A 243,223-nucleotide genomic window follows, 5' to 3' on the forward strand; every position below is an offset into this window, starting at 1 on the left:
ATAACCCATCTTTTACAGCTTCAACTCTACAGTCATTTGTTTTGAATTGCAGGAAAAAACAGCAACAGTGCAATAAAAGTAAAGCAGTGTAATTAAGGTCCAAAATGTCAATTCTTGCAAAATAAGAGTTAAAAATCAAAAGATGTGTACCTATCTATTGAAAAAACCTTCAAGTGTTCATGTGAAGAAAGCGGAAAAATACAATAGATGTTACACCTCAGAAATTAAAGTTAACTCAATAAAACGTGTTAATGTAGCTGCAACATCTTAACTTCAGAATGCTTTCAGTGGCAAATTAAGATATTTTGCAAATGAGTGAAATTTTAGAATAGAAAAATCCCTGATTACAGTTGCTGCAGATGGATTTCTCAAGCTTTAATAAACACTTACTTTCTATGTATCTGGACATTTCACTGACACAGTTAAACAAATTACAATACATAAAGATATATTGTGCAAATTTTGGCGTAGATATTCATCACCAATCACCAATCTCTCAAACCCAAACTCCTCTTTGGCCATGCTTCTTCTGTCCTTCACCACACTACTTCCCCTCCTTCACCATTTAACCAGTTGATTCCCACTGTTTGTATCATTTCATTCTGATACTTATTTTCTTTGAAGGACTTTAGACCAAAGAAAGTCTCTTTGATACCTGTTCCCTTGGTTTTTCTCCTAGTACGCTGCCATTTTGCCTCCACAAACAGCTTTGCTAAATGCATGGGTACTAACTTTCTTTCCCCACATAGTGGCACAGCTAATGATTGGAGTGGAAGTGATTTGTGAGGCTTAAACATGTATGAAACATGGTGATGCCTCTGAGGGACACCTAAAGAAGCTCCAGGAAGCATTATCCTGTTGGTGTGAACACAGAGCTGTAAACAACAAACCCAGAAAGAGTCTGACTTCACTCCTCTATTGTTTACAAAATCGTTCTTCAACTATGTATTTTCATTAAGATGTGTTTGGAGTCTGCTTGAAAAGCTGCCAGTATACCTTTTATAATTGGTAACACTGATTACATGCAGACCACTGTCTGCTGAACTCTGGTGCTCTGATATATGAGCTGCTGGCTGTTTTAAGAGTATTGCAGACTGTGGAGATTATGCACACTCGTCTAGACAAACTATATGATACCATTTCTTTCCTATAGATTGATTTTTGGGCTTTTATTCCTTTATTAGGGTGGTGGATGGAGTAAGAAATAGAGGAGAATGAGTGAGGAATGACATTCAGGAAAGAGTCTACCAGTCAGACTTCAGATCTCCCTCTTCTCTCTTTCTTCATCCCCTTTGATCCTGTTGCAACCCAAAGACAGCTCTAGCAGATGGCTGTTCAAAGTGAGTCTGGTTCTGATTGGGCCTGTTATAGGAAGTTCTTCCCTGCAACTGTAATGACACTAAATGTTGCTCAGTTCTGTGCTCATTTAGGAATGATGCTGGGTCTTTATAAATAATATAACAAAGACTACAGTCCAGACCTGCTCTTTTTGTAAAGTGTCTTGAGATGACATTGGTTATGAATTAGTTCTATACAAATAAAGATGAAATAGTTGACTAATTGATTGACTTCCACCTGGGCTGCCCACTTGGCCATTCCTAAATCACCACAGCTGTTTCTTCATGACCTATGGGGTTTGTAAAACAAGTTTTTACATCAGCTAATATAGAGCCCACTTTTTTTTTTGCAGCTCTGGTTCCAGAAGTAAAATTGGACATTCAAATTCACAATTTTGCAAAGTCCTCATCACAACGCTTTGATTGCATGAACCAAGACATTTGCCTTCTACAGCAGCTTGTAGCACTGTTTCACACTCAGGTAGCACAAAATAAGTCTAACTTGGATATTTCTAATAATATCGCTAATAATCAAATCCTCTATGGATGAAAATAAATGGGAATTTCACTTCCAGAACCAAACTGTTAAGCTCTTTTACAAAAAAAAACACATTTGTGTATCTGTGAAAGGCCAGTATTGGTCAACTTTGCTTTTTTTTTTAAACCACTAGATTTGCTTTTGGCTTCTCTTTTTTGGCATTAAACAGCTTTTTATCAGCCTTATTACTTATATTTAGAGAAGAAAATTAAGAAAAAAATAACAAGTGATACCGGAATCATTAAATGTAAAATATTGTGATTTGAGAGTTTTGTTCTGCTAGTCTTTACCTCTTGCAGCATTTATGTACAGTAAATGAAGGGTGTAGCCCTTCACTTTTTTGTCTTATAAAAATCTTTTAAACTGTAAATGGTTTTTGGCAGGTATATTTACAGATGCTGAAATGAACCTTCTCTTAAATCTTGACACATGAGGATCAGACACTCAGCACAAAGCCAGCATTTTTCTTTTTATTGCTAAGAATCTCACATGAACGATATTTCTTTTTCACAGTGGTCACAGCATTAATCAACAGACTCCATTTCCAGATCTCTTTGTACTTGGAATTTGTCTTCCTCGACCATCTGGAGGTGTTCGCCATTGCTCTCCTCTGTGTGGTGCTCCTCTTTCTCCTGGGCAGCCTCAGAGAGTCCCTGTGATCGACTGTCGACTGTTTCTGTTGGTGCCATGTGAGAGATGGTGAAAGAACTGGCGAGCTCCTTCAGAAGGGCCTGTTCAGATTTTAGTTTAGCCAGTTCCTTGGTGAGGGGAGTGTCAATTGTTTGTTTCCCAGTGGAGGTGGCAGGGACAGGAGCAGGGACAGTGGCAGGGATTTCAGCTTTCTGAATAGGCTTGTCATCTTGTCGGTCTTTTGGGTTTTCTGGGGTTTTAGGGGTCTCCAGCACCTCAGGAACTTCTTTCTCTGTTGGTTCAGTTGTGTTGCTTTCTGGTTGACTTTCAGCCCCCTGCACTTTCCCATGGAGATTCTTCCTTTCTTCTTGCAAAGCTCTACACAGATTCTCAAGCTTCTGATTCTTGACAGCGAGGAGCTCAAACTCCTTTTCCTTGATTGCTTTCTGTAAAGTTCCAGAACACAGAGTTAAAAGTAGGTGAAATGTGGTGCCTAAGACACAACTTTAAACCCATTTCAATCTTAAAGTGGGTTGCACTGTAAATACAGTGCCTACAAAAGGTACCCTTGGATGTGTTACCCATTGAATGATTTTATAAATCAATTATGGTCAATACAATTTGGCTTTTTTGACAAAAAAAAACCCCATCAATTATGTCAAAGTGAAAATAGATTTCTACAGTGTAGTGTCAATTAAATCAAAGTATGTCATATAAAGTAAGTGAATGCATAAATGTTTAATCTTTCAAGTCAGTATTTAGTAGATACACCTTTGGCTGCAATCATAGGTGTCTCAGTCACTAGAGACACTCACTCCATTGAAATTAGTCTGTAGAAATCTATTTTCACTTCGACATTAAATATTTTTGTTTTTTTGTGTTAAAAAAATCAAATTATATTGCCCATGATTGATTTAAAAAGCAATAAAACGGTAAGACATCCAAGGGGCTGAACACTTTTTTAGGCATCAGATACTATGGATGCTATCCATTCACTTTGCCTGTTCACAACAGGTTCTGGAGTGTTATGACAGCATATAGGCATTTACTGAAACTAAAGCAGTTACTAGTGGAAGTAGCCTAGTTATAGTTTAGACAGAGCATTTGACCAGGATTGTGGGCCTGAATCATTTAAACACTATCAAAATTTAGCAGCCACTTGTGCAACTAATACACCAGTATACAACACTAATACATGCACAGTCATAAATTGTTTTTGTTTTTGTTTTTGGTTTTTTTGGGGGGGGGGGCAAAGTGGCTGCTAAATTTTGATAGTGTTTAAATGATTCAGGCCCACAATCCTGGTCAAATGCTCTGTCTAAACTATAACTAGGCTACTTCCACTAGTAACTGCTTTAGTTTCAGTAAATGCCTATATGCTGTCATAACACTCCAGAACCTGTTGTGAACAGGCAAAGTGAATGGATAGCATCCATAGTATCTGATAGCAAAAGCTGTATGTGGGCTATATCAAGTTATTCTTGGGTATAACTGCTCAACCAAAGAGATAAGTAACCACACTCAGCATATAAACATGAACCTGCAAAGGGGATTCATACTTGGCAAACTATTTCCTTGTTGTTTACCAACTGTAGCTTTGATCCTTCGTTAAATAATAGTGTGACATTTTAACTGTTTTCTGAGGGTTTTCTTAGCTCACAAGTGCAGCTGCTAAAATAACCCTCTGCATTCTACCTGGCACAGGTGAAAACTTGCATGCCTACATGCATTGTATATTGAAGCAACTGTTCTTCTGCAGTAGCTAACTGAGTCAGTCTTGAATTTTTCTTTGTTTTGGCCTTCAGTGAAAAACATTTGGACACTCTAAGACTCTGTCTTAGATGCAATTTACGTTCCAGATTTCATAGTACTTGTACTGTGCTCTGAATGACTAAAGAACAAGGTTTCTTACATCTGCCACCATGTCAATAAGACTCTTGTTGCAGCCATCAAATCGAGTCTTCCAAGACTGACACTCCTTCTCCAGCTTTTTCATTTTCTTGGCCATCTACAACACAAAAAAACACATTACACAATGCACATTCAAGGCCACCTCTAAAAATAGCTTCCACAGTACAGTGTGGGATTATACAGCTTGTCAGTGTTTGTGTACATCTCATGGGAATTGTTTCACTTAGTTCTGTTTGTATCAAGTTTTATTTGCAGATAAACAAAGTTATTCAACAGTAATCATGAAACTGACTTCAAATATTCAGTAAAGCAGCTCTTACTTTGTCCATATCCTGTTTGAAGCCGCTGTAGACACTGTTACTCTTTGATACCGTGCCCTGGATCTCGTCAAACTTCTTGGAGTACATATCAAGCTGAGGAGGAATGGTAGGAGAATATTATTAAAGATTCCAGAGAGGCAAAAAAGAAGCCAATATTACCCATGATGCTCTGTTCATATACCTGGGCCCTCATGTCGCCTTCTTGCTCTTTTAGGGACTTCATTTGAGATTTATACTCCAAAGTCTGTTTTAGCATCTGCAGAATAGGAACATTTTCAATAAAATTAGTTTCAGGAAGTAAGGATCACATGTATCAATTGACAAATGTGATACAGAGACCCTTACAAGCTCCTTCTCCAGCTTGTGCCTCTCCTCGGCCTCTTTCAGCATCATGTTTGCCTGGGTGAGTTTGGTTTCCAGCAGCTTTTCTTTCAGGTCTCTGTGCTGGAAGACCTTCTCCAGGTTCTGGAAGACAATCAGGTGAATTTATGGGTCGTTTTCACACCAAAAGCTGTTTCATTTCTCGCTCTGAGCGCCTTGGCCTCATAAAACTAAAATACAGCAGCACATAAATGTAAGACCTGGGTGAAATGTGCTAATAATTCTTGTGTTTGAAGCTGGGTCAGAGGCCCAGAGTTGTGAGCTTTTACATGAGGACAGTCCTGGTAGTGTTTGCATGTAAATTAAGTGTATGACTTTGTGTATGTATTTGGCAGGATAAGTACCGCCTCTCGCTGGTCGTATTGTGAAATGAGCCCCTTCAGTTTCTCTGCCAGAGCGCTGTTCTCCTGGCACAGCTTAGTGTTTCTGGTGCTGTGCTCCTCGATTTGGGCCTGAATCTCACTCAGCGTCCCCTGGAAGTGGGTGGTGATCTCCTTCCTCTTCAGGTCATCCTCTCTGCACCTCTGCAGGGTCTCTTCCTGCAGGTCACAGATGGATGTCAAACAAACCTTGTATTATGAGTGCTACGTTTGCAGAGAGCACTGAAGCATAGAGCCTGGGTTATTTTCAGCTTTTGCTCTTATTTTAGGAAGAGTGAAATCTGTAACTTTCCTCTCTCAGTGGAAAGTTTCCTGCGGCTTCACCCGCTGTCTCAAATGATTAAAAGTGTCACAGCTAATTGATTACTCCTTTGGATTTGAAGCCATATTGAGGGTAAAAAATAATGATGATGCTGTCAAGTTGGAATCAAAAGTGGAAAATCTAGAGTGCGTAGGTTCACACAAGGAAGCCAAATTGGCATCTAAAAGTGTCAAATCATTTAAGCTTCTTCTAAAAAATAATTTCACTGTCTATTTGTCCATCCATCTAGCATCAATCTGTCCTTCTATACCCCTTTTTAAATAATGCTTGTGTGTTTTAGACTTTAATATTTAGAAAATTTAAAAGATGGCAGTAAGTGTTTCTCAAAGTTCAAGATGCGTCCCTTTGACATTGTGTTTAGTTAATAACCCAAAGCTATTCAATTTCCTCTGATACAGGAGTAAAAATTTCTATAATGTTAGTTAAGAAGCCAACCTTTTTTCCTCAAATACTCAAATGGTTATAATAGAATTGGCAATTGACTTACTTTTTGGTGGCTCAAGTTTCAATATCAGTTCATCTGCTGGCCTTTTTAGATGAAAAATGTCATAAAAACACATCCCAGAAAGTCAGAAGTCTGTGATTCTCTTATTGTTAATCACTAGTGTTGATTTAACATGGACTTTAATTTTCTTTTTAAGTTTATCAATTATCTTCTGTAAAATTCAGTTTCTTTTTGTCATTTTCAAGAGCACACCATTTCCTGTACTAAATCTACTGCTTTTATTGTGAAATCCTGCTTCACCAATATGTAGACATGAGTAATCTGTGAAATTATTAATGGACATAATTTTTGGATTCAGTTTTTAACTGGATTTGGATGAGGGGGAGCTTTCTAATGCAAAAGGGAAAACTTAGGTTGGAATATTATGATCAGGAGAGTACATCAGAGCTTCTTATATTAAGTTTAATCCTTCTGCAAGACTGTTTAAAGGCTTTAATGTGTTAACGTCTGAGTTAAGAGATTCACGGAATAACGTTACTAACAAATTGTGCAGTAATGGTACACAATTTGGTAATAATGTGAAATTTTTAATATTCTGCGCATTATTAGGATTTGTGATATGAAACTGCAATAGTGATAAAACACATGAATGGTATCATGAGTCTACTGACTTGGTTAACAAGGAAAATGCAAAAAAAAACATACAAATATTAAGTAGCATTGAAAAAACAAAGAAAAATTGAAGTTTTTTTTAAAGTACTGCTTTCAAAACAAATTGATATTTTCCAAAAATACAAGTTTTTTTTTTTTTTAAATAAAGGTACTTCTACAAAGTGCAATAGTGTCACTATTGTAAACTTAGAAGCTTGTCTGCAGGGATTTTTGCAAACCTTTCAAGTACTTCTAATTTTAAAAAATAGCAGCAGCCTTAATACAGTTGTGTAATTACACATTACTACAGGATTCCTCTGTTTTTATTTATTCTATGTATTATATTTAGCATGAATTTCCAAGTCAAACATTTGATTTTACAATAAAATTCTCCATATGTAAAAAAAATGTGAATGGTAGTATTACACAGAGCTTAACTTTGAGAAGTTATAAAAGCATCATAAAGCTAAAAAAATATGGAGGAAAAAGCTTGTCTGTTTCTGGATAAAAACAGATAGACCAACTTTTGATTACTGATTACATTTTCAAACTAAAATGTTAAACATTTGCTTACAAAAATGTAAACATTAGTTAGTATTTGACAAAAAATAGTTGAGAGGCGTTTGGCTTTGTTATGTTAGTTGGACAGCAGAAACAGTAGAAAGGTTGCTTTTTGCTGTTGAAAACTGTGATAAGGATTTATTCTTTTTTTGCCACAGAAAATGTAATGATTAATCAATAAGTCATGGGAACCACCAAACTTTGCTTGCAGCCTTAGGGTATCAAATCAAAAACTAAGACCACTCTCTCTCAAATCTAAATATGCTAAACTTTCATTGTTTTCTTTCATTCCCCCTATAAATGAATTTAATAGGTGTTATCCTACAGTAAACTCATACTTGATTGCTGTGCTTACGTTACAAATTTAATCTGCTTTTTTTTTTTTTTAACAACACATGTCTTCACAGCATGCATTGTGGGTGTGGCGGTTTAAGAGGTCAAACCCTCAGCTGTGACATAATAGTTGATCTCTGGTGTCAGCTGATGTCACCTCCTGTTGGGCTCAACATATGGCAACAACAGCCGGCCCACACCAAAAACAACCATCAGCGAATGGTGATTTCGGAATTCTCGGATTAGAAACCATCTTGTAGGACATTCATCTGAAGTACCTTTAAGGTCTTGTTGTGCCTCTGTAGTTCTCGGCAGAGCCCCTCAAGTTTACTGCGAGCTAGCACGGCCCGGCTGTGCTCGCTCTGCAGCTGATCCTTCTCCTTCATGACCTGGAGCAACTTCTTCTGCAGGACTTTCAGCTGCTTCTGATCACTCCGATGCTCCTCCAACTGAAAACACAAACATTAATCCACCATGTGGAGAGACTACCACATTTTTAATCTGCAAATACAGATATCAGTCACCATTAATGGGTTATATGAGGATCATATTTTAAGTTTTGTTTTAGTAGCTGGTTTAGCAGTTAGTCAGTGTATTTAGCTTTGTAGAGTACTGAAAAACAGAAAAACCTGATAAGACCAGAAGTCATCCTTATTTAGTCAACATCAACATGCTTTTACTTCCTTTATTTAACAGATTGATAAAAAAAACAAAAAAAAAAACAGTGTCCTACAGTAGGCAACACTGATTTTCTGAATGTAATGCTTTATTCATTTAGATGACTTATTTAGGACAGTTAATAACAGTAGGTAAGTTCTTTAGAGGTGAAGGAAAAAAAAAATTACCAATATTGCTTTCTATGATTATGAATCACTTAAAATGTACAAAAGTTTATATCTTTTTAAACATTTCATCTGAAATACATTTTCATCAGAGGCCAGTTTTAGCATCACAAACCCTGCTACTGATATTTTCATATGTGCATGAGGAGGTGTATCTTCCTGCCTCGTTAACTGCACTGTTAGCATTAGCAGCACTAGCTCCCAGTGTTGATAATGTTTACATGCTTATATGTGACGCACAGATGTTACTATTAATGTCTGTGGGGCTCTGAGCTAGTCCCATTTACAATAAAGAAAAGTGTGAAGATGCACTGAGGATTCAACAGTCTGCAGGGTGAGAGAAGAATGACCCACTATGAATGATTCACTACGCTAAGTCTGCTAAGTGAAAGCAAGATACTTTAGGAGTGAGTCAAAAGCATGAGCTCACATTATAAGCCTTCACCAGCACTTAGAACAGGCAACATCTGCTGACTGTTACTTTAGGCATCTATCCACATGTTTCCACAGGCAAGTTTCTGAGGATTATTCAAACAAATAATTGTTTGTGACAAGGCTCTGCTCAGGATACACCCCCATAATCATCAGGAGAGGCAAATCTTGCCTCAAATTGGGCTTAAAATCCTGTCGTGTGCGGCCACCCTAAGAAAACAAATATACACTGCAGTGCAGAACTTTAAGGCATGTTTGGGCCAAAAGTTGAGGCTGAAGTAAGGCGTGTAATGGCAGTTAAGCCCACCTGAGAGCACCACTGGGTGGGAAGGAGGATTGACACAACCCCAGTCATGCTCTGGATGTCTTTACATGTTACCAGGGTCATGGGAAAACAAGCTGTTGAAAAAATTCAACAGATTATTTATATATCCCTTCCTAGGGCGGAGTAAGGGGTGGATGAGGCAAGTAAGCATGGCCTAAGGCCTTGGTTCCTAACCTGGGGTCTGGGACCCCCTTGGGACAGTGCCAGGGATTTCAGGGGGGAGGGAGCAATGGCCCGTCTGTTCTGAGCTTGTGAAAATTAGGTTCACTTAGACTACCTAAAATCATGATAAAACCCAAATGAATGGTTCATACCAAGGTCTTTTATTAATAATACTTGGGGTTTGGGCTCTTGTGTTTGGCTTTAAATGATGAAAACAATTCAAATTTGTGTGTATTTTTGACAGCAATGTGTCACTTTTTTCCGTGTGGGTCCCTAGGGAGGATGCGCCTCTTCTTCAATATGTGAAGGGGAGGCTCAGTGGAAAAAAAGGTTGGGAACCACTGACCTAAGGTGCCGTCCAGGTGGGTAGTCGGGATGCCACAGGCCCCTGGTTTTGCTGTGGATGTCCCAAGGGCCTAAAACTGCACGTTGTCTCTCAGCATATTACCAATGGTTGTAAAGACCCCATGCTTAAAATGTATGCACACAACTCTATTTTATCCCCAAGCAACTATGCTTATTCAGGTTTCTCACTAATTTACTTTTTAAGAACAATTTCAAAATATCATGAAGGCGTTTTTATCAACCTTCCCTTAATATTCATTTTTCTGACCAGAACTTAAACACATCATAATACATCATAATGTAACGTCATTATCTAGCAAGGTTTTATCCTGTACAACACAGATATCAACACTATATTAATAATTTTGACACACAGGTCCCCATAAAGTTTTTGGATCTTGCTGCAGCAGACAAGTAGACCGTTGTTTTTTATTCTTTTTTCAAACTGACAGTCAGATGTGCTGAATCTCTATTCAGTTTAATTCACAATGGTGATACGCTTCATAATTATTAGCTGGCATTTAAGTTAGCCCATAAAACTGCACTATACTTCACACACCAGGCCTCTTTCAGAGTGTTAACCACAGGTGATTGGTTTTAGTGATGGCTGACTAGAAGCATTAATTCAGCTCTGATCATGTATTTTTGCTGTTGATGATCCACTGGGGTATCTCTAGTAGAGATACAGACCAGTTGTACTTTTTCCTCTTTCCACACTTCCTGTCATCATCTACTCACCAGCTCAGCGTGCTTCTTAATGATGGCTTCCAGTTTCTGTTCAGGAGTGTTGAGTTTGTTCAAACTTTGCATCAGCAGCATGGCTTCCTTCCCTGAGCAGACAGAGAATTTCATGTCAGTCAAGTCAGATTTAAGCTTGATTCATTTTAATTGCCCCAGAGGACAAAGTGACTCAGATTACCTCACAATGATATGTAAAAATATGTAAATTTATTCATCATATGATAAATACACAGAAGTCACTTTGGGATACCTCTCCAGTCCATTACTATAAAAGGAATGTGGAAATACTACTTTACCTGCTTGTCTCTAGCGGATGGATGCACTTACACACATTTCAGCTCTGCTTACACACCTATCAGGTTCAGTACTACTTGGACTTCTGCTGACTGAGCTGAATGAAACCCACTTCAGCCAAAATCAATAAGACATTTTGAGGGGAAAAAAACACAAATACCCAGATTTTTGAGCATCTTCTTCTCCAGTTTCTGGTCCTTGCGGGTGTCTGCCTCTTTGACGGCTGTGACCTCCTCTGCGTCCTCTGGCTCAGCGGGAATCTCAGCATCCTGGTAGGTGCTAATGATGTCCTCCAGCTGCTGGCCCAGGTCTTCTGTCAGGTCAATGTGGCGACCCTCGGCTGGCGACGCCTCAGGACCCATGGGTGCAGGGGTGCTTTGCTGACAAGCTTCCATTATTCTGAGCCGGACCTGAGGGAAACATTTGGGTCTGTAATGAATTCTGTGTTCTTCTCACCCTGACATTGTTATCTGAAGGATTTATTTTTCATGATAAACTCTGACAAGTTTTTATATCACATACACGTGAAACTAGAAGTAGGAAAAAACATGGGTATGACATAACATCATCATCCTCTTTGTCATTGTATTGTATCATATTTAGGGTTACATATGACTAGCCATAATGCTCATTACCCAATGTAAACAACAGTGAAATGATAGCACTGATAGCATCTTGTGGAATTATTGTGGCTTAGCACTATTTTGACCTAGAAAATTGGGACCTGCTGTTCCAACTCAATGTAAGCAGACGGTATTTCGGCTTTCCCTCATCAAACTCATCAAATACACAATCCAATAACTCCAAAACGCTCTCGTGGACAAGTTGTGACCTGCACATTCACCACGCTATGAAATAATCATGGAACATTACGAGATGGAGATGTTTTAAAGCTAAACGCAAAGCCGGAACTACACTCCAGACATGGCTGCTGCACTGTGTCACTCCACCCAGTGGTTTACTCAAGAAATAGTTCCAAGGATTTGCTTCATGTGCCGTAATGTTACATAAGTATATGTTATTATTTCATAGCGTGGTGAATGTGCATTGGAATAGGAATTATGGCGATGGGCAAATTTGCCAAAATGTTGAAATATCCCTTTAAACAGGCAAAGAGGATCAAAAATCAATGGTGCCAGTGCTGCCAATGCTATCAAACCAAATCTGCATTGTCCACCTCCTGTTACTGTGTTCCTGTCCTAAAAAATCTGTGCTCTATTTTGACCATTTCCTTACTGTTTTCTAAACATTAGATTAGTTCTCAGTTATGACTTGGGTTTCATCAGATTTGAGATTATTTGCACAGGATTATGACTATGATCATATCACATTGTATGGGACTGTATTGCAGTGTTTCCCATGTGCACACAACACTTGAGCTGGCAGCCCAGGTATACCTCTGAACCTTTTTTATAATTTATTTAATTGCATTCTGTACAAGAAATCTCTCCCTTAAATGCACTGGCTTGGGTGAAAATGTGTTAAAACTCACATTTTCTACCATGATTTTAATGATGCTGCCCTGCACTCTGAGTTTAGGATGTGTGATGTGTATTGTCATCAAAGCCTTCACACACAGATTCTCTTCAGTGTAATACTTAGTGACACATTTCCAAATTCAGCTTTTGCACTTTACAGGACTTTTGAAATACTGCTGCTGATTATTTACAAATTTAGGTAGGACAAAATGTTGTGAGAGGGATTTTCATGCACAACTAGGGTTTACAGAGAATGGTTTGAAGGCAAAAATATCCAGTGGGAGGCAGGCCTCTGAATCAAAATATCATGTTGATGGCAGAGATCAGAAGAGAATGACCAGACTGGTTTGAGCTGAAATATTTGCAACAATAACTGAACTACTCCTTAAAGCTGTGGTATGACGGAGAGCATCTGTGAACACATTACGTCAACCCTTGAAGCAGAGGGACTACAGCAGCTGATCACTCCTGTCAGCTAAGAACCAAAAACTGAGGCTAGAGTTCACATAGGCTCACCTAAAATGGGCAACAAAACATTGAAAAACTTTGCCTGGTCAACTGAGAATCAATTTTCACTGCAACATTTGAATAGTCCAGTAATGATGTGGTTCAAACAACATGAACACCTTCCAGACCAACAACAGCTACAGCACATGCAAAGTCACTTTATTTACCTTTCTTCCTGCTCTGATACTCAGTTTAAACTCCACCACATCATCTTAAACATGTCTACATGGTAAAAGGCATTGGTTGCTGCTATGTGATTGGCTGATTGCATCATTGTTATAACGAGCAGTGAACAGGTATATCAAATAAAACAATTTTTACATAGAACTGAACTGTAGCCTTCAAACTCCACCATCCAAGTACAATGTAATCCTGTGAGAAACATTCTGTGAATCGCCCACAATTTCAACCCGTATGGCGACCACATCATCGGCTGCCACCTCGTGTTAGTATTTCCTTTGATTTAATTTGACAAATCTTAATCACTTTTTGTTTCCCCTTTAAACAATCACATTACACTTTTACATTTGTTAAAATATACTTCACTTTATTGCAGATTGACGGATGTTTTCTGATTTGGGTGCACACAATTTAGTTAACATTCTGTCATTTGCTTTAATTTGATGCTATTTTGGTTCATTTTCAGTATACTCACACTTTCTTTGTTCTTTTTTTGAGATCACCTAACAAAAGACCTGCTGGCTGCTTAAGATGGCCTTTTAAGCCCTGCCCACAGGAAGTGGAGGCTGCCAGCAGTGGAGACTGAAGAAGGGGAGACTTGGACTATGATTTACAAATTAGATTAAGTTCTTTTGCTTTGGACTTTATGATGTTTAAGTAATCATTTAGTGTAAATAATTGATTTAAATAGGTTAATTTTGGTTGGTTTCTGTTTAAATAAGTTACATGTTTAGTTTGTTGTCACTTTAGTTCCCCGCTTCTTTGTATTGGACTAGTCCATTTTGTGTATATAAACCCTCATGCGTTAGTGATTGTCAGGTCTGTTTAGTTATGTCTGGTTAGGTTAAAGCTTCAGTTCTTTTTGCTTAGTTGACCTCATTTTGAGTTTGGGCCCTGGTTTGTATTTTTCCCCACTTATGTCTATTTTTTGTTAACAAATTATTCCTCCATTAAAGAAAATTTATATTTTTACACCTTTGTCCTTTGTCCTTGTCCCTGACATCCTGTCTGGAGTCATATTAAAGTGGTTAATAAGTTTTGGTTATCCTTAGTTGCCTCTTTTTGAAGGCTAGTTCTGTTAACAAACTTCAGAAAAGCAGATAGTAATAGTCAAGGTTCCCTTCCTCTTAGAGCCTCTTTAAGGCTTCAGTTTGACATTTGAAACAATACAGTAACCCTAAAACTGAAGCAGCTATGTTAAAATGTGCTTTTCTTTCCATAAATATGACATGTTTCACCTATTCATTTGCCAGGCTGATGGTTTAGTTCCACTTGCATTTGCAGGACTAAAGATAGAGCAGTGTCCCAAGTTATTAATTAATTGAAAAATATATCTGCCCACAACAGTTTAATTTTATTTAAAAGTAAAACAGGATTATCAATTTTTGCACATTTTTTATGTGGATGATAACTCATTTTTTGTCAGAAATTCTTAAGTGTTTGGATTTCTGTCCTACATAAAGCTAGGGAAGTACAGTCTGGACCTGCCCTCTTTGTAAGGTGTCTTGAGATAACTGGTTAGGAACTGGTGCTAAACAAGGATCGTATTGATTGTATTGTTGATATGATATAGGAGTTGTTAGCTGAAAATGTCAGCTATTGGCGGATATGAAAATTTCTGCAGATATTTACAGCCGATATATCAGCCAAACATATTGGCAGAATGCACTGATAAACCATTGCTACTCACCATAAGGCCCTGAAAGGCACAAAAATGTGCCCTTCAGGGCTCCCTGTCTGTACAGTGCTGTTTAAGCTCTCAAAACGCCACATGAAGCTCATTTTAACAATCTCAGTTTTTCATTCCTTACTGACTGTATTTAAAAATGAATGCATTGACCATTTATGGTAGAATCAATGCCTGTTCAAAAATCTAATAAATGTTCTATAATTAATTAAAATAAGTTAATTCCAAGAAAGAAGAGACTTGTTCTTTAAAATGAAAACACAAACAGCATATTAATTTGGCATTCATTGAATAAAGCATTACATAAAGCAACACTGAGACTTGGCATTACTCTGGAATGTTATGATCAGATATTTTCCTCTTTGTTGACATTTTTAGTCCAAACAATAAGTCAGTTATTCAAGAAATCATCACAAGATGTACAAATTAACATCTAAAGTAGATTTAGCTCCATGATTACTTTGAGCAAGGCACTTAAAAAGACAAAATAATCTGAATTAAAGAAGCCAAACTAGGAGCAAGACTTTGTTTTAAATCAGCATGGCTCCTGTAGACATGTAGTATTTGCCAGGGTTTGACAGTGTCTTATAAAGTCTTGAATATTGTCACCTTTTTAACAGGAGAAAATGATTCAGCCCTGCTCAGATTGGATGATAGGAATGCTTACTATTTTACCACACTGAGCAGCTCTGAATATTATAGTGCCTTAGTGCCTGTCCTTCTTGTGTTGTGCAGGCTCAAAGCCAGAGCCTGTTTACGTGCATAAAATTAGTGCAGCCTTCACACTGCCTGAGCTTTCACAAGCAGAGCACATGGCACCTGTTCCAGAGCCCACAGGCTATTTTAGGAACTTCTTTATATGGGCAAGTTATTTATTTATTTCTAATCCGCTCTTATTGATGTCAATGTCAGCGGTTGTGCATACAAAAGCTGCATTTACAACTATTAAAATATCAGTGTTACATAAGTGACCCCAACTGTATTCAATATTTCCAAAGCAGGCAGAGACCCAAATGGAAATTCAACTAAAAATACATGACAGAAGTAAAAGGCATTATTGATATTTTCAGAGTAAAAGGGTGCACATTTAGATCAATAAGTTAAAAAAAAGTCTAATCCTAACAAATGAATCTCCTCTGTTGAGTGACACAAGCAAGACTAAAATAATTTAACTCCTTTTTACAAAGTCATGAAATTCAAACAGTTATTAGTACTTTTACAGAGCATGAAGAAGTGTGAAAATCATCTAGAGTTCAGAATTTAAGGTTATTTCTGTTATTTAGGTGTAAATGTCAGTGAAGAAGCAGGATAGTGAGCAAACAGGGTCTTACCAGGAGCAAGGGCCAGAGAGGGAAAAGGAAGAGTGTCGAGGGGCTTGGACAGGCTGCCACCACAGATACAACAGCTGTGATAAGAGCACCTCAAAATAAACCAGAGGAGCATGGCTCACTCTGAGCAGAGAGAGGGAGGACAGAGATACTGTATGTATCTGTCCAGGACCCTTCACTCACAAAGCCATAGTCCAAGGATCGTAATCTGGACAGGAATTAACCTCAGAGTAACATGAGGCAGCGAGCAAATAAAATGCTTTCTTTAGTGTGTGAAATGTTTTTCTGTTAAGATCCTCAGCAGCCATTTTCTGCTCTGCCTCGGCTGCTTTAAACCAATGCAGCACTAATTTATTTTAAGCTGGGATGCTGTTAACAGCCATATAATTATTCTAACAAATGGGCCTGACAGGCCTAGTCACTGAGCAGCAGAGAAAAAAAATGAACTGTCGCTCTGATTGGCCAGAATTAGAACAGACCTCCTCCCCAAACCCAGAGAAAAGATGGCACTCATTTCCTTGAATACACACACCGGCCACTTTATTAGGTACAACTTGCTAGTACCTGATTGGATCCCGTTTTGCCTTTAGAACTGTCTTAATTCTCTGTGGCAAAGATTCAAGATGCTCAAAAACACTCCTCAGAGATTTTGCACCATTCTGACACAATAGCATCGCACAATTGCACATTTCAGGGATTCAAATCTCCTGTTCAACTGTTCCAAAAAGGACCCAACACCTTCTCCTTAAATGCACATTATGTAAAATCGGCCGCCTGGGGGCTCTAAATCAAAAGAATAACATAATATGATGATTAGAGACCAGCGCCGCTCAGCCCATCTCCTCTGTTTACCTCTTGTTTTGAGGTGAGAACTATACAGTTTATTTACTAAACAATAAAGTAAAAGTAATGGTTTCGTTTATGTTATGCACTTATTGAAGGGAAAAAGTAATTTAAAGTGGCCTCCCTGGTTTGTACTGCAACTACTGTCAAAGCATTCTGAGATCAGGTGCAGTGCGAACCAGTAGGGGCACTTTTAACAGCTTTTCTCCTGGATTATGAGAAATTAACCCATAAAACCAAAACATTGGTTTACTGTTTATCAAATACATATGGAGTTCTGTTTTTGATGAGAAGAGTCCTCAATTTAAAAGAAGCTACAGCAGACCAGGTCTCTTCTCAGCCTGGAAATGCTAAGTGGGCATGCTTAGGTGAACGAACTTGCAACTGATGGCAGAGAATAATCTCATAAGCCACACAAAACATAACATACATAAGATGCAATATCAGGGTTCCTGCAGATTCTTAAAAAGTCTTAAATTGGACTTTTTAAATTTAAGGCAATAAAAAGTCTTTTCAATTGTGAATAGTCTGAAACTTTCAAAGGCACATTGACGTAGATGTGCCTTTATCCAATCTTTTTTTCTACCTATATGTGTAATGTTATGATTAATATCACCATACTGTACATTGATATAAAAGAAGCAGTAAATGTGCATGAATCATCAAATTTCTGTATGTATGACAAGAACATGTCTTTGTCCTGTACCAGTTAATATTTCCATAACAGCACATTAAACCAGATAACTCTGCTCTGTCTGGTGTGCTGAGAAGTCTCTCATGCCAAAGTGTTTAGGAACCCTGGTTATACAACGGCTGCTTCCAGCTGCAGTTACCAGTAGCAGTCACATGTATCGCCCAACATTTTTATGGCAATGATAAACAAGTGGTGCCTGTCACAGTGGCTCTGTCATGAGAGATGTAACAAGAAAAATCCCATTACTGTTATTAAAATTTAACTTGCTTTGGAAAACTACATGAAATATTTGAGGTAATGTAAAGATATATATAACATTGGAGTAGTGGAGTAGTGTTTTTTGTTTTGTTTTTTTTTTTCTAATATGAACATTTCAGTGAAAAAAACTACCCTTACTTTAATGACCAACTCCAGTCTACATTTCTTAATATTTTCAACCCCTAAACTTTATTTAAGGAAACATGTTGAAGTTTAGATCTTGGATGCAAAACATGTCTGACTTTTTTTTTTTTTTTTTTTTTTAAGGAACAGGTTTTTAGAGTACATTTATACAGAATGCATTCATTTTTCTGTTAGAATTTTCCGGAGGTCTTGAGGAATTATTTCGTTATCACAGGCAAACCAACTTTATCAATAGAAAAGTGCATACCTAAGTGTAAATCTTAGATGAACAACTGAAATGTGCTCTTTCATGGGAAAAGGTATGGATGTGTATCTGCTTGGGGCTTTAGTACATCATACATTCTTTTTTCTTGGCATACATTTTTGACTCAAGACTTGAGATGTTCTGTAGCCCCCGAGATGGTGAAAATGTGGTTTGTATGTGCAGAAATCTTTCCAGGAACAATGCTGGGATGACAGGGTCTTTTTTGTTCTTTAACATGTGGGTTTATGTACTGTGGATATAAAAACTATGGCTTGTGGGGCGTGCCGGTAGAATCACAATATTACCTACTCAATTTTTAAATCACGGATGCTACTGCATTTTATTAACTTGAAATGTGTGTGAAAATACCAGTTCAGTACATTTTTGCAACAAGGATGTTATGCCCTGAACATCATGCAAACATCCAAGCGATTTTTTTTTCTAGAATTGTTCGCAAAAATCCTTATTTTTTTAAAGGTTTCTTTATTAAAAATAATATCATGAAATGATCGCTCCCTTTAATACAACAAGTTGCATTTGCAATAATTAAGACAATTAATTAATCTATGTAATATTTTGTTGGTTATAAGGTTGTTTTTTTTGGGGGGGGGGGGGTCACAAGTAGATTATTTACCCAAATTGTGCAGCCCTAGTTTTAGCTTTGTGGCATGGCGTTGCCATCAGAGTATGAGTACACTGTGATCATTTTAGTATGAACAAAGTTATCAGCCATACTCAGTGAGGGCTGCGGTGTTTAAACCATGCTCAGTCCATAGTTGTCAGTCATGTGACAATGCCTTGAGGGCAAAAAAATAAATAAAAAAATAATGCTTAGAATAGTGACAACTACCATCAAACACTTTACAGCACTGAGGCACCAGGCATTTCATTCTCCATCTTTTGGAAATGAGCCATGTTTACATCAACTAATGGCTCAGATTTGAATTTAAACAAAGTTTTTATGACTCTTTAACCTGGGACTATTTAAATCACTAAAGCCAAGAAAGTCCAAGCTAGAGCTTTAGTTTGGTGGAAGAATCTTTCCCCTAAAGCCACCTCAAATAGAAGTCTACAAAATAATGGACATTTTCATGTATTTCAGATGTGGTTGGGTTTATAATGCTGCTGTTTGGAAAGTGAGGGGCAAGAAATTCTTCACAGTATCAGAGTATTGGTGAGTGAAAATTAGCCAACATTAGCTAGCTCATCATTCTTAATGATAGTGTTCTGGAGCCTGAAATCTCATTTAAAGATCATCATAACAGGTAAACACAATGTTTGATGATCGGATTAGAAGAAGCCTGTTCAGTGCTACTGTCTGTTAAAATCTACAGAGACAGTAGAGCGTATAACGGCATTAATCTGCCTCTTTGAGTTTTCTTTTTCACGTTGGGTTCTGTAGAAATATCACCTTGCTTGTTTCCTTATCAGATAGCTCATCCATCCTTACAACTGTCCTGTTTAAAGAATTACCAAGAAAGCCCCTTCCTTATATTGTAGAGCAGTGAGGGGCTTTTCTTGCCTATGTATGACTTTACATAAAAGATATGAGTTGGTACTAAGGGGTGCAAAGAAAATATCCCTATTATTACACCAGCAGCAGTCTGAAACATCCTAACAAGGCAGGATAGGTCCATGCTTTTATGTTATTTATGTTAAACTCTGACTCTGATGCCACCCAACAGGTGTACCTAATAAAGTGGCCAGTGACTTTATATGTCTAACAGGGAGTAGGATTCAAGGTGAAATACTTTCCTTCTGCTGAAACACAGTGGTGGTGGTGGTTTGCTAAATTTGATGCAACCCGAAAGTGCATGAATATTATCCACAAGGTGAGAGCTATTTTTGGAAGCATTCATTTATTTTTCTTGTTCCATGTTATGACTGCAGTAATAAGTTTCCACCAGAGGATGTCACTGCTAGGAGTCTCTGCAATTTTTCACTCTGGAGGTTTATTTCCCCTCCCTACTCCCCTAGAAAGATAAAAATGTGAATGATTTCCTCTGAAACCTCTCCCCTTTTGTGCTCTAATTCAAACAACCGTGAAAGATATGTAAAGAACAAAACATGAAATAAGCTGCAACACACATCCTTGGGTCAGAAGTATATTCTTTTAAAACAATTTTGAATTTAATTTGAAAAAGTAGAGCACCAAACAATAAAGTCCTCATAGCATAAAAGAGGCACTCCATCTTGACTCGCCGGTTTTGATGCAAATCGCTAAACAACGGATTGGCTACCGAGGTTTTTCTTCCTCAAAGAAATTTTAGCTGAGAGGTAAAATGATTCGTCCTCTGTGTGTTTTACAGGGAATTTCATAGACATGAGAGGCACAATGCAGTTCAGTAAATATGAATACACAATAAAAACAAAACACAAACACAATCTGAATACATACTGTATGCAAAAGCAAAAAGAAAGGCTTCACTTTTCCCTTCACATTTCATGAGCACTCTGCGTCTTTATCACAACAAATAAAAGTACATAAATCAAAGCTACATACACCTTCAGAAAGGGAACAAATTAAAGCAGTGCACCTTTGAGATTTTTATGTAAACATGAGTGAACAAAGTGTTTTCTGATTTTGAAATCCTTTCTCAAACTGGTAATATAACCACTTGATGTGAATACACTTTTTTTTTTTTTTTTTCAGAAGATGAAACACGGTGTTAGGGATCAACACTGTGCTATTTTCACCCTCATTACACCTCCAAGCGCAGACATTTTACCTCTTAAAGAGATATAAACAATCTGCATTAAAAAGTATTCAGAATTCAACACTGCAAAAATAGTTTAAATAATAAAAATACACGTATATTTACAAAGAAGAAGTAATGCATTTGGTGAATGATTACTTACATTTTGAGTTGAGCCACAGTTAAAGTCAACCAACTCACGCTGATAACATCATTACTTTAGTATTACTAACAATAAGTGATAATGATTTATCCAGTTACACTCCAAATGCAAGAAAAACACACTGACTCATCATCATAGCCCCTTGAATAGTGTGCAACATGTTTCACAAAATGAGAGAACGACTGGAATGTTTAAAACCACAAGAACGTGTTTGACTTGGCAGTTTCACCGACCGAGTCGGTTAAACACCAATCATGAAAGGATGAAAGTGCATCTTTAAAACTCATAAAATGGTCATCTGTATACAAGAAATAAAAAGCTGTTTAATAAAAGCATAAATACATGAGATCAAAAGCAATGCCGGCGTGGCTCACTGCATAACTGCATCACTGCTGCATAAGTACAGATATACCATATAAATAGTAGTCAAATATTTACCAGTATCAATAAGTGCTCACGTTCTAATATATAAATACATCTTACAGTATTCATAATTACATATTAACTTCCTCTATTTTTGTGCAATAGCAAATCCCATGCATTAAAAACCACAACATTAAGAGAAATGCAACATAAGAAACATTATTTAAGATTGTGTCACATAAATCAAGCTGCAACCGTCTGTCAGAGGAACTGACAGAAAAAAGAAAAAGCTTTCCTTTGAGAGAACGCTGACGGCGCAGACACTTCTGTATAAAGAGAACCTCGGCTTTTTTTTTTTTTCCAACAACCTTCAGATAACAGATGATGAAAAGCAAAATAAAGGCACAAACCCTTGCCGCTTGATTAGAAGCACCAAACTGCACAAGAAGCGTCTACTTAAAATTTGGTCAGACTGTTTCATAGTACACATACTTTCCCTTTATAAATAGTCTTTATTTACTGCACTACTGCATCACATCTTGATATGATTACATTAAACAACAGTCTATTTTCAAAGTACACGTACAGTAAAATACACTGTTTGTATGCATCTAAGAAGGAGTATATGTTAAGGACATCTGTACAGAATCCATAAATATAATTTATGTGCAATTGTACGCAAACTACTATGTCAAACAAAGGCATATTAGCATAATATCTTTCCATATTGCACCTGCACCCAATAATGATTCTCCGCCTCGCAAGACATCCTGCCGCTCATCCAATCATTTCAAAAAGTCTGAGTCATCAGATAGGCAAGATTTCTTCTCCGCTGTGAAGGTTTGATTTTAAAAGGAGCTGTCTGGAGTGTTCAAACCAGAGGAAGTGTTGTTATATTGCCTCTAATGGGATAAAGATGGGGTTATACGCCTAAAGGGCAAAGGACAGCGACGTTGCAGATGTGGCAGAGGGGCGTCTGATCCTTCATTAAATCAAGTAGACACAAAATAACCGCTTCAATGAGGGTCCTCTGTGGTGATCTTTAACGAAGCGATGGCTTTCAAGCAGGTCTGGACATTCTCCTCCTGTCCACTGTCCCTGTTTAGGCCTTTCTCCTGTTGGGAGGACAGCTGGATCTGGCCTCTGATGTCCTCTCCGCCCGTCTCGAAACCATGGACAGATCCCTCCCTGCTGCTGCAACGCTGGCCCTCGCTGCTCTGGGGGCTTGGCGCCGAGGAAGGGGTGACATCATTGCTGGAAGAAGGCGGGGAGTGTAACATCTGGAGCCCTCCAACAGGGACGACGGGGAGCAAACTGTGGGCCTGCTCCTGGGAGTGAAGTGGGAGGTGGCTGAGGATGTTCTGGTGATGAGAACTGGCAGCACCGGGCAGACTGGGAGCCAAGCTGCTCCTTTGATCCTGAAATGACATATTGGCAGCGTCAGGAGCAGTTTCAACACTGACACCATGATTTCTCATGTGAAAATATGATACAGTTAGCAGAAATGCTGAAACGTGAGATATCCAGCATTACTTTGTCACACAAAAATGAAAAAACTGACAGCACAGAGATCAGGCATCACCAGTTAAGTCATGATTCTTCATATTCTTGTGGCTGTCAACTAAACTAGACAGAAACTCTTAACGAATGGGCTAAGAATAGATACTACTTTCATACAAAGTTCCTCCAACAGCCTTGTAATTTTTTACTTAAGTCATTCAAATGGTATCAAAGAACATTTTTAAACTGAACATTTAACTCTGTAAGGAGATGTTTACATGCACGGTTAACTTTGCAAAGCTGATTGATTGGCCAGGTTCTATATCTATCATCAGGCAGATCTATCCTACAGTTGCAAGTTGTGCATATTTTCACTGCTACTTGTATTGTACCTTTGTTTTTTCTACTCATTTAAGTGGTTTGCTTTGAGGTTGACGCCTCATGCAGACTGTGCATTTTCAGCAATCTTAAAGTTTCTGGCGTGCTACACTGTGTGACATGAATTTCATACGTTGATGTGATAATGCAAGAAATCATAATTCTACGCCATGCATCTATACTGCCAGTGCTGTGGTGAAAAATGAAGCAAAGCACCAACAAAACCATTGTAGTTGCAGCATTCATATGCTTAGAAAAAAAAAAAAGAGATCAAGATTTTCCACCATGTTGGAATCCCCCAAACTTCTGCTTTTTGGCATTGTCTCCATTCTCATGCTGAGTTGTTTGTTTGTTAGCGCCAGTGTCGTGTTTTCATTACGCTATTTCTAACTGCATTCCTTTTGGTTTGTTTGTTAACATTGGTCGTAGCAGTAGTCACATCGTGAGATGGTCATCTTAAATTTCTGTCCCTATTAGAATTTTATTCCGAGCTGTTTTGGGCCACAAGACCAGGACAGCGGAAATTCCACCATTTTAGAGCCACGACCAAAGATAATGCCAAGATTGGTCATCTTTTGTCTGGGACAGCCTAAATCGCAGTGTATACCAAGCGTAAAACCTGGAATGAGACTATGGCGTATGTGCAGAACACCTAGGCCATTTTGGGCTCTATTGAGGTGCAGTCCTTATTTTGCTTTTGTTGCCTGTGATTGCATTTTCTGCCAAATACCATCTAAATTAATCTGTTTTTTAAATACCTTGACAGCCGACAAACTGCATTCAAGCCACACCTTGACGAAGTATAGTTTAAGACGTGCATCATAATAGATTCTAAGGATTTAGGTGGATGGCATTTCATAATGCTGTCTAGTTTGGCTGTGTGTTAGCCCAGAAAATGGTGACAAAGTTGTTCATTGGTTGTAGCAGATAAAACTGGCATAAAACCGCTTGAGGGGAGTGATGCATAACCACATTTAGCACTTGTATGTGTACATTTATGTGCAAGGAGGACCAAGAACTAGTATTTTCAGCACTACTCATGGGTTCAGCACTAGGAACAGGTCTTTGCACACTGAGTCTGATGCATATTATTTCCATTCACTTCAAAAATTTGTAAAACATGGTAAGTTGTTCCGTACTGCAGAGAGAAAGAAAAATATGAAGATGACTCAGTGGCTTTTGTCTCCTTGAAAAAACATACTGGATCCATCCATACTGACAGATCTTCATATGGCACCAGCTCACCTCATAGCGCTGTGTAAACTTGTTCATTCAGGTGCATGGCTATGAGTACAAACTTTTGCACTTTGATTATGTTCCATGGTTGATTTTCACATATTACACGGGTAAATAACAGTGTTCAAAGTGTGGTTTCAGTGTAAAGGAACAAGAGAACAAAGAGGGGGGCAAGTGAGTGAGCAAGAAGGGAGCAGCAGCCTCTGATCTGAATCATCAATCACCCATTTTAATGACTCGGACAGGTGCAATAAAACACAAAAAAACTGAACCTGTTCCAAAAAAAGATGGGCAAAAGTTTCAGCGTCAGTGTGTGTACACATTATTGAAACAAAATGAGATTGATTTTCTTTTTCTTAAATGCAAAATCTTGGGACAACAAGACAGACTCAGTGTGCAAAGGTCTTTAGTCACACTTTGGAAACCAGTTTGAAATTGTTACGATGATACGGTGAGTCACGCCAGATTCTCCTCAGTCTAGAGTATTCTGAAGTTGTCTCATCTTAATATAAATTTGTGTTTAACTGACAGTGTAGGTAGTTCCTAGCTTCATTCTTTATACATACCATTTCCATTTCGAGGGCTGCTTGTTGGTGAGCCATCTCCATCTTTGCCTGGTGTCTGGTTTTGTCCCCGCTGCCTCTGTGTTGGTGCGAGCCTCTGCGGGGTGAAACGGCCCTCAGAACAACTCTTTGCCGGCCTCTGACTGATGACTTTCCAGCCAGCTCTGCTCCAGGAGACATGGAGCGCTCAATTGAGGCTGGGGAGAGGTGCTGAATGGGTGTCAAGCTGGGCGAACCTGGCCTTAGTGGTGAGGTATCCCATCGAGGAGAGGAGCGACCACGTGGGGAGATTTCTCGCCTGGGGGACGGGTAACGAAGGCGTGACGGGGAGGGCTCCCTGATGGGGGACTCCCAGCCAGGAGAGAGCAGACAAGACGAGTAAGGGTCAAATAAGAAGCTGGCGTGTTCTGGAGAAAGCACAGCCAGAGAGTCCTCATCCATGGACTTCTCTCTCTGGTCTGCTGGGACGGATCTGTGATCCATGCCAGTCCGCATGCTAGAAGGCTGCTGGCGGACATCTGGGTCAGGCAGAGAGGTGAGGGAGCAGCCGTGGATAGCGGTGGTGGCTGTGACTGATAGAGAAGTAACTCCACATGGCTGAGGACTCGTGCTTCTGGAGCACAGCTTTGGAGTAGAGTCACCCTCGTATTCATCATCCTCATCATCATCATCATCGATCTCATCAGCCTCTTCGTCCATGCCGTCTGAGTCTTCAGCATCAGAGAACTGGTGTTTGGCTGTGACAACCACCTCTGTCTTGGACTCCTGTTGGTTCTCATCAACTTTAAAAGAAAAACACACTTGTTTAGTCTCTTAATAGGCTGGAATTAATGAAAGGGTAAGAATATTACATGTCAGTATCTCACCATGTTCCTGTATCTCTGTCTCATCCATTGTCACTGACACTCCCAGTTCAAGACATTTCTTCATGTGTGCCTTTGACTTCATATGTTTAGTCAGGTTTCCTGGAAAAGGAAAAAACAGCAACAAGTCAGGCTTGTGTTTTATAAGCACTGCATTACCAGTTTTCTAAAACCATAACAAACTGCTTTTTTTCCTCAAGACTTTTGACAGCAAATTTTATTTTCTACCCAAAAAAAGACTGATTTGATTTTAAAGGGCAGATGTGAGCTTAACACTAGAAAGACCATGGCAGTCATTTTTACTGTTTTCACATTTGTATTACATATAGCTTTTCTGAATTACAAATAACAGTAATGCTGGTACCTGACTTTGCCTTACAGCCTTTCATGCAATTTGTAAAAATAAGGTTTTACATTAAATCACAGGTGTTTTTAGGTAAAGACAAGCACTTGTTTCTATTGCAGGCGGTCTTTTTGATCGCACAGATTTCAGTGCTTAAATCAATTCATTGTCTCACAGCTGCATCTATGTTTAGCTGTCAAAGTCTAAGCTGCTTATTAAACCAAAACTTCAGATGTTTTATAATTCATTTAAAGGAGGTTGACAAGATTTTAGACTAGTATTAGCCAGGTTAAATGTGCCGTGGTGACAATACTTAAACATCACTTTTATCAAGCCCTTATGGAGAGAGAGACAGATCCATCAGAAAACACCATTTTGCCATCACCAAGACATTTAAGCATGGTATGGTAAACAAATCTACCTCCTGTTTGAAATGAAAGTTCTTTTATTTAGTACAGAGTATTAGTAGCATTGACAATAAATAACACTGATTTGAAACTGCAGAAGCAACAAATGTTGTAAATGAAAATAGCTGTGTTGTATCAAGTTTCTTTCCATGTTGCTGTAGCTTAGCTCGCAGCATTTCTTCTGGAGTTTGCTTTGGAGGTCATTTTTTGTAGATTACTAATAGCAAAAGAACATCTCACTCAAAAAAATGGAGCAAATGGCTCCAAGCTGTTTAAAGTATTGGTAAAACTAATGAGAGTAGGTGGTAACTGCGCCCCAGTTTTTATAAGAAATGTGAGGCTCAAATTCTCTGTTAATCAGGACAATAACCTCTGTATGAACCAAAAGTAAATGATCTATAAATTCAGTCCATTTACACTACCTAGACAATATTTTGTCATAATTAGCTCAACATACAAATAAGTTTGTGAAGTTTTAGATGGAACCAATGGACCTACTTCAGTCTTTTTCTGGGTTAGTCCCCATTCCTCTAACTTAAAAGCCTATTTTAAGGACCGAAGCTTTAGGTCTGAACTACATTTATACTCAGTACCCATATTTTTTAACCTGGCACGCCAGATCAAACTGTTTCAGTTATCCATTGCACGGATATATTTCACATCCATCTGGGAAAACTCTCATTGGAAGCGTTTGGGGTGGGCAGGACTTTTCAAAAAATTCTCATAAAGTGATTGGAGGAACGTTCTGTCTGTAACATTGATGATAGGCCAATCAGAGCAACAAGATAAAATAAGGTTGTATGCATGCGCTTCTCTTGAGATAATGGGCTACTGATGCTTCTCTGTACATAAAATTGATGCCAAGGCCTGCTGGGAGACGTGCAAAGATGTCTTCCCTGCCAACACAAGCTTTCGGTGTGGCTCTGTGCTCTTGTTTTAAAAAGAAATGCAGTCCAGTTCCTATCACACTGCCACTCTCCTACACCTACAACCAAGCTGATAGCTACTGCAGCAGCAGCCAGTGGATACACTGACAAACATCAACAATTGTAAGACTCTACATTTGTTAAAACAAATAGAAATGTAAGTTAAATACACTAAAATAACCACTAACTATGTTCTATGCATGTTTGAATTTAAAACTAAAAATGTTGGTATAGTAAATTCTGATGAAAGCTTTATTTTTGCTCCTTTTGTTTCACTAAAATTGATTGTAGTTGTAAAATTGAGAATATGCATCAATTTGGCCCTTTGGCAGTAAGGATAAAATTACTGTAGCCGTCTCAGGAACTAAAGTGCCCATCCCTGTTCTACTTAGTAAGGAATTCTGCCCTGAATTTCCAATTAACAAAGTTAAGAGCAAAAGGGCTGAGCCACTGAAGCTGCAATGTAGATAATGGATAAAAATCTCCTAGGAGCTTTGCTGCTACTTTAAACAGATTTTTTTTTATTTTGTTGTCAATTTTTGTGATCTAAATAAACATTCACAGACTTCCAGCATGTTAAAAATAATAGCTACAGAATATATAAGCCCAGAAAATCCTCACCTTTAGTTTTAAAAGCAAAGTTGCACACCCTGCAGATGTATGGTCTCACGTCTGTATGAGTTCTGATGTGTTTCTTCAGCATACTTGGCTTCTTACAGCGAATGCCGCACTCCTCACAAATGTATTTGCCCCTTCCTCGACCTCTGACGTACACATAGTCTTCATTGGACTTGAACCTGAAAAAACAGACAGCTCTATTCAGAAACCATGCACATTAAAACATCCCAAATAAGTAAAAGAACAAGGACTGAGACACACTGCCAGGACTAACGGCCTAATATAGCTCCTGCAATAGCTGTCAGCAGTAATGGCAAGTGTTATGATAACTAATATCCTGACTGACCCTCCCTCGAAGATCTTAATGCGTGTTGGCACTGTTTGGGTTGTGGACGCCTCCCGCTCTTTCCACTCCTCCTTGGTAGTTTTCACTCTGCAGCTGACGTCTTTAACCTTCTTCCCGTAGGTGATGTCCACCTCTTTGGGCTCGGGTTTCCTCTGCAGCTAAAACAGATGAACAAACATTTTGTTAACATCCCTTTTAAATGGACACCACATTGACAACGTAATCTGATGCTTCCAATACGGTAAGTCACACATGGTGGTATTCAGCATGTTTGGCAAACATGAATTGTGCTGTGTAGTGGTGCTGGAGGAAACTCAAGACACGTAACTCATTATATATATATTTTCATGTGTTTAGAGTTTTGCTAACCATGATTTATGACATTATCTATTTTTTAGTCCAAATACAAAGCAATGGAGCATATAGTGTGAAGATCAGAGGTGACCCCAAATAGTTGAATATTTGACCTTTTGGTACTCATATCAATTTATTAATACCTTTGATGCAATTCTGAAAATAGCATGTACTTTTAATCCCTCTCCTTAATGTGAACTAAAGGTTGACTTCCCATTTTGCAGAGCCATGGCAACAGAGGCAATCTTTTTAGTTTCCTATTAGCTTTCAACTACAAGAAAACAACTTCAAAGTGTGGAAGCATTTTCAACTGGTTGCGCAAAGTCCAAAAAAAGCAAAATTTATGTTTAACAACTTTTGTCATACCACTCAACACCATGTTAAATGGACAGCCCCTTTAATAGGGGGAGAACCCTACAGGCTAACAAAGAGGATCATTAGGCTATGAGCCTTCTTCTGGACATGTGTAATGGGGTTTAAAAGTCACCACAAAGCAAATTTAATGAGTGAGATAAAGGATGGATCAAGTCCCATCACAGAATAAATTGATATCTGGTCTAAAAGACAAACAGCACATCTTCTACTTATATAATTTTGGCTGCAATTGGCGGTATAAAAAAGTTGTCTATAAGCTGGAGATATACTTGCTTTTATTTTTGTGTTTGTGGACACATTAAGCTGCCACACATCCTCTATGTCAATTTGAAATGTCTGTACATGTTCTCAAACATTAACGCATCACAGACAACAGAGATGCAGTACACATGTGTGTAGAGGCAGTGTGGAGGTGGAGGAGGTGTGACAGTCATAATGGCAGCAGAGACAACAGTAGCCTAAAGATTGAAAGACAGACTGATAAACAAACCTAAAATAATCAACATTTTTACGGGGGGTTTTTAGGGATCGACAGATACTGGGTTTTTTCAGCTGAGTTCATCTGTTTGTTCTAGTTCAGTTTTATATTTAATACCTAACTGATGAGAACATTTTGACATTGTAATGAAAATCTAAACAAAGAGGAACTCCCAAGGACTCCATCTGTTATCACCAGCTCCTGTAGCAACAACATCAATGAATTCAATCGGCACCACTTGGCACAGTCATTATTAAACTGATACACCAAGAGCATTACCTCCAGATGCAGAGGAAAAAAAGAGTAGAAACTGTGTGTTCTGACCATCAGCCTTCAGGCTGAACTTATCTGATGTTACCGTTGATTATTGATGTTACCATAAAGTGTATTCTGCTCTCTATCAGAACATTCTAGTAATTCCCTTGAATGTCACCATACTTGTAGTTTACATCCTATACTCTTTATACTCTTCATTTATACACCCTGAGCTCTCTTGTGTACCCTCTAAAGCACTGAGGGTACCCTCTAACAAAGAATCGCGATCCAAAATGTCTTACATTCTTCAGTCATAACTAAATGTATCAGAAAAAAATGTCGCTGTTTGAACTTGAGATGAAACAAAAGATGTGATGGAACAAAGAGATGAGCCATATTCCTTTAAATAAAAGCTTCTTATAGACTTTTTTGCCCCATATTTTTATAGGGGCACATCACAACCTGCTGAAAATGGCTTTGCGCCCCACTTTTGGGTCCCACCCACCAGCTGAGAACCAAGGCACTAAAGCAACAGTTCCTAAATAGTGTAGTGAGGCACACTAGTGTGCCTTGAGGCAAGTCTATACAAGACTTAAATGTAAGATGTAAATGCAGACAAAACAAAAGTCCCACTACATGCTTAGTCTAGGTCACTGAACCAGTCTTCACATCTTTGCCACAGATCAGTATGTTTCACTGGTAAAATGGTGAAACTGAAACTGGGTTTTTATGTCAGGATCAAATTTTGGCCTCTCTTTTGTATCAAAAAGAGACTAGTTCCTGCTGAAAAAGATTTTTAATCTGATTTTCCTGATTGAATAATGGTTGATCTAAAAAGTTTAGGTGTGCCATGGGAATTTGTGCAACCATAAATTGCACAACTACGACTAAGATACTGTAACATGTTAAAGAGGCTATTTTGCGTGGATTTGAATATGGTTCACCTTCAGATTTTGGCCTGATGTTAAGTGCGCTTTGTGCAAAAACAGTTTGAAAACCACTGCTCCACAAATAACATGCATCATGTATAGACAAGTATATTAACAGCTGAACGCATTTTAGAACAAAAGATAAACAGCAAGTGCGTACATCTCTCTCAGTAAGGGGCAACTCTAGTGAAGACATAATATAGATTTTTAAAAATGTTGTTCATTTCTTATCACTTATTGTCATTTAAAACTATTTGTTCATGGTTAAGAGCACCTAGAGGTAGAAAAAAAGATTTATATTGACCTGCCAGTGGTGTCTGAATCTCCTGCCAATGATTTATAGAGTGAGATGTGCCTTAGTCAAGGTAAGAGAGTCCTTCAAACTTCCTGCATTTCAATTGGCATTTGTGCCTACCAAGGGGAAAAACTGCCCTCTGCAGCTGAGATATTTAGTTTCTAAATGTAATGTCTTTGTAGGTAAGTGTGATACTAGCATTAACATTTAAATGACTTTAAGTCAGACTGTGTGATTTGTGTGTTAAACTGTGATATATTTCAGGAAGAGTGCAGAGATGAGTAACTTTCTCACCTGTTCCATGGTCTGCCTCCACAGGATGAGGGATGAAACCAGCTTCCCGGTCCCAGTCTGAGACATGGCAGCCACGGTGTATATAACCTTTTCCCCTCTCTGCTTGGACCGCAGCAGAGCCAAAGCGGCACTGGTTGTCAGCTCCAGAGGGTTGGGGTTGTGGGAACTCACACACCAGGTGGCATAGACGGAGGAGAACGGAGCGTTGGTGTGAGAGCAGTTCGGCTTGGTGTAGTTGAGATAACACCAGCTCACACCTGTCGTCGTGCGAAGACTTGGAAACTGAGATAACAGTCTTGAATGCTCAGCGTCTGAGATCAGGATATCTTGACTAGTAACCAGCTGTGCAGCCGTATCCATCTGCACTCTTTTGTCCATGCCAACTTCTTTCACTTCGCTGACTGATATCATGGAGTAGGATGGTGAGCCGGTTTCCAGAGAGCTGCTTTCCATAGCTGACTCAAGCCCGTGGTCAGTTGGCTCTGTCACTTTTTGCTGAAGTGTGATAAATTTACTCCTATGTGAGTCATCCTGAGCATGAGGTGTTGATGCACCCTGCATCTCTGACCTTTGCCCCTTCTCTTCGCTCAAATTACATTTCCCCAACTCCACAGCACTTAGCTCCTCTACTATCTGGCCAAACATTCTTTCCTCTTTCACACGTTTTTGCTGCTTGACCTCCATGAAAAGGTCCAGGCTGCTAGCAGGGGACAGCATCCGTTTGTTTGTGCCACCGCTGGAGGCGTTAGTGGTTGAGATGGTTCTTGAGGTGAGAGAGAGGGGGAAGCCTGTCTTGAGTTTAGCTGATGATAAATCAAGGGCTTCAACGTTGAGGTTTTGTGCAGAAGATGGTCTTGTTTGAGCTGAGGAATTATGAGAATCCAGCCGAGAGGACTGATTCTGAGGAGGGGATGTAATGGAGCTAACACTGTCGTACTGATTGTCGATTATCTGTGATACTGAAGTGTATGTAATACTGCCAAATGATGGCACATGAGTCTGTATCCGTACAGGAACTAACAGGCTTGGATGTGACAGCTGGGGAAATGTGTTCCCAGTGGAGAATATTGGCAAAGTCTGCGGGAGAACGGCAACTGCTGTGAATGGAGGGGACGTGCTGCTGAAGTACTGTGGAAACACTTGTGACGGGACTTGTGATACCTCAGTGTCCATATTCAATGACTCCTGTCTCACTAAGTTTCCCCTCCTTCTCTCCCTCATAGCCGACTGGCCAGCGCTAATGTCCACGTGTCTAACTTTGGACGTTGGAGAAAGACTGCCATAGTCAAATGATATGCTGCGTACCTCTGGGAACTCCTTGCGCAAGTTACACGGCGCCTGCTCTGAGGAGGAGCGTCTCATTTCATGTTGTTGACGCTGGTTAAGCACAGAGAGGGAGTGCCCGCTCCCTGGCACAGCTAAGAGCTCCAGAGGTTTGCCAAATTCATCCTGCCTAGCTGGAGAGACTGACTTCAAGCTCTCCTCTCTGTCAAAGGAGAAGGTGGAGCTGTAAGATAAGTTGCTGTCCTGGCTTGGGCTGCGAGAGAGGCTGGTGCAAGCAGACTCAAAACTAGACTCACCAGAGGAGTGCTCAATATCAGCTAAGCGCAGCCTTTTTTTCTTTGGAGGGAGCTTTTCTGGAGGGAATTGTGCTAAAGTTTCACTCCTTTGAGGCCACTGAAACTCCTCCACGTGCTTCTCTGGCTCCTTCACCTGCACCTCTGGAGCTTTTTCGGGACTGTCAGGCTCTACCGTGACCCTAATTTCTGGGACTTGAATGTTGGGCTGGCGCACAAGTTTGGGGGCCATTTGAAATGATTGCCTTAGCGTGCTATCACTCCTTTCCATCTCATATGATTCAGTTGCCTCCATAGCTTGGAAAGAAGAGAGACTTTCCTGCCTCTGTCCATGATATTTATAAGAATCTAACTGCTCAGATTGAGGCCTGTTTAATGAGTTTGTGTGCTGGATAACAGAAATTACATTCCCTAAGGTTTTTCGGCCTGACATTTCAAGGCTAAATGATATGTCCATGTCACACCTGTCCACCTGTGTTAGCATACTTGAAGGCCGCCCTTTTCCCAATGCCATTATCCCTGCTGCTGCTTGTTTTGCATCATAGTCTTTGCTTGAATCAAACATTTCCTCACACTGCTCATGATGGACTTCATATTGACCTGGCAAGTCTTCCTCTTCCCTCTTCTCTTTACGACGCTTCCTTGTTGCCAGCTCCATTGCATGTCTCTGATGGCTCATATTAGATGCCAACGAGGGGTAATTTTCCATTTCCAATCCTGAGGGTGCAATGCCACTCTCACTCATCTTTCCATGGCTGTCAGTGTCTGCGTGGCCTTCATGTGCAGAGAGCTCGAAAGCAGCTTGCCGCCTGAGTCTTCTGTTGCCCCCGGTGCTTGTTCTCTCATCAAACGAGTGGCTGCCTCTGAGGGCTTGAGGCATGGTCAGACACACTGCCGAGGCTGTTGGCATTGAGTTGCTTCTGATCAGAAACCCTACATCAGAGCCAGCGTCTAACTGGGGCTCTTTCAGCTCTTCCCTTGTGAATGACTTGGTGTTTATTTTGATTGACTCGACAGTGTCTTTTTCCTGGGTGAAAACACGAGAAACGCCTTTCTCCGCACGCTTTTCTGTGTACTCAATTGAGTCTGTGCAAGCCATAAAAGCTGCTGTCTGCTTAGGGCTTGGTCTGTAACACTTCCCAAACATAATTTCTTGATAGGACTTTGCATTTGTGTTCGGCGGCCCTGTTTGGTGCTCTGTACTCTCTGACCGCGAGAAGTATCCAGAGTCCGTGCTGCCCTTGCTGGACTGACTCGGTAGGGACAGATTGTGCTCCGAGTCACTGCTTCTTTTTTCAGACAGCCGAAGTGCAAGCCGCTGTTTGATCGTGCAAGATTGAATTGCACGGCTAGCCTCGGCAGCGGCAGGAGGTGCATTGATTTCTTGGGGCTGGGATGAACCATCCTGAGCTGACATCGACGTGGCTCCCTTTTTCTGAGCAATGAGATTTAGTACTTTTACAGCAGTGTTATCTGATCCCTCCACTGGAGAGTCCAGCAGCAGCAGCGGGTCATTAAGAGTGTCCTCGTCCGTGTCCGTGCTTTGCTCAGCATCAGAGAATAACTCTCCTTCCCCTTCAAAAGACCCCTGGTCTGTGTTGGCATTGTAAGAACCAAGATCTGAGAGTGGCACTGATCCAGCTTTGACCGAGTGAGCGTGGGACTTTCTGTGTTTGTATAAATTACTCTTGGTTTTGAAGGAGAACCCACAGGGAACACATGGATAGGGCCGTTCTCCTGTGTGCGAGCGAATGTGTTTCTTAAGCACACTGGGTTTGGCACATGCCCTTCCGCAGTAATCACAAACATACTTCCCGGGCTTTTGCGGTTTCTGTTCCACCTTGCTTGCAGTCTCTGACAGCTGATCCATCACTGAATGGGAGCACTGTTGCTGGACTTCAGGTGAACTGGTGGACTTCCTGTGAGATGCGGGTCCTGGGGGCTGTGCTGAACCCAAGTGACATACAGCTTTCTGTTTGCCGCTGGGAAACTGCTTTGTGGACTGTGCCGGACATGAAGACGCCTCAAAGTCTTGGTGGGCTGTGGACTGGATTTGGGAGTGCTGATCTTCTAATTGCAGTGATTTCCCTGAGTCAGACATTTCTTTGAAACCACACGTGTCCTGCAGTTGTTGGTGCCACCCCTTGCCTTCTGATTCAATTGATGGACTCCTTTTTGTCTGTGCTGCCTCTGAGGTGCTTTTTTTCTGTGCAACATTTCTGTCCTGACCCTCAGCGGAGCTTTTCACCCCTGCAGTAGTTTCAAGTGACTCCATGAATCCAATGTCACTTTCTTTAGGATCAATTTTCAAGGACACTATCTGTTATGTAACTGTAGTGATATTAACATACGTGTGAATTGATTGCCGGGTAGGGTCATCTGAAAGAAACAAAAGAAAAATGACAATTAGACAAGTGAAGTAAGAAGGAAGATGCACAATATGGTTATCAAGACAAAAGTGTAAAGAAAGATAACACTTAACAATCAAATCAACAGTTTTATCTGAGCTCAAACTCCTTCATTGAGAGTGAGCGCTGTTCAAGACTGCCCCAAAAGTCTTTCTTATAAAACCAGAGTATAAAAGTCATGATTGGATTCATTACAGCAGTAATGGAAACCAAAATATTTTCTTTGCAGCTCTCTCTAAAAGAAAAAATACAGTACACAATGTTAACCTGGGCCAATGAGCTAAATTTGACAAAACCCTGCTGGAAAGCTTAGATTTATGTTGGTATTCAAGGCACAAACTTTATAGTTTGTATAATAAATGGTCATAGATGTGTCCGTTTTGCCAGTGTAAATGTAAGCTGAATAGGATGCTCCTGTGTATCCACTTGGTCATAGCACCATCTCTTTGAAAAAATGAAAATGAGCTCCTTTTTCAATGTGAAATACCAGTTTTATTTCTATTTTTACACTTTAAAAGCACAATATGTAAATTCTGCTACCAGGGGTGCTCCCAATCAAAATGTTAACAAAAGAGGATGTGTAGAGACACACTCCCCAGCTCTGTCCACTTTCGTTGCTTTCTACTCGATTAGAATTGAGGATTCTTTTCAATAAGAGATTTACTCAATAAGATGTGTTTACTGAACAGTAAGCCACTATTTTTTGTTTCATTGAGGATTTTTTAACAAGGAAGAAAAGTTGTTAAAAAGCTGTCTTCCTGTGAGCTGTTGCACCAGGGAGGTGTAAGTTGTGTCTTAAATTATGGTGTCCACATATAGTTCATCTTAACTTCTACAGTATAGCATCAAAACTAAACAAAGTGTTCCCAGAGATGCACCAATGGCGGGTCTGGGCTGATACCAATGTTTTCTTTCATCACTTTTTGTGGTGTAAGACTTTTACAATTCCAACATTTTCTCTCATGTTTGGCCATGAAAATAGATTTGGGTTTGTTCAACAGGTAATTTTTTCAGACTGTTAAAAAAATTGTATATAAATTCGAAGTTAGATGTTCTAGACGCGAGCATTAAGTTGATTGGACACAACAGAGAAACACTGATCTGCTATCTGTTAATGCCACTTTGTTTCCAGATGACTGATGTTTGTCAATAAGGCCACGTACCGATTTTAAATCGATGCATCAGCGCGTGCCAAATTGACGCAAATATATTTGCAACTCATCTGACCTATCATCAAAAAAAAGTTGAATGCAGTGTTTGTTACAGTGCAGTCCCCTGCATCATATTGTCTCCAAGCAGACCAAAAAATGAAAACATCCACTAATTGCCATTAATCCTTAAACGGCAATGGACATTTATGCATAATACTTCAAAGCCTTGTGATTAAGTGATATCTGAAGTCCTCTGCCCTAAATCTACATTCAATGTAAAATAACATTGACATGAAGAGGGGAAATCATCAGTAACATGAGATAATTTAAGAATAATTTATTGTTCAATTGAAAATGTATCTACACTCATGGAAACTAAAGCATGACTCCAGAGAATATCACATATTTCTGAGGGATGTGATAGATCATAGAGAAGGCCCTGCCAACACTAAATTGTCAGTTAAATCCTCAGCTTCTTGTCATCCTCCAAGTTATTAAGACCATATCTTACCAAGGATTTTACACCTGTGAGGAGCCAGGTGTAATTTTGAAGCTGTAGCTTATCTGACCTGGTGCAAAACATTAAATCATAAGAAATTCCATCCAAACTAGGCTGCTTTATAACCTCGGCATAGCTGGTTCAACCCACTGCTTGTTCATGCTGCAAGCTATATGCAAAGTTTTCTAGGATTGCTTTCAGTGCAATCCAGAGAGCCACAAGGGGCAGCTTGGGTGACAGAACATGCAGAGAATAATTGTATTCCATCACAATTAAGTATCACTAAACATGAATAAGATACAGCTACAGAACAGCAGTTTGCACTAGCAGTTTACACTTCCTTAAGTAGCAGACTTTGATTAAATATGTAGTGTTTCCACAGCTAGATCAACATGTCATGCTCTGTTATGAGGGTTAGCAAAATCATGGTCCATCTTAATTCTTAAGCAGCTGTAACCCTTTTCAAATGAAATTCCCTTACTAACTTTAGCAACACAAATACAATTAGACTATTTCAAAATGTAAACCCCTCTTCATAATATGGTGAGCCTTGTCTTTGTAGTATTAACCTCATGAGCCAGCCCCCCAATCTTTACTATTTGAGCTGTCATGTCTAACTAGATATAGCCATGGCAGGACCTGAACAAAAGTTGGGATACTGGAAAAGAAAAGAAAAGAAAAGAAAAGAAAAGAAAAGAAAAGGAGGTGCATGTTACCCCAAGAGGAGCTTGTGAACAAACTTTTTTGAGCCTTAACAAGGATTGTTAAATTAAAAACAAGAGGGCCTATTACTTGCGCCTATGAGGGGCCCAGCAATTTCTAAGGGCTTGCCTGGTTACAACTAACCTGACACGCCAGATAGACTGTTTCATATATCCACTGCATGGACATATTTCACATTCATCTGGGAAAGCTCCCATAGAAAGCTTTTAGAAAGAGCAGGACTTTTCAGAAAATTCCTTGAAGGTTATTAGTGCAAAGCTCTGTCTGTCACATTAATGATAGGCCAACCAGAGCGACAAGACAAGATGACTGTACGCATCACTACTCTTGAGCTGACCGGCTAGCCTTGCCATACATTGTTAAGGGTAGAGCTTCTCAGTAAGTAAAGGGTAGGGTAGAGTAAGCTCTCTACCCTTCTTTTAATAAGGAAATGTTGTCAAGATCTGATAAAATTGCCACTGTGGCAGTCAGAGCCAATCACCCTGCTAGCAGCTATTGTATGTAACCACTTTCCCCCCGCAACGATCACAAACTTAAGCCAAAGTGGGTCGCCAGAAGATCGAAAATTTCGTTCACATAATGAAAAGCTTTTAGTGTTGTTTTTATTCTTTATTTCAAACAGAAATGTGTTTATGTTCTGGTCTCCACACTGGAGGCAGCCATTGCAAGCGGCTTCAAGTACAACTAAATCCTGCCCATACCTACCTTATCCTTAAACAATGCCAATTAGTCTGAACAATGTTCAATCGGCACAAACGTGCATTGGAGCTTTTCAAGATAGTTTTGCCTGATGACAGAGATGGAGTCTGGAACCCATCTGCTTTGCAAGGTTATAACTTTAAATATTAGAATCTCTCTGATACTGAAAACTTCTTGAAATATTTGAGATAATGCATAGATAATGCAAGATTGGGGGGGGGGGGTGATTTCTGCAAAGACAAGCTATCAAAATGCCAAAGTTTTTGGACTTATTGCTCTGCCATCTGTTATGTTGTGTCCCAAAAGTAGTGACACATTCAGAAAAAAGGTTTAAAAAGCTCAAGGAGAAAAAAAGACTCATTAAAAGCCTCCGACAAGAGTCTGTAGGGCAGAGTGTGACAACACTTGCATATGGTCTGTTTCTACTAGAGGTCAACTGATTATTGGCCTGACCCATTATTTAGGTCAATACTTCATGTTTGGGCGGTTATCGGTATCAGCATTTTATTTTACTGATGATCAATAGTGTTAATTAATTGAAAGATGTGCTACTTGGGTCCACTGCAAAGTGTCTTTCCCTCTGGCTTTATTTTCAGTCTCCATAGTCTCAACAGATTCCCTGTATACAACCAATCTGATTGGCTGTCACATGAATACTAGCCAATCAACACTTAAGCCTGGGTGCCGCTTACACAGTAGGCATATGGAATCACTTAGATCCTGATTATAGACTCAGCTCAGTAATAAGAGTCAGTTTTTGGGCTCCCAGATAGATCTTTATTTGGTGCCCATCTTCCTTTTTCTTTAAATGTTTGCATAATGAAAAAATGGGAAAAGAAAACTGACTGTCAAGCAGGGGGCATACTTCATTCATTCAGAAGAGCTAGCTAATAGAACCAACATTTTTTTGAACAGCACACCATTATTCTGTCGTTAAACCCCCGAGGTTAAGGCAATTAATTATTTCTTGAGACAAAAAAAGGGTGAAAGCTGTTAAAATGTGCTTCTAGCCTCTTAGCTCATTGCAAGATTCCTAAAGACTCTGGTCTCCCTTAATGTGGCTAGACTTGTAGTAGGAGGTCTGCAGGACTGAGTTATTTGTAGAATCGATCGCCTCCACACAAGGCAAATTGGTTAACCTGTGGAAAAAATCAATTTTTTGTAAAGTGTAGGGATCAAACTCAATGCATGTAAAACTTTCTGATAATAACAGCAGTGTTCAAGTTCTCCCTGAGCTTTAAGGAACCAACTTCGCTCCATTTCCGTTGATATCTAACAGGTGTTCTTCACTTCCTGCCCCCATCAGGATCACATGACTACAGACAACCTAAACTCAACAACAAAATAATCATTTAGTACAGTGGTTCTCAACTGGTTGGGGACCCATAACCACCTCCTTAAGAGGACTCAGGACTCAAATTTCAACCACACAAGTTCATTTGCCAGAAAATACTGGACAACTGTCGTTGGTGTCTGGGAGCAATTTTGGATGACCAAGTTTTTCTTTGGCTGACTACAGCCCTAGTTTGGACTAGGGATGCCCACAGTGAATCGCTAAAATGGTTAAATTCAAATTAGCTGGCACAGGATTTATGAGTCACTTAAACTAATTACCCATCATTTTTATAAACATAGGCTTGAAATCCCAGTGTATAATGCTCATTTAAACAGTAATGAACCTCCCGCCACTAGAGGCCGCTGTAGCTTTAGTTAATGGCTGCTGCCTTACTGTCTGGCACTTCATGGATGTAAACACGAGAACTTCAGCGGTGGCTTAGCGGTTAGTGTGTAGTAGGAACAGCGCAGTGTGACCGTTTTTAAAGGAGTAAATGAAAATAAAGTGGTATGTAGACTGTTGAGGGTTGAACTCATGTATAACTTCCACCCCAAGTGAAAAGAGGCCACATCTCAAAGCACGATATTAATCAGCAAAGAAGAACGAAGGCTGGCGGCGCTAGCTTGTAATGTTAGCCCTGCTGTAGAGAGTATATATCTGGCTAACGTCACACCCACTGACACAATGACCCTGTGAGGAATTTGTCTGTTTTCTAAGGATTTTCTCCTCCCATGCTTGAACAAAGAGACAGCAAGAAACAAACATGTCTTCACTAAGCAAATAGTTTCAGAGAGGTATGCATATCTTGAATTTTTACTCTATTTTCCCCAAGCTAATATGGATATTTTGGCAATTTCTCAAGGAATTAATTCACTATCCTGGAAGGAGCAGCTTTGTTGCCTGAGGAAAAGAAGTTAATTTTGAAAAAATGACAGAAATGTACTTGCTATCAGGAAAATTAAGAAGAAAAGAAAGTATTGATGTATGACTGCCCTGGCACTTTTGTGACCCGCTGGAAACAGCTCCACAACCCACTTCTGGGTCCTGACCCACCAGTTGAAAACCACAGATTTAGCATAAAAGAGTAGTAATGTTTTTGATTAATGCAGATATTTCATTGCAAAAACTCTCTGTAGTGCACCTTTAAGTTCAAACAACTGTGCATGAGAGCTAGCTGAACAAGGATGTTTCTTTCTATAGAGAAAAATGAAGCCAGTGTAATTTGTGTATATTTTATTGATAAACTACAGCCATTATAGGCTTTGCTGCTAAATATTATCAATATAATGCCCTTGGTCATTATTCAGTTTAATGTCTCAAGTACATTTTTGTCAGCATAGTGTGCCTTACTAGTCATAGACTAGAGGTTTATATGTCAAAAGAATCAAGTTTTACTAAAAATGGAGGGCAAAAATAATAAATATTTGAACATGACTCATGCCACTACACACAGAAGACCTGGTTAACTCCTGGGCGATGAAGTATGGGGGAATCACCGGCAGCCTTCCTGCTGCAGTGTCTCCATAAAACATCATAATGTTTAGCTAAACTCTTGAACCCAGAGCTGGGCTTGTATCGTAACATGATAAGATGCCTTAGTCTTTAGGGATTCCAGCCCCTTAAACCCATCTGTGTTACAAGTGTCATCATCTCCACTCTGAGCTACCCGGGACCGCATACTGCCCTGTGCATAAACATTCCCGACTCATCATCATCATCCCTGTGGTTAAAGTGAATTGCTTTTGCCGCTACACTTTGGTCTCATACCATGGGGATGGATCTCTGAGGGCACGTCATTTCCATCTTCTCAGTATCAAATGCTGTGTCCTCCCTAACGAGGTTATGTAAGATTATCTGGTTCAAACCCTCTGAGTTCCCCTTAATTAGGACATCCTCCGACTCTCACTCTCTTTCTCTCACTCCCTCTCTTTCTTTGTTAGCACACCGCACACTCCTCAGGCATAAACCAGAGGATACAAATCCAAGGTGACTCTCAAGATGCCAGGAGATGCTTGAAAGCAGCTGTAAGGATGATATATGCCATTCCCTTTATTTCTTTTGCAGATTCTCATTGCCTCTTATGGCTGTTTTTAGGCTCTGTAGCTCTACCGTCAAACAGATTTGACAGCTTCTTCCAGAGGAAAAAAATATGAGTGCATATAAAGGATGGCGAGGGCTGCCTCAGATTGGAACGATCCATGATTCAACGGGGAGGTTTGCCGAGGTAAACTAAGTGGGGTGCCTGGGGGTAACGAAATTCAGAGGCCTGATAGGGAGCTCCCTTTCAAGGTCGGTCTGACCTCATTGCTTAGTTTCCATCCTCTGTAAGCTACAGGAGAAGGGAAGGGGGAATATGGGTGCAGAGTGACAGCAAGATAAGACCCTCAGAAACAATGCATACCTTTGAACTAAGCACGATACGCAGGGAACAGAGCCGACATATTCAGAGTCCTTATTGACAAGTCTTGCAACAGATTCAGACTTTTATTTGTCAATTCTGCACCAGAACATGAGAAAAAAACCTCTCTCTCATGGCAACAAGCACTAACCTTTACGAAAATATATGACACAGCAGCAATGACGTGCAACAACAGGAGGCAGGTGGGTGGCAGTAGGTGTGTTTCAGGATGATAGTGGGCTGACAGCGGTACAGTATGATCGCAGGGATGGAGACTTCAAGGGTTGATTAATTTCAACAGAAGACATTCAGAGATAACTGATGTCCAAACACGTAAAGAGACAATCTTAAACAATTGTTGGTTGTGCTGCTGTTTTACAATAATTTGAGGCAAAGTTGGCTAGGAAAGGACAGAAATGAAGCCTCATGCTGACAACAAATCCATAAATATCATAAGGAGATGACTGGCTTTAGAGAGGCTGGATTGTTAAACCCTCTGTGGTACTCTAACAGCAACATAGCAGATAGCATGCAGTATGAATCGACAGCTCTGACTGTGATCAGAATGACATAAAGCACACGGTCTGATGGGAAGAAAGCCTCGGCTCATACAGCAGCTGACATTCAGATATCAAACATAATCCTCATACAAACCTGACATTTGAATAGTCCCTTGTCCCATATCGACAGTCACATGTGACATTCCTCATACTGCATAGTCCTTTTCTCCATTCTCCTCATGCCCGGGTAACGATAATGAAATAAATTAGCAAGGTAAAGTCCCATCAGTCATGAAGCTGCTGGCTGACTGGGTGTACATTAGAAGATCTATTGATGCGAGCTAGTCACCAGAGAAAATACCCAACCGTGACGTGCGGACCCAGGCACAAAAATAGCAAAGGGGCCCTGGGAGGGATTACACAACAGCCCACGTTTAAGGACGCTTTTCCTCTCACTCGCTCTCTCTCTCACAGCAGCAGCTGCCTCACTCTACGCACAAAGTGGGGGAGTCAGATATCATGATGCAAAGAGCTAAACATCACCTTTCTAGGCAGCCGTTCATTCATCCCTTGAATCAACAATCCATTGTTGCCTGAAGTGATCAGTTCTGAGAGTTAAAGCATATATCCACACGTATTTACAACCAAATAAATAATCTATACAACCATTTAGACAGATGAGCAGGCAGAAGTGACAAGCTCAGTGAAAGGCAGTAATCACACGCTGCAGCAGCTCTGAATATACATTTCCTACAGAGATCCTATTCACTTTGTATAGTGAGAGGAACTCAATGAAAAGACTTCATGTGCCTGGCTGGGAGGATGCTGCAAAAATTAGACATGTACTGCAAACGCTGAGACACCCACAGCCTGTTCAGAGCCAGTTCTTTCCCATCACGACAGGATTTGCTTTGTGAATGGAGAGAGTCGTGATGAGGGTGTCATTAACACAGCAAAAAAGTAGGACAATACGGCAGATTATGTGCAGCTGCAAAGCTCGTCCTCTGAATCAGATGTAAGAGTTCAGGGTGACATAGTGCCATTTCAGCCTCGATGTTAACGCAACAATTTCTGAGTCTACATAAATCTACATAACTTAATCTTTTCATTTATGAGCTCCAGACTGTTCAACACAACTTAACATTTTAACCCTAAGCCTAAAAACTGGTTAGTAGTCATTTTAAACAGCCAAATTACCTTATTTTTTCATCGGAATCAAAACAATTTTTGGAGTTGCTTAAATTCTTCCTAGGATTTATTTACTCAGAATTAATTGTACAACCCAGAGGGGTAAACTGGTATTGTAATTTAAGGAAATTACTTATACTGAGACCGATATGAGCCAAAGGTAATCATTGGTATCCACAGATTTAAAAACTTCTGTTGATACAGCTGGTATATCCGCTGTTTAAATAGGCAGAATTTACAAATAGGTTGGGCAGCACAAAAACTGTATTTTAAAATTTTACATACAGTACTGTGATGAACTTTTAGGCATTTTGGGGCCAGAAACTGAGGCTGAAGTAGGGCGTGTAATGGTGAGAAAGCCTGCCTGAGGCAGCCATGGGGTGGGATCCAGGATTGAGACAACCCCTGTCGTGCTTTGGATGTCCCAAGGGGCATGGAAAAATCATCTCTTGAAAAAACTGAAAGTCCACACCTTAAGAGTGGAGTAAAGAGTGTGACTGTGGTTCCCAACCTTGGGTCCGGGCAACCCTAAGGTGGGGGGGGTGTCAAAGATCTCATGGGGGTGCAAACCCTGTCTGCTTTGATGTCAAAATTGGATGTAGGGGGGAGCAGGTGGCCTAGTAGTTAAAGGCGCTCCCCATGTACGTGGGCGGCCCAGGCTCGAATCCGGCCTGAGGTCCTTTACCGCATGTCTCTCCCCCACTCTTGACTCTGTTTCTGACTCTGTCTGCTGTCCTCCTCTGTCTGATGGAGGCATGAAAATGCCCAAAATAAATCTTAAAAAAAAAAAAAAATTGGATGTAGGTATATTTTTAAAAATCATGATTAGAAACATTAAGATAAAAAATGAAGGGAATCTGTACATTCTTGAGCAAAGATGTAGGGGGGAAAAATCTAATTTCTCAGATTAAAAAGTCTATTTATTTTTCAACAGTGATACACTATCATAATAACAGATTTTGTCATGGGCAGGTGTATGTAGGCCTAATATGTTGGGAATTTGTCAACGAAACCAATTAATATTGATGTGTACTTTTTCCACATGAATTCTGGGGGGGCTTAGCCTGTCTAAGATATGAGTAGGGGGCCCCTAAGGAAAAAAAGTTGGGAACTTCATGTCAAGGGTACTGTCTGGGGGGGTTGCCATGAGCCCCTGGACATGCTGTAAATGTCCCAAGGGCAGGAAAACTGCCGGTGGTCTCTGGGTGTATCACCAGGGGGGAAAGGCTCGGACAAAAGAAATTCTGTGAGCTTGACCCTGGCTGCCAAGCGACATACGTGTGCGTCAACATGTATTAAGCTTGACCCTGCACCCCCAACCCCCTCCCAGCTCTGGGCTGTGGCACATCAGGACTCATTTGAAAACATCAGATATTGGCAAGATGTGCATTCCCTACTTATATATAACATACATATAAATCAAAAAAATTTTTGCTTTTTATTACTGAATTTCTACATTTGAATAAAAGATTGTATGTTTATGGTAGAATCAGTGGGTTGTCTGTTTTTTACAACACAGACTGTCACTTAAAGAAGTCAATTCAATTTACAAAGAAAGGGTGTGGAGGCCTATATGTATATCAGTATTATATTGGTGTTGGCTAAAATCTAATACCATATTTTCTCCTATTTTCTCACTTGTACTAAAAATGAACATATTTCTTGTATGATGTCTAGCCAATTAGACAGTGTTGTTGAACATTAGAGAGGTAACCAAAGTAGTGCCCTTTTGAGTAAATACTTTTGACCAATGATCAGTGAAAAGCCGACAGTTGACCAAATGTTAAATATCGATCCTGATAACCGGCCAATAATGATTTGACCTCTCGTATCCCACTCTGTCATGTCACAGTAAAAGTGTCATTGATTATGTTTACATGTCATTCTTAGTTCATGACTCTGCAGTCTGTTATACCGTCAGTTAAACTATTTCAGTGTAATCCTGGATATGTCATCACTGTATTTAAATACCTGACCTGTACATTTTTTTCAAATGTCATGCTAGTGTACAATTTAATGGTACTTCTTAGTTTCAAGCTGCTACATTTCAATCAGTCCATTTTTATTTTATAAGTGCCAAAGTATGACAAACTTATCTCAAAACCCTTTACAAAAAACATATTTCCACCTGGAGCAAAGCACTCAGCACGAGTGGTTTCAATAGTACATACTGGTACTGTACATTATTTATTCCCTAACATAGATATAGTTAAAGACTGAAGTACACCATATGCTGTTTCATGTATTTACACACTGAAACAAGTAGGTGTAATTTCCACAGAAGACCAATAACAACCTTAACAGATGAAGCGTAAGACTTGTCCAGATTTAGTTAGATGATATTATCTGAATCATATTGGTAATACAAGACTGAGTATGGTTATACCAGGAGACTCTGTCTGTGATTTGTAGCTCCATACTACCAACAACACATCACACTAATGTAAGGTAGTGGCTGCATCTGCAGATAGAAGTCCAAAAAAGGCAACATAAAGAAAACTGTCATTCTACAGTAAAGTTTAACAAACTTGGCAAATATTCCAATTTGTACTTAAGCAGAGGCTCTGAGTACCCCTACACATTCAATTATTCAAATACCAGAATTGCAGTTTTATTTTAAACCTTCAAAATAAGAACCTCAAAGATGCCTGTTTTCCCATCTTCAGCAATATATGTGAAGATAAATGGCAAAGGCAGGGTTTTGGGTTATTTTAGTGTTTAAAGGTGTCAACAACACTGTCTTACGCCACTGAAATGAAGTGTGGTTGTGTTATCTTCTCACCTTGCTGACTAACTACTACTGGGTGATGAAATGATCTCACCAGTGAGATTTTTCACAGTAACATCAGCTTCAAAAGCCAATTTCTGAAACTACAAATGTGGGGGCTTTTATTGGAAATAGGCTCATTCACTATTGCATTACCTCATTATGTGATGCATAAACTCACTGGCATTCATTTACACCATGACTTCAAGACTGTTAAATCTCTCTGACTGATCTAGGAATGACTCTTATTTTACCAAAAATGCATGATGTTATTAAAAATTCACTACTAATGCTACAGGCTAAGCCACATACAGCAGCCATTGTAAGCATTACATTCTTGTGCATTGGTATGTCCGTGTCAGTCTACAATACACAACCACCACTACTCGACAGTGATTTTTTATGCCAGTTCCTGGTCCTGCTACTACATTCCCTGCTTGTTTATATTCAGGAAACTATGGCAGCTGAAACCAAGCGTATTATGTTGGAGTTATTATGTTGCAATTATTTCAAAGAAGACATAAGAGGCAAAGGAATGAAGGGATGGAAAGTATGGTCACTGATTTAGCAAAAGCAGGGGAAGAAAAAAGCCAGAAATATATATATTTTTTTGTTCACAATATTGCAATTACTTTTAAAGTTCCTCTTCTTATTTATTTTCCAATAAAAGGCAAGCAATAAATCATTCTGTATTCTAACCAGCACAATATTAGATTAAACTAGGGCTGGAAAGTTTTGAAAAAAATGTATTCCTCTTCTGTTATTACTGTTACTCAATATGAATTGTTGTCTTGAAGGGGATTATAATGTTTTGTCACTTTTAATTAAAATAACATAAAATTTAAGAAAAGTTGGATTTTTTGCAAACTATTCTAGAAAATATGATGCTTGAATGTCTGCATGTGTAGAGCATAGCATCTCTTCTGTGCACAAAAAAATTGTATTCTGACACGAAATTCAGGTTGAAAATATTGCACCTTCTGCAACTTGAAAGTTGCAGAAAGCCATATTGCAATTTAATCTAAATTTCACTTGATTGCAGAGTCAGTCCCCAAATTAGGCATTACTCATAAATAATACCAAAACAGAGAATTTGTGTTCAGTAAAGACACTATTCTGATCAAATTTATTTTTTAACATAGCTGTATTCATGCCCATTTCTAATGTAAAAATTGGCATTTTAATGGGTTGTGTATGTGACTTCTACCACTTTGAAGCCAGCCTCTAGTGGACATTCAGAGAACTGCATGCTTTTGCATATGTGCTTTGTCTCCTTTCTTCAACCATGGAGTTTTGAGATGATGTCTGGTTCCCTGTCAAGCAGCTAATGAACCATCTCATCTGCCAAAATCAACTGATATTATAATCAGTTAGGAGGCTGCCCTTATGTTTACTCATATCGACACAAAAAAAGGGGATTTCCCCCTTTTAATGATCAGCCACCTCAGGAATTCACGTGAATCTTTGACCTTTCGACACAATGCAATTTACACAACTATAAATACCTCACCCGCTTTGACCATCCTCCACAGTGCCACTGGGTGAGAACAACTGGGTGCCTCTATGAATAGGAGTCCTTGGCTTTGGGCTACAGCTGAAGCATATTTAACAGAGGTCTTAACATGAAGCTTACACAGCAGAACAAAGGCTTCCAACTTATGCAACGACTTACAGTTTAACTTCACCTCTGACTTGACAATCCTACCCAAAAGGAGCCTGTATTTCCTGTGCTGAAAACTGTAATGTCAGAGTGCATTTTCTGAAGAAAACTTCACCTCTGTGTGAGCCAAAAAAGCAGTGAAAGCAGGGACTGTCTATCGACAGCGTCCCTCCACAGTATGGAATTGCAGCGTGCTATTATTAGATATCGCCTCTAACAAGCTGAAGATGAAGTTGAAGCTAACTAACTGCACTGCAGCTGAGATCCATTATGCTGTATTCAGTATCTAGAGGAGCAGCACTAAAATGGCTGATACTCAATGTGCAGTGAAGGTCAAGTCGCCCATCTCTATAAATATAATGGTCTGTCCCCCAGGATGTTCCACGCTGCTTGGCATTTCCACTATCTAAAGCAACACCGCGGCTCCGCTGACCGGCTCAAATCTGCCACAAATTTGCATGTGATTGAATGCCACACATGCACCCGTCTACTAGCAGGCCTCTAATGATATTAGTGGTTAAACAGATGGGAGGGGAGAGGGGGGAGACAGAGGGGACAGCACACACATACAAAGAGAGAAGGAGGCAGAGAGGAGGGAGGGGGGTGGTGTTTATGAATGGAAGGAATGAGGTTTTCCTCCCTGCAGGCTGTAGTGGCTGTCATATGGCTGACTGAGATATCGCTTACAGGGGAACACTACAGGTTGAACAAACAGCTGACACAAACACCAACAAACACTGTGAATAAAAAACAATATCCACCAATCAATCCATCCATCAATCAATCAACCAATCATTGAAAGATAATCAACAGATTCACCTCTTGGACCGGTCCACTATTGTTTCATTGATCCGTCTCTTTAAATCAGCCTCTCAGAGCAGCTGTACTTACACCATTATCGCAGCAGTACCTGAAAATAATCTGACATGATTGTGTGTTTCCATGGAAACCATGCCAACGTCTGTAGCGGCTTGCCGGTTCCTGTCTACATATATAATTACCACAGCAGATTACAGCAACAAGACTGCAGAAATGAGTGGAGAAAACAGGCTGCAGCCACATCATGCATCAATATCTCATCATACAGAGAAACACATTATACTTACTCTTCTGGTGGACGTAAAAATAGAGATACATACGTCTGAAAATAACATTTAAATAAGCACTTAAGAGAAAAGGTTGTATTTTTGACCTGGGATTTAAAATACTGCAACATTTACACAAAGGCATTTGGCAATTTCTTCCCTGTGCCTTTCTTACACATTTACAGGTATGCTAATTCAATTAGGAAATTAATACACAATATAATGTGCCCTTTTTCACTCCAAACATATTTTAAATCTAACAGGTGGAGTAATTGAGACATTGGCTGATGTAAATGTAGGAATCATCCATAGTTTTGTCTTATTCTTATATGATTTACCTGCTTGAGCTTCAATAGAGAGAACATTATAACAGTATTGTTTTTGTCTTTCCCACTTGTAAATGAAATATTCTGGTGTTATGTTTAGGCAAATCTTGGTTTTGAGAATTTCTCATGACCATCTTCAAATACTTTGCTGTGTGTCAAGAATTAGATCAATTTTCCTGAAAGTTTTCATCAATTTTCCTGTTGAATTTCAGGAATTTTAGAGGGAAATTTAATCACATGATCCTCTATGAGAAGGACTAATACTTAAGACACAGGAGTCCATCTTTACTATGAAATGCTTGTCTTGAATATGTTTATTATTTCTATTCTTTATTTGAAATAAGTAAGCAGTTTTAACTTGTGCTTTAGGAAACCAAGTCAGCAGTAACCAAAGTTCAGAGGTCTAATCTGGGATTAAACTAGTATAGACCGTTTTAGAGGTAGCTGCACAAACGATGGCTCGCTTTAACCTTGTAAGCTTTAGCTAATGCTAATGAAGCTACGCTCGCTACATAGTTAGGGTTTCTATGTAAGCCAATATAGCTACAATAGCTTTAGCAAACAAAGTCTGGCAGTTACATTCATGAAATATCCACACTGTAAACACTACACACTAATCGACATTTCATTAATAAAACCATAAAATGGTCCAGTGACTAATCTGGGGTTAAATTATATTTAGACCTGTTTTAGAAGTATTCAGGCAAAAGCAGTTAGCTTTAGCTTCATTAGCTTTAGCTACAGCTAACAAAGTCACACTTGCTACGTGGCTAATGTTTCTATGTAATGTCAGTGATATAAATATCTGAAACATCAGGTGAGGATATCTATGAGCCAATGTAGCTATGTTAGCGTTAGCAAATGTAGCATTTTCTAATGTAGCTTTAGCCTTAGCTTAGCTTAGCTGAGCTGTGTTGGAGTGTCTTCATGGAGGACCAGCTTTTTTTTTCCTGTAAGATGTTTACTCAGCTTCATCCAACATTTTGTAATTCAGTTTTGAAGGTCAGGTTTTGACTTTTAACATTTAATATACTATTCCTTACCCTAACCTTAACTGGAGGTTTAATCAGATTTTATTTTGAAAGTTTCCGCTTGTATTTCCGCTCTGACAGAGACGACATCTCACAGTAGTGATCTCTCAGTGCAAGATCTGCCGCCGGTCTGTCTTTGGGTAAGGACCCCCATCACAGAGGTGAGTCGAACCAAAGTCCACTCATTCCTATGGGAATCTCCATGATATCCAATGTGCCTCTAAACTCCTTCCCTCTGCAATATTTTCTTCCAGAATATGCCGCAACTATGCTGAAAAAAAATTTACTTTTGTGGTGGATTACGAAGAGACTGTATGACAGTGTTAGTTTAGCAACAAGCTGCTTGCTAGCTAACAGGCTATAAAGGGTTATATTTATCGGCTTGATCTCCAACAAAGTCAATTAATCAGTTAGATATGAAAAACAGCATGAATAATCAGCTATATACACTTAAGTAAAAGAAAGAAGGCATCACTGGTTAAAACAGGTTAGCTAAAATACAAACCGACATTTTAATAGCTGAATCAGTTAGCTTAGCTTAGCTTTCTCAAAAGATGCATGCCTGGCAGGCAAACTACATCACTTATTTTCTTGCCTGACTATCCTGTGAGCCATGCAAAGCATTCTGGGATTGCTCAAAGCGAAAATCAGGAAGGACACTTTTAACAGCTTTTAGATGCTTTTGAATGGAAAATTCATCAGTGAAACCAAAACTGTCAACAGTTGGGCCACCTACATCAGGAAAACTGTGACTCTGCCACCACTTTGGTGGGGATCGCTGTCTTGTAAATATTTTAGACTTTTTAGGTCAATGATGATGGTAAAGAACAAAGACGTAACCTACTACTTCTGCAGATGTTTCATAATTATATTAACAATGAATAATCTTGTTATTTCTCTATTTCAAGGGGAAGTTGGCGGCTAGTTTCAGTGGTACTGTAAATCTGATCTCAGATTTATCAATCTAAGTTGTAGCGTCTTAAATTTTACAGTCAGCAGACACTTTTGTCCAAAGCAACATATAATTTTACAGTGACATTTTTAAAAATCAATATGCAGTTATAAATAACATCTAAAAGTTATAAAATATCTGCCACAATAATACAAGTTTATTTAGATTTTTGTCTCAGTTTCTCCCCTCTTCCTCTAACTTTCTGCACCTTGATTGCTCCAACACTACAAGTAATTTTAACTTTTGCTTTTTGAAATTAAGTAAATTATAGTCTCAAGCACATTTGAAAACGTGTAGGTTTTTAATCTCTTGTGTTGGTCTTCGCTGATGAGAAGAGGTGTTTTGGACTACAAAGGTTGATAAAACTGTCCTTACGTGAGCAAATCCTCATGACAACACAAATATATGACCTTGCCTTTGGCCATAAATTTAAAGCAAGATTAATTTCTGACATAATTATCATATCCAAGCTTTAAACGTATTTTTTGCCTTTGCATTTCACAATAACAGGCTGAACATGGCAGGTAAATATGTAAAAAAAAATGGTGGATTGCCCCTTTAAATCGCCATTTTTCACAGAAATGTGGCAGCCTTACTGTTCGTCCCGTCCATTGAACATCTGTCCACACATGATTTACATCCTCACATCCTCCTGTTGTTGTTGTTGTTGTTGTTGTTTGGGGGGATCAGCTGTCAGGTGGGCTGGGGATAGCCTGCTCAAAGTGGGGAAATGCAAGGACGTGAGAACCCCTTGCGAACCCCCCACTCTGCACGTCATGGAACATTTGCAGAAGAGGGACCTCCCACCTTAAAGGCGTGCAGCAGCGAGCAGACACAACACAGATCTGCCCTGCACCGGGCTCACCATCTTAGGTGACAAATACACCTCCGATAGCGTGGATGAAAGCACACACTTTCCTTTTTAACACACGTAATGAGCCCGACGTGACGCAGAGACGGAGCAAGGGCTTACCGGTCACGGTGCGACATGCATATAATTTCATTTCAACGACGCTTCTCGGATGCATGACACAGGATCTTGTTTTCCGGGGTCGTCTGTGCTCAGTAGGGGGTGCACGGATCAGTTTTGCGCCGTCAGCGTGCTTTAAAAAATGCACCGCACGACCGGGGTGTTATTATAGATGAGATCAGTAGGGGGCGCCAAGACTACGCAGCAATATAAGTTCATCTTTGCATTAGAAAGGGATTTTAAAAGTTAAATAATTCTACGAAAAATGTGATTTATTGACGGAATGCGCTCTTTCACCACTTGTTACAATAATATAAATTTATTAATCACATTTTGTAAACACTTGATCATTTTAATCATCATTTCAACACTGATGTATTGCATTTTAGTAGCTTTAAAATGTTTGATTTATGTAGAATTGTATTGCCTTTTTTGTTTAATTCTTGTCTCATTTGAATTCATCCTTTGTATAAATCTTATCTTATTAAATTCATATCAACATGCATTCATTTATAAATCAGGAATGGGCGACTTTAGTTACTGACAAGGCCACATTAATTTTATTCTCACTGCCAGAGGACCAGATTTTTATAAAATGTGGGCAATTCTCAAATTTAACATTAGAATTAGCATTCATATAGTTTAATAAAGGAACAAATAAATTGTTTTCATCATGCAAGAGCAAATACTAATGCCTAATTTAATCAGAAAAACACAGAATTTAAGCAAATTTAAAGTGATTTTTCAATGTATTAACAGAAACTATTTTTAGATTTTTGCTTTTAAGGATGCATAAAAAAGAATTTTCACAGCAACATTTACAATCAATTATTTATCTCATTTCTTGCTATTAAATAAAAGCTTGAAATGATTCTTATTTAAATGTAAATATGACAGGTTTTATGTTTACAATTCCTTGATTTTTGAAATTGACTTGTGGTCTGCATTTTACTCCAACATTATACCACGGCAATAAAAACAGAAGTCCTAGGCCCCCAATATTGAATACAATTTTTTATACAATTACCAAAAATTGCACGCAAACATCAGCAATATTTTGATACCAAAACACTAACAATGTTTTAATGCAGTATGAAAAGGAGTCTGCAAGTCACCCAGGGATCAATTTTGAGTCCGCTTCTATTTACATTATATAGTAATAACATCGCAGAAAAATTAAAGTACCGTAAAGTTCATCTTTATGCAGATAATACAGTATTATCGTCCTCAGCACCCTCACACTGTCAAGCTCTGTCTCAGTTACAGTCTGATTTTAATGTATTCTAACAAGCTCTAACTGATCTTTCATGCTGAACCCCATAATATAATATAATGATTTTCCCAAGGCAGAGCACTGACCATCTTGATGCCACCCTGTATGCATTAAATAATGTAAAAATTGAATGTATTCTTGATGTGAGATCAAGATCCGTCTCTTATGTCTCACATCTCAAATTAAATTTAGAAACTAAGACTGCAGCTTGGTTTTCTGTACAGGAATAAATCCTTCCTGTCAATAAGAAACAGAAAAACGATTGTCCAGTTAACAGTGCTGCCAGTTTTAGACGATGGAAACATCCTCTATACACATGCAGCTGCTTGTTTTGAAGCTGGTGATAGTTTTCATCATTGGGACCTGCACTGGTCTGTAGGCTGGCTCCTAAGTCAGCACAGAAAGCAGCACAGTATTCTGTTTATTTACAGAGCACTCATTGGTAAACTCCCTCCTTACCTGGCTTCTCTCCTGTCTATAAACATCTCAGCCCGTACAACCAGCTCTCAGAGCTGGATCACTTTAAAACACCAAGGTTTAGGATGGAATGGGGTAGGGCTGCTTTTAGTTGCTGCACCCATATGTCCCCAAAGAGTTTGTGGATTATGGATATGTGTTTATGAAAGTATTTGTGATTGTTTGAACCATGTCATAAATGTTTTTCTTTTCTGTTTTTTTACTGCAATGCTGGAGGGCACCCTTGGGGAAGAGACCTTGGCCTCAGTGGGTTCTCCCAGCTAAAATAAAGGGTAAATAGGTTTTTAAAAAAGTTTCAGTACATTTTTGATACTTTAGATCTTTGATATAAGAAAAAGTAATCAAAGTAAATAAAATGATGACAATTTGACTCTATATAAGAACTGATCAGGGCTGCAGCTTGAATGAAAATAAATCAACAGGTAAAATAAACATCAAAAAAGTAACTTTGAGGGGCGCTGGTTTAGCACAAATGGTAGAGCAAGCCCCCTTATAGAGGCTAAAATCCTAAATACACTAACCGCAGGATCCTGATGCTTTTCGGTGCATGTCTTCCCCTACTCAATTTCCTGTCTATCTTCAGCTGTCCTGTCATAAAAAGTCATTTTGAGAATGGATGAATGGAAATCATTCAGTTCTCTTTCTGTTGTCTAGAACAGTGGTTTTCAATCTTTTTATGCCCAAGGCACACCGAAACCATATCTGTATAAAATAGCAACTTACATGATACATGAAATTGAGCTTGTAGTGTTAGCTTAGGGAGGCCATGGAGTTAAGTGCTGCTAAATAATTGAGATAAGCTGATATCAAGCAAACCATCATCAGCTGATGGCAAGCTGCTTCACTCTAAGCACACCATTGGCAAATTGCACTCCTGCTGCGATATTTAAAGCCTGGCTACGCTTTGCTGCTCCCTCTCCAAGCTACTTTTTACAACCCTTCCTCCACCCCAGCTCCTCCTTTATTCTACCTCAGTGTCATTCTGTTGTCATTGATGCCTGCTGTGCTCTGGGTTTTTGGCTGGCTTTCCTTGTAGACACAGGAAATGTAATCATCAGCTGTTTAAACCACCTGGTCTCATCTATCCAATAATAGCACAGCTCCACTCCCTCATTGTTAGCCTATCATATTGCTGCTGCCTTTTTAAAATACCCCTTTCTCTCCCATCAGTTCATTCACGATGTCATTATGTGATGCAATCCTCCATATCCCCATCGCTGTCAGTTTGTAGTGGGTTAATCCACTTCACTTTTTCATCAGCCATCCTCTGATCAGCTCCAGTCTTAACAGTTTGATCTTCATCTTTATCCATTCAGCCTCAGATGGTATCATTAGCCAGCACCTCCAGCAGAAAATTAGAGAAATCTTTTAAATCTTTGGCACAGTTGCATGGGCTTGATGATTGTTTTATTATTGTTTGGCACCTCTGTTTATTACATCTTTATTTTACTTGCTTGATAAATTGATGAAAATTTTAAAATTAAAAGTGCAGAAAATGTACATTTTTTTTCCCTTTTCCCAGATTTATCAAATACTTGTTGCATTCAGGCTGTTGCATTATGCTTTTACTCTACTAAAAAAAATGCTATTTACAATCTTAAACTGAGAATCACTGAGCTAGACTTCAGTTATCAAAGTTTATCATTTTTCATATTTCATTATAAATTGTCATAATAAATCTCTGTGTTCTTCTGTGAGGCCTGCAGCTGCGTCTCTTCTTCCTCATGTGATCGGTTTTAAGTGGCACCTGTCAGCTTCAGAGTCCAGGCCCACTGGCATGGCATCTGTCTGAAGGACAGGTGGGGCAGGAAGACCCGCAGTCCGTAGGGCTTTATAGGCTCCCACTGCAGAGACCCGTGACCGAGGAGCGCCACCTTTTTTTAGAACAAAAGAAACACACGGACAAGGTTGAAATGTTGACAGAAAAGGGTGAAAACAGAGTGCAGTCCTTTGTGAATCACCCTCGCTTTTCAAGGCAGTTACTGGACAGAGTACACATTAAATCTTTTAAAATACCAGCCTATCATTGATTTTTTTTTCTGCTCAAAAGAGCAATAGTGATATGTTTAAAAACTGTTCCAACAGCTACAAGATTTTTAATTCAATTATCATCTGTTTTCAGCCCTTTAATGTGAAAAATTGCTATCTCCGCTAATTTAACACTGAATATTTGAAGGTAAGATACAATTTGAACATTAATATGGCAAATATCAGAATATATCCTCACTAAAATTATTGTTGAATAATGAGAGGGAAAAGTCAGTCTCCTTGTGTATTTGTTGTTCTCTGCTCTGTGTTCACACTCATAGAACAAGACTTACTGCAGGTTCTTCCTGCTTTGCTCAGAGGCCTAACTTATTTCTTTTGTTTTTCCATGTGAACCCTACCCTTCCTAACTCTTCTCTCTGCTGCCACATGAAATAAGAGACGAGGCCCCATCCTCTCAGGCAAGCTGCATGTAGAAGACAAGTGCCAGAGTTTTTTTCCAAGATTACAATTAAATGACAATGAACAGACTTTGCAAACAACGGAGGAGATTTTTTTTATCTAAAACACTTCAAAGATACATGAGCTGAATACTCTCCAGGCTGAAGATCTGAATGGAGATCGGTCCTACAAATTAAGAAAAGGTCTTGTTTTGTCTTATAGAAATGTGACATCTACTGGACATCTACTCTGACAGTTTCATATTAACCTTTAAGTTGGTTTAGCTGTTTAATATACTAAAAATAATCAAGCTTTAAGTAGGATCGACTGTTCTTCTCTTACCTGAGCAAGTCCTTCTATAACAACAGGTTCACTCAGAATCACAGATCCATCAACAGGCCACTCTAGTAAAACAGCATAGATGCTCCATTCCTGTGGTCTACAGGTGTACCTGTTGATGATTAAACATTCAGGAGGAAGATATGCAAAGCATTTTATTACTCAAAGGTTTTTACTTTGAGTTTGGATCCCTTATTTCTAATGTAATCTTTAATGTAAAGCAGCTTGATATACAGGTGTTGAGGTGCCCTGAGGACATTCAACTACTGCAAACAAAAAAATATATACAGTCTTTAACAAATTTATTAGACCACTTGTCTCAGAGACCATCCAGCATCATGAAGTGCTTTAATGCGGACTCTTTCATTTTCAGTGAGCTCTCCACATTTAACCATTATGAACAGGAATAAGGAATTTCAAACTGAATTCATCTTTTTAAACCCAAATTTGAGCCGGCTCACTGGGCTTCTCTGAGAAGTCAGAAATCAGAAAAAAAAGTCAGAAAAACTCATTTTTCTGTTCAGGAATGCAAGTAAATAACTAAAATTTGACATATTAATCAAGAAATAATAATGTGCTTTACTATTTTTTCAGTTTTTTTGTAAATCAGCAAATTTGAAAATTCATGGATAACAATAATAATGATATTTTAGCATTAAAAATATCATTTGGGTTAAAGAGCTTCTACATATTGGTGTATTAACCATTGCAGAAACATAAAAAATGATTTTGGTTTTACCAATTTTTACCAATGCTGTTAATTTAGGGCAGCTGTGGCATAAACCTTATTTTGGGTGGTGGTCTAATAAATTGGTTAAGCACTGTATATCCATATCATTATATTGAAAAAATCCCTCATGATCTTTTCAGTCACATGCTACATTTTGACTTACTCATTACCAGAAAAGTACTTTCCTCCACATTAAATGATCAACAGGATGATTAAAGTGAATAACTGGTCTCTTAAACCAAATACATAAACTTAATCAAGGACCCACCAAACATTAGGAGTGACAGAGTCGTTCTGAGCCCGCCATGCTGTCGTGTTGTAGATGGCCTCTCCATTGACTTTCAGCCACTGACCCATCTGCCTCAGACGCTCCTCAAAGACCGGAGCGATCCGTCCATCGTGTGTCGGACCGACGTTCATCAGCAGGTTTCCTCCACAGGAAACGGTCTCTACTAAATTCTGAAACAGATACAGTCAGACAGAGTTTGATACACTGCAGCTGTGTTTAAGAAACACCAATGGGCTATGTATTAAACAGCACCAGGCAGGATGTTGTAGAGAATAATTCTCACTGTCCCATCAGAGTAATTATGGCCACATTTGACAAGCTGAACTTGTATTTTTTAATAATCTGCCGAAAGAAACAACTTTCAGTCAATAATCCTATAGGTTTTTGCCTCTGTTGTCTATAATAGTTAACCCAAAATTTGGGTCTAACAGTCAGAGAAAGGAGTTTATTGTCAGTAAATAAAAACACTATTTACTTATGCTCTGAAAGAATCTACAATTTCATGCATCTTTGTGTAGTCTACTTTTAAGAAACACTTAAACCACTGTCGGGGTCTTGCCCTCCTTAATAGGGGAACTTGTCAGACAGCTTGTTCTTCCTCCTGGAAAGACATCTCAAATGCTTTCAGCCTATCTCTCAGTCTTTTTAATCACATAAATTATTTAGAAGATCACTGACAGTTCCCTTGACAAAGAAGTTAACTTCAAAGTTATAAAAAGAAGGCAAGTGTTGCCAACTGAATAAGATCTTTATCATAGTATTAGAATTCTGATTAGATTTTTAATTATGTTATTTTTTTAGAGCAGGATATTTTACATTAATCAGGGCTAAGATGCTTGTTCAATGAAGGTCTATTTTCTGACACTGTGACTGTTGAGTGGTCATCAGAGTAACTCTGTGACTGTGGAGTGGTTGTTATGGTAAGTCTGTGATGGTTGTGTTGTCATCAGATTGACTCTGTGACTGTTGAGTGGTCATCAGAGTAACTCTGTGACTGTTGAATGGTCATCAGAGTGACTCTGTGACTGTTGAGTGGTCATCAGAGTAACTCTGTGACTGTTGAATGGTCATCAGAGTGACTCTGTGACTGTTGAATGGTCATCAGAGTGACTCTTTGACTGGTGAGTGGTCATCAGAGTGACTCTGTGACTGTTGAGTGGTCATCAGAGTAACTCAGTGACTGTGGAGTGGTTGTTATGGTAACTCAGTGACGGTTGTGTTGTCATCAGATTGACTCTGTGACTGTTGAATGGTTATCAGTGTGACTCTGTGACTTTAAGAATAACTTTCTATTCTAAATTAAAAACAGTTTATACAGATGTTAGCTCATTCTATTCTGTAGGTGTTTATATGTTGTTGTTGGTTTGTATGTTGTTCACAGGGAGAAATAAAAATACAAACACTACTGGGTGACTCATTGAAATGGTTTACATATAAATTGGGATCACATCTCACCGCTACAAGCTGCTCGATGGTGAGGTAGTCCCTGAGAGGAGCGTTTCGTCTGTAGCCCCATGACTTTGTGTCGATTGTCATGCAGTTTTCCCATTTGTGTTTGAGCAAATGTCCTGGCTGGTAGCGGTCAGCACAAGTATAATATCCACCATGGGTGCAGATGGAACCACTGCCCCAACGATCATTTGTCACCACTGTCTCTCGAACAGGACTGTATAAGAGAAAAAGATTCATGTTTAGTAAAATTAAACATACATGTATCGCTTAAATTAGCCTGACTTTTTCTTACCTGTCATTATAGAGCCAGGCTAAGAATCCTGTGCTGTTCCAGTACGTATCTGGAGCATCTCCATCCCCATCAGACCACAGTATCTCTGGTTTGTATTTGACAATGAGCTCATAAAGCTCAGGCAGAGTTTTAGTGGTAGGAAAGTAGTTTGTTGTGAAGACATTGGCGGCGTCCTCTTCATAGAGTGGATTAAACCACTCGAAGAGAGAGTGGTACAGTCCTAAACGTAAGTCACTGTTGGCACGGAGGGCACTCACCACTTCACCAACCAAGTCTCGTTTTGGTCCCACATCCACTGCATTCCAGTTCCAGGAGTTTTTTGAGCCCCACAGGGTGAAACCTGGAAAACAGAGATTAAGGACATCTAAAGCACAGCATTTCAACTCCAAATATTCCAGGTTGTAGTCCTAGTTTTTACTGCGATAGGAGGTGGATGATGTCCCCTACCCTCATGGTGTTTAGTTGTCAGGACGATGTACTTTGCTCCAGATGAGACAAAGATGTCCGTCCATTCTTCAGCGTCAAAGAACTCAGCAGTGAAGCGAGGTGCAAAGTCTTGATATTTGAATTCTGGAGGATAGTTTTGCTGCATAAAGTCAACATACGGTTTTAGTTTTTGCTTCTGCCAGTACCACCTGGAACAGAAAACAAACACACAGCGGCAGAGGAGAGAAAAATAATTTTAAAAAACACATTACGACATGAGAGACATTGTGTTGGATGATTAGTGGCAGTTGTTTTTCATTTGCTTTTAAGGAACAAGTTAAGCTTAAACTTTGGCATGAATATAACTGAATACAATAGATTGATTTCTTTTTTTTCAAACAGATTTTCACTCTATAAATTACCCATCTCAATGGGGTCTTGATCATATTATTTAATCTCTTTAAGCAGATGGGTTTTCTCAGTTTGCAACTGATCAATTTCCAATTTTCTGGGTATTTTTACTGAAATAAAGAGAGTCTAGTAGTCTAGGGTGATTCTTGACCAAAACACAGCACTTTAGGGTTATCTCATTGCAAACACAGTTGAGTCAGTCCTCTATGACTCACAACAGTGGCAGGGGTGGGGTAAAATATTAAAAAGATACCTGCTGTATGTTGTGGAGCATCAGCGCACAACTTTTGTCAAATCTTACCCAATAAGAAGACACTGAAGAGGGCACTTTGTCACAGTTTGTGCACTATAAAGGGCCAAAATGAGGCCATTTCAACAGGTTTTGCCCAATTTAGCCCACTACTAAGGCACTTTGTCAAATTTGCTGAGTGAGAGGGTACAAAAGAGGGTACTTTATCAACTGCCACAAAAAGGGCATCAAATAGAGGACTTTCTGTAAAATTTGACCGTAACGATGGCACCAAAGAGGGCACTTTGTCAAATGTGGCCCACTAAAAGGAAACTTTGCCCTCTTAGAGGCAAACAAAGAGGATACTTTGTCAATTTTGCCCACAAAGAAGGCATCAAATTGAGCACTTTCTCTAAAATTTGACCACTACAAGAGCACCAGAAAGAGCCCTTTTGTCAAGTGTTTACCACTTTGTCAATTGTGGCCCACTAAAAGGACACTTTGCCCTCTTGGAGGCAATCAAAGCAGGTAGTTTGTCAATTTTATCCACAAAGAGGGCACCAGAGAGAGCACTTTGTCAAATTTTGCCCAGTGTGTCTACTTCTATCCACTGAGACCAATTTTTACCACCAGGAGAGCACAAAGGAGGCCACTTTATCAAATATGATCCACTGGGGGCATCCTAGTGGGCACCTTATCTTCCAAAGGGACCTTTAAGAGGATACTTTATGATGTTTATCTGCTTAGAGGATTCTTTCACCGTTCTTTTTTGTCTCTTTAAACATTAGGGTACCAGGGGGGCTGATATCCCCCTCTGCTCCGCTCAGTGTCCACCTGTATGATCTTCATCAGCCATTCACCAGATTTGATCTTAGGCTGATTGGAAGAGAGCCATAGAGCAAATATTGATCTTTGAGCATCTGGCCTATCTTAACATGTCTAATAGGAAACACCATCTGATGTTTCACTACAAAGTTAAGGAAACAAATTGCTCATACTTCCTGGTTCCCTCGTATTTTGGAAAGTTTATATCATTTGGTTGTATAATGTTAATGTATGAGGAGCAAAGCTTACCAGAACCACTCGCTGCCGAAGCTGGGAACAGAAAAGACCCCCCAGTGAATGAAGATGCCAAACTTTGCCTGGTCATACCAGTCTGGCAGTGGTCTGGAGTCAATAGACTCCCAGTTCGGTTCATATCTTGCTCTGCTGGTTCCAATCAGCAGCATTGATAGAAGGAAAGATGCGGTTAACCATCCCATTTTGGGGGAATTTTAGCCAGTGTGGTAAAATGATGCGGATCACTGGAAGGGTATCACATGATAACACACTGACTTGACAGTAGAGGCTTATGCTGCGCTTGTATTCCGACTTGTTATTCCTACTTCCGATCAGGAAGTGGCAAATGTGATCTCCGTCGTATTTACAAATCGTGAACTCGTTCTTTGACAGAGCACCCCGACCGCGACGACACAACACGGCGGCACAGAGCATTAAGTGTTGTGATTTAGACCTGTTTTCAGAACCTTTTGCTGTTTCCTGGTGCAGTTTTAGAAACTCTAGACACAGCACTACCCAACATCTGCCTGCTGTGTGTACTAACAGTGCTGTAATGCATCACATCCCGGAGAACACTAAAACTTAAGATAACATCCTGAATACACTTAGAGAAAGCAGTCCTCTTACACGGTGGATGTTGCATTTACTAACTCTTGATCCGCCGGCGGCACAAAACCAATCCTATGTAACGCAACGCCGCTTTCCCGGGCGACTCTGCATTCTAAATCTCGCGCTCCCACGCATGCGTGGTTTGCCTCTCTTTCCGGAAGACGGTAATGTTTTGGTTCTGAACGCTGAATCGTCCACACATGCATGGCTACGTTGACTGTCACTGTCATATCTCTGCGGGGGATTTTGACAAGGTTTGTTTGTATTTTTAGAATTAAAATGGATAAAGAAGTTCTTGAATAGTTTATTATGCTTTCCTTTAACTCTTTTGTTTTCCAGGACATAGAGGAGGTGGTAGAGAACTCCAAAAAGGCGAGCCTCTTAATTTTCAATTTTTACAGATAAAAACAGATTTATAGAAAATTGTGGGCACTGATTTCTTTTTTTATTGTTTCCAGGCAGGGTTATTGGCTTTGTTAGCAGTGGCCGAGCATGCAGGAGAATTTGAAAAGATCATCGAGCTGTCACAGAGGTAAATATATCTGCTAAAGTGATATAATTTCACTTTAAAATGTTAATGTGTCTATTAATGACATCATGACTTGTCTCTAGGTTTCCAGGATTTATCTTCCCCTGTTTAGGTGTTCATCCTGTTCAAGAAGTTTCCCCAGAGAAACAAAGGGGGGCAACTGCACAGGTAGGGTCAAGTTTAAAGGATCAGTTCACCATTTTAATTAAAACTACGTGGCAGCAGGGGTAGTGTTGGTCAGGAGGCCCCAGATCAATAAGGGGCCCTCATCAAGTATATGTGGCCGCTCTCCAGGGTCGGCCAAATTATTTTACTTATGTTTTGGAAAGCATTTAAAGTTACCCCAAACACGCATTTACCTTAAGACACTTTTAAGACAGCAAATTGGCAGTAAGTACATCAGAGTCAGACTAGTTTGACGCTCAATCAATGTGGTTTATTTGGAACAAATTTTAAAATATATATATATATATATATATATATATTTTTTTTTTTTTTTTTTTTTTTTGCAGGATCTTGACGCTGCTCTACCCATTATAGAGAAATACAAAGAACACCTTGTGGCTATTGGGGAGGTATTTATTTACTATTTCCATTCATTAATCAATAGCAGTTTGCTTTCCTAGCTCTCATTTATTTTCATTTTAACAATTCTCACTTTTTTCATTCATAATTTCAGGTTGGTTTAGATTTTACACCCAGATATGTCAGCAGTGACTCTGATAAAGAGAGCCAAAGACAGGTTCTTATCCATCAGGCACAGATAGCCAAGGAGCTGGATCTCCCTCTGTGAGTACCACAGTACTATAAGTCAAAGATTAGATTATTCAAGAATATAAATATAAGATGCTTGTTGGGCATGCTTAGAAAGTTAAAGTATCCACCTTTGTTTTGAAAAATCAATAAAGAATAAATGAAAATAATTGCATGTTGTGTTTTATTCTTTAGAAATGTTCATTCAAGATCAGCAGGAAGACCCACCATCCAACTCCTCAAAGAGCAGGGTACCTTTTGTTTTTCACATTTATCTTCCAATAAACCATTTAAACTTCCATCTGAGAAGACAGTGCAGTTCCTCTTATTCTCCACTAGGTGTCGAAAAAGTCCTACTTCATGCTTTTGATGGTAAACCGTCTGTCGCCATGGAGGGGGTGAAGGCTGGATATTTCTTTTCTATCCCACCATCCATAATACGGAGTGAACAGGTACAGCAGGACTCAGGATCATAATAAATACACACTCTAGTATAACCCAGCTTGATTTAAATATTCCACTCAGGAATGATAGCTCATTTCCTAAGAAATATTTCATCCTAATTGCTCATGAATGTGAGTAAAAACATATTGGTTGTTGCTGTTTTTTTTAAGATATATTGTTTTGTGTAGATAATTGACATTGTTTGCTAACAAAACCACCTGAAGTTTTCAAAAATCACAGACATCTTTATTTGATTCTCACTGGTTGCCTCTGTCAGTAAATATTAATGATTTTTGTGACTTTCCACTAAGAAGCAGAAACTTGTGAAACAGCTGCCATTAGAGAACATCTGCCTGGAAACTGATTCACCTGCTCTTGGGCCAGAGAAGCAGGTAAAGTACGTTTCTGTTAAATCATAGAGTATATATGAGTATAAAACTAAACCAGGAGCTTGTTTATGGCTAAGACAGATTTTTATTCCTTATTGTCAAGGATTGGGTTTAGCTGTAGACTTCCTGTTTTGTATTTTTAAGATACTTCTGAGACATAGACTTTCCTCTTTTTAGTCAGTATACCTAAAAGCTTATTCCTTCACCCAGTTATGTTATCAATCTTGCTTTATGTCCTGATCACAGGTGAGAAATGAGCCCAAAAACATCAGTATCTCTGCTGAGTACATCAGTAAGATTAAAGGAGTGTCGCTGCAGATGGTGATGGAGGTGACGACACAGAACGCTCTCAGACTCTTCCCAAAGCTAAAGGCTGCCATCAAACCCTGACAAAGACTTAAAGAGTCAAGTCGTATGGCTGGATTATTTTTAACACATCCAAGTACCTAAACATGGAAGTCTGTTATACTGGGATATCCTGGAGTGAAAATAAATAACAGTGTCAGAGGCTTCAGAGGGACATTATAGTGGACTTGATGACTTAAGGACATGTATTTATGTTTATCATCTCTTAAATAAAGGCAGAGGATGGAACAATTTACCACACATCTCCTGTATTTGTCATGTAGGTGATGTATCTTAAACATCCAGCATTACAAAACACTTTGCCAATGCAGCATGATAATAAAAACTGACATCAACCTCAGTCCTCAGTGGGTGTCATAATAAAGTAAATATAACTCTCTCTGGTCATGTTTTTAATGGCCCATCTACTGACCTAAGGAGAGCAGTGATATCAATTTGCCAGTAGTTTTCCAGACATTTTCATTACATATTTTTATGTTGTGGTTTATCATTTAACATCAGTTATAGCCAAACTATACTGACCCTGAATCACTCACAGCTCACGGCTATCTGGAATATCACAAGTCCTCCTCATAAAATGGTTCTTTTGAGCTCTGTGTTTCACCCTGTTGTTGAATAATTGAGATAGTTTCCAATGCTAACACATCGCAGAAACTCTGTGCTTGATTAAACACTTTTGTTATAAATACTGAGCCAATGCCTGCTTATGGGATGTATTTTCACCATGAAAACTAAGTTTCCTTTTAATTTTTCTCCATCAAAGACACTGAAATTGACACAACTCAGCACTGCTGTAGATCAACTTGCTATAAACAGTGAAGGTGGGATAAGTACAGAAGCTCTAAGTGGACATACCTCCATAAACTTTATTTAATTCTGTGCACCCGTGATATCGAGTAATTTTTTTAATGAGATCTTCATTTATATATCCTATTTTCTTGTGATACAAATATTGGTTTTTCCTACAGTAACAAGTTGTATAAGATAAACAACATATCAGACGTTGAAGCAAAGACGTTTTACTGTGGATGGATGCAGTATGTGGTGTAGCATTGTCTTGTTAAAATATGCAAGGTCTTCCCTGAAAGAGACGTCTTAATGGGAGCATTTGTTGCTTTAAAACTTTTAGATACTTTTCAGCATTGATAGTGCCTTTCCGGATGTGTAAGCTGCCCACATCCCTTTTCACACTAATGCAACTCTGTACCATCAGAGATGCATGCTTTTGAACTATACACTGAAAACAAGTTGGATTCGGCATGGACACGGCATCATGTGACAACAATTTTCAATTTTTGATACACCTGACCACAGAATAGTTTTCCATTTTGCCTCAGTCCATTTTAAATAAGCTTTGGCCCAGATAAGACAGCAGCATTTCTGGGTTGTTTTCACATATGGCTTTTTCTCTGCATGATACAGTTTTAACTTGCATTTGTGGATGGCACAGAGAACTGTGTTGAAAGACAATGATCTTTGGAAGTGTTCCTGAGCCCATGCAGTGATTTTCAGTATAGAACAATGCTGGTTTTTGATGCAGTGCTGACTGAGGTTTTCGAAGATCATGAGCATCCAATATTGACCTTCAGTCTTGTCCCTTGCACACAGAGACTCCTCCAGATTCTCTAAATCTTTTCATGATATTATGGACTGTAGATGGTGGGATACTCAAAGTCTTCACAATTTTACTTTGAGGATTTTCGTTCTGCAATTACCACAATTTTTAGAATCAGTTTATTGAATATCAGCATACGCTGTCCATCTTTATTTCTGAGATACTTCCCCATTATACCCAGTCATGTAACTGACCTGTTGCCAATAAATTCTGTCAGGAAATCTCTCATCATACATTTAAGCATTTTACTGCAAAAATGGATGTACAGTTTTACTTGGTGGAGAAGGCTCTGCTCAAAAAATCCTGGGTTAGTCACAAGCAGCACACTTTGACTTTCCAGGGAATGCATGGCTAGAAGAAAAAAAATAGTTCAAAAGCAATTAATCCATAGTAAAATTAATCTGAATATGAAGGTGCAACAAGCTTTATGCTATAAAGGAGGAGGATGGGGTGGAGGAGGTGAAGCTTTGCCAGCAGCAGCAGTGTGGTGCATCAGTATGAATGCAAGCAGGGATTAGAAGTATGTCATATACATGGCTGTGTTGAGAGAGACATGATAACTAGGATCAGCCAGCTGTCAGCTGATCACAGCTGGGCGTATGACCACCTGTCCTGCATCGACTTCAGTTTGTTGCAAAATTCTCATCCAGCTGGCTTTCATTAGCATTACTTTTCCAGCCTTATGTTGCCCTGTCCCTACTTTTTTGAGATGTGTTGCTGCCGTCGAAACTAGAATGAGCTTATTTATTTTTCTCATATTTTCATGAAATGTTAAAATGCCCCAAGTTTAACATTTGGTATGATGTTTATGTTCAGTTGTGAATAAAATATGAGTTTATGAGATTTGCAAATCATTGCTTTCTGAATATAAATGTGAATATATAAATAAATAAAAATATAAATAAATATCCACCGTTTAAACTTTTTTGTTTTGTTTAAATATAAAGCTAACTTTTTTTTGGCAAATATGGCCACTTTTGAATATTTCGTCAATTTTAATAATTCTCTAAGTCTCAAACTTCTTTATTTCAAGATTTATTGTTTTATTGACGAGAATCAGTGTGTGAATTATGACCTATCTGGGTGTCCATTGAACGCCTCATGTGTGCAGTTCAGGGACCGCCCTGTCCTCCACGTCAGTCTCCTCCTGCTCTCTAACAGCAGACTGACGGTCTGTTGAACCAGTCTGGAGGTTTGTTGTTACCCGGAGCTAGCGGCTGGACTCTGCCTCATTGGTCCGTGGTAGCGGGACTGCCCTCCGGGGTCGCCTCGGGGGAAAATTAGCATGTCCTTCAGCGTGTCGCCCGTCTCTCTGCCTCTCGCTGGAGTTTGGGTGTTTACATGAAAATTGTCTCAAGTCAAATGAAGGTGAAGAGCTGCTTCTGCTAACGACACTTTCACGATGCTCAGTGTTTGTTCGCGCAGCTGAGAGGACTTCTGCTTCAAAGTTTGTGAGTCAACTTTTTTTCTTTCTTCCCCTTTAGTCAAACCAGACTTAACCCATTTGAGTCAGAGTTTATTGGGTTATGTTTGTTCTCAAAGTTTTCAGCGTGCACGTTTTTGCCTGTTTGCTCTCTTATCATACAGGCAGCCATGTCAATAGTGCACTTTTATCAGTGTTTGATTTGGCTGTATTTCCCAAGCATGCTGTGGATATGGAGTTTTGTTTTTTCCCTCAAGCATGGGAACATATACTTATGGCTCAGTTCCTCAACTTTACTCCTCTTTTACTCCAAAAGTGACCTGTTGAAGAGAACATCACCTCTTTTTGTCTGTCTTTGCAGGTCCAAACACCACCACAATGACAGGTGACATGATGGTCTGGAGGGGTCTGACCTGGATGAAACAGGCAGCCAGCAGAGTTCAGCCCAGCAGCCTGAATGGGAACCAGAGGGTGGTACACTTCCATCACGCCACAGGACCAGAAAGGGTGAGCTACTCGGGCGTGATTTGGCAGTTAAACAGCTGCAGAGCAGGGTAGAGTTTCACAAACATGCAACCCAGATACCTTCTGTGTCTGTTTCTGCCACATCACCTCATCAACGGCACAACAATAGAGACTAGCGAGGATGATGGTGCTGGAATAGAGGAGTTTGAAGAATATTAAAGGTCTTAAACACAGAGAAAATGACAGCTGTCCTACTAGATTTTGTACTTTGCCAGGAAGTTAATCAGTCAAAACATTCGGGCCAGCGTGTCGACAACCTCTCTGGCTTGTGAGCCCTCAGAAGGACAAGTGTCTACTTGTGTGCTCTTGTTTAAGCTTGTGCAAGTTTGTGAACCAGAAGTATTATCCTTGTTTAGCCTGTGAACACTTTTTATCAACATTGGCAAGTCACCAAATACAACTGAAGTCAAAGTTTCTTAGACAAAATGCTTTCAGGACCATACTTTTTGAACATCTTACTAATTTCAGGCTGCTTCTGAAAATGAAAAACTGAGTATTCACCTCAGTGTTGTAGGTCGTTAGCATGGGAATCATTCAAACCTGCAAGCCTATGTTCTATGTTTAGTCCCTGTCCCAGTTAGCAGGATTTCCATTTTCAGTCTGATTATAGTGAGGTCATTCATATTTATCTGTTATGGGCTGTATTTTGTATTTTGAGATGTAAAATGTTTAGAATCTGCAAACATGTCAGCAAAAAATGTAGTTGGTCGTATAATGTACACAAATGTTGGCCTCTGAATTTAGTCAATCAGTTAATCAATCAATCAACCAAGGCAGGAAGAGAGAAAGGGGCAATGCAGAAAGAGGGACAAGAGAAACCACAAAACAACAAATGGGAGGCAGACTTATGGCTGTCATTGCCATAAACTTATCTCCCATCTCACAGGATATGGCTATGAGATCAAAAACAGCAATAAGTGGTAGCAACCATGATTGGTAGAAAACCAAACAATTCAGTGGTACCAACTTTGTCAACAACAATGGTGGACAAGAAACTGAGCTAACACTTTCAAGGGTTCAGTTTCCAGGTCTGCAGGTCTGCTAATGCCAGGTCAGGATTCATCTACTTTTTTCTTCCTTCTTGAAGAAATTTCCTTGAATAAATGAAAATATTAAGCACACAAAGCTATTGAAAACAAACTTATGGACACTGCAAAGGAAAGTGGAAGTCAATTTCTTAACCAAGCGAACATGAACGCTGCTGATCAGTGCTGTGCATGCAGTTAGGGACAGATGCAGTTACAGACACAGTCCCTTATCGCCAGCCCATGACATGATGCTAGCCCAACATTGGGATTTAATTTTAGCTTAATATTAGGGGTGTAATGATTCATCAATATGGATCGATATATCGATTGTTTGAGCAATGATTCAGTCAAATTGATTGAAAGTGTAAACATTGATATTAATCGCCATTTTTACCTTACGTTTTTAATTTGAAAGTCCCCCCATGTGCTTGGTTATAACAGTTTCCACCCATCCACGAGTCACAACACCGCTAGGCGTGGAAAGCAGGTAATGGCTAGCAGCCAAGAGAGTATCAATACTGTGTTATTTTCTTTTATGTGAAAAGTAACAGATTGTGGTAAATGAGTTCACAATATCATCTGATATCGATCGCAGGCCTCTAAATCGAATTGAATTGAATCGAAATTGAATCATGGCAGACTTTGTGATATCAGCAAATTGTGATGGAACTGGTGATTTACACCCCTACTTAGTATCAGGATTTGAAGTGAGTCTCAAGGATTATATGCCAGCCACCGTAAGGAAATGAAATCAACTAGCTATCGGGAAGTTATGCCAGCCCAACCTCAGGATTTCACAACCCAGTGTCAGGAGTGGATGTCAGTCGAACACTGAGATATGACGGTAGCCATCCATTTATCCATTTTCTATACCGCTTATCCTGTTAGGGGTCTGGAGCCTTTCCCAGCTGTCATTGTGTGAGAGGCGGGGTACACCCTGGACTGGTTGCCAGTCAGTCGCATCTAGAGACAGACAACCAGGCCAATTTAGAGTCGCCAATTAACCTAATGAGCATGCCTTTTGGTGGTGGTAGGCAGCCAGGGTACCCAGAGAAAACCTATGCAAACTCCACACAGAAAGGCCTTGACTGGGAAGTGAACCAGGGACCTTCTGGCTGTAAGGCTACAGCACTAACACCTGCGCCGCCATGCAGCCCTGATGCTAGCCCAATATCAGGAAATGATGTAGGCCCATTGTTAAGATCTGACAGCCCAATGTCAAGAGTGGAGGTCAGTCCAGCATCAGGTTTTGGCGTTAGCCCAATACTGGGATTTAAAGTCAACCCATTATCAGGATTTTACACCATCCCAACGTCAGGGTTAAATGTCACCCTAACTAAGGGATACAATGTCAACCTAACGTCAGGAAATGACTTCAGCATTAAGCTTAGTTTCTGGCCCAACTTTGGGATTTAACGTGAACCCAAATTTGGGATCTGACATCAGCCCAGCATTGAAGGTTGCATTATTATGCAAAATACACTTTTCAGGCTTTTCTAACAAAAATATTTGCCCCAGAAGCAAACTTCACAGGCATGTTTTGGGGACCTCTGAGACCAATATAATGTTGTCTTAAAAGGGTAGAATATGTGACCTTTATGAAATGATAGCTGCCCGTGTTAAGATGTGACATCAGCCCATTATAAGGTTCAATATCAGCCAAATGTCAGCAAATTGTGTGAGAAAGGTCAGGATTGGCTGTCAAACCAGCATTAGGAAATAGTGTGAGTTTAACACTTTGCCAGGATTTGACATTAGTCATGTGGGAATGGCACGAGTTCAACTTCAGAGTTTGACATCAGCTCTTAGTTAGGATTTGAACATCAGCTGGACATTATGAGTTGTTGTGTGGAGGAGTCAGCCAAACATTAGTATTTAATGACCCTTTAATGGCAGGAAATGATGTCAGACCAGTGCCTGGATGATGCTGATTCATGTGATTTAATGTCAGTCTAACTTTAGGAAATCCTCACATCATCAGTCGAACATCAGAATTTAATATAATATTGATATCAACAGTAACAGGCTGCCATATGTAATTTTCATTTAAGTATTTATTTTTTCTCAACTCTCATATAATTAATATTTCTTTTCTTCCAGGGGACGCTCAGCAAACAGCCAAAAGTCTGCATCACAGCCGCCCAGTTTCACCGATATTCATCCCTTGGAGCTTGTTTCAGTACATGTTTCATTGGCAGTGTCAGTGGAGGTCAGAGCACGTGCAGTGGAGGAGCCAGCACAAAACGTCCAAAGTACCAGAGGAGCTGGTCGAGCCAGCTGTTCTGTGGACACACAAGATTATTTAACCAGGACAACTCCACAGTGGGACGGCTCACTACAGAGGACATCAATAAAGAGGGAAACACCAAAAAAACAGCCATCAAGCAACATAAACAAGTGGTAACCATTCTTACATCTTTATTTTTATTATTTTTGTTTTTAGTATTAAATAAGAAGATAGTATTTATGTTTTGTCCTGCAGTTGAGTGTTTTTATTTTGTTTCAGCTCAGTGAAAGAGCCAGAGAGAGGAAGGTCCCTGTCACAAGGTTAGGAAGACTGGTGAATTTTGGAGGTAGGCTGTCTGTATTATTATTAGTAGAAGTAGTAGTATTTACATAAAGGTCTTAAACTTGAAACCTAGGGGGGTTAAGGGCTTCTCATCACAATGGCAGATTTTCTTGTGCTATTACTAAACTAATGTGTCCAGCTGTAGCTCTGATTTTCATCTTGACATCACTTTGATTTGGGGAAATAGCAAAATGTCATGAAATTTAGTGGCTAAATTAAAAACAGGAACTGGTAAAATGAATGGTCAGAATTCACTCCTATTGGTTTTATCATACATGGCAAAACTTAGTGACCAAAACTCAGATAAGTGGATGATTCTCCACCACAGATATATAACTAATAGCCCTTCACGTTCATATTAACCTTGAAAAATAAAATTGGTTGGTGTCACAAGATACATAGCTGCCACATAATGCTTGATTGTGTTTGTGAGGCAGTAAGCTTTGAATTTCTGCATCATATTTTGATTTTATGCAATACCATTGCAAGATCATCATTTAGTTGAACATTCACTTTCAACTTTTTGTAAGGATGATTTAGGAAGCAGTGGTTAGTGCTGTTGTCTCACAGCAAGTGGGGTACAAGTTTCTTGTGTTTTTCAGTATGTCGCCTCACAGAAAGAAGTATCCTGATTTAAATCCGTCTTTCTGTGTGGATTTTCCATGTTTTCTCCATGCATACATGGGTTTCTCATGGCTTCCTCACAACATGCTTATTAAGGTAAATGGTGACTCCAAATTATAAACTGGTAACTAGTAAATGGTAAATGGACTTAAGCTTGTATAGCTCTTTCCTAGTTGTCTGACTACTCAGAGCACAGGTCACAGTTACCCTGTTGCAGAATCAGTATCAACTAATTCCATTCATACACATGCATACACTGCTGACACAATAGGAGAATTTGGGGTTAAGTTTCTTACCTAAGAACACTTAGACATGTGACTACAGGTGCTGGGGATTGAACAGCCAACCTTACGGCTGTGTGCCGACCGAATCTACCTCCTGAGCCGGTCACTGGTTGTCTTATGTCAGCCCTGTATTTGACTGGCGGCCAGCATGAACCTCGTCTCTCTCCGTATAACAGCTGAGATCTGCTTCAGCCACCCCCATGACCCCAAACGGTTTAAGTGGTATGGATAACAGATGGATGGTTAAAATTATTTCTTGGGGTGGTGCATGGACAGTAGCTGAAGTTCTGCAAAAAAACGTAAGCTTGTAGTGTAGTCCACTAAAGAATAACTTGGTTTACCATAATTATGACCGCACACCAACCAATTTATTGGTTAAATAATTAAAAAAGAGTGAGAGAGAGAGAAAATCTTTATCTTTATATCAAAATCAATTTAATACATGACAGGGCCCTCATTGCACCCCCTTTGGTACTCTGAACAGTCTAGAAATTAACCCCAAAACTTCATGATTCATTATAAACTAATTTTATCCTCATTGGGGCACACAGATAGCCTAGCGGTCTAAGGCGCTACCCATGTACGTGGGTGGCCTGGGTTTGAATCCGGCCTGTGGCCCTTTACCCCATGTCTCTCTCCACTCTCTCTCCCGATTCCGACTCTATCCACTGTCCTCCTCTATGTAATAGAGGCATAAAAAGCCCAAAAATAAATCTTAAAAAAAAAATTAAAAAAAAACAAAATATATATATATATATTTACAGACACCCCATGTACAGCAGATACATTCCCTTTTGCACTGTTCTTAACAAAAGCCCCAAAATAACCCTAAATAATGTTTCTTAATTTTTTTTAGTGTAGTCATTTTAGTGCCAATGTTCCCTTAGGAAGCCTTTTATTTCAAAAGTCACAATCTAGCAATTTTACTGACTTTTTCTTGAATGTATCAAGCTTATGTGGTGTTTTGCTTTCATTTCTGTTTTCTTTGTTATTGAAATGGTCCTCTTTGGAGTTCTCAATAGTTGTGTTGGTGCCTAATGTGTTGAAATGGTTTCCTTCCTCATAAAACATTTGCAGTAGAGATTTTTTTAAGGTATTGCAACAAAGAAATCTTTAAAATCTACTGTTATTTTCTAACTCTTAGCCTGATATTTGTAGTAATTACATTTAAAAATAGAATCAGCATCTTATAAAACCTGCATCCCTATTGTGTATGAGCAGTTAGGTGGTCAATTAAGCATTTTTTAAGTAAAACTAATCCCATAGCTGATTGGTTTTAGCACTCTTAGTTGTAGATACGTTTGCTTATTGATTATGAAAAGCATGACAAATTAATCTTTGTTTATAATACTACAAATAAGGGTTAGAAATAATATTTAGTTGGATCCCTTCCATGTTTATTCCTGAATTAACCCAATGACAATTATGATTTTACATGTATTTTATTATAATGTATTTGTAGAAGATCCTAAATTGATGTTTTTATGGGTTAAAGATCATTTTAAAACTCTGTCATTGAGTCAGAAAGCCTCACAGCTAACTTCCAACTGTTTTTAGGGAAGTTGTGAAAACAAGTTTTGCAAATTAAATTTTCAGTCCTAAACTTCCTCCAGAGCAGACAAGGCTCATGGTAGACATTCAAATAACTCTGCATGGTGTCAGCTGTGTGGAGTAGAGTGTCCTTAATTTTGCAAACATTTTATGTGAGAAATAACAAAGTTTGCACATTTCTTTCATACTTTTGATACCTCACTGTGCACAAGAAGGGTGTTTATTTTATTTCCTCTCCATACAGTGAAGAGTTTGAGCATCAGGTTTAATTTTAGGATTCAGCAGAGAGGTTTTGCATCGTTGACCTGGGTCACTCGTTTTGCTGAGCCGGGGTTAGACTGCGGGGACTGCTGACGTGCTCCCTCACAGGACTGCAGTTACAGAGTATCAATAGCTGAGGAAATGTTTCGGGCTCCCTCCACAGATTCCAGTTAATATGAAACATGTTGTCAACGAGCAGCCTTCTGCTCATCGAAGTGCAACACACCTACTCCTGTATCCGTCGTCTCCCTCCCTCCTACTGGGGTTTAAACTGACCCAGTTACTCTCAAAGAGTTCCATAGTGTTGTCTTGAGGATCCGCTCTGCCCTTGATTGCTGGTGGCTTTCATCATTTGTTGTTTTATTGTTGTTGCTCTTATCAGGTGCAAAGTGATAAGGTGATTCTGGTGAATTATTTATTTACTTTCCTATATTAACAAAAGCAGTAGTACCACAGAGAAGGGATACTCCAAAAAAGTAAAACCTAAGCATTTAAAATAACTTCCGCAAAATGTACTCAAAGTGACTAAAAGTTCCCACGATGCCAGTATGCAAATTGGTAAATATCCTAATACATATATAATATTTGTGGGATAATAATCAGTGATACTTAAATATTGCAAGGTGGAGCACGTTTCAACCTCTTCGTATGCAGCAGTGTAGCTTATCAACAACAAAAGTGGAAAAAAACAAACAAGCAAAGTTAATGTGCCTCAGAATTTGACTTTGAATATGCTCTGATCTCACCGATGACAAATATGTTTCTGTGCAGGACTGGCGGTTGGGCTTGGCTTGGGGGCGATCGCTGAAGTGGCCAAGAAGAGTTTAAAACCTCAACAACAAGGTGAAGAAAAGACATTGCTTTTATTTTCTTGTATAAGAGTTGGGGAGTGTAAAGAGCCTGATATGGCTACTCTTGGCTGTAGTCCATTGCTTGATTTAAAACAATGTGTAATCTGAGTTTTCTGTGAATTGAGTACAGTAGTTTATTATCATGACAATTAAGGAAAATATGTTAGCAGCATTGTCCACAGTGACCCATCACACCCTGAGATATTAAAGGGTAGAGTCCACTAAGATAAACTGGAATAGAGCAGCAACATCAAAGTGAATCTAAATGGTGGCACCTTTAAACACAGTCCCTCATAGTCTACATGAAACATCTGTGCTGGGATTTGATCAAAATGTAATGTGACTATAGATCTAGTACCATAGAGCAGTGTTAATTTTGACAGCTATTTTTAATTTTAGTCTTAGTCTTTTGATTTCATGTCTTTTAGTTTTAGTCTCCTTTTAGTTATTTCTACCCTTTTTAGTTTTAGTCTAGTTTAGTCCAAAAAAAGTCCTCACATTTTAGTCTTTACTTTTAGTCCAAGCATTTATTCTTTTGCCTTAATCTGGTACCAAATCATGCAAGTGTATTCTATGCACCCTGCCAAACCTGAGGTCCCTGCTTTCTACTGCTAAGAGGCAAAAGAGATACAGATGCGTTGTGCTTTTGACAGATTTACCTACGTTGGAGAAATGTCACGTATTTTTAATGTTTGACGAAAACTGAATTACATTTTACTTAAGTTTTAACTTGACAAAAGCTGAACTTATTTTTGTCTGTTTTAGTCATCACTGATCTATCTTTGGCTAATCTTAGTGTAGTTTTTGTCATGGAAAAAAGGCTGTCAACGAACATTTTTAGTAGACGAAATTAACACTACCAGTGAGGGGTTTTGACCCTGTATAAACCAGCCCTTAACAGCTTTTCTTAGAACACATTTTTAATGTGTGTCTTTTAGGGGTGTGATGAGATCAAAACATCACAAGATATCTTGTTGAGGTGAAAATCATCTCGCGAGATCAGTATTGCCCAGATACCAGGAGCAGCAGTTCTCCTGACAGAAGGCAACACCTTACTGGAAGTTATAAAAGATCACAAAGATGCCCTTGAGACTTTAAAGTTGTTGGTGTGCCAGCTAATGAAGAAACAGAGTTGATCCGGGACTGATTCAGATCACCGCTACAACCCCCACCCCCTCCACGAGTCTCCACGAGTTCTTGTATGTGCGCAGACTCGCTCATAGTGCTGGTATCTGTGACTTTGTAACTTTGATTCTTTCGCTGCTTCGTCATGTCCACCTTTTGTCTTACCGTCTGTTGGTCACACATCCATCAGCTGTTCGCTGTGCGTATCATCAATCAGAAGCGCAGCGGGCCGTTGTATACTGCAGTGGTAAACTAAGCAAAACAAACTCTGTCTGAGCACCATAGAGTCCACTGTTAGCTCCAAAACCGAAGCTCTAGCCCCAGTTAAATGCGCCCTGTTTTGACAGCAGGCAGAGCAGAGACACACACACACTCAACAGCGCACACACATTAACACTCACGCTCATCTGTGCGTCGTGTCCAACACTGTCAAAGCTCATATGAAAAAAAGACCAAAAAGTGATAAAATAAGCTATTTCTCTAAATTACTGTAACAAACAAACGTGATATTGACAGAAATATTTCTTTTGAGTGTTTTAAAACTAGGTGTACTTACAGAGGATGAGAAATAGTTTGATTTTACTGATGCAGCTCCTTATATTTCAGTCTGTTGTAACGGTGCTTAAAGTACTTTCAAAATAATCTAAATGCTTTTATTACTATTATTGTAATTATAGCAATGATAACATAATGTAGTAAAATAAAGATGTGGTAAAGTATTGAAATGAAAGGTCTGATTTGAAGAGCATTAAAATGTACAGTTTGAGTCAGAGCTAGACAAGACAAACTGTGTGTAAGCATTGATAACATTTTCAGTACAAGAGGAGTTCAAACATTTCTCAATAGACCTGAATGCTTCGCAATTATGTCTTTCAGCTGTATAAAGGACATATTTTCCACTCATATGTTTTTTTTCCAAAATTAAAAAAGTGTAAAGTCTTGTCTCGTCACACCCCTAGTGTCTTTTAAATGTAAATAAGGTCCTTCATACCCAGCTCTTCTCTTCTGTTGGGTGCACCGACCAAGGTTATCATAGTTCACGGAAACCAACAAAACCACTAAAGCTAAAATGTGAAAATCATTCTAGTTAAATGAAGCTAATAAAGTGAAGCTTTACACAAAAAAGCAACCAAAACTTTGTTTTGTTTTAACAAAATAAACTAATATGAAATGAAAGTAAAGAGAAACCTCCTCTGTGTAAGTCTTTGACAGCAGCAGACAGACTAACATCTACACCCAAACAAACAATGGTAACTTTAGGGCTTAAGTTGTATTAAAATATATAAAATTTGACTTCTGGGGAGGACTGGCCTATTACAATATATTTTAAACTTATATAATATTTACTTTTTCTGGCCCTTTTGGGTCACAGCCCTTACAAGTACCCCATATTACTGAAAAAATCTAAAAAAAACAACAACAAAAAAAACCCCAACTAAAACAGCATTTTTACAACATAAAATATAAACTAAAACTGGAAACAAAAAAGTGAAACAAAATAGAAATAAAACTAACAAAAAAATACAAAACTATTATAACCTTGGGCTACAAGTACAGCTGTGCGCTCCATGACTCTGGCAGAAACGGTGGAGGGAAGGTGATTTAATAATTACTTGTGATGTCACTGCAGATCCTGAACAGACCTTGAGTTTGTTTGTTTCTGTTTCACTGATGAATTTCACATATTTAGGGAGAAAAGCTGCTTGGACACTACAGTGCTGTCCAGTTTAGTGCTGCAAGTGCTCCCAGAATGCTTTGCAGGTAGCTTATGGCTTAAACCTGGAAGGCATCGCCACTTATAAAATGGCTATTTTTTCCCCTCAATATGTGAAATTCAGTCATGAAATGCAAAGCTGGTTTACTGGTCAGAAAGTTCACTTTATAAAGTGAAGTTATGTTCAAAAGACTGCTCACTGACAAAAAGCAAAAGAAGATGGGCAGAGCTAAGGACAGGTAATCTGTAGTGTCATATAGAATATCAGAAGTTGATAAATCAATTTAGCAAAAGATGAAGGCTTTTAAAAATTTGTTTTAAATGCAAGATCATGAGGTTTAACAATTTGTATTTATTTTTTGAAATGGGTACAAGTGAGATTCTAATGGAACTTTACCAGATCTGACGTCAGTCTACACGATTGATTACGTCCTGGCCCGTAGAGCTATCAGTGTATCCTTGAAGCTCCAGGATTTTGCAAAAAACACAGCTTTGCAGTGATGCTTTTTCTGACTGTAACTAGCAGAGAGTCTGTTAACATTAGCACTGCTAGCGTCTCAAAGAAAGCTTAATTAGCATATTACAGTAACAATTACTATCTGTATTTTTTTGATTGTGTTATTACACTTTTATCTTAAAAGCTGCACAAAACATGCACATAAATGTGAGGCCAATGTAGCTGGTTAGAAATTGAAGATTAATTGGGGTCTTAAGATATTGCGAGACTCTTGAAAAGAGTTTTAAAAAGTATTGATTTTTAGGCAGTCCATCACTGTGTGGCTGAGGGGCTGCACTGTTAGATCATAAAGTCAGATAATGTGAGAAAAATTGAGAAATTCTGTCAGGTTAAATTTGCAGAATTACAGGAAGGTAGATTGAGATTAATTGAGAATTAATTTGCCAAACAATTTCTGAGTTTGTTGGTTTATTTATAACATGTTTTGTGAAGACAATAAAATAACGAGTAAAATCTATTCTGTAACATGTTGTATTAAACCAAACATGTACTGGCTTTTTCTTTGCTGTTTAGGTGATAAAAAGTCGATACTTAACTCCAGTGCCTTCCTCTCTGAAGCCAACGCTGAAAGAATCGTCCGGACGCTTTGCAAAGTCCGAGGCGCTGCTCTGAAACTCGGACAGATGCTCAGTATTCAAGGTGAGGTGTCCTTAAAAATGTGCTCTGATGGTTCTTATTCATCTTATTTGTGAAAAGCTTTCTTTTATGACACAATAGAAGGACATGCGCCTGTAACGGACAGTAAATCCACTTATGTCAGTGTGTAAATAAAGGTTCAGCTTTCATCACAAACTGTAAGCTGATGCTCAGTCTTTCCAAAAAGTCTTCATCATGTTTCTGATACAAACATCACTGGCAAACAAACAAGACCCCTTCACCAACGGGGAAATGTCATCGGCTAAAATAAACCTGAGGCCAGCTGAGCACAATAAGTGCCATTCCTGTTGAGTTATTGTAGGCAGCCAAGGCTAAAGTGACAGTGCGGTCTGTTGACTTCAAACAGCACGCTTACAGTACACAGCTACGCTCATAGCTCCACTTTTGGCCTCTTGTTTTATCATTATAGCTGAGTCACAGGGGTGAGCATTTGTTTTTGTGGAGGATGAAAACAACAAGGTCATTGCAACAGAGCTCACTGTGCTTTTCAGGTGTATATATGATGAGAATAATTCATGATAATTTAGTTCACTTTCTTCTCTTTTTCTTGTTCGTCTTCTCAGATGACGCCTTCATTAACCCTCAGTTGGCCAAAATCTTTGAGCGAGTTCGACAGAGTGCGGACTTCATGCCTCCTAAACAGATGATGGTAAAGTCTGAAAAGCTCTTGATAAATAAAATTGAATGTGTTCATAGGGGATTGAGTTTCTCCTCTCTCTGCAGAAAGCCATCAGCAGTGACCTCGGTCCAAACTGGAGGGAAAAGCTTGAGTACTTCGAGGAGAAGCCATTTGCAGCAGCGTCCATCGGTCAAGTGCATCTGGCCAGACTTAAGGATGGCAGAGAGGTGGCCATGAAGATCCAGGTAATAAAATTCAACATTAAAAGAACATCAAACAATAACAACAATGAAAGAAACATGAAATAAGGTCTGTTGTTTTAGTACCCTGGAGTTGCCAAGAGCATCGACAGTGACGTGAATAATATCATGACTGCTCTGAGTTTGAGCAACGCGCTGCCTGAAGGTATCACTGTTCGAGATTTTTATTATTTTATGATAACAGCAGCTTTTGTCAGTGACTTCCCTTCACTCTTGTCACGACTTTCAGCTCTTTGATGTTCATCTCTTTCACAGGTTTGTTTCCAGAACACCTTATTGAGGTCATGAGTCGTGAGCTGGCGCTGGAGTGTGATTACATAAGAGAGGCAAAGTGTGCCAAAAAATTCCAGTGAGTTTCTCTCTCTTATTCTTACAACACAGTTTCACCTATGGTGTTCTTAGTTACAACCTGCAGCACAGTATGTTTACTGTATGTCAGGAGTAAAAACCTTGTTGCCTAAAATCTGTTAAAATAAGGGGAGTTTCTTTCATGCACCTTCTGTTGATATGCGAATAAATGTAGGGCTAAGTAGGGCAGGATTCAAAGGTTATAAAATCAATGCTTTCCAAAAATGCTGTAAAAAGCTATAAAATGTTTATAGAAATTTCTTTGCCTGACTTCCTACCCAGGAAATCACATTTTATTTTCCTAATAGCCTAAAACTTCAAATAGCAAAACTAATGCAAGCATAGGAGCTAAACTGTTAATTTAGACTATGGATAAATTTCAAGAAACAGCATAAATGTAAATTTTTAAAAAATAATGACTACATTAGAAAAATGAAAGTAATCTTTGTCATTAGAAAAAATAAAGATGGAATTAATGAAACTCTCCCTTCTAATTTGTTGTTAAGCTACTCACATTTAAATAGTTATCTGATGTCAAAACATTATTTGTTTTTATTTTGTTCCAATAATTTATTTATTTTTTTCTAAATTAATTTGAGTCTTTGAGGGTTTTTTTCTCTCTCTTTTTTTTAATTCTATCTTTATTTTGTGTGCTATTTGTGAAAATGTACCAAGGGTTGGGGACTTGAATCTGTTTGCTTACTTTTATTATCATTATTATTACTATTATTATTATTATTATTATTGTTGTTGTTGTTGTTGTTAATTTATTTAACCTTTATTTAACCTTTATTTAACCAGGAGAAAATCTCATTGAGATTAAAAGTTTCTTTTTCAAGAGTGTCCTGGCAAAGCAGCAGTGAATAGATATTATTATTATTATTATTATTACTATTACTATTATTATTACTATTATTATATATTTTTTCCTTTTGATTATTATTATTGTGTTGTATGCATCTTTTTATGCTCAGTTTTTCTTATAAAAAAAAAGAAGTCTGGTGGCCAAATTATAATGTGAAATGTTTTTGCTCTGGTCTAAATAAAAATGTAAAAAAAAAAAAATAAAAAAAAAAAGAAGAAGAAACATCATCAGCCCAGATTGTCTTAACTTAGCCATTAGTAATGGTATTAATGTTTTTTTTTTTTTTTTTTTTTGAACATGTAAAAATGAAAAATTGAAATTAAAAATAAACAGGAATTATACAGTGGCAGACTGGCATAGAGAAACAATAATAATATCTGAACAAAATTAATAGTTATTAGCTTTACATCTTTGAAATTATAATTAGCTACTGCATCGATGTGAACCTATGCAGTGATTAATTATCTGAAAACTGCTGTAATATAATAAGTACAAATTCTCTTTGTCATACAACAATAATTTGAATAGAAATTTGTTTAGCAATGATTAGTTGTTATATATAAACCCTATTCAAAGCATGAAGTTCATTTGTGACATACTAATCTTTATCAAAAATAATCTCTGTTCTTTCCTTACAGAATCCTAATAGATGTGTTTTCCACATCTTTCTTAACTAAGTTTAACTTAGCATTTCTTTGCTTATCTTAGATCAGGTTAGGTTAATTTGGCTTTATTTAGTTAAGCTTGGCTTATTCTCGCCAGACACGCGAAACAACCTCTACACATTTGATTTTTTCCTTGTTTGGAGTTCTATGTCAGGACTGATGCTACCCTCCAGTCCGTTGGAAAAATAATAAGTGAAACCAAAAGCCAGTAAACTTTACATGAAGATGGATGAAGGGACACTGCGAGGCTAATATTTTGCAAAATAAAAATGTCAGCATTTGTTTCCTTTCCTTTTCAAAAGACAGATAAGGACTCATACTGCGCTCATGTTTGTAAGATAAATATTAAATTCACACCAAATCGTTAAACTATCCTAAATGAGCAAAAAGACAGGAAACAGGGGAGCTAGTTTGACATAATGCAAATGCTAATAAGCTAAAGGTACATTTCACATTTTTCTTTATATGAAGAGTGACATGAGAGGTGTGATATTACACTCTTGTCTGTAGGAAAAGTTCAAATATTAACTTAAATCTGCAGCCTGTAATCTTAGGTTAGCATAATGACTTAAGACAAGGGAGCTGCTAGCCCCGCATAGCTCAGTCTAACTGATTAGCATAGCTCAATGGAGTATAAAGACCTGAAACAGGGGAACTGCTGCTTTGACATTTGTAAAATAAGTTAACCTAAATTTTTTCTCTTTTAAAGTTAAATAAAAGGACTGCTTGCATAAATCTTATGTGTGTATGTAGAATGGATTGTATGTTTATGCAAAATTAATAAGCAATAAATGAAAGATTTCTCCACGCTGCTTTGCCAAGCTCATCTTAGCTTTGCCTAGCATCCTATATAATGTACTCTTGAGAGTTTTTCAAATGCACGATCTTTAAAGATGCTTGTAGGTCTGTTGAACCTCACAGAGCCAGACTATTTCTCTCTCTGTTTCCAGTCTCTAAGCTAAGCAGCTGCATCAGCCTTAATGTAAAAGTGTCCTTCACATATGAGAGTAATGTTAACCCTGTCATTCAGAAGCAAATAAAAGAAAGAGGATAATCTGATTATAATAAGTGTCATATGGAGCTAATGCTCTACTTTGGCTGGTATGCTAACGATAGCCAAGTTCTCCTGTGTTCGAAAACAGTCCCTTTGTTTTTGATGTTTGTGTCCCAGTTATGTGGTTCAGGTCCAGGTGTCTTTTATCGTTGCTGTTTGTGTATCAGAGATCTGCTGAAGGATCACCCATATTTCTACGTGCCCGATGTGATTGATGAGTTGAGCAGCCAGCACGTCCTCACCACAACGCTGGTGCCTGGTTTCCCTCTGGACCAGGCCACCGACCTCTCTCAGGAACTCAGGAATGAGGTATGACGACCGCAAACCTACAGGACAGTTTGCACCTGTGAGCTGCCAGCATGTCGCCCGCTTCAGGGCTTTTAGAGGTCTCTGCGTTTGGCACTCCATGCTTCCAGAGTCATGTCAGCACATCACAGAGGTTTAGTAACACTGCATGCTGTGTATCAGCTAAAAATAAGACATAGAGCTATAGTATTCACTATTTTTGTCAGACCTTTCTCATGTCCTTTTCTTTCCTCTACTAGATTTGTGAGCAGATCCTGATCTTGTGTCTGAGAGAGCTTTTTGAGTTCAGATACATGCAGACTGATCCAAACTGGTCCAACTTCTTCTTTGATCCACAGTCTCACAAGGTCAGTTTTTATTAGTTAGACAGGCATGCATCATTAGTTTTATTATGCTTTATTAATAATGATTACACTGTTAGTTTTCTTACATCTGTAACACCATCAACAGGTGGCACTGCTGGACTTTGGAGCTACACGAGGATTTGACAAGAGCTTTACAGATGCATACATCGAGGTGAGAGGGTGTGATAATGTAAAATGAAAGTGTTCATTTAAGTTTACAATGGTGTATGGAGCCTAGCTGTTGTTATAGATAGGTGTTACTGCAGTATTTTGCCTTGTTTTTGCACAGCTTGATGCTTTCTGATTAATTCATTTTCAGCTCCAGATTTTCTATTTATTTTTCCCTGTGAAAGGTGCTATATATATCAAATATATTACTATACTATTATTAGAATTAGTTCATTGCATGATTTTATCATGTTTGTGATAACGATACCATTCATCCAGATTTTTTTTTAAATTGTACCAGTAACATAATCTCGCTATAACACAAAACCTTCAGCACACAATCATTCTGTCATCACAACTAGTAATATAGAAACTAGTTCATATTGCTATACCTAGTGTTTTTGTTTCATTTGTGAACTTTTTAATACTCTTCAGATTATTAATGCAGCAGCCAATCAGGACAGAGACGGTGTTCTGCAGAAATCCAGAGAAATGAAGTTCCTCACTGGATTTGAGTCAAAGGTAAGAAACAAAGTCCTCCTTGATGATCTAGAGTTGATCAGGTTTTTCCTTTAAATTCAAGATCGGGTATGTGTTGACAAACTAGTGTAAAACATTGGAAATTTAGTAAAATACATGCAAGTTGTGTATGGTCTTCTATGACCTATACTGACCCCTACTGGTTACTTGGAGGAATAACAACGAGAATAAAGTCTTGTATCTAAAAGACAAGCCTTGTAGACATTCACCACGCCTGCACTGAAAACTTAAGATTTTCCATCTTAGGATATAAAACAAAAAACACTATTCTGACAATGCATTTTTGTTACAGATAAAACAAAGTAAATACAACATTTTAATGAGTACCTAAGGGGCTCTGGTAGACAGAATTTTAGAGCCTGGCTAGCGGTTTGCCTCTGTTTCAAGTCCCTGATACTATCATAGTGGGGTGAATGTGTTAATGCAAACAGCCAATTTGTTCACCCCAACTTAAGCCATCTTTTTCCTGCTTCAGGGTGTCCGTGGGGTCTTAAAAAGTATTTAAAGTTGATAAATCAATTTTGGGAAATGAGGCTTTTAAAACATGTTTAAAAGTCTGGATGTAAACTAGTTTGTTCTGCTTTTGTTTCTATATATAGATACTTCAGACACATGATTTATGAATTTAGATGTGCCACTATTTCTTTATTAAATGCTGGGAGAATTCACAGCCAATATAGACTTATGGGAATAAATTCTTAGAATTAATAGAACTCAACTTTAGTGAGCTATAGCCAGTCAGCTGCAACAGTAAAGCGACTTCTCTACTGTGTTATGACTATAATTACTTTAAGTATAAAAATCAGACCTTGAGTTGGGAGCTACTGTTTTTTTTTTTTGTTTGTTTTTTTAATTTTGCAGGTTACAAGAAATACTACTGGCATTTTTCATTCTATATTGTCATATTGTTATCTTAGAATCAGCACAGAACATATACAGTGTGTGACTCTGTTGCTTATGAAACAGGTAAGAAATTGAAGATGCAGTTGGGTCTGAAAATGTATGAAGAGTTTCTTGAAGAAGGTCTCAAAAGTATTAAATTTGAAAGACAAATCTGGAATATGTCTTTAAGGAGTTTTTGAAAGTTCATGTGTGGAGGGAGCTTTATGTGTTCTTGGTTATGAGAGATGTTTCAGTCTTCTCAGCTATTTTCCACCACGAATCACATTTATTCCCTTCATATAAAAACTTTCTTGAAGCCTGTTGACTGTATTAATTTCTGTCCTAAGGCGATGGAGAACGCCCACGTGGATGCGGTGATGATCCTAGGGGAGGCCTTCTCCTCCTCTGAGCCCTTTGACTTTGGCTCTCAGAGTACCACGGAGCGAATCCACAGCCTCATCCCTGTGATGCTGCGGGAGCGACTCACGCCTCCTCCTGAGGAGACGTACTCTCTCCACCGCAAGATGGGAGGCTCTTTTCTCATCTGCTCCAAACTCAAAGCTAAAATCGCCTGTAAGAAAATGTTCCTGGAGGCGCACACAAACTACTGGAAGGGCGGACGACCAGAGACGGCACAGTGAGGCTGAAGAGCTGCATAAAGGGAGTTAAAAACAGAATTACTGTCCTTGTTTGTTGTATTTGAACAATTTAACTCACACATTCTTACTTGGAAGGATACCGATGAGCAAGCTGGGCTGTGTGTTAGGAACATTTACATTTCTGTGTGCTTTTTATTCCATCACTCATTGTGAAGAGGACTAAAACGAACAAATAATGTGTGAAGATAACTTGAAACCTATGTTTGAATGAATTGTTGATGATTGTGCAGTCTAATAATTATGTCCCTTTATGTTTGGAAGAGCTGTATTTCATCTGACCAGGACAGTCAGCTGAAATAAAATGAATGATGCAAGAACATTAGTAATTTTGTGAAAATTAAGATTATTTACAGCTTTTGTGACATAATTTATTTAACTGAAAGAAGAGTTAAATGTTAGAGGAAGAAAAAGATACTTTTTAAATATTAAATATGTTATTTATTGCTGAAAACCAGAGAAACAAACACCAATATTACAGGAGCATTATCACTCTGTAGGTATGCATTAATGCAAGGTAAAATATTTCAGTCTGGCTCTACAGTTACATTGAAAGGGATTTTTGTTTTGTTTTTTCACCGATCTATTTGCAGGCTATTCTGTTGTGCTGCTATTTCCTCACACTGTAAGGTAACTGATGCAGCTATCGCCATCCAGCTTACACCTCCAAATACCAAGCAAAGGTAGGTGGCTGTGGAAACACAAGCAAGATCAGGGATAACTGTTTCAAACCTTTACAAACCGTGTTGAACCAAACCAGACTTCCTGGTGGAAACTTACCACAAGTGGTGCATGGGAAAAAAATAAGGCTGTATATTAAAAAAAAAGCTAAAGAGATGTAAACAACAATGAGAAAATCTGGAGTATCCAGCATTTGAAAGAGCTTCTGCTCTGTTGTCAGTCTCTTACAGTACAGGTTGTGCCATCAGTCATTGTTTTAACGCTCCACTTGCACAGTGATGCTGGAGAAACCAAACTCAGAGCGCAGCAGCTTCGTCGTCTTCATGAGGACGGTCTGTGAATCAGCATCTTTTTCTGTCAAAACAAGAAAATACCACATTCTATTAACAGTTCAGGTTCACGGTCGTTTTAAGAAACAAATCATGTTGAGACTAATTAACATCTGCTGTAGCTTTAGCATTAACTGTAACACAACATCATGTAAAATAATAGCACAGCATAACAAGAAACACCATAGCATGACGTACTCTAATGTAATGTAACATAACATGGCACAACATAAACATAACATAAATACATTGAAATAATCAATGTAATATATCATAACAGTGTTAGGTAAAATAAAATAGTTAACACAACAGAGCGTGACATTATGTAACACAACATAACTAAAAAAACCTAATAAAACAATGTAACAAGTAATGTAAAGTAGGATAACGAAATGTTGCACAACATAATGTAACATAACAGCACAACATTACATAACGCAACATGGCAAAACCTAACAACACAATGCAACAAAAACCTAACAACACAATGAAACATGAGGTAACAAAACCTAACAACACAATGCAACAAAAACCTAACAACACAATGTAACATGAGGTAACAAAACCTAACAACAAAATATACTGTAATATATAGTAACAAAACAACAGGAAAGCATAATATAATGTATAGAGCAATGTAACAACACAATTTAGCATAACATTCTAATATAATGTAACAAAGTATTGCTGCATAACATAATGTAACAATGTTATGCAACAGCGCAATATTATTATAATGTAATGTAGTGTAGAGTAACAATGTATAACATCACATAACACAACAATAACATATTGTAGCATTAAGTAACAAAACATCACGTCAGAGACATACAGGAAAAAGACACCCTTAAAGACATGACAGACCAACATGAAAGCTTTCTACAGCAGAGGAACCTCGACAGAGAAAGCAGGACTCATGCTCTGTCATTTTTCCTTCACTCATCTCAGAATGTGCCTCTAAACCCAGAGCATATGAGGTGAAGATAGGTGGTATTGATTTTGGCTCCTACCTGTGGCCACGTGGACAGAAAGTAAAGAATTGTTCATGTTAAGACTCCACATGTGCAAACTGTGAACAGCCACAACTCCTCTGACAGACAGCAGCACGTCTCTCACAGCGCTGAAGGAAACATGCTGAGGAGCGCCTGCAGACAGAAAAAAACCCATCAGTGCCATCAAACACATAACCTGCAGTTTGTATATAAAAATGTCAGCAGACATAGCTGTAGGGTATAGCATAAGTAACCATACCCATTTACCTAAAGGTTGGCTCCACTGGCATGTCATTGTACTTGTACAGTGAAAATAAAGTGATCTTTGCTTACCCTCCATCAGTATCCTGAAAATCTCCTTTGAGACTGGTATTGTCGTTAGCAGGACAAGAGCCGAGAACAGGAATGTGCAGATTGGATCTGCAACTTTATATTCAGGCTGTGATGAAAAGAGAAATATGATCAAAAACAGATAATACCCCCCAAGAAGAGCTTCAAGGTTTTCCAGTCTGAACTGACTTATCTTGTTTGGTTATCAAGTGAACCCATCTGACCTTTAATGGTGGAGAAAGACCCAAACTAAACAGTGAATAGCTCCAACAGCCCAATTATTTTAACATTCAGTCGAGTGATGCTGACCCAGATGTGGATGATGGTGGCAGCGATCAGGACTCCCAAACTTTGCACCAGATCTCCAACCACATGGATGAAAGCCGCCTTCACACTGCTGTTACCGTGGCCGTGATGGTGGCTGTGCCCCTGAATCTGTTTGTCCTGGCTGCTGTGAAAGCCGTGACTGTGTCCATGTGGGGCTCCAGACTGATGGAAGATCAGGACCATCCTTCAGAAAATTTAAAAACAAGAATTTGAAGAGAGTCAGATCCCTGACACTAAATAATTCGCACTGATGTTGTCTCAGTAACACTCACAGGACATTGACCACCACAGCACAGCCCGAGGTGATGAGCATGATGTGACTGTCGATGTCGTAGTCTCCGTCTGTGATCCTCTGTACGGCAGACATGACTAACAGCGCCGTCACCACCCAGATAGACACGACTGACAGGAGCACGCCCAGGATCTCTGATGGTCAAACAACAATTACAATACTTACACAACCTAAAATTTAAATTAATGTATTGACATAAAGTAATTGTGATAATATAGGTCAGCTTTGCCCATAGTACAACTTTATAAAAGCGACCTTTGTGGCACACTCAGGAGAAATTACTTTTCAAGGTGGCTGAATGTAACTTAGAGAATTTGCTTTGGATCTACATTAAAGATACTCTTATTTTCTTTATCTACTATTTTATAGTTCCTCTCTACTACATATTAGAGGGAAACCCATCCCAATATTTTTAGTACTGTTATTTTATCATTTTTACTGGTTTAAACTGTTTTTATCTTAGCCTTGATTTAATGACAGCTCACCTTGTTGACTTGTCTGTAGTTTTATACGTATGTGATTGAACCTTTAATCAGCACGCTTCAAGAGCCAAATAGTTGTAAGACTTTGTCCCTGTGTTGAATGTGGTAGATTGTTTAGTGTTTATTTCCTTTTTTCTGTTTTGTGATAATGGAGTTTCATTGTTTTTTTTGCCTATGATCAACACCTGACACTTTAGGCTACACTTAAAAGCATAAAAAAGTGAAAAAATAACATTTTTGTTGAAGTAGCATTTAAACGAAAAAAGAAAAAAGGGGGGGATCCCAACTAGGGGTGGTGTTGATTGGGTTTATTTTGAAAGAAAAGTCACATCAAGCCCCTGAATATTGACTTATCATCAAGAATTAAATATTTCTCTAAAGGACTTAAAAATCTTTGTGTTTTTTTTGTAATTAAGTGATAAGAAAAATAAAGTTATGAATAAATAAAATAACTTAATATATACAACTTTACATCATATATAAATAAATCTCTCTATCCTGGGATTACAAGATAAATAAGTCTAGAAATGAAGGAGTAAAACAAAAATGTAGGTATGTATGGAAGCCCTAAAGGGCCATAAATTCACGTACATTATTAACTCAGTTTTCCCCTGGGAACAAATAATTTCTGTCCATTTTCTCGTGATCTGTTGGCTTATCCTGTTATTAAGGGAAAATGGAGTAAATAATATATGTGAATACATGGCCCTAAGGGCTTCTGTAGATATGTCATCTTCTGGCTTCTATGTTTTGTTTACTCTCTTAAATGTTTTTTGTATGATCGATACATTTTATTTCTTAAAAATATGCAAAAATGATCAAATTTCAATAAGATTAATTAAAAAATAATTGATTCAGTGTCTAAAATATCTTATAACTGTAGAATTAACCCCAGAAAGTGATTCTAATGTTCACCCCAGCTTTATCCATAAGTGGTGCACAGATGAGAGAAGAGTATCTACCTTCTCAGATTAAACTCTGAGTAAAACTGTGACATCAAAAAACAGTGTTTTGTCACTGTAACTGCACCTGCTCGATGCCAGCCAAACGTCATGGTTTGTGTCTTTGGCCGGGATGAGATCCACAGAGAGAAGAGGCTGATCACGATGCTGCCAAAGTCCGTCAGAAGATGAGCAGCGTCCGTCATGATGGCTAGACTGTGAGCTGCGTACCCACCTGCAGAGAGGATGAGGAATAACTCTGACACCACTGGTTATTTGGTGAACGCTCTGACTTCAACACGGGGTCTTTCACTTCAGATATAATACTCAGTCTCTCTAATGCTCTAATTTCAATGGCATGTTAAAGGATGAAGGATGTCCTGGGTTTATGTACTTAGAGAAGAGCTTAAAGTATGCAAATGTTGGGGTGCAGATTGCCTGGTGGTTAAAAGCCGTGTAAATGTATTTAGAATTCACTGAAATCTCTTTTCTTTCCCAACATGATGCTCACTTTGAACTTCAGCACATTGTCTTGACCATGTTGAAATGCACTGATTAATGCCATCTGATTGGCTGATTAGATATTTGTGTTGCTGTACCTAATAAAGTGGCCGGTGATTGTATGGCAAACATATTTGACAAGCATAAATCTTGATAGGCATCCCATAAAATCAGTGTCAGTCAGGTGATATTAAATGTTTAAAAATGGTGCCCTCTGGTGGACAAAATGCGAAACTTAAAGACCAAAACCCTATTTCAGCATTTCTGTAGAAAAACAGCTGACACAAAAACCACCAGAGATATAAAACATTTGTTAATCAGTTCAAACCAGCATTATATTAATATTTTTTGTGGTTGCATTTAAAAATGTGACACATTTAATAACTTTGGTGACATACTGTCACAAGTGTATAAGTCCTTTAAGTCTGGCATGTTTTTATAAAGAAATCTATGTAATCTAAATAAAGCCAGAGCTCTCAGATTAAAGTGTGGAGTAAAGCAAATAAAACTGACATGATTTCAGGTAGTAAAAATGTAAAAAAAAAAATAGCAGAGGATCCTAAGTTGATATAATTTACTTGCAGTTGTGTGTAAATGTGCTCAACAAACATATCAATGATCAGCTCTTGTTCCCCAGCAGCCAGAAAAGCTGAAAACTTTCACATATAAAATTAAGTTTAATTCTGGATACCACGCCATTACCATCACTTATGAAGTATCTGAGTCATGTTTGGGTCAAAATCTGTTATGCTGAGTCTCTGTTATCTCACCAATCACCTCTCCGGTCATGAAGACGAGGCTGACAACACAGGCAGCAAAAAGTTTCCTTCTGGCCGACCGTCTGGTGTCACTCTCAACCGCGGAAATAGTGTCCGTCTCCTGGCAGAGCCGCTCAGACCGCCACAGTCCGTCCACGCTGGACGCATCATCACTGAACTCTGAGGATGAAGAGTCTGAAAAGTCTTCCTCTGGGGAAATAGTCCTGACAGAAAAATACAAGACTGTGACTGATTTTCTCCATACGGAAGCCCATTTCTGCTAATATAAAATGACAAGTATAAAAACAATGCATTAGTGGTTTAAAAAAAAATTGAAATTTTTTTTTTATGAATAAGTTTAAGATTAGTCTAAATTAGTCTAAGTTATGAAATATAAGATTAACCTTAAAAGTAAAAATTTCTATTTAAAGAAGATGAGGGTGTAATAATAAAAAATAACTTTATTTATACAGCACTTTCAAAAACAGTCGTTGCTTTACACACAGCAAGAGCAAAAAGTCAGGGAAAAGAAAAAACAAGTGAGATGACATGAGACTGAAAGTAAAAATTATGAAATAAAAGAATCAAATTTAAGAATAAAATTCACATTCATAAAATAAGGAATTTTTCAGACACCAATGTGAAAATTGACACAAAAAAATAGAATTAACAGATTAAAAAATCACTACTAAGACAGTTAAAGTCTAAGATAAAAAGTCATAATTACCAAAAAAGAGATTATTTGTGAGATTAAGAAAAAAAATCAATCAAAATTAAAATTATTTAGCAAGCCTCAAAATTAAATGATTAAAGTCATATTTGTGGGATAAAATGAGATAATTTGTTAGATTAAGTTGAAATTATGACAGAAAGTCAACATTTTTCACATTTACAACATTACAACACATATCCATGTGATAAATGATGTTAATTTGTGAGATTAAATAAGAAATACAAGATTAAAAATCTAAAATTTTTTGGGGGGGGGTCAAAACTATGAGAATAAAAGTCAAATTCATGACATAAACAGTGACGATTTTTCAGATTAAGTCAAATTTTGAGATATTAACTGAAAATTACAGGATTAAATTACCAAAAAAATCTAGAAAACAAAGTTATATGTATGAGATAGTGTTTGTTAAAATTGAATCAAAACTTTAAATTGAAAGTCAAAATGATGAAATAAATCAAAATAATAAGCTGCTAAAATTATAAAATCATGTGCCCATTCTACAGATAGTTTGACGGTATGTTGCCTTTTTGGCCCTCTTGTAGTTTTTACTTTATGTTCCAAACTTTAATTTTTTTCTCATAATTTTGACTTTTTAATGCACAATCTAGCTTTTAACCACAGTCATTCTTACTTTTCCAGATTTGTGACTTTAACTTATAATTTGAACATTTCTCACACAATTTCCATTTTGTTCTGTAATTTTGTGCCATGAGCATTGTTTTTTTTCCATTTTGACTTTTTCTCATAATGTCCACTTTTTATGTCATAATCAAATCTAAATATAAATATTTTTCAATATTCAGTCTTAAGTTTTCATATTTTTTCCTTTTACCTTGTTTAAATGGCTTTCATACCTTACAAATCTTGAATTTACAAATTAAACTGTCTGAACAGACTTTTAAAATAAATCGAGGATTAAAAAAAAATACGTACCATCTAAGAGGCTCCAAATGAGCCTGGATGAGCTGTTGTTTCTCTGAATCTGATGAAAACTCCATTTCCTGATCAACGTCTCTTACAGGACTCTTCTTTTAGTTTAAACAGCGTTAACGTGAATCTGGCCACCTGCTGCAACACGTGTTATCACACAGAGGTGGAGCACAACATGAACCAAGGTCGCTAAAACATTTACAAGAGAAGACAACTTTAAGACTTTTCCATTTTCACCCAAATTTCTTTAATGTAAGAAACTTTAATATTACAGAAAAAAAAACATTTAACAGCTGCAAAATGACAAAAAAAAAATACCTGGGAATGTTGAGATGATAAAACTAAATGTATATTTTATTTTTCTGTAAGTGACAAAATAAAAAAATAGTCCCACTTTAATGTATCTAGGCACTTTGTAAAAGTGAGTCAAGTACGATTTCTAGCATTTAAAACTATCAGAATTAAATACATCTCTGTGAATGTTAAGGTTTCCATAAATACACAGCTGAACTGTCCAAAATACAGATTAAATTATTTAAATTGTGCACATATACTTTAATATTTCTACAGCCCCATGAAGCACAAACCTCCCAAACACAGCATATAATGTAAACATAATGAACATGGCATAAATTAATTTGTTATCCTAATATACACGTAATTCTCATAAAACCTCCAATCAAAAAAAAGGAAGGGAAAAATACACATATTATCTGAATTTACATAGAAACACACTTCCTGAATCGAGCCTAAAATAATAATACAGACACGTTACAATCATCAGACACAGAGCAGAGAGTTTGTGTTCCATAAAAGAAAGATGAAGATTATCACATCCCTGAAATCAAATAAGAAACCAGAGTTTGGAGACAAACCAGTCCCTAAGATGTCCAGCTGTTTGATTCATCCAGTTTTTTATCCTGACCTTGCTTTATGTGCAGCTGTAGCAAAAACAGCAGAAAATAATATTACGTATATACGGGGAAATACATTCATTTGCTTTCTTTAGGAGTCTTGGAAGAGACGTTTGATTAAACTTTGTGAAGCCTGTGTGCTAAGTTATTAAGGAGCTTGAGACAGCAGTAAGTGTAGCTTAGCATAAAGACTGGAAACAGCTTGCCTTTTCCTGTATGAAGTCCAAAAACCCTCTCATACAGGTACTCTTAAAAATGACACAAGCTGTTATCTGATGAATGGTGGTATCAACATGCTAAAGTTTTAAAAAACTACACTTATTCATTAAGAAGGGTTTCTGAGGAGGAAACAATCCATCAATAGCTGCAGAGAATCTCCTGCACACTGTTTCAATAGAACAAATATATGAGCAGAAGTGACCTAATATTGACTGTCTACGACATTATTTTTGCTGTAGTATTAAAATATATATCCTCATCAATTAGCGTATTAAAAAGTATCATACTGAAGTTTAGACTCCAGTATCATGACTGAAATTTATCACCAATGCTGACTAATGAACATTGATGATGTCTGATATCAGGACAAACTTAAGCTGCAGTTCTGAAGAGAGATAAAAGCTGGAACTACTTTTCTATATAAACAACAGTGTATCCATCCGCCTAGTGCTTCTGTGCAGGAAGTCTCTGACCGGTGTAGATTTAAACCCCTTGGGCGCTTCAATCTTTTAAAACAGTGGCTCCCATATGTACATATATTTCTTTAAAATCATAATAAGCAACATAATATACAACAGTGAATTAGGGCAACCCTAAAAGATGGAAAAATTAAGAGGATCTATACATTTTTGAGCAAAAAGTGGACATTTTTGGGCAGACATGAGCCTTTTTTAGACTATAAAGTTTATGTTTAAAAGCCAAAAACCTCATAAATGCAGAGTTTAAAAAGTCAAAAATTTTGACATAAACATTTTAAAAATTGGAAGTTTTTAAAATCATATATTTTCAACGCTGTACAGTCAATAAAAGAAACTGAAAACAGTGGTTGAATTTTCAACTTTTAAATGTTATAATCTCAAAGATTCAAAGTTTCCAATATCATGCATGCTAATTTAAAAGGATTTTATTGTTTGGGAAAATGAACAAAAAAACCCCCAAAATTTTAAAAAGGAAATGTTTTGGTCAACAGATGTTGCCAACCTATTTGAGCAGTTAGGACAGCGCCCCCTCTCTCTCACTTTGCTCATAGCAGCAGCTTTTAGTTCAAATATGACTGAAGATCTGAGTTCTTAATAGCTTTAAAAGTTTTAAAAGATACTGATTGTTAAATAAAGGAGACTTTTGATTTAATGCACCTGAAACCAAAATGAATTGATGCATTAAAATGTTTAAAAAAAAAACCTTTTTGTTAATCCTGCTAAAGTTGAACTATGTGTTAAATTTACAACCAAACATTTTAAACCCAAGCTGGTGCTCAGTAACATACAAGTGCTTAAGAATAAATACATGGATGCCTTTTATTGCCACAGTGCTTTACTCGGGGTGAATGTAAGCTGCTGTAAACCCACATTATTTGAAAACACTTGGGAAGTACTAATGCAGTAAAACTGATCCAGAAAATTAAAATAGCTGGATTAAGTATTGAAAGCAATGGAGCTGTTTTTGATACAGGAGTCAGTGGAGGTCCTGTGGACAGCTCTTTGCTTAAAAAGAAAGGAAAACAAACATAAGGTCAAGACCAGCATTTCCTTACCAAAAGAAAATAAAGGAGGCTGTTTCCTCCATAAACACTGATACTGGATCAGCACTCTGTAATAAGGTTGTCAAAGCTTTAGATACTTAGATACAATTTGATGCAGCATGTTTTAAAACGATAAAATCTCTTTTTTTGATGATCAATAGTAATGAAAAATACCAAAGCTTTCAAATAGACTTAACATCTTAGACATATTTATAACTGAAAGCTGCATTTTTGCTGTTATGCAAGCTGCCTGGCATATTCTGCATCATTTCTTACAATAAATAAATATATAAAATATTCTGTTTTACAGGTTGTGCATTGTTCTTATGTCAGTGAGAGGCCTGCTGAGCATTTGCAGCTGTGCACAACATTACACATCTTGAGGTTAGAAGAGTGGGGGTCTCCAGACTCTGACACTGAAATTTTAAGGGGCCTCGGCAAAAAATTGGAGTAACCTCTGGTGCAGATAATATGTATAACTTTTATATACAACTTTTGTTCATTTAATAAAATAATTACTCAAAATTGATTGCTTAGGACTTATTATTTTTGGCAAGGTATCATAACAAGGATTACTATGGTACAATTTTTAATATTTTAATGTCAAAGTTTAAAATTCTGGCGTTGTGACAACACTACTCTGTAAAGGAAAGATATTAAAGGATGAAATATAAACACTCGAACTACAAAGCCAGTTCAGAAAGAAAGCAAACAAGTGTTTTTCCCAAAATGATGAATTATTTCTGGTATTGCATTTACAGTTTTTTGAATAGTCGGACTCTTAACATGGTAGAAAACCAAACATTTAAAATGCACTGTTTGGTGGAGTCAAAATATCATCTACATTAGAGAAATAACAATATAAATGGATTCTGTAACTATGCGCAGTGTAACTAAAACACCTCGTAAGTCTCCAAGTGGTTGGCCTCAAATATCCTGTTAAGTTGCATAAAAAAGTTCTGACTCAGATCTTGAGTAGACACGTTTTCAGACCGTCATGGCAGTTTTCAGGGTTTTAAACATGAACTTGTGATTTTAAAGTGCACATACAAAAATATATCAGAGCTTTGATCTGCATGGCTTCCTCATTCGACACTGCAGTCCAGATTGTACCCAGAATCCAAAAATATAAAGTTAAAAAAATAAATATGATATGCAGTGAAGGCAAACCCATTGGCACTTTAAAAATAGAAATTATGGCACAATCAAATCGCTGCTTGATTCATTTAAAAGCCTCTGAGACAGATACGTTACAGCCACATTCAATCCTTACAGCTGCTGGAGCAGATATGGTTTAATCAGACAGTCCAGACCCCGAGGACTCACTCGTTTATCAGCAGACGGGGACGGCTGGGTGGAGGATCAGGGCCCCGAGGTGCCGTTGTTGGTCGCATGAGGTTGGATCACGATTGGTACGTTCTCGCCTGGAGGTGTCACAGGAAAAACAGAGGAATTAAACAGCTGAAATTAAAATAAATGAAATAATTCCCATTATTTCCAGTGAGAAAACAGAGCAGTTAGCTTTAAGGCTGTTAATAAGAAGTGGACATAGCATCAATATGTGAAATGTGAAGTCAATGTGGAGGTCTCTTTAACCTGTGCTTTTAAAAATGAGCAGCAGGGGGCAGAAACATGCTAAGGGAGGGGGAAAATGATTAATCTGAAGTCACTGAGTAAGCATGTCAAAATGTCTACTCCAGAATTAATCGTTAACCATTTATTTCCCTTGAAGGTTTTTGGTTTGAATCACAAGATCTGAGTCATTTTCAGTGATGCATCATGTTTGTTTGGTTAAAAACAACCCTATTAAGATCAAAATAGACAATAAAGCTAGTCATACATCACAGCAGTGTGTCCTTCTGAATAACGATCCAAAACCATGACCTTAAAAAATCTTACTCAATATCTGCATGGGCACACCGCCAAGTTAACTTTAACGAGTAAATGGGCAAATTTAAATGACATGTAACCGTGGTAACTGAAGTTGCCCTGGCATTAGCTGATGTCCTGGCGTTTGTAGACCCATTACCCCTCATAAACTCCACTCTCTTATAAATATGGTCACTAATAGTTTCAAACTAGTCAAAACAAACGGAAGGTTTGAAAAGGGTGAAATCACAAGGGCTACGTCCACTTGCTATACACAGTCAAGGTTGAATTGCAGTTTAAAAGTGGAAAAGATATATTTTAATAGAGGTGTTTGAACTTGATTAAGTATGCATTTGTAACTAATTTACCGATGGTAAAGGTGTAAAAAAGCATATGGGTGATTTATTTGGTCATTTATCAAGCAAAAATGCCAAAAAAATCATCCATTTAAAGTTTTCCGCTTAAGATTGAATGTGTCAGTCTGTATTTCATATCAAATAATTAGTAAAGAGACTGGGAAAGAAACAGAAGCAAGGAACCAGCCAAAAAAGCAAAAGGTAATCATTTTGCTGCTGCACATACAGGAAGGTGTTAAGACAGTTCAATGTTAGCATAAAAAAATCCACGGTTGATTCGACCAGAGCTGTTTAAAGCTTAATAAAAATCAAAGGAACTTGTCCATGGTAAATGTTTTTCCGTTTACATTCAGCAGCACAGAGCAGCAGCCAGCTGAGGTGAACTTTACCTGCAGAGGTGACAGCTTCACCTGAAGTGTCAGTGGCAGCACTAGGGCTCGGCTGAATTATTATTACATGGTCTCCGGCTGTGGAACAAAATGTAACACTCAACAAACCCACACTTCTTCCTTTAATAAAGTGACTCAGCTTTGGGATTTTAGCAAGATTGCAAGGGAAAGGTGGACATTTTGGAAACCCTACTTTAATGATTTTTGTTTTGAAGAATGACACAAGGACCTCAACACCACTCTCATGTCTGTACGATTGTTTTTAGGATTTAGCCTTTAGATGATTGATTTATCTTTAAGACCAGTAAAACAGGAAAAGTCTTAGTTGGTGGCATGATGGTACCTTAGCATTTCAAACATTACAAATATTAAAGCTTGTCCATGTTGCTTAAAAGATGCATGTAATAACCAATTATCTGTCCAATCAGATGTGTTCCAGGAAAGTTTAGGTAAGCAGAGCCATGCTATGCCTTGCATAAGAGTTGTATCGCTTTCATAATCTCACTTTAAGCCTGAAGGGAAATAGGAATTTTTCCAAAATGTCAAACTATTCGACTAAACTCTTCTGGGCTTGACTGTTCCCTATAAGGCTCTTTGATCAAAACTTGGCCTGAAAATAGAGAAAATAAGGCAACAGTTAAAAATCTAACAACTGAAATTATTAATAAATTTCTGTCTCAAATTTGCTGCCTTAAAATCAGGAATGGATTTTTTTGCAGATATCTGAAATGTTCAAATTGACCTATTTAGACCATCCTAATGTAGAAACTAAATGCATCAACTTCGTGTGAAATCATATTTTCCAAATACAATAAAAACAAATATTTTATGCCATTAATAAGCTTTTAAATATTTAAACCTGATTGGCAGACATGAAAATGTTTTGTACTGTTAAGGATCATTATACCATTATTCAGTTAAACTGAACAACCTTTCTTTTCTGCTCCTACATTTCATTGCATTTTCATTAAGATTAAAACAAAGTACAGAGTTTTAATAATACACTCACTTATTTCAGAACATTGTTGAAAATCATTGTGATGTTGTTTTAATCCAGGATCACTTTTTTGTTTAGCCAACTCTGGTTATTCATAAGGATTTGGCATTACGACACCAACTGGAGGCTTTAGGTTTCAGTTTTTCATCCTTGAGTTAACACACCAAAACGCTGCCAAAGGAACATGGGATTTTCCAGAAGTTGTACTCTTTTGTTATACGAGCAGCAGGAGTTGCTTCCTCTTTATCAGCATAAAGCCAAAAAACTGAAGTGAAACGGTTATCCCTAATTCACTAACCTTCATCCTGTTCTCTGATCTCAGCCTCCAGGTCCTCCGGGTCCATGTAGGCAAAGTTCTCCTCTTCTTCTGATTTGCACTTCCCGCAACAGAAACAGCAGCAGCAGCAACAACAGCAACACGTGAAAATTCCAATGCACACCACAAGGGCCTGGAGAAACAGGGAAAGGAAAGAGTGTTTAAATGCATGTTTGAATTTATGCCAGTAGTCAGTACACCTACATTTAAAGGCAGATTCTGAGTACATGAAGGTAGTTATGATGTAAAAAGACATATCAAAAGATATAATGTATATGAAGGCTTTTAAAACATCACCTTAAACCAGCACTTGGACATGAGGAAGTAATACTTGACACTCTCATCACCAAACTGTTCTGCCACATAGAGTCCCATGGAGCCATACTCATCGTAGATCTTGCGTTTGTTTTCATCACTGAGGATGGAGTTGGCGTTGTTGATCTCTTTGAATTTCTCAGCAGCCTCTGGGTTGTCTGGGTTCTTATCGGGGTGATGTCTCAACGCTAGTTTCCTGTAAAAAAGTGAGTGAAAGTTGAAATGCACAAGTCCACTGGGTGTGTAATATTGCTTTCAACACTACTGCATTTTCTGCATACCACACTATGGGACTCTTTTATCAGGAACTTAGAGTTTGGCTTAAGAAAGAGAGGCATTCTCAGGGTTATAGTCAGTGAGCATGCTCAAATAATTTATAAAAATACTTTCAGAGCATGTGCGGACTTTTTAAAGGTTATCAAACAGACTGGGATTTATTCAAGGTAGAAATATCATCAAACCGATTATTTCTTTATTATATTGTTTAAGTCTAAAACCCTTGAATGAGGGCCATGTTTAACACAAATGCCAAGTTTCTCACAAGAGCTTTAAGTTGTTGTAAAACTAATCTAAAAAGTCAGCTTTTGCTACAAAAATTATAGCATTTATAAATAAATCTTAAGGCTCAAGGGTTGATATTCAAGCCCTTAAAGGAGTAAATATGTCCTCAAGTACCTAATGTTACAAAAATCAATAAAATGTTAGAAAAAAAAATATTTATAAAAACAAAGAAGTTATTCAAAGATTAAAACAACATTTATTTTAGGATGGTTTTCAGGACACTGAAGGTCACTTTGTAGATACAACTAAAGTAAAAACAGCATAATATAATTTATTTATTGATATTTAAAAAGTTACATTGAAAATATTCTCCCAGAGCAGTGGCAACACATTGCAACAACTTCAAACAGCAGCACAGACCACATATATGTGTCCTTATTATATTGTAATTTCATCTCCAACTCAAAATGAATAACAAACTTTATATAATATAAATATTTATTTAAATATTTACCTATATCTATTACAGAATTGATCTTAATTGATAAAAACATACATAAATTCATTAATTGTAGATATTTAACTTTTTAACAGAACACACCATAAAATACAACACAGGCTCTATAGCTCTGAAAACTGCAGCTTTATTTAAACTATCTTAAATGTTTGTTTAGCTTGTTTGTTTTGTGTCATGCTTCAGGCATTCACATGTTGGTACAGGTCTGTCAGTGTCACTTTTGTATACTAGAACTATGACTAAAAATGTTTGTAGGCAACCATCCCATGAGGAAAACTGGACTGAGTAGCTAAAAATGAATCTTTGATTAAAAAAAAAAAAAAAACCTCTGATCAAACCTCAGACACAAAGACTAAAACATTAGTGCTGAACTGTCGGCCACTGAAAATCCACAGTATTTATACACTGTGAATTTGATGGGTAAAAATACAAGCAGAGGTAAGGTGGGGATCATTTCAAGTAATTTTTTAGTGTATTTCATATTAAAGTAAGAACTGATTGTGCAATAATGAGCGTTTCACATTTAAACCATTTCTAAATTTTGACTAATCAAATTAGTTCAAAGAGAATAAAGACAATGAATAAAAGTTAGGACAAAAGTTGAGTTTTTGTTGACTAAAACTTTCACGAGTATAAAAAATGGCTAAAATGTGATTTAAACTAATGAACATTTTACACTTAAGACTAAAACTTTCACTGAATTAAAGTAGCTACCAAAATCAACTCTGTGGACGGTGGTGTTTTAGAAAGAATTTCAATACAAGTTTGTAAATAATGTTGCAAAAAAATGTCACGCTCCTGCACATGCTATAAAGTCACATGATTGAAAGTGAAACTTTAACAGATGGGATCTTAATCTGTCTTCACCAGATGTTCAACTTAAACACAGAAATAACTTTTTATTATTTGTAGAGCAGCCAACATCAATGCATTAATTGGGAATCCAATTAAAGTCCTTTATTAGTACATAAATTATTTTTCATCACATTAATTGCCTGCTTTGTCCCTTTCAGCACACCTTGGTTTTAGCCACAAAAGCATCTCACTGCAGTCACAGTGATGTAAAATAAATACACTACTGCGCTTATATCTTATCAAATATTTACTGCTCACTTATTTTCATTTTCAATCTATAACAGGTTTCTTTTCACTGGGTAAGTTCATGTCAGAATCTTTGATCTACCAAAAGTTCCTCTCTCCAAATAAAAGCAGGTCTGCGTCTAGACAGGAAGTCAAATATCCTTAGTTTAAGACAGCAAAAAAATCTAAAATCAACTTTAGAAATCCTGAGATTGATTGGGGTTACAAATTTAGTCATTTAGTCCTTAATCATGTTTTTAGGCAGGTGTCTGCAGCTCTGTCAGTAAGACCTTGTTGGGTCCTCACTTTTGTGTGGCAGCCCTTCACTCTGACATGTCCATGGGATCCTGTTTAGGCATGTGCATGTATTTCAGTCTATGTATGTGAGTAATACATTCAATAATAGAGAGCAAAATGGAACTGATATTCTATTGAATGAACCCCTCTTTTTTTGCACTTTAGCATAAGTTAAGGACTTTAAAAAGCATAATAATCCATTTTAATGAACAAACCTGTATGCCTTTTTTATTTCCTCCGGTGTCGCTCCCTTCTCCAGACCCAGGACTTGGTACAAACTGTCTCCTGCTGTTGACAAACTGCGCTGAGGTCTGTTTTGGTTCTCCATGGTTCAGAGTTTTGCGGCTGTGACATTAAATCCACAAACACTTATAGTTAATTTCGGACAAAGCGAGATAAAAACACAAAGGGGGGACTTTAATTGCTGGTGCTCACTAAGGAAGTAAATAGCCATAATAAAGTTAAGATAAGATGTTCAAAGTCCGAACCTTTATGATAACCAACCCTGTAAATACACAGTGCGCTAGTTAAAAGGACAGTAAACACAATGACTTGCTCTAGGACTACAGTATTTAGCGTTGTGTACTTTTTTCAGTTAAACCCTGCGGGGTAAAGTCACGACAAACTGCTAACTGACTTAGCTAACTTTAGCAACATGAGTAGGAAGATGAAGTTCAATCTTACATACTGGACAAATGTCTATCGTTGATTTTCGATTAATCATAGACTCCGAAGTTTGCAAATCGTACGTCTTAAAGTTTGTTCCATGTAGTGAAGCTGTCAATCGTTCTGTTCCGCTAATTTTCACTTTGAGCTCTCCTCATGGTGACCCGGAGAAAGTTTCAGAGGAGCCGCAGCAGTGAAGCAGGAAGTGTGGGAGGAAGAAATCCCGTGACGTCACCGGTCGTTTTGGCGCGTGCTTGAGTGCGTCCTTTCTGCGCAGTATCCTGTATTAATTTCAAAATAATCGAGTTTTGCATGTTTTAATTGATACAACCACAACATAATAAAGTCTTATATGCTGTTTTCCATCACATGTTGTTTTTGTGTACAATGCTGTCTTACATTTTTTGTACTGTTCCCGTTTTTTAATAATCAAATAAAACTTTAACTCATTCTAGCCTTATAAAAACGGATTCTTCACAAATCAATGCAAACTGCATGTTTTAATTGGTGTTTACTCTGCTCAATAAAAAACTCAGACTGAATTAAAGGGGACATATTATGCAAAAATCACTTTTTCAGGCTTTTTTTTTTAACAAAAATATGTGCCCCTGGCCTGTCCACAATCCCCTCAAATACCAGAAAAATCCATTCCCTTCCGTCCTCTCTTTCTCCACCTTTCAGAAAATGTGTGCTAAAACAAGCCGTTCTCAGATTTTACCCTCATGACCTCTGGTGGGGAGTAAGCACTTGCCCCCAGGTTTGGTTGGCCCTCCACCCTCCTCTTCTCATCTTCCTCTTAGCTGGAAGCTGAGATGCTGGATAAGTCAGTGGGTTACCCTGCTGACTTTAATCTGGGAGATTGACGGTTCAAATCTCAGACAGGTCTCAAACTGTGGATAAAAGTGTCTGTAACATTGCAGCATCAGGAGTGCCACATCCATTTACTGAGAGGGGTGTAGTCAGGTGTGGGGTCAGACAGCTTACTAACATTTAAAGCCACAGAAATGGCTCATTCTGAGCAGGGCTGAGACAGAGGGCTTTTTAGACATGCAAAAATCCTAAAGTTAAGTGTTCAGCAACAAACCTCACAGGTATGTTTTGGGGACCTCTGAGACCTCTTAAAAGGGTAAAATACGTCCCCTTTAAGATGGACGGGGGAGCAGCCATCTGGGATTGACTGCATAATATTCAGAGCTGACTGGCTTCATTATAAGTTACCATGTTAACAGATGGGACATAGGTCAAATTCCTGTTGCTCTCCAGGGTGCCCTCTTACTGGACAATATATGATAACACATGCTCTCGTCTATGGTGCCCTTCCCCTGGAAAAATAAAGTGCCCTTCATGGTGTTCTCTTAGTGAGTGAAACTGTTGTACACCCTTACTTGTTTACCTTTGTAAACAAAATCTATCTCTCATCAGTGATCCGGATCATTCGACTCAGCTCAACGTGAAGAGCCAGCTCTTTCAGGTCCCAAACGGCTCTATGCAGGTACCAGTTTGACCTGCCAATTTTAGCAATGTTATGACATATGATTGATATCAGTGCTGATAGTTTAACCCATTTATGCTACATTTTTTTAATGAATGACAATGTCACGCAATTACTTTTCAAAATATACTGCTTCCCCAAAGCCCTTTCCGCATTGGATGAAAACTGCTCCCTGGCATTTTTACTTTATCAAGCATGAGTCATCATCCCTACTAATTAACCACAAAACACATCATTTATACCAATCACAATAGTATCAGTAATAGTGATATAAAACGACTCTCAAGAGGGATCTGGATCTCATTGTTCACATAAGAGTTGTCTCTTTAAACAGGCTTGTTAATGAACAACCCATACTAAAAAGGTTTAATCTTAACCAGGGATCCTAATGATTCCACCATAAATGTTAGTCATACCCTATGTAATCACTCACTAAATGCCTCCTTTTCAGTCAGAAAATCGATAGCAACTTAGTGTTGTATAATGGAGAATAACTCCTGGTTGTTGCAACATATAATTGTTTTATTGTAATCACTAATGTGGTAGTGTTTCAGATTCAGGTAGCAGAACCCGGGGCTGGAGAGGTGAGAGAGGACAGTCAGAGTCAAGCCTGACACATCCACACTCCTGTGTCCCTCAGCAGCCAATGTCAAGCTTGATGGTCTCTCATTTGTTTGGGTCTTTTCACCCCTGGTGGTACAGCAGTTTTCAGGCCCTTGGGACATCCGCAGCATAACCATGGCCTCTGGGCAACCCTACCACCTGCTTTGAAAGTATCTTGGGCCATGCTTACTTGTCCCATCCACCCCTTACTCAACTTTGACTTGGTACAGAATCATTTTCCACAGGTGTTGCAGATGGCTTCTCTCCAGTGTGAGTTCTCATGTGGACTGTCAAGTAACAATTCAATATGAAAGATTTCCCACATATCTTGCAAGCAAACGGCTTTTCCCCTGTATGAATTTTAATGTGATTGCTCAAGTTTGACTTGAGACTGAATGTTTGTCCACAATAATCACAGGAGTGCAGCCTCTCACCTGTATGTGTTCTCATGTGGACTGTCAACATACCTTTTAATCTAAAAGATCTGCTACATGTTTTACAAGAAAACGGCTTTTCACCTGTATGAATCAGAATGTGTCTATTCAAGGATGAACTCTTTGCAAATATTTTTCCACAGGTGCTGCAGGAGTAAGTCTTCTCACCTGTGTGTGTCCTCATGTGCTCTTTCAATGCATTGCCATAGGTGAAGAGTTCTCCACATGTTTTACAAGAAAATGGCTTTTCCCCTATGTGAGAGCGAATGTGTCTATACAAATGTGACCCATGCTTGAATTTTCTTCCACAGGTTTTGCAGGAGAACGGCTTCTCATCTGTGTGAATTCTCATGTGGCTTTTCAAGTGACTGTTTAATCTGAAACTTTCTCCACATGTTTTGCAAGAATACGGCTTCTCCCCTGTGTGAATTCTCATATGCACCTTCAGTAATGAAAGGTAATTGAATATTTGGCCACAAGTGCTGCAAGTATGTGTCATCCTACCTGTGTTGGCACATAGATGATTCTCTAATTCTGATTTAATCTTAAAGACTTGATTGCATTTGTCACATTTGAAAGAATTTTCACCTGTGTCAGGATTACACAGATTATCTGGTGATACAGGAGAGTGGTTGATGCTGTTTTGAAATGTCTTTTTGGGTTTTAATTGTGCAGCTGTTACATAGTCTGCATGATTGCTGCTTTCAGGATCTTGTTCCTCAGTAGCACAAGAACTGCAGGTGAGGTCATGGTGGTCACTCTCATCACTAGTAAGAGTTGATTCAAAGATCTCAGTCTCCTGCTTCAGTTCAATCGGTGCTCCCTCCTGATGGATGCAGAGCTCTTCCTGTTCTTCTTTAATCTGTGGAGGCTCTGGGTCCAGACTGGAGTTCCCCTTGTGGTTACAGAGCTGCTGGTCAGAGAAGATCTCCTCCTTGCAGACGTGTTCCTGTTGGAGCTCTGGAGGAATACAAAGTAGTTAAGATTAAACTGCTGTAATAAACAAGAATTCAAAGTAGTACCAGTATGTTCTAACACTGCCAAAACACACCAAGGCTGACCTATTAAATCTGTTTTAAACTGCTGCCATTTAAAAGGCTTATGCATACATTTATAGACTGTATATCCCCCTCTTTGTCATGCCACAACTCTGATCTATGGATGAAGGCATATTATTGCACCGTTCGGAGCTGCCCAAAAATTCAGATAACTGGAGAAAAAATTATCCAACATCAAGCTTCCCATCTGCCCACATTCATTCTTGGAGTTGGAGTCACTTCAGGCTAAACACTGTACTGCAACAGCATGGAAAAACACAGATATGCCTACAGTTGAACAAAGGTTGAAGAGTATATTTAACTGTCTAGTCACTGGAAATAATGACTTATGTAAGTAAAGGGAAATAATATCAATATTTTTTTAATTTAGGAAAAAATGTTTTATTTCTTAAAATTCATAAACCAATATATTTGGACATTTTAGAACGGAAAATAGTGAACTTAGATAACAAAACACTGTTAACATAATTTCTATCAAAGAACTATATGAGATACCGTCTGTCATTATGTAGTTATTCAATGTTGTTTTTGTGCTTTTGGTGTATTTTTGTGTATGTATGTGCCTTACTGTATCTTTCTGAAAAAGCACGATAAAAAGGCACCACTGGACTAAAATATAAACAGAACCCAACCTATTCTTTGCAATTGGACTTGAGGTTTCAAAGCGAATTCCAGGAGTCTGCGCTGACGATTTAGCTCTTCTTCATAGGCAACAATATTTCTTTGAAAAACTTGAAATATTTCTTCAGCTGCAGCAGTTAGTCGCTCAGCGACAAATCCCCTCAAACACTCAACAGAAGATATATTCGCCATAATACAGGTATAAGCTGAGCAACGACCTAAAGGCAGTCTTCCAAGAAGCACAGGTACAATTATTTTCTTCTTCCTCCTCCAAAAATTGGAGGAGACTGTAGACTTTGTGCTTCCATCCACTAGAATGTGATAATCAACTCATATCTGAGAATACAAGCCCTTAGCATGTAGCTGCTCTACAGAAGGAACCTGCGCGTGCTTGTTTACTTCCGCTGTGTGTCCCACTGTTATATACCGACAGTTGCAGCTTTTTGTTCCGCTTTCAACTGATGTGTTCCGCCCCCACAATATTTGTGTTTATTTGTGAAATATTCTCCTCTAAACCTCTTCATCTACACGAGAATATTGTATAGTAACTCTGAATGCCTAGTTTTTTCGTGAACAAAAGCAGATAATTGGTTCAAGGTTGTCATCACAGATCGTCAATTAAAAGTTTCATGGGGACATTAATGGAGCATTCACAATTCAGTTCAATTCAAACCTTTATTTATTCTCCAAAAGACATTAAGGTTTCCTTTGCTTCCAATGTCATCGAGAACAAGCAAGACAAAACAACATATTAACTTCAATGTCAATTAAGTTTAATAACTGAGATATTTAGAAAAGAATAAGTGAACAAGAAAACTAAAAGTTCATCATTCATTAGTATGACTGTATCAAAGTAATGTCGATATTCAGTAGGCTACTATAACTCTGCTTTATGTAATATTGTTTTGATGTCCAAACTGTGGCCTGGGGGCCAAATGCATCCCGCGGCCCACCTTTAATTTACCAATAGCACATTTTAGAAATAGAATGAAATATGGCCATGACGCACATTAGTACATGAAGCGTGTGCTTGACTTTACTGTCCTTGTAAGTTTCAACACTGGATCTCAGATCAGCCATCGCTGAGCTGACCCCAGCTGACCTCAAAATCTAGCAACTGACCCTTCCCATCCCTGCTCTCCTGCATTAGACACAGAGTAATGCCAATGATACCCAAAAATGCACTGAATATAAGTTGTTAGAAAGGTGTCCAGCTGGCACCTCTGGCCATCAGTCAGTTTCTAGGCCTAGTAAGACTGTAGTAAGACTGTAAGAACCAAGGACCATAAGAGTCTGACTTTTGTCTGCATGCTCCTATACTGTGAGCAACACACCATCTTGCCTAGCAAGCAAATCGCCCATGCTTGAGGCCAAGTCTGCGGTTAATCTTAGCCTTATAGTTTGTGGATCAATGGATTTTGCTTCCATGGTAGATGGACTGCTCCACAACTTCCAAGTTCTCCCCATTCACGGCCACAGATTTGCCAGCAGCATCCAAAGCATCCCTAAATGCCTGGATCTGTTTTATCCCAGGAGATGCACATATCCAATGTTTCAGCCTTCTTACTCTACAAGTTAAGAGCCCCTACGAGGACATCTACAGTCTTCTTCAGCAAAGTCCACATTGGTGGTCTGAGCATCACCTAATGGCACTCCACGGTTTGCTTCTTCTGCTAACCACCCCATTATCCAGCCCATAAAGGTACTGGAGAATAGGAGCTAGACACACAACCTCAAATCATAACCACCTGATGAATAAAAAAATTATGAGTAATGTGTTCCTTTGCTTTGCTGCCTGCCTCGTCTTAAGGTCCAACTTATAGCATATCATGCTGTTCATCTTCAAGTACCAATACTCCGGTGAAGGTTGGCAGGATCATGCAGTTTGCTCTTTTTTGAGTCTGAATATGGAGATGAGTCATGTGTGTCTCTCCTCCCTGCTGCATGGAGCATCACTCTCTTCACCAGGGGCAGAGTCAGTGGTGGCCAGGGCTGACCAGGGCCCCCCAAAACCTGATCAGCCTGTACAAAATCCCTCACAATCAGTAGCTATTTCTTTTCTCAGCCATTGATGTACCAGTTATTTTCTCAAAGTATATTCACATATAAAGAACATCTTAAACTACATCAGATCAGTTTAACTAACTTTGAACACAGTTAAGGGGCGCCATATCAAAGTGGCCTTGTATTTTTCTGAAAGTGGCCCTCAGTGAAAAAGGTTTGGATACCCCTGCTGTAATACAAAAGTTTACTGATCGGTATGTTAAGAGAATATTTTATTTGAAAGAAAAATACAATTATAAACATATTTCTACTTAACTAATTCCACAAGTTTGCATATATGTAAATTATTTCTGATGTTTGCTGTTTAAAATCTGTTTTTATTACCATTTATTCTATTACTATTTTTATTTTACTAAGTCTTGTTGCGTTAAGTGAATACAGTACATGCATCCAAAAGCAGCATGGTAATGTCTAATGACTGTGTGTTTAATTGGACCAATCAAAGGATCATAAAGAGATAAGCAATGAAAAATAAATACCTATAGTGACAGAAATTCAGATCTAAAATTTAAAATTTAATAGTGGCAAAGAAATCAATACAATTTTTAGAGATTTTATTGTGATGTGATGGTCAAGAAATACAAAGCATAACACAAGAGCACTCCCTTACTACATCAGTACATTTCAATTTGGGAGCACTGCTTCTACTTCAAGTTCTTTTTAAAAGTTTTGATGCATTTTAACTTATTCACCTTATCCCTACTTTGCGTGAAATGTGGGCACAACTTCTGGTCCTTTCCAAATGGGATTTTTTATAGAAACAATATTATTTGTCTGCCCTCTACTAGAGAAGACAAAGTAAAGAAATTGCCTCAGATAACCAAGACAATTTAGCTAACTTTATTAGCTTTGTACCAGTATAGTAATTGACGATCACATTTTGCTGAAGGCCTTTGGACACCTTCAAAAACATTGCTCTATTTAGTTTGTGGGGTTTCTGAAATTCTTATTTCACCAACTAATCCCTCTTAAAGTGGAGGAATTATATTGAAATTACTATCCTTGAATCAAGTTGTCAACTCCTCCAGTTGGTAAATCTCAAATTTTGTATTAAGAATGAATGATAAATGAATATTGGAAGAATCAAATCCCTGATGCATTTACACAGCCAACAGCATGCTTAAAACACAGTTACTGAAGACATAAAAAAAAGAAAAATCCTCAGTACTGTAAGTGAATAAGAAAATTCTAAATCAGTGTGTAATGTATAAGAGTAATAGAATAAAAATTCCAAATGGTTTCACATTAAACTACTTTACTTTGAAGAGATTACATCTATGTAACAGAAGCTGTTCATCATTGAGTTTCCTTATTCTGTGGAATCACATTTATAATAATCTTTCCTATGTTCTTGTTGGCCTCCATGTGTCTGTGAGCCTCTGCGATGTCCTCCAGGTTGAATGTGCTGTCAATCACAGGCTTCAGAGAGGCTGGCTGGTTAGAGAAATGCGGCAACACTCTGCTTGAGAAGGCTTCTACCAGCTCTCCTTTGTACTGTGGGGGGCACATCAAAAGCAAATTGTTAAAAATGTGCAAAAATCAGATTTTCCCTTGCCACCAATCTGCATAAGTTCATATGCTTCTGGGCTATCTTTATTGCTTTGTATTTTTTCACCTGAAGGCTACGGGAGCGGAGGAGGCTGCAGAGTAAGTGGCCTCGCTTGGAGAGGAGTTTTCCCAGCAGATCTCCCTCTACTCCTCGGCCTCCCATGGTTCCATACAGCACCCACCGGCCATCTGTAGCTAGAGAGCTCACATTTTGCTCCCAGTTTGCACCGCCAATGCAGTCCAGGATGACATTTGCTCCCTTGCCTGTAAATGATATTCATTGATTATACAACAAAATACTGATGTTTAATGCTATCTACTCAATTCAGGCAACCCAAGTATACTATCCTTCTACCAAACAGTACACAGCAGTTTCCAACCTTTTATCATTGAAGCCCCCTTACTTGTATCTAAAAGAAAAGCTCCCCCCAGGCCCACAAGGAAAAAGATGACCACTATGGTTGCAGAGATGAAGCTCCATATGGCACTAAAGGATTGTATAACAGTTCACTGCAGTGTGCTAAAACATTACTGTCAGCAAAATTAGCCACATTCCTCTGCAACACAGGTGACTATCCATGCATTTACTTCATTCACCTCCAGTAAAACCCTGTACTCTCTGAGCAAACTTCTCCTCTTTGTAGTTATATCCAGCTGCTGCTCCTAGATTCTCCGCCATCTTCAGTTTCTCTGGGCTCCCTGCAGTGACAATGGGCACAGCACCAAACAGACGAACCAGCTGAACAGCAGCTGTTCCCACTCCACTTGCTCCAGCATGAACCAGCACCACTTCGCCTTCCTTCACCTGGGCTGTAAGAAGGGACAGATGGTAGCATGACTCAAAATCAGAATACTGAAGACTTGTTAATCATAAAGAAGAATATCAAGGATTAATCACTGCTATGTTTAATTTCCTGGTTAATTTTCTTAAACGGTTTCACATTTGTTTGACAACATTAAAGAATACAGATGAACAGATTTCTTCCAAAATCTAGGACAATTAATCATTTCAATCTGATAGTGTTTCTCATGATTACATTCATTATTTAAATCTGAGTTTTTTACATTTCTTTGCTATAAATAGAGCTTTACCAAAAATTGCATGTGAATAGAATCTCTTTTTTTCTATATGAAAGTCTACTGCGTAAGATAAAAAAAAGATAATTCATTATAAATTCATAACATGGCTGCTGTACCTACGAAAACCAGCAGCTGAAAAGCAGTGAGCCAGGCCTCTGGGATCGCAGCAGCCTGGCAGAGTGTGAGATTAGTGGGAACGGACATGACTAGCTCCTCTGGCACTGAAACATATTCAGCGTATCCTCCTCCACAGAGCAAGGCCATCACCCTTTCATCTGGCCTCCAGCCTCTTTTAACCCCTGGACCCACACTATCCACAGTTCCTGCCACCTCCAGGCCGATGATGTCACTCTCACCTGGAGGAGGAGGGTACAGCCCTCGCCGCTGTGCAAAGCAGGAAAAATTACTGTCACACAGGAGTTATAGTTTAGCTGAATACATTTAAAAATCAGGAGGTTGGCAAGACAGATTGAGACAAATTTACTGGATAATTTAATGCATTTAATGTTGTAAAAATGGACATCATACCTGCAGTAAGTCTGCCCTGTTTAGAGCCGTTGCGTGAACTTTAATCAGGACTTCTCCGTCTTTAGGCTGAGGTCTGGGAACATTTCTGATCTGTAAATTCTCTGGTCCTCCTGGTACGTCAACACAAACTGCACGCATCATCTTGGAAAAGCTAGAGCAACACTTATGCCAGGCCTATTAAAGGCAGAAAAAAACATTTAAATACATGCAACTGAAATGAGAGACAAAAAAGAACAAATTCACCACCGTCCATGAAAGAAGTTTTCACTTCTATTTACAAAACACTCACTGTCTGGTAGGTATTTCCTAATGAAAGTCTTCCAGTACGAAGGATGTGATGCATTTGCTAGCCGAGGATGCAGATGCTGTGATTAAGGTGAAAAAATAATCACCAAAACATTATTTATGTGACAGAGACCTAGAATCACAATTTACAAAAATGCCACTTATTTATCATACATTGACTTTATCATTTGTTAAGTAGATATAAAAAAAAGCCATGACTTCTGTGTTATTTCTTATTTTACTATGCTCTGTTGATTCTTTGTAACATGCTTATTCTAACTATATAATGAGTCTGTCCTCTCAGTGAAACTACACACCTGCAAACACACCACTTATCAAAAAGCAATCATCCTTAAAGCCTTTTCTTAATCTTGGCATTAACAAGAGCACAGAAAGTCCCCCTGTTTGATCTTGTCAAGTCCACTACTTGTACATAAGGCCTTGAGATTTCTGCAGGAAACCTTGTTTGCCTAATTTAGTCCTAAAAAATATAGACTTGGAAATCTAACATAGGTATTGTCAATTAACTTGACTCTTCGGGGTAGTAATTTTTATTTTTTTCATATCTTGCAGTCATACATAAAGACATAAGACAAAACATTGTGCTAATTTAATTTAACTAAAAAGATGAGTTTGTTGCAGGTGTAGATTTGTTGGAAGGGCTTCCGGCATCAGTGATGGGTATCATCAATCTGTAATTACATAGCTAAGTATCTACTACATTAAAATAAATAAATAAATCTAAAAAACGTCGTTCTTATTGTACTTGTACATCTTGAGTTGAACAATCTTTCAAGTGTAATATTAACGTGTCTGCAGTGGATGGAAAGGAATTATGGACCACTTGGTGTTTTGTTGTTAAAAAAGTTAGTTAGCTTTATGTTTAACCGTGTGATGAACAAACTGTTACATCTTTACTGCACATCATTTAAGAATCTGGGCTATTACATAATAGCAAATATGCAGCTAAAATAAACTTTATATTGTTCTATTTTAACTTTTTGGGTTAACTATTTCATAATGCACACTGTCAAGTTAACACGTAAAAAGTACCTGGAAATTAATTTTGGACCGTTTGCCATTCCGTACGGGCTCTGCGGTCAAAGGAATGTCGCTAGCTTGCTCGGTGTGGGTACAAAGAATAACAACACTATCTAATTAGAAGAGGAAAAAGTGAATAGGGAAGTAAGGCATCACTGAGAAAAATGAAAAAGGGAGGAGAGGAAGTGGTTACATTATTAGAAAAAGTTCACTTTCAACAACGTAAGGAAGTTCTACGATTTCGTTACACTGTTCAGTAACGGTGAGTTACGCAACACGCCTGCGCCGTACTGACTGGGATTCCAGACGTTAATATCCTCAGTTTCACTGTCTTAATTGATGCAGTTCATGAATAATGGGACATTTAAAGTACAAGCAGAGAACTGTGACCCATTTTTCTTAGAAAATAGTTTCTAATTTGGAAGCAAATCGCTCGGTTACTTGTATATTAATATTAGCATTTAAAGAGACGGACTTACCAGGCAGAGATGTCAACAGTTCTTACGTTTCGAGATGACTGTAGAAGTTTTGGGGAGGTTTGCCATCATCGTGGCTGAACTTGTTTGGCGCGGGAGGGATCGAACTACCAAAGGGGCAGGCTCTTTGGCACATCACAAGACATGTTAAAGAGATACTGCAAAATAACCCCACTTTTCACTGCAAGGATGGACCAATGAAGCAATACTAGATGCATTTTTAAAAGACAATTTTTTCCATTTCAAATAAGAAAAACTGGTTAGTAAACATATTTTTCTATCAAAACAAGTCCTAGAAATAAAATAAAGGGACCTTTCCTGTTGCCCACATTACTCTTTCTAATAGGCCTTATTTTTTAGAAACACTGGGTTCCACAACAATTTTCAGACATTGCTCACAAGTTCCACATTAACTTGTCTTGTTGAAATGTCAGGACTTGTTCACTGAGCATATGAAAACCACAAGATATATGGTTATAGAATACTAAAAATCAAGACTAAGACATATTTCATGAATCCCTCAAGGGGAGTTTGAGCTGTATGGTTAACATGCCACACACATAGACTGAAATGCATGCACATACACAAATAGGCTCCAAGGGACATACACTGATATGTGGGGTGCTGCCTGAGGGGTTGGGGATTTAATGCCTTGCTCACAGACATCTTGGAATTCTCAGGTAATCTGCTGGCACATCTCCTGCTATGAGAGCAGACTTGTTCTGACAAGGACATGAACCAGAGGTGGTCTATTTGTCAACCAAAGTCCCAACAAACTGAACTATTGCTGCCCCAAATACCTGGACGTACAATTCGAGGAGCTGGGAATAGAGAATGGTTACCATTTTTATCTTAAAACAAGTCAAAAACAAAGAAAAACACTTTTTAATCTAAGATGGAGAAAACTCATGGAAGCTACAGAAGCCCATTTCTGCGAAATAAAAAAAGAAAAATGTGAAAGTAGGGTAATTATTGAAAAAAATTCTTTGTTATAATTATGAGATAAAAAAATCTAAATTATAAGAAAAAAGTCATAATTATGAGATAGAAAGTCATAATCATGAGTTACAATGCCATAATTATGAGTTAAAAGTCAAAAGTATGGAATAAAATTCATAATTATAACATAAAAAGTAGAAATTATGAAATTAAGTTCATAATTATGAGATAAAGTCATTATTTTTTATTTAGGAGTTGTAACATAAAATGTCTCTGTGATGCAATTACAAGCTAATAATCCATTTATATACACCAAAAGTACATTATGTCAAACTACAAAAATAATTGATGAATTATGTCCTTAGAGTACCTAACAAAGGTAAAATGTTGATTTTTTTAATTTTATCACCTGCAAGAATGCTCATGACTGCTATCTTGAAATTTAATCTCTTCGGTATGTGAGCGCACACAAAGACCAACAATCACTTCCTCTTTTCTTCGATCACAATGGGCTATTATCTTACATGCATGACACAACCATGGCAGCAAACATACACAGCACTCTAAAGGAGAAACATCTCCTGTCAGGTAAGAAACTATATTCTTTTTATATTTAAAAAAAGAGTAACAAGGAAAAATATAATGCAATACGAAATGTATATTTGTCCCTCTAGCTCATGGATAGAAGCTTCAGAGAACTTGTGGCACTGAGGAGAGATGTGAAAGTGTTGAACCAAAAAGAAGACAGAGATCTCCAGCGTAAATTAAACATGTTAGACAAACAGTACAGGTACACTCGCAAAGTGCTTCAGCAAAGGAGAGACTCTCTGATACAGGATTATAGAAGAGTGGTGATGGTTAAAGTCTGCGAGCCAAAAGCTACTGTCAACATCGCTATGAGAGACATTATGGAGTACAAAAATACACGCTTCAGAGGTCTTCAAACATCTGATGGCAGGAGAATTCATTCCAATAAAGCCGAGCTTCCGGTGGAACAGAGCCGGTCCATATCAGCACCGCCTCTGTCTGTAACACCTGCCAGCTCAGTGAGACACAGAGGAAACATTCAGAGCAACCTGTCTTTCAGGCAGATGAAAAACATTGCAGCTATTGACTCAATATCAGAAAAAGAGCTGGCCCAGCGACAGCAGAAAGCCCATGAGGAAATGGAGAAGCTGAGACGGTTTCAGAGGGAAACTTTACACAACAAGGTGGCAGCGTTTATAGAGAGGCTAAAGGAAAAAAACAACATGCAAATACAAGTGGAAGATGGTTAACACCTCAACATCTGTAACAATTATTAAATCTAACTAACTGTTCTGTTATAAACAAGAATGTACATATTTTTACAGATTTTTATGATAAAATTACAAGATATTCCCCATCTTCTTCATGGTGGTCAAAGCTTTGTGAACAGGAGTCTCCTTGAGTAGGCTGCAGTTTTTCTTCCACTCTGGTGAATCAAGAAGTGCTGTGTCTGTAAAAATGATTATAACAGAGAAATGTAATTATATGATATGTGCTTTAATTAACTTGTTATAGGGAAGTATTGGAATACATAATAAAATTTGAAATGCTATACATGGTTAATAACATGTTTATCTGGAAATTCAGCATTTTGCAGTAGTTATACATTATTCAGCAAATTAGTTTTATTATTGCTTTGTCCATGTTAAACAACAAAAATAAGTATCTATTAACATGACCAAGTAATATAAAAAAAGCTAAAAATGTTTATGTTTAGATACTGCTGCTCATTTTAAAATGTAAAACACTTCTTTCTAAAATGGTATGATACTTTATTTTGTAATAATTACATTGTAGTGGGCCAGTTGAACTGGAGCAGTAATGTCGGTGTATATAGCCATGCAAAGACCTGCAAAGACCTGTGTTTTTTTTTCTTTTTTTAATGACTGTTTTGTTTTTCTTTTTATCAGTCAAAAAGTCAATTGGAGCCAGGCCCAGATAGCAAATATTGACAAAGAGGATAGGGCTAACACTACAGATCCAATGTGCATGTGGTGATATTATTAAATGGCATCAAGGAAGGCTCATTAACTAAGGTAAGGCTTGGAAGGATATAAGGGCATAATTTAGATAAGGGATCTTTAGGGAGCACTTATACTGTCATTAGGGCACAAGTCTTTAGAGTGTAGTTCAGATTGTCTGGGATGTTGTGGGCGTGTACACTAAATGAGCTAAAACTTTGCCCATGAGAGGAGAGACATACTGCCCTCAGCTGTCCAAAACCGCTTCAGCCTAACAACTCAGGGTTCATCTGGCTGCACCTGTCCAGCCTGACAGTGAACAAGTGGAGCCAGCTCCCAACTGAGAGGATTACAAATAAAAATACATAAGATGAAGTAGTACCAAATGAAGAGATGTTTGGGAGCTGAAAGACTGGCTTTTATTAGTGAGCTGAGACAAATGATATGGATTTGTAAAATGGGCTGCAATTCTTCATTTCAAGTCAGACAGGATGCTGTACAGTCATAAATAAAGCCATGCTTTTGTTGCCAGCAGAATAAGGCAGATCATGTCAGTTGACAGGGTAGCCTTAAATGCGTGCCAGCAGGCATGAAGTCTACACAAATCAACCAGTCTGGATGAAGGTATCCCAGAACACCTCTGTATGCAGCCTCTGCTATTGGATATCAAACCATTTTCAGTACTCGTTTAGGTTAGTTTTACCAAAGCATGAAGGACTACCACTTGCAAACCAAAACACGAGTATTAATTTTTGAGCCACGACAGCCAGGATCGGATTTTTAACCTAAAGACAATGACTTTACAGAAGGTCTAAATAATTCCTCCAAGTACGGTACATGCACCCCTCCATTTATGCAAATTAGCTTAGCAATATATAACATTTATATACTATTAAGCAGTATGTAGGCATAACTAGCTAGCAAAACTATAAATCTGAAATCTCCCGAGCCACATGTATATCATACTTCTCCAGATTCATAAATGAAGATCTCAGGTTGACTTTTTGGTCTTGTGAATCACTTTGACTGTTCAGTAATCATTATTGTGTCTATAGTTAAAAGTTAACTTTAACACAAACACAACATTGCATTATATGTTATACTAATACATAAGCATGTCTTTCTGCTCCTACCTCTACATTCAAAGTGGACCCGTGTGGGGAGACATCTGGTGTGATTGCTGTAGTCCAGTGTGCAGAGAACATTCATCTTTTCTCCTGGCAAAGTCAGCAGCATCACCAGTATTGAACACAAGACGTTACTCTCCAGCACCTCCACTGACTTGTGCAGTTCCTGCAAACAACAGAAGAGGAGAGTTATTCCCCTTGAACTTCCTCTAATGAGAGAACTGCAAAAAAGAATAAAAATATAACTGCTCAAAACCATACATAGACTGTATTTGCAAAATGAGAGGTAAAATACAACTACAGCAATGAATAAAAATGTTTCTTTAGTAAATCTGTGCATAAAATGTCTTTGTTGTTTACAAAACAAGTCGATGTTGCAGCATTGCCACAAATACATAAGTATTTCCACAATAAAAGCCACAACCTGACATGTATATATGTACTAAAAGTAAAGTCTGGCACCTTGATGAGATTCAGCTGCTGCTTACGACCAGCAAAGGCATTGAGATGATTGCTGAGAGAATCCAGAAAAGTCCTGATGTCCATTTGTGACTTGCACTGCTCAGCCAGGCTATTGAAAGGAATGAACGGAGGGACATTATGACGACTGATCCTCAGCCTCGGCTTCAGGTCGATCTCCACGTTGTAGGTTTCTAAGTAGACGCCCTCGTAGGCCGTCGCCAGTGACACACAAACTCCTTTACCTTGACTTGTCTTTATCACATTATAACCACCTAGTGACATCAACAAATAAGACAGAGACAGGGAGAAAACAGGATAAAGAAATATTGAGAATTGGACAGATTCAAAGACACACTTAGGACTTAGTGGTATAAAACATATATATCTCAAAATCAAATATATAAAAAAATGATGGAAAAACAAAACAAAACTTTTAAATTCTTACCAATGACGTGATGAGCATGCAGAAGATCTTTCAGCTGTGTATGTCTGGCCATCAGCCACAGTAGCTGTGAGTTTTCAGAGTCTTCATCCATTTCTTCCTCCTCCCCTTCTTCATTTGCACATTGTTTGTCCATTGAGGCCCTTAGTTTCTGGAGATTCTGTGGCAGGAAAGGCACTGTTATTTCCACTTCCAAGGGAACATCATGTCCAACATTGTTAGTAAAGTAAGGATGGGGCATATTTCTATTCTTTGCAGTGACCCTGAAGCTGGCTGAAAGAATTTTGAGCAAAAGGTTTTAAAGTCTGACCATCCAAGTGTTTCCATTCCTCTAATGAACAACGGCCATTGGCCAAGTTCTGAAAAAAAGAGGGTAAACTTTTCTGTAGTAGACCTAGCTTCATAATGAGGGCAATGCCACCTGAATCAAGAAATAGTCTTCCTAAAGTTTCTGCCTTAAAAGATTAATACTTATACAATATAATCAGTAAGTTAGTCAATATTATTTCTACAGAAGTTTGAAAAACCTGTCATGATAAAGTGTTCTTATCTCAAAAGGAAGGCCAAAGTGAAAATGTCTTCAGTACTGATTTAAAACATTGTTTTTTGTGTTATTCAGACTTCCTTCATTGGCAGGTGTGAAAGTGTTATAACAACATTTACTAATCCTGTGCAATGCAGTAAAAATAACACATCTCAAACTGCTTGATCATTACAAGCAGGGGTTGCATCCACTCTACAAGTTAGTATACCAGAATAACTGACAACTAAGCATGTCAGTAAGATTTTTATTACACTGTAAATAATACACGGGGTGCATCATCTAAGGCAGTGGTAACTCAGTCTGTAAGGACAACCTTAGCGTTGCAGGTTCTAGTCCCAGTCAGCTAAGTATAGTAAGTGGTACCGTAGCTGAAGAGGTGTCAGTTCACTTCCTGAGTACTGTTAATGTGCCTTTAGCATGACACCAAATCAACAACCAGTTATGTGTTCCTTTCTGGGCAGCACTGCCCCAGTATAACATTTCCACATCAGTGCATGTCCACAGGATTCCGTTTGAGCATATGCACGAATTTCAGCCTATATGTTTGCGTACCATGTTCGATAACAGGATGGGAATTGCCCTTAAAGGATCGATAAGGTTTATAAAACAGAAGATTCCAATCAGGAAATACAACTCCTTCACCTTATGTGTCTCTATCTCAGCTCTCAGCTGGTTTCTCTGGCTCCTGAGTGCTTCCACTTTAGCCTTCATCTCCTTCACACGGCTCGGCTGCTGATGCTGATGTTGATGTTTTCGACTTCTTGCTTGAACTTCCAGTAAACTCAGGTGACTCAATACACCTGAAGACAATAAAATACAGTCTCATCACATAAGGAATCAAATGATAGGAGCAAGGGCTGGGGTCAAAACTAGGTAATTTCTATTTTTTAATGATCAAAAAATGCAACAAACTTTTACAAACAGTGAAAATTACACAAAAACATTCGTAATGCCATCGCACACGCGTATTTCTACAATCTTAATAGTGTGCAGGAGTTCACCTGCTTACTTTGATGGATTCATAACACTACACGCATCTTTAATACGAAATATGTGTAGTTTATGTTACAATTACGTACTATTTATACTCAGAGCAACGGAAATAATAGAACTTTGAAATGTGGTATCGAAATATATCCATTATCCAACGATTCTGACAACGTTAACGGAGGCTAAGTTGTGGTTAAAACGCCAACACTGACTGTTCCCTTTAGCTTACATTAGCTAACAGAGCTAAAAACAAACTGGGGCTAGCTTGCTGTGCGCTGTACAAAGTTAGCCTAACAGTTGCATTAAGTTTGACTAACCTTTACTTGCCGCTCCAGCCATGTTTCGAAATAATTTGTCTTTATTTTGAGTAAAAGACAGCTACTCCTCAGCTTCTTCTTTTCCTGGCTGATTCGTTGACGCTGTTTCAAGTAGCGGAGGTTTGATTTTGGCGGCCACTACGTCATCACGCCGAGCATCGCCCTACTTTACACCCCGGAAGTAAATTTAAAACAATTTGTGATCACATGGAGCAAAGGACTGAGAGATAAGCCAGATGGTGCGTCAATTTAACGCTTTGTCAACACAGTAGAGAAATTAATCTGAATAAGAACACAAATGTCGTTCCTTAAAGTTCGTATTTTGCGTTAGAAATATTTTTAAAGGTGTTTTTTTTAAACTTAGGCAGCGCTCTTGAGCGCGTTAGTAGGCAGTATGGGACTGCTATTGACAGGCGGCCATACCCGGATACCAACACTGCAGGCATGTAAAGGTGAGTCTATGTCATTAAGCCTGTCGTTCACAATATATTTCTACAATACAGCGACAGACATCAAGTAGTATTTTAATCATTTAGCATTTTAAATAGCTGAAAAAGTAAGCTTAACTTTGTTTAATGTTCTTATACTCAGCCTTGGCAGCTGTCGCAGAGATTTAGGCGGGGATTTAAAATAATGCATGCATAGAAGCCTAAATACAAATACAAATATATGAGATGTATTACTGTAAAACTAGGGTAATTATAGCCATGTTTTTATCTTGTGTGGTAGAATAACTTCTACATTTTCCATCCTTCCTTCCTCAGTTTGTTTATCGAGGTCTTATTGGACTTTGTGCTGTTTTTAATGGTTGTGTTTATTCATGTTGAAATGCCAGTGATACTTATCTTCACTTCCAGCTTTTAAAGTATGAGGATTTGCAGGTTCTCTCTGTTTTTATCACTATTTTAATCAGTCAAAACATTATATAAAGACCTTAAACCAAGTTCTGGTATATTTGAGACATTAATTTCTCTTAATGCCTTAGGAGCCTTTTAAAAGGGCTCAGTTGATTCATAGAGGAAATACCCATCATATTAATGTTGGAGAAACTTATCCAGACCATATAATTTATGTATGTGCTGATGATTAGTCCTGTGAATATGTTAGCAGGCGGTTCACCTGAATATACTTTTCTTGATTAATTGTTCTGCATTTTAGAATAGATTAAGAAAACAGTTGAAAGTTTGCAAACCCTTTCCTTTAGTTTGAAAATAACATCTACAAATTTCTGCCAAAGCAATTTCCCCAAAGAAGGCCATAGTGTGATATAGTCAATATTTGTTTGGTAGTTTTCTGTAAGTATGCAGGCATATCTCTGATTTTTTTCCCACTGTCTTTGAATTATCTTGCGCCTCCATGAATTGTGTGTGCAACTACTTTAATCAAATTGTTACACAGCTTGTCAAAAACCTGAAAATATCAAGTTTACTACCATATGGGACACAGAATAGCACCATGTTATCACTTTTGAGTAGCTAGAACCAGCAAATGACTGCTATATTTTGAGGAAAAAATCACTCAAACACAAGTATACATTCATCAAAATGGTTGAATTTCATATTTTTTAATTTTTTTAATGATCAAATGAATTTTAGTAAATTGTATTATTAAGTAAATAATGATCTTTAAAGCTTATAATGTGTAACACACTTTTTAGACAGGCTAAGAATAACCAATGTATAAGTTGAGTTTTAATCATAAATGATGAATTATGCGGTTCTTTAGAAATCCAACACAGTTTGTTGTTTCTGACCTTCAACACTGTCAGAGAAGTTGCTGTTTGTCTTTGTGGTGCAGTATAAAAAAAATCCCAGCAGATGGCGTAGCAGCAGCTCCACTCACCAAACCGGTTGTCTGTATTTTTGGATCAGCAAACAGAAGCAAGGCAAAGTTGACTCAGAGGTTGTGTGACCTCGAGTTTGTTTTTACGTTGTGGAGGTCATATCATGTAATGTAGTTGTCTGAGACAAACAAAGCAGTTTAAGTGATGCACAAAATATGTAGTAAAGCTCAGTGTAATCGATGGAAGGAGGGGATTTGGGGGAGTTTAGGTTTATTTATGTGCCAGCAAAGCAATGGGATTTATTTGTGGTTACAAGGCTTAATCAGCTGCATTTTTATAAAAGCTTCGAGGAAGGGGATCACATAATATAGCTTAGTCTGGTGAATCTATTTACAGAAGACTGACATGATATGGTTTATTTTTAATCTTAGTAAGCTGTAATTATGTTTCCATGAAATTCCTTTTAAATATGATAAAAGTATAGGTGAAAATATACCTGCACTTACATTATTCCACATTCGTCCAGACATAGCTTTTTTAAATTCAATGAAAACAAGTTCCAAAAATGTATTTTTCTTTTAGTTTCCATTACTTTATGACTGCAGAGTCAGCTTCATCAAGAGATATTAACAAAAGGCGAGTTCATATTTGGTGTTTTTTCCCTCTAAACCTCTCTGAAGTTTTTCATACATGTTAACTTTTCAACATTTATTTTCTCTAATATACAGAACAAGTGTCATGGATTGACTGGTGCTAAATTAACTAGTGACCCTCCATTGAACATTGTACACTGTAGCAGGAATGTTAGTGAGAAAGGGTTTATGGGGTCACAATGTACATTTTAAGAGACTGAAATTAGAAAAGAAAATACAGGTGCATCAAAAAAAATTAGAATACCATGATATATTTCATTTTTCGCTGCAATTTAATTCAAAAAGTTAAGCCTTCAAATATTCTAGATTCATCTCATACAAAGTGAAATCTTTCAAGACTTTTTTGTTTTAATCTTGATGATTACATCTTGCGGCTTACAAAAATCTGAAGTCCAGCTTATCAAAATATTAGAATATTGTGTAAAAATCACATTTGCAAAGGTCTCCCAAGCCTTCATTCTTTCATTCTGGTTGAGTACACACAACTGTTACCATGGGGAAGACTGCTGACTTGACTATTGTCCAAAGGACAATCACTGAGACCCTCCACAAGGTAGGTAAGCCACAGAAGGTCGCTGCTGAAAGGGCAGGCTGTTCTCAGAGGCTGTATCAAAGCAGATTCATGGAAAAAAATGGACAAGAAAAGCATGGTAAGAAAAGGTGTACAAGCAGCAGGGATGAGCTCAGCATTTGGAGGATTGTCAAACAAAGCAGATTCAAGAACTTTGGGGTGTTTCACAGGGAGAGGACTGAGGCTGGAGTTAGTGGATCAAGAGCCACCGCACAGGCGGGTCCAGTAATTAGGCTACAAGTGTGTTCCTGGTGTCAACCACTCCTGAACCACAGATGTCATCAGGATCTCACCTAGGCTAAGGAGATAAAGAACTGGACTGTTGCTCAGATCAACGTCTTGTTTCCAGATAACAGTACATTTTGGACTAGAAGGCCACAGAGTTTGGGAGAAGCTCAGAGAGGCCCAGAATCCAAGGTGCTGGAAGTCCAGTGTTTTTAGTTTCCAGTCAGTGATGGTTTGGGGTTCCACATCATGTGCTACTGTTGGTCCTCTGTGCTTTATCAAGTCCAGAGTCAACGCTGTCAGCAGTCTGTCAGGAGATTTTAGAGAACTTCAGAGCACTGCTGAGAAGCTTTATGGAGATACTGATTTCCTTTTCCAGCAGGACTTGGCTCCTGCCATCAGTGAAGACAAAACTACCAGAGACTGGTTTACTGACTGTGGTATTACTGTGTTTGATTGGCCAGCCGACTGGTGTGACCTGAACCCCATAGAGAATCCTTGGAGAAATGATGAGAGACGCTAGACTCAACAGTACAGATGAACTGAAGGCTGCTATCAGAGCAACCTGGGCTTCATAACACCCCAGCAGTGCCACAAACTGATTGGCTCTATGCCACGTTGCATAGATGCGGTTGATTTTTATGAGCTATAAGTCGTAATCATCAAGATTAAAAAAAAAGGTCCTGATATATTCTCTCTGTATGAAATAAACCTAGAATATATGGACATTTTAAATTTTGAATTAAATCACAGCAAACCCAAACTTTTCCATGATACTCACATTTTTTGAGATACACCTGTAGAAGTGACTTTACAGATGCTTGTTTAAACAAAACAAATTCTTGTGGCTTGTTTATTGTACTTAATGACTATGCAAATACTTTCTTGTGACATTAATGTCTTTTAAAAGTAGACATGTGCTTTTAAATCCTCTGTTTATGAAATAAAAATAAGGAGGTAAATACTTTGTTATGGATGAATAAAGGTTTTGGAGCCCCCGAAGATTTTCAGGTCTTGGATTGGGCCACAGAGCTCTGAGGTTTGGGAAAGGTTTACTTAGAGGTTGGATCACATGAAGGGCGTGATTCTCTGGGAAGGGAGCAAAATAAACCTGAGGAGTCAGCACTCAGATATGTTGTTTTGGGTTATTTTATCTTATCCCCTTTTTGCCCACTCCAGGAAGGAAGCCTGAGCTAAGTCTGACCTGTGGGACATTTCTGCAATTCACTCCCCAAAGCCCAAAATGCGCAACATTGATTTTGATCGTTTCAATAACAAACCCTAAGATAACTCTTGTCTGTTTTTCTTACAAAAAGACCAAATATAGTGTCAAAGTTCGGCTTCCTGTTACATCTCTAGATGACTGACTACACTTCTCTCTCTGTCACAGATTTTCTAATCACCGTCTCCTCTGTCTCACTTTCTTCAAGGCTGCCGGTCTCATCTGACTGATGGGTGTGGACAATAACATTTCCTCTGCGTCTGAATGTTCGTCTGCAGGAGAACCAAAAAGTCTCCACCTGCAGCTGAGCCTCAAAGACAATCACCATGGACCCGTCCAACCAGAAGCACTTCACGCTCGTGGACTATGGGATATTTGGGTTGTTGCTCGCCGCGTCGATGGCCATTGGGCTGTACCACGGCTTCACAGGTGGACGTCAGCGCACCACGCAGGAGTTCTTGATGGCCGACAGGAGCATGCGCTGTCTTCCTGTGTCCCTGTCACTCATCGCCTCATTTCAGTCGGCCGTGGCGATTATAGGCGTACCGGCAGAAATCTACACTCATGGTACTCAGTACTGGTTCCTCGGCTGTGCTTACATTCTTGGACTCCTTATTCCTGCTCATGTTTTCATTCCAGTGTTGTACAGACTGCGGCTCTCCAGTGCTTATCAGGTAGGAAAGAGTTGTTTATTTCTTGTAAAGCTGAGTTGGATTTGCACAAGTTTTTATGTGTGGCTTCTGTGATTTATGACCAACAGTTCTTGTGATTGTTTTGTCTCCTAGTATCTTGAACTGCGCTTCAGCAAACCAGTGCGTATCTGTGGGACTCTGACCTTCATCTTTCAGATGGTAGGTGCAAAACTTCACACAAAACAGCACCAATTTTAAGACTACTTTCTTTATTTTAAAGGTGACATATCATGGCCCCCTTTCAACCTTTAACACAGTCCCCTTTAATCTAAATGAAATTTCTGCGCCATGCTTTGGTCAAAATATGATGTGATTAAGAACCAGTGGAGGTTTTTGACCCTGTGTAAACCAGCGCTAAACAGCTTTTCTCATAATGGTCGATGATGGTGTGTCTCTTTCTTCTCAAACTTCCCCCAACTGCTGTACGATTTTAAGATGAGCCTACTCAAATGTCAGTTCACTCAACATAAAATGAACTAGTTTACAATCATAGTTCAGAATTCAAAAAATGTACTAAGTTCATGTTTATATGCAGCACGGTGCAGAACTGTTAGGCATGTCTGAGCCAAAAACTGAGGCTGACGTAAGGTGTATAATCCTGCCTGAGGGCACCATGGGTTCCAGGTCTCCGTCCAAAAAGAGATCTTAATCTCCAGGGTCTACCTGGTTAAATAAAAATAAAAAAAATGGTTGGAAAGGAGGATTGTTACAACCATGGTTGTATTCTAGGTGTCCCCGCATATTGCCAAGGGAAAGAGAAAACAATTTGTTGACAAAAATGGCAAAGTCCCAAGGGCCCAAAAATCGTCGCTGGTCTCCTGGTATATCAACAGGGATGAAAAGACCTGGACTAAAGAGATGCTGTCGAGCTTGACTTTGGCTGCTGAGCACGCCTGGTTTGTGGCACATTAGGCTCGTGAGGAATCCTTAGCCCCCTACTTGCCTAAAACATTTGTATGATTGCATATATACCTAGGGATCGATTGATTCTAAGCAGGAAATAGTGGAGAAGTGTGTGTTTTACTGAATTACATTAACTGTCTTTAATTTTAATGGCTATTTCTCATAGCTGTACAATCTGTACAAAAGCAACTGCATGCAGATGAAGAAGTCAGACATGGTGACAGAGAATGAGATGGAGATTGCACCAATTGCTGCTAAACTGATGTTTTTAAAATTGTTCCTGTAGGGTATAAACAACTTACCTTACTGTGTTTCCATAAAGAAAGTTAAGCAGGGACACAGCAAACTTCAACAGCTGAAGAACTGTCCTAGAAACAGATTTCCAATAAAAACACTGCATGAAAATGCAGGTTGTCTTACCACAGAAACAAACCGATATTGATTAGGCTGGCTTCTCCCTATCTTTCTGACCTTTATCTCGGACTCTGAGACCCTCTGACTAGTGTCTGACCGCCCCAAGGTCAAGGTTGAAGCTTAGAGGTGACCAAGCCTTTTTAGTAGCTGTGCCAAAGCTCTTGAATGCTCTTCCTCTTAATGTTCGACTGTCCCCCTCGCTGCCTGTCTTTAAATCAAACTTAAATACACATTTTTACTCCCTGGCTTTTGGCTGTGCTTGAGCATTTGGCTTTTAATCCTTTCTGTTTTTATTGATCCATTTATGTCCTCCAGTTTTTACTTTGGTCCTGTGTTTGTGTTTTATTGTTTGTTTTATTGTTTTCAGTTTTTACTGCACAGCACTTTGGACAGCATTTTGTTGTATTTAAACGTGCTTTATGAATAAATTTGGATTGGATTGGGTTGATCAACGGATATATTGGCTAAGCGTAAAGGTCTTTGCACTGAGTCTAATTTTTGGATGCGATTGGAAGAAAAATGCGCAAAAATTTCATCAGCATCAGCTAAACTCTCTTGTTAAACACCGGTAACTGCCCTAATGTTCACAATCAGTGCATCTCTGTTATCAGTCTTGGCAGATATGAAAAGCTCTGCCTTTATGTCCGTCGTAAAATCAGCCTTGTGTTCATATAAGTTGTAGGCAGGACTAACAGACCCACGTCTGCTGAAGGATTTTTTCATCCTCATTCCTTACACTTAAAGTATATTTTAAGGGCAGAAGTTTGTTTCTTTGTTCATGAAATGTGTTTGAGGGACTGAAAATTAAGGGCTAAACTACATTACTGGTATCAATTTTGGAATCGGCTAGATTGAGTTAGTAAATATCATCCAAAATACGATATTATACATCCCTAACTTTTTGACATAAACTTTAAACTAGACAAATTTGCAACCCACTATAACAGCTTTGTGACCCACTTTTGGGTCCCAAACCACCAGCTGAGAATCTCTGATTCAGCCCACAGGGGGCTGTATTCAGCGGTGGAAAAGTGGTAGGATATGTCCTCTTTAAAAAAAGCTGGGATGCCTGATAGATAAGCTTTGTTTTTTTTTTTTTGTTTACAGCAAAACAACACCACATTCATGTTTCTTTTGTGATTTAAGGAGCTAAAGCCAGCAGGTAGTTATTTTTGCCTTTCTCTTTTGTTTTATTTGCACAAATAGGCAAGAAGGATAGGGTTGCTTATCATGCAGGACTCTTCTATTCCCCCACTGTCTTTCCATTTCCTGCGAAGTCTACAGGCTGCTGGTCTGATCCTCATACTCAGCCTACAGACATGAGAGTGGTATCAGTCATTATTTTACTCTCTTTTGCAACATAATTTGCAAACTGTAAAACTTCTCTCTTTAAAATCTTAATAAAACACTAAAATATTTGGTTGAGACAATATGGTTTAGTGATCAAACAAAGCCTGATTGATTCTGAAGATAGATCAATTTATTGCAGTAATGATCCTGATTCATGCATTTTACAAGTGGATCATCTCTGATTTGTCCTTTACTCATTACAGGTTATCTATATGGGAGTTTGTGTCTATACTCCTGCCTTTGCACTAAATGCAGGTATGAAATTTTTTTTGTTTTTCCCCTGATGTGATCATTTTGACAGATGGTGTCTCTTCTTCATTTCTGTTTTATTCTTTTTTCCAGTTACTGGATTTGAATTATGGGGAGCGGTGCTGGCCACTGGACTTGTGTGCACATTATACACTACAATAGTGAGTTATCAAAAGGCTGCTCACTACAGCTAAATATATATATTAAATGTTTGTTGAATGATGAATTTCTAACACTTTAGTTTTTGAAATTCAGTAGAGTTACTCACTTCTTTGCCCAAAAGTAAATTGGGTATATTATATGTCAGAACTTTTTATTTTTTACCAACCACTGTTTATGAATTTCTTATAAAGGAAGGTTCATGATTTTAAGAGGTGTGATGTATTAATAAAACATTGAAGGATGTGGCAGAAAACTATAATTTAAATAAAGAGTTTTTTGTGTTTTCCTGTTAGGGAGGTTTGAAGGCGGTCATATGGACAGATGTCTTTCAGACCGTGGTGATGTTTGTGGGGCAGCTGGCTGTCATCGTGGTGGGGGTACTGCAGAGCGGAGGAATTTCTGAAGTCTGGAGGAAAGCCTCAGAAGGAAACCGCATCGCCGTGCTCGAGTACGTTGAGATAGCTCCAATATACATCTAATAATTATTCTTTTTAAGAGTCCATAAGATCTAATTTTACCACTGTCCATTTTTTTTGCACCAATGTGGAGATTTTCTTCAGATTATAGGGACTGTAAATCTCAAGTGTTGTCTCTGCACACTTTCTCTTGGGTTTAGCTTAAACCCAGATCCTACAGAGAGACACACGTTCTGGACTCTGGGGGTTGGTGGAGTCTTCCTCATGCTGTCGCTGTATGGAGTAAACCAGGCTCAGGTCCAAAGATATCTCAGCGCACGCACAGAGAAAGAAGCTGTCAGGTACACATGCTAAAAACCTTTATTACAATGCCCTAGCACCAGTCAGTATCTTTCACTTATACTTCAGTCAGCAACAGGAGGGGTGAATGAGACATTGTGGCAACATATTTCTGTTGCAGTCATGTTGTCCATCACTGAGTTTGACACTATTATGCTGTGTTGTGATTGGTGAAAAATGAGCAGGAAACAGGTCTTTTGTTTTGATTTTCAGGCAGAGAAAGTTGTACTCACAAAGAGCCAGAAGAGGACAGTTAATGCAAAAAACACAGCAAGAATGAACTGAGAAGAATGAGGTTATCTTGCCAGCCTATAGAAATGGTGCCTCTTTTTGATAAATTTGTTGTATTGAAGGTTTTTATAACTTTAGGAAAATGCTAAAATTTAAAGCTACTCTTTTGCATAGGTAGATTTAAATTTTACAAGAGACTGTGCTGTAAGAAGCAACTCAAATGCTCAGGGTACATATCAGTTTTATACTTTAATTTACAAGCAACCTCCTAAATGATAAATTTCCACCAGCTGAGCACTGACAGATAAGCTGTTAAAGTCACAAACACTTTTAAAGGGTCGCTAATAAATGACTACCTCTGTCTCTGCAGGTCGTGCTACATGGTGTTTCCCTCCCTGCAGCTGGCTCTGGCTCTGAGCTGTGTCATGGGCCTCGTCATGTTTGCACGTTACTGTGGAGAGGATCACACGGACAAGCTGGGCTCCTCGACACGAGATGCAGTGAGTTTCAGCCTCTTTTAAAGTCTTGAATCTTCTCTATTCAAAGGAAAACAGGGTTGAAGTTTTCTCTTTGTTGTTTTCCCTCCCTTCCCTTGTCTGATCAAATGAAAGATACAAAGATCATTTCCAGTGAAGCTCAGAATCCTCCAGGGTAAAGCTGTAAAACTATATGGCAGCAAAAACATTTGCATGCTTTAGATCCTTCTTTGTAGCAAACTTGGCTCACTATGTAAATATCTGCACATCTTTAGAAAGCTGGTGTTATCTGATATGTATGGAGTTTGTGTTGTTGGTGACAGCATTCAAATCAAGTTTTTATGAACTGTCATTTACGGCATGTTTGTTCCACAGATGGTGATCTACTTTGTGATGGACATGCTGCAGGGTCTGCCGGGACTTCCTGGACTATTTGTTGCCTGTTTATTCAGTGCAGCTCTCAGGTATGAGTGGATGAATGTTTCCTCTATGTTTTTTTTAATTGCATTTTGTTGAAGGGTGTCAGTTGTTTTGCAAGTCACTCCTGTTTATTATCAGCTGTCACACTTGACTTTCAAGCACCTAGCCATGCAGCCTCCATTGGCAAACATCAGTGATAAAAATGTTTCTGTAGAGCTCAGTGACTCCAAGCGTGGCACTGAGATGGATGCCACTTTTGCAATAAGACCATTTGTGAAATTTCCTCCCAGTTGGATATTCCAAAGTCAACTGTAAGAGATATTAGATAGTGTAAGTGTTTAGGAACAACAGCAACTCAGCCACAAAGCAGAAGACCACAAAAACCCACAGAGTGGGGTCAATGACTGGCTATGGTTCATGGTGTGTTAAAGATGCAGTGCTCTGCAAATTCCATTGCTGACAAGTTTAGAACTTCCAATGTCAGGCTTTGGATGGAGTGGTATGAAGCAAACCAACTCTGGACTGTGGAGCAGTGGAATATGTTGTGTGGCGTGACGAAGCCCACCTCTCTGTTTGGCAGTCAGATTGGCAAGTCTGGGTTTGGCAGATGCCATGAGAACATTACCTGCCTGACTGTGAAGTCTGGTGGGAGAGGGATAATGGTCCTGGGTTTGGGCTAGGCCCCTCATCTCCAGTGAAGGCCAGTCTTAATGCTTCAGTATACCAAGACATTTTGGACAATGCTGTGCTTTCAACTGTGTGGCAACAGTTTGGGTAAGACCGTTTTCTATTCCAACATGACTGTTGCCTAAGTGCACAAAGTAAGGACTATAAAGACATGGTTTCATGAGTTCCATGTGGAGGAACTTGAGTGGCCTGCACAGAGACCTGCACAGAGACCTGACCTATATAATATCATTTTAGCCTGATCAATAATCAGTAATCTAATTCATCTTAAATTCAGGCGAACATGAATGTAATTTCATGTTTTTAAGGCATAAAGGCTATCAGACCTAATTTCAGTTCTTATTATTCTGCTAAAACCATCACTGTTAAAGGATATTACTATGTGAATTAAAAATGTATATGATTTTAAACAGTGATATGCTGCAGTGATGCCATCTGACTTTTTTTAGTTTGTCAAACATTTTCCTATTCTTCAGAATTTTTATCGGACAGCCAGTGTTTGTTCCTCATTTTTATTTGTGGAAGCAACATCAAATGACATGCTGAACGTCCACCGTCTTCACAGCAGATAGCCGGAATAATTAAAGATCAAATTCAGCTCTCTTGTTCCTGATATCTCTAACTTGTTGAGCCTACTTACCCATGAATATCTGACTATGTTTAGCTTGGTTCCTAGTACAACCTCATTAACAATTATTAACAGAGATAAAATGCCCTAACTCGCTTCCTACGTTTTTTTACAATTCGCAGAATAAGTTAAAGAAATTGATCTACTTCTATGGTGCTTCATGTATCACAAAATAATCCTTAATTATGCTATTTTTTGGTTGTTTTTTGTTCACCCTGTGTAGCACCATCTCTTCTGCTTTTAACTCTTTGGCCACTGTAACGATGGAGGACTTCATCAAACCACATTCTCCTGCCATGACTGAAGCAAAAGCAACCCTGCTGTCCAAAGCCTTAGGTCAGATCTCTAATGATTGAAGCATAAATATAAAACACAGATGCTTACTACTGTGTATCGTCTTTTAAATTTGAACTTGTGTTCCTCGCTCAGCCATGTCCTATGGGCTGCTCTGTCTGGCCATGGCCTATCTCACTCACCTGATGGGAGATTCAGTCCTGCTGGTAAACAACAGATTGTGTAATGAAATAAAGAACAGCCTGTTTTTTGTTACATTTTCACCAATGGTTTCTGTGTTTTGTCTGTAGGTGGCTTTGAAAATCTTCGGGATGGTTGGCGGTCCCATTCTTGGTCTGTTTTGTCTCGGGATGTTCTTCCCCTGGGCTAACTCCACTGTAAGTTAAGAGATGATGTATTCTATGATAACCACTATTTAAACAAGCTTATGTAGGGCTGTAGTAGTGAAGTGATATAGTGCAAGACCAGCTATTAGAAGGCTACTAGATAGATTTTATTTTTTATATTATTTTATTTAATAAGGAGGATAATGTTTTATTTAGTTCCTGTGCAGATCATTAAGACTTTTTCCTGATTTTAACTTAGCATGTTAGTCTAAGACTTTATTCAGCGTTTAACATCTTGTCACCTCATATCAGGACAGATGTGAAGACACACTGTAGTATATACACTATAATATAATAATGCATGAAAGCTTTACACAAATATACGTTAGAAACGTTAAACTTTTGTTTTCCTGTTGTTTCCAGGGAGCATTGGCTGGTTTGGGGGCGGGACTTTCTCTGTCTTTCTGGGTCGGCATTGGAAGTATCATCACTAGAAGCTCCAGTGCGAGACCGCTGCCGCCAACATGCAGAGCCGTCAACGCAACTACTGCTATTCAGACTGCACTTACTAACGTCACTCTGAGGTATCAGTCATACAGACATGCAAAGCCGGGTGCACGCTGTGCAATTTCAAGCAGATTCTTTAAGGGCGCATTCACACCAGAGCTGTTTGGTCCGCTTTAAATGAACTCTGGTCCGTTTTCCCGGGTTGTCCGGTTTGGGATTGGTGTGAAAGCTCACATGAACTCTAGTGTGGACCAAACAAGCGGACTCTGGTCCTCCTGAAAACAGGGGGTCTCGGTCTGCTTCCAAACGAACCCTGGTGCGGTTCGTTGGAGGTGTGAAAGCAAAGCAGACCAACTTGTGAACCAAAGACAGGAAGTGGAATAAAGCGTAATAATATAAGGATTTCTAGTGATTGGGTCATTGGATTGAATGGCTTAATACACTCTAATACATGTCGGTACCTCGCTTGACATCTGTGTAGCCATAGCAACACGTCGATGTCGTGCTTATTTATGCGTCTCGTGTAAAGAACAACATGTTGGACAGCTTACCGTCTCGCTGACTGCTCCTTATGCCCCAGTGCAAGAGCAGAAACCCCAAGACAGCGTAAATTCGGTGTTTTTTTCATTGTTTATGTGGAAAAAGACCAGTGGAAGGAACTGGATTTCCTCGCTTCGTCTTCTTCTACGCTGACTTTTCTTTTTGGTCACCGTTTGTTTGTGACAACGGCGCCCCTATCGGGCAGATGTTGTAGGTGTTCAGACGGTTTGGTCCGTTTAACAAAGAGCAGTATGAATGCAAAACAAACCAAAGGAAAGTGCAACATTGTTGCAATTTCCATTCAAAAACGGACTGAGTCCCCTGGACTATCAGGTGTGAAAATGACCTTACAGTCCAGGTGGACTGGGACAAATATCAGTGAAGCTTCCTTGGAAAGTCTCACAGATCTATTGTCTCATCAAAGACCTAAAAGCTTACAAACAGCAATAATAATCAGCCTCTCATATGTACACACATACTACCAGCAAACATAACCAGCAGCTAAATAATAACAAATATTCTGCCTGCTAGTGATGGGCATCCACAGTTTGGGGATGCTGCCATCACACAAGCAAGGAAGTTGTAGAGCATTTCACCTACCTTGGCAGCATGATCTATCGATCTACTGACTGTGAGGCTGGGATCAACCACAGACTTGGACTTGCGCGTGGCATGACGCCTAAGACAGTGTGGTGTTCTCTGTATCCATGCATGCAGACAAAGGTCAGAGTCTTTCAGTCCTTGCTTCTTCCAGTCTTAGTACACTCATGTAAGGCCTGGATATTGACTGATGGCCAGAGGCACTGGCTGGACTCCTTTGTGATATTGTTGGCAAGACCATGTGTCTGATGCTGTCCTGCTCAGGAGAGCAGTGGTGGGATGGGTCAGCCGCCTGATGTAGGAATGGCAGCTGCACTTTTACCTGGTACCCTTTCCTGGGCCTGATCTGGCTTATTGCATACAGGGTGCCCAGGACCTGGTGGGCTGGGCAAGACTCTGAGGACATAATGTATCATAGAGGGGTCAACTGGGAGGATACTTGGAGAGATGGGGCATATGCTCCCATACCTAGAGATGGGAATTCAAGCTCTTTATAGTATATAGTAGTATAGTAGTTCCAGATCTTTTGGTTCAGCAATAACAACTGATTTGTCCAGCTCCCTATCAGTTCTTCACCTGGAACCATTTTGACTTTTAACAAACAGCCAAATTGATCAATCAGTCAATCACTCTGTGTTTTTTATAGCACCAATTCATATCCAAAGTTATCTCAAGACACTTTAAAAAGAGCGTAGGTCTAGACCAGTGGTTCTCAACTGGTGGGTCAGGACCCATAGGGGGTCCCAGAGCAATTTTCAGTAGGTCACGACCAGGTGTCTGAAACAAAAGGTTGGCAAAAGTCCTGAAGTCCTTATTGGACATGCATTGATAACCTTTGTTTTACTCGTTTAACTGTGAAATTGGTTAAATTTAAATGTTTGATCAATATTTCATTAACATTTATCTCCCCGTCTTGCAATAAATGGCTACTTTTCCCATGATAACGAAGTAATTTCTCAAGTTCTCTGGAAAATTGGCAAAAATGGACACGTAATGATGGGGAAAGAAAATGAAAAATATGGCAGTTTTTTCCCTTTTCTTTTTTGTATCAGGTGCTTTGGTCTAATCATGCTCCAAACTGCAACATATTCAAATTAACTAAACGTGCATTGTTTGAAAATTTTTTGGAAACTTGGGCCACGATCTGTCGTACGACGGGCTGGTGGGTCCTGAGGCCAGACCAGTTGAGAACCACTGGTCTAGACCGCACTCTTTGGTGTGGCATGTTATAATTAAGATAAGAATTGATAGTTAATGCAATAATTTGTAAAAATATTTAGGAATATCTTGATCTATGACAGATGTGGATTTGTTTTACTGAAACTAATCATTACAGTAAGAACAAACCAAAGATTTCCTAATTGAAATTTAATATTCTGTCTCAAACATTCTTGTAGCTGAAGGGTGTGAGGTAAAGAATGTCCCTTAATTCTAAGGTGTATTTACTAATAATAACCTAGGGAAATAAAGGAAAATTGCTCCCTCTGCTTTATCTTTATTTATTTATTTTTTTTAATTTACGTTTTATTGACAATCAGCAGTACATGTAACATATGTATATATTTCACTTTAAGTCACATCATATCATCTGAATGTCCATTTTTCTAGATAGAAAAGCAGAACAAAATAAAATAAACAAAAACAAACAAACAGACAAAAAAAATAATCTCCTTAATAAGAACCTTAGTACATAGGGAGTGAGACATGATTAATGCTACAGGCACTGTATATTAATTAGAATCAACAGCGATAACGTCTAGTCTGTGTGGTGTTACATAATTTATCCATTTCTTCCAGCGTGATTTGAACAGGTCCTTATTATAATTCACATCTGCTGTTATTTTCTCCATCCTGTAAATGTCCATTGTGATGTCCATCCACATTTTCAGTGTTGGGCACTCCTGTGAGAGCCATTTTTTTGTGATGGCCTTTTTAGCCGCCACTAACATAATATTAAATAGATATTTGTCTCTCTTGGGCCATCCTTCAGGTATGAGTCCAAAGAATAAGGTTTTACTTTCCTGAGGCAGTTGATTTTCTAATATTTCTTCCATTGCCTTATGAATTCCCTTCCAATAAGCTTTAATAACCTGACAATCCCAAAAAACATGATAATGATTTGCATTTGTATTTCCACACTTTCTCCAACAAGTTGGTGAGTTATTTTTATGAGATTTTTAATACGGTGTTATAAAATATCTTATGAGGCTTTTCCAACTGAATTCTCTCCAACTCTGTGAACTACTACATTTCCACTGATGTTCCCATATTGTTATCCATTCGTCTTCCGTTATGTTTATTCCTCCTTCCTTTTCCCATTTTGTTTTAATATACAGGGTTGAGTGTGTTTTCATACTTATAAGCCCTTTATATAGACCTGAGATAATACCTTTATCTTTCTTCGAATCGTATGCCCTTTTAAACAGGTCTAGCAGCTGTTTGCTTGCCTCTGATACACCTTTCAATTTGTCCCCAATGAAATGTCTCACCTGTAAGTAACGATAGAAATCTCTTGCTTCTAATGAGTATTTCTCTTTAATCATTTCAAAACTAAGTAATGAATTTTCCTTTACTATCTTACATAACGCTGTTATTCCTTTTTCGTCCATTCCTTGAATCTGGTATCCAATTTGTTTGGAGAAAATGTGTATCATATGCACACCATTTAAGGATTACTATATCTTCTCCTAAATTGTATTCTGTTATTACTGTTTTCCAAATTTTAAAAGTCAGCTTAATCCATTGGTTTTCTATATTTTTCAGGTCTTGTAAGTTACTGTCGGCAATATGCGCCTGTATGGGAATTGAAGTCAAACCCTCTTCAATGCTTTTCCATTGGGCATCATATGAAGGATTACACCAGTATATTATGGTCCTTATTTGTGCTGCCCAGTAGTAATCTCTGAGTGACGGAAGACCCCATCCCCCTTTTTCTTTCGCCAATTGTAAAGTTTTAAATCGGATTCGAGGCCTTTTACCTTGCCATATGTATCTGGATAGTATTTTGTCCCATTCGTTAAATTGTTTTTGGCTTATTTCTATTGGCAAAGTTTGAAATAAATATAACAATTTGGGTAGGATGTTCATTTTAATCGATTCTATCCTTGAATTAAAACTTAAGTAAGGGATTAGATTCCATCTCGCTATATCCTCTTTAATTTTCTTTTGTATCAATGAGTAGTTGCGTTCTGATAATTCTATGAGGTCCTTTGGTATTATGATTCCCAAATATTTAATATGTTCTGTTTCCCATGTTAAATGGTACTCACTCTTGATTTCTTCTGGTGGGCTGTAATTGTATGTAAGCAATTGTGTTTTACTTATATTAATTTTGTATCCTGATAATTGACCAAAATATTCAAACGATTGCATTAGTTTACGTAGAGAGTTTGTTGGTTGCCCTAGAAAGACCAATATATCATCTGCATAGCAGGCTAGCTTATGCTCTTTCCCCTGAATATTAATGCCATTTATCTCTTTGTTTTGTCTTATGTACTGAGTAAATGGTTCCAAATATAATGCAAATAATAATGGTGAGCATGCACAACCCTGCCTTGTGCCTCTTTCCAGATCAAAACTTTTTGATAACCCACCATTAATTTTAATTCTGGCCGTGGGTTTGTCATATAGTACCTGTATTGTTTTGATTATTGTTTCGTTCAAGCCAAATTTATGTAGAACTCGGTAGAGAAAGCTCCAATCTACTGAATCGAAAGCTTTTTCCGCATCTATACTAATCACCATCGCTGCTATTCTATTCTTTTGAATGTGATTAATAATTTGTAATGTCCGTCGTATATTATCTTGCGTCTGACGCTCTCGGATAAACCCTGTCTGGTCATTATTTATCAAATTAGGCATGAACTTCTCCAATCGTCTAGCCATGATAGAGGTAAAAAGCCTATAATCTGTATTCAGAACTGAAATTGGCCTGTATGATCCACATTCCAATTTATCTTTATTTTCTTTTGGAATAGCAGATATGATTGCTTCTTTCCAGCTTGGCGGTGTTTGTGCCTTCTTTAAAACCCAGTTTAATGTAGGAAGCATCACTGGTATTAACTCATCTTTTAACCCCTTATACCATTCTGCCGAATAGCCATCTGATCCTGGTGATTTATTTGATTTAAGTTTACTTATAGCTATTTTTAACTCCTTTTCTGTTATGTCCTCGATCATTATTTTGTTCTGTTCTTCATTTAACACTGGTAATTCCAATGAGTCCAGAAAATTATCTATTTCAGTTATGTTTCCCCCTGTGTTTTTAGTGTACAGGCTCTTATAAAATGTTTCAAAGGCTTCTTGAATTTCGTTTAGTTTACTTTTTGTTATTTTGGTAACTGGATCTTTAATTTTGTGAATTGTGTTCTGTGCTATTTTCTTTTTAAGTTTCCAAGCTAGAACTTTCATTGATTTAGATCCACCTTCATAATATCTTTGTTTAAGAAACATTAGATTCTTCTTTATTTCATAGGTAGCCAAATCATTAATTTCATTTCTTGTTTTTGTGATTTCCCCCAATAACTTCTGTGTTGTTTTCTTTTTATGTTTCTCCTCTAATTCTTTCAATTTTTTTTGAAGTTCTTCTAATTTCTTATTTCTCATCTTTTTCTTGTAAGAACATATTGATATAATTTTCCCTCTGAGGACAGCCTTTAGGGCATCCCATAAAATGGGGATGTATCATCCTTGTCGTTCTCTTCCAAGTACAAATGAATCTCTCTTTTAACCTGTTCCTTAAAATGAGGATCATTAAGTAGGCCAATTTAGTTTCCAGTTTTTCATTTTTGGTTGTAGAGCTAGATCAACGGACAGATATAGAGGTGCGTGGTCACTTAAGTCTATTGTCCCAATTTCACAGGTGTTTATTTTGTCTTTGTCTTTTCCAAATGTAATAAAATAATCTATTCTTGTATATAAGTGGTGGGGTGATGAGTAATGGGTATAGTCCCTTTGTTTGGGGTGCAGACCTCTCCATATATCAACTAAACCCACCTCCTCAAATAATGTTTTAATTTTCTTCACTAGAGACATCCTATTCTGTGCCCTCCCATTAGAGGTATCTAATTGTGGCATTAAATGTATATTTAGGTCCCCCCCACATATTAGAAGGCCTATTGTCTCTGAAACCATCATATCAACAACTTTCTTAAAGAAATGGATGTCACTTCCAGGTGGCGCATATATATTTAACAATGTAATTGGATTCCCCTCAATGTTTCCCCTTACTAATATAAATCGTCCCTCCTTATCACTTATCTCCAATGTTTTTCCAATGTGTATTTTGCTTGATAAGAGAATGGCCACTCCTCTCCTTCGTCCATTTTTGTAGGAAGATGAAAAAACATTTGTAAAACCCATCCTTTTCAATTTCTCATGTTCCTTAGAATCCAGGTGGGTTTCCTGTAGATATACTATTTGCGCTTTTCCTTTCTCATGTTAGCTAGACTTTTGCTGCGTTTTATTGGATTCAGCAGACCATTTACATTATATGAAATAATTTTTACTTCTTCCTTAACCATGTTCTGACTCTCTAAATGTTTTTGGAAAAGTTACACCCTGTGCAGTCCATTCACTCCCTGAACGTACATAAACAAACATTATATAAACATTAGTGCTGTATGGAACAACAGCTACAAACCGAAACCTTAATTGTCCTTGAACACAAAAAAAACAAAACATGTTGACTTCCCACTGTGGGGTCTCCGATATGACCCTGAATAAGCCCCGGTGAAGGGGGGGCTTTGAGGGGGGGCCTCTCTCACCTGCTGGTGCTAAAGGGCCTTCCTTTGCCGTCCGGCCTGTGTCCATTCTTTCTGTAGCATAGGCTGACGCCCGACCGTATTCCTTATCTTTATTGCCATATACAGTTTGTATTGTCTGTCTTATAAAAAGAAATCTTAACTATGTGACCTAGATCTTCATGGCCGTTTTTTCCAACAATAAACAGCTAGAAAATGAGGAAAAACTCACCATAAGTCCCTTTTATATATCAGATTTTCAAGACATACTATTATTCCTTGTCTTGTCGTCTGTATGCTTGGAGTTTGTCCTTGTAGTCCTGGGTCCTATCCTTATTCTTCTGGCTCTTGGTCCTTCTCTCTGTGCGCCACGACAGGCGTCGGATCTGCTCCAAAAGGGTCTCTGGGCGTTTGATGATCTTTACTGGAAATCCTCTCTTTGCCAAGTCACCTGTCGCCTCCTCCGCTGAGTTGTATAATACCATTCCCTCCGGAAAAAAGACTCTCATCTTAGCTGGGAACGGGGTTTGGAACCGGATTTTCTTTTCCTTTAATACCAATTTCACCTCTGCATATTCCCTCCGCTGTTTCAGAACCTCAGGTGCATAATCATGATCCAGGTTAATCTTGTTTCCCTGATACTCAAATCCGCGTTTCTGCCAGGCTTTTTTTAATATTTCTTCTTTCGTTCTGTAGCTGGCCATTTTGGCAACAATGGATCGTGGCGCCGCGTTCGGTGGTGGTTTTGGCACCATAGCGCGGTGCGCTCTCTCAACTCGTAGCTCCGCTGAGTCTGGTAACTCCAGTTTCTGTCTCAACAAATGTTCCACAAAAGCAACCATTGACTGTGCGTCATCTTCCGATCCTTCTTTAATGCCATGAATTCTAATATTGTCTCTCCTGGACCTTCCCTCCAGGTCCGTTAACTTGGCGTCTATTTCAATTTGTAGCTTGACCAACTCCGTCACTGCTTCCTGGTTAGTTCCTATCCGAGTTTCGGCATCCAGGATTCTTTCTTCGGCCTCTTCTACTCTTTTATTTGTTTTCTTTATATCTGCGCGGATGCCCTTGAGCTGTGCATCGTTATCTTTTCTGAATTCCCTCAATTCTTTGAGTATGAGGTCCAGGCTTGCATCGCTAGCTTGTTCACCTTCGTCTGTTAGCATGTCGTTATCCTCGATGGCGCTACTAGCAGGGGAGGTTTGGTCCGCTCCGTCTTCGTCTTGTAACTGAAATTGTGTAGATTTCTTGTTTTTTCCTCTTGGCATCTTAAAGCCCTCTCTCTTATATCTTACTTTAGCAAAAGGTGTTACAGATTCGGGTTGTTATGGGCTGTTTTTGACTCAAACGTCAGGAGCACGTTAACCTATGCTGCCATCCTCTGGTTTGCCAAACCGGAAGTCCCCCTCTGCTTTATCATTAACAGATCTGATCTTCTATTGCATCCTTGTACATACTTTTTGTGTCTATATATTAGTTTTCTATTGGTATTATCCATTTAAATTCTGCTTTTTTGGCTGTTTATTATTGTTTTTATTCACCAGATTTCTCTACTGAAAACGTACCTTGCAATAAAATTTGAATCTGTGTGCTGGAGGTCTAGAGATATTTCCTCCTTCTTCATATCTTTCATTATAAGAGGGGAAGATGCATCAAACGGGCATGCCAGTTGTCAGGGTGATTACAGACTCTGTCTGACAGTTGAAGGAAAAAATGCCCTGAATTCAGGGAATCTGCTCATGGCTCTGCTCTCGTTGTGTACTGGTTGTCGTATGACTGAAATATATGCCAGAAATTCATCCAACCAGTCAGGAGCAGCTGATCAGACTGGCTGGCTGTCATGTCCCCCTGTACATTGTTTGACAAAATACATATGATCAAAACTAGTCATCGATCATGTCAGAATCGCCTTGGAATTTCACACCGTATGCCTGGCTTTATTTTTGTTTCTTGCTGCTGTTCCTTTTTAATCTTATCATCGCTGTTTGCTTTTCAGCCAACCGACTGGCCTGAGGAGGTTTTATTCGTTGTCCTACATGTGGTACAGTGGGTTCAGCTGCTTCTCAGTCATCCTCACTGGTCTGATCATCAGCTTTATCACAGGTAGGCCACACCGCTCATGCACTCATACACTCTGGAATTCATAATCAACATTTACAATCAATAATAGGCTTAATTTGAATGTTTGTTTCTGTTTTCTATTAAGGCCCTATGAAAGAGGAAGATGTGACACCAGGAACAATCTACCCCTTATTTGGGAAACTGTTTTGTTTTCTACCTGAACACCTCAAAAAGAAGCTCTGCTGTGTGACTCCTCTGGCTCCAATGGTTGGTAAAATTAAGTTTTTCTGCAGAAAGAGCAGCTTAATTCAAAACATAAGGATGGCAGAGAAACATTAGTCATGTAAAAGTTCATTTTAGAATATTTAGAAAAGAGTGGCATGAATTGATCATTGCAATAACAAGGCATAAAATGAGACTTTAGCAGATGACACAATAAAGCTGTGTCCCATTTCAGGGGTAGCATCCTTTAAGACCCAACCTGCATAGATCATTGTGGCCAAACTGAAACAACACGACCTGGTTGTGACAAAACCAGTTAACTGGGTCTGAAATTCTATTATTCATCCTCTTGAGTCTGCTCCCTCCCAGTAAGGATGCACTGGATTCACCCTTAGTGGCCCAGGAAAAAGAAGGGCTCATTTGGCTGCCCTTTATTAAAATTAAAAAAAAGAAAAACATTGTTGAAAATTTGCCCCAGTTCATTGTGCATCACTACAGGTTTGCCTGCATGCTGGAAAATACTACTTTTTAAAAACAAAACAAACAAAAAAAACCCCTCTTAAATTCAAGACAAGTGACCAGCAAAGCAAAGATCAGGATGAAGACTTGAGGCAGTTGGTTGCTTCCAATGGGAAAGCACCATTTTCAGCTGCATTTAGAGGTCTTTAAACTGGGACTACTTTCAACAGGCTGCTGTGAAGCAGTTAATCTTGGAAACCCCCTTTGAAGGATGCAGTCTTGTTTTGCATACTTTGAAGGATGTCGTCCTGAAATTTGCCCTTTGAAGTATGAAGCCTTGAAATGCATCCTGTGAGGAATTCAGTCTTGAAAAGAGCCCTTTGAAAGATGTAGCCTTCAAGTGTGCTCTTTGAAATTACAAGTCTTGGGATGTGCACATTGAAGGATTCAAACTTAAAATGCATTCTTTGAAGGATTCAGTCTTGAAAAATGCTTTTCAAAGGATTTAATTTCTAAACTCACCATGAGAAGGAACTATTCTTGAAATCATTTTTATAGGGAACCAGTATTTAAATAAATGGGTTTAAAGGATTCAGTCTAGAAATTGCCCTTTGAATGAAGCAGTGTTTAAGTAAGTGCTTGAAAAGCACCCATTGGAGGATACAGTCTTGTTATACATACTTTGAAGGATGCAGTCTTTAAATGTGCCTTATAAAAGATGCTGCCTTGAAATGCATCCTGTGAAGAATGCAGTCATGTAAAGTGCTTTTTGAAGGATGTGGCCTTGAAAGAGCCCTTTGAAGGCATCAGTCTTGTAGTGTGCCCTCTAAAAGAGGCAGTGTTGTAAGCATCCTTTGAAGTAATAAGTGTTTGGATGTGCCCTTTGAAGGATGCAGCCATATAACGCATCCTTTGGAGGATTCAGTCTTGAAATCCGCCTTTGATAAAGCAATATCATAAAGCATCCTCTCGAGGGTTCAGTCTCGAAAAGCACCCCTTGAAGGTGCAGTCTTGAAATTCTCCCTTTTTTAAGAAAGCGGTCTGGAAAGGTCCCATTTAGCTAAAGGGTGCTGTCTTGAAATGTACTCTTTGAAGGATTCAGTCTTGAATGACCATTTTGTAGGATGCAGAATTGAAACTGACTCTTTAGTAAGATGCATACTTGAAAGGCACCATTTGACGGATGCTGCCCTTAAATTAGGAAAAACCTGATTATATGATCAAATCTGAGCTGAGAGTCTGCATTTGCAGCTGGCAGGTAAGGAAATATACTTTTATATTTCAGCAGTCATTTAGGTGCCATAACAGTAATGGTTTATATTTATATGTTAAATTTTATCGAAGAAATACACCTTGAAGTTTTTCTCTTTTTTTTCATATGGCTAATGCTCATGAAAATGGGCAGAATGGGAAATACTCAGTGATTTAGAGGCCTTTTTTTGAGAAGAAATACACTATCTTGGTAATTGTTTTGAATTTAGTTTTCAATTTTATTTAACATTTAAGAACCTTCAGGTTCAATTTATGTCTACCAGACAGTAGAGTGTGCCTCTTAATAATTTTAGTGCCAATGAAGACAAAATTAGGAGTTACTTTTCTTTTGGTGTATTTTTCATTTAGGCTATATTTGGGGACTGAATATCAAAATCAAGCTGTGGGCTGCATAACTTGATGGTCTTATGACTGAAATAATTCTTGGAAAACCGACAGGAGTATTTAGTGCTAAATGTTGGACATTTCTAGTTTAAGTGGGTATTGTCCCACAACTAGGGAGGGCCCCTTTAGAGAGGCAATATACCCTCCTCCTACCAACAGGGAACATAAGGAGTGGCAAAACGCATCCTTCTCTTTGGAAGCTGCAAATTGTTATATTCTGATGATGTTCAATAGTTCATATGTTGTTTTTATGTTTGGGTTTGGATTGCAGTATGAATATCTGGTTAGAAATGACAGACAACTATGTTAAAATATTGTCACTGAATGTAAATGGTTTGAATAACCCTGTGAAAAGGAAAAAGTAATGACCAAATTGAGGAAGGAAAAAGCACAAATTATATATCTGCAGGAAACACACTTATCTGGACAGGAGAATGAGAAGCTGAGGAGTTTTGGGTATGCAAATACATTTTACAGTTTATACCATCATGGTTGCAGAAGAGGTGTTGCCATACTTATCTCCAACTCTGTAAAATTTGAATGTTACAAAGAAATCAGTCATAAGGAGGGTAGATATATTATAGTGAAAGGAAAATTGGAGAATGAAAAAGTGACTCTGGTTAATGTTTATGCCCCTCCAAAAAGTGGAAAATAGTTTTTTAAAAACTTTATTTGATAAAATAATTTTGGAAATGGAGGGAATACTAATATTTGGCAGAGATTTTAATATTGTGATGAACAGTAACATAGATACAACAAATAATCACAAAAAAACTAACCATGTTAGAAAAATGATCAAGACGAGACTTAAGGAATTTGGTATGGTTGACATTAGGAGAGAACTGCACCCCACTAAAAGAGACTATACTCATTATTCAGCACCTAACAATAGCTATGCTAGAATAGACTATTTCTTCATGAACGGAAAGGACTGGTATACTGTAACAGAGTGTGAAATACAACAAGCGGATGTATCAGATCACTGTGCAATCTATTTAAAACTTAAATTAAAATTGCACGAGAAAAGAACATTGTGGAGATTAAATGTTGGATTATTAAATAATAAATCAATCGCGGAAGAAATTAAAAAAGAAATTATAACCTATCAAAATGAAAATGATAATGGAGAAGTCAACTCTGTTATTTTGTGGGATGCTCTTAAAGCAGTTATGAGAGGAAAACTCATAGCCAGAGCAGCATTCACTAAAAAATCAAGGGAAGAAACCTTTAAGAAGGAAAAGGAGAAGCTGCTGGAAATTTAACAACAGCATAAAAACACACAGGACCCAACATTACTCCCAAAAATAAAGGAAATAAGGGAAAACATTGACCATTTACTTAGTGCAGAGATTGAGAAAAACACAAGATTCCTAAGACAATCATACTATGAAGTGGGCCCCCGAGCAACTAAATTATTAGCAGAGAGACTAAAGAAACAACAGTCCTTGAGTCCTCATTTAATTATACATTGGAAAAAGGTGAACTTCCACCTTCCTGGAAGGAAGCTGTCATATCAGTGATTCCTAAAGGGAAAAATAGTGAAACGTGCTCAATTTATAGACCTATATCAATTTTTAACGTGGATTACAAACTATATACATCTATTATAGCTAAAAGGTATGAACAAATTATGGATGAAATTATAGAAGAGGATCAGACAGGCTTTATTAAGGGCTCCCAAACCCATGACAATATAAGGAAAACTTCACACATAATTGAGCATGTCAAACACAAAAAAGTCAGTGCAGCTTTGATAAGCCTTGATGCCGAAAAAGCATTTGACAGTGTCAGTTGGTCCTTTTGGTATCAAGTGCTTGCACAATTTGGATTGAATGAGAAGGCTATCCAGTGTATCAGAACATTTTACCAAAAACCAACAGCAAGGATAGAAATAAACGGGAGTCTGTCAGATAGTATAGCTCTAGAACGATCTACCAAACAGTGTTGTTATCTCTCTCCAACCATATTTGCTTTTTCATAGAACCTCTGGCCCAAGCAATCAGGCAGAATAGAGAGCCAAAAGGAACAACGATTGATAATGAAAAACACATCATCTGGCTTTTTGCTGATGATGTGATCTGTTATTTAGGAGATCCAGACACATCTATCCCTGTACTGATGGATCTACTTGATAGGTTAGGCTTTTATTCGGGATACAAGCTGAATTTAGCTAAAACACAGATATTAACATTTAATTACCTCCCATCCAGAACTATACAACAAAAATATAACCTGAATTTGAATTCAACAAAAATGAAATATCTTGGGGTCATCTTAACAAAAAGAATAGATAAACTGTATAGAGCAAATTATGTCAAAGTGGATCAGGACACCAGGAGGGATCTGGAGAGGTGGGCTGTCCTTCCATTGGACCTGAGTTCACGAATAGATTCAATAAAGATGAACGTTCTTCCATGGCTCCTCTACCTTTTTCAGGCATTGCCCATTGAAATACCCGATAAACAATTTAGAGCCTGGGTTAAATTTATTTCAAGGTTTATATGGAATGGACACAAACCAAGAGTTAAATTAAAAATATTACAAATGGGAAAACACTTAGGAGGGATGGCACTTCCAGATTTTAGGGAGTTTTTTCATGCAACCCAAATTAGACCAGTGGTTTACTGGTGTACCGAGCACTATGAAGCGAAATGGAAGAATTTAGAAAGAAATGTGCAAGGAAGGGAAATTCAAAGTCTCATTGGAGACAGAGCTGCATCAAATGACTTGTTAAATCAGGTAGATGCTGTCATTCGGTTCACACTTAAATTATGGTTTAAATTGACTTACAAATATAAACTTGAGAAAGAGCTCAGACTGCTCAGATGGATAGCTTATGACAAGCAGTTTATTCCAAATACCTTGGACCAGAGATTCAAACAGCGTTATGTACACTAATGAAAGAAGGGAATTTCATGACTTTTCAGGAGATGAAACAAAGGTACTTGTTAAACAAGCAAGATCTCTTTAGATATTTGCCGTTAAGAGACTTTATTGAAAGAGAGATTAAACAAAATATAAATCTAGATAAATGTGGAATTATTCAAACAATATTAGGTGTGTATAATGCAAAGAAATTCAGAATAATATCTATATTAACAACTAATGGAGAAAAGAGGAAATACGTTGTGTATAAAACAGAAATGGGAAAAAGAATTAAATGTGACTATCTCAGAGGAAGAATGGTTAGATACATGGAGAACACAACAATCTTCTACATCCTCACGTATCTGGAGAGAACACTGCTGGAAGAATGTCATAAGGTTCTTTGTCACACCTAAGATTAGGAGCAAATATCTGTCTGTACCACAGCCATGTTGGAGACTTTGTGGGGCTATAGATGTCAACCATTCACACATATTTTGGCTTTGTCCAAGAACTGTGGGATTTTGGGAAAGTATTTATTTGTTTATAAAGGAAATTTTGGGCTATGCTATACCTATGACATGTAAGGTACTCTACTTTGGTATCATTGCAGGAGATATGGTTTTACGACGAAAATCTTGTTATCAGCCAGTAAGAAAGCCATCACAAGGAGGTGGTATAAGCCTGACCCACCAACACAAGAAGAGTGGATAAACATTGTGAAGGAAATATTTGCCATGGAGCTGTTGACATATAAACTGAGGACTCAAAACAAACAATGTAAAGAGAAATGGAGGAAATGGACAAAGTTTACATCACAGTGACTTAATAAAGACTGAGTTACTTAACTAATCACAGTAACAACCATTGTTGAGACAAGGCAACCAAAACTCATGTTCGCTTTTGTTGTTGTTAATACTGTAACTTTGTAGCACAAAAATTCAAACAAAAATAAAGTTTAAAAAGAAAATAATAAAAAAAAAATAAGAAAATGGGCAGAATAAACTTGAGAACAAGCACTGTCATGTTAATGGTAAAATAAGAATAAAACTTGATGTGAAAATATCAAGATAAAAGCAGAATAGAGATTTACATTGATCATTTGTATTTAATTCTCATTTTTCAATTTCAACAATATTTATTTATTATTTATTTTTTGATTAATATTGCTTTATATAGCCACATTATTTATTTTTTATTTTATTTATAAGCACATTTCTTCTGTTTTTTTTTTTATTTGTCTTTATATTTCTACTTTTATTAGCCTTTTCTTTTATGGATTCATTTTTTGATTAATATTGCTTTACATAACCACATTATTTTTTATTTTATTTATAAGCACATTTCTTCTGTTTTTTTTTTTTTAAAATTTGTCTTTATATTTCTACTTTTATTAGCCTTTTTTTATTTTTTAAAATTTGTTGATTAATATTGTTTATGCTTCTACATTTATTAGCCTTTTTCTTATTTGGATTCATTTACTAATCTGGCTTTATAGCACAGCTTTATTTAATTTGTTTATTTTATTTATTCACTTTATTAGCCTTTCTTTTTGATCTATTTTTAGATTAATATTGCTTTATAAAGCAATGTTATTTATTTTTTATTTTATTTATTCATCTTTATATTTCCACTTTTATTTGATTATTCTTTTATAGATTTATTTTTGTACATTAGCACTCTCACTACTCCATAAATATTGCCTTAGAAATTGATAAAGAGTAAAAAGACGCATACAGTCTCAAAAATGGGACAAGACACTGATCAGTTTCTAGTAAAGGAATTTAGAACATAAGACAAGAAAAATGCACAAGATAAAAATAAATGCTTGTGTACAAATTTATGTATGTTAAAGAGAATAGGGTAAAAAAAAAAATAGCAGAATAAACCTTTAATTTTTGGGAGTTTATATCGTAGATTTCCTAATAACAAATTTTCATCTCATCTTTATCCTCACAGGCATCATCACAACAGAACCAGCCTCCACAACAGAAAGAAAGTAATGGACTAGTGTCACATGAAGACGTCCAATCAGCAGGGGAGACGGAGTCTTTCCTCCCTGAGACAAACACGCCTTTTGTGGAGTTTGAGACAGGTGTGTGATGACTCAGCTCCATATTTGACTGGAGAACCATTTACAAGCCTTTATAGGGAGAATGTGGACTAAAAAATAGAGATTTAATCATTTGTTTGCCTTTGCTTTGTGGCATAGAGACAATATTTAAATCTGCACTATGAAGTGATGATCACAGTGATGATCAAAGAACTGAACATCATCAGTCTGCACTTGTCTGTTTTATGTGAACTGTCAGATATCAAGAAAATTATGGAACAGCTAAAAATATAGATGTATTTACTTTGAATTCATACACATTATCATGTAAATGTGTATAAAAATTTCTGCTTGACTGTTGTTTACTACTGCTATAGCTGTCTGAATGAACCACTCACTTTAGGAGATGAGTGTTAAATAAAAGATTGACTTTTGTCTTTATGGATGCCAAAACAAACAGTTTTTATAAAGAATAAAGACTTTTATACTTGAGTTTTTGCATCTTGCTCTCTTTTTTAATCCTTGTTACTTTTGAATAATTTTCTTCTTCTCTAGAGGTGGAATGCACATAATCTGTTGAGACTTAGATCACATGTAGCCTGTGACTATGAAATATTTAAAGAAATATTTCTTGAGATTCAGTTCTTCTCAATATTGATCACAAGTAGACAAGAATCAATCTATGTAAAGGTCTTTAACTCTATGAATGCCTTTTATACTCCACCCTTGCTCTATCCTTTTCACTAGGTGTAAACCACTCATTACCCCAGGAAAGAGTAAACAGGCATTCTCTCTGCGTGCTATTATGAGGTAGTGTAGGACAAACAACGAGCAAAGGCTGTGGATGCCACTGTTTTCACCCCCTTGGATGTTTTACCCTTTTACTGACTTTATAAATCAGTCATGGTAGATATAATTTAGCTTTTTTGAAAAAGAAATGTCAGGCTGAGTGCAGTGAACGTATATTTATTGACTGTAGTATAAAGACGTGTCTCAAAAGTCCATTCACTGGTTAATCAGTATTCCTGAGATCTATCCATACAGACTCAGTGCTGTGATTGCAGGCAAAGGTGACTCTAGGCAAGGCAAAGCAAGTTTATTTATATAGCACCTTTCAGACACAAGGCAATTCAGAGTGCTTTACAGGTGCACAAGAGCAAAGAACATTACAAATAGAGTCCTGCCATCAGTAGATCACAGTGCATTCACAAAGCAGACATACATGTCTAACAGAGATTTTTCTAAGCACTAAAATATACTCCATTGTGTGTAGTTATGCAGATGTTCACTAACATAAACACGTATTGACACATGTGCATGAAATAGTGTTAAAAAGGCGACTACTAAATACCAACTGGAAGGGGGTGAATATTTAGGCAGTCACTTATTTTACATTACATACCTCTTGCTTTGTAGGAATCTGTTTTCACTTTGACATTAAAGAGATTATGTCATTTTGCTCTTTTTAAAAAGCCAATTATTTTATTGGTTTTATGATTTATAAAACCAATAAAAGGGTCAAAACACCCAAGGGGGAGAATACATGTTGTTATAGTCACCATGCATGACTGCTGTCTTGAACAGAACTCTCTTGTGGAGGTTTTCCTGGTTAGATCAATTTTAGATAAGATGAATAATAAACACTGATAGGATGTTTCTTGAATACAGAGCTCAGTTAAAGACTTTGCCAGCAGCATAATGTGTAAACATATCCATGAATATCATTTGACTGTATTTGTGGGCTCCCACTTTTATTCAAATAATACCTATTAGAGGTAAGAGGAAATATTCTCTTGATGAATGCTTTTTTGTTATATTCCTGTCATGGAGGTGTCACTATTATGAAACATATTTTTAGAGACTGTAAAATACACATAAAAAGGCCAGTTTGGTCTGATAGCAATGCACCTCTTAGATCACAGGAAGTTGATGTTTCCTTGTCCCACCAGCTTTCTTTTTTCAAGTTTTAACACCTAAAAGTATTCCAGTGAAATTATACAACCACATCTGAATGTGTGCTTTGTCTCGTCATGTTTGAAAGTCAAATTTGACCCACGTTACTGCCGTCTTTAGTTTGCATAAACCTGCGGTAAATAACTGTTGATACACAGTGGCCTTTTGAAAAAGTGATGTTCCTCTCTGTGTTTCTCTTGTTTGTCATGTAAACTGCTGCACTAACAGCTCCGTCAGAGCGCTGCTGCAGTCATTTATGGGCACAGACGTGAGAGGCTGCTGTCATGATTCACTGATACAAACCTACAACAACAGGTGAGCTTCTATTTTGATACTGATAATTATACAATATTTTTGCTACAAAACATTTGAGAATATTAAAAGTTTTTTTTCCCCTTATGCAATGATTTGTCTGAATGTTACTTGTATGTTTTGTTTTCTATCCTTGACAGTTTCTCCTGAAAATTGAACAGTTTGTCCTTAATTTTTAATTCATATGTACTTGTCAGTGTCATGTTCTGTTATATGAAAGTTGTTTATAATAAAGTGTTTAAAAAAAAAAACTCATGCTCTGTAGCTCTGACTTGATGAAGAATTATCCCTTGACAGTGCAAACCAAAGAGGTCAAAAGTAGATTAACAAAGTAAATGCATATTTACACACATTTTATTTTGTGTTACAGCTTTGACGAGGCATTATTGAACTAGCCAACTCTTTTTAAATGATTTTTTATTTAACTTTATCAGCTTCAAACTGAAAATTTCCAACAGCATTCATTGTAAATGGTAATGGACTTGGGTTTGTTCAGGGTTTTCCAGGTCGTCTGACTACTCCGAGCACCTTCATACCACAGGTCACACATCAGGCTGTTCATAAGGGGGATAAAGGGGGAAGCTTTCTGGGGCCTAGCCAAATGGAGGGCCCGTTGAGGTGAGTAAAATCATTGTCAATCGTAAAGTTAATCTCTGATAACCATATTTGATATTTATCCTGATGATAACCACTCCTATCAAAGCAACAACAAAATAACTTTATTTATTAACCCTGTAGCATTTTCAAAATGTAAACCCATTTTCTTAAAGAGTTACCTTTTTAGTTGAAATGTTAAAAATGTGAATGTAGACACCGACTTAACCGTTTGGAAAACAATGTCAGACTTCATTGCTAAGTCGTGATGTGCACAAACAAGATAATGAAATAGAAGCAAAATGAGACAAAAATGGCAGAAATACTGGTGAAAAGTGGTTAAAGAGTGGCAAAAATGGGTCAAAAGTGGCCAAAAAAAGGTTCAAAGGCAAAAAAAATAGGATAAAGCAGAAATTATGGGTTAAGAAAGGAAGATGGTAAAAGGTGGCAAAAATGATTAAAAGAGGTAAAAAAAAAATCGGCAGCTTAAGTAGTGAAAGGGTTAAAAAGTAGCTAAATAAATTGCACTTATGCTCTGGCTTGCAAGAACTGACATCTAATGTTACACCAGTGACAAGACGTTTTTTTTTTTATATATATTTTTGGGCTTTTTATGCACTTATTCAGAGAGAAGGACAGCAGGTTGAGATAGAGATAGATAGAGAGATAGAGTGGGAAAAAACGTACAGGAAAGGACCTGCAGGCCAGACTGGAAGCTGGACCGCCCATGCACATGGGATGCAACCTCACCTATAGGCTACTGATCATCAAATGGCGGTGTGAGGGCCATATCAGGTCCCCCAAAGCTTTCTTCCCCGAGAAGATCATTACATTCAGAAAAAGAAGAATAAAAGATGTTGTGGTTTTGGCTTTAAATGTCTGCAGCTGTCAAATCCACCCCTAAAATGATTAATATTGAAGAAGTTTTAAATGAGTTAACATTTGATCTGTTTTTACAGGTATTCACTTGTCAGCTTTTATGATTGAATTTTTTTTTTTTTTAATACATTTAAAAAATGAGTTAAAACTAGCAAAAATGGACAGATGAAGTGATAAAAAGGGGCTAGAGTGTCAAAATGGGAAGTGGAATGGCATAAAGGGACAAAAAATGGCAGGAAAAGTGGGAAAAAATGTGGCAAAAATGGATATAAGAGGAAAAGAGGGGCAAAAAGCATCAAAAAGGGGTTAAAAAGTGGCAAAAATAGCTGAAAAGAGGCAAAAAAAAAGATAAAAGAGTGGCACAAGGGGGATAAGTGGTTCAAAGGGGGTGTAAGAATGGCCAAAGAGGCACGAAGTATTTAAAAGATCCATATGCAGAAATAACGACTAATAACATAATCTCAAAAGCTATTCACATAAAGCGTGGATGTAGACAAGGGGATCATTTGTCTCCATTATTATTTATTATGGCAATTAAGTCCTTGGCAATTTCAGTAAGGACTAATGAAAATATATTTTAGGAATTATCATAGGACAACAGGAACACCGTCTGGCTTTATATGCGGACTATGTAATTATTGTTCTCAGAGACATTAACAAATCTATCCCTGTGCTGCTAGAACTAATTGAAAAAATTGGTAAGGCTACAAAATGAATAAGTCTAAATCCTCAATTATGTTTTTAACCATAAAGAAAATGAACACCCACCAACATAGCAACTCAGTTTAAAGTTGTTGACTGTTTCACATGTTTAGGTATTCAGACTGCGCCGTCATCTGATGACATTGTAGATATAAAATATAGATCCACTGTACAAGAAATCTCAAACTTGTTAGAAAGATGGACACCTTTACCAGTGTCACTGATAGGAAAAATAAACACTCTCAAAATGAATGTGCTCCATAAGCTTCTGTATTTGTTTCAAAATTTGCCTCTGCCACCTACAAATACTCTATTCTCTCATCTAAAGAGACTCTTTACCAGGTTTTTATGGAACAACAGGCGCCCTAGACGTCGACTATCTTTGCTGTACTTGCCTTTTGATAGAGGGGGGGCTCAAATGCCCTAATGTGCTTTGGTACTATTGTGCAGCTCAGTTAAGAAACTTGATGTATTACTATACAGAGAATGACGCCCCCTTGTGGAGAGAGATGGAAGAGTATTCATTAAATTTACCTTTACCTCTCTACCTGTACTCAGCTAAAATTAAGAAACTTAAAAAGAACACTAAAAACCCTATGGTTAGAAACATGTTAAATGTGTGGCACAAAATCAAAATATATCAAAGAAAGTGATCACCTCGATTCTTTTCCCCCAGGAAGAAGTGATGGAGGGCTCAAAATTTGGGCAGAGAAGGGAATTAAAAAAATAGGAGACATTTACAAGCCTGAAAAACATCTGGTGTATTGTGACCAAATAATGGTCAAGTATAGCGTACCCCGTAAACACTTTATCAAGTATTTACAATTAAGAAACTTTATCAGAACACAGCAAAATCAGTAACTATATATTCTTGTCCTATCAAAAGCAGACGACATAATGATAAAGGACTCTCACAGAAGGGGGTTAATCTCTAAAATCTATAACTTATTGGTGCAGTCTTTTTATTATTTGGGGCTCTTTCTGTTTCATTAGAAAATACTGACTTATCCGATATAATAGAAACATCAGAAGATGATTCTTGAGTGGTCCTCTGCAGTTCATCTGGATGTGAAATATGAGATATAATATTAGAATTTTATAAACTTAAACGCTGTCATCCAAATTAAGCAAGATCCTTAACTAAGACTGCAATGATATATGTGTTAAATATTTTGAGTTGTTTTTTCATTATGTATTCGATCTCCTTTTGTTTTGATTTATCTATGTTCAGTTGCATGTGTATTTGTGAACATGTGCAGAATGTTAAACATGTTACAAAGAAATAAAAATAATGTTGGCAAAAAAAAAGGCAAAAAGTATCAAAAATGGGCTAAAAGTGGCAAAAATAAAGCAAAAATGGCCTGGCAAAGCAGTTAAAAGGGGTTAAGAGTGGCACACAGGGGCATTAAGTGCCCTAAAGTGGCTAAGAAGTGGCAAAATTGTTTTAAAAGTGGCAAAAATGATCAAAAATGGGTTAAGAGTGGCAAAAAATGTTGTAGAAATGGTCGAATTAAGTAATGAAAAGGGGTTTAAAAGTGTCAAAAATGAGTTAATATTGGTGCTTAATCACAGTTTGGGAGGAACCATTCTCTGGGATTTTTTTAGGGGTCCAGCCAATTCTGTGGACAGGCCTGTCTCCTTGAGGCCTGCTGCATTTTAGATAATAGGGATAGATCTCACTCTTAATGCCTAAAAATGTCCATACACTAATACAGTAGTATGTTAATTAGGCCAAAATATTTATTTAATTTTGGTTTATTTGAAGTTCAGCCCCCCAGAGTCTCTGTCAAGGTAGAATCTGGCCCTTGTACAAACGTACTTGATGACCCCAGCACTAGGCCAATCCTCAACCCTTCATTGTAGTGTAGATAAGCTGAAACATGATTGTCTTTAGGGTTTTAAAACATGCATAACAAGATCCTTACAGGACAGGATTTCAGTCTTTACCTCTAAATCCAACTAACTACTCTTGTTATTTCTTGCAGGATCAGGATGTGGACATTTCTGATACTTCTCATCCTGGGACTAAACGTCTGTCAGGTACTTCAAAGATTTCTGGGGGAAAAAACCTTTAAAGCCTAAAATACAACATTATGTATCATTAAGGTCATTTTTTGTCTTTTGGCTTTTACAGACTGCTGGACAAGGTAAAGTCACATTCAAACTAGTCTTTAACTGCTCTCAGAGTAAGTCTGACTGACATTTGAAAATTAATTGAATTGTCTTTTTAATTTTCCAGAAAACTCCACACAAATGTTCTATATCAAACTAGAAGTAGACTCCAATGCAATCCCAAATGTAACACATATCCTGCAACCTTTTGTGAGCAACAAAACGCTGACAGTCGACGACCTGAAAATAACAACAAGTAAACTTCCTCTTTAATTGCAAATTTTATCCCGTTTTAGTCTTAACGATGGCTCAGGATTAAGCTCCTTTATTTGTGTCTTACCAGCCTGTAAGAACAATTCAAATAAACCTGACTCAGTTGACTGTGAATGTACGACGGGCCACAAGTGGAGAGAGGAAGTCTGTAAATCTCAGCCAAGCTGCTGTAGCACAGACAAATGCACCCTCTCCCGACCCTCCATGTGTGTTTCCAACACCTCAGGTATTTATCCATTTATGGAGTGTTTGCACATAAAATCACAGTAAATGTGTATTTAAACGTAAAACCTCAATTCCAAAAAAAGTTAGGGGGCTGTGTAAAATGTACATAAAATGGTAAAATGTCTCAGTTTCAACATCTGATATGTTGTTTATGCTCTATTGTGAATAAAGTGTGGGTTTATGTGATCATTACATTTACATTCTACACAGCAACCCAGCTTTTTTGCAGTTGCAGTTGCACATTATTAAGGAGCATGCTTCAACAAATAAACACCCATTTTCTTCCTAGTGGGAGTGTCTGGATCTTTAACCTTGAATGGATTGACGTATGCTCATTGTCTGGATGAAAAAAAGACAACTGCCTTCCTGGATTGTAACTACAACCTGACAACAGAGGTGAAAACAATGATCACACAGAAGCAGGAATAACATTTCTTAGTAAGCCACTTCTCCATTCAGTATTAAGTGTATGGGATTGTTGCTTTTCAGATGAAAATTGTGTACAGCACTTTGAGAGGATTTGACAACGTAACAATCAGTAAATACAGGTACTTTTAATGTGAAAAATTAAACATTTAGTCATTTTTGTTATCAAGATTTTACTGATCTGTGTTTTTTCACTGAAGGTCTGGAAGCGTCATTGCAGATTTTGACATGTTCCTTGCTTATGAATTCAAGCCAAAAGATCTGCTTACCAAATCACTGAGGTTAAACGAGAAACTTGAATCTTTATTTAAAATGGAAACCACAGGTGAGTCTGTCTAAAAGATCTAATGGAGGCTGGGCTGCACATGAAATGTATAATTAAAGGTACTGAATATACAGTAGAACTTGTGTTGGTAAGTCTAAATAAGCTAAAATGACTATAATGCTTCATTTGAGTACTTAAATTACCTCGGATTCTTCCATCAGCTTTCAAAGCCAGTTTTGATTTTTATTCTAGTAGAGGGAAACTTACCTTGTGAAGTAGATGGATTGGCCAGATTCCATGCGTGTCATCAGGCGGATCCATCTCGCAAAATTGTACTGGAAGCCAATAGCAATGGCTGCCACTGGTGTAGCATTTACCTTGGATGTAGCTACAGTGTAGCAACAGTTTTATCAGAACTGGACCACATTTTTTGAGCAAAACGGGAGCCTAGAACAGCACTGAATGCTTTTCATGACAGAAAAGATGTTTTTTGCTCTCCTCCTGACCCTGCTTCCTGCTACGTCCAAGCTAATCGCTACACTAGCAGCAGCCATTGTATATACCGGCTTACAGTACAACTTAAAATCGCCCTTAGCTATGAAAAACTCTCGCTGAATTAGGTCAGGAGGTGGAAGAAAACAACTTTTCTGTCATGAAAAGCTTTTGTTCTTTACTTTTTACTTACTAAAGATATGTGGTACATTTTTGATAGAACTGTCACTACACTATAGCTACATCTGATGTCTCCTATTGCCGCTGTGTAAGGCTGTGTAAGGCAATACAAGTAGGTACAAGTAGACGAGGAATATGTAAAAAGCATATATATATATATATATATATATATATAAATAAACTTCAATCCACAAATAATATTTAATCGCGATTAATCACATGCTTATTTTTTTTTACCTTTAACAAACATACATTAAAAGAAACTCAGCATGATCAAACAAATTCACCTTCATGGACACAAGCTAAAATGTGTCTGTTTGATAAAGTTGTTCTCCAAACTTCTACTATTTGTGAAGCTTTCTGTTTCCACCATACAATATGTCACAGGTAAAGATAAACACAGAAGGAAACCACTTACGGTTTGTGCTTTTCAAAGTAAAAGTCCAGTTTTGCATTTCTTTGTAAAAACTCCCTACATTTGTACATGATGCTTTTATTTTGAAAAGCTCTGATACAGTTCCACTATACATTGAATCAAGTCACGTGGTGGGAGGTTTGTTGAGGTAAAACTTGGGAGGAATGACAGAGCTTTGACAGCAGGGAGACAAAACCAACATGCAGCAAACTCGTGCCTGGTATGAAAGCTGTGACGGGCGTACTGGGGCAGACACGCAGCAGCTGCAAGCAGCAAAACATGCTGAACCCACGGCTGGCCAAATTACAACACACTACCAGTGCAGATCAAAACCTGAGTTTATGAACTAAAATTTGCTCAAAATGCAGATATCAAGTGAGTTTTTGTTCAATATATGTACATGAGGGAAACACAGATATATCCAATTAGGTGAATGTGTCTGATCATGTCGAGTTCCTTTTGAGCCACTGCAATGTCTTCCTGTAGCCACAATGATGTAAAATAAGTCCACCTCTGATTTTCAAAGTCTCAGTTTAAAAAACTGGCACACATTTGTGACCCACTTGAAATTGCATTGTGTCCCAATCTTGGGTCCTGACCTGCCAGTTGAGAACCACTGATGTAAAACACTTGAAACCGCTCTGTATACAAAAAGTGCTCTGAGTAAACTTACTCGGGTTTGTCTTGCCTTATTTCCCCGAAGGCAGTGGTTCCCAGAGTGGGGCCTGTGGCCCCTAAGGGGCGAATGGCAAGGCTAGTTAAAAACAAAATGCTGTTTTGAATAGCTAGCAAATTTTGTGAGAAGATTTTCATGTAAATGCAGGGCTAACATTGAGTCTATAACCTTAGCTTCACTTGTACTGTGATGGGTATTAAAGAGAGAAACAAGCCTTCCTTTTGCCTCATCCTACCTGCATGAGATAGCTTTTCTAAATATCGTTAGACATTTTTGTGTTGATGTGTATGGTGAGTGATAGGGGGCTTAAAAACATTCTCATCCGCTAAAGCACAGCCACTTTCATTGGCAAATTTTACATATAAATTACAAGGAGTGTTGTACCACTTCTATGCTGATGATGATACTGACAGTCTTTTAACTTTACACCATTGTTTGACCGCCATTAAGAGGTGGATGAGTAGTCATTTACTTCAGTTAAACACAGATTAAACAGATCCTCTTCACTGCCTCTGATCACATTTCTTCCCATGTTTCCTACATGTGTTGTCCATTATTATAGGATGGTTTCGTTAGTGTTAAATTTAGGGGGAACATTATCTTAAATAAAGTCCCTGTTCTAAAAAGCAAAGTTGCATCTTTTTGACCTCATAAAGTGTGTGTCTTCCTATAGAAATCTGCTTTCATTTTTCCCAGGTGTTGTCAGGCTAAGCATACCTGATGTCCCCGTTCCCTACAACAGCAAGAACGACCTCACATGCACCATCCAGCAGGATCTGCAGACTAAACCAGAATGGAGTTTAAGGAGAAACGGGCTAGAATTTGAAATAACGACCGGCACTGAGTCAAAAGTGTCAATAGATACACTGAAGACTAATGTCGCACTCAGCAACGCATCAGAACTGTGGGCAGGTCTGTTTTTCTTCACGTTATTGATATTTTAGCCAGAACTGATTCTCAGAGTGTTAAAATGTGCAAACAAAAAAGTATAGTTGTTCATTTATTTTTTTTTTCCCTTCAGTGAATTTTGAACTTGAGCACAATTTTGAGGTCAGTTTTTATGGTGAAATATTTATATCATTTTTACTTAAACTCTGTGGAAGAAAATTCTGAACTTTTTCAACACTGAATTTATTTGATAGCTTTATTTACAAGTCATCCTCTGGGATTAACAATTACAAGAATTGTAAAACACTGATAAAAGTAAAGGGTGAAAAGTGAGCATCAGTCTCAAAAGTGCCAAAAACTGCAGTTCCTTGAGTGGCCACTTGAGGATTGCTCCAAAAGTGAGTCAACCCTTGATAAATTGCAGACCAATACTGTGAGACGCTGTCTTTGTCAGACTGGTAGTGCTTTAAATTTTTTAATTCAACTTATACATCAACAAGGTCCGGCAATTACATTCTTGAAATAAACAAGTAGCAAACATTTCATAAATAAAACTGAGAACAAGGTCAGAGGTCTAAACCAGGCTAGATTATGAATAGACCCGTATTAGAAGTAATTGTCTGTGAGAGGGGGTGTCTGAGATCTACTTTCTGCAGACAGACCCCTCTCAAAAATGGAGAAAATGAGGAAATAACGGAGTAAGGAGCAACCACTTTTAAAGAAAAACTGAAATGCAAAACTGCAATTCCACGTGTGACCACTGAGTGAGTTCAATAGTATGAGTCAATATTGAATAGACCTCATAAAAGGTCCAATCGGCAGCCTCTGGTAACCTGACACAGATGGATGTGTTTCACACAGCCATCTGGAAAACATTCAATACTAAGCGTTTGGGAAAGGACAGAAGCTTTGAAAAAAAACTCAGAGTGTGATTGGATGAACGTTCTGTCTGTCACATCTTTACGGGCCAATCAGAGCAACAAAGCATGTGATGTAGCTGCGACTGAGGTGCACGTGCGCAGCTACCGAGGAATAATGCGAACCATGGTGACTGTAGACATGTCAGAACATAACTTTTGTCATTTTTGAAAAGAAAACTCACTGCTGTTCTTTGTTCTTCTTTTAACGAAGAAATATCATCAAATAAAACTGGCGCTTTGGCAGCATCTATGCTAAGCTCTTCCGCCATTTTGGTGTCAATGGATTATTTCCCTTGCTAAAAATTGGTAAAAATGTGAAAAAAGGTTCTAATCTGTATATTTCAAATTTATTATGACATACTTTGCATACACAGCTTTTTAAATACAGAAATCCCAGTGTATAAGCTACATTTAAATACCTTTTATCTAGAAAGTTGGCTTCAATTCATTAATTCTGGATTTTACAGTAAAATATGAATTATATAAATATAAATGGGAAACTGCTTCTGACCTACATCTGAGGCTATTGGTAGAGCTGCATCAGCCACTAACAATTCCATATCTTTTATTAACCTTTTAGGGGTTGATATGCAATCAATGTCTGCAGATATTCTTATTTCTGCAGCATTATAAGGCCGACAATATCATATGTAAGGCTAAATTTTCCATTATAAACTGTGTAAAAGTACAGTAGCCCTACCAGGGTCAGATTAACCTCAACAGTAACTTTGTTGGATTTTCACAGGGAATATCTACCTTTGTCATAATCATTACAACTCATAAAAAGACTAAATCACATTAAAGTCCATCTGTATGTATTCCATAGGAGAGTACACGTGTCTCTACCGTCAGGAGCAGAAGAATGTCATTATTGATCACAAGGCCAGCGGAGAGTTGGACGTGTGCCTCAAGCCAGACATTTTCATCAGCATAGATCCTGGTTTTCCACATTGCCAGAAAAATTCAGATACTCCTGCTGTGACCATCAAATGTGATGTAGGGGGCAGCGGCAAAAATTACAATGTGACATGGAGCCATGAAAATGCAAAAACCCTAGTACCTCGTAAGTAGCCTACATTTTTATCATCCTCTACATCCTTGAGTTTTATAAACCCTTGGTTAAAGTCAATAAACTAAACAACATGTTTTTAATTTGGCAGGTCCTAATGATGTCAAAAAAGGTCTTTTCATCGCCATCACAAATATAGCCTGTGACCCAAATAAACCTACACCTAAAATCACATGCTCTTTGAGGAACAGATGCAATCAAACCACAGATGCTTCCATTATTGCTAATATCATTTTTGGTATGTTTCATTTTCAAAACATTGTCCAGATAATTGACTTTGTCTGACCATGTTTCTAATGTGATAGCTTTTTTAAGATGCAGTACAGTATGATGAAGTATAGTGCAATACGTAGATCACATCATTAAGTTCAGTTTTACCCATTTATTCATTTTATAAATCAATCATGGTCATTATCGTTGGGCTTTTTTGACTAAAAAAACAAACAAACAAAAAACTTTAATGTCAAAGTGAAAAGAGATTTCTACAAAATTACATCATGTTAATGTAAGGGGAGATATGTGACTGCATAAATATCCACCTCCTTCAAGTAAGTATAGAGTAAATGCATTAAGTCTGTGAGGATAGGTCTCAATCAGGCTTACACATCTGGACACTGCAATTTTACTCCATTCTTCTTTGTAAAACAGCTCAAGCTCAGTCATGTTGCTGGGAGATCGGGTGTGAACAGCCCTTCTTGAGTCCAGCCACAAATCCTCCGATGAACTGAGTCTTCTACCAAGCCATACTTCTGTTGCAGACTAAATGAGATTGGCCTCTGGGGTTTTTCTATATTTTGTTACATTCATTTTACCTTCCACCTTTACAAGCCCCTGAAGGCCGGCTATAGAGATGTATCCCCACAGTATGATGCTGCCAACACTGTGCTTTACAGTGAGGATGGTGCATTTGTGGTGATGTGCAGAGTTTGGTTTCCACCAGACATCTTGTATGATGTCCAAAAGCAACATTTTGTCTCATCAGACCACAGAACTTTCTTCTCTTTGACCATGGAGTCCCTCATGGTGAACTCTAATGGAGATTTAATCTGAGTTTTCTTCAACTTTCCTATAATAGTAATAGTAATATTCATGCAATTACTTATTTCACATCACAGACCGTCATTTAATTGAGATAAGTTTGTAGAAATTTGTTTTCACTTTGACATAAAAGAGGGTTTTTTGGGGTCAAAAAAGCCAAAAGATATTGGCTATGATTGATTTATAAAATAAAGTGTAAAACATCCAAGAGGGTGAAAACGGTTCTAGGCACTGTATTTGCATTAAATGGCAGAGTAACAGTTGTACCTAATATAATGATCGGTTATTGTAACAGACAAAAAGGTGATGATGTAATTATGCATACTGGAAAAGGGAGAGAATACCACCTGTTCAAAGTATTGTTGAATTAAATATCTTGATCTACAGAATAAAACTTAATTTGAAATGTGTGTTCTACTTCAAAAAAGTTAGTTGTAAACTGGGGTTTGTTTTTTCCCCCAAAGCTTTGTTTTCAAATTGAGTTGTTTTAGACAAGAAATAAAATGTTTTACTCTTAAATAGAGTTTCAGTTTGACATTGCTCCACCTTTAAAGGTATTTTTCAAGGATTCATGTCAAAGATATGACCAATCAACACTATTCTTTCTTCCTATAAACAGCAAATGATGCGTTCTGTGAAACTGAAGGTGAGTGGAAAAAAACTAAAGCTGGATTTACTTCACGGTTAAAGTGCAAGAACCAAGCTGGAATAAGGCAACGGAGATGCGACAACAGGTATGACTGAAACTAATTCATACATTCCCTTGCAGGTTATCTGCTGATATTGTTCAGATTCATTCATTTTGATTTGTCTCAAAGAAACTTGCAAATATTTAATTCTCAGTAGTGTAAAAGATTGACCTTAAGGCCTTCTTACTTTATTATACCCTTATGCATTTAATCATTTTACATATTTGTATTTATTTTGTGATGATTGTCTTATTAATTTAATCTTCACAGCACTACAAAGGCAAAATGGGAACCAGAAGTTTCAAACTGTGTCAATCAGAATGTGGACGATGTGCTGCGAAAAGCAAATGTGAGCCTCAATCAAATAATGCATTTTTATCATTAAATATAAGCACAACTCTTACCAAAATACAGTAGAATCAGCAGCAACAAGACAGCTTATACTAACTTATTTTAAAGCTTTAAATAAGAACCTCAAGTTTGGGTTGATTTTGACAATCTCAGAGGACAAAGAAGTATCTTTCTGTTGATTTGTCCTGCTCATGTATATTTTTAAACCTAAAATCTGACTTTGCTTTATGATCATATGTGAAAACAAAGGCTGTTTCTGCTGATCTGGCTCCTACCTCTCAGCAGAGTTTTTGGGCACACAAATGACTACATAGAATTGACCTGTCTTATCTCTGATGGCCTTGTTTGCCTTTAAAGTCAATAAGAAGACATCTATATTAATATCAGTTGACTTCATAACAAGTTAAAAAGTCCACACAGGAACTTTAAGTAGATATTTCTCAAATGGTTCTTTTACAGGAAAACTATCCAGGGTTTTATGTTTAGATCAGTTAGATTAACGTTTTTGGATATCCTGACTTCATGCTGATGATTTACTCTTTTACAGATTGTTGACATTGGACTGGGCTCAGTCCATGACAACGCTGCACAGGTTTTCTCCGAACTTCAGAATGTCACCAACATCACAGAGAAAATCGACACGGTCCCCAACCTTAATGCATCTGTTAACGTGCTTCACACCTTGAGTCTAAAGCTCCCTCAACAGCAGGATACAGTAGTGGATGTAAGTACAGCAAACTCTCTGGTTATCTAAATGTATGAGACCACAACTATAGAAAAGATTTCCATCAAATCAGACCTTATTTTATACTGCATCTTTGTTGATATTTTTCCTGGAACCATTATTATCATTAGTAGTAGGTAAGTCTGCCAGTTCTGTTCTGGCTCTGAATGTGAAAATGACTCATATGAAATGAGGCAAGCACATAATCCCGTGTAACTGTGGTGGAGTATCTCACCCAGGGAATTTTCAGAACTTTAGTGCAGGTGCTAAAGATTACATTTTTGGACATTGACACGGCAGTGGCAGTTTTTTTTGGTCTTCCATCTCAAGAAGTTGGATTGTTCTTAAGTGCTCCTTCTTTGCGCTGTAGTATAGGGAAGACTTGCATCTACTGACATAGCTAAAGCAACACCCCAGTCCTAAGTAATTTTACCAACTCAAAAGCTCTTATTGAAATGATATCTACCACCACGGCCACCCATAAGGGGGGATAAAGGGGAGAGCTTTAAGGGGTCCAGCCAAACTGGGGGCCCATGGAGGTCAGCAAAATCATGGTCAATTGTAAAGTTAGGCTGTCATAACCATATTTTATTTCTAACCTGAATAACAACCACTCTTATCAAAACAACAAAACATGAATTTCATTTATTCATGCTGTAGTACAATATATCTTTTTTCAAAATGTAAACCCCTTTTAGTAAAACAGAATTACCTTTCTATTAGTAATGTTAACAATGTGGATGGATCAGCTCACCCCCCATCACATGATCACTGGATTAGAGAAGTCCTCTGTAACCTTAAACTGGAAAAACTCAGATTCTCGCTGAGATACTCCTCTACAGGATTCCAAAATATATGGAATCCTTTTCTGACATTTGCAAAATCCCTTAATCTAACTCCCGATTCTGGCAATGAGTAATTAACCTTACTCCCACTCTTTTTACTCTTCTCCTACAACTGCTGCGTTTTCTACTTTCTTATAAAATTATTATCTTATTTTGTGTTATAACATTTAATTAATTAATTAATTAATTTTCGTGTTTATTTATTTTTTTTCTTGTCCTGTGTCTCTGTGTTGAGTGTGTGTCATTAATTAGTCCCTGTATAGTTCGGGCCTGTACTGGGTGGGTCAGGGGAGGGTGGGGTTAGTGCTTTAAGACATTGCTGTAAACCTGTGCCTTATTAACCAATGCAACCAGATGATGTCTGTTATAATGTTCAAAATTTAATAAAAAAGAGTTGCAAAAAAAAACAGTATAGATGGATGCACCGAACTATCAGGACAGTAATGTCAGACTTCATAGCTAGGCCGTGATGTGCACATTTGTCAGGATGCCAGAAAATAAAATAGAAGAAACTGAGATGACTTCTTTGTAAATATTGTGAATAACTGAATAATTGTGAAAAGAGATCAAAATGGGTGAAACGTGGCAACAATGGGTTAAAGTGGCAAAAAAGGGCAAAAAGAGGCAAAATGTGGTAAGGTGGTGAAATAGTAGTGGCAAAAATGAGCCAACAGTGGCTAAGCAAAAATGTGTAAAAATTGGCTAAATGGGTTAAAACATGCAAAAATGGTCAAAAATGCCGAAAAATGGGGGTGCAGATGGCTTAGTGGTTTAAGGCGTGCCCCATGTACGTGGACAACCCTGGTTCAAATCCGACCTGAAGCCCTTAACCGTATGTCTCTCCCCCGCTCTCGTCCCTGTTTCTGACTCTATCCCTGTCCTCTTCTATCAAATAAAGGCACAAAATGGCCTCAAAGAGATAAAAGTGTGTGAAAACTGGCAAAAAAATGTCAAAAAGTGGCAAGAAAAGCAGCTCAAGTAATCAAAAAGTTCCAAAAAATGGGCAAAAAAGGGAAAAAAGGCATTAAAAAGTAACAGTAACTGGTGACAACGGGCAAAAACAGGCCAAAGTGGCAAAAAGTTTTTTTAAAAATGGCAAAAATGGGCAATAAGTAGCCAAAAGTGGTAAAAATAGACAAAAAGTGGCAAAAACATGCAGAAAAAAATGGGCAAGTGTTTTAAAAAGTGATAGAAATGGGAGAAAAGGGAAAACATTGGATAAAATTGACAAAAAATGGGCATAAAAGGTGGCAAAAAATAAATAAAAATGGCTTTGTCTGTATCCGTAAGCTTAATAGAACTTGAAAATATCAGGACAAGAAAGCATAGTCAGCAAGAGAAAGCTCTAATGTGCATTTAGAAGGTATTCCCCTTCAGCCTGATGTTTCAGTCGAAAAAAAAAATCATCTGAAGGATTGAAAGAATTAACTACAATCTCAATTAGTTTGCTAAAATCTCAATTAATGCATGCTTTATTGTTCCATTCAACAAACGGTTAAGCCACTGCAGAATCTCCCTGCAGCCACAAGTGATGTAAAATAAGTCCACCACTCCTTACTAATGTCTCATTTCACTATAAAATAGTCACAGGCAGCTCATTGGACACGTCAAAAATCATCTGAACCATATGTTATAAAACATTTACCTTTTTTACTATTCACTTATTTCCTTTTTCTGTGCTTAAGGCTTTAATGTACCTGTAACACAGCTCTGTATTTATTCTGTTAGTCATTTGCTGTTAGTTTAGGATGGTAGAAAGATCCAAAAATGACACAAAAATGGTTTTAAATGGAAAATAGTGGTATTTTTTCATGCGGTAAAAAAGGTTCCATTAATCGGAATTAACTACTGAAATCCTGAGATTAACTGTGATGAAGAAATGCAATCTTTTGACAGCCCTAAATTTTACATAAGCAAGGGAAACTTTAAACACTAAACACCAGCTCTTTTCTTTTCAGGACTTTCTGGGGTCATCGAGCAATTTACTGGACAGGTCTCTCAACAAATCATGGAGTGCAAGTGCAAATGAGCGCAATTCTTCATTGGCTGAGACATATCTGGGCTCTGTTGAGCATTTAATCCAAATGATAAACATAACACAGAGATACAAGAAGAAAAATGTCGAGGTAGAAGCGCGGAATTGCTTGCAGGGATCCCATTGTATCAACAAGGTGTTCAGTAACACAGTTAGTCTCAAGGGTCGGGACCCCGGCAATGTAAAAACAGCCGGTTTCCAAGAGCTGGAGAAGTATTTGCCCAACAACTTTGAAGAGTTCCAGCCTAACAGCATCGTTATTTCAACCACCACAGAGAGGAACATATCTGATTCAGTGGAGGTTGAAATAAAATTCCACTTGCTCCAGTCCAGGCGTCGTAACTTTGACATGAAGTGTGCATCATGGGACAATGTAACCAGGGGCTGGTCAACACATAAATGCGAATGGAGGCAGTATGAATATAGTGATATTGGCGTCTGCGTTTGTCAACACTTGTCTTCATTTGCTATTCTGATGGGAAAGCGTCCGCTGAGAGTGAAGTGGATGACACAAACTACCTACGTTGGCCTGTCTGTATCGGTCGTGTCTCTCATTATCAGCCTTGTGGTAGAATTAATGCTGTGGAGCGCCGTTGTCAAGACAAATACTTCATATTTACGCCACACTGCCCATGTCAACATTTGCCTGTGTTTGTTAGTAGCAGATTGTTGTTTCTTAGCGTCTTCTAAGCCAGATCTTTCAACAATCGTGTGTAAGACCTTAGTGGTGCTGAAGCATTTCTGCTACCTGGCCATGTTCTTTTGGATGTTGTGGCTGAGCAGCACACTTCTCCATCAAACAGTCTTTCTTTTCCATAATGTGAGCAAGAAGATCTACCTGAAGTTCGCGGTTTTCCTGGGCTACGTGTGTCCTTTGCTGATTGTTGTCATCACGATTCTTGTAACCAAAGGGGGAGCTGAAGGCCACTACTACACCAAAGACGGCTGCTGGCTGGTCTACACTGCACCTTTCAAAGGGTCCATCCATACGTTTATCATACCCATCGGGATAATCGTCTTCTTCAACGTGTTCTCCATGGTAGTGGTCATTTTGAAGCTTCTGGATCACCCTACAAATGCATCTGTTGGTGATAAAGAAAAAAAGGCGGCTGTAACTGTCATGAGGACAGTTGTTCTTCTGACTCCCATCTTCGGTATCACTTGGATCTTTGGCTTTGCAGTGATGATTCTTGACCTCACAGTCGGAGTCATCGCTTATGTGGCAAATTATGCCTTCATCCTGCTGAATTCATTCCAGGTACAGTTTATTCTATCCTTAAAAACATCTAAACAAGTGAGGAATACCGTTAAGTTATCTTTCCATTTTATTTGCAGGGTTTTTTCATTATGTTGACCGTATGCCTGGGAGACACAATGGTAAGAGTTTTTTTTACATCTTAGAACAAAACAGCCAATTCCTGAGAGGGGCAGATACAGAAACAGCTCATTCTGAGCAGGACTGACATAGAGGAGTTTTTAGACATGCAAAAATCCTATACTGGAGTGTTCTTCAGCAACAAACTTCACAGGCATGTTTTGGGGACCTCTGAGACCAATATAAACTTGTCTTAAAAGGGTAAAATATGTCCCCTTTAATGTCTCATTTCACTTTGAAAGCTCACATACAAATAAGCAGACAAGTCAAAAGTCATCTTCGCCTTTGTTTTGTCATTCAATTACTGTTTTACTGTTCCCTTACGCTCTTTACAATCTATAACAAGTTCCTTTTCAATGGTTAAGCTCATGTCATACTGTACAGTCTACACAGATTCCTTATTTACTTTCAAAATAAAAGCATGTCTGTATCCAAGCAGAAAGTGATGCTGAGTTTAAGGCAGTATGAAAAATAAAATGAACAAAAACAGTGTAATTTCAAAATGAGAAAATTAATTACAATTAACTACATACATTTTGAGATAAAATGTGATGAAAAAATTTTTAACTGTTTGACAGCCCTACTGTGAAGACCTTTTTGGATTTGGAGTCATTGTTGCAGCTCTGCACAAAAAATGAGAGTATACTTTATCCTGTGTAGAGTCCCAAACGAACCCTTTATATACAAAAAGATGCTTCAGTATTTGTTCAAAAATGTTTTAACCACAAGCAGATAACATATGATCGTTGAACTATTCTTTTCTAATTTTTACAGACCCGGGAAGAACTGTGGAGCCGTCTGACAAGAAAAGTAAGTTTTCAGAGTAAAATCCGTCAATGATAGTCATTCATTTTTATTCATGTTCTCCTCTTCTTTGCAGGTGCCTGCAGAGACTAAGGAAAGCATCACTGCCTCAACTGTATCTAAGTAGAAATTACATCAAACATGTCCACAAATCAACTACCACAAATAGGTTTTTGATTTCCTGTGTCTACTTTTTGTTTACTTTGGTTTATTATTAGTAATACTGGATCATCGTACAATGATTAAAGTTAGTCATAGATTTCTGTATCTTTCTTGCAAGCAATACATTAAGCAGTAACCATTTAAATAAAACTACAGAATAATGTAAAAATGTGTTAAAACAATACTGTATATCACGTTTAAAATAACTTTAAGATGTGAAAAGATGTGATGGTTTATCATGTGAGCTGTAGTTATGCCTACATTTCAGCGCTGTTTGAGAGATCCTGTTTTCCTCATTTTCTTTGCCTTGTTCAGCCCACTCTTCATCTGTGTCATCCACTGAAATCCCTTTTTGTGCAGCCATGTTGCGGTACGCCTGACACTCGATTTCTGCCCTGCAATGCATAGAAACAGCAGTTAACTTGTATGCATGATAAAAAAACAAACTACAGTCATTTTTAAGATGTGTGCTTGAAATAGAAGCTTTGTACCTACATGAAAAAAGTTGAAATTAAGATACAACGCAAGTATGGTAATAAAAGAGCTATGATTCGCAGCTGTTTTTGGAAAAGTGGACTTTCTTTCATACTTTTTGAGGAAAGCAACACAGTCCTGGTGTCCGTACAGTTCAGCTATCCGCACTGGTTTATCACCACAGAAATCCTCCTTGTCTATAGGTGCATGGAGCATGTGCAGCAGCCATAACACAGCTAACCGGCCGGACTCTGCAGCAAAGTGTGCAGCCGTCCATCCATGCTCGGTCCTCAAACACGGCCTCGCTCCATGCTCAATGAGGATCCGGACTGTTTCTGTGTCCCCTGTAGAGGCATCATAGAGTTGTCTGACACATGCATTCAAACAATAGCAGATACATGAAATACTAAAGCAAATCCTTGGCAAAAGATGGCACACTAATTCAATTACTAAGCTTCAGCATGTGATTTCTTTGCAAACAGCTTAGGCCATTTTTTAGTGTCCAGTGCAACTGAAATATTACTGGTTAGTTGAGCCAAACATAAGATTTCCAGACATGACATGAAAAACTGGACATGGAGAATGCTTTTAAATGTTTTGTTCGTTGGCTATGATTCATTTCAGCAAAACTGGGAAGGGACACATATTGACCTCTGAGGCCTCCAAATTATTAAAAATTCTCTTGGGTAACATTAAAAATCTATAAAACTACTGAAAATTGATTTTATGCCATTACCTCGGGCCTTGTGCTCCAATGGGCCTCAAGATATAAAGGTGGGGATTACATATGAATACATATCTCAAATTACCTCCAGTGATAAAGAAGAGTCATTTGTATGTAAATAAGGAATTAAAAAAGTATATGAAATGGTATCAAAATAGATTTTGATTTGCCAAAAAGCCCCCAAGGTCTAAGCCAAAAGAAGTCTTTAGTAAATGTATATAATTAGATCCCTATCGACATACAGAAAAGTTCATACATTGTTTTTGTATGTAGGACACGGGTCAAGCTACCCAAATGTCTTCATCCATAACACTGACTAAAGTATGGTTCATCCACAGTCAAATTGAAACATTGAATTGGTGAATTATTGCGTGCTAAAATGGGATGCAATACAAAAGGATGGCTGATTAGTTTCAGAACAGCTGCATCACTTACGTATATATATATATTTTTGTAATACATGTCAATTCCACCTGGCCTAGAGATGCATTAAAATACTAGGATGTGTTGAGTTTGAGTTATGATGCTCTTCAAAAAGCTGATGAACTATGGTTGGCTTTTGAAGATTTACATTTTACATCTGGACATGTACTGTATTTCTGTGGCTTTACTAACTTGAAAGATACTCATTTTTTTTCACTTAATAGTAATACTTTCAGCTAAAGGGGGAGGGGCCTCATATTGGTTTTTGCCCTGGGCCTCCAAGTGGCAAAAGCTGCCCCAGCACACAGTCACCTGCAGCTCTCCCAGTCTTGTTCTGCCCTGCTACATTTTATAGATTTGCTCATTATGGTTCTCTTTTTACAATATTTGTTAGTAATACATTAGATATCAATTAAGACACACGTTTAGACAAGTTTTACTTGATCTTATGTTATCACGACATGTGATCTGCATGTGTAGAGGCTCATTCATGATGACACATTGCAACAATCACAACATGAGTAAGAAAGGAAGCAACTGAATAGACATTAAAACAAGGGTATTAAATTATTTTTTTTATTTTCCTGTTTGGCTTAATAAAATTTTCATTTTGTGATCAGCCGGGTCCATTTTTCTAATTATAGTCTGTTCATGTTTGCATAAATTTATCATCACACTAAGCCACATCATATAGCCTATACAAACCTGTCTGAGACAACATTGGGGACTCGAGCCCTATAAGCCATCCCCTCACTCCACCTATGTATTAAACCATTAATCTGGACTGTAAATAGTCTATAGAATTTGTCTGGCTTTGGACAAACTGTGGTTTAAATTGTAAGACTTAAGTTCAACTGGAAAAAAGCAAATATTTGCCTATTAAGGAGTCTGTTTTCTTAAAGTAGAATATGAGAAAGTACTTTGGTTGCTCATTCATTATGTAAAACAAAGCAGCCATTTGATTACATCAGACTGTGAGACTAATGTAACACCTGCAGGTGCGAGTATATATTGAGAAAACAGGTATTTATTTGACTCGTCTAAACTACCTTTGGCTGCTGCCCAGTGAAGAGGCGTCTTGAAGCTCCAGTCGACGTCTCTCTGATTCGGGTCGCATTTATTTTGCCTCAGAATCTCCTCAACTTTATCGAAGTCTCCTGCTGCCGTTGCCTGGTGCAACTCTGTCATTTCGGTTGCCTGGTTTCCTAGCAACGGTTTTTCAACGGAAGAAGTAGCAGAGCACTAACTAGCATCAGTGAACAGTACGGCTGCCACCTGCTGTAGAGAAGGTATGTAACAAGGCTTTCCGATAAGAGCCACTCTAAATAGACAGCATTTCAGATGCAAAATATATTCATAAACACTATTAATTTACGGAGAAATAGTCACATTTGCCTTCTGGAAAAAATAGCGTCGGAGGAATATACGTTATGCGACCGTTGAGCTAACGTTAACTTGTCTTGTTCGAGTTTATCATGGCAAGTGTGAAAAATACGAACTCATAACCTCTAACTTTACTAAAAAATACACCTAATTGCTTCAGGTTTTGTTGCAAATTGATTTCTATATATAAAATGTCACAGCAAGATCAACTGATTAGTAATACCCCCCCAAACTGCTGTATTCATAAACTATCTTGTCGCACCTTAACGACAACATAACCCATGACGACACGACTGTTTAACGAGTCGATGGAAAACTGGAATTACAATTCAGGGGGGGGGAACAATGTAAAAACATTCCCACTACAATTTAAATTATGATTCAGACATAGGCAATGATTTATTCAATATGCAATTTTCAGTAGTTAACAGAAAGGCCACTTTTATGAGAAATAGCTTAACACATTAAACCATACTAATAACAATGACAAAAGAAAAAGCCACTACCAAACAAATCCCAACCCCCTGATCTTTGGGAAAAAAATGCATAACAAGCAAAGACTTTAAAAATTGACTCATGTAGGCTAATTGTTTTTATTAATAAAATTTTACCACAACACATGTCATGTCATTTTATTTCTTAAATAAAAATAATCTAACTACACAAACAAATATTATAAATGTCAGGATTGCTCTGCTGAAAGATGACTTCCTTCAAAAGGACATTTTCCTGGGTCACAGCTGAAACGAGAACACAAAAGTAAATTATACCCTGGAAATAATACCTTAAGGATACATTAAGCTTCATGCTTGTATCATAAAAGCTCTCAGCATCAAGTTGTTTCATTAGTCACAGTCAAGGTTATTATACTTAACTTCATCTAACTTAACTAAAATGTATAAATCATTTAAGTACCTAAGAACAGGGATTTATAAAAAAAATTGTGTGCTTACAAAAATAAAAAATAGAACAAAATATCCTTAGCTTTAGTCTTCGACAATAAAACTGGTTTGATTAAGGTTTGAGTAATCATTTCTATTTAACACAACTTTTATAAATAATCACTATTTTAAAAAACACTTGTCTAGGAGTCATGTCATGAGTCAATTTTAATGTTTGTATTTGTTTTTATATTCTATATATGTGTTTTTATGTAGGCATCGGCAGATGCTATATTTTTTAATGGTTTAGCGTTTGCTTAGAGGCTAATTTTGTCCGTTTTACCTGCAACACATAACAAGCTTCCTGTATGACTGCTTGACGAAACGTGTTCATTGTGTCTCATCTACTGTCTGACCCAAAATTAAAATAATTTTACATTCACATTAACTTACATTTACTTTACATTACCTGTAATATAACCTTGACTGTGATTGCTGACTCTTCAGTTTTCTTTTAAGTTTTGTTTGGTCGTACACCTTAAAAAGTTGGATCGTCCAAATGTGATCCTATTTTGCCCCGTCTTGAATTGCATTCAAACATCAGATTTAAATGAATAAAATAAGGAGTGAAGAGTAGAAGATTTAAATGTATTTTCAGAATTGACAGATGTTCAATTTTTCTGGTCCATTTCAGTCCTACCCTGACAAGCCTTAGTTAAAAAAATAAAACTACCACTAAAACTAATAAAAACTGAACTAAAGCAGAACAATTTTTGTAAAATAAAAACCTAACAACCAAACCAGCAGTAAAAAATAACTAAACTACAATTGAGAAAACAATTGAAACAAAATAAATCTACCCTATGTCACAATAAATAAAGGTCCATAAGTGGTGCATTATTTTTTTTTAAACTGCAAATAAACATGATTTATTTTCCCTTTCAGCACAATCTGGCCACTGCAAAGTTTCCCTGTAGCTACAGTGATGTATAATAGGTCCGCTGCTGCTCCTGAATGTCTTCTTTCACTCTAAAAAAAATAGCTCAGAGGACAAGTCAAAGTCATCTGCACCTTTAGTGTTCTCTCATTTCCCTTTTAACAAGTTTCTCTATAGTGGCTGAAATCATGTCATGATTTGTAGAATACCTGAAGTTCCTTTTTTTCTTTCATAATAAAATCAGGTATCTATTCAAAGAGGAAGATCAATACTCTCTGTTCAAGATGTAATGCAAATAAACATTTTCAAATTTTGAATAGTGGGATTTCAACTAACCACAGAAATTATGAGATTAATTGCCATGATAATTGCTTTTAATTTTAATCCTCTGACAATGGATTAATGTTAACACTACACAATACTAATATCACAGTAAAGCCCTGTGACATACCATTAAATTAAACTCCGTATTATCCTTTCAGAAAACAAAGATGATGACGAATACAAGGTTGGTCCTACCCATCACTGGACAGCTTTCGGTTGACTCCTACATCAGCACTCGTCTCCATCCAGCTCACCTAAATAAGATCAGAATCAAAAGATACTTTATTAATCACTGGCAGGGAATAGAGAAAACATGCATGCAACATACTGTAAAACATGGAATGAATATTATTTATTTAGTTATTTACACCCCAAAGATACAAACTAGCAATAAGAAAGAAAAGTTAGACCAATTGCGGTTACTAACCTGCCCTGAATCCTTTTGCCAAGGCATGGTCTGTCTTCAGTCCTTTCCAGTATTTCTCCATTAGTGTATTCACAACCACACTGTTGCATTCAATGTCAACTTTATATTGAGGAACTGGATTATCTGAATGGTCTTCCATGCTGAGCACTGTCATTCTGAGTGCTTTGTCAACCAGAAGATTGTAGAAGTCATCGTAAGCATCGTCATCCCAGGAGCCTTCGGCCTTGTCAAATCCATTCAAAGAGCACAAAAAGGCTTGAGGAGCCTGATCCAGTAGACTTTGGGGTAGTGGTCTCACATTGCTGATGGGAATCTCAGCCTCATTTCCATAGTCAATGAACACAACATGAAATGCATCATTAGTTTTAGACATAACTTGAGCACGATACCATTGTCCATCAGAAGAATACAGAGCAAGACATGGACTTCCAGGACCAAGAAGCTCAGGGGACACAAAGTTCTGTTGTTCTCGCCCCGCTTCCTGAGCAAGCACAGATACCTTGTTAAGTTCTTCTGTGTTGACACATTGACACCAGAAGTAATGGGGCTCCGCAATACAAGAGGCATACACCATTTCTGTCTTGCTTTTGGCAACTTTTGGCGCCTTGTACATGCAAGCATTCACATTTCCTTTGGTAAAACTTAAGTGTGTTGCGTTGGACTCTTTTTGACGGTTCTGAGGTAATTTTTCAGTAGAAGGGCTTTTTACTGAAACCCTTTCTTTGGCAACTGGTCTCCAGTATTTCTGCATTGCAGTGTTTACAACCACTCCCTCACTCTCAATCTCCACAGCATACTGAGGAACAGGATGCTCTGAATGATCCTCCAAGTTGAAAACCTTGAGTTTGAGTGGTTTATCAACCAGAACATTGTAGAAGTCTTCAGACACCCCATCATCCCAGGAGCCTCTGGACACATCAAATCCATTTAAAGAACATAAGAAGGCTTGAGGAGCCTGATCCAGCAGTCTCTGGGGCAGTGGTCTCACATCCTTTAAGTTAACATCAGCCTCGTTCCCATAGTCAATAAACAGAACATGAACTGTATCATCAGCTCTTGATATTACTTGAGCTCGGTACCACTGATCATCACTGGAAAACAAAGCAAGGCAGGGACTTCCAGGGATAAGAGTTTCAGGGAACATATTGTCCTGCTGTGCCTTTCCTGCTTCCTGAACAAGACTCAGTATGCTGTTAAGCTCTTCTGTATTGGCATATTGACACCAGAAGTAATGGGGCTCTACAATACAAGAGGCGTATACCTCCTCTTTTCTGTTTTTGGAAATGTTTGGCTTCTTGTACAAGCAAATATTCACATTTTCTTTGGAAACACAGAGGTGTGATGACTTGAATTCTGCTGGATTGTCCTGAATTGAGTTTTCTATCTGAGGGTTTTCTGTTTCAACATGTTCTGTGGCAGAGGTCTTCCAGTGTTTCTGCATTGCTTCATTAACAAGCACATTTCCACACTCTATTTGCACTGCATATTGAGGAGTCGTAGTCTCTGACTGATCTTTCACATCTAACACTGTTACTCTGAGCGATTTATCAACCAAGAGAGTGTAGAAGTCATCATAAACATTGTCATCCCAAGAGCCCTTGGACTCATCAAATCCATTCAGAGAGCACAAAAAGGCCTGAGGAGCCTGATCCAGCAGACTCTGAGGTACTGCTCTCGCATTAATGATGTCAACTTCAGACTCATTTCCATAATCAATGAACATAACATGGAGTGTACTCTCAGTTCTCTGGATTACTTGAGCTCGATACCATTGGTTGTCGCTGGGAAACAGAGCAAGGCATAGACTACCAGGCCCCAAAGTTTTTGAGAACACAACATCCAGTTGCATGTTCCCTGCTTCCTGTGTAAGCATAGACACCATGTCCAGGTCTTCTGTGTTACTGCTTTGACACCAGAAGTAATCTGGTCCAACAATGCAGGAAGCGTACACTTCCTCTGTCTTGTTTAGAGTAATGTTTGGCCTTTTGTACCTGCAGATGTTCACATTTCCCTCTGAACAAGAAGATGGGGAAAGTTTTGTCGTCGAGTCACTTTGGTTGCCTTGTATAAATGTCTCTGACAACACAGACTCTTTAGCTTCAACGATAACGTCCAATGTTGGCTTTGTTCTTTCAACAGAATTAATTTCATATTCAACATCTGTCACAGAGACACTGGTTGTGGATTGTGGACTATTCTTTGGCTCATCTCCTAAATGCATTCCAGTGTTGCCCTGAACTTTTGTCAACTTTTGTAGTGCTGGCACATTCATGAGCTCTCCTGCTGACAAGTCCTCACTTGGCACATTAGAGTGTTCTGGACTTCTAGAGAGTGGTTGGTCAGTCTCCTGAACGCAACCTTTTGAGAAATTTTGTTGCGGTCTCTTTGAAATCTTCTCTTTGATCATCTTATTCACATTCACAGAGCCATCAAACAGCTCAACAATAAGCTTCCTTTTTGGTCCCTTTGCCACTACAGAAATGGTCAAACTACAGCAGATAGCCATTTGTGCAAACCACTCATTGACTTCCTGTGGTACTTCTGGAGGGATGTCATACAGCCCCAGAGGAAAAGCCATCACAGGAGCTGACCTGGCAAGACTTGCTTCACTGGGAAAGGGACGCACGTCAGATTCCTTCACTGTAAGGGTTTCACCATAATCCACAAAGTGTACTTTGAGTTTGGGAGACATTTCTACCACCTGACCTCTGTACCACTGATTATCAGTGTACCTTGCAAAGCAAATGCTGTTTAGTCCAATTTGGATATCGTTGCACTGTGGCTTGCCAGTCAGCTGTTTAACATTTTCCATCACTTTGTAAAACAAACTAGAATTCCTGTTCAGTTGACAGTAGAAGTGATTGACAGTCTCTGAAGAGGTGACTAGCACTTCCTCTCTTCCACCCACTTCGATATTGTATGTGGAGTAATTGTATCCATCTGATTGGACCTGTGGAGGAACTGGCACTTGAGATTCTGCCTGTGCACATTTCTGAGTCAGAAGCTTGCATGCACTGTTGGTTGATGTTTCAATATCCACCACGTTAAGGGGCAAACCTTCTTCATCCGATGTTACGGTTTTGATGACGCATGTCAACCCAGTATCTGAGGAAGCACCTGAAACCACAAACTTTTTAAATTCTGCCAATTCAGCATCAGTCCCAGAAACAACTGCAGGATTGGAGGGATTTTTGTGATTGAATAAGCAACACTGAAAGGCTTGCGCACCTAGATTCAAAAAAGCTGGATCGATGGGTCGTACATCTCTTAGAGGAACCGTTCGTGTGTCACCATAGTCGATAAATCTCACATCTACTGTAGGGGAGTAGTGACTTGCAAGGATCCTTGCTCTGTACCACATGCCATTGTCTGGATTACGAGCAACACAGATGGACTCAACAAATGGCTGAGGGTTGTTGGACGCATAGTGGTTTTGTAGGGCTCGCATAAAGAGTTGAAGAGTTTCACCATTTTCAGCAGTTTGACACCAGAACCTCTGTAGGCTTTCAATGCAAGATACGTTTACGCTCATATGTCTTCCTACATTATACACATCATCAAGATCATTAGCATCTAGTGTCACAAAGTGGAAGCCTGTTGGAAAATGATTATTGCTTAGCACTGCAGGGTCTGAAAGTTCTGAGTACTCTTTGGTATCAACATCAGTTCCAGACGTATCCACACTGTCCAACTTATCAACATCTACAGTCTTGGTTCTTGTCAATACTTCTTCTGGCAAACCATTAGAATTTATGTTGACATTGCTGAGATCTACACATCGTTCGTCTCCAAGGAATCGAACAAATGTACCAACTGGGGCAGGGGGTCCATTTAAAAAAATGGAATTTTGTTCAGCCTCCAAAGATGGAGGAAGTCCTGTCTGTTTTATAAAACAAGAATTAATGCATTCATTCTCAGATGTGTATAGATCAACGTAGTAGACATCTAGAAGTTTATTATGGTGGTTAAAACTTGCCCTGACTGTCTTGTTTAGGAGCAGCGATTTCAAGTAATTAATCTGCTCTGTAGTCCACTCTGTCCTGTCATTTTTAATACCATCAAGAGAGCAGCGATATGTAAAAACAGGCATTTTCAGGAATTTTCTGTGAAGAGGCCTAATGTTTCCGACAGGGACAAGTTCAGTTTTTCCTTTATCCACATGCATTACTTGCACTGTACCATCACTTGTCATGTTCTGCATGAGTAACGAGCGATGCCATCTGCCATTTTCCCCTTTGGCAGCACATGGATCCCCACAGATCTGTGGTTGTGCCTCTCCATGATCTGAGCTTGTTTCATAGTGCTGGTGAGTCTCATCTGATAATTTCTTTACTTCTTTGGAAAGAATTTGGAGACTGCAAAATATGCTGTTTGGGCTGGTAATCTCTGTCACAATAACAGTTCCATCAGTTTTAGTTAACAGCTCTGGGTGAAAGTATTGGGTATTTTTCTCAAGTTTGCGACCGACATCCAGGTTCTGCTCTTTTGGTTTGAGATGAGTCTCAGCGGCGGCTTCTTTTAGTGACTGAAGGCGCTCTAGTGCAAGATGTTTAAACTCATCTGTTGGTACCTTCCTTGCTACCCCAAGCTTACACAAATGTCTGGAAATTGGCAAATCAAGGAAAATAATTCTGTCTGTCATCAACACGTGTTGAACCAGTCCTTTGAAAGGCTTCCCGTGCCAAGATTTCAAAAACTTTGTGGCTTTCTCAGGCCAGGAATTCTCAAGGGAGAGGACATTTGAGAGTATACACGATTCAATTTCAGGTGGAAGAAGAAAACTGTCACTCGGGCCCCATGCTAAGGCTTCACTTTTGGTGTTGTGATGCTGTCCTTGATCAATCAGAAAAACATTGTATTTTTCACCTTGAATCGATACAATCCGAGCTCTGTGCCAGGTGTCACTGATGCAAACCAGACACAGATCTCCACTTTTTCCTTCTGCTCCAATAAACTTCCTTTTAGGAGTCTGAATCTCCTCTCTCATTTGCTCATAAATATGCTTCTTCTCTTCTCCCATGTTGACTGATAATTCCACAAGCCCACTATTGGGGTTAAAGTTTACCCTTGTGATGAGAACAGACACTTCTGATCCTGGTGTTGGAAGTCCAGGAATCGAACACATTTTGAAGCTCAGAGGTCAAATGTGCCTGCAAAATAGGACAAATATACATTACTGTAAAACCTTTAGAGTTGATGTCAACAATATCAGCACTTAGATAAAGTGCTTAACAAATTTATTAGACCACCTGTCATATTTGTCTCAAAGACCATCCAGCATCATGAAGTGCTTTAATGCGGACTCTTTCATTTTCAGTCAGCTCTCCACGTTTTACCATTTTGAACAGGAATGAGGGATTTCAAACTGAATTCACCCAAATTTGAGCCGGCTCACTGGCCTTCTCTGAGAAGTCAGAAATGAATCAAGCATAACATTCAACCACTAAAACTCATTTTTCTGTTCAGGAATGCAAGTAAATAACTATAATTTGACATATTAATCAAGAAATATTAATGTGCTTTACTATTTTTTCAGTTTTTTTTTTTGTAAATCAGTACATTTGAAAATTCATGGATAACAATAATAATGATATTTTAGCATTAAAAACATCATTTGGGTTAAAGAGCTTCTACATATTGGTGTATTAACCATTGCAGGAACATAAAAAATGATTTTGGTAATTACCAGTGCTGTTAATTTAGGGCAGCTGTGGCATAAATCTTACTTTGGTTAGGGTTAGGGTGGTCTAATAAATTTGTTAAGCACTGTATATCAACAGCTGAGCTCTTACTTTTCTGCTGTTCACCTCATGTCAGAATGGCCGCAGCGTCATGTTTGAATATTTCACAAGAGATGAACAACATGTTTACAATGATGTGGTATATTACGGAATGTGATTGTCATATATTACTTTGCACTGCCCAGAATTGGACACTCAATATCCACACTGTATTTGCTGAATATTTATAACTTTTCTGCCCTGCACATTTCAGTTTTCCCATTGAGCAGTATGACAATTAGTGTCTTTACTTTGAATGCAGAGGTACTGCAATGTCACACTGCATAACAACGCAACATTTCAGACATCAATCTGGATATTGTAAATGCATCAATATGTCCACTTTGTCAAACAGACTACTGACCTACCGAGTGGGAAAAGGGAAAGGGAAAAAAATCAAAGAAATGGTCCTGTAGGACATTCCCAGCATTCTCTATCCCAATTTTATATTCCTTGTCAATGTCAGTGTAAGGGATGAAAAGAGAAAGGAACATGGCCATGGCGTGAAAACAGCATGTTGCATTGCACTGTGTTGTGTTGCTTTGTGCTCTGATGTTTGCAAGCTGTTAGGAAGGATACTATAGGAAACAACTGAATTACACTTTTTTCTTTGAACAAACTGCATGCTGTTTGCACTGTTAGCATGCAGTACCTTAGCACTGTAATGTTGCTATTCATATTTTATTTATGTTTTAAGCCGCTTAAGCCAAACCTTTTACACTGGCAAAAAATGTGAGACTTAATAAAAAAGGACTCATTAAAATGAGTGAAAAGATTTTTTAAAAGGTCATGTGGTTGCCATTGTCAGAACCTGCTTCTTTCAACATTTCTCTGTTATTTGATCGATCTAAAACTGTTAAATGGAAGACACAGGCAGAGAATGTTGCGATAAATGAGTACATTTTGGTCATTTTAGTGAGATTCATACCTATCCATACCTTAACTTCTGTTGTGAGGAAAACAAACTTTTTTCTTATCTTAATGTTTGAGTTTCTCAGAATCTTTAGAAAACAACCAAAATTTAGACCTCAGAGGAAATCGAATAAAATATGTGTGTATGCATATCGGTTTAGGTTTTTCTAAAATGACGCTCTTTTCCTTTTTGATTAGTCACATTTTGTTACAAATAAGACAAACTTTAATATTCATTGTCAAATAAATTTGTTACGTTGACATTTTTCTGAAATTTGGGTCACAATTGGTCATTCAGGAGGTGGTGGTGGGTCCTGATGCCCGACCAGCTGAGAACCACTGGTCTAGCCTATATGATACTTTTCATTCAAATGGAAAAGATGTATTTGGAGATGCATAAAACACTTAAAAGCTGGTTGCAATATTGTTAAACACTCAAATCTTTTTTATTATTTGAACAAGAAAAAGGGAAAAAAAGCTTATTTTTAGTACTTTGTTTTCTATATAAATAGGCTAGATCTAAAAAAATCATAGGCTACACCTCCTGCAAGTCAGTTTTATATGTGTAGAAATTACACTAATAAAAATAGCTGACTTTTATGATAAGTCCTGTTATGCTTCTTTCAATTAGTGTTGGAAAGCACGGTTTTGTTTGCACACCCTTTAATCCTGTATTTCGTCTTTGTTAAAAATTCTAACATTATCTTTATTAATTCAGAGGCAATCTCATTTACACTCAGATCCACATCCAATTTTAATTACATTGCTTTCACTAAAAACCAACACAGTAGAGTGTGGATAAATTAATTTAAAACTATTTTCAACAACTTCATGATAAATGGAAGCCTAATAATTACTGTGAGATTCACATGGCTCTGGTACAAATGCATCCAACAGCAAAAGAAACACATTAGTTTACACAGGAACTTCAATCAAAATTCTCACACGTTAAACTCTAAATAAGCACTTTTTTCCCACACTTGATCACTGAAGCCGAGAGCTTTGCAGTTGCAGCAGAAACACATTTTATGATTTAATGAATTAATATTTGGTGCCATCCACTGTCCATCTAATGAAAATGCCATCACTAATACAAGGGACATACCAGACTGTTAACTTAAATTAGGAGCAAAAATGTTTTGTTTGTACAAAGAATGGTCCAGTTTTACCAATTCAGTGGTCAGTTTTATGTTTACATTATTTAGAAATTGTATTGACAGTACTTTTGGACAACATATAATTGTGTTTAAATTTCACCAAAGAAAATGTAAAGAATAAAGTTTACATTATCATTTGAAACATAGCAAGGTCCAGAATACCATTTTACTTTACAAAAAGATTTTTTTTAACTTTTAAAAAGATATTTCATTGCAACACATGAACAGCAATCAATGCATTTTGCATTACATTGTTTGAAGTAATGATCAGTATTTGTGGAACATCATTTTCATACAAGTATTTCCCACAACAGATCAGATTTAGAGCTTCCAGGTCCTAGGACAATCACATACAGGTGCTCTATGAATAATTATGCTTATGCTATGAAAGCTTATTTTACAAATTAGTGTGTTTTAGATTCATGTTTTATGAAGAAACCCTGTAGAGTTCATTCATTTTGAGATTAGAAAAAAAACCACATGTTGGCTGCCATCGGTGCGCAATGCATTCTGGTTAGTGATGTCAAATGATTGCATTGTTCCCATGATTGTTCCTCTTCTTAAGGAGTGTCATAAAGCATTTTAAACTTATAACCTGAGAGTAGCTTTAGTGAAAAGAACAATATGAAAACTTAACTGTAATGTGAATTAATGCAACAATTAGAAAGTCCTACATGAAATCACTCGACTTAAGTGCCCAGAGAGCTTTGCTCAACAATGGCAGCCTACATGTGAATCTATTTCAAGTGTCTCAAAATGTTTAAATGCTTAAATTTATTTGCACACCATAAATATTAAAGAAATAAGTGTTAATCAAATAAGAATACATCTTACAATTTTGCAGCGTTCCTCCAAAGCTGCAGCTTTCATTTTTATTAAATTCGCTTTAATTTATTTTTCGTTGCTTTGGACAAAAGCGTCTGCCAAATGACTTTGTAATATAGTAACATTTATGTCAATATATGTCACAAGATGATTTGATAATTTACAGGCTAATATAAAGAGGCGCCTTGTCTCCTTGTAGCTAATTTTGCACTTTAAATTCGCGTTTTAGAGTTTCAAATTACATGGAATAATTGGATTTTGCATTTCCATTCATTATCTAAGAAGAATATTGAACTTATTGGGATATAAAATAATGTAGACTCCTCATAGGAACACATATTTCAGTCTACATAAGTAACCTAAAAGTTTCCGGAGCTGACTCATTGTATAAATAAAAGCCTAGTGTTGTTTCTCTGCCTCTTTGTAGGCTCTAATCATTCAGTGAAAGTGGAAGTCCAGCTCCTCATGGCTGCTAATGAACGCAACACAAAATCCAACAATTTCACCTCAACACCAAGCCCACGCTTCATGTTGATTTTTGTGGTCAGAATCTTCATCTAAAGCCTCCCTTTCTGGTTATCTTTCAGCTATTAAAAGTTGTGCAGCATTACAAACTTTTACATTTATTGTAGATTTACTCACCGTATTCGTTGCATGCAACACATCATGAATGATATTCAGCAGCAGGGGCGGGGCGTGTAGTCATACGGGGTTTTAAAGCTTTTGATACTCATGCCCTGAGGTAATTTTTAAAAACGTAAAACACGACACGTTCAGCGTTTAAAAACGATTTTTTGCAGTTTAATTTGTTTTCTTACTGTATAGTTCGACCGCTATAATGGCCGTTGTTAGCGTTTTAAAAAGCGAGATTAAATTGTGGACGTAAACTCAGGTAGTCGATGACGCAGCACGCTGTGCTCCGCGTATGAAGTGAAGTGAAGCCATGGGGCTCGGTCCACTGTGGGCAGAAAAGTTAGTTTCATCTCGCACGAGCGATGTCAAGTCTACAGGCTGCACGCGAAAATCTCACAATGGTAGGAAAATGTTGACGGAGAATCAAAGACAATAGGCGGTAAATGTACAGGCTGACGAGTAGCAATTTAGACTTATTTCACTCTCACCTGTTGCTGTGTGAGAAGTTGTGAGTTAAAGAGCTATTTAGTCGTCCAAGCTGCTTTGTATTGAAAAAACCTAGTTCATTGTGAATACAGGAACGTTGCAGAATTTGACTGATAATCGTGCTTTGAAGATGTGTGAAGTCTATAGTATTGCCAAACACACATTGAATTTTGGCTCAGTTAAAGTCCAGGTGTTAATTGTAAAACTGTGTTGCAAAGTGCTTTTATCTCCTGCTTTGTTTCTAATGCTGATACCTCCCTGGTACAGTAAAGATGATGGCTTCACTTTAGAGGATAATAGTTAACTGTAGTCAACCTCTAGGTAGAGGCTCTTAAAGTTATGCCATTTTGTCATATGGTATCTCAGCTAAGGCTCAGACAAAAACATTTTTGTTTTCATTAATTGGATGAATAAATCAACCCAATCAACCCTATGTCCCACATATTCACCCTATATACAGTGCTTAACAAATTTAACCCTAACCAAAGTAAGGTTTGTGCCACAGCTGCCCTAAACTAACAGCATGGGTAATTACCAAAATAATTTTTATGTTTCTCCAATGGTTAATACACCAATATGTAGAAGCTCTTTAACCCAAATGATGTTTTTAATGCTAAAATATCATTGTTATTGTTATCCATGAATTTTCAAATGTACTGATTTACAAAAAAACTGAAAAAAATAGTAAAGCACATTAATATTTCGTGATTAATGTGTCAAATTATAGTTATTTACTTGCATTCCTGAACAGAAAAATGAGTTTTAGTGGTTGAATGTTATGCTTGATTAATTTCTGACTTCTCAGAGAAGGCCAGTGAGCTGGCTCAAATTTGGGTGGATTCAGTTTGAAATCCCTCATTCCTGCTCAAAATGGTAAAACGTGGAGAGCTGACTGAAAATGAAAGAGTCCGCATTAAAGCACTTCATGATGCTGGATGGTCTTTGAGACAACTATAACAGGTGGTCTAATAAATTTGTTAAACACTGTATATTGTGCAGATAAGAATGCACATCCCTTTTAATTTGCCTTCATTCCTCCATGCCTTCATTTGATACACCAGTGTAAGCAGCATGTTGCCCATGTAATCATTTAATTTCTTTGTCTGTGTTGTTTCTATTTTTGTTCACAGCTGGTAAAAGGGCAATCCTGACTGCTCTGATTGTTGGCCTTGGTGAAAGGGCTGTTTGTACAGAGGATTGTGGATGAGAGACTTTGTACAGACAGGTGAAAAGTAAGTCATTGTCCATAATGTTAGACCCAATTAGAAGCATTCCTTAAAGGTACACATCAGGTGTCTTTAGTTCCATAATAAGAAATTGAATGCCATTACAAAAGAGTTTGCTCTCTAGGAATGCAGCTATAACCATAACAGAGGACCAGATGCCTATAAAGGTGACGTGTATGGTGATTCCATCTCTCTCTACACTATGGAAATAAGACGAAGCTCTTCAGCCAGTCTTTTATCCGTCCGAGTTGTGTAACTCCTGTACTTTCAGTCAGGAATGTTCCTCTGTAAACTTGCATGTGTCCATTTTATGTGCATGCCACTGTGTGGCTGCTCTAAGGTTGTGTTAATATAAGACATGTTTACATTCACTCTTGGGTTGATGCATAAAGTATAAATGTCAGTCAGGTATTTTGTGAATGAAAGAAACCCGAGCTGTGTGTCCCAATTCAAAAAGTTTTTCTTTTAAGGGGGCCAGTTTAAAAAAACAAAAACCTGTTTTAGGGTTTAGATTTGCCCATAAAATCTCATAAAGCTCTGATAAATGTTTTAAAGAGTTAATCTGTGTTTAAGGCCGCTTAAGTCAAATTTTTATTTTATAATACATTTTAATATGTGAAAATTAATATTTGGTATTTACATTATACACAATAAAATATGCAGCCCATATGTAAGATAAACCAATTAAAAGAAAGTATCAGTTTATGGATAGTTTTGAGGCATATCTGATTCGTCTTCAACAAAAATTCTTTGGCAAAAGGGAAACAATCCAAACCAGTGCATGACAAAAATGGTTACTTTGTCCTGTGAAAGCGCTGTCTTTACAAATAAAACAAATAGTTGACTATTCTCAGCACTAATCATCATTTAGCAAAGAAACAGTGGCAAGGAAAATTTCCTTAAATGGCAGAAACTATGAAGCAGGACCAGACTCATCTGCTGAAGCTGTGTTGGAGTTTAAAAAGGATAGAGGGAAATGCAGACAGAAGAAATAAAAAAAGGGCGTATTACAGAAAGAGAGAAGAGGAGGATGCAGAAAGTGAGAAAATAAGCAGAGCAACATCAATGAATGGGATAAATGTATGGCTGTCCTAGCCATAAATCTATATTTAAATGTTCTTGGATGTGTCTCTGTCAGAGATTAAGCTAACAGTATGTGAAGAATTATCAGTAATAACCATGTTTATCATAAGACTGAACATTCTATTATTAGCTGAGATGATAATGAAATGGAAATAACTTATTAAAAATAATGGACGTCATGCTGATGGTGGTGGATAGAGCAGTTGTAAATGAGTGGATCCACAGCTAAAAGCTGTCGATGTCCACAACAGAAGTAGTGTATTTGGTATTTGCAGGAACAATTATGTAAACTGATCAATGCAAGCATTGGCTAGCCTTAGCAATGATAATGGCGATGAAAAAAGTAATCAAAATTTAAGTTAAGCAGTTATTAAACTGACTTTAACTGCCAGATTGATAGCTGTAATAGATGTAAGGCTTATAAGTTGCAGTAAGCAGCAGCAATAGTGATTGGTTAAAATCTTGTAGTTTCCTTTATTAAATGACTAAATATGCAGGGTTGCAGCTCTGATATGGAACAAATGACAATTGTTTTCTTGTATCTGGTATTTTTAGGACAGCTTATCTCACAAAAAAAGGAGGAGTTGAGAGCCATCTTGGACCACTTTAACATTAAGGTATTTGCCCTCAGGATGGAAAAGGATGTTTTTGTGTGGGAAAGAGTAATCTGCTGCATTTGAATGACTTTTCATAATCATTACTGGGAACATTTAGCCTGTAGCTTCTTCAGACCGGCAAAACACGTTGTTTACTCACAATAAAGTCAAAGTAATGTCATTTTAGGGGTTATTGCTTTCCTTTGTAAACTTTGTTCCTGTAATCCGGCACCTGAGCCTTGGCTGTGCATGAGGAATCCTGCTTAATATTTTTGTGTTTATTTTATGTGATTAGTAATTCTAGGTTTACATGGCATCATAATCCCACCTGAAAGTTCTGGCCACATTTTGTTTTGTTTTCCAGCTGGATAACGCTGTAACTATTGTTAGCCAAGAAATTAGCAAACATTTCCTGCATTCAAAAAGTGAATCAGACAAGTATAAGGTACAGTGCATTTAAAAGAGTTGGATTTGTTGTTTTAATGAATCTTCATTTTTCAGTTTATGTTTTTGGCTGTTTTTATTCTTCTTTTGTAGTTCTTCTTGAAAGCGACTATGCTGGAACAAATGAGACTGGATTACAGCCACATCGAGGAGGCCAAAACGGTTGCAAAACAGAAGATGGAGGGGCAGCAGAGGGTACAGCTTTAAACACTGTTCTTGCTTTTTATCACATCAGGCCTTTAAAATCAGTCATTTACAGATGTTTTTTGACAGCCTTGTTTTCTCACAGAGAAATTTTAACCAGACACCAGAATGGTAATATTTACTAAATACATGCTTTTGTTTTTGAGTTTACTCCACTGGGATAATTATTAGCTCAAAGTTGAGCACTTTATTTGCTATTGTTGTGTGCATGTCTGTTTTTTAAATAAAGTGTCTTTTTCTTCCTTTCATGCTGGGTATTGGGATTTTACTCCCAGGGTATTGATTTGTTTGTGTATGAGTATTTTCACATACACAGAGGTGTATTTGTCAGAATGAATGATGCCTCATTTTTGTACAGTGTCTTTCACTTGTTTGTATTCAGTTTCTCAAGGACCTGAAGCAGGACTTTCTGCAGAAGAAAAAGAGGTCATCATTTGATGAGTTGGAGGTTTTGAGGAGACAGGAAAAAAAAGGCCATGGCGTTTGGTAAGACATTTTTTTGTTGTTTGAATCAAATTTGAAACCTCAATTATGCAAGACTGCATCTTTTCTCTGTCTAATTTATCACAACCTCCAGTGTGAAAATGTGTAAAAAGAAAGGAGAAACTAAACCAAAGAAAATGAAATATTTAAAAGACTGACATCCTAGGTTCTTTTATTCCAGTCAGCTGCATGCAGCTGTTGAAGTTGATGATTATTTTTTGTATTGCTGTTCAGGTCAATGAGAAAGAGTAGCTTATACAGAAGCTGAAGGAGGACATTGAAAAAGGGGAGCATAATAACAAACACCAGAACAACCTTCAGTTTTGTCAGGTGAGTCATAAGTGTTTCCATTCTGTTGAATATACAGAGTCTAATTAGAAATGTTGGAGCCCTTCAGACACTCACCAGCATACAAACCTACTGTCTGAACGTCAAGTAAGGACAATGCATTGTGATGTGTACAGTCACAGTCTAAGTAAAAAAAACACCTTCTAGCTGAAACTTTTTAGTTTTTACATGTTGGTTTTAAAGGTTCCTTTAACTCCAAAATGTAAATTTCAATGTTTCTACCCCCTAAATTGGCTCTAACTTATACATTAATTGTATTTGCTGCAAAAAAGGCATTACACATGGGAGAGATGCTGTGTACAGCCCCAATTCCCAAAAAGTTGTGATAATGTGTAAAATGTATAAAAAACATAATCCAATGTTTTGCAAATCTCATTTACCCAATAGAATAGAACATACACAACATATCAGATGTTAAAGCTGAGACTTTTTGCCACTTCATGAAAAATAGCTTATTTTGAATTTAATGGCAGCAATTCATCTAAAAAAAAAAAAGTAAGGATGAGGCTACAAAAGGCTAGAAGACTAAGCGGTGCTAATGAAAAACAGCTTGAGGAACATGTTATGACTAACAGGGTTATTTAGCAACAGGGCAGTAACATGACTGGGTATAAAACAGCATTTAGAGAGGCAGAGTCTCTCACAAGTAAAGATGAGCAGAGGTTTATCTGTGAAAAACTTTCTACAAAATTGTAGAACAATTTCAGAAAAATGCAAAGACGGAATATTGCACCATCTCCTGTACATGATTTCATCAAAAGATTCAGAAAATCTGGAGAAATCACTGCACAAGGTGTAAGGCCAAAGATCAATATTGAATGCTTATGAAAACAGGTATTTATTTGTACAGGAAATCACTGCATGGGCCCAGGAACACTTCTAGAGATCATTGTCTGTCGACACAGTTCACTATGCCATCCACAAATGCAAGTTAAAGCTGTATGATGCAAAGAAGAAGCCATTTGGCAGACCTGATCCTTAAATACAAAGATCATTCAAAGTGGACTTAGGTAAAATGGAAAACTGTTCTGTGTTCAGATGAATTAAAACTTGAAATTCTTTTTGTAAACCACAGACACCATGCCCTGCAGACTAAAGAGGAAGAGACCATTCAGCTTGTTATCAGTGCATGGTTTAAAAGCCCTTATCTTTGATGGTATGGGGTTGCATTTAGGGCCTATGGCATGGGCAGCTTACACATCTGGAAAGGCACTATCAATGCTGAAAGTATATAGAGCTTTTAGGGCAACATATGCTCCCATATGCTTTCGGGGCATAAAATGAGCAAGTATTTCATGAAATCTTAAAATCTCGGTTGATATGTTGTTGCTGATATGTTGTTTATGTGAATAAGATATGGGTTTATGAGATTTGTAAATTATGGAATTATGTTTTTTATGCATTTTATACAGAGAACCAACATTTTGGAAATGTGTTGCACTTTGCTGAAACCTGAAGCTTTTACTAGCCCTTTCTAAAGTGTGTTTCTCCAACAGCAGCATAACAAAGCTCCATCATAATTACATCATGTACATTAATCTTGATTTTGCAATAGCATGATATGTCATTTAATTGTGCTTTACAGTGTTGCAGAAGCACAAGACAGCACACTGTGTTAACAGCGTTAGCTTCTCACAGTCAGACATGCACACACACATAGTGCTGCTCTTTCTGCAGGCTCCCATCTGACCACTTGTAGGTCTCTGTTACTACTATTGATACTGAAGAAGGGGCCACTTTGTCTTCCCTTTACACTTCTGTGATATTCATCTTAAAGGTGAAATGCCCCAGAGGTGTACCATAACATCTGATCTAAAACTTTTGATACCTGTTTTTTTTTTTTTATTATTGAAAAGGTGGCTATGGTGTACTGGGGTAATTATACACCAGTATAAAGTGCTGAGACATGCAGCATCATAGATGCTCAAAACATGACAAGTTTGACAATTCCCTCATACACTAGGTATTTCAACTGTCTGCTTCACTGCACAGCATATGGTGGAAAATGTCACGAAACAGATCAGACGGACAGGATTTGGTGGTACTTTGTAATTGCTTTCTACTTTGCATAGCAAGGAAATTTGAGGAAAATTGGTAGTATACACCGAAAAAATACACTTTGTGGATTACTGGCTTGACTGGAAACACTCTTCAGTAAGAACGACAAGTAACAGGTGGAGGAAGGAGGAACAGCTTATGAGCTGTTGGTCTGTCCCACAGCAACTACTAGATAAACTCCATACAGCAAAAAAAGGATGGTACTAAAAGAGTGACACAGCTGCACAGAAACTGCATGCTGTGGACTCTGAAGAAATGGTTATCATCACAAAGCAGGATGGTTGAAGTTTTTTCCTCTTGGGAAACTCCAGAAAACAGACTGAAGCTTACATACTGGAGCATCTTACGTTCTAGATTTTGTGGTAAATATTTGGCCTTCAACTGGTCGTCTAAAAAGACCAACTGTTACAAACCAGTTACAAGATAACATGCTAATATACAACATCAACAAAGATGCTAACTATTCTTGCAACACTGAAACTTCTGGGAGCAGCTGGTTTCGTTGTATGAAACGCCATTGTTTAAAACAGTGGATGATTTTTACATTTCTTCTAGCCTGCCACACAAAGTTTCCATGAGAAGTTTTTGAACATTAACACTGATGCCTCCACATGACTGAAAAAAGCAAACAAACAATCATCAGAAATGTTTAAGATTTCTGTTTAGTCATATTTAATACCTTAAGCCCCTTCAGTGGGGTAGGCGCTAGGTAAGGCTATTGCGATACAGTCTTTGTTTATGTTTCCCACTTTGTCCATTGGAGGCACCAAAAACCACACAAAATGAGCATTCCCCATGGTAGTTTTAATATTTGGTCCATTCATTCGTTGTTTAGCAGTAAGAGCAAAAGCAAGCATTGCTCAGAATTTCTCAATAAATAAAGAAAAAGTAGGTTTGCCTTTAGATTAGTTACAGATGTCTGTTATAGTTTTTCTGAGGGTAAACACCAGCTGTGTATTACAAGTTTTATCACAATATATTTAATCTATTATTTAATTTGATATTTGCTAGATGTGCAGATGGTCTGGCAACCCATGTTCAGGTCCAGCCTGTGGATTTTTTGCCATCGTGTCCTCGTTTCTGTCTCTATCCACTGTTCTATCCCACTCATAATAAAAAGGAAAACAGCCCAAGATTTTGCTTCACTTCAGTTCTTTTCTTTACTCAGAGGGAGGTCAAACAAGCAGGAGAGAGACTTCAATGGGTCAAGCATCGTACTGACAGTTTGAAAGAGAAGCAGGCCACTCTGTTAGAGGACCGTCACAAGTTAAAAACACAAATGAAGACTGCCAGTGAAAGTGTCAAGGAACAGGAGGTATGGATTATAGATACCCAGTTCTGTGACAGTTCAGTTTTTGTCAAAGTATGCATAATGTATGTTAGGTAAAGTGACTTGTCTTTTCCCACAGCTTGTTTATTCCCAGGCTCAGACCAGACTCGAACTGTTAGAGCAGAAGCAAAAACTTCTTCAGGAGCAAATAAACACAGCCAAAACAAGGTAGGGGGTACTGAGGTCAAACAAAACCTCTAAATGAAAGCCTTAATTCAAAGACAAGCACGCAATTGATGGGATTTTTTCTCACACAGCAGCAGACTGAATAATGATGGAGAGACAGAGTATACAAGTCAGCAAAACAAAATATCCAGCCTGAAAAAGCAGCAAGCAGAGCACAAGAGTAAGTGCTTACAGCTGAATCAAGAGATTAAGAGCAGACATCAGGCACTTCTCAAAGATTGAGAAGAAGAAGACAAGCTGAGGTACGAGAAGGGGTATTTTCCCCCCTCACATGACTGTACTTACAATGGTGTGAGTGGGAGTGTAATTTAAAGGAGGGCCCACTTTAACAGCATTTTGGTGAATTATTCTGATGGAGACTTTTTTTTTCATATGGAGCAGATCAGATGAACAAAACATCCACTATTCCTATAGGAACAAACTGCTGCAGAAGAAGTAGCTCGTCGACATTCAAAAAAAGTAACTGAAACATTACGGAGAGAATTTACTGGACCTGCTTGATTCAATCTCTGGGGTGCGTGCTAATGGCCGCTTTTTCAAGACACCTGTTGGTCCCATAGGTAACTGTTTTATCATATTTTACCAGTTTTACCTTGCTTAGTCCTGAATTATGTTTAGTAGTATTCTTGCAGAAAGCTAAGATTGGCTCAGCTTAGCAAAAAAGCTGAAAACAAAAGGAAAAATGTAGCCTGAGTCTGTCCAAAGGTAAAAAAAAATATCCACTTACCATCACTAACAAAAATCAACTGAGATCGTATATCTCATGCAAAGTCAAAGATACAACATTTTGGTTTCATATAGGGCTATGTCTTGGCTGGAAGCAGCAGAGATTGGTATCTTCATTGAGTTTCAAAAAAGATGATTTTTTTTAGTCACAGTATTATACTTTAAAACAGGTTTTGTTATGAAAAATAAATATTATTGGTCTCTGTTTTAATGCAATCAGAGTAACTCTGTGACTAATGAGTGGTCATCAGAGTGACTGTGATTGTTGAGTGGTCATCAGAGTAACTCTGTAACTGTTGAATGGTCATCAGAGTAACTCTGTGACTGTTGAATGGTCATCAGAGTAACTTTGTGACTGTTGAATGGTCATCAGAGAAACTCTGTGACTGTTGAATGGTCATCAGAGTAACTTTGTGATTGTTGAGTGGTCATCAGAGTAACTTTGTGATTGTTGAGTGGTCATCAGAGTAACACTGTGATTGTTGAGTGGTCATCAGAGTAACTCTGTGATTGTTGAGTGGTCATCAGAGTAACTCTTTGACTGTTGAGTGGTCATCAGAGTGACTCTGTGATTGTTGAGTGGTCATCAGAGTAACTCTGTGATTGTTGAGTGGTCATCAGAGTAACTCTATGACTGTTGAGTGGACATCAGAGTAACTCTGTAACTGTTGAATAGTCATCAGAGTAACTGTGATTGTTGAATGGTCATCAGAGTAACTCTGTGATTGTTGAGTGGTCATCAGAGTAACTCTGTGACTGTTGAGTGGACATCAGAGTAACTCTGTAACTGTTGAATAGTCATCAGAGTAACTGTGATTGTTGAATGGTCATCAGATTGACTCTGTGATTGTTGAATGGTCATCAGTGACAGCCTGGGGCAGAATAGGTAGATTTGTTATGCTGTCAGTGAAGTGATGACACACAGTTAGAAAACAGATGTCAAATATTGGATGTAGAGTTGTATGAGAACTGATTTGGCTGTTTTGTTTCTGCTTTATCACCTCGTAACCATGTTCTTTTTTTTTGTCAAAGGACAAAAAACAAGCAAGGAGGATCATGCAACAAGATAGGCCCCCCTTAAACTGTCTTGTAGCCTACACAGCTGAGGGAGATCAGGTTTATCAAATCAGTTATTACTCCTCTGAACACAGCATGGCCAACTATCTCAGCAGAGATCTCAAGGCAGAAGTAAGGTAGTTGATATGCATGCAACATGAGCTGTGAAATAATATGATAAAAAAAACCCAAATACATGTTTAATCATGGTTTGAGGGAAGGAAAAACCCAGCCTGCAACACAAGTTTGAGATGACCTGGATTTAAACAGGAAATTATGGCTCAGTACTTAATCTTGTTGAACTGGTAAGTTAACATTAGTTATTAAAGCACACAGGAAAACTTGTGTATGTTAAAAAGCATTTATGTAAGAACCACAGGGAATCAACAAATCAACCCATTAGCAATCAAGATGCTCGGTTAACAGTAAGATATACACATTAACTGAACTAGGTGCTTTCCTAAAATTTACACTCCTTTGCTAGGCTAAGCAAACCGACTGCTAAAACAGTCTTTCATAATATCTCCTGATATGAGATTGGTGTTGAACTTTGCTTCTGTTGCTATAAAAGAATAAAAAATCAAGCCCAATGCTGAAAAACCATTCACTAACATTAAAGTGAGTTAGACTTGTTGACTTTCAGGGCAGATTTTCAAAAAAAACAAAAAACAAATACTCTCTTTGGACACACCTCCTTCATTCCCCACATCCATAATTCCTCTACTTTATCCCCAACCCCTACATCTTTTTTTACTTGCAAGTATCTGTGAGATGGACTTCAGCAGATCAGTCTCAAGAACAATATGCTCCTTGAAGTAGATTCACTTGTTTGCTGCTTATTTTTTTTTTAATCAAAGGAAATCTTTTTTTTCTGGTCTGGAAAGTCTGTATGTTCCCCTCCACTTGTATTCTTACGATGACACTTCAACACTGTGCCCTTAGAAACAGCTTCCTAAGTGAGCATGGCAATTTCTGTTCCCTAGTGTGGAAGAAGTGGTTCACTTAGAAGAAAAATACATATTTGTGCTTCTGAATGACAGAGAAGAAAGCTCAAGGAATTGGTATAAACATAAATCTAAGAACAATAAACCCAGAGGGTGTTAAGCAGAGGTCAATTTGCACAGTTGTCTGTTACAATGGTCGCTGTGTCAGATTAAGCAGTTACAGAGCCGTAAATTTGTGCCTTGACTTGACCGACAAACATTACAGTCTAGCCTTAAACCTGTAAATACTGAGAATGTTATATATAAATCTTTGATTATATCCTACAATATATTGACAGCCTTACTTAATGATACAATGTTTGCAGTATGTAGTACTTCCAGGTGATGCATTTGTAAAATTTGGTGCTTATTATTATTTATTGAGTGGGCAGCAGATTTACACACAATTTGTTATCTGCAAGGGCAGGATGGCCATTGGGAGGTTTAGTAGGACTCCTGAGCAGCCAAATCTTAACAGTTCACATAGCCAGTGGTCTTAAAATGACCGTGGTGGCTGCTGATCTGTATGTAGACTCCTTTATCTCTTAACTGAAAGATCAGGGGCTTGAACCCCTGCAATAATTTACATGTCAGTGTGCCCTTTGGCAAGACACTTAACCCAGTGTCTCTTACTGCTGCGTCCGTGTTGTGTGAATTGGCATATTGATACGTATGGACTAATACTCATTTTAGTTAAATCTGATTGGCTCATGCAGGCTTATGACATGAACCGAAAGTTTTTGCAGGTGTCTGGAGCTGTGAAACTTAAAATCTGTTAAAATGGAGCAAAGAAAATAAATAGGTGGTGCTGAAAGTATGAGGATTAAACAACACAAAGTGTTTGTACAATATGTATTAAAATGTGCAAAATTTACAGGGATTTTCTGTGGTGGAGGGGCCAAGACAGGCTACTGATAATGAGGCTGGACCAAGCAGGGAAGTGCATGTAGGCATATCATGATGCAGTGTTAATTTTGGCAGCTTTTTTAGATTTAGTGAGTCTTTGGATTAAAATGTCCTTTAGTTTTAGTCACACTTAAGTCGTTTTTTGCCTTTATAGTTTTAGTCTTGATTTAGTTATCAAAAAACGTTTACAGTTGTACAGTTTAGGTCAGTAAAAAGTCTTACATTTTAGTCTTTAATTCTGGTTAAAATGTTTGTTCTCTTGAAATAATTTTTAAAAAACAGATTGTTAAATAAGTATAACTGTAAAACCCTCATATTACTACACTATCAATACTTTTGTTGGACTTTTTGTTCCTAAAAAAATCTATTTTTGGCTAATCTTAGTCTTCTGTTGTTCATGGAAAAGAAGTAGCTGGCTAACATCATCTCATAGTTTCAGTCAACAAAATTAACACTGTTATGATGATGAGGAAGAACTGGGGGAAAGTGGGCAAGTGTAAGGCATTCTAAATATTGGCAGGAAAAGGAAAAGTGAGATTTGATTGTTTATTTATCTTACATTTTCATCACACAGAAATAAGGAACTCCCTTACGTGTGGAATAGTGCTGACATTGCACGGGTTTCCATATGGTGAATTTCACCAAACACTATTTTCTATGAGGGAAAATATATATATATTTGGTGCCATGCGCAAAACACACAACAAAACATTAGGGCCTATCAAAAAATCCCAGGCTGAATTTTTTGTTACTTTATCCTTGCATATCCATCCACGAGTACCTCAAAAAACACGTATAAATATATCAATGATTTAAATAAACCCTACAACAGACCAGATACATTCTGATGTAACTCTCTTAATGATAACAAATAACCCTGTTTTTCAGTTTCTAACCTTTCATTAAGAAAGACTGTGTAATATTGTCAGCATTATCTAACTGTGCCCATTTTATTGCATCTCTTTTGCCATTTGGAGCAAAAAACTCTAATTAATATTCTTTTTAAAGCTTTACTCTTTGTCAAATGGAAACCTGAGTCTGTAGTGCTAAGAAGTGTTCAAAAAGCCTCTTATTTGATTCTGATTTTTGTCGACTGTGTGGAGTTATGAGTGGAGATAAAAATGCCTCCTGCCTGTCACAGTGAGTTGGAGTCAGAGCTGGAGAATCAGCAGGCTCAGCTGTCCAGGGTTCAGCTCCAAAAAAACTTCCGTGTCTAAGGATATTCAGGAGAGAGAGAACAAGCTGAACACCACCACTGTGACCCTGAAAAAGACTCAAGTCAGTGAACCGTACTCTTATGATTTGCCCCAAAATGTCTTCTGACATTAATGCTTCTCTGAGAACTATTTCATTTCACTCTTGTTCTTGTGATTTTCCTTTTTTTTTGTAGTCTGGAGACAAGTTAATTTTATTGCTGCTGTTGTTATCAGAAGGGTCACTGCTGAAAATTGTGTGATCATTCTAGTTGTTTTCCAGGCCTCTGTGAATCAAATCAAGGCAAAAATATCAGAGCTACAGACTGCTGTAGAGGAACACATGGATGACATCAGCTCCTTGGTGATCATTCATTCTTTCATTGAAAACAGACAGAAATGCTATCATGGATTATGTAAGTTTAATATTTTTTCAATGCATGTTGCAGGAAGAAGTTGGCCAAGAAAACCTTGAGAAGATAATTGCAGAGAAATGGCCTGTTCATGAAGCAAAGATTGAGCTGGATAAACAACGAGAAAAAGCTGAGGAAAAGGAGTTTGAGGACTCTTCTGTTTGGAGACAGATTCATCAGCTTTGAGAAGAAATGGAGCCTTTAGAGGTGCAGTAGATTTTGGTGCTGTATCACTTTATTAAGAGGCCTAAAATAATTCAACAGAGGTCACTTCTTATTTTTGCAATTTTTTTTTTTTTGGTGACAGTTACAATGAACATTTTATTTTATTCACCCAAAGGATGAACAAGAAAAGTTGGAGGCTGATTGTGCACAGCATCAACTCAACCTTGAGAACCATGAGAACAAACTGAAGGTTCATAAAGACAAAATCCAAGCTATGAAAAGTGACCTCACCCAAAAAGAAGAGGAATTACACGTAACAAGATCTATACTACAGTAATAAAAGTAAGTGCTCACATGTGCTGTAACTTTTCCATTGACCTTATGCATTATTTGAATGCTTAAGTATTATAGTATAGCTATGATAAGCTAAACAGATCAACTAACAGTTTGTAAACCCAGCCAAAGAGATGATTTACTGCCTCTTAAGAGCTGTCTCCAGTAAAACTTGACATGCTGTCATCAGAGCTTACATGTGATGACAGAAACGTGTGGCCGAAGCCTCAGAGAAGTGTCCTGAGCAGCACTAGGTGACCAGCAGCGTCAAGAGCATCGACGAAGAAATCACTTGGCTGAAGAAGAAAATCGAAGTGTTTGAGAGCACCTATGGAAAGAAGGAGGAGGTGAACAGGTGAGAAATTGCTACTTTTCTGAAATAGACAGATCAGCAGGTAGAGCTAATTTTTATTGGTTGAACCTTGTGTGCAGCTTTTAGTAATAATTTGTCAGATTGTTAGTAATATATCACAATTAAAGTACATGCAAAATGTTAAATGCCTGTTGGACATAAAAAAAAGAAAATATTGCACTTCACCACCCTGCAATTTGTTACTTTACATTTTAAGATTTAGGAAAACAAACCACAAGTATTGATGTGATGTGTCACATTACATCAGTGTGGTGCCTTTTTTAGAGATTCATTAGTGAATGAAGTCACTTCAATCTTAAAAAACCTTGACCAACTTCCGTAAATGGTAAATGGACTTGAGCTTGTATAGCGCTTTTCTAGTCATCTAACTACTCAAAGCGTCATGCTTTACACTGCAGGTCCCACCCATGCACACCCCTTTACTCCACATTCACATGCTGATGGGTGGCTACTGTGTAGAACTGGCCATCAGTATTAGCTTATTCCATTTTTACGCAACCATAGCCATTTACCTGGCACTGGCGAAGCAATGGGAGAAAATGGGGGTTAAGTGTCTTGCATAAGGACACATTGACATGCAACTGGGGATCAAATATAAACTGCAAAAAGAATTGGACAAAGCTTGTGTGACGTCGTTTGATTACAACAGACGGACTCAAACAGCTTTTGAAGCTAATCCGCGGGCTTCCATATTGATATTGCCATACTTTGGATCAACCTAATGGCAGACAAGAGCCCGCCCACTGATTTAGTAATATGATAATACTTTATCGGATATACATATAACACTCAAATTTTCATCTTTTTGCATACAGTACTTTAACCTTTGATAACTTAAAGACACAATATGTATTATTTTTTGCAATGATATATCTTAATGTAGAAGTGAGCCTTCTTATGTTACATTTGTTTTTTTAGCTGTTAGATTATCTCAAATATTTCCTAAAGTTTTCAAAGACAGAACATTTCTTAATTTTTTAAAATTGTAACAGGATGTGTCTTGTTGTGGTGGCTGCCATAGGTTGCAAGTTCAATCACCCAAACCCACCCCCATAACATGAAAGCACCAACTTTGCAATTTCAAGCCAGCTCTACAATAGTCGCTTTCAGCACACGACCATCGTGCATGATTTATGTGCTCACACTATACGGTCTGATGGTTATGTATGACCTGAGTGCTTGAACTGTACCAGTGAAGTCAAGTTGGACTATGACAAAAATCTGTGCAGTTTCCTTTGAAAAAGTCTCAAATACTTAGGTTGAAGTTGTATTTAGTCATCTCCTTGCTCTCTCTCTCCAACTATCTCTTTCACTATCAAACACACACAAACAGCACACACACCATCCATGTCAGCTGGAGGTCCATGTGTAGAATATTTGCTGTTCCTTGATTTCCTTTATTACAGCAGGGAAGGTTTTTTTTTTACAAAAAGGTAAAAATACCCCACAGTTGAGGTTTCTGCTCGTCAGGCCATGGTTGGCAGTCATATCCCTCTGTGCACAGCATGACAAACAACACACGGTCCGACTTCCAGGCAAGTCGTAGGACTCGAAATTGGTGGCTGAGTCAGATGAAATTCATACAGTGTACGCCCGGCTTAAGATCGCACTTTTGCGTTCACAATGGAAGGGGTCCCGTAATGCACATTTGTGCTGGAAGCAACGTTAGACTGTATGCTCATCCAGGAAATGCTTCCAGTGGGAACACAGAATGGCACTTTAAAGCGCATATCTCCCTTATTATAAGAAGTTTATGAATGGATACAAAATGTTAATTTACTATTTAGTAAATTTGCCTTACAAGGTGCCATTTTTACTGAACAGAGTCCTGAACAGAGTTCAAAACAAGAAGTAAACAGCCGTGATGGACTTAGCTGGGCAGCTTGGTCTGTACTCATCGCATTGTGTTATTGTTTTGGTTTTAAGCCCCCTGGTGGTGAAATTCCCCTTACTGTGCATTTAACTGTTACCGACAGACACCTTTAGTTTTATACCCTTAAAACCCCTACCAGAATCAAGTACTATGCTCTAAAACTGAACTATGATTTCTAAAGACGGCACAACAATATTGTGGACTACTGTGTCTCAGAAATAGTTGGTCACCTCTCAACTGTAGGGTCGAGGGTTCAATCCCCAACTCCTACGGTCACATTTCACATTTAAATGGCAGGCTTGTGCAAAGATTCCAGTCAATGGGATGCAGTTTCTATCCAGCCATCAATAAGACCATTTGGTTGAAAAAAAGAAGCCAAGACAAGAACAGAGAAGATGTAATAGAGCTCTATCTAAACCATCCCCAGACTCTGGTAACAGAAACTTAAAAAAAAAACAAAAACCCTCTAATATAGAACAGACTGCCCTGATATGAACTTCCAAACATTTATGAGAGCTTATGAAACATTTTTATGGCCTGATTTTGATTTATAATGCAGTTTATTTTTATTTTTGAATTGCTGCTTTTATCTTAGTCAAGGGTCTCTGCACTGCCCGATGAATGATCTCTCCACTCATGATCAAAGCGTGTGTTAAACATAGCTTAGCCAACCAGTTAACTGAGTTTATATTCTGCAGCACAGCTTCAAAGGTTTTAATGTAGAAGAAGAGTTATAGCTGTCTTGCATCATTCTGCCTCATCATGTCTCTGCGTTTCAACTGTAGTTATCTAGTAAGACAAATTTATGTTTCCTCCCGCTGAGGTTCAACTCATCCACTGAGACTCCTTCTGCCACTGAGTCTTTTCAACTGGATACTTCAATCTGATCTTCCCGTTGGCCATCGCTAAATCATCTTGTGGCCTTATTCTAGAATAAGAAAAAAATTAGGCTAGGCCATTTTCTGTCCTGTGCCCTCATTAGGGAGTACACTGAGGCCCGGGATCTCTATGAACAGAAAACCAGGCAAATGAAAGATCTGCAGCAGTTCATCGATCGACTGGATAGTATCATGTTAGACAGGAAGAAGAGATACAAAGATATGCACAGGTAAGTTAAAAAAAATCCAGAAATACATAACTTAGGCAACTTTAATCTGATTTTCTTTCCTCTTCTTATAGATGCCTCTCCCTCAGATGCAAGTATTACTCCAGTAACTTTGTGGCAAAGGTGAACCTCTGTGGCTCCAGGATTTTTGATCACACCAATGAGATGCTCTCAATCTCAGTATGTCTTCTGCAATCTATTAGTTGTTTGTTTTCATCAACATTTACTCAAAATCACATCAAATCAAGGACAAAGGGCATTCATGAAGTCCCTCTCATCATTTCCTGTCAATTCACAGTAATTCCCTTAAATAGTCCTTTTAAAAGAAACCCTGGTACTGATACTTCTTTTGAATTAACTCTTGCTGTGCTGTCAGGGTTCCTGTCTGTCTTTAAAAAAGCCCCAAAAGGTTTGAAATAATATGTTCAACACTAGTCATAGAATATCAGAAGAAGTCTTATTTTTACTCATTAGAGGACTCTTATTTTAAAAAGGCAGTTTGACTGAGACATGTCTGCATACGTAATTGTATATGTAATCCAATCTAAATTAAGTTAGCGTTACACAATTTTTTCTTTTTTTCTGTGCATTTGCTCATTTATGTGAAAATTCACATTTACTGCAGACGGTACATTTCTGATGGCAACCTTCACAGACTGTTCATATGGGGCACAGTATATCTCAGAAAGGAAGCGCCATAATTTTCCCGTACAACTCATTTCCAGTTTTACATTTTTTCCCCTCAAATTCAGTCTGGCATTTACAGTTATTAAATATCTAATATGAAATGTAATGAAATACGCAGTTTACACAGATAACGTACCTACGTAGCTTACATAGCTACTATTTGAGCTAAGCTTTAGCTGTGTTAGCTTTGTAGCTACATTAGTTACGTAGCTACGTTAGCTACACAAGCTGTGTTAGCTACCCAAGCTATGTTAACTACGTAGCTCCTTTATCTATAGCTAGGTCAGCTTTAGCAACGACAGCTGCACAGATAACGTAAATATGTAGCTTATGTAGCTGTTTGAAAGCTTAGCTTTAGCCCTGTAGTTAGATAGCTTTATTAGCTACGTAACTACGTTATCTACATGGAGGACAAGATTTTTTCCTGTGAGCAGACTGTTTACTTGGCTTTATTAATGTTTTGTAATCAAGTTTTGCAGATTGTGTTTTTGACTTTTAACTTTGGTCTCCTAACCATTGCTTCAACCCTCACCCTAACTCTAAATGGAAGTTTAATCCGATTTTATTTTGAAAGTTTAACATGTATTTTTGTTCTAAGATAAAAGGCATCTCAGATTAACCTTCTGGTCTACAGCCAGACTGTCTTGAGCTTTTTCAGCATCTCATGTTCACATTTATGGGATGCAAACAAGAGAGGAATGGGGATGAAGCTAGGAAAAAATAAACTTGAAATATTTAGCTTTTAAATGAAAAAAAAAAAAAAGAAATTGTTGGCAGGGGTTTAATCATCATGAGATTGAGAATATTTTTTTTTTTATACTTGGTGTAATAGGAATCAAATCTGTTGAGTTTGGTAATGATAAAAGCACAAACTCTGCATGGACCAAAAAATGCATTAATCTTCCATGTATTTTTCTTCAATTTGGTCTTTAAAAGATCTGAAAAGTCTTAAACTTGATTCTAGAAATTTTGCAGCAGCCTCGCCTAGTTTAGCTCGATAGATAAATTACTCCTCCCATGTAGAGCGGCTGTGGTTCTCAAAGCAGCACCTCAGCCTCAACTCCCATCCTCAGCTATTTACCACATGATCCCTCACTCTCATCCCTGGTTCTGCTTCACCTTCCTCTAAAAGCCCAAAAACTAATCTTGAAAAAAAGTCTTCAACATATAAGAAAGTAATAAATACCAAACTTGTTGGTGTAAAGGTGTGGCCTTCAGACAGGGAGGATGATGCTTTAAGTGACACGAGGTCGCTGTTAGGTGGCGAGCGCTCCTTCTCCACCGTCTGCTTCCTGCTCTCCCTGTGGGAGATCACAGAGTCGCCCTTCAGATGTCTCGACGAGTTCGACATCTACATGGTGAGCACAGAAGCATCAGTGTTAACTCACACATACACAATGAGAACAGAGATAGATGCCAATTAAAAGTACCTTCTCTGTAGGACATGCACTATCACAAAATCTCTCTGGATCTCCTGGAGTTGTCTTGGCGGCAGAAGCATCAACAGTTTGTCTTCATTAGTCCCCTCACCACCAGGTGACGCTCTTCTTATTATCTCTAACCTTTACCTGTGTATGTTACATAACCCCACAGCCTAATAAATAAAGAGAAAAACAGGCACTTCAAGCATGAAAATGTAAAGATGAGGAAGGAAATACTAAAAAAAACACCCTTTATAATGGCCACATCATTAAAAACCGACATGTATATGGCTGAGAGACTCTGTTTTTTCATAGACCTACATAGTTAAAACATGTTGGCTTTTTAAATTATTTGGCCAGTATAACAAAGACTTTTGAAGTATTTCCTCTCATTGTTTTACATGTTTATGCTTTGAGTGCCTGGTTTCCTCTTTTTATAATGGTCATAATTTTCTCTGTCTTCCAAGACGTCCCAGCTTTGTTTTACATTTCTTCCACTTCAACCACACTGAGCAGCCAGTCATCCCCCTTTTAACTTTACAGCTTTGTTTCTTGTCTACTGACTGAAGTTTGCCCTGTTACAGTGCTGATCTTTGAAAGTAGGAAGCTGAAATCCTTCACTTAACTGAAATTCTTACAAAAGTAATTATGAGGCCATCATTATTTAATTGTATTTATCACGCCATACTTTATCCTAATGTATGGTACACTCTCAAAAGAAAATTGTGGATAAAGTTCTTTCAACTCAAGTTAACCAGTTGCCAGAAGCTAACTTGAGTTGCAGCTTGTTAGCTTTATTTAAGCTGATTCAGTTGCTTGTTACCACTTAAGCGATTTTTAAAAAGTTTTTCCACAGTATTCCTTTTTACAGTGAATCATATTATTCTATTCCATATCATATATTATTGTACCATATTGCACCGTATTACACTCTATGGTACCCTGTCACAATGTACACTATAATATCTTACTCTAACCATCTGGTTATGATCTATCATATTGTATTGTGTCCTGTTGTATTGTACTTTGCCATGTCATACTCTATTCTATCGTATTGTACTCTGTTGAGTCATAACATATGATATCATATTTTTTTGTTACATATGTTGCAATATAATACTGTTTTAAATGAAATTAGAATAAATTCCTGGTATGTCTTTTTTATGCATCTATAAAAATTGACTCTTCAGTATGCTGGATTTTAATCACATCCCCCTTACTGTGCGTTTTTTCAGCTATTTGCCTAAAACCAGCCTCATCAAAATCCACCGCCTTCAGAATTCAGATGAAGTTCATAGTGAATGAGAAGATGCCTGAGGGTGCACTTTTCTGCTAGTTTTAAGCCCACAATTCCAACAGATGTTGCAAATAGTGCTGAAGTTAAAATCAACACAGATGTGTGCATTTCATGTCTTGTGCTTCATAGCTCTTATGATTTTAAGTGTTTTAATTTGATGTTTTTGGTCTTTTGGTGAAATGTTCGGCACTGACTTGCATTGCCATTTTAACTTTAATATCATCTCATGCCACCATTCTTAGAAATGTTAAGCCTTTTACTTAAAATATTTTCTTGTACAACAAATTAATTAATACATTTTAGAAATTTTACTTTTTACTTTAGGTTTTACTTTAAAAACTTGCCTCAACTTGACAGTGTTCATTTTTACACATCAGGCAATTTGTTATTGAAGTAAACTGCTTGTCAGTGACTAAAACTGATCATCTATTCTCCCTGTTACATAAGCTCTATTTAGTTCTCTTCATTGTTAAAGACCGTTTCTGTAGCAGCATTTATATGATACAACAGTAAAGACTCTTCTATTGTTACAGTAAACCTTTTGCATAAGCTAAACACCATTGTATCTGTCATACTTTTCACACTCACACAATCAGCTATTACTTAGGCTTTCCATCCGTTCATCCACATTGACACACTCTTAAATACCGCCGCTCTGATTCCCATTAATTACACCTGCTCCACTGTGTCTTTTGAAAAAGCCCGGTGATGGTTTATTCATTTTAATCACTACAGAATAATTTTTGGGTGCAACACATGCCACATGTATAAAAGAATACAGTCACTTGTATTATGATTTTTCATATTTGATAGAAACATTTACTAGACAAAGAATCTGACTCAGTGACTGGACTGAAAATGTATAAATAAATATTGACATTAATAATGTGAGGGTTGGTTTCAGTTTGTGTAACAGACAGAACAGTGAGAAGCTTCTGCAACCTCCACTACTGTAAGTGCACTACAAGCAGACTCTCAGTCCATGCTTGCATAGCCTAGAAATTGGGACACAAAACTTTTGAAAGAGAGTTTCTGCCTCAAGTTTAAAGCCACATTATCATTCAGCTGTCGTCTCGCACTCCAACACTCTTTCAAAAGCTTTGTCACACACTTCACTTGAGGGTCCTGCATCTTTAATGATTGTTGCGAACGGAATAGATTAGAAGATGAGACCTTTCGATAAAAAGTTTCTCCTTACAAAAAAGTTTTATAAGTAGGAATGCAGTGTGTCCAGTAAACATATATGAGGCTTTTTAAACCCCTTTTTGCTGCATTGGAAGTGGTGCTCCTCTCATGAGGTCCCCAGCCAAGAGAGCGAGCTCCAAGCAATAAGGTCAAAAGCCGAGACTGTACTCATTTTGCAGTGCTCTTTCTTTTCTGTAAACATGTTGATATGTACTGAGTTAAGTCATTTAAGTCGAAGTCAAAGAAGCAGCCAGTATAAGAAGCCAATTTGGATCATTTGTGGGGAATAATGGATGAGTACTGTGCCTAATGACAATGGTAATTTCCTCTAGTTAAAGCGGCAGCAGTACAGTAAGTTCATAAAGAAAAGCTGCTCCATTTATATATTTCTGCTCATCCTAGAAGTCACTGAAGCAAAACAGAACACAACGCTAACGTGAAAGCTCTTCCTCGGAGATTAGCCCACAACTGCAACCCAAATATATTCCAAAAAAAACTCAAGTGTCACACATACACGTGTATCAAATGGAGGGAAGCATGCTCCCACGTTACTGGAGGTGAACAATGAGAGTCTGATGAGTCACATACTGTACATCCCATGCAACAATACTAAATGAATTCTGGAGGGTTTCTCTTTTATAACCACCTAAAGATGCAAAAGGTAAGAGATTATATTTTTTGACACATAATATATGCATGCAAAGAACCTACTCTTCTTGGTTCCATCATGTGAAAACATCTGGAACAGACAGGAGCCTCTCTATTCTCCAAGAGCTCAACAAGTCTGGATAGTAGAGACGGTTACAATTATCATAGGAATTATTGTTTTGTTACTATTATGTAAAGCGTACAGTAGTTGCAGCAGTGAACACTGGGGATCCTAAATACTGCAGGAACATAATTTAATGCAGTGCTCCACTGATATACAAGCTAAGGTTGAATGAGAATGTATAGGGTTACTGTGCACAAATCACATTGGCATGTTTTGAAATAGAAATGTATGATATCTTATAGCTATATTCAAAATTATTCAGCATTTGACATTCTCATGCATACAACCACAAGAAGCGAGTCCATTGAAAAATAGTCCAAGCATTGTTTTTTTCCTGTGGAAATGGCAGAGAACCTAATGAGACATTAAAACATGTGCTGCTGTCCAGAGTGTGTGGATTACAGACGGGGAAGAGGAGTGAGCAGGGAGGGCTCACTTCTGCATGTCACACTGCAACAGCAGCACGATGGACGGGTCACTCTTCGCCGCCTCTTTGAACTCCTCCAACGAGATCTGGTCGTCGTTGTTCTTATCCATTTTGCTGAAGATCTTGTCCACCCTCTGCTCTGGTGTCAAACCATCCTCGTTCATCTTCATCATGATCACAGTGCCCACCATTTTGTAGATTGCCTGTGGGTGAGTTGCAGAGAGAAATTAGCACAGGACTGCTTCTTATGTAACCCAGTGAAGCGTAGCTCGATTGTTCATTTGTTCATAAAGATGCAGATCAGTGATTCACAGCAAGTGGTACTTGTTACCTGAGGGGGTATATTTACTAATACCAAAGCATATGTGGAAAACTTATATCAATGCAGCTTACCAAACCTGAACTGCATGTAGAAACTGTGACTTATTTAATTAAACATAATTGCAACCAAAAAAGATAGGATTGCAAACAGGTAGCCTACAGGGGTTACCGTTCCTTTAGTAACATTGGCTTCCAAAAACAGTAGACTTAGTCAGCAACATGTAAACTCTATACACTCTAAATGTAATACCAATAAGTGTATGTAGAACATTTAAAGACTTGTGAAAGAACATTAAGCCAAAACTGCAAGGTTAACACAAAGACTACATAGTAGAAAATTATAGAAATTTGGAGTTATTAGGACTGAAATCTTGAAAATGTTAGCCAAAAGCAAGTTCTGAAATTGCCCATTAGTTACAGCTTCTGGCTAAGAATATTGACTTTATAACTGTAATGTTTTGCTAAAGCCACCAAAATACTGTTGAAATAATAAGTTGTTAAAATTGCTTTATAAAATATAGTTCAAATTGATTGCTGTAACATGGCTAATATATGAGACAATTCAGTTAAAGTTGTTAGCTTAACCTAATGTATAAACAGCTTATGTTGTGAGCATCTAATAGGCTTAAAAAGAGAACCAAAAGGCAAAAATAACAAACTGATAAAATAAACTCAGGATAAAGAAGTGAAAGCAAAAAGTAGCTGGCTAAGTATGCTAATGATAAGATGTCAAAACTGTTAGCTAACAGCAATGAATAACTGGCTGAAGTTTTTGCTACGTCATAACAACAAAAACAGTTAATATTTTTAATGAAAAGCAATGATTACCAGTTGAAATTAAAAGTTAATAAAGTTATTAAGGAACGTAAACCAGAGTTCAAAACATTTTCAGTTCAATATTCTGACTGAAAGTCAGATAATAGTACAGTGTCAATCATTAAGTACCTGTAGATATTAGCTTTTAGTAAGCTAACTTTTGCAGTAGAAATTGTTAGCTAAAAGCAATGAAATAGCTGTAAATCTTTGGTAACAGGCTAACAAATAAACATTTGAAACTTTGAGCTTATTAGGCCTATTTGTATCCAAAACTGCTCAAAGTGACTTTTAAGTACACTTTTTAAATTATTGGGTAAAACTCAATAAAGTAATGAATAAGCTAAAAGGGAAGAACAAATCTTTGATACTTTAAACTTTTGTCAGGAATTCCAAAGTAATCATACTGTATATCCATGATTTTTGTCATCATTTTCCCAGTATAAGGAGGAATCTGGGGTTGATTTATCAAGAGCTCGACTGATTACTGTTATTATCTTCACATAGCAACACATTTTTCCCTATGATTTTGAGTAACACGATGGTAACTGTAAGGTGTACAGATTTTTACTTTAAAATGAGAAATCTTAAAGCAAAAACAATCTAGTTCCCAATTACTGTCTGAAAAATAAGAAAGCAAACCAGTGGAAACAATGGCTATCGGCTCATTCAGGGAGCTTGATGTTAGATAAAGATTTTTAAAAATGTATGTTTTTTCCTCCTTTTCTCTCTGTTTCTTTGTTCTTGTTTTTTTTAAGAATAAGGGGAAAAATAGTTAATTCCTCATCTTATAACCAACAAAAGGCAAATCAAACAAATTAATCAGTAAGGCTATAACATTTTTGTTTTCATGACACCTGCACCAGATCACAAAAATAGGACAACAAATCAGTGTAACAGTGATCTGTTTTTGATTTCTCTTTTTATTCAAACATATAAACAGTAAGTTAAAAAATGATCTATATTATTGTATTGATTTGTTTCTGTAAAAACCATAAAACGAAAAACGGATAATTAAAAATGGCTAATTTTAAAAAACTTTATTGTGGCTTTAATACCAAACTGATTTTTTCTGTGTTTTGCTTTCCTATTTTCACTCAGTACTCTGTCATTTCTTCATTTTAGATTTCTCTTTTTATATAAAGAAGTGGCTGTTGAATCCACTCCTCAGATGAGCTAAAACTTAGAAAAGATGTTTGATAATTATATGTTTTGTACAGAATTCCAAAGCAAATTTGTTGTATATCTGAGGTTTTTTTTTTTAATACAAAATTTCCTCTGTATTCTGAGTTATTTGTGGCTGTTCTGTCTTAGAGCTTTACCTATTTATATTGTTATTTTGAGATAAGATTTTCCTGTGATAAGTTAGGGAGTTTTCACATTAGGCAAAACTGATGCCATGCCTGGACATGACTGCTTCCACCTCTCCTCTCACCCACTGGTCTGCTTTCACATTAGAAATATCGGTCCATTCCTGAGTGCACTTTTGTATATGCACAGTCTGATACAGGAGGTGGTGGTATGTGCGTGTAGTTGGTTTGCAATATGGCAAAGAAGAACAAGAAAAAAAAACATGGAAGCCACTTGCATAAAAGTTTGTGTATGCTCCATGTGCAGAGTCCATCCTGCGAATGTACATTTACTACTATGGTACTATACTAACTGTTCTGGTTTTTTATTTTTTTTCTGATACAAACAGGACCCTCCTCCTACTTCCACATCTACCTTGCAGCTCAGGGGATAAAAAAGGCATGTGCTGCATGGAAATGACAGTTTTTAAAGAGACGGGAGATGTTTAGAATTGCCTTTACAACTCTTCTCTCTGCACACAGTTGCACTCACATCTCCTGCTGATAGTGCTCAAGACTACCTCTTCAAGCAGACTTGGACACAGTGCTTGAGTTGTGTTGTGTTCACACTGAACAAAATTTTGGGGTCAGACATACTCAGATCCAGGCCTGGAATCCTAATGTGAAAACTCCATTAGGTTTTTGAGCTGATTTTTGAATGAATGCATGCCTCTTTAGGACTTTTTTATCATACTTTTTAGATTCAAAATGTTTTATAATGACAGCAAACAATAAATGTAAATAATAATAGACACATTTAGTTGATACTGTTAAATAACATTTAGCCTATAATCTTCAAAGAAACATTTGAAAAAAAGTAAATGGTGGCTAAGAAGTGGTACTTGAATAATCTAAAAGGGTTTGGGAGGCTGTGAAACAAAAAATGGGTTGGAAAAACTTGCACAGATGTTTTGCAGAGAAGCACCAAGCACATTTATCACTACAGAAATAGTCAATATGCTGTGCTCACAGTAACGTATCAGATTTACTACTGATTGCAATTCCACAAATGGCACAAAGTAATTTAATACCACTGCAGTTTTGTCGTCATGCAACCAGACTCAGGGCATTGCAGGTGTGCAGGAGTCTGATAACACCAAAAAATAACAGAGCCAGTCCCCCTCCCTGATGAGCTAGAGCTTAATGACTCGATAATCCCTTACCTCGATTATCTCCAGCATCTCCACTCTGGTGATTTTGCCGTCACCGTCCAGGTCGTACATGTTGAAGGCCCAGTTGAGTTTCTGCTCAAAGCTGCCGCGGGATGTGATGGACAGAGCGCAAATGAACTCTCGGAAATCAATGGTGCCATCCCCATTTTTGTCAAAGGTTCTGAAGGCGTGTTGTGCAAATTTGGATGCATCGCCATATGGGAAGAACTGCAAATGTGGGAGAAACTTGTTAATAATTCAGGACTTTAGCAGTAAAAGCATCACTTTATGATGCAAAATAGCCATGGCGTATGACGGACCACTGATCTAGAGAAACAAACGATAAAGAGGCATTGATCTGACACAAACCTTGACATAAAGCTGCTGGAATTCCTCCAGATTCAGCCTGCCAGTGGGGCAGTCTTTCAGGAAGCCTTTGTACCACTGCTTCAGCTCATGTTCATTAAACTCTGTGTTCTTCACCAGATCCTCCATCACCTCGGGAGTCAGCTTGCTGTTCTGCTTTCCCATGGTTCCTGTGGTGCAAGAACATGTGAATAATGCATTTATCTATGCTTGAGCGATGGCAGTATAAAAATCTCTGGCACAGCATGACAACTGCCCTTTTTACTTCCACATCAAGCACGAGCAGAGTAAATTCAAATGTTTTAAAGGGAGAGGGAGGTTAGGCTGCAAACATTTCCCTGGCGCTCCTGTTCTATTTCTGTCCCTGCATCCTGCTTGTGCCAGACTCCGGCCCGGGTAGCACTGACCTGGATCGTCACTGTCAAAGCAGATCCAGTTCATCAAATGTTCGATCGGCGCTATCAAGTTTCCACTGCAAACACTGTTCTATAACCTGACAATGACAACAAAGCCGGTGCTTGGTTGTAAGAGAGGCCCCTGCTGCAGTTAGACTTGAGCGAGGATGGGATCGCAGTCGACCTGCTGTAATCCTGATCAGAGAGGAGTATGGCTTATAACTCTCTGCTCTATAGTTTTTAAGCCAGTTGTGGGCGATGCGCACACTAATCAGACCAGATTATTATGACACCAAAGGGCCTGAGTGGCCAACATGGCAGCTTGAGCATCCACACCATTCAGAGCCGCCTCTCAGAAGTCCCACATTCATAAATTATTGACTCATGCTGTGGCAAATGACATAATGTGGCCAAAAATGCACCAATTCTCAATACATAATCAAACAAATGAGGCAGCAGGGTAATGTTTGCATAATCAGAACCAAATAAGGCACATTGTGGGAACCACTTGAGACCAACATATGGTCCACATCTCTGCAGCAGCAGCAGCAGCAGCATGACAGCAGGCTGAGCAGCTCCACCACACACAGCACTGCATTGGCTCAGGCCTTCACACAACAAACAGCAGAAATATGCGCTGCAGCCAAAATCGGTGCAAACCCCAGTGATATAAATGCACCCGCAGTTTGTCACATAATCACCCCTGACAAGCCTGGCAGTTAATTCTGAGATCCAACGGCGGGTTTAATCTCCAAACCAGGCTGCGGTGAATGACCTTGAGGACTAACATTTTTGCAGGAAGATGACAAATTGTTTGACGGAGCGTTGAGCTAAAAAACCGCTCGACATCTTGTGACTGCGCCGTTTGTTGGTGTCTTGGTGAAATATGCGCCTCATATCGTACGGGCCACGAGTATGAATGAGCCGTTTTGCTCAAATAGAGGCCACCACATGCTATTTTATTTCACGCTTTGGGCAATGCCATCTGAGTTAATGCTATTAAAGCTAACCGCCTCCTGTGCAGAGCAGAGAGGGAGACGCTGCTGCATTCCGATGGAAACGACGCAGTGAGAGTATTTTCAGATTAGAGCCCACCATCCTGCTGCTAATGACATCTCTGCATGCGCATTGGGGCGAAAAAAAACATGTCCAAATTTCATAACCAACCAGACCTATTTTTAAAACGCTAGACAGCTCCCATCGCTGCAACCACACATGCACATTTCACGTGTATAAAACCCATTAATCGCGCTATTATTGATGCCACTTTGATAAATCAGCCATTGCTGCCTTTTTCTGGTCGTTTCCAGGCGAAACGCAGGGTTTATTTTAAGGGATGCGCAGGTGCCCGTGTGCAAGCCCCTCTACTCGGTCCCATTCAAACAGAGAGAAAATGAAAAATAAAGCGTGACATGTTCATATAAAACATCCAGCACGTCTGTTATCTAATAATGACACATAACACATGACATGGACATGTGCAGGCAATCACTTCTTACCTTTTTACAGCCTATTTTTGGTGATTCTCTATCGGAATAAATCTGCTCAGGCTTCTGCAAAGTACAGAAAACCGCCTTCCGATGGAAACGTTTTGCCCAAAGGGGGATTATTTTCAACACTGCTCGCCTCCTTTTAAAAAAACACCCGCTAATGAATTTTTTGTGTGGATTTTCCCGACGTTATTCCAGATGAGGCGCAGCAGGGACCGATCCCACGCCAGTCTTTGGTTATGCGACTACAGGAGCGCAGCGTCACCCGTGTGCATCACAGCCTGATCATAAGTTCACTGATGCTCTGCTGCTCGCGTTGGGTTCAGCTACTGGATCCTGTCACGTTGTAACACTGGATCCTTCGTCGTGAGGATGAGGAGGATGAGCCCGAAAATGTATCAGCACAAAATAAACACTTTGGCTAGTCTGTGTGCTTTGCTTTTTAATTGTGGGATGCGTCTATTGATTTGTGGCTTGGAGCTAATCATTGATTAAAACAATTGGATTCCACTGATAATGGGCATTCATTATAAACCGAAGCTGAACAACCTGGGCCCCTATGAAACCCCAAATTATGAGTGCCGGACCACCTCTAGGACTTAGGAAAGCCACCCAACCCCACCCTTCATAAATGTAAAATTCATACAAATGGGCTGCTTCATTTTCTTGTCAAATTATCAGTAAGAAAACGTAATTTACTATGGCTATCAGTGCTCATGATTACTTGACAACACTTACGATAATAGCCATCAATTAAGACTTCTGCTTTAGTTGTGTAATTACTGCTTTACCTTTTGATGAGTTTCCATTTTGGTGGTCACTTTTTGAAGCATTAGCTCCCTCTACAGATTGATTGGTTGACTAAAGCTATCATCGAAAATCTACATCAGCTACCTTTTATTCTAACCTGACACACCAGATAGTGTTTATATGTCCACTACATGAATTCATTTCACATTTATCTTATAAACATCCCATACAAAGTGTTAGGGAAGGGCAAGACTTTTCCATAGACTGTAGAGAGAATTGGACAAACTCTGTGTGACGTCAGCTGCTTGATTACAATAGGTGGACTCAGACTGCTCTTGGAGCCAATCTGCAGCAGCTTCCATATTGAAATCATGGTCTCAACCGAACTTTGGATCAACCTAACAGCCCGCCCCCCCAAGCTCGACTTCTTGTCAGCTAGCTAGCTAGCATTCTGGTTGACAGAAACGGAGCTTCCGCCTGTCGAGCTATCTGTCAGTCAAATGAGACACAAATCAATGCACAGTGAGGTTTTTCCTAAATAGAATCGAAACGATTGTGGTGCAATAAAAATTCACCCCCCGTACATTGAGAGCACATGAAGACATTGGCTAATGAGACACATTTGGTTTTTTAAACCGGTTTATTTCCAATTTATTTGATGAACATTCTTGTCTGTCATATTTATTCGTCCAATCAGAGCAGCAAGACAAGATGAGGTGGTGGATCTGTACAGCTCCAGTGCTAAGCTGAGCTATATTGGCTAGTGCTCCCGTGCTGTTTGAACAGTGGAGCTAGCTGGTGGCTAATGAAGCCTAGCGGTAGAGGTGTTTCTGCTAAGAGAAGCTGTCGGTGTTGCTCTTTGCTCTGGTTTAAAAAAAGAAAGTGGTCGAGGGCTGATTAAGCTGCTGCTTTTCTAAAGCTACGTCCAAGCTAATTGCTACCATGACAGCAGCCATTGTTACCTATACGCCAGCTTACACTGCTACTCAACCCTACCAGAAACGATTGCAAACTCATGCCGAAGCAGGTTTGAAATGTCAATGTTTTGTTCATAAAGACAATCTTCATAAATTAATCATATAACATCATATTTGGTTTATAAATATAACTAATGAAAGTAAGTAAAAGTAATTTTATACTATATTGACCTATAACACAGTCGACTGAATTTAGCATCATCACCCGCATGTCTTGTGCACGGGTACGAGTGAGTGACGACGTATTTAAACGCTGTAGTCCTAGTTAGCTGCCCTTTAGCGACTGTCTTTGTTAAGATGTGAAAAGATATAAAATTCAAAAGTGGGGCTCTTTACAGATGTATTTTATTTTGTAGAAAAAAAACATTAAAATCTCTTGAGCTTGTCTTCGCCATAGACCTTATTTTACGCATTTAACTGAAAACTCAGTCTCAAATCCCAAAGACTTTCAGACGAGGGAACAGGAAGTGCTAAAATGCAAGGTCACTTTTGCGTTTTAGGACTCATTTCTCACATTATGTGGTCCAGATGAAATTGCCACTATAGTATACTTACATCTGAGATAACTGCTACATTGGTAGCAGCCATTGCTATCGGCTCACAGAACAACTTAACCCCCCCATAGCTACCACCTTTGTCTACTTTAATGGTATTGATTGGTACAGCACATATGTTGTAGATTGGAGCTTCCCAAGATGGAAAAGATGAAAAGAAGATGGAAATCTAAAGTTTTGGTAGTGGATGAGTGTTTACATTTATATGATTTTTTTTTTTTTTTTTTTTACAGTAGGTGGATTGAATTTGTTTAAGGAAAAGAAATGCCTTGAAGAAAAGTAGAGACTTAATTGTGAGGACTTTTACTGATTAAATCTAGACCAAAATGTTTTTGAGTTTTCAGTGACTTAAAGTAGATTGAAAGAATTAAAGTTAGAAATGTGACTTAAACGAAGTGTAATTTTAATCTAAAGACTAAGACTAAATTTAAGATTTCTGCTTAAATGAACACTGCTGCAGACTTGAGTATTGCTAATTCAAAATATTATTACCATGGGCTACGATAATATTAAAAATTGTACAGTAAAAGTAGATATGGAGAGAGAGATGCAGTGTTGAGCAGCTTATTTTTGCCCTGATGCTATCACACACATTGATCAAGATAGCCCAAATATTTTCATGACAAGGACCTCTAAATGAAAGTTTTTTGTGTACGCAGCACCATATGTTTGCTTTTGGGCAGAAAAATGAACCTGTCCTGCTTTTCTGGAGACCCACAGAGAGCCCCACTAAGGACCCCTGGAGGACACCGATTTGGTAAGCACAGATTTAGGTCACCTTTGTTAAATCATGTGTTTTCAAGCACAGATGAGCCTCCTAAATACAAGTAACTTTCAAAAGTGTGGACTTGCATCCAAAACAGGAGTAGTTTTAATTTCATAATAAAAAAGAAAATAAGTGAAAATCTGTGAGTAAAATCCATAATCCCATCTACGTCCTGACAGGTCAGAATTATCAGTCCTAAAGCTTTCATTTTTCATCTTTGTCACGCTCAAGATGGAAAACCCAGATTCTGTTATGCTGACGTCGTTCAGGTTGTAGATTTTCAGAAGCAAATCTCTTTCCTACAGCTGATTGGAGTTCTAACTAAGATAACTGATAGTGGTTTCAGTTAAAAGAATGTTTTTTTCTATTAGCTTCGGTCAGAGCCAACATAAGACAAAATCTATTATAGGCAGTCAAACACTAATAATAATACTAGATAGGAGGAGACAAAATGCTAGCTTTACCTTAAGAGAGTGTTGTAATTGAAGCCAGTGCAGAAGACAGAAAAATGCAGTTCCTCAAGTGTCTCCACTGACTCCAAAACATGAAAGAATCCCCATCAAACCAAGCTTAAGATATCGAATTTTACAGCAAAAATAAATATGGACAGCAAGATTTTTGACAGGGTTTTAATACCAAATGACTTTGGTATTTTAAATGCTGCTCAAATATAGGTACAATCTAGGGCCTGTGTCACAGCTTTCATTTTTGCACTTGTGCAAAGCCAATGTAGGCCAGAGTTTTCTGTGTGCAGCATCCTGAGTGGGAAAAATATCCTCTATGTCACCTGTTTATGTGGTTGCATTCTTGGTGCTCTTAGATGAAAACTGACCAACTTTTGGAAAAGTGCAGCACTCATCAGTGTCACTCATCCCTCAATGGCCATTAAAATTAAGGAGGTACAGGACTTACCAGTCTGACTCGTCTTTACAGGGATACCGTTTCCAGTTCTTCAGCTGCTGCCTATTTAAAGGCGAGATTCTTTTGCATTGTTGTCATTTTTTCTAGATATTTCTTCGAAAAGAGGAGCTGTAAAGCAAACAAAGCAACTTAAAAACAGACACTGAAAGAAGTGAAAGTCAACTCCTTGGACCTAGCAACAATAAATGCTGAGGTTGCAGCCTCTGCCAGCGGAAATATGCCGGTTATGGACGCAGACCCTAATGCAACCACCTGTCATGAAGCTGGATCTTCAGCTATTTCAGCATAGTTGTAGCTTTAGTCATTGGCTTTCTCTCCTCATCTACTACCCTGATGTAAACAAGCACAGTGGACTGAAATCATCTTCCATTTGTCTGCATTCAAAATAAAGACACTAGATGTCCTACTATTTACTAGAGTAGCCTAAAATTCACAGCGCAGAGAATTAAAATCTTAACAGATGTATGTGGACATCCAGTGTGTGATACTACACTGTATGGACAAAAGCATATGGCCACACCTGTTAATTATTGAATTCAGGTGTCACAGGTGTATAAACCTAGCCATGCAGTCTCCATTTATAAACATTTGTGATAGAAAATGGGTTTCTTTGTTGATATAGTTTGTGTGTCTGACACTTGCATTGTGTTAGGACAGAATGTCATAAATCAATTGTAAAACTGCCCTTTAAAGTTCCTGTAAAGTGAAAATCAAAATGTTATGTCTTAACACACTAGATATGTTTGAATAAGTTTGCTGTAAACTTGTGGAAACACTGAGATCTACGTATGTGTGACTTAATTTTGGATTTAGACAGGAAGTTTTTCACCTCTTTCCTGGCTTGATATTATTTGAGCAGGGCAAATATATGTGGCCATGACATCACCAGTCTTGATGGGAAATGACCCTGCCCCCTAACACTACAATGACATAAAATCACTGAGCAGATCATCTCAGTACAGTCTGTTATTTGCTGATGCCACTGCCTTCCTTGAAAGTTAACAGCCAGCTACATTCTGTGTTTTTGTTCAATGTGAGATAAATTTCCCAAATCGATCAGTCACGGTGGCCTACAGCCATTAAAAGTATTACAACAGAGAGGTTTGTACCAGAAAACAGTAAATTTAATCCCCAACCAGCATTTTGATTTTAAAAGCATTTTTAATTCGAGAGGATTGTATTTCTTGTGAGTGGGTGTGGCTCAGTCAACCGATATGCTCACACCATCCTAGTAGATTTTACTGCCTCTTTTTTTCATGAGTTTAAAGTTTAATTTCGTAAACCTAGAGATCCTTTTCATGTGTGAAATCGGGCCTGGTGGCTCATAACACAGTGGCCTGTCATACAACAAACCTAAAATACTGAATTTTTCATCACTTTACCGGAACTTTAAATAGTTTTTGAAGTAGAACTCTTGTTAACAACCAGAAATTTAGTACAGGTATACAACTGGTGGAGATTTGAGTGGAAACTGGCCTCTGTGTAAATACAGCCTCAGGCTACAGAAAAGTTGAAATGAAGTCTCTCACACATGAGTCATTGATTGCTTGATTTCTTAATTTAATGCTCACATACAGTACAGTATACACATATCCTTTACATCTCACAAACACAAAGGCAAACAGTTTAATACATAGTTAACTTTAGCACCAGCGTAGAGCACTGATCCGCTCAGTTTCCTCTAAAACTCTTATTCATAGTGATTTTCAAAATAAAACACCTTAGCTTGATCTCACTAGGCATGGCTTACATGTAATATCTTTACAGCAGCATTCACTTACAAAGGTTAATTGATTAAAAAAGGATGCATACTGTACACCTAAAGTGGTATACAAAAGCAATTTTATATTATTATATACCCATTTACATAACGGTTTGGGTTTTCTCAGTGTAACATTTATGTGTTTGGTGTTTGACCGTTTCTGTTTTAACACTGATAAAAGCATAAAAACACTAATTTCAAAAAGACGTTTTTGTATGAGTACACAGAAAAGCCTCTGGAGATAAGTGGCATTTAACAATCTTGCATATTGTAACATAAATATATCATTAAGGTTCACAATTCTCTCGTTTTCTTCATATATAGTAAGAAGAGAGCTACTGTCTGTCTATGTAGGCTATGCTTTGTAGGTTATATTGTTTTTTATATTAAAATTATAATTAAAAAAAAAGAAAAATCCAATGGGAACATTACTTTTTGTTACACAGTAATGTGAAAAAATAGTATCAAAATGATTCCTAACTTTCTCAATCAAAAAGCAATGCCGTTAAAGTTAATGCACCATATTTCAGTACAGGTATAGATATGTTTTCAGTTTGGTAAACACAAGTAAACAAGGAATTTGGACAAAGTGAGACTTTCTTAAGGTATAAAGTTTTTTTTGTTATACATTTCTGGTCAAACGATGAATATACTGTAATAGAATGAGATCTGCATGCAGCAGAGAAATGTGCTGCTCACAAAGGTCTGTGAGACTAAAACCCTCCTTACACTGGCCTTTTTCTTCAAATATGATGTTTTCATGTGTGAAAAGGATGCTTTCAGGTACAAGCTGATGGTTTTTAGTTTAAAATCTGTGCCAAAAAGTAGAGCAAGTGTGAGAGCAGAGAGAAAAAGAGATGAATTTGTTATCACTACATGACATCATGAAAATCTTCAGAAAAGTGTACCAAGAGGGTCAAACAGCAGACACGAGGTCTGTGAGCCAAAGGGAAGAGAGCGAAGAGAGTTTGGTTTCATTTCATTTCTAAGGTGGCAGACTTCATTTAAGTGTCTTTTTTTCTCAAGCCCTTGATTTGAACATTCAGAGTCCCTGTGCCAAAGTGGCTAAAGCTGCTTTTGTTATTGTTGTGATTTTCATATGTAAGGAGCTATCACACACCTCGGCAGCTCTCCTCAGCTTTATGTAGCCTTAAAGCAAATTTCCGACCAAGGTTTAGCTATCTGATGCATACTGTTTGGATGCAAGTAACGTAGCTCTCAAAAAACATCTATTCCATAGGACAGGTGCTTAGGAGAGGACTGAATCCACCAAAAGATGTAAGCAAACTTCTTTGCACTGTCTAAGTTGCACTAATATGGGGTCCCAACATTTCAGTATCACCATTTTCCAAACATATTTGTATAATTTAGACAGTGTGCAAGAGTTTTCAAGTCACCCAATATTGCTGCCTAGGACTCTGATTTTTGTTGGCATGGTATTGAAACAGGTTTTAGAATCATGATTTTTACGAGAAATATTCAAGTTTAAAAGTCTGGTGTCTTGATAACTATCCACACTATCCGCTACGACAGACATAACAAGCACTAGCTGGTGAATTATGTGGAGGATTTAGCACCTAAAGAGTCTGATATTCCCCTCAGGAGCTGGTTGAGACCAAAAACTGAGCTCAAAGAGGGTAAATATCAAAGTTACATTCATTAATAGGATTCAAATGTAGCTCTAAATGGATTCAAAACTAAGTTTCAAAACTAAAAAGACTATAAGCCATTTGAACATCATAAGATGATGAGCTGTAATTACTTGGTCTCATTCACCAGTTTCTTAAGATTTTTCTTAAATTTGTTCTTCAAAGAGACACATCATGGCATGTTCTTAACCCTCATTTATGCTCTCTTCACAAATGAAAATAGATCTGTATGTTTGAAACAGTACGACTGTCACTGCCAATATACTTCTGAGCGTCTGTTACGTTGGGGTGGAAATTATAAAGTCAGGTCACTAGAGGTCGCTGTCACGCACAGACCTCTACAACTCCTTTGTTATTGCTTTATCTGTCCTCTGTCTCTGTGCCCAGGTGATCTCTCATCATATACTGTATATGTTTACAGTTTCAAACAATATTCAGCAATATTTTCTCAGAAAGTTTCAGTAAAGTTGTGCTTCTTCTTTGTCATATTTTGCTGTCTCGGCTTAAACTGTTGGCTGCTTTGGTGATATTGCAAAAGACGAAATACAAATGCAGTGAATGCAGAGAATGGACAGAGAGCTCCATCTGTATCTGTTCTGACATAAGTGAGCTTAAACAGCTGAATTGTTGGCATCTGTATTCTTGAATTCATGAATGCCATGTCCTTGTAAGCTACAAGCTTGTGCATGTTTTTCCTGATTAAGACAGAGACACACCCATTTTCCCTCATAAGGGCATGAGACTGCAGGGCTGTGTGCAAACACAGAAAGCACACAGGAGTAAAAGTAGAAGTTACAAGATGTAATTAATGTCCATCGTAATACACTGGACTCCAAGTTCTTGGAGAGTTCTCAAATGGATGTAAGGCTGCTTGAAATGATGTTGGGGTAGCCATTTGATAGAAAGCTACATGCTACATTTATTCAGAAAAAAACTGATGCTGTTAAATGTTGGCACTTTGTTTACAAACATCAAAATACCCTTGTGTGAAGGTAGGGTTTTATTGTTTTAAATAAGTATTTAAAGAAAGATCCCGATTAATGTGCCAAATTTCTACACATAATTTAACATTTTGCAGTAAAGATCAGACTTTGCTTAGTTAATTCAATGTTTTTTTTTTTTTTTTAAGATTTATTTTTGGCCTTTTTTTGATAGGACAGTGGATAGAGTTGGAAACAGGGGAGAGAGCGGGGAGAGACATGCAGGAAATAGTGCCACGGGCCGGATTTGAACTTGGGTCGCCTGCGTATATGGCATGCGCCTTAACCACTCGACTACCGGCGCGCCTAGTAAATTCAATGTTAACCTTCTTCATGTGATGCATTTCTGCACAGTGCTTAATAATGTAAAATGCTATAAACATAAAAATGAAAAATTACCTCATTGTTTTTCTTAAATTAGCATATTTAAGTACTAGTAAGTGCGAAATTAATCATTTTATCTTGTCACATCAGTACAGAAATGTAGGTGGGAGTGCTCTATAGCAGGGGTTACAAAACTTTTCAGCCTGTGACCCCAAAATAACTAGGCCAGAGACCCCCACCATCCCTGGAGGTGGTTAAAGTGTACAATGTTGTTCAAAGCATCATGTACAAACTTAGATTTTAGGGAGTTTTTGTGCATACTACTTACATTGAAGCGCAAATCTCACTATCACTTTTGGGGTAAAGATTTTTTTTTTTTTACAATAATGAATAAAATATACTACTTTACATCATTCAAATTTGTCATTTTTTTTAGGAAAGTATCCCACAACCTGCCTTCAGTGTCTCTTAACTCCCACTTTGAAAACCACTCGATAATGCTCTCAGACTTTGTTTTTAGCTGAGAACAAATCACAAAGAAGAACGGTTTGGTGAATGTTAGTATCTTCTTAAAATCTGTGTAGATGGGTTTGAAGAGCATTTTTTTTAAGAACAGATGGTGAATGAGGCCCAGTGATTTTAGTCAGGTTGGCGTTTTAAACGTTAGATGAAAAACAGGCAAATGGTCATTCTGTGCCATCTATAAAAGAAATAACATGCAAAATTACCTTAAAGTGTCTAGCTTTGTTGAATCTACTCTTACACTGAAGGTTACAGTACTGTTATTCTCAGGTTTTGTGCAAAAATCAATTAAGTTAACCCAAAGATGTGTTGCATTCTTCTGAACTTTTGCAGCTAAAGATGGTGGCATGACTCTCCACTGATATGCACTTCATGCTCCCTCCCTTTGCATTGGCTCACAGACATGGAGTCCAGATCTGACCCTTTCGGAAAGTACCGTTAGATAGAAGAAGGAAAATATTTTGTAGCTTTTCAGAACTTTGTCTGCTTTAGTTTGTCGATATGGTAGCAAAGCTTCAACGCCGGCCCCAGCTTCAGTCCGAGGTACTTCATGATCATGTCGCTCTTTAGGAGTAACAAGGCGTTTCCATCAATCTCCTGAAGGAAGAGGAAGAAGATGAGTCCCACTGGATGCTCAATAAATCATCAGAGAAAGCCTGAAGCAGGAAATGAACTTACGTGTTTCCTAAAGATGTCTGCATGAGGGCCGAGGGCATGGGGGTCTGCATCCCGGATGAACCAGACGACATCTTCCACGGACCAGGTGGAGGGGTCTTTATTGGGCGGTGGCTTGGTATCCTGGGACTCTGAAGATGCATTATAACCTCCTAGAAGGACAAGAATGGTTTATGGAGCTTTATTTTTGTGCAACAAAGAGATTAAAATCTCAGGATTTATCCTCTCACCTGTCCGGTTGCTCTCTGGAAATGTGTTTGGGCTGTTGGATGGCTGCCGGCACATGCTCATGGTGGCTGAGCCGTTTGAGAACTGCTGCTGCTGCTGTGAACGAAACCCATAAGAGGACTTTGGCGAATAAGATGACACGCCGATGGAGCTGAAAGCAGAATCACCAGGGTCCACGGAGTAGCGTTTACCATCAGACTGATCTAGCTGGTACTCTTCTGTTTCTGCTAGACAAGATTAGAGACAAAATTAGCCCAAAGAATCGTCCTGCACCTGGATGATGGCTTTTATTTGGCCATATTTAGAGGTACCATCTGACTGGTAGGAGCCACCGCTGTGCTGGGTAATGGGCTGATCACTGAAGAGGTTTTCACAGTGCAAGCTGCGACAGAGCTTCTTCAGAAAACGCAGCACATAGTCGATGCTGTTCACCACAGGGAGGCTGAGAAGGTGCTGCTTCCCGTCAAACGTGGCTGGAAGAGCAAGAAAAAGAAACAACAGGACAGTTTAGCTGCAAATTAGATGTTTACTAACACATATTTTCTATTCTGGAGCACTAAAAAACAAAGGAAAAGAAGCTGCTGAACAAATAGAAAGCAACACCTGAGGGAGGTCTTTGTACAACACCTGATATCTTTTCTCCCCCGTAGCCTTGCGTGAGGAGGGTGAAGACGGTTTTCTGCTGGAAGGCGCTGTCGATGCAGCCTTGGACAGCTTGCTGGAGCACTACAGAGGGTCGGTCGGGTCCGAAGTGATCGGGGAGCTGCTGGATCTTCTTCCTGTCCAGGTTGGGGCCTGTGTTGGCCTGCTTGTTGATGTAGATACAGACTAATGAAGGGAAACAAGCAAAGGCAGGGAGAAGAGTGAAGGAAGATTTATTTTATTTTATTTCATTTCATCTATTTATTTATCGTATTTTATTTTTACTTATGTTATTTATTTATTCTACTTTTTATTTTAATATTTTTATTTTATTTATTCAATTTTATTTTATTCATTTGTATCTATTTCAGTATTCAATTTTGTTTTATCTATTTAATTTTAATGTATTTATTTTAGTTAATTCTATTTTATTTTATTACACATATAAAGAAAAAAAGAGGAAAAAACAGAACAGAAAGAACAATAATTACTATACAAGCAGAGCATGATATTTGGAAGTCAATAACAGTAATTAAAGAAATGTGCAGGAGAAGCCAAAGATACCCATGTGGGCTTGCTGAGTGGACCCCCTCTGTGAAATGTTACATATAAGATAAGATGGCAAAAGAAAAAAATTATATATATATATATATATACACACATACATATACATATATACCAACTTATAAAAGTAGGTATATGTATATATGTATGTACAGTGCTTAACAAATTTATTAGACCACCTGTCATATTTGTCTCAAAGACCATCCAGCATGATGAAGTGCTTTAATGCGGACTCTTTCATTTTCAGTCAGCTCTCCACGTTTTACCATTTTGAACAGGAATGAGGAATTTCAAACTGAATTCACCTTTTTAGACCCAAATTTGAGCCGGCTCACTGGTCTTCTCTGAGAAGTCAGAAATGAATCAAGCATAACATTCAACCATTAAGACTAATTTTCTGTTCAGGAATACAAATAAATAACTATAATTTGACATATTAATCAAGAAATATGAAAGTGTTTTACTATTTTTTCAGTTTTTTTTAAATCAGTAAATTTAAGAATTCATGGATAACAATAATAATTATATTTTGGCATTAAAAATATAATTTGGGTTAAAGAGCTTCTACATATTGGTGTATTAACCATTACAGAAACATAAAAATTATTTTGGTAATTACCAATGCTGTTAATTTAGGGCAGCTGTGGCATAAACCTTACTTTGGTTAAGGTTAGGGTGATCTAATAAATTTGTTAAGCACATTATTTACTTGCATTCCTGAACAGAAAAATGAGTTTTAGTGGTTGAATGTTATGCTTGATTAAATGGTAAAACAAGGGGAGCTCACTGAAAATGAAAGAGTCCACATTAAAGCACTTCATGATGCTGGATGGTCTTTGAGATAAATATGACAGGTGGTTTAATAAATTTGTTAAGCACTTTATATACTATACATTTCTATTATTAATCAGTACGTTGTTACAACAGTGAGGTCCTGGAAATAAAATGGAAAATTGTGAAAAGTTGTCCCAAAAAGGCAGGATGAAGATTATTGGCTGACCTTGTTTGGAATGATGGATTTGGGAATTGAATTGAACTATATTTTAAAAACAGACTGGGAGAAAGATGTGCGTCTGGTTTATATCACATATTGAGAGGATTTGGAGAGAGTGGAACAGAGGAGAGGAACTGCTCTATCGAGAGTGTGATCATTTAAAAATAAAAACATTTGAGGTTGCTTTTGAAAGTGCTGGTCCAAACAGTGTTGAAGTTTGAGATGCATGGGTAGATCATTGTGTAATATAAATTAAGAGGGATTTTTCTAGATAACAGGTGCCTTATCTTCTGATAGCTCTGTTGGCTGGCCCTCTTTGAATCAATGCAGGATGCAGCACAGCATTTTGTCTAGTTACAGAGCATTCATTGGTAAACTTCCTTCTTACTTCCTGTCTATAAATATCTCATCTCATAAAACCAGATCTCAAAACTTGATCACTTTATAAACACCAAGGTTTAGGACTGAAGTGGGTGGGACTGCTTTTAGTGTTGCTAAACCTATTTTGTGTAACAATTTCAAATGGCTGCAAAGCCCATGAAACTCGTGGTGTTTTTAATGAGTGGATGTTTTAACTGCTTAAGGAAGGAAATTGCAACTGATTCAAGAGAAGTCCACCGTAACACATCGTAAATATTATTGGAGATACAGTGTGGAGAAGAGTATTTTTGGTTTGTAGGTTTTTCTGTTATGAACTTCATGTACTAACTTTTTTTGTCTTATGTGATAACTTATCTGCTTTGAACCAGGTGTCTACTGAGATCAATCTTTGAGCAATTTCAGTAATCGCAATTGCGAACATGATGTCAGGCAGTGCAGTCACACAATCAGATCAAAGGCTCCACCTTATTTTATATTTAGGTTCACAAAAATGCCTGCAGAAAGGCCCTTAAGTTTGCAATAGTACCACTGTTGCACTCTGTCGAAGTACCTCTATTTTCTAAAAAAGAAAAAAAAAAAAGAAAAAGAAAAAATATATTTTTTGGATAATATTAAGTTGTTTTGAAAGCAGTAATGTAAAAACTTCAGTTTTTGTATATATTTTCACATTCAATTTTGGGCTTTTTATGATTTTATAGAAAGAGGAAAACCACTAGACCATCTGTGCCCCCAGATTTTTTGTTTGTGCTACTTAACATGTATGTTTTGATTTGACAAATACATACTTCAAAACTATCGGAGTACAGATGGCCTAGACGTTAGGTCGCACCCCATGTACATGGGCAGTCCAGGTTCAAGTTCAGCCTGTGGCTCCTCTCCCGTGTGGTCTCACTCTCTCATCCCTGCTTCAGACTCTATCCACTTTTGAAATACAGGCACAAAAAGCCCCAAAATATATCTAAACGATGATCATTATTCTCTGCCTTTTCCTTCATAATCAAGCTGGTAGACTCATGATACTATTTATACATTATAACGTAACTACAATCGTAAATCACAGAATTTTCCAGTCTGATTACATTCGTACATTATCATCAAATCGTGGAGCACAACTCACCAGATAGAAAACATATTGTTATCATCAGCAAACAAGATGAAAGATGCTTTTATTGACACTAAATATAATTCATTTATAAGAATAAGAAAAAGTTAAGGTCCCAAATTTGACACCTGTGGTACCCCACAAGAAAACTGCCCTGTAATCAGTTGGAAATAATTCCAAGATACAAATTGTTTTCCTGCTAATAAGCAACTTTTGAACCAAAATAAATAGATTTGCTCCACTAAAACCATATAAAGAAAATTTCCCTAGGGCCATACTGATGCTTATAAAGAAAATCATTTTCATTAAGATATTCAAGTAAGCAGGTATAGAGACGGTCTCTATTATTTTAGTAAAACATGTAAAAAGAGATATTGGCATGTAATTAGAAAAAAAGGGACTAATCTTTGAGTGATTTTAGCCCATTATAACTGATTTGGAAACACAACAGTCCTTCAAAGGGAGAGTAAAACTGAAATTTGTGGCTTAGATATGAAAAGGTGTTTTAAAGAAACCTAAGTTATCATGTTCCCTTATCTTTCAGTTAAATGAGTCTGGACAGTAGGGAGAAAAAAGACAGTGCTTCTTTTTGGGGGGTTTATGATTTACCTGTGAGCACCTGGGGTGTGGCAGAGTGGGGGATGGTGGCTGCATCCTGAGGAATGGAGCTCATATCGGGCTCTGGGGTGCTGCTAGGCGGAGATATAGCCAACGGAGTCATCACCATCCTTGGCTTGAGCTGCAGAGAAAGACATTTATTTCAGTTTTTACTGAATCATAAAAGGATTACTGGATTAGAGAATAATCAGGATAGTCAAATTGTGTATTGAGCCGCTGTTGTTTTGCATTGTGTTTGTATTTATAGAAGAAAGGGGACATATTTTCTCCTCTGACTGAAATATTTCCTTTCTGTTTACAGGACACAGATGTTAAGTCTCTTTCTGGTACACTGGGGTCCCACTAAACCTGAAGGGCATGGAGCCTGTGAGTCTGTGCCTCTGTGTGTACACATGCATTTTTAAACACACTGCATCCACATACAACATCCCCATGTTTCCCCCCTGCATCTGGCTGACCTTGAAGCCCGGCTTTCTCCCCCTCTTCTTTGGCACTTTGAGCGGAGGGAGCGACTCAGGGTAGCGGTTTGGAAAATCCATCTTGGCGACATTGCGGAGCGGGGGTCTCCCTCTCTTCCTGCCTGGTATCTTCCCCGCCTGGCTGGGGATGAAGGAGGGAGCCACTGCAGCTGATTGCATCTCACTGTTGTTGTTGTTGCCGTCTGATTTTTGTGCTGTCGCTGCAGGTACACTCATTTGGAGCTGTAGATAAAGAGACAGGGAGAAATGTACAGACTTTACTCCAGGATGTCAGTCCTTTCTCGTCATATATCTGAGAGCGGCGTTAGCATCCATGTAGAGCAGCTTTGGTGGAGGTGTACAATGGGAACGTGCAAACAGTGACAGACTGCAGGATGCTCAGCTGAGCAATGCGGTTTAGAGAAGCAGCATTAACAGAGCATCATAATAATTACACAACACAAAAGGCAGGCATGCATAAGCTAAATAGGTAACAGCACCTCCATCCTGCACTGATAACACACCAATAAACCTGAGAGATGACGAAGAAGAGGAGGAGGAGGGTGGTCTTTTACCTGATGTCTTCTATTGTGAAAGCCCAAGAGCCAAGCCTCTTTTGTCTTAAATCCCAGGAGTCTAAAGGTGACTATGAAGCTAAATCCCCAACGATGCAGGGAGAGCCATCCTCCTCGTACTGTTTGAGGCTTTGTCCCCTTTTGGTTAACACACTACTGCTGCTGCTGCTGCCGCTGCTGCTGCTGCTGCTGCTGCTGCTCGGCACACAGGCTGCAGACATCTCATTAGACTAATGCATTCAGCAGCGGCAGAGGGAAGGAGGGAGGGGGGAGAATTGACTTCACCATGGCTACACAGCTATGAATTACCATTACGATGACAGCTTCCACCCTTATCTTTCACTAAAAGAAGAAGAAGATTCTACTGCAAGGAACAGAAGCATGTGGCACATGTAGCACACCATGCAGAGTGAACAACACAGTTTAAATCTCTAGAACTGATCAGATTTAAAGGATATTTATTAACGGATGCAGTATGTAAACAAAAGATAAACATTGAGGCGGCACTCACCTTCCAAACAGATGTGGAGTCTCCCTCCGCTCTGCCGTGTTTCTTCTATTTTTCCTCCAGCAGCAGAGCTCGGCACAGCGGATTCCACTGTAACACTGTATGTTAGTGCATGTGAGTACACAAGAGACGGAGAGAGAGTGACAGTGTGCGCGCGTGCAAGTGAGCGTGCGCATTAAAGAGACAGAAGAGCGGGGAGGGGAGGCTGCTCTGTTGTCATGGCAACAAGCCTGTAAGCCCTGTAACACCCTGTCGGTTGTCTGCCGTGATGTTTGGTCTGCTCAGAGCTGTGGAGGTATAATTAGACCGCTCAGAAATTATAATGAGAATATTCAGAGGAAAGTGTCCGACAGTGGTGGTTATTTTTCAGTTTCTAGTGGTGTCTTTGTGTCCTTTAAATACAATCATTAGTCCTTTAAGGAAGGGTTTATTTAAATCCCTAATAATTAGCTCATTAGTGCATTGACTCAAGCATAATGGGCAATTATTTGGGTAATTGGATGTGCATTTTAGCATTTTGTTCACCTCTGCAAATGTCAGAAATTGCTGCCCTTTTGTACTCTATTGAATTAAATGGGAACTATTTTGGTTATTATGGGGATTGATCTGATAATTTTCATTTTTCTTGTTAAGGAAATAATGACGGATTAATAAGTAAGTAAAATGACCATGAGCAGTATTGTATTTGTAGTTTTGATCGCAGGTAACTGATATCATGTGGCACAAAATTTGTTGTTCTGATGAGCTCAGTGACTTCAAGCATGATCCTGTGATGGATACCGCCTTTGCAGTAAGACAATGAACTTTCATCCCTGCTGGATATTCTGCAGTCAAATGGAAGCATTCAGGAACAACAGCAACTCAGCCACAAAGTAGACGACCAGGTAAAATCACAGAGCGTGGTCAACGACCGCTAAAACGCATGTTGTGTAAAAGTCGCCAGTGCTCTGCTGATTCCATAGCTGAAGAGTTCTGAACTTCCACTGGCATTAATGACAAAAACTGTGCGGCAGGAGCTTCATCGAATGGGTTTTCATGGTCAAGCAGCTGCTTGCAAACCTCACATCACCAATGCAAAGCATCGGATGGTGTGGTGCAGAGCACACCGGCACTGGACCGTGAAAGGAGGCACAGAGCCCTGACCTCAATCCCATTGAGCACCTTTTGGATAAACTGGAACGGAGATTGGGAGCCAGGCCTTCTCATCCAACACCAGTACCTGACCTCATAAATGCCAAACATTTGTGAATGGGCACAAAATCCAACAAAAAAACTCCAAAATGTTGTGGAAAGCCTTCCAAGAAGAGTAGAAGCTGTTAGAACTGCAATTGGGGGACAACCCACACTAAAGTAGATGTATTTGAATACAGTGTCATTACAGTCCCCAAATACTGTTGTCCGTATGGTGTGTATGTTCTAAATTTAGCCTACATTCAGATCTGCTTTTACTAGCGTGTATTTTAGGCTTTAAGGGGATGATATTACATTTATGAGTACAGTCATAAGGCTTATGGTTTTTAACAACTGCTGAATTATTACTATAAAATTCAAACTGGGAAAACCTCATTGAGATTAAGAATCTTATTTACAAGACTGCTCTGGCCAAGACAGGCAGCAGCACAGTTAACAAAGTTACAGATATAAAACAGAGCAGTTACAAACACAGATCAATCAGTCCTGAGCCACAGAGCACAATGTCATCTGCCAAATCATCTACAATCTGATACATCTTCCTCCAATGTTTCTATGTACATTTAAAACAATTTAAACAGATTATGCAGTTCCAAATCAGTAAGTTTTCCTGCATCATAAGATTTATTATGAACCTCAACGACCCATGACATACACTATCCAAAGATTAAGACATTAACAAGAAGCATGCATACAAATTATTTAGCATATTAGTAGGGGCATATGAGCTGGACACATCTTGACACGAACATGTGTTGTTCAGCATCCAAGGTCAAGCTCAGCGGCATCTCTTTTGTGATATCCCCGAGACCGCTGGAAGTTTTTGGTCCCTTGGGACATCCAAAGCATGACCAGGGGCTCGTGGCAACCCTACTACCTGCCAGGACGGTACACTACTCCCTACATCCACTCCATACCTAGCCTTTAAGGTGTGGGCTTTGTTATCTTTTTAACAGATTATTTTCACGTGCCCCTGGTAATGTGCAAGAACTTCTAGAGCAGGACTGGGATTGTATCAGTCGTCCTTCCCATCCAGTGGTACCCTCAGCAACTCAAATGCCTCAACTATTCCTTCCTTAAGCCTAACTTTTGGCCCAAATATACTTAAAAAATCTACATAGTTCTGTAAAGTATAAATTTATCTTGTAGTTGACTGTTTTGGTTTATTGTTTAGTAAAAAATACATGCTTACAATTAAATACAATGGATATCTGACTTACGAGTCTGAAATCAATACCAGACTTTTATAAGGCATTACTTACTAAATTTATCAGCTCAACATAAATTCAGCAAGCAATTAATGAGATAAAATACAAAAAATTGTTACTATAGCTACCACTAAGATTGATTCATTTAGTTCAGCTAAGCCTCAAACCTTTATGTCTGTCCTTTTAGAAAGTTGTAAATGTTTTAATGATGACCTAGTATTTACTGATATTTAGATGTGTAAATTAAACTGCATAGGCTTGTTTATTGTCATGCTTTAATTTATTTTGTCTATTAATTTTCTGTTTTGCTTATTTTATATAATTATTAAGTGAGTGTTTCTGCTACTTTATAACTGTATTTGAAATAAACACTTTTTTTAATCTTAATATTAAGCGTTATACCTTTTGTGCTCTCTATTTTGAAGTGTTTTGTGTTTGGCATACATGATTTGAATATGTCAGCACAATTGAAAAAAGATTCTTGTTTTTCAAATATCATGTTTTATGTGATAGAAATATTTATGAATTTTATGTAATAAATTATATTTCGCACCTAAAGAGAACAGGTCAATGAACGTGATGAAACTCTGCCCCCTGCTGGTTCACAGAAGAAAACCTCTCTCTGTTTGTTATGTGTTTGCTAATAAAGTTACGTTGAAGACACACGAAACCAAGATGGCGGTGCGCATACCGCTGTCAGTAACGATGTCACCCTCAACTTCTGTAGGGTGTAGGCTTCTTTTCAAAGAGCAATATTCATCTATAAACCTTTTTAATCCATTCACAAAGATCTGCAGACGAGGTGAGGATGTTTTTTGTGAGTTGTGTTGAAGTAAACGTTGTTAATAAACGGGTTTGTCCTATTTCTTATGCCAAGTTACACTAAAAAGCTGCTAAAAAGACTGCTGGGCTCAACATGTAATATCACCTTTTCTCAGTGTTATATTCTAAAAACGTAGAGAAATCAGTGCTTTAAATGTTGGAGTTTCTGTTTAAACTCACCTTGTTATTTTCACAGTTTTTCTCCAGCTCTATCGGCTGTCAAACGCCCTGCTGTCCCTTGCTAATCTTTGGTCCTCGTCCACTTCGTTATCTTGACTTTCCGCATTAAGGAAGGCATTTTTGGGAGACCTTAAATATTACTGAAATTAGATAATCTGGCGTTATTTTCTGTGTTGTTGTCATTTTTAAGGTTACTCGGTGAAAGCCCAGCAGGAGGCGGAGGAGAGCATCGTCAGCGCCGCCGGGTTCAGCGGGCCTCTGGATCACTACACCGGGATGATCAGGGACGGGACCCTGCGGGAGGATGAGCATCAGAAAGCGGTGCTGCAGACACTGGACCAGCTCCACAAAAAACTCAGAGGATACAGCAACACACCCACGTCTATCTTCTCCAAGGTAGAGACTGAAGCAACCAGGAATAAATGATGACACTGTGCTGCCTTGGTTGTTAAAGTTATTTGACATGAAGCGACTAGTTGGCTGTTTGACTGACAGCTGGCACTTGTGGGAAGCCCTGCATTATTACATACGATAAAACCAAAATTATTTAGGTTTTATCCTTTGCAATAATGCAAATAATTTAAGTTTTATCCCTTGCAATAATGCAAATAATTTAGGTCTTATCATTTGGAATAGTGCTGGGCTTCCCACAAGTGCCAGCTGCCTGTATAACAGCCAACTAATAACTTAAATACAGGCAGCTTTTTTTTCTAATTGTTGTTTATTTGATAAATTAAAAGACATTAAGGAAGCATAATACTATCTACATGATATTGGTGTCATCATTTATTAGTCTCTAGAGTTGATGATGGGTATCAGCATATAGCGGACCAAAAAACCTCATATCTCCATTATTAATGTTTTTTTTTTTTTTTTTTTTTTTTTTAAATAAATCAGTGCTACTGATTGCCCAAAAGATCTGTCAGTGGGTTTAAACACAAATTAAAGCAAAAAAATGTCAAAAAGATGCTGACTATGACAGTTCAGCATTATAGTAATTGAAAAAAGACACATTTTTTTCATTACTGGAAATGTGATGATTTTGGAGGTTTTGGTAACCTTGCAAAGCAAATGGATATGCCCGTTTCCTTGTTTCTCACGGTGTGAAACAAATCCATCTGGTGTGTCAGGTTAGGGTTTTGGTGCAGTTCCAGCAAAATGATGATTTCTGCTCATATTTCAAACCTGTATAAAAGATGTCAGTGTAAGCTGTGAATCACTGCTGTTTGTCCAAATAAGTTTATAGACTTTAGGCAGGACCAACTTCATCCTTTGTCCTTAATCCTTAAAGTGCAATTCAAGACCTGGATTTGTTTGTTTGTTCATCCTTAAACTTTAAATTGTGCTTTAAGGTGTGAAGTTTTATGTCTGAACTCCATTTGTATATTAGAATGGACATTAGTATTTGCTAAAATGGATGAGTAAATATGGGCATATCGGCAAAAATCCAATATTGTGCATCCCTGTAAAATAAGTGATAGAAAGGTTTTGACTCACTTTTCTTGCACATTTGATATTGATTTCACAAGTATCCAGTTAAAATAAAGTAATTTAGATTAAAATGTTTCGTTGTCTCTAATTTAAGGCTTTTGAGTTAGGTTTTAATGTGGAAAGGACTGATAGGTTAATGCTGTTCATCTTAACAGCAGAGGTATAAAAACTCACAGAGTCTTGTATAAGGAGCCACTGAACTTTTCGTGATGCAGGTCAAAGCTGTGGTGACGAGACACCTAAGAACACACTCTGTTGGATTTTCCTTTATTTATTGTTTGTATTAACGTCTTCTGAACTGAGATGTGAGACTTCAGGGTGGTTTCTAGGTTTATTTTGAACAATAACCTCTTTGGCATTACTTTTTCTTACTTTTTTTACTGTTTTCTCTTTCCTGATGATTTTTTTTCACTTTTGAAACAATAACCATAAGCAAAGATTTAACTTTTTTATTACAGTTTACATGTCTCCTTATGTAAAATGTCACACTCTTAGTGAGGGCAGGGTTTTCAAAGACAGATTTGCATACCTTATCTTATTGTCCTTTTTCTGACATTAACTTCATATCTATGATGCTTTAGGGAGATGAGACGTTTCATATGTAGTTAACTTTTGTTGTTTGGGTAGTAGATGTTTTATTTTGAAATTGAATGGTTTTTCTTTTAATTATAATTATGTGTTGTATTCTGTTGTCTGTAGACCTGAATTTTTCTTGTAGTCATGTTTGTCACACTGTTTCTTCATGTCTTTCAGTTTTTTACAAAACCAAAGCCTCCAAAAGGTTACTACATCTACGGAGACGTTGGTAAGAGAGAATGTTGGCAGCTGCAAAATATGACTCAAACTTCTTGACATGCATTTCCCTTATCTTGCATGTTGTTTCTTGTTCCAGGCACAGGAAAAACCATGGTGATGGACATGTTTTACTCATATGTTGAGACTGAAAGGAAGAAGAGGGTTCATTTTCATGGCTTTATGCTGGACGTCCATAAAAGTGAGTATGCTTTATGTTTGTACAGTGGATTCACAGTATCAGAGGTGTGAAGCACTGTTCACAGTTACACATCTTAATCAAAACAACCAATTGTTGACTAAAAAAAAGCTGGCCAAGCTGAGAGTGAATGTAAAAATAATCTTGGTAATATTTTAATGTGTTGTTTTATATCTGCATGCTGTTTAGGTCTTTTTTTTTTTTCAAATATTATAGTTTAAAAGGGTAATACAGTAGATTGAAGTTTAAGCATGAATACCGATCTGCTCTCACTCTGCATATGTTTCTGATCTAAAAGGAAGAATTTTATAAGTCTACTTTACTTTTGTCAACAACTATTTAGATACTGAAACTCCAAACTAAACACTAGATTTACTACAAACCTTTATCCGTTTTTGGTTCCTTGGAGTTAGCTGGTATTCGTGTGTTTTTATCGTATTTAAGATGGATTTTTGCTCTTTTGTTGATCTTCAGGAATACATCGGCTGAAACAGAGTATGCCAAAGAGGAAAGCAGGAAAAATGGCCAAGTCTTATGACCCTATCGCTCCAGTAGCAGAAGAGATCAGTGAGGAGGCCTGTCTGTTGTGCTTTGATGAGTTTCAGGTGATAAACCTTTAATGTTTAAACAAACCTCAAGCCCACAGTTATTCACCGTTGACACTGTTGATCTAAACCTTTATCAATAGGAAGTTTGTTCCTTCTTATTCATTTCAGGTCACTGATATCGCTGATGCCATGATTCTAAAGCAGCTTTTTGAGAATCTGTTCCTGAATGGTGTCGTTGTTGTGGCCACTTCTAATCGTCCGCCTGAAGGTGAAAACAAATACTGTTACATTTCTTGAACTTTTCTTGTATCAAAAAGCCATCTTTGTCAAAACTAACCTCAGGATTTTAGATATAAGGTCCACAACCAATGATCAATGGAGGATTTTTTAAAAATCATACAAATTAAGTATTTAGAAAAGGAATTTTTAGGGGATGTAGTGCAATAGAGCCTAAGTGCTTTTATGTCCCAATCCTGTCAAGCAATAAAATAAATGCATGTATAAACAATTAAAGATGCTCTCCTCTTTTTCAGATTTATATAAAAATGGTTTGCAGCGGGTGAACTTTGTCCCTTTTATTGCTGTATTGCAGGTAAGAGACATGTTTTAGATTAAGTCTGCTCTTTATGATTTAGTTGCACCTGTTGTTAATTTCTCATCCATCTTATGCAGAAATATTGCCAAACTCTCCGCCTTGATTCTGGGATAGATTACCGTAAAAGGAACAGACCTTCTGCTGGAAAACTTTACTTTCTGTAAGAAATTCACCAACAACCTGTCATTGCATCTCAGGTTATTTTGTGTGCATGTTTTGAATGTTTGTCATGTTTCCTGTAGCTCCAGTGAGCCTGATGTAGAAGCGGCACTAGACAAGATGTTTGATGAGCTCGCTTTCAAGCAAAATGACAGTAAGTGGGCTTGCATGTTGCCTGAAATGTATGGCTAATTTATCTGTGTTACCATACAGTAATACCTGTATTTATTGTTCCTTTTATTTCCACAGTAACGCGACCACGAGTCCTGAATGTTCACAACAGGAAAGTGCGTCTGAACAAAGCCTGTGGGACCATCGCAGACTGTACGTTTGAGGAGCTGTGTGATCGAGTAAGTCTCTTAAATTAATACAAATTTGATAATAATCGACCACTTCTATTGGCAAACCTCTAAATGTGCTTAAATCTGGTGTTGATTCTTAGGTTGGTTTTTCAATTGACTGACATTTGAAGAACATATTTCTTTGTCAAGTTTTTGCTTAGCCTCCATGTTAATGAAAAAAGTTATGTTTTTCAGACAATTTAAAGATTGAACTGAATTTACTTGAAGCCTTTTTGCATCTCAGTGCAGTGCATCTCTTCAGTTCTTTTTCAGGGGTGAATGTTCACGCATTTCAGGGTTATAGCATATAAAGGTTTACAGCTTTTCCTTATCTATTAAAATAAATGAATGTTTTTTTCATGGTTTGGACTGTTAGTTGTTCTAAAGATTCAGTTAGATGATATGTAATAGTCTTTAAAGTCATAGTTTTTGACCACATAAAACATGTTTATGCACTAAGCTATCAATTTTTGGAAAGGACTGATAAATTATTAGCTAAATCACCAGTTGTATAAAATAGAAAACCAACAAGCCTTACTTGATTAAACTTTACTTGAACTGAAATCCCTTTAGTGTAATTTTAAACACTTAAACTTGACTAGATCTTGATTAAAAGTTCACCTGCTTTAAGCCGTTCTTGGTTTTGTTTGGGATTTTAAGCAGCTACAACAGTAAAGAGCATGTCAGGACGAAGCCACAGGTCATAAGCAGGAGAATTTTCACGTGGTGTTGAAATATATGGCAACTACTGTGAGTCTAGTTAAGGCTTTATTGACAGAATACATTTATATCATGGTGATAATTTAAATGTTCCAGCCTTTAGGGGCCAGTGATTACCTGGAGATGTCTCGGCTGTTTGACACCATCTTTATTCGCCACATTCCTCTGCTCACACTGAACAAGAAAACTCAAGCCAGGCGGCTCATCACGCTCGTGGACGCTCTCTATGACCACAAGGTGAATGGCTGTCGTCTGCATGCACTCAACCTACACAGAAACACTAAACACAGTTTTTTTGAGTTGTGATACCTTTTAAAAAACTTATTTTAGGTTCGGGTGGTGATTCTGGCTGATTATCCACTGGAGGATATTTTTGTACACGATGGGGATCACAGTCATGATGAGAGCCACATCCTGATGGACGATCTGGGGCTAAAAAGGGTGAGAGCCAGATTCTGTTTTCACAGTTAAACCAGTTTTTCATGTCAGGGTGTGGCTGTTCCTCATAAATGCAGATTATTGAGTCAGCTGATGCTGTTGAATGGAGCTTAAAACCTGAAGCAAAAGTGAGTCAGACTTTGTGTGCGCTAAAAGATCATCTTAACCACAACTTTGGTATTCAGCAACCTATAAAACCCAATAACCCACAGTATAAGGTTATCCTAGTATTTCATAGAAGCATAAAAATGTTTCCTGTTTTCTTATTTGAACCAGCTCTTAGAAAAACATGTACCACAGGACTTCCAGGGAAACCTTATGTATCAGCCCATAGAAGTGAAAAACAATAAGTCAGGGTTCCTGCAGCTCCTTTATGTCTTACTTTTACCTCTTGGAGGTCTTGATTTTTTTGCCAAGATATTTCTTGAGTACTTTATCTGATCTAGATGGTCTTTTTAGCATTATAAGAGTTCTTTATTGTTCTTTTTTGTGGATTTGCCTGTTCACTGACTATTCATGGCAGTCAAGGCAGCGTGTCATGAACACATTCTAAAACTATGAACGAAAGAGAAGGAGAGGGTGGGGCAGAGCAAGCATGAGAAATTGATTTCAAGATTAAAGAGGATTGGGAAAGGTTTGTAGGGAGATCCAAATTACCAAAATACTACACAGTGCAAGAATTTGAGTAATTTTTTCCTTGATTGGGTCTTAACATGTCTTAAATTTGATTTTAAACCGTGCACGTCAACCCTAATAATTGTTGAGCTTTCCAGTCATTTTAAATCACTCTTTGAATATGTATGTTATATGTCAATATGTAGGCATATTTGGGTGACTCTGAAGTAAGAAAATAAGGATCAGTGATTTTTTTGAGGCAAAAACTAGATTTTTTTGTTGATTAAGTTGTATTCACAAGAAATCAAACTCACAGTTTTTGACTTTTAAAACTTTTTAAATTATGACTTTATAAACACAGAAATTTCAAGTTTCTTAAGTCGTACATTCTTACCTGAATTTGCAAATTTATGAGAAACCAAACTGAAAACAGTGGTTGGACCAGTCGTCTCCTGGATGTTGTCAGAGTGTTGTTTTCTTCTGAGTAGCTCCAGTTCATGGCAGCGTCTCTTTAATGTGATGATTCTGAGCTAAAATTGCACAGTTCCAGTAAAATATGTGATTTGATTCGGCCTTCAACTGCAGTACTTCCGCAAGGCACGCAACTTCATCAAGTAGGTATTTCTTCCAAGCAAAAGGCTATTTTTGGCTATATAATGTGTGAAATTTTGAGTTTTGGTTCCTGTATGTTTTCAAATTTTCCAACTTGAAAATTGTTAGGATTTTTTTTCTTTTTAATTTGTTTTTGATTATTTGTTAGACCTTTAGATTATTTTGATAATCAAAGTTTATGTCTAAAACTCAGAAATTCTGAGCTTGGTTCTTGTCATTAAAGGCTTAATAACATTAAAAATTATTAGTTTTTTCTTGAAAGTTGAAGTAGGTATTTCTGGTACAACCTCACCAACTTCCAGGGTGTTAGAGGATGAAGAAAGCAACATTTGCAGACCGACGCGTTTCGGCTTGTAGCCTTCATTAAGGTCAAATTCGCTGAAAAACACAGGAGTATTTATTTTGAAATTATTACAGGCATTTAATCAGGAGAATTGTACATATTGTACCTATAACTAATTATTTGTGGTATTATTTAATTTTGTTCCAACAGGAAGAAGCCAGTGGTCTGTCGATCTTCAGCGGAGAAGAAGAACGGTTTGCCTTTCAGAGGACAGTGTCTCGACTCACAGAGATGCAGACTGAGGAGTACTGGCTTGAAGGAGACAGAAGTACAAAATCCTAGGTGTAACATTTTCTTACAAAACCTCCATAAACTGTTCTCCTCCCTGCCAAAATCACAGACAGAACACTACTCCAGTAAGGGGACTTATCAGCTGTACATTTGCAAATACTGTACGAAAATATTTATTGAAATCTTAAAGCCTTTTATGACTTTACTGTGACATTGCACTTTATGGATCATTTTTAAGGTGTCATATTGCTTTTAATCATATAGTGGTCCAACTATATTTGCTTTTATAAATCTGTGGAAAAGAGACGCACAACTTTTGGAAATGAACTTGTTTGAAGATTTTACATTTTAATCTTTGAGCTGTATACCGTTAATGAATTATACAAAATGGATCTCAGTGAGCTGTAGATGATTCTTAAATATGCTTAAAGAAGAAATGGGATACTTTGATTCACAAAGTTGAAGCAGTATTTTTTTTAATTCACGATGGACTGTAGCTATTCTCATCGTACAATAACATTTTTACAATTTATCACCTTTTATATCTGTTGGACAGAAGGGAAACAAAACATGTACCACAACACTTCCAGGGGACGACACATCCTCACGTTGTATCTGCCTACTCAGTAAAAAAATGCTTGAAGTTTAACTTTGCCTGTACTTTTTAAATCAATGTTTATTTCTTTTTATGTTTTTTGTCATGTAGCTTAGTCTTCCTGGAGCCTGAAAAGGCTTTTAACCCTGGCCCTGCCTATATTTTCCATTTACATAGCATAAAAAGTTCTTTAGGTGGGTTTGATGGTGGGGAGAGCAGGCATGGAGGAGGCTGGCTCTGGGATGCTGAAACTGTTGAGCCTTCCTGTGGGGTTGCGGGCCTAACTTGTCTTAACACCAGTCAGGGAGGTGCGCACTTGATTACCCTGAAGATGTGTTGACTCTTGCTACCCTTCTAGTTTCACAGTTGGTTTGCTGCAATCATTGGATAATCTCAGAGATCATTCATTATCTCACTAGGGCTGCCCCTTGTTGGGGAGTTGCAATTATCTATCCTCTAAATACATGAAACATTTTTCTGCTTTTCAAAATTTCACTGATTTTGCACTTTATGAATGAGGTGTAAAGATTGTCATTTGTTTCTGTGGAGTTTAAAGACTAATACCAGCTCCAAAATAATGCTGCCTAACCAGGTTTAATTTTCTTGAATTTTTTCCCATTAAGTTAACTGACTGGTTTCATCAAACTGATTAAGCATAACTGGGCATCATCTGCAAAACAAGAAACAAAATAACAGTGTTTCCTATGGTTGTTTATA

At 38.0% G+C, this 243,223-nt stretch overlaps 18 protein-coding genes across 34 annotated transcripts; 6 read left to right on the forward strand and 12 right to left on the reverse strand.

Moving 5' to 3' along the window:
• Positions 1-2,331: 2,331 nt before the first annotated feature.
• txlnbb (taxilin beta b) lies at positions 2,332-16,268 on the reverse strand. The gene is made up of 10 exons (XM_041812064.1): positions 16,134-16,268; positions 11,111-11,360; positions 10,654-10,745; positions 8,088-8,258; positions 5,462-5,656; positions 5,082-5,201; positions 4,918-4,992; positions 4,737-4,829; positions 4,418-4,513; positions 2,332-2,951 (listed from the first exon to the last, which is right to left on the reverse strand). The coding sequence occupies exons 2-10, from the start codon at positions 11,343-11,345 to the stop codon at positions 2,400-2,402; spliced, it is 1,629 nt and encodes a 542-aa protein (XP_041667998.1). The 5' UTR covers positions 11,346-11,360; positions 16,134-16,268; the 3' UTR covers positions 2,332-2,399.
• A 4,142-nt stretch (positions 16,269-20,410) lies between these two features.
• On the reverse strand, positions 20,411-53,092 carry hivep2b (HIVEP zinc finger 2b). Of its 3 annotated transcripts, none has more exons than XM_041812794.1 (7): positions 52,969-53,092; positions 31,696-35,651; positions 28,716-28,873; positions 28,373-28,548; positions 26,079-26,177; positions 25,216-25,994; positions 20,411-22,953 (listed from the first exon to the last, which is right to left on the reverse strand). In XM_041812794.1, exons 2-7 carry the CDS (start codon positions 35,545-35,547, stop codon positions 22,552-22,554), a joined length of 5,466 nt encoding a protein of 1,821 aa, XP_041668728.1. In that variant the 5' UTR covers positions 35,548-35,651; positions 52,969-53,092; the 3' UTR covers positions 20,411-22,551. The 3 variants fall into 3 exon arrangements, with proteins under 3 accessions (XP_041668728.1, XP_041668727.1, XP_041668726.1); XM_041812793.1 differs by lacking the exon at positions 52,969-53,092 and adding an exon at positions 52,592-52,721; XM_041812792.1 differs by lacking the exon at positions 52,969-53,092 and adding an exon at positions 43,141-43,355.
• Positions 53,093-55,672: 2,580 nt separating this feature from the next.
• On the reverse strand, positions 55,673-62,982 carry fuca2 (alpha-L-fucosidase 2). The gene is made up of 7 exons (XM_041812463.1): positions 62,385-62,982; positions 60,692-60,879; positions 60,245-60,584; positions 59,956-60,166; positions 58,480-58,670; positions 57,485-57,593; positions 55,673-56,589 (listed from the first exon to the last, which is right to left on the reverse strand). The coding sequence occupies exons 1-7, from the start codon at positions 62,570-62,572 to the stop codon at positions 56,452-56,454; spliced, it is 1,365 nt and encodes a 454-aa protein (XP_041668397.1). The 5' UTR covers positions 62,573-62,982; the 3' UTR covers positions 55,673-56,451.
• Positions 62,983-63,039: 57 nt separating this feature from the next.
• LOC121526110 (putative deoxyribonuclease TATDN3) lies at positions 63,040-65,694 on the forward strand. Of its 4 annotated transcripts, none has more exons than XM_041812464.1 (10): positions 63,040-63,232; positions 63,318-63,350; positions 63,437-63,510; positions 63,591-63,675; positions 64,020-64,082; positions 64,187-64,296; positions 64,456-64,511; positions 64,600-64,712; positions 65,016-65,096; positions 65,340-65,694. In XM_041812464.1, exons 1-10 carry the CDS (start codon positions 63,179-63,181, stop codon positions 65,481-65,483), a joined length of 813 nt encoding a protein of 270 aa, XP_041668398.1. In that variant the 5' UTR covers positions 63,040-63,178; the 3' UTR covers positions 65,484-65,694. The 4 variants fall into 4 exon arrangements, with proteins under 4 accessions (XP_041668398.1, XP_041668399.1, XP_041668400.1 ...); XM_041812465.1 differs by having other exon boundaries at positions 65,019-65,096; XM_041812466.1 differs by having other exon boundaries at positions 64,612-64,712.
• Positions 65,695-68,238: 2,544 nt separating this feature from the next.
• On the forward strand, positions 68,239-87,247 carry coq8ab (coenzyme Q8A, genome duplicate b). The gene is made up of 15 exons (XM_041812462.1): positions 68,239-68,525; positions 68,859-69,004; positions 72,151-72,450; positions 72,557-72,623; positions 76,111-76,182; positions 80,060-80,185; positions 80,767-80,852; positions 80,927-81,067; positions 81,146-81,227; positions 81,338-81,431; positions 84,182-84,323; positions 84,560-84,667; positions 84,771-84,836; positions 85,268-85,354; positions 86,602-87,247. Exons 2-15 carry the CDS (start codon positions 68,876-68,878, stop codon positions 86,893-86,895), a joined length of 1,794 nt encoding a protein of 597 aa, XP_041668396.1. The 5' UTR covers positions 68,239-68,525; positions 68,859-68,875; the 3' UTR covers positions 86,896-87,247.
• Positions 87,248-87,512: 265 nt separating this feature from the next.
• Positions 87,513-94,337, reverse strand: LOC121526571 (zinc transporter 2-like). The gene is made up of 8 exons (XM_041813218.1): positions 94,210-94,337; positions 92,556-92,767; positions 91,373-91,519; positions 89,842-89,995; positions 89,552-89,753; positions 89,246-89,351; positions 88,931-89,065; positions 87,513-87,945 (listed from the first exon to the last, which is right to left on the reverse strand). The coding sequence occupies exons 1-8, from the start codon at positions 94,272-94,274 to the stop codon at positions 87,848-87,850; spliced, it is 1,119 nt and encodes a 372-aa protein (XP_041669152.1). The 5' UTR covers positions 94,275-94,337; the 3' UTR covers positions 87,513-87,847.
• A 111-nt stretch (positions 94,338-94,448) lies between these two features.
• On the reverse strand, positions 94,449-104,363 carry dnajc5gb (DnaJ (Hsp40) homolog, subfamily C, member 5 gamma b). Of its 5 annotated transcripts, XM_041812442.1 has the most exons (6): positions 104,187-104,357; positions 103,714-103,843; positions 101,086-101,299; positions 100,771-100,921; positions 99,476-99,553; positions 94,449-98,285 (listed from the first exon to the last, which is right to left on the reverse strand). In XM_041812442.1, the coding sequence occupies exons 2-6, from the start codon at positions 103,824-103,826 to the stop codon at positions 98,224-98,226; spliced, it is 618 nt and encodes a 205-aa protein (XP_041668376.1). In that variant the 5' UTR covers positions 103,827-103,843; positions 104,187-104,357; the 3' UTR covers positions 94,449-98,223. The 5 variants fall into 5 exon arrangements, with proteins under 5 accessions (XP_041668376.1, XP_041668375.1, XP_041668378.1 ...); XM_041812441.1 differs by having other exon boundaries at positions 94,449-99,553; positions 104,248-104,363; XM_041812444.1 differs by lacking the exon at positions 99,476-99,553.
• Positions 104,364-106,157: 1,794 nt separating this feature from the next.
• LOC121526437 (zinc finger protein 664-like) lies at positions 106,158-108,760 on the reverse strand. Its single transcript, XM_041813028.1, has 2 exons — positions 108,384-108,760; positions 106,158-107,653 (listed from the first exon to the last, which is right to left on the reverse strand). The coding sequence occupies exons 1-2, from the start codon at positions 108,562-108,564 to the stop codon at positions 106,470-106,472; spliced, it is 1,365 nt and encodes a 454-aa protein (XP_041668962.1). The 5' UTR covers positions 108,565-108,760; the 3' UTR covers positions 106,158-106,469.
• Positions 108,761-110,975: 2,215 nt separating this feature from the next.
• On the reverse strand, positions 110,976-115,500 carry tp53i3 (tumor protein p53 inducible protein 3). 2 transcript variants are annotated; one of them, XM_041812916.1, is made up of 7 exons: positions 115,398-115,500; positions 113,882-113,957; positions 113,593-113,766; positions 113,181-113,448; positions 112,582-112,794; positions 112,052-112,248; positions 110,976-111,930 (listed from the first exon to the last, which is right to left on the reverse strand). In XM_041812916.1, the coding sequence occupies exons 2-7, from the start codon at positions 113,933-113,935 to the stop codon at positions 111,733-111,735; spliced, it is 1,104 nt and encodes a 367-aa protein (XP_041668850.1). In that variant the 5' UTR covers positions 113,936-113,957; positions 115,398-115,500; the 3' UTR covers positions 110,976-111,732. The 2 variants fall into 2 exon arrangements, with proteins under 2 accessions (XP_041668850.1, XP_041668851.1); XM_041812917.1 differs by lacking the exon at positions 115,398-115,500 and adding an exon at positions 114,931-115,201.
• A 1,054-nt stretch (positions 115,501-116,554) lies between these two features.
• Positions 116,555-122,335, reverse strand: cenpo (centromere protein O). Its single transcript, XM_041812172.1, has 6 exons — positions 122,204-122,335; positions 121,539-121,696; positions 120,356-120,512; positions 119,911-120,182; positions 119,455-119,614; positions 116,555-117,810 (listed from the first exon to the last, which is right to left on the reverse strand). The coding sequence occupies exons 1-6, from the start codon at positions 122,223-122,225 to the stop codon at positions 117,701-117,703; spliced, it is 879 nt and encodes a 292-aa protein (XP_041668106.1). The 5' UTR covers positions 122,226-122,335; the 3' UTR covers positions 116,555-117,700.
• Positions 122,336-122,415: 80 nt separating this feature from the next.
• slc5a6b (solute carrier family 5 member 6) lies at positions 122,416-151,440 on the forward strand. Its single transcript, XM_041812758.1, has 16 exons — positions 122,416-122,655; positions 126,866-127,331; positions 127,443-127,508; positions 130,220-130,271; positions 130,359-130,426; positions 130,721-130,875; positions 131,044-131,184; positions 131,784-131,913; positions 132,265-132,353; positions 133,848-133,960; positions 134,054-134,124; positions 134,209-134,295; positions 134,668-134,828; positions 143,629-143,735; positions 143,839-143,960; positions 150,855-151,440. The coding sequence occupies exons 2-16, from the start codon at positions 126,984-126,986 to the stop codon at positions 150,996-150,998; spliced, it is 1,854 nt and encodes a 617-aa protein (XP_041668692.1). The 5' UTR covers positions 122,416-122,655; positions 126,866-126,983; the 3' UTR covers positions 150,999-151,440.
• Positions 151,441-153,137: 1,697 nt separating this feature from the next.
• On the forward strand, positions 153,138-171,402 carry adgrf3a (adhesion G protein-coupled receptor F3a). Of its 3 annotated transcripts, none has more exons than XM_041812756.1 (19): positions 153,138-153,216; positions 153,710-153,831; positions 157,374-157,428; positions 157,523-157,535; positions 157,628-157,756; positions 157,844-157,999; positions 158,288-158,394; positions 158,488-158,546; positions 158,625-158,749; positions 161,149-161,364; positions 163,087-163,323; positions 163,421-163,567; positions 164,987-165,101; positions 165,327-165,405; positions 165,955-166,131; positions 168,935-170,269; positions 170,347-170,388; positions 171,161-171,196; positions 171,267-171,402. In XM_041812756.1, exons 2-19 carry the CDS (start codon positions 153,815-153,817, stop codon positions 171,315-171,317), a joined length of 3,096 nt encoding a protein of 1,031 aa, XP_041668690.1. In that variant the 5' UTR covers positions 153,138-153,216; positions 153,710-153,814; the 3' UTR covers positions 171,318-171,402. The 3 variants fall into 3 exon arrangements, with proteins under 3 accessions (XP_041668690.1, XP_041668691.1, XP_041668689.1); XM_041812757.1 differs by having other exon boundaries at positions 153,170-153,216; positions 153,720-153,831; XM_041812755.1 differs by lacking the exon at positions 153,138-153,216 and adding an exon at positions 153,426-153,544.
• A 129-nt stretch (positions 171,403-171,531) lies between these two features.
• LOC121526260 (ankyrin repeat domain-containing protein 66) lies at positions 171,532-174,161 on the reverse strand. Its single transcript, XM_041812759.1, has 3 exons — positions 174,023-174,161; positions 171,942-172,170; positions 171,532-171,747 (listed from the first exon to the last, which is right to left on the reverse strand). Exons 1-3 carry the CDS (start codon positions 174,159-174,161, stop codon positions 171,561-171,563), a joined length of 555 nt encoding a protein of 184 aa, XP_041668693.1. The 3' UTR covers positions 171,532-171,560.
• Positions 174,162-174,797: 636 nt separating this feature from the next.
• On the reverse strand, positions 174,798-181,979 carry LOC121525870 (tudor domain-containing 6). The gene is made up of 3 exons (XM_041812060.1): positions 176,926-181,979; positions 176,694-176,752; positions 174,798-175,096 (listed from the first exon to the last, which is right to left on the reverse strand). The coding sequence occupies exons 1-2, from the start codon at positions 181,943-181,945 to the stop codon at positions 176,727-176,729; spliced, it is 5,046 nt and encodes a 1,681-aa protein (XP_041667994.1). The 5' UTR covers positions 181,946-181,979; the 3' UTR covers positions 174,798-175,096; positions 176,694-176,726.
• A 4,563-nt stretch (positions 181,980-186,542) lies between these two features.
• smc6 (structural maintenance of chromosomes 6) lies at positions 186,543-207,889 on the forward strand. Its single transcript, XM_041813196.1, is given in 24 exon segments — positions 186,543-186,633; positions 187,849-187,905; positions 187,908-187,943; positions 189,583-189,644; positions 189,988-190,068; positions 190,161-190,262; positions 190,654-190,752; positions 190,989-191,084; positions 194,329-194,475; positions 194,570-194,658; positions 194,748-194,918; positions 195,145-195,236; positions 196,496-196,595; positions 199,489-199,546; positions 199,548-199,625; positions 199,824-199,904; positions 199,990-200,160; positions 200,294-200,431; positions 200,661-200,806; positions 203,680-203,805; positions 203,877-203,982; positions 205,695-205,847; positions 205,931-206,025; positions 207,146-207,889. Coding segments are annotated over 24 exon segments (2,445 nt in total). The 3' UTR covers positions 207,216-207,889.
• Positions 207,881-215,828, reverse strand: vsnl1b (visinin-like 1b). The gene is made up of 4 exons (XM_041811937.1): positions 215,486-215,828; positions 213,595-213,761; positions 213,238-213,453; positions 207,881-209,794 (listed from the first exon to the last, which is right to left on the reverse strand). The coding sequence occupies exons 2-4, from the start codon at positions 213,754-213,756 to the stop codon at positions 209,597-209,599; spliced, it is 576 nt and encodes a 191-aa protein (XP_041667871.1). The 5' UTR covers positions 213,757-213,761; positions 215,486-215,828; the 3' UTR covers positions 207,881-209,596.
• Positions 215,829-220,987: 5,159 nt separating this feature from the next.
• On the reverse strand, positions 220,988-234,895 carry LOC121526787 (sex comb on midleg-like protein 4). Of its 5 annotated transcripts, XM_041813532.1 has the most exons (9): positions 234,828-234,895; positions 231,430-231,516; positions 230,344-230,586; positions 229,877-230,006; positions 226,188-226,412; positions 225,896-226,057; positions 225,587-225,811; positions 225,360-225,508; positions 220,988-225,278 (listed from the first exon to the last, which is right to left on the reverse strand). In XM_041813532.1, the coding sequence occupies exons 3-9, from the start codon at positions 230,578-230,580 to the stop codon at positions 225,153-225,155; spliced, it is 1,254 nt and encodes a 417-aa protein (XP_041669466.1). In that variant the 5' UTR covers positions 230,581-230,586; positions 231,430-231,516; positions 234,828-234,895; the 3' UTR covers positions 220,988-225,152. The 5 variants fall into 5 exon arrangements, with proteins under 5 accessions (XP_041669466.1, XP_041669468.1, XP_041669467.1 ...); XM_041813534.1 differs by lacking the exon at positions 234,828-234,895 and having other exon boundaries at positions 226,212-226,412; positions 231,430-231,534; XM_041813533.1 differs by lacking the exon at positions 234,828-234,895 and having other exon boundaries at positions 225,587-225,808; positions 231,430-231,534.
• Positions 234,495-242,627, forward strand: afg1la (AFG1 like ATPase a). Its single transcript, XM_041813529.1, has 13 exons — positions 234,495-234,627; positions 235,018-235,223; positions 237,072-237,123; positions 237,211-237,312; positions 237,784-237,914; positions 238,026-238,125; positions 238,391-238,449; positions 238,530-238,612; positions 238,695-238,765; positions 238,861-238,961; positions 239,769-239,909; positions 240,003-240,113; positions 241,831-242,627. Exons 1-13 carry the CDS (start codon positions 234,501-234,503, stop codon positions 241,960-241,962), a joined length of 1,416 nt encoding a protein of 471 aa, XP_041669463.1. The 5' UTR covers positions 234,495-234,500; the 3' UTR covers positions 241,963-242,627.
• The last annotated feature ends 596 nt before the right edge of the window (positions 242,628-243,223 follow it).

This window comes from Cheilinus undulatus, linkage group 18 (genome assembly GCF_018320785.1).
Source record: "Cheilinus undulatus linkage group 18, ASM1832078v1, whole genome shotgun sequence".
Classification (NCBI taxonomy): domain Eukaryota; kingdom Metazoa; phylum Chordata; class Actinopteri; order Labriformes; family Labridae; genus Cheilinus; species Cheilinus undulatus.

Bases quoted from the DNA above. Each gene is read 5' to 3' on its own strand.
- txlnbb (XM_041812064.1), bottom strand. From the start codon at position 11,345: ATGGAAGCTTGTCAGCAAAGCACCCCTGCACCCATGGGTCCTGAGGCG. The intron at 8,259-10,653 runs GTGAGTAGATGA...TTGTGTTTTCAG, and splicing joins TTAAGAAGCACGCTGAGCTG to TTGGAGGAGCATCGGAGTGA. The intron at 5,657-8,087 runs GTACTTCAGATG...TGTGACCTGCAG, and splicing joins GGCACAACAAGACCTTAAAG to GAAGAGACCCTGCAGAGGTG.
- hivep2b (XM_041812794.1), bottom strand. From the start codon at position 35,547: ATGGAGTCACTTGAAACTACTGCAGGGGTGAAAAGCTCCGCTGAGGGT. The intron at 28,549-28,715 runs GTCAGTCAGGAT...CTGTTTTTTCAG, and splicing joins ATTAAGATCTTCGAGGGAGG to GTTCAAGTCCAATGAAGACT. The intron at 25,995-26,078 runs GTGAGATACTGA...TTTCTTTTAAAG, and splicing joins GACAGAGATACAGGAACATG to TTGATGAGAACCAACAGGAG.
- fuca2 (XM_041812463.1), bottom strand. From the start codon at position 62,572: ATGGGATGGTTAACCGCATCTTTCCTTCTATCAATGCTGCTGATTGGA. The intron at 60,167-60,244 runs GTAAGAAAAAGT...TCTCTTATACAG, and splicing joins GCCTGGCTCTATAATGACAG to TCCTGTTCGAGAGACAGTGG. The intron at 56,590-57,484 runs GTAAGAGAAGAA...TTCTAAAAAAAG, and splicing joins TTATAGAAGGACTTGCTCAG to GTGGCGCTCCTCGGTCACGG.
- LOC121526110 (XM_041812464.1), top strand. From the start codon at position 63,179: ATGCATGGCTACGTTGACTGTCACTGTCATATCTCTGCGGGGGATTTT. The intron at 63,511-63,590 runs GTAAATATATCT...ACTTGTCTCTAG, and splicing joins ATCATCGAGCTGTCACAGAG to GTTTCCAGGATTTATCTTCC. The intron at 64,083-64,186 runs GTATTTATTTAC...TCATAATTTCAG, and splicing joins ACCTTGTGGCTATTGGGGAG to GTTGGTTTAGATTTTACACC.
- coq8ab (XM_041812462.1), top strand. From the start codon at position 68,876: ATGACAGGTGACATGATGGTCTGGAGGGGTCTGACCTGGATGAAACAG. The intron at 80,853-80,926 runs GTAAAGTCTGAA...CTCTCTCTGCAG, and splicing joins TGCCTCCTAAACAGATGATG to AAAGCCATCAGCAGTGACCT. The intron at 84,837-85,267 runs GTGAGAGGGTGT...AATACTCTTCAG, and splicing joins TTACAGATGCATACATCGAG to ATTATTAATGCAGCAGCCAA.
- LOC121526571 (XM_041813218.1), bottom strand. From the start codon at position 94,274: ATGGAGTTTTCATCAGATTCAGAGAAACAACAGCTCATCCAGGCTCAT. The intron at 92,768-94,209 runs GTACGTATTTTT...TTTTTCTGTCAG, and splicing joins CATTTGGAGCCTCTTAGATG to GACTATTTCCCCAGAGGAAG. The intron at 89,996-91,372 runs GTGCAGTTACAG...TTTGACCATCAG, and splicing joins GTTTGGCTGGCATCGAGCAG to AGATCCTGGGCGTGCTCCTG.
- dnajc5gb (XM_041812441.1), bottom strand. From the start codon at position 103,826: ATGGAGAACCAAAACAGACCTCAGCGCAGTTTGTCAACAGCAGGAGAC. The intron at 100,922-101,085 runs GTGATGTTTTAA...CTGTTTCTCCAG, and splicing joins TGTCCAAGTGCTGGTTTAAG to GCCCTTGTGGTGTGCATTGG. The intron at 99,554-100,770 runs GTTAGTGAATTA...TTTGTTCCACAG, and splicing joins GATCAGAGAACAGGATGAAG to CCGGAGACCATGTAATAATA.
- LOC121526437 (XM_041813028.1), bottom strand. From the start codon at position 108,564: ATGGCGAATATATCTTCTGTTGAGTGTTTGAGGGGATTTGTCGCTGAG. The intron at 107,654-108,383 runs GTTGGGTTCTGT...GTATTCCTCCAG, and splicing joins AGTCCAATTGCAAAGAATAG to AGCTCCAACAGGAACACGTC.
- tp53i3 (XM_041812916.1), bottom strand. From the start codon at position 113,935: ATGCATCACATCCTTCGTACTGGAAGACTTTCATTAGGAAATACCTAC. The intron at 113,449-113,592 runs GTATGATGTCCA...TGCTTTGCACAG, and splicing joins ACAGGGCAGACTTACTGCAG to CGGCGAGGGCTGTACCCTCC. The intron at 112,795-113,180 runs GTACAGCAGCCA...CCCTTCTTACAG, and splicing joins TCAGCTGCTGGTTTTCGTAG to CCCAGGTGAAGGAAGGCGAA.
- cenpo (XM_041812172.1), bottom strand. From the start codon at position 122,225: ATGGCTGGAGCGGCAAGTAAAG. The intron at 120,513-121,538 runs GTGAAGGAGTTG...TTCCTGCCACAG, and splicing joins CTGAGATAGAGACACATAAG to AATCTCCAGAAACTAAGGGC. The intron at 120,183-120,355 runs GTAAGAATTTAA...TGATGTCACTAG, and splicing joins GCATGCTCATCACGTCATTG to GTGGTTATAATGTGATAAAG.
- slc5a6b (XM_041812758.1), top strand. From the start codon at position 126,984: ATGGACCCGTCCAACCAGAAGCACTTCACGCTCGTGGACTATGGGATA. The intron at 127,332-127,442 runs GTAGGAAAGAGT...TTTGTCTCCTAG, and splicing joins GGCTCTCCAGTGCTTATCAG to TATCTTGAACTGCGCTTCAG. The intron at 134,125-134,208 runs GTAAACAACAGA...TTTTGTCTGTAG, and splicing joins TGGGAGATTCAGTCCTGCTG to GTGGCTTTGAAAATCTTCGG.
- adgrf3a (XM_041812756.1), top strand. The intron at 166,132-168,934 runs GTAAGTACAGCA...TTTTCTTTTCAG, and splicing joins AGCAGGATACAGTAGTGGAT to GACTTTCTGGGGTCATCGAG. The intron at 171,197-171,266 runs GTAAGTTTTCAG...TCTTCTTTGCAG, and splicing joins GGAGCCGTCTGACAAGAAAA to GTGCCTGCAGAGACTAAGGA.
- LOC121526260 (XM_041812759.1), bottom strand. From the start codon at position 174,161: ATGACAGAGTTGCACCAGGCAACGGCAGCAGGAGACTTCGATAAAGTT. The intron at 172,171-174,022 runs GTAGTTTAGACG...ATGCCTCTACAG, and splicing joins TCACTGGGCAGCAGCCAAAG to GGGACACAGAAACAGTCCGG. The intron at 171,748-171,941 runs GTATGAAAGAAA...TATGCATTGCAG, and splicing joins TGTGTTGCTTTCCTCAAAAA to GGCAGAAATCGAGTGTCAGG.
- LOC121525870 (XM_041812060.1), bottom strand. From the start codon at position 181,945: ATGGGAGAAGAGAAGAAGCATATTTATGAGCAAATGAGAGAGGAGATT. The intron at 176,753-176,925 runs GTTAGTAACCGC...GATCTTATTTAG, and splicing joins GGCAAAAGGATTCAGGGCAG to GTGAGCTGGATGGAGACGAG.
- vsnl1b (XM_041811937.1), bottom strand. From the start codon at position 213,756: ATGGGAAAGCAGAACAGCAAGCTGACTCCCGAGGTGATGGAGGATCTG. The intron at 213,454-213,594 runs GTTTGTGTCAGA...CCACATTTGCAG, and splicing joins TCCAGCAGCTTTATGTCAAG to TTCTTCCCATATGGCGATGC. The intron at 209,795-213,237 runs GTAAGGGATTAT...ACTCACCCACAG, and splicing joins AGATGCTGGAGATAATCGAG to GCAATCTACAAAATGGTGGG.
- LOC121526787 (XM_041813532.1), bottom strand. From the start codon at position 230,580: ATGAGTGTACCTGCAGCGACAGCACAAAAATCAGACGGCAACAACAAC. The intron at 225,812-225,895 runs GTACCTCTAAAT...AATCTTGTCTAG, and splicing joins TGGCTCCTACCAGTCAGATG to CAGAAACAGAAGAGTACCAG. The intron at 225,509-225,586 runs GTGAGAGGATAA...TTGTCCTTCTAG, and splicing joins TCCAGAGAGCAACCGGACAG to GAGGTTATAATGCATCTTCA.
- afg1la (XM_041813529.1), top strand. From the start codon at position 234,501: ATGGCGGTGCGCATACCGCTGTCAGTAACGATGTCACCCTCAACTTCT. The intron at 237,313-237,783 runs GTGAGTATGCTT...GTTGATCTTCAG, and splicing joins TATGCTGGACGTCCATAAAA to GAATACATCGGCTGAAACAG. The intron at 238,613-238,694 runs GTAAGAAATTCA...TGTTTCCTGTAG, and splicing joins GCTGGAAAACTTTACTTTCT to CTCCAGTGAGCCTGATGTAG.